The 288358-nt window shown below is 39.0% G+C and overlaps 6 protein-coding genes across 13 annotated transcripts in view; 4 read left to right on the top strand and 2 right to left on the bottom strand.

Moving 5' to 3' along the window:
* Positions 1-52412: 52412 nt before the first annotated feature.
* Positions 52413-58386, top strand: YAE1 (YAE1 maturation factor of ABCE1). The gene is made up of 3 exons (XM_065752485.1): positions 52413-52563; positions 53774-53895; positions 56745-58386. Exons 1-3 carry the CDS (start codon positions 52447-52449, stop codon positions 57172-57174), a joined length of 669 nt encoding a protein of 222 aa, XP_065608557.1. The 5' UTR covers positions 52413-52446; the 3' UTR covers positions 57175-58386.
* Positions 58387-60560: 2174 nt separating this feature from the next.
* On the bottom strand, positions 60561-93397 carry LOC136058898 (mediator of RNA polymerase II transcription subunit 1-like). The gene is made up of 17 exons (XM_065752681.1): positions 93304-93397; positions 85139-85702; positions 72529-72632; positions 71343-71427; positions 70923-70977; positions 70310-70442; positions 69335-69363; positions 67218-67289; positions 67050-67124; positions 65933-66003; positions 65041-65106; positions 64389-64497; positions 63582-63706; positions 63172-63284; positions 61494-61689; positions 61088-61180; positions 60561-60607 (listed from the first exon to the last, which is right to left on the bottom strand). Exons 1-17 carry the CDS (start codon positions 93395-93397, stop codon positions 60561-60563), a joined length of 2031 nt encoding a protein of 676 aa, XP_065608753.1.
* On the top strand, positions 85697-112006 carry RALA (RAS like proto-oncogene A). The gene is made up of 5 exons (XM_065753466.1): positions 85697-85730; positions 103059-103211; positions 103535-103743; positions 107113-107287; positions 110052-112006. Exons 2-5 carry the CDS (start codon positions 103098-103100, stop codon positions 110172-110174), a joined length of 621 nt encoding a protein of 206 aa, XP_065609538.1. The 5' UTR covers positions 85697-85730; positions 103059-103097; the 3' UTR covers positions 110175-112006.
* A 10765-nt stretch (positions 112007-122771) lies between these two features.
* Positions 122772-170000, top strand: CDK13 (cyclin dependent kinase 13). Of its 8 annotated transcripts, none has more exons than XM_065752702.1 (14): positions 122772-124472; positions 135176-135781; positions 139901-140068; positions 140329-140468; positions 143731-143901; positions 152853-153042; positions 155301-155357; positions 158322-158423; positions 158536-158613; positions 160338-160454; positions 161430-161561; positions 163799-164004; positions 166876-167433; positions 168534-170000. In XM_065752702.1, exons 1-14 carry the CDS (start codon positions 123265-123267, stop codon positions 169388-169390), a joined length of 4590 nt encoding a protein of 1529 aa, XP_065608774.1. In that variant the 5' UTR covers positions 122772-123264; the 3' UTR covers positions 169391-170000. The 8 variants fall into 8 exon arrangements, with proteins under 8 accessions (XP_065608774.1, XP_065608778.1, XP_065608775.1 ...); XM_065752706.1 differs by having other exon boundaries at positions 122773-124472; positions 167056-167433; XM_065752703.1 differs by having other exon boundaries at positions 122773-124472; positions 139898-140068; positions 163799-163950.
* An 18645-nt stretch (positions 170001-188645) lies between these two features.
* MPLKIP (M-phase specific PLK1 interacting protein) lies at positions 188646-193577 on the bottom strand. Its single transcript, XM_065752753.1, has 2 exons — positions 193214-193577; positions 188646-188903 (listed from the first exon to the last, which is right to left on the bottom strand). The coding sequence occupies exons 1-2, from the start codon at positions 193565-193567 to the stop codon at positions 188700-188702; spliced, it is 558 nt and encodes a 185-aa protein (XP_065608825.1). The 5' UTR covers positions 193568-193577; the 3' UTR covers positions 188646-188699.
* A 1731-nt stretch (positions 193578-195308) lies between these two features.
* SUGCT (succinyl-CoA:glutarate-CoA transferase) overlaps positions 195309-288358 on the top strand; it is a 324796-nt gene continuing 231746 nt past the window's right edge. Inside the window, exons 1-9 of the mRNA XM_065752744.1 lie at positions 195309-195426; positions 197837-197888; positions 197975-198048; positions 202567-202652; positions 203592-203642; positions 210259-210379; positions 234694-234785; positions 239835-239978; positions 254566-254661. Of these exons, the coding sequence (XP_065608816.1) occupies positions 195309-195426; positions 197837-197888; positions 197975-198048; positions 202567-202652; positions 203592-203642; positions 210259-210379; positions 234694-234785; positions 239835-239978; positions 254566-254661 (834 nt within the window). The remainder of the gene's footprint in view (positions 195427-197836; positions 197889-197974; positions 198049-202566; positions 202653-203591; positions 203643-210258; positions 210380-234693; positions 234786-239834; positions 239979-254565; positions 254662-288358) is intronic.

Genomic DNA, 288358 nt, shown 5'->3' with positions numbered 1-288358 from the left:
CAACTTGGCAATGAGCGATCTGGGGGTGCTGGTGCCAGCAGGTACAGCAGGAGCCAATATTGTGCCTGGTAGCCAAGAGGTAAACTGAATTTTGGTGTGCATTAAACACAGCACAGACAGCTGGTTCTACTATATTTACTGTCTGTGAAGCCTCACTTTGAATACTGCATGCAGCTCTGTGCTCTACAACATAAAAAGGATGTTAACGCCCTTGAAAGCATCCAGAGGAGGCACCAAAGCTGGAAGGCATGCCCTGTCCTCACAGAGGCTGAGGTCACTCAGGCTGGTCAACCTTAAGAAAAGAAGGACACAGGGTGACATCATTGCTCTCTGCAACTCCTTGAGGAAGGGAAGCAGTAGGATGTGGCGGGTTCTCCTCCTGGGCATCAATGGTAAGGTGGGAACAGCACAAAGCTGCACCAGGGGAAGCTCAGACTGGGCATTGGGAAAAAATCTTGTGCCACGAGGGTGGTCAGGCATTGAAACAACTTCCTAGTGAGGTGGTTGGTGCCTTGTGCCTGTTAGTGTTCAGGAGGCATTTGGATGATGCCTTCATTAATGTGCTTTAGCTTTTGGTTAGCACTGAAGTGATCAGACAACTGGGCCCAATGACTTTTGAAGGTTCCCTCAAACTGAACTATTCCTGTATTCTAACTATAAAATTTCCCTAAGAAGCTGCACCATATTTTGGCATACTCTAACCTCCTGACCATGCTGGGATGAAGCTAGTACATTTATCCCGCATGTGCTACCAACTAAGTGCTAGTTCTCACTCAGAAAAGACTATGACAATCAAGGACTAGGTCCCCCTGCTTATAGGGCTCAGAACAAAGGCTGTGAGATGGCTTGTGACATCGGGAGGCTAATGTGAATGCCCCATGGTAATCAAAACATAGTAGTGTTGTAAGTTGGGGCCTACGCTCTGAGAGTTGCTCCAGTTTTGGAGGAAGAAGGGTGGGGGAGCTGAAGGCCTCCTTCCTATGGTTGACTCCACCATGTTATTTTGCTTGCTAAAGAGAACAGCTTCCCCTTGGGCACAGGGACCTACAGGTGCTCCAGCCAATGTGTGGGGACCTTTCAATGAGAGGGTGGCAAGCGTGTCCCAGGAGGGCTGGGGGGTCTCCCCTGTCCCTGCCTAGCTGCCTGCAAGTGGAACCACCTGGAGTAGAGCCATTACTGTCATTGCAGCAGAATCAGCCACAAGCCATGTGAAGGATTGTGTAGCAATTAATCCGTTTGACTGGATATGGCAGCTCTACAGATTTTGTTAACTGAAGCCACATGGATTAATCCTTAGTAAAATGTCAGAACAAAGGAGCTCAAAAATTCTTCAACTGAGTTCATGTAAAAATTACACTCCAAGATGAGAAGCCATATACAACCTACCTTGTGTATCTATTTTGGCTTTTGAGCTGCATAGGATACAGAGGATACAGATGTACCCAAATACATCTTTGTAGGTACCTCTGCACACGTTATCCATCTGTTTGAGAACATTATTTCTGGTAGCAGAAAAAGTTGGCTACAAGGACTCTGTTTTTTATTACTAAGGATGAATCCATGTGTCTTCAGTTAACAGAATCTGTAAAGTTGCTTGGAACTGGTGCCCAGAGTGGTTGGAGGGCTCCATCACCCCCATGGAATCCAAACTTGTCTGAACTTGGCTGAAAGGAACACCTCTCCTGTAGTGACAGGACAAGGGGGGAACAGTTTAAACCTAAAGAAAGTTCAGATCATGAGTGTCCAACTTTTTGGTTTGCCTGGGATGCACTGAGTGAAGAGAAATTTTCTTGAGCTGCATATATGTAGGTTGGTCTGAAGCCTCCTAGTTATTTCCATGGAAACTGAAATAGATGCAATAAGAACGACAACACTATCTTATAGAGCAAATTCTCAGCTACAAAATACTATTTTTTCAAAATAGTCAGCAGTATTAGCTCTGCATTTTCATGGACAATGAGCAAAAACCTGCATGCAATGCTCATAAACATCTGCACCAGTGGAGGTGATCCACTGCCACCGTTGCCACTGCTGAAATGCACCACTCTGCCTCACTGTGTTCACATCCACTGTTTGGTCTCCATAAACAGTCAGCAAATGATGAATGTCAATGGGTGCCATTTTTTCCACATTGGAGGAATTCAAGGATACTTTTTTGCTTCATATACACTCCCATGTCAAACTCCAATTGATCAGACTGCCCATCTGTTGCCATCTGTCACACATCAACAGAATGTAGTGGAATATTGGTGGGAAGCTTCAACCTCTATTGTCATACCATCAACATCTGCCTCTGACGTCACACGCTGACATAACAACATATGAAGCATTACTTTCAGAGCCATTCTCATTTATAATATAATTAATGTATATAAGTTACAAAACATTTTGATTTTAATATGTTTTATTAAAAAAAATAAAAAGAGACAACAATGCCATAAAAACAGTGGGATATCTGACCTTGTTGTTATGAAACTAACCACCTCAGTCTGATTTGATGGTAGTGGCTGCCATTCTCAGTGAGCTCCCAAGCTGTTTGTCAAAGATTTTAGATGAATTTTTACTTTTACCATACTTCATTCTTGAAAAGATTTGTTTGCAAATGTACCTGCTGCCAAAAGCAGTGAATAAGGCATGATGGTGACTGAGGGCTATCTTTCTTTGGTAAGATTGGGCTTAGAGGAGTCTGGTAAAGAGACCCAATCAGATTTTTGAGTTAGAGGTCTGATTGCAACTCTACATATTCTGTTTGAAAATTTGAAGGTCGTGTATTTATGTTAACTGTAAATAGAATCACAAATATATCAAAATATTTTGGGGTTTTTTTGTTTGTTTTGTTTTTGTTTCAATCAAAGATCTATTCTTACATTCTTTTATCAGAATGGAAAGTACAGCTGCATATTTTTGCTATTCGCAGGACTGTCTTCTGCACATGTCTGTAAATGCATGAAATTGTTTGTTATAATTTAGGCTAGCACTGCGTTGTCCTGGTTTCAGCCCAGATAAGGCTAACAGTGCAACGGTGTTGCATTGCTGAGTGACAGTTGCATGCCTGGGGCAGGGCTGGGCTGCTCAGTGGGGAAAAGCCACCACCAGCCACCACAGGCTGGGTGGTGGTACTGTGAGTTGTGCTGGGACACATGCAGCCAGAGGGCCATGGGTTGCACAAGTCTGACTTAAACGTAAGGTAGAACAGACTGCCCAGAGAAGCTGTGGGTGGTCCATCCATGGAAGTATTCAAGGTCAGGTTGAGTGGGGCTTTGGACCAACTGCATTCAGAGAAAGGGCCCCTACTTGTGGTGGGGAGAGATTAGATATTTTTTGAAACTTGCTTCCAATACAGACCATTCTGTGTGCAATTAATACAACTCAAAAGCTGAGAGGGAACATGGAAGTCCAGGGGACAGTTTAATAGTTGGTATTACATCCTGTATCTATATGAGGTGTGAAAGCAAACCACTGGAAGCATCTAGGAAAAGAAGGATGTGTTGAGATCTCCTGGTGCCATGGAATCATGAACACATCAAGCTGTCACCAAAAGCCCCAATACAATTGATTATGCTTTCCTTAGTTCCACAACAGTTCACTTGATTTCTTGGCACACTGTTTTCAGTTTAGTCACTGCACAGGAAACAGAATCACCTTCCTTTCCTCTTTACTTGATGTTAGGTGTTAAACTCTTTTATGGTGCTTGAAGTACATAGAGGTCAAGTGATATAGGGTGATCATCACACTGAATGCAGTTGAATTTCACCAACTGACAAACAACGTAGCAGTCATTCAGCTGAAAAGAAAATCATTTTCGGCTGGGGGATTATACTGAGATGTGGTAAAAATATTTCTGTGGAATACAGAAGTATGCCTGGTGTAGGGAACCTGCTTTGGCAGGGGTGTTGGATTTGATGATCTCTTGAGGTCCCTTCCAACCCCTATGATTCTATGATTCTATGATGATTCTATGGGATCCTTAAGGGTCCTTTTCAAGTCAAGTTATTCTATTCTATGTTGTCCTCCTGAATTTCAGTGAACCGTTTGACACTGTTTCCCACAGCCTTCTCTGGGAGAAACTGGATGCTCCTGGCTTGAACAGATGTAAAGTTTGCTGGGTGAAGAACTGGCTGGGTGACTGAGCTGAATGTGACAGTGAATGGAGTTCAGTCCAGTTGGTGGTCAGTCATCTGTGGCTCTCCCAAGGCTAAGGTCAGGTTTGTTTAACATTTTTCTCAGTGAATTAAAGGACTGAGTTCACCCTCATAAAGTTTGTAGAAACCACCACATGGGGAAGAATTATTGGTCTGACTGAGTGTAGGAGGGCTCTGCAGAGGGGCATTGATAGGCTACATTGATGGGCTGAATCCAGTCACAATAATAAGACTAAATTGCACTCACTGACATTCATTGATATCTGTTGAACATTGTTATGTAGGCCAAACTTTGAATGTCAGCACAGTGATGCAGTTGGTGTTGTGTTTCAGCAGTTGTGACAGTAAAATGAAAGACAACCACGTTCCTGACAGCCATGCAGAGCTGTCACACCATGAAATGATGAGCATCTCTGTCAGCTCATTGTCATGAGTCTGCTTGTGGTGGTGGCTATGTTGAAGAACAGCATTTTGTAGCTGGCAATGTGCTCTATCAAATAGTGATGCTGTGCTCTTTGTATCTATCGTTTCCATGGAAATAAACTGGGAGCATTATTTTCAGAGCAACAGACCTATATTGGTTCACCAGAAATATGGTTCTTGTTCTGCAGGCAGGAATCCTCAAAAGAAGGGGATGAGGATGGAGTGGGTAAATGAAAGAACAGAATGTGAAGTAGAAAGAGAAAGCAGAGAAACAAAAATAGGAGTGGGGAGAATGGGTATTGCAGAGGTGGAAAGGAAGAATAAACAGGCTTTAGATCTTAGGGACACATTTACTGCTATTTGGCATCGTAATTTGAAACTTCTTTTTTGGTTGACAATATGCACACTTACTCAAAAATGCTATAGTACCACAGGACAGTTCAGATTGCCTTTTAGTTGCAAGCAGGGAGATCTAAACTAAGCTGATGAAACAGATCCTTCTCTAAACACCTTACCTTTGGAGCAATACAAAGCAAGAGGAATATTTGAAATGATATGTACAAAAAGTGCACACTATCTTTTTGATCTTTTATTTTCCCTAGCTGCATAGTATACGGGATAGGCTCAGTGATGTGTCTTACACCTTGTGCATCCTTATGTAGGAGTGATTGATAATGAATTAATAATATATTTTCTCAGAGAGGATCTGAAGTGAAGCTCTGAAGTCAAAATGCAGGCCTCTAGCTTCTACGTGAAAGTGGAAAACACTGATCCTTTGCTAGCCACTTCAAAAAGAGCAGATGGGGACTCAACATGCTTTTAAAATGAGTTGAAAGAAGGGATACTAAAGGTGATCTAATTTTAACACCATCTTGCTCCCACTATCATAAATATTGGTGCTAGCTGAATGTTCTGGGTGAAGCATGGAACATCTCACAATAACGTGAATGCTTAAACTCCTATACAGTTTGACTACTGGCTTCTGGTGCCAAAATTTAGTCCAGAGAGTCTACATTCTGCATGGATACATTTCTACTTTTGAAATCTGAAAAATAAATAATAAATTTTCATGTTATACTTTCTCCTGCCCACACTGCAAAGAGCAGCAGCAGGAGGCTAAAGAATTTACTCAGCTACTGACTCTGTTGAAAGAGCAATGTATTTTTCCTGTTAAGCTTGACTTTAAAGGGTAAAAGAAAGGTTTGTTATTACTTTGTTATTACTTTTTGAAGCTACTGAAAATACCAAGGACAAGGAATTAGTATCAGTGCTCCCCTGAGAATCAGAGACTGATTCTGGTACTGGGCTCTTCCTGTAATTGCAGCATCCTTTCCCCTCTCTTTCAGGAACATTCTGCCAGGTATGGAACTCGCAGAGACTGATGAAGACATGAAAGAGAATGTGTCCTCATGGAAGTATAAAAGCTTTCAACAGCCTCACTGTGTAAGTTGTACTGGGGGCTCACATCGATGATACTCTGTGGGGACCTCAAGCACTATTGCCATCCTTAACAGGAGGTGAAAGACTATAGTGTGAGTACTGCTATCACATGGTTGGGTCCTGGCATAAGCCTTTAGAAAATAATACAAATAAACGTGGACAAGAGTCTTCTGAAAATAAAAGTTCACCCTTCTAGGGACACAGTAAAAATCAGAAGGTCAAGTCCTTAAATATTTTTAAACTTACTAGTATTTTTAGGGTTGGAATGTGATTGATTTATGCTTTTCTTTGTCCCTTCTCCATTAGTATTTTAATCAAAATGAAATCTAATCACAGTTACTGCAGCTCTGCTGACAGATGGTAGCTTGATAAGCCATGCTTGTGTGACAGTGTTCATCATTTGCCTGCAGTCTATGCCAGAGCTGGCAGTCCTCATCTGGTCTCAAATGCTTTATTAATATAACTTAATTTGACTCAGAAATCACTCTAGTAACTTTCCAATGGATTCTGTGAGACATTATCTTATTCCAGGTAAAGTTAGCTACTAAACTACAAGTTTAAAGACCAACTAAACACAAGGTGCTTCTTAAGCCATTTAAATTTTGCTTTGAAAGATCAAAACTTAATAAGTTTGGAAGTAGTTTTGTTACACTAACACTAAGTAAATTGCTATACTTTTCTGCGTGTATAAAGTTTAAGTACACTTGAAGAAATATCAAGTTACAGTGGTTCAAAACCACATTGTCCTACAATCAAGCCCCAGTGACAGGCTGACCACGTGCTCTTGTAAAGTAAAACACAACAGCTTAAATGTCCCCTTGCTACCTAACCTAGAGATTAACCTGTTTCATTAAAATGTAAGCCAGTGTGTGTTACCTTGAAGTCAGACTGACCTCAGGCAGCGTGTGTAGTCAGTTAGCACATCTCTGCTTATGGGTATAATCAGTTCAACTGCTCGCTGTTTCAAAGTGGCTTCACATGCTAAGTGCATTAACCATTTCCATATTTTAACCACTTGAAGGTTGAAAGGCATTTCAATTTAAAAATTTCTCATAGCTCTAATAAGCTTGATTCTGTCTCAGCCTGCCTAAAAGCAGTGGAATTCACCTTTTGGAACAGATGCACAAATTGATGTGTCTTTGATGTGTTTAGAGCTACAAAAGTTTGATGTTTTCAATTAAAACAAGTGCTATTTACTTCTATACTTACGGGTAATAGAGCACTTTTGACTTTTACAAAGTGCGTGTTATTAAAGCACTTTGCTAATGTACAAAGGCACTTTCATAAAACAAGGAAGAAAAGAAGTAGTTCTCTTTCAAACTGTCTCTGGAAAATGAGATGAAAGTAGGAAAAAAGCTTACAATAAAAGAGTTCTTTAACAATAAGAGAGCTGTCTTCAACTGTTCCTGTGTATGATTTCAGTCATCATCTTTATGCCTAGAAGCACTTTTATAAACATTTGTAACAATTTAAACACATTCTATCACTCAAAACTTTTCACACAAGGGCTCTTCACCCTAACCTTTTTGATGAGGCCAGAAAACACTTATCTTGCTGTTTCCAAGGTATCCCTAAAATAGTACAATGGAAAATAATAAAGCACTGTTAGTGTTCTGGAGTAACTAGTGCTGGTTTATTTCTGAATATTATCACTGAAGCTCTATGTGGACCTCTTACTCCTGCACAACTCTGCTAATTTATTTTCAGCAACTATTTTCTGTACTATTCTCTGGAATTGCAGTTTTCAGGAATCTAGCTCCTGATTCAGGAGGCACAGGATGAGTTTCAGTCTTTTCTGAATCAGTTTTCCTCCTCTATATTTCTAATCCTTTCTTGAACTAAGCACAGGGTTCCACCACTCTGAAATCTGCAGTATCTGGTACAATATGCCCAAAAACAACAGTTTTGCTAGGCCTGGGGTGGTTGAGCTGGCAGATGGACTGGTATGATTTTTTCCAAACTTCTTCCTCTTAGGCCAAGAATGGCTTTTGTATTTCTTCTATTCCCTGTAAAGCTGGAAGACTGCTTTATAGAAAACGGGGGAGGGGGAAATGGTTTCCAACAATATAACTCTCAAATTGTGAGTGTCTCTAAAATGGCAGAGAAGGAAAAAAAAAAGTATTATTCTTCAGGTCATATAGCAATGTTTTCAGTAATGTGGCGTTTCTAATGGAGAAATCATCAGCAGAGATGTAGTTATTTTTCTGCAAAGACCTTTGTGCAAAATGCTTAAAACCTCTTCCATTTCAGTTTCAGAATAAGGCAAAAGCATGGGCACCTGGCCCACTCTCTCTTAAATATATGTATTGCTTCTCATATATAAGAAAGGAGCTTTAACCTGGGAATGGTGATTACACTGCATTACTTTGCTTCTGCAGTAGTATCATCAAAAACAAAAATGCCCTATCCTAGTTTTCTATTAAAAAATAGATTCTGATGGCATCTTCTTCACATCTCGTCCCATCAATCTTCCTGTCTATAAGTGATTTCTAGCTTTTCATTCTGTTGTGTTTTATTGTTTCATAATGGCAGATTTTTCATCTTTTCTCATTGGTGTAAGTAGTCAAATAAATAGAACAATCAGAAAAACAGATGTTTAATACAGAGTGTGTGGAGAAGCAGATACAAAGGAGTTTGTCTTGTAAGAGAATCCAAAATCAAGGAATAGCTCTTGTAGCTAGACTTCTGAGCACAGAACTAAACAACACTGTTTTGGGAAAGGATGCATTTTTATGATTCTTTGTGTGTAAGCGTTTATTTCTTTATTTACTGTAGGATAAAATGTCATCTCATAAAAGCATCAGCTGCAACTACAGCTGCTATTACAGGTTTTGTATTATTAGCACACAAGAGTGCTGGGGGTGAGGAAAAGGTGCAGGAGCAGCAGGGGACTGTTGCCATAAACAGGATTTCACAGAGTCATGGCTCCTTTCAGAGACATCTCCAGCTTAAATTACTTCTAAAGTTAGCATTATTTCTCCATTCCAAATAGCAAGAAATAAAACATCAGACTGTAAACACTCCCCCAGTGACTAAGTGTGTTGTTTGAGTTTTTTCTCCCCGTGCTTCCTTGCCCCCCACTACTTCATAGAAAGAAAAGACACTAAAAGTTCCTTCTGTGAGTTGCCAAGGTGCTCCCAGCCCATTGTGCAGAATCATTGTCAGGTTAAATTAGGGAGTACAGACTCCATGAGTGTAAAAAAATCAATACTTGATGGAAGATTGCTCCCCGGAAAATCTGTTTTGATTCCAGGATTAATTCGCGACCAAAGGCTTCTGCAAAATGACATGCCATTAGTCAGAAAATGAACACATTCTACCCTTGAAATTGGATGGAAATATGTCAGGTGATTGACCTATTCATTCTCTTCGCTCTCTGGGCAGAGAGAGTAGGTGTGGTAGCTGTGAATTAGGCCTGCGAACCAGGTCCATTTTCCAAGCAGAAAGAAAAAAAAGAAGAAAAAAAAAGTCCAATGTGAATTGCAAGTATTCTCTAGGCCATTGTTGTAAAGCTATTGCAAATGCATTCCATCAAGGTGAATGCATTTGTCTGGAAGGCCTGACTCTCTTGTGTTTTCTAAATCTCAGAATAAACCGTACTAAAAATCTTAAAATAAAGCAGGGATTTTTTTCTTACACAAAAAAAAAGGCTTGCAATATTAATGACAATGTAATTTGTTTGCCATATATGAAGAAACATTCCATCCCCCTCCCTTTGCTCACCAGTTTCTCCTGAAAAAACTTTTAGCAGGCAAACCCAGTGCTTTGGCTTTGATGGCTGTTCTGCGTTCTGGCCTCTTGGGCTGGTCCCACTGATAATGACAGTGTCAAGACATGAGCTGCACAAGCAAGTGCATCCCTCCATTGCAAGGTGTCAAGCCCTAGGACAAAAGGGCATTTTAATCTTTGTGTTTATATATTCTTGGTCTGAACTATGACTGCTTACACTGTTGAAACCTGCTGAATATGTGGAACTGGAAGGTCGTGATATTAGATATTTCTATTTATTTATCTGGTATGGAATTGTCAAGGTGAAGCTCACCTCTTGTTAGACAGACTTTTCCAGCAGAGAGAGAAATTCCAGCAACTGACTCTTGGGCAACAGCATTGGACTTGATAGCAGAGTGGGGAGGCTCCTTGTCACTTGCAGCGACCTGATGAGAGTGCAGGGAGATAGGACAGTTTTATCCCAAAGGTGTTAATGAATGAAGAATTATGACATAGGCTTGTCTCTTTCAGAAAGAAGGAAATCACCAGCACAGTTTTCCTGTGCCATTTGGTGTTCACACCAGGATTAAGGCACTATGGAGTTTAGCTTTAATAATACCCAGAGAAGATATAATGAGCACGCATAGAAAGAGAAGCAATTAACAAAGCCATCAAAATATAAACTGGCTCTGACTAAACACTCAATAGCAAACTAAGGTACCAAACTACTAAACTCAGACATATCAGGAGACTAGTTCTCTAAAAATTAGACACTCCTATAGCTATAAACCTCATCCAAATAAATATCTTTAAAGTAATTTCTGAGAATTTAAAAGCTCATATGTGAAATCACATAGTTTTATCATCCATTCCAATTGTGCTATAGTGTTAATTTTCTCATAAAGATTCCACAATAAAGATTGAACTTGTACTTTTAATTTTTATCTCCAGTTATGGTGGAGATAAAATTAATTCAAATTTTTGTGACCACCTATCATGTAAAGAGCAAATCACTAAAAGCAATGATCCAACTGCATTAACCCAGTTTGCTGTGTTGGTGGCTTTAGTTCTCAGCTTCTACAGCAGGTCAACCTAGGCTTTTCAACATGGTCATTAATAACTATGGAGGAAAAGAGCTACTTCTTAGTAGTACCATTAGATACTACCAAAAGTTGCTTGTGATTCCAGTATCATACTGGGATGCCCAACAAATCTTTCTTTTTCTGATGATTTAATAGGCTAAGTATCTTCCAAGAAAACTATTTAGAATTACAACATTGTAAATTGGTGTAAATCAGCAGGAGTCTTTTCTCTCCCTCTATAACAGTGATTCTCACTGACAACACATTGCAGCATTTTGATTGTAAATGTTCACCAGACAAATGTTGTAACCTTCTGGTCAAACACAGAGGATCTATCAGGCATGTTACACAGAATTAACACTTATTTCTGCTTGATTGGAACCCTGGAGAAATAAAACTATCAAAAAAGCAAGAGAGAGTAATTTCATACATTAATATTATAGTCTGTGATTAACTGCTCACTTCAAAAACTGTACTGCAATGACATTAGTCTGGTAATTAAAATAACTCATCTTTAATCCAAAAGTCAGTGCAGTCACAGTTTCATTTAAAGAAATAATCACTGTGAGCAGAATTTGTCTCTGCTGCTGTTTTCCCATCTAATATCAGGATGTTATGTTTCCTTGTTTTGGAGAAAAAGTAACCTTGCAAAGAGGAAGTCGATCCACACTAGGATAGCAAGGCCAAACTGTCATCCAAAGGTTCTCTCCACTTGCTTTCAAATTCCACCTCTCACTTCATTCATCTGTATTTTCTGAGTTTCTCTCCTCTTTGTCACTTTGGACCGTTGAATGTCTGATCTTTAAGCAACACTGCTTACAGGCTGATAATCAGACTAGTTTTATGATCCTAATCTTCTTTATGTGAGACTAGCAAATAGAAGATTGCAAGAAGGGACAGATTTTCTCAAACATTTTCAATTTTTATTGAAGTATTTCTCAATGAAAAGAAAAATAATTTGGGACTGTGAAGCCAAGATTTTTTTTATAAGAAGGCCACCTTGAATAAGTTACAGAGGAAAAATAAATTGCATACACAGTTCTGGGTGTACTTGTGTGCAATTCTTGAGGCAATATGTTATTAGAGCTGTTTTTCTTCTTTTCAATCACTGTTAGCCAAGATACACTCTTAATGAATACAGAATTTGAACTAAGATGGCAAATTATTCTAGGAGCATTGGTGGAGTTTGTCCTTCAAAGAAAGTAAGTTCCTGAGAGCATGGAAAAATACATTCAAATAATGATTTTAAAATGTCTTTAATTGATTATTTAGTTGCTACAGCAAATTCTGGAAATGCAGGGTATAGATGTCCCACATGCTCTGAAGTTCTACCCTACCTCATTTTTCTGTATACTCTAAATATTCCTCATGACTTCTGGCCCATCTTTCTGTGATTCTTGCATTTGGCCTCAGCTTTATACTTGCAAGCGTGGTCATCAACTCAAGATGTGTGATTCAAAGACACACTTCCGTGCTTCCATTGTAAATGCATTCTTCCTATTCTCATCTGGATCTCTCACCTCTTCCAAAGCACAGGAGTAAGCTTCCCCTAGGATACTTTCTGTCCATATCGCAGATATGATAGCTCATATGTTCATATGTTCATAGGTACATTAGGTTGGAAAGGACCTACAAGATCATCTAGTCCAACCATCCTCCCATCACCATCCCTACCCACTGAACTACTAAATCAAATCCCTTAGCACCTCATCTAAACGCTTCTTGAACAGCACTAGGGATGGTGCCTCAACCACCTCCCTAGGCAGGCCATTCCAGTGCCTGACCACTCTTTCAGAGAAAAAATGTTTCCTCAGGTCTAATCTAAATCTTCCCCGGCGCAACTTGTGGCCATTCCCTCTCGTCCTGTCATAGTTTATCAGGGATAAGAGGCCCACCCCCTCCTCACCACAACCCCCCTTCAGGAAGTGGTAGAGTGCAATAAGGTCTCCTCTGAGCCTCCTCTTCTCCAGACTAAACAATCCTAGCTCCCTCAGCCGCTCCTCATAAGACTTGTAAGCTGCTTACATACAATCAGAAAAACAAACTCATCTTGACCAGGATCTATCAGCAACTCTTCCTTCTTCTTCCACCCATGGCTGTAGGCTATGTGTCTGCCTCATGTCCAATTATGCGCTCTTGAGCTCTCTGTAAACCAACATTCGAGTATGAGACATTTACAATAATCCGAATACCTGAAATTTAGGAAAACATAATTAAATCTTACTAATGAATATGCTTTAAAAAAATGAAGTATAATTGTACTGAACCTGATTTTTTTTTTAATTAAATGCTATTAAAGATGAATATATTTCTTTCAAGTGAATGAAAATAGACCTTGAAGCCAATGAGAGCAGGAGAGCAAAAATCCTGCAAAGCCAGAAAATCGACTGTATGGTACAATCAAGTTTCTTTGTGACATTCTAAATGCTTTCTTGGAAAAATCCCTATAAATCAAGAAAATCTAAAGGAAGGTGAACTCCTAGCATAGGTTCCAATCACAGTTTGCACATATAGTTCATAACAGTTAATGACATTTTCTTCTCTTCAATTTCACGTAAAAAAAGATAAAAAGGAAGACTGTGAGAATTTGTCTATAGCATGATGACTGTGGTCAATATCTTGCTATTTGCTCTGTCAATGACATCAAAATATTGTTTAATAATTTAGAAGCAACCATGTAATTTTCTTTCCCAGTAGTAGCAAATTAGGCACTTACTAAATAATTGACAAAAATACTTAATTCTAGGGATGTCTTGAGAACATACTATTATCTGACAGTTTTTAAAACTTTTCCTTACGTTAGAGATAATATTTTTGAATTATTTTCAATCCACTTTTTTCCAGTATAGGAAACTGCACAGCTTGAGACTTCAACCTTCTCATTTTCAGTAATTAACCATCTTTTCTTACAAAAACAGGGAGGGAGTCATGCAGAGGATTCATTAAAAAGTAGATCCACAGGATGAAGAATTCACATAGGCAGGAGTACACACTTTCAGGCATCATATAATAATGCATTAGGTTTGCATGTCCACTTCCATGAAGACATTGCAAAAATTAGAATTTCAAGGGTAAAAACTTGAATGTATTGAATGACTTGTATGTTTTAAAACATTCTCTTAAGAAACAACACAGGAAATGTCAACAGTTTTAAAAATATATGAATACAGTTTTGTAGTCAACTCGAAGAAGACAGTTTTAAATAATGCAGCAAAGCATACCTTTAAAAATCTATACTAGGAAAGTGTGCTCATAGTTTCATGCAGTTGTTTTCTTCAGACAAGCTGAAATATTGGTATCAAAATGCATTAAAATCACCTGTAACATTCAAGTTCTACATGCTCACAAAACCAAAGGAGGAATTAACTTCTGAAGCAATGTCTGATTATTCTTTCAAGATGAAATAACATAACATTTAGCTGGGACATGGTTGTGTCCCATTCACATTTTGAGGGATAACCACCTTGTTTCTCTAGGGACTATTTCGGGTACCTGTGCATTTTAGCAAACAGAGCCATGGGAATGGTATGACATTGTCTTCTTGAACCAAAGGTGTTTCTTGGCATGTCCATGAAAAGACTTGGGTAGGTGAGCTAAGTAGAGCTGCTCAGTTCTAGAAGCTCAGTTGCTATCTTGGAAGAATACTTGATACTTTGTCCTCACCTATTTTTGCCAAAAACCTTTAGGAACAAGAACTAAGGATGTCCTGTGAGCACTTTAATCAAGATTACTATAGTTTAACTGATGAGTTCCAGTAACTACACATTTTGTTTTTCGGGGGAACACAGGTTGTTGAAGTATTTATTATATGGACTCCTTTAATAAATCATCACAAATACAATTGAACTATTCACGTGGAAATTATTCATTTTCATTCTCATCATTCCATATTTTCTGTTTCACTTCATTTTTCACATGCTGAAACACTTTTTTCCTGGTAAAAAAAATCTCTTGAACCACTAGCTAGTCAGTAGATGAGTACTATAGCCTGAAGTCGTTTTCTTTTCAAATTCCAACACTTCAAGATTTTTTAGGCAATCTGCTTCCTTAAATTTGGCACCCAAGTGCCTTTGAGGATCTTGATTATGAACACCACATTGTCCTAGTGATTACTTCTAAGCCACCTCTGAAAACAGCTGCAGAGAATCAAAATGATCTCTGAGAATCAGTGCTTTCTCAGAGGGTGAGTTGGAGGGAATGGAGCAAAAACCCACCTCGTTCCTGCTCTCAGCATAAGCTTTTTCCAGCACAGTTCCACAGTAATTGAATTCCATTTCTACTCATGTCACAGAGCTCAGAGCCCTACATACATGAAACCCATGTAACCTACACAGCTCTGTTGTTGAAAACTCAGATATTTCTGTTTCTTCAGATTATGACTTCAGCTGCTCTACAACTGTAAAAAAAAAGCAGTACAACTGTCAAATAAGCAGTGATTTTTCTTAACTGTTACTTGGTGTGATTATTTCTTTTTTTATTAAAAAAAAATTCCTATGCTTAAAAATGTTAATATCTAAGTGGTACAAATTACAAGCCTTGACATTTATACCTTACTGCAGTAATGAAATGGAACAGGGGTAAGTTGCCATCTGCTTCTGTTCAGCTGAAGACAGTTTTCTGCAAGACTAAGTTAACTGGCCAGCAGCACATCTGTTTTTCCTGTGATCTGTGATGCCTGTAATTGCTCGCTGAAAAAATATAAAAGCATTATTTTAAGATGAAAATTGAGAATTTGCAGTAGATTGTTGAAGGCAACCAAAGTCAGCAGGGCGTCCCCAAGTCTGCAGTTCCCAGAGCTTACTACTTTTCTCACCACCAGCTTGTATCTTGCAGGAACTCCGTGTCCCTCTTTCAACAAGACATCGTGGTTTCTGTCATATAGGCTGGAGAAAGAAAACTTTCATCTATTCCACAGGTTCACAGAGATAGGACAGAGACAATATTGCTTTTTTTTTTTTTTAATTAAGCTAATTTAAGTGCTGACGTCACAGCAGAGTTCAGCTTCAGTAGATTGCTGATAATGATTCATTCTCATTACACACTTTCAAAAGGTAGTCAGAAGTATTACCAGGATTCAAAAAACTAAGCAGAGTAAGTTTCTACTCTGCTTTTATTTAATTATGTTTTCAATAACTTAGAAAAATTATACCCTATTAGTAAGGTGTGGGCCCATTTAACAGCTCTAATTCCATCCTTGTAGATCTGTCAAAAATCCTGAATTTAAAATAGAAAATCTAATTTGATTTGAGTTTGTAGAGGGGAATGCATTATTCGTTTGTTTTGTTAATAAGGCTACTGAGAAAAAAAAATAACTGAAATGAGGAAAGGCTGAGAGATCTGGGTCTATTCAGCCTTGAAAAAAGAAGATTCAGAGGGGATCTGATCCGTGTTTATAAGTATCTAAGGGGCGGGAGGCAAAAGGACAAGGCTTCACTCTTCTCAGCAGAGTGTGGCAACAGGACAAGGGGAAATGGCCACAAACTGAAGCATAGCAAGTTCAGCACAAATGCACATGAGAACTTCTTCACAGTGAGGGTGGCAGAGCACTAACACAGGCTGCACAGAGAGGTGGTGGAGTCTCCTTCTCTGGAGATGTTCAAGACCCACCTGAATGCCTACCTGTGCAACCTGGGCTAGGGAGCTGCTTTGGCAGGGGGGTTGGACTTAATGATATCTAGAGGTCCCTTCCAGCCCCTACAATTCTGTGATTCTGTGATGAGAGTTTTAAAGCAGAATTTTCGCAGGTTTTTGGGAGATCTTTGTGGAGGGTAGCTATTACTTTTACACTTAAGTAGTTTTTGCTCCAAGGATATTAGCCCTCCATTCAACAACAAAACCCATTTCTAAGAATCTCAGTCAGTGGCCTGATACGAGCAGCTTAAATTGAATCCACAAGAAAGTTCATACACATTAACAACACAATTTTGCCCTTGACATATATATATATATATGTTATGCATCTATCATTAGTAACAACAGCAACAAATACTGGGCAAAAACTAGCAATAAATGATTCCTACATGACAGCGCTCTTAAAGAAAACATCATATGTAAAAAAAAAATCCTTGGTCTTAGTTATTGAAAAAAGTATATTCTATATGATACAGATGTCTGTGACTAATATACCAGACAAAGATATAGGCAATATTTGTCTTACTGTAACAACTGAGAACAAAATAAGTTTAAAAACAGAAATAACAATAACTATTTTCTTAGATGCATTTCCTGTAGGAAAGAAACATAGACAGCATAAAGATTTGGCTTTTATTTGTATGCGTGAAACATGAAACTTTCTAAGGAAAAGTTATACTGAAGAGATTAAACCGCAGTCATTTTTATGTCAGCTTTAAAAGTAATTTTCACAGGACAGCTCCAACTGAGGTGTAAATTTCATCTCTCAGAACTGGTGGAAATCACATGTGACAGACCATTTTCAGGATGGGAAGCACTGGATCTGAAGGCCCTGTTCTGAATTTTGGGTGAAATAAGATGGTAAAGTACAAAGAATCGTAGAATCACAGAATGGCTTGGGTTTCAAGAGACCTTAAAACCCATGTAACTCCAACACCCTGCCATGGGCAAGGTTGCTTAACCACCAGATCAGGTTTCCCAGAGCCCTATACAAATTGGCCTTGATGCCTCCAGGGAAGGGGCATCCACAACTTCTCTGTGCAACCTGTTCCATTGTCTCACCACCCCCACAGTTAAGAATTTTTTCCTAACATCTAACCAAAACCTACCCTCTGTGATGGTGTGCTCCCCCTGTTCATCCACCTCCATGCCCCTGGCTTTTTCCCTCATCTCATTTCTTTGACCTGACCTTGCTCACAAGTCCCTGCACAGGAAGAAAATGTACAAGAACACTGATAACATTCTTGCTAGAACAGATTAACAACCATAAATCTGTCTCAAACTGGGGTCTGAAAGAACTGATAGCAGCCCAAGAGCTCTCCTGCACAGCAGCTGGCTGCATGACAGGATCTCCCCTCCAGCAGAAACACCTCTCAAGGTTACGCCTGCAGAGATCCCTTATACCTTAACATCAATATGCCTTGTCGATACAGATCCTTAGTGTGTAACTAATTGTTTTAGGCTTGATTAGCCTCACTAAGATCCTATATCTTAGATTGGTTTTAGGCTTTGTTAGCCTCACTAAGATTACATCTTAGATTGACTATGCACATACAATCCCTTAAATATAAAGTCTTCCTCAAAAATAGGAATTTTTTTTTTTTTTTAAACCAAATGCATAATTTTGGTTTAAAGGAGGCAGCATGGTTGAGACAATCAGCATATACTCAAAGCAGGGCCCCTGGAGATACTGAGGAGAGTTCTGGGAAAGGAAGACATTCCCTTGAGAGATTCTCTTGAGAAGGATCTGGTCAGAGTATGTCTGGGTAAACTTGACTCACACAAATCCATGGACACTGATAGGACACCACCACAAATGCTGAGAGAGCTGGTGGAAGTGATTGCCAAGCTGCTCTCTATCATCTTTGAAAGATCACAGAGTTCAGGAGAGGTGCCTGAGAACTGGAGGAGAGCCAGTGGTAATTGTTTTAAAAAAGGGCAAGAAGAAGGAGCCAGCAAACTACAGGCCAGACAGCCTCACTTCTGTCCATGGGAAGGTGATGAAACAGCTTATTCTGGATGTCATCTCCAAGAATAATGTTATCAGGAGGAGTCAGCACGGATTCATAGGTTCATAGGTTCATAAGGTTGGAAGGGACCTACAAGATCATCTAGTCCAACCATCCTCCTATCACTATCCCTACCCAACTACTAAATCAAATCCCTTAGCACCTCATCTAAACGCTTCTTGAACAGCACTAGGGATGGTGCCTCAACCACCTCCCTAGGCAGGCCATTCCAGTGCCTGACCACTCTTTCGGAAAAAAAAATGTTTCCTCAGGTCTAATCTAAATCTTCCCCGGTGCAACTTCTGGCCATTCCCTCTCGTCCTGTCATTATTTATCAGGGAGAAGAGGCCCACCCCCTCCTCACCACAACCCCAATTCAGGAAGTGGTAGAGTGCAATAAGGTCTCCTCTGAGCCTCCTTTTCTCCAGACTAAACAATCCCAGCTCCCTCAGCTGCTCCTCATAAGACTTGTGCTCCAGACCCCTCACCAGTTTTGTTGCCCTTCTCTGAACACGCTCCAGGGCCTCAATGTCCTTCTTGTAGTGAGGGGCCCAAAACTGAACACAGTACTCGAGGTGCGGCCGTACCAGAGCTGAGTACAGGGGGATGATCACCTCCCTGCTCCTGCTGGCTACACTATTTCTAATACAGGCCAGGATGCTGTTGGCCTTCTTGGCCACCTGGGCACACTGCCGGCTCATGTTGAGCCGAGCATCAACCAACACTCCCAGGTCCTTTTCCTCTCTACATTCTTCAAGCCATTCTGCCCCAAGCCTATAGCATTGCATGGGGTTATTGTGGCCAAAGTGCAGGACCCGGCACTTGGTCTTATTGAACCTCATCCCATTGAGCTCAGCCCAGCTGTTCAGACTATCCAAATCCCTCTGAAGGGCCTCCCTACCCTCAGGCAGTTTGACACATCCTCCCAACTTGGTGTCATCTGCAAACTTACTGAGGGTACACTCAATTCCCTCATCTAGGTCATCAATAAAGATATTAAACAAGATGGGCCCCAAAACTGACCCTTGGGGGACACCACTCGTAACAGGACGCCAGCTGGACTTAACTCCATTAACTACTACCCTCTGGGCACAGCCCTCCAGCCAGTTCTCCACCCAGAGAAGAGTGAACCTGTCCACACCACGGGCTGCCAGTTTCCTCAGGAGAATACTGTGGGAGACCGTGTCGAAGGCCTTGCTGAAGTCCAGGTAGACTACGTCAACAGCCTTTCCCTCATCTACCTGTCTGGTCACCCAGTCATAGAAGGAGATGAGGTTGGACAAGCACTACCTGCCCCTGGTGAACCCATGCTGGCTGGGTCTGATCCCTTTATTGCCATGCACGTGTCGTGTGATTTCCCTCAAGATCATCTGCTCCATAACTTTCCCTGATACCGAGGTCAGGCTGACAGGCCTGTAGTTCCCCGGGTCTTCCTTACGGCCTTTCTTGTAGATGGGAGTCACATCGGCAAGCCTCCAATCTTGTGGGACCTCTCCAGATAACCAGGAATTCTGATAGATGGCAGAAAGTGGCTCAGCAATCACCTCTGCCAGCTCCTTCAGCACCCTTGGGTGGATCCCATCTGGCCCCATGGACTTGTGGCAGTTCAGATGGAGGAGAAGATCTCTGACCATCTCTGCTTGGATCACAGGGGGTGCATTATGCGCCCCGTCCCGGACTTCCAGGTCAGGGCAAGTACCCTGTGGACAACTGTTCTGTCTATTAAAGACAGATGTGAAGAAGGCATTGAGAACCTCAGCCTTTTCCTTATTATCTGTGGTTACATTCCCTGCCTCGTTGAGTAAAGGAGAGAAATTTTCCTTAGTTTTTCTCTTGCTGTTAATATATTTGTAAAAGGGTTTCCTGTTCTCCTTTACAGCAGTAGCCAGTCTAAGTTCAAGCTGGGCTTTAGCATTTCTAAATTCACCAGGGGGAAATCATGCTTGACAATCAAGTCAGTCTTCTATGATGTTCTGACTGGCTAGGTAGATGAGGGGAGAGCAGAGGATGTTGTCTGCCCTGACTTCAGCAAGGCTTTTGACAATGCCTTCATAACATTCTCATAGGTAAGTTTAGTTTGGCATACATGAGTGAACAGTGAAGTGGACTGAGTACTGTCCGACTGGCAGAGCTCAGAGTTTTGTAATCAGCAACACAAAATCTAACTGGGGGCTTGTAGCTAGCCATGATCCCCAGAGGCTGGTCATCGGTCAAATCTTGTTCAACATCTTCACAAATCATAGAATCATAGAATCATAGAATCATTAAATCATAGAATCATAGAATGGACTGAGTTCAAAAAGACCTCAAGGATCATCTAGTTTCAACCCCCCTGCCATGGGCAGGGTCGCCAACCACTAGACCAGGCTGCCCAGAGGCACATCCAGCCTTGCCTTGAATACCTTCAAGTATGGGGCACCCACAACCTCTCTGGACATTCTGTTCCAGTGCACCTCCACCCTCTGAACAGAAAGAGATCATGCCCCATAGATTGCAAGTACTGGGATCTGTCTACCTCCATTCAAATGGCCTCCTCAATGCAGGCACTAATCCTCCTATCCTGAAAGTTCATCATTTCCAGCGAAAGTCCCAATTCACATAGAGCCTTCATTTCCTGGTAATTCTTCTTTTGGGAGCCAAGGCTCCTTTGAGTCCATTCATCCCATTCTCCTTCATTCCTCCCCAAGACCTCTCATCTCTTCTCCACTGAGACCTGAGGAAGAGGGGAGGGTAGGAGAAGTCATCCTTTGAGCTGCTGTGCTAGGCATTGGAAAGAGCCCAGAGTAGGGACCTGAACTCTCAGAGGCCTTGAACATTGCAGTATCTAGTAAATTTATCATAGTTAGGAGAGCCACAACTCAGGGCTATCCCACGGGCTCACATGGAGCTTTCATTTCCTGGAAACTCTTCTTTTGTCAGCCAGGTGATCATGAGATGGTGGAGTTCAAGATCCTGAGTGGAAGAAACAAACCAAAAAGTAGGATTGCTACCCTGAGCTTCAGGAGAGCCAAATTCAACCTCTTCCAGGCCATTCTTGGAGCTAGCCTGTGGGCTAGAGTATTAGAAACTAAGGGGGCCTGTGAGAGCTGGTCAGCATTTAAACAGTGTTTTTTCCAAGCTCAGGATTGGTGCACCCCTGTGAGTAAGAAATCGGGCAAGGGTAGCAGGAGACCTGTGTGGATGAGCAAGGAGCTCATGCATAAACTCAAAGTGATGAGAAAGATCCATGAAACGTGGAAGAAGGATATAACCACTTGGGAAGAATATAGGAATGCTGTCAGGGACTACAGGGATACGACAAGGAAGGCTAAAAACAACCTGGAATTGGATCTGGCAAAGGAGATTATGGATAATAAGAAAGGATTTTTTAAGTATGTCAACAGTAGAAGAAAGACTAGGGAAAATGTGGGTCCCCTACTAAATGAAGGGGGTGATCTGGTAACAGGGGATGAAGAGGAGGTGGAGACACTGAATGCCATCTTTGCTTCTGCCTTCACTGTGGGAACTCCCTCTTAGGACTCCTAGACCATGGGGGTAAGTGAGAGGGTCTGGGGAACAGAAGGCTACCCTTTGGTGAGAGAGGAGATGGTCTGAGAGCGTCTATTCAGCATCAGTGTATGTAAATCCATGGGCTCTGATGGGATGCATCCCTGTGTGCTGAGGGAGTTGGCAGAGGTGATTGCTGAACTGCTCTCTATCATCTTCGACAGGTATTGGAGAATGGGAAAGATGCTTGAAGACAGAGGATAGCCAGTGTCAGTCCAGTCTTCAAAAAGGGCAAGAAGGAAGATCCAGGGAATTTCAGGCTAGTCAGCATGAAAATGTGCGTGGGAACTTCTTCACAGTGCAGTGATGGAGCACTGGCACAGGCTGCCCAGAGAGGTGGTGGAGTCTCCTTCTCTGGAGATATTCAAGACTCACCTCGATGCCTACCTGTGCAACCTGGGCTAGGGAGCTGCTTTGGCAGGGGGGCTGGATTCAACGATCTCTGGAAGTCCCTTCCAACCCCTACAATCCTGTGATTCTGTGATTCCATGAGCCCATCCTTCCTGTCCCCATCCCTCATCCCTTCACACTGTGAGAGAAGGGGTCAGAAAAGTGACAGAGGCAGCTGCTCCTGTGGAGAAGCAAACTTCACTTCAGATGGGAAGTGCAGCAAGATCCAGCCCAGATGCTCTGCTTAAACTTTTTTTTTTTTTTTTTAAGATTAGACAATCAACAATTTAAAATAACAGTACAAAATAATTAAAAAGTCAAAACCAGAAAACAAGACTTCTTTTATTAAAAATAAATAAATAAATAAAGGAATAATTCTCTCTCTCTTTTTGGAACTTTGACTTTGCACATAGGTTCCTGCCTTCTCTCCTTGTCTTCCACACACAGGAACGTACCCTGAAATGTATCCTGCTCTCATTTCCAACCTGAGGAACAACCACAGAACTGCACAGGGCACAGGTGTTCCCTTGCCCTATGCCATCATGGCAGCAGCTCTGCACTGCCAAACATCCTGGCCTAGCCCCAGGCAAGCACCCGTTGGTCACCGCAACCACAGTGTTATGTGACCAGCATTGCCCAGGCTTACATTCAGACACAGGGAGGACCCAGGGCAGAGATGACTCAGTTTTGGCAAAAAATGCTATGGAGTTTGGTACACTGGCTAAACTAAGACCTGGAAACAGTAAAAAATATGCAGCCATACTTTCCATTCTGATAATGAAATTTGAGAATAGGTTTATAGATTGTTAGAAAAAAAAAAGAATTTTTATTTGCTACAGTTGTGACTGTTTTCAGTAAACACAAAAACATAACCAGCAAATTTTCAAGTGGAATATGTAGAGTTGCATCAGATATTCAACTCAAAACCATGTCTCTCTTCTGGACTTTTATAAGTCCTATCCCTTATTCATCTAATTGCTTTTGGCAGTACGTCCATTTGTGAACAACTGTTTTCAAGGATGAAGCACAGGCAAAATAAAATTTCATCAAAAATCTCTGATGACCACTTTGAGAGCTCATTTAGAGCTGTATCCACTACATCAAACCAGACTGCGGCATTAGTTTCACAATGATGTCAGAAATCCTACTGGTTTTATGGTTTTGTTGCTCTTCTTTTTTGTGTTTTAATAAATACAGAAAAATAAATTTTAAAAATTCTTATATACATGAACTATACTATATATGTTATGAAGACTGCTCTGAAAATAATGTCTCGTATTTTATTTTGTTGTGCCATCACATCAGACGTGGACATTGGTGGTATGGCTCTAGGGGATGATGCTTCCCACTAATATTCCATTACATTTGGTTGCCATATGACAGATGCCAGCAGTGGGGCAGTTTGATCAAATGGTGTGCGACATGGGAGTACATATGAAGCAAATGTGTACCACTGAATTCCTCCATGCAGAAAAAATAGCACCCACTGACATTCATAAAAGCTTGCTGAACATTTATGGAGACCAAACAGTAGATGTGAGCACAGTGAGGCAGCAAGTAATGTGTTTCAGCAGTGGCTACAGCAACAGTGGGTCACCTCCACTGGTGCAGATTTTTATGAGCTTGTCATGCAGGCTTCATGGCTGGCAAAAACGCATAGCAAATGGTGGTGACTATGTTGAAAAGTAGTGTTTAGTAGCTGAGAATCTGCTCTATCGAACAGTGTTGTGCTTTTTCAAACTGTTGTAGTTTACATGGAAAAAATAAGGGGCATTTTTTTGGAGAGACTTACATATTTTACATTCAGCCCAAGATAGTAACTCAGCCCAAGATAGTAACTCAGCCCCAGTAAGCCAAAAGGTTGGGCACCCATGGGGTTGGGGATGATCTGCTGGAGAGAAGCTCTGCAGAAAAGAACCTGACTGTTTTATTGGACAACAGATTGATCATGAGCTAGCAGTGTTGTCTTGTGGACAAGAAGACAGTATCCTGCATTAAAAACATCACTGGCATCAGGTCAGATGGAGGTGATCCTCCTCCTCTACTCTGCCTTGGTGGAGCCATATCTGGAGTGCTGCAATCAGTCCTGAGCTCTTCAGTTCAAGAAAGAAAGGAAACTTCTAGAGAGAATCAGGCAGTGGGCAATGAAGATGATTAGGGACCTGGATCAGCTCCACTATGAGGAAAGGCTGAGAAACCTGGGCCTTGGGTCTGGAGAAGACTGAAAAGTACCTTATCAACACTTATAAATATGTAACAGGAAGGAGTGAAGTGAATGTGGCCAGACTCTTTTCAGCATTGTCCAGGGGCAAGACAAAGGGCAATGAACATAAACTGAAACACTGGAGGTTCTGTATTAACATGAGGAAAAACTTTGAGGGTTACAGAGCACTGGAAAAGGCTACCCAGAGTGGTTGTGGATTCTCCTCTGTAGAACCTGCCTTAGCAGGAGAGTTGAATTAGATGATCTGCAGATGTCCATTCCAACCCCTGTGATACTGTGATTCTGTAATATTTTGGACATTTTAAAATAACTATTATACAGTGCAGTTCTTTTCCTATCATTTTTCATCAAACAGTAACAGTCTTACAGAAATCTAGGAGCGTTCTCATTAAGATAACTGAGAAATGACACTTCTTAAATTCTAGTATATTTTGTTCATAGTCTGTGTATGTTTGTGGGTTTTTTTCAGTTGTTTTTCCCTGGCTTTCTGTCTCCAAAGGTTTCCCAGATGTATGAGCTAGTTGCTGATTCTGCTGTTAGAATTCAATTGCTACGGTTCCAATTACGTTGTTTATATTGTCACTCCTTTTTTCCCCTCTCCAAATTCTCTATCATTCCAATTTTTCCCCTCCATTCTTCCCCCAAAAAATGGTCTGAAAAATTGTTTCTAATGTTTTTGGAATATAAGTACACAGTCTGTTAATTGTAGTGATCTTAGAACAAAAAGCTGGACGCTCTCAGAATAGATTCAGGTGAAGATGAGAGCAGTGTCAAAGGTATCAGAGATTCTTAAGCAGTTAAGAGAGCAACGTAGCAGTCAGTTAGGGAGACCTTAGAGGCCTGGTGGAAATAGCTAGAGTTAAATCAAGAAAGACCAAAAAGGACACTGTTTACAAGGGGTGGGAGACCAGCCATGTCAAAAATAGTCAAAAGATTAAAGAGGAAAAAATAGACAAGTTCTGGGATTTGCCCAGGAGGAATACTCAGGTCTCCAACAGGAGCAAGATGCTATTGAGTGCCTGGGTTGCAATCAAAAAGACAAGGATCAGATGGAAAGTGGAAAAAGAATCAAGGAGTTAAGTGACTGGCTAAATGAGAAGAGTTGTCTGAACAAGGCTTGCACTGTGTATACCTACAGTGGCAAAATCATACATTTGGGAGATAGTTGCTAGCCAAGAGTTGCTACATGCTTTATCTTCTGGCTCTAGCATCTGGCTCTATTAAAAAGGAGCCAGTAGGGCAGGAATTGAATAAGAACCTCTAGTTAAGGCTGATGCTAAATGACAAGATAACTGAAAATTTGTGAGGATCACTTAGAATTTGTATGTAGGGTATATACTGCATCATATATTTTTCAAATGAGCTTGCATGAATACCACAGCTGAACTTGTGTTTGATAGTGTAAAGGAGAAATAGCATGTATAATTTCTGAGCAGACACTGTAGTCGTCAAAACCATACAGAGTATATCATCTTGTTACAATATAAATCTTCGCTCCCCACCCACTGATGCTTCTTGTTCCAGTAATCATTTGTAGTGAAATTCTGGGAAGAACAACTAATAGAGTCACAGCAGTACACCTGCATTATAACAGGAGGGAACAGTCATTACCAGAGGAGAATTTAAAGTCAGGATTAAGTGATGCCCTAGCTGCTGTAGTCCACACAAAGACCTCAGTGGACTTAGGTATTTCTGGTTTCAAAATCACCTACTGTCCCTGGAATTTTTGTAGTTATCTGTGTAGAATAATGCACTATTGACGCACGAAAAAGAAAAAGGAAAATGATTGGTATCCCCTCAATTAGAGGGACTTACCGTCAGTTTTGCCACCCACTGATATCCAGTATGACAAGAATATCATCATGACCTCAATTGAACTATACCTGGGCAGAATAAGCAGTAATAACCCTACATAGAACCTAGCAAGGGTTTTTTCTGTCTGTGCTTTGGAGTACAGGAAGGTGTTACCTGTTCAACCTATACCTCTTCTTTACCAAATCTATTGATGGGGAAATCTGTATGAATCATTTCTTTAAAAAGGTGTAACATGAAGGGGTCCATGCTCATTATTCTCAGTGCCCCAGTATCTACCATTTTAGCTTGGACTGCTACCACTGCTTATAAGTGGATGTCTACACCTCATCCCATGAATGCAAACATATCTCATATATCACTTCATTAAGAGACACACAACAAATCTCCACTTCTCATAAATATATATATATATACATATATAAAAATAAAAAAGAGGGAGAGAGAGGGAGAAAAAGGGAGAGAAGGGGAGAGAGAGGAAAAATTAAATAGTCTTCATTGGAGTATAAGAACTCACAGGAGATGAACCTAGCCTTTAATAAAGAACACTCAGTAAATCTCTCATGAGATGCGGTGAAAAATATTTGTAAAAAACAGAAAAATAAAACGACTTTGCAGATGTCCTTTTGAACTACAAAGGAACTTTTGAACTATCACTGCTTACGTAAGCTAAAATTGTCATATTTATACTTCTGGCTGATTCTTCAGTTTAGTACCGGAGTGCTTGAATTTAAGTGTAAACTCATGAAAAGATCATGACCTAATGCTGATCAATATATTTAAAAATTGATTTATGTCTAATGTAACTTTAGTGCAGTTAATGGGGTACTTCCGTTTGTTGTGAAACTACAATGACATCAGTACAGATGTTTACAGAATAAATCTTGCCTTGTTTCAATAGATAGTCTGCGCACAATGCAGAAGAGTGTTAGTCATTAAAAAAACTTACAACTTATCAATGCTTCCTCTCACATAAGTTAGCACTATTACATTTTCATCGGTTGTTATTGCACTCACATGGCTGCTCCATGCTGAAAGTCAAAATCTCATCTTGCAGGATCTAATTCTGAGCTTCTGACTACATTTTTCCAACCAAATTAGAGCTCTGAATGCAAATTAGAGGCAACTCTCCCTCATTTCAAGAAATCTTTGTACCTCTGTATTTATCTGTCAGAGCTATTTTAGTGATACTTTCAGCTTTATTGTGATCTTCATGTGTATCTCTTCCAGGTATGTGACTTCTATCATAAAGGATTTAAGTTTCCTTCAGTTTAGTTCTAGTTCTCTCCTTAGGTGCTCTGTGCCTCCAGCCATGTTCAGCCAGTGTTTTTTCCCAGATCAAAACGTCATTCCATTAAACCTTCATGCCTTCCATCCCATCAAAATACAGATGAATTTCCCAATAAAACACCCTGGTAGCAGAATACATGCCAATTCCCCTTGCTGTTTTTGCCAGACTGAAACTTTGAGCTCTGCATGACTTTCTGCCTCAGGTGGCTCATAGTGGTTTGGATTTTCTGATGTCTTCAAGCTCAGAGCACTAACCATCCTCCATAGCATTACTGTGGAATGGTTGTTCTTGTCTGGCATGTTCAACATGTTTCATCAGGAGTTAATTTGGATTTTTTTTCCTCTAGTAGCCCCCATAACTTTGATTCAGCTCAGATTCATCTCCTACTGGAAATATACCTAGCCTTTAAAAATTTTTCTTCAGCCTTAATTCTCAGTTTAATGTCCTCAGTTTGTATTTTTCACTATTTATGGCTGCATTGTGCCATACTCTGCAAATTTCCCTATAAATGTTGCAGCATTTCTTTTGTCTGAGTTATGTGGAAATTATTAAGCACAAAAAGCACTTTAAAGAGAACAGTTCTGGAAATAGGGCAACCTTCTAGCTGATTTTCTTTTCTTTTTTTTTTTTTTTTTTTTTTTTGCTGGCATTCTAACATAGATGCTTACAAACACAGAGAAATGTGCTATTTAAAACTTCCTATGAGTATTCCAGACCCCCAGAGAGTTTTGGCTCCGATGGAGCTTTCAGCAGCTCCATTCTTTCACTCCAGTTCTTTTCTTGTTGCATTTTACAAAGACTGGGAAGTGATCAGTAATCATTCAGAGTTTACCACTCCCAGTGGAGTTCTGCTTTATCTGATTGCTTGATGGCTGCTTTATGCACAATCAGAGTGAACAAAGCAGTGAGAACTTTTGCCATATACCAGCAAGGAACACACAACCAGTGTCATGAAGGAAGACATGACAAAATCAATAGGAGCTCTGAAATGAAACAAACGGTGAATGGCAACTTCTAGTAGGTAATGGAAAGTGTAGGTGAAAGGCACATGTCTCTCAAATCAGTGAAGAACACAGTCCTTGGTGTCTGTGGTTTCATGTATATTATCTCCTTTCTTAGCTGAAGAACACATAATTCACAGTTGATGTTCTTGTCGAGCATGAAAGAACCAAGGATTCTGCTGCTCCCATCAGGGCCCTGTGAGCACTAAAAGCCCTAAGCAGTCCTACAAAGAGCCTTCCTCCATACCCTCTGCCCACTGGTCCAGGAGTTCCATTTAAGCTCAGTACAGTATCTCTAGCCCTGCCTTGTATTGTCTAAGTTACAGGAGAGTCATTTTATTGGCTAGATCTAGGGAATGTGTTGTATGTAACCCCTCTCCCACACTGACTCCTGCATGGATCTGGGGCCTACAGCACAACCTTATATCTAGCCACACCTGTGCTGCTTCTAGACCTGGTTTATGTCCTCGCCACATCAGAGAATGGATCCTATTAGGGATCTCCACCCTGGGTTCTAGAGGTTTTGACCCATCAGTGACAGGCTGGTGTCACCTGTGACTCCTGCTCAGCTGTTGAAATGCAGGCATGCTCACACTGCCAATGATAACCATAGGCTCTCATCTCTTTGTGGAGAGGGGTAAGTGGCACAACGGTTCTGGCACATGTTGTGTAGTTAAGTCAATGTTGTCTGATGTTTACTTGTTCTGGGTTTACAGAGGGGCTATAATACAAACTCTTGTCTATGCTTCTTAACAAAGATTTCTGCTTGCCAAATGGAATGACCTAGAGTCAGATTAGCTGTTTCTACTTTCTCACCTTTATATCAGAGGGGGATGCAGCACAAGCATGTTCAGCTCAAGTACTTCCAAGCTGACACGTGTTGAGCTGAGAAATACCAAGATCAAATCTAGCAGAAGGTAGCTGAGGGAATCAGGAAGGCAGGAGAAGTTTGATTACAACTTTCTTGAATGCAAAATTTCATTCTGAAGTCCCTAGGGAACACTGTCAAATGTTGCTCCACAAGCACAGAAAGGAAGGAAGCAAAGACGTAGTCCTTAATATAAAAGCATCTGGAGAGGCCATACAAATAACTGAGAAGAGCTGGTGTGAGAGGAAAAGCAGGTAATATGCAGCAGGTTTTTCTAAATGATGTTGCAGTATACAGTCTTTACACATAATAGAGTCCAAAATGAGGCCCCTGCTGGGGTGGCTGGTTGTCCAGCAGGGAGAAGTCATAGGCAGTTAAACAACCATCCAAGAAAGGAAGAAAATCACACTTCTCATTTCAAATAATATGTCTGAGCATTAAGTTACAGAGCTACCAGAAATAATAGTGTACATCGAAGCAGAGATATCCTGCATTTAAACATAATTTTCTGCTAATAGGTGTCTACAAGGAAGTATCTTCACACATAATTAAAGGCAGTCAGCCAGATAGACTGCTATTTCAGTTCAGAAATTTTGCAAGAGGTTTATTCTGAAGCCATGTGAAACTTTTCAATGAATGCCAAAAGAATGCATAAAGATTTTCTAGTTTGTCTCTAATGTACTCCAGTGGTCACCTGTAACATTGCTGCATGTAAACAGTAAGGAGGAATTTCCAGCTGATGATAAAACCCATTAATTTTTCCCTACAATATTTGTCGATTCAGTATCATAAGCCATAAAACTTGTGAGGAAATAGTGATTTTTTTGGTGGGATCTCCCAATGGTAAAATAGAAAAAAAAAAAAATAAAATTGAAAAAAAATCTGACTTTATTTTTTCTCTCAGTTAATTTGAGCCTAGAAGAAATTTTCAATTCTTAGTTTTTAAAGCAGCTATCTAAATTAGTGAATTATTTTGTTTCAGACAAATTATTATAAACGGTTCTCTCACTGAATAAAACAAATGAAAATGTCACTATTTTTACCAGTGCCAATGAAATCCAGCAAAAATGTTGTTCTTCCTGAAGCCTACACGTATTTAAAAATAGCTGTCATCTATTATTATTGGATCCATGTTTTATAGTTCTCACCCTACAGGAAAATAAAATGGAAGATAAAGCATTATAAGTGTTGTACTAACTGAATGCATGAATATTTTAGAGTTACTAAGCTTAAAGTCAAGTTAGCATGCTTTTTCTTTTCATTCTACATGAAGCTCTCTTAGCTTAGGATTCATTGGATACTGACAACTCAAAAAAAAAAATGCCTTTTTTCCCTCTTATAGTTTATATGAAATACTATTAGTAGTTTACTCACACCCTCTCCTTTTTTTTTTTTTTTTAATACTCTTGCCTGAATGTTTTTAATGCAGATACAATTTTAGAATACAAAGCTATTTTCTGTGCATGGCTTTAATTTCAGGTTTTTCTACTTGGTAGTCTAGAATCTGCACAAGAAGTGAAAGCCTCTTAAAAATAGCATATTCCACCCCATATAAAAACTGAGGACCAGTTTCGTACCAGTTTACAGTGGAGATTAATGAGGAGCTTGAAATAGGCTCCTCTGGGGTATTAAAACTTTTTTTTTTTTTTTTTTAACATGGAGTCACAAACCACCAAACTTTGTTTTGTGAAACTGAATGAAGTGTAAAACAACACTGGGGATCAGGTGCTTGAAGAGACAGCAAATAAGCACTGTGCTAATAGTGAAGGAACTCTGACAATTTTTTGATGATGGATTTGTTATTCTTCTATCTACCATGTTGTTTATAAACAGAAAAGGATAAGTAAGAAGAAAGAAACAATAATAATAATAACTCCTATTTCTCTCTCCACTGGAATACAACGCAAGAGTCTTTTGACTCACATCATTTTGAAAGATTCTGTCTCTCTATCTCCTACATAGAGCTCAGTGATTTTGCAGACAAAAAATCCCAATAGTGAGACTCCTACCAGCCCTGAACATCTCCTCTCCGAGGTTTTAACAGAAACTCAAATTCAGGGGAACAAAGGGCCTTCTATGAATTGGGTTGAATATCACTCTGTCTTCACAATACTATAGGGTATTAAATATCCACATAAACTACTGGTATAAAAGGGCCTAAACACTCATTATTATTATTATTATTTATCTTTATTATCTCTAATTAGACTTAACTTAGATGAAAGTAAAAGCTCAGTATCTTTTTCCTGTAACAACTGACTGAAAAGAGCTGGAGTGAGGATTGTTCTTGATCCCAGGTCTTTTAGCACCATCTGCTGTTGGCTAGTGTGGCTTTCTTTCGTTTTTAAATATATTTGTTTAGGTCCTGGTTAAAAATCCATAAGGGAAATACATTGTATTTGAGCGAGGGGAAAAAAAAGATCCATATCCGAAGACCTGTATGAGCAGCAGTCTGTACTGAGTGATTGGAGCAACAAATTATCACTGTGATAACCCACAAGTTTCTTTCTTAGGCCAACCTTCCAGACGTGGTTTTGATGATGATGAAGCAATTTATAAAACAGAAATTCTCCCTCTCAGTGGAAGGAACTGTAGCAATGCTGCAGGTCTCTGCCTCTCACTTTGCATTACTGTGAGGCAAGTTCACTCTGGGATTCTTCTGTCCTGGAAAAAGCCTTCAGTGGGGACAGCACTAGCTAAACAGAAATCTGGAGGTAGGTTCTACATGCTGCGGATGATTTTACCCAGAATCTAGTTTTTCTTAATTTCCTCCTTTGTTTAATGTAAACTAGGCAGGGCCCATCGGATGTGATACTGTGTGTGAGGACTCAGGACTCAACAGCTGGTTAATTTGGGTCACTGGTTCTTCGGCTTCCCCACCTGTAAGACATGACCAACAATTCCTATTCAGACAAGAGAAATGCAGTCATGTGTCATATTCTTCAGAAGATATAAGAATACATATATTAAAAAATGCTATTAAAAAATGATAGCCAAGTCCTGGAGAAATCTACCTGTATTTAGCAGAAGAGTCTATACCGTTGGACATATTTCAGTTTTGTCATTGCCTGAAGTCCCGAGTATACCCAGGATATGTAAAAGACTTCAGATACTGTTATGTTCAGTGGCAAAGACAACAACCCCACAAGATGGGTGAGAATGATCTGACCATATAAGTACAGTTGTATGTCTACATTCTGCACAAAATATTAAATTAAATGGTTTATATCATGAAATTATGTACTTAGATAATTTTCTGTTTTTAAAAGGACATGCAGGAGAGATTTAGACAAATGAGAAAAATTCTGCATACAAATGCTTGCTTTGCACCATGTTATATGAATACTTCTCTTTCATTTGTTTCCATCTGTTCATGGCATATCATCAAAGAAATCTCCCCACTGGCATACTCTCTTCAGTTTTTATATGAAGAAAATAAGTCTCTGTTTTTCTGCTGTCATGCCACTAACTAGTGGCTAAACTAAAAAATGTAATATTCCTTCTGAATTCTGCAAGCTATTATCAAAACCCCTTATGTTTGTAACTGCTATCTGATGTCAGCACCGTGTAGCCAATGACCTTGAACGCCAAGTATTTCTGAATCAATGATGTAATCGATTCCATTATGATATCAGCAGTCTCACTATTAACTGCTACTGGAAAGATCCTTTAAGAAACTGAACTCACAAACAATACGTTGTGAACATGCGTGCTTTGACTGTGATGGAGGTCAGCTAAATGATGACAGAATAATATCCCGCTTCAGTGGTTTGAGGAGGTGGGACCAAGATACAGTTGACCTAGAAACCAGATGTCAGGGCTCAATGAGCTGCTGTTAGAAAGAAGACTAACTGATGATGGAATCAAGCATACTGGTTACCTCGGCAATCTTGTATGCTTCTGTAGCAGTGTTCTGTTTCCCTAAACATCAATGAACTAGAACAAGACTGTTTATTTATTCGTGGCTTCTTTAGTCGAAGGGTATTCCCATGAAATCTTCCTCACTTTGCCTTTTCTCAGGCCCACTTTACCAAATTCTATCTGTTTATTTTACTGTCTGATTCCTTAAATTCTCACCTTAATACTGCTTCAATCATGACTACCCAAATACAGTTATGCAAATCCACTCTTTGATTTCTTTATCTTGTACAGTACACTTGCATAGTCAGATAGCTTAGTGAGTCTGTATCTCTTGATTTTCCCTAGGGTATTTGCATTACATGGTTACACACAGCGCTGTCATTACTTAGTTTGAAGAGATGCAGAAAATAAGGAAAATATGACTTTTTTAAATTATCTTATGGCCACCACACGGGGCTTAGCTCAGACACTGCATACAGTGAATGATGAGGCTGCTCTCCTGCAGGGATGGACTATCCCCTCAAGCAATGTATATTTAGGCTACTCTTTCTGCATGGCCCTGGGCAATGGAAAGCTGCAGAGCCTAAGGCCCCTCTAGGCTATACAGATGAGCCTTATTTAGATCCCCCTGGGGGAACAGGAGGGTGGAACTCCCACCTTTTAGTGACCTGCAACAGAGGGCAGGCATGGCCTTTTAATATTAATCCAAGTCCATTTTGGTGATATTTAACCAGAACTATCAGTGATGTTTAACCAGAATCATAGAAGCACACTTCCGTCCTTGCAGCACTGCAATTTGATTGGCATGTGTTTGTGTCTACAATTATTTTGTAAATTAAGATCTTTGTTTCCTAAACAACAGCACAAGACTTGTGATCTCCATCCTGCACCTAAGAGAACACAGAAGAGGCATGATTACCCTCCACTGAAAATCACTGCTGACAGAGAATTGCTCTTCAATCATTTCCTCACAATGCAGCACTTGTCTTTACCCAGTCCAGCACCTGATCCCCAGAACTATAGGTTGCAATTTCGCATTGCATGCAGTGTTCTTCCACTCCCAAGTACATGTGCCAAACATGTACTGCTCACTGATGTTTTTACACTGGTTATCTTTTCCTTTAGTATTAATGGATCTAACCAGCCCCTCAAATCCAGAAAGCTCAACAAATCTAATTGTTTCTCTTCCTGAATTTCACTTAATGCGTTGTTGTTGTGGAGTTGAATAAATCAGTAGGAAAACCAGAGCCCCACACCACTATACTGAAACAAGCATGGTTTTCTGCACCTAACAGGACAGAATTTTATTAAGAAACAGTCCAATGTACAGAGACAGATTGAGGAGATTACAGCCACATGTGTCAGCAGAAGAGAGGCAGTAATAAAGAAGACAGATGATCTGCAAGACTCCTGATGGTTGCTGCCATAAGGGAGAGGTGCAAGTACTTCTATCAAGTCTGAAAAAGCTGATAACCCTTGTCTAGGAGGTATTTCCCTGTTGTGGAGTTGCACTGCTCTGGACAATGTGCTGTGGGGCAAAGGTGGTGACATACGTGGCCCATAGTGTGTTTCTAACAGTGTTCCTCATCCTTCACAGTGTAGAAAGGGATCTTTAGTCTGTTACAACCCTACATGTAAAAAAAAATTATCACAGTAAACATTATGCAGTCACTGCAAAGATCCAGCAAGGTCTTTGCAGCAAGTGATCCAGTTAAAACTTTTCTGCTATACCAAGAGTTCTGAGAGAGACACTGTAATAATAAAAAAAAATATATTGCAGGAAACTTCTCCTTTAAAACTGATCCTCTTTCCTATTCTTTCTGCTCTTCTAGCATAAGAGAAGTGTCACTTTTCCTTAATAAGAAGGATTGGAAGGGCTGAACCAAACCAGTCTCCTGCACCATAGCTTTCTGCTGTTGTTTCAGTGGATGCTTTGTCTCATTGAGAGTTGCTGTCACTGTCATCAATAATTTAAAGCCACAGACACTGTGAAGTTGTAAATAATTTAAAAAATATAATTCATGTCCATCCTTATTGCCGCAGCTCAGTCAGGCTCCAAAATTTTTATACTGATATTTGTGCTAAGGAACGCATATTGTACCCAACCTGCAGCAGTTCCTACATAACAGCTCTTATTATTTTTAATTTTATTTCGTTTCCATTTTCACATTATTTTCTTGAGTGCAGAGTCCCTAGCATACCATAGCACGTTTCTGTCTTCGTAAACTGCATCATATTGGAGCAGCAGGTTCTAAAGTTAAAGTTTCTGTTTCTGTTAAAATGCTCCCTAGAATAATGGGAACATTGTTAAGTCTCAGGAAAATGCTTAAATAAATAATAATTTCACATACACAAGCACACAAGAAAAGAGTTCTATTTGCCAGAATGTTATACAAAAAAATGTACTGATGTATTGCATCTAACAACTCTTCCTCAAAAAAGCATTTTTATGCTTCTTTTGTTAGAAAAAAAAAAAAAAGAGCCAACAATTCATTCTGAAATTACTTAGGACTTTTAGAAGCTCTTTAGGATTTTTTCCATATTTCTAAAATGAGAAATAAAGCTGTCTGCAAAGATACTTTGTAAATTTTTTGTTAAGGGCAACTGAGATTTTCCAATAACTTGACATTTTTTCCCTGATATGAAGTATTCATAAATCACACTCTAATTAGCTTTCTGAGTTGAAAATCCACAGGGCTAGGTAAGTCTCCCAAGTGATATGTGCCTTTGAACCACAAACATTCCAGTATTATTGAGATATATAGAGGGAATGCTTTTTGTTTTGTAAAATGAAACATTGAGAGTCAGTGCTCATGAGAACAGTGCTTCTGGCACTCAAGTAATTTTAATAATAATGTGTAAAGCCTTTAATAATTTTTGCCTATTTGGATATGGTTGCTGAAGTGAGTTAGGGTTGTTGAACTCAGCTCCTGATAATGCTGTTTGTTTTCTGATGAAGAACATGAAAGTTTTCTGCTATGGGCCTCATCCAGCACTTGAGAAATGGGGTATTTTCTTCAATAATTTTTTGTTTGTAGTTTTGCTTTTATGCAATGAAGAAATTGTGTTTTGTTTTTATTCCAAATATCGGTGGTATTCCTTTAACAGACTATCCTGTAGAGAGGAGAAAAGTTGTCTCTGGCAGGAAGCCTTTGTTGCATCTCCTCTCTTTTGAAAAGTAAGTTTCAGTGCCTACAAAAGAAAAAAAGGGAAAAAAAATAAAGAAGAAGAAGAAACTAGAATATTTGCAAAGATACAAGAAATCCCTAGACATAGAAAGGAAGAAAAAAATCCAGGGTTTCTAAAGAAGATTCTGTCTTTCTTTTCTATAAACTTTTTCCAAACTCTTGTTATTCTACTTTATTTCCCAGCACCCTATGTAGAACTCTTCCTTCTCACCAGTAACATAGAATCATATTATCATTAATATTGAAAAAGACCTTCAAGATCATCTAGTCCAAACATCCATATTCCTCCAATATTGCCTAGAAAACCACATTTCTAAGTACCAGACATCCACCCTTTCTTTAAACAGTTCCAGGGATGGTGACTTCATCACTTCTCTAGGCAAAAAATTCCAATGCCTAACCATTCTTTCTGAGAAGAAATTCTTCTTAATATCCAATCTGAACCTTCTCTGGCACAGTTTGAGGCCATTGCCTCTTGTCCTTTCACTAGTTACCCAGGAAAAGGGTCTGACTTTCAAGTTGCTACAACTTCCCTTCAGGTAGCTGTAGGGAGCAATAAGACCTCCCCTGAGCCCCAAACAATCCCAGTTCCCTCAAGTTGTTCCTCATAAGATTTGTGCTCCAGACCTCCCACCAGCTTTGTTGCCCTTCTCTGGACCTGCTCCAAGGCCTCAATGTCCTTCTTTTATTGGGGTCCCAAAACTGAGCACAGTACTCAAGAAGCAGCCTCACCAGAGCTGAGTACAAGGGGGCAATCTCCTCCCTGGTCCTGCTGACTGATGCAAGCCAGGATGATGTTGGCCTTCTTGGCTAACTGGCATAATGCTGGCTCACGTTCAGCCAAGTACCAACCAACACCTTCAGATCCTTTTCACCCGAATAGTTATCCTGACCCAAGCCTGTAGTGTTGCATGGGTTTGTTACCAAACCAACATGCAGGACACAACACTTGGTCTTGTTGACCTTCATCCCTTTGGCCTCAGTCCATCGATTCATCCTGTAACACATCAGTCCTTCTAGGACTAGGTTGCCCTGGACTTACCTTGTGGGATTAGATTAGATTATATGGAATGTTCTTAGTCATCTTAACATATTTCATTTTTCTAAACAATCCATGTTCTTGGTCGCTCTTATTGAGATATAATACACTGTGTGGTATACTGTAGCAAGGCTGTTGTAATTCATGAAGGATTCAGCTATGCTTTTAGGAATAGAAACATCCAGTAGATTCATATCATCCAGTCTTCCAGCTTATTTTATGGTGCATTCAGATTTCCCTGAAGTAACTGGAAATTGTCATAGTTAGGTGCAGATCATTACTGCAGACATAGTCCTCCACCTTCGGGCACCTAGGCTCTCAGAATCTACTATTAGTATAGAAGATAGAGGCAAAAAGGCATTAAGCATCTCTGCTTTGCCAGTGCCCCTGTTTGTAAGATGACCGTTCTAATCAAGTAATGAATCAACATTCTATCTGATTTTCTTTCTGTTTATAACACATTAAAATAAATAAATAGATAAAAATTTTACTGTCCCTCACACTGACCTAACTAATTTGATTTCCCTTGGAAATGCTGGATGGTGTACTTTGTATTGCCCTTTTCAAAGTAAATAACTGATTCTGGGCTTTTTCTACACCTTCTATTTTCAACAGCAATTCAAGTGTGGTGTCAGCTAAAAGATACTTAATGAGATTTAGGCACCACTTTCTTACCATGCTACTTGCCAACAGATTGAAATGACAAACCACAGGGCTTTTTTCTAGTAGCAAATGGCATCATGCTGATATACAATAGTATCTGAAAGGAGGGGATAGATTTAAAGCATGAGCAAAAGTGTCATCACCTGCTGGCATGTGATGCTCTGTGTGTTGAAGCTAAGGGTTAACGGTCTGAGGCAAACACATGGCAAAGTGTTTAATGGTGTAGCATGGTCAGCAAGAAGGTTATTATCGAGCTTGCACTTCAAGGCTCCATTCAGACTACTTTAAGAAGTTTTGTAAATATTTGGATCAGAACAGAAATAGTTAGGTCATGAAACCGGATTTTAAAATTTGCTGGAAACATCCATTAGTGCTTTCTAAAGTAGCACTTAGCTGCTTTAGCTAGGGAAATCCTAAATTATTTATTCCAGGTAGTCAGAGAAAAATAACAACATTAAGCTAAAAAAGCCAAGAGTATGATCTCTAGACTTATTTCAGAATTTCTGCAGAAGATTGTATCATTATCTGGAAATACATGAGCAAGTGGTATATAGGTCCACATGTCAAACAGATGTCTAGATCTGGGTTCCTCTATACATTTTGTCTTTCCTATCCAAAATCACTAAAGTCTGATTTCATGCTGCAATAATTAGCACTGCCTTATAATTTAAGGTATTTATAAATGAATATTTATTACAACAAGCATGGAAATCTTGCAGAGGATCATGGTTCAAATCAAGGACTCTTTTTTTTTCTACTTTGGGTCCTACATCCCAACACAAATGTTTTTCAAATAATATCAAAAAAGGGCTTATCTTTTCCCCTCACCTTTGAAGGGTAAAGAAAAGACAAGAAGATACCAATTCTAAATAATCAAACTGCTAAATTTTCCTTAAATTATAATCATTCTTTGCAAGGTACATTTAATCACAGGATATAAATCTTTCTTTCTCTAGTCCCATTTTTCAGGTAGTTATTAGAGGGAAAGCTTTAAACTGTTTTTAAACTCAAAACCATTCCTAAGCATTCACTCTTTTATATATTTTACAGATGTTCAGGGTTCCAAAATCTCTCTCCCTGATGAATTGGAATTCCCACTGAAACTTTCATAGAGGAAAATTATGCTTCATATCTCTTTCTACAAACTATAGTAGCCGAGCACTAGCCAAGCAGTATTCTGTTTACAGAGTTGTTTGCAGAGCTATGGTAAATTAAATAATGTTTATATAAGCAACCTATTAATGTGTTATCCTACTAGATCATTAGAGGGAACAGGCCCTAAATTCACCCTATGTGAATTTGTGTGTTTACCTTATCATGCCAGCAGTTGATCATTAGCTTTCACTGTAGCTGGAAAGAACCTGAAATCTCAAATAGACCAGTGCTCTCCAGGAGATACTTGAACACTGCACTGAAAAGTGTGTGACAAGATTTTTAATGTAGGTGTAGTTAGCCTGGATAAATCTAAGCCTCTGTGTTCCTAACTACTTAGAAAGCAAAGCAGAGAATTGATGCTTGATGCTACCTCAAACATTTTCCTAGTATTTACTGAAGCTTCATTCTGTGGTCATGCTACATGTATGGCCCATCACTCAACTCTGTCCTTTCATTTTAAGCAAACTCACTTAGTTTTTGTCTGAGATAGAGAAGTATTAAGAAGCAAAAGTAAGAAGAAGGATGAAGAAGGGGATCAAGACAGGCAAGATCAGGTCTAAAGGTATCATAACCTTTGGTAGTGGAAATATGCAACAAAATCTATTTTATTCTTCTCTAAACACTAGGGCAATTTCTGCACTTCCAAATCTTCAATAAATGATAGTAAATACATATCAAAAGCATTGCTTTTCAGAATTAGTTATTTCACAAAAGTATATTACTATTTATCTGTTTCATCCATATTCTGACTATGACACCTACAGGCCAGAGGAGAGCTGTGCAAAAGTGAAGAAAATTTTAGACAAAAAATAAAAAAATAAAAAAGAGAAATCTTTTCTCATGCACAACACATCACAAGAAAGGATATTTATGATGAGACATACCACTCATATTACTGAGCTAACAGTACTGAATTTGCATGGTTCGTTTGTTTTTATTCAGAACAGAGCAAGCAGTTAGTTTCCTAAAGCTCTCCAAAGACAGCTTTAAAGGCACAGCTATATATTAGTGACAAAGAACTTCATAAAATGGTTGCCCAATTCCCAAAAAATCTACTCACTTTGTACATCTACATTGTTCCACACAAAAATACAAAGATATTAAAACGGAGTGCTTTTTCATCAATGGTTATTGAAAAATTAGTCTGAAAACAATCATGGCAGTTTTCAATCTTCCTCAAATTGAAAGAGGTCAGGAAAAAAATCATCGTTTGCAACAGCACAAGCAGTACTGCTCTTAAATCACAGTACAGGGTGTACCACAGTATTAGTTATCAGAGCTGTTTTGAATGCCAAGATTTTGTTCTTTTTGTTGTGCATGGCAAAATGTCTGGTGTTTCTTTGAGGGGTTTCCCAATCTCCCAGCCTTTGCTTACTTTGTCCTCTCCTCATCCTCTGAAAAAAAGTGGTTTGTGATTGTTCTTCCTAGGTACTCCTCAGTACTTCCCGATGGGAAAAATCATATCCTGGATGAGAAAATATGCATTTTATTTCAACCTACACTCACAAAAGCTCTGTTTATAATAGTGGAAGACTTCTAACATGATTGTCTTTAACATTGCAGAGTTAAAGAGAGAGATTTAACTGTTTCTGGATAGCTTTCAACTCCATCAACCATCTCCTCTAGTCATTCTGGATTTATATCAGTTTAAAAGAAAATAATTTTCTTCTCAAAGTCTGTATCATGCAATTGATGCCACTGTCTCCTATTCTCCATTGTTAAATGTTAAAAAAGTGCTGTGATGCAACCAATTCTTGTTTGTACTGTCTCTTTTTGAGAGCTATGGCCACAAACTCACTGCAGCTCTCCTTCAATGTCATGTCTCAAGACTTACTAGTTCACAGTTGAAGGCAGATAATTAGTTTCATGATAGAAACAGAAGGACTTCCTGATTTATTATTTTTGTCTGATAGGTTTATCTAAGACTGTTCTTCATTTTTTTCACCCTATTTATATTTATGGAGCTGAAATAGTTTTTTTTTTCATTTTATTTTGCATGAACAGCATCTCTGAGTTTAGCAATATTTTGCTTAAAAAAGCTGAATTTTGCAATATTGACAAAACCAAGAGTTTGTCATGCCAATTTCTACATCTGTACATTGAAGGATTATCAGAGTTGCCCAGAACAAGAAATCTTGCTAGAAATTTACCAAAATTTTTTTCTGGTATCTACTTTGGGAAAACTCTTCCTCAAGGATGTATAGCCTACCTCCTGTTCATAAAGCTTTGTTACAGATTGAAAAGACTCTTCTGTTACCTGAAATGCTGATTTCTCATGAGTTCCATAATCTTTGTCTGACTTTCTCATTCCAGTAATTGGTTCATAGGTTCATAGGTTCAAGAAGGGGAGGGGGAAAAAAAAAAGGATGGGGAGAAACAAGATCAGTAGTTCCCAAACAAAGATCAATAGCTTCCAAACATGCAGTACCATAGGATTTGATTTTCATGCAAGAAGACAACTTGCAACACTCAACAGTGAAGACTAAACTTGGGCCCACCTGACACGAACCAAGTTATTGTTCTGAGGAGGGACTTAGCTTCTTAACTAGTTCCTTCTATGCTATGCCTACAGTACACTGGACTTCCATTCGTAAGAGTCTCAGGCAATGAGATTCTAACAGTTTAGAATGTTTGAAGAATTTTCTCAGAAAACTCATTTTAATCTTTTTTCTGACATTATATCCCCATACAGAAGGAAGTCTAGGAATACAGTACCATGTATATTTTGTTTGAAAACCCTATCCTTAGAACCAAAATCCACATTATTTCAGACTTCTCTCTTGAACTATTATTTGTAGTCATAATCTGCTTTTTTTACTCTTAGCAATCACTTGTCTTTTGTGACGTATAATATTTACTTAATCCATTGCTTCTTTTCTTTGTACAGCATTTTCATCATGCATACATTCAAATTCTAGAACAAAAAAAAGTATTTCCTAAGAAATACTATGACAAATAAAGACTGCCTGGTAGACATAAACATAAATGAGATGCTAACCAAAAATCTCAATAAACACTGAATCACTATCAATCCAATATGCATGCAAAGTCCCCAAACAGAGTTATTTTGCAGTGAGTAATGTCTTGCCAGTGGGGTATTGTGTACGGTATGATTAATTTTCACAGTCTAATGAGTTCCCCCCACCAGAAAGACACTTCAAATTTATTTTGCAGTATCAGTCTTAAATTTCTTTCATTTGTTTAATCTAAAGTACGCTTGTTGTGATTTTTATCTATGGCAGTGTATCAGAAAACATGTTTCATACATCTACACAAATTCTCATTACTTTTGCTTCAAAATCTGTGAAGTTTCTCACTTTGAGGGGGAAATGTATACAACAGGAAGACAGTGATACAGTTAAGGTCAAGCCACTGGTTCAGATCCAGCAAAAAAGAATAGCACATAAATTACTCACAAAGATCTTTTTGTCACAGATATAAAATGCTGCTGAACACCACCCCTCCAGCCCTCAACCCCTTGTAAGCACTGAGCTGTGGCACACGGGTTGAAATTCTGCCTTCAGAGTCAAGGAGTTGCTGTACCAATGTCAGCAAAGTCAGTTTCACCGATGGCCCACAACTCACTCTCACATCTTGCTGCCCTAAAACAGGGCAGGAGAAGAAAGGAATGGACTCTGAAAATCTGCCAACAGCTAGCTGAAGGAACAGACATAATATCCTCTTATCTCTGTGTACTCTTCTTTCAACAGTAACATTTAGGAGCCAGTAGCTAATCTGACAAAGAAAGGCTTTGCTCTCACCTCAAGGAATCTTTTCTGTTCTCGATACTCATCCCAAATAATGGTTTGCCTACTATTCTTCTGTTTTTTTAATGCTAATGACTACAAAGATGTATTTCAAAATCAAGAGTTTAAACTAAAGTAAGTCCACAAAACTCTCCTGAAGGGGGCATGACAATTTCAGAAGCAATTCAAATTACAGATCATTTTAAATTATTTAGTTATATTTAACGAATGATCCACATTGTTACATTATTTACTAGCTTATTGTAAAGCACATCCACAGTTTCTCAGCAGAGAGCTCTTTTGATCCTGTTGCTATTTTTACGGTTAACCCTATTTTTGTGGATTGTTTTGGGGGGGATTTTTTAAGGACTAAATGCTTAGGAAATGTCCACTGAATATAGACAGTGCTTCTACCATCTACTTCTTTTCTTTTTTAGGTTCAGTTACTTTGAATCTGTTGGCTGCTTATCAGGTATGCAGGCAGAATCTACTTTCACAGTACACCATCCTTTGACTTAGACATATTTAACATTCATTGTTAGTATCTTTTCTCATTTCTCATCTACAGTAGCCAAAGCAAATTTGCTTCATGTCATGAAAGGCTCTGCTTTCACCAGAATCTAGTGCCAATGGTGATGTCTCGTACAGCGTTGATGTGGCACCTGCCATGAAATCTCATTAATTAGTGGACACTTCTATTTTTTACTGTTTTTTGTGTGTTTTAGAAATGTGGTGAGTGCAGAATAAACTCACAGGTTTTCTGTAGTTGTCCTAGAGTCTGTAATCATCTTCACCCAAATAACACCTCCACCACAGCTGGGCCCCAATCATATGTGATCCCCACAGACAATCACTATGATCACACAATTGTCAGAGATAGCTCTGGAAGAGGATTTGTCCCACAAACACAAGAGCACTATGAGAAAGCCAGGTTTTGGAGGATCTTTTTACCACACAGTTTGTGTTAGGCTGAAAAGAACATCAGCATGTTTATGTGTTCAGCATTAAAAAACATCTTCTGTACCACAATACCTCTTAATATGTTACTACATCCTTCTCTTCAAACCTCTTTCCCAAGACACTGTATTAACATGAGGGTTACGCTCCATGTTCTGTGTCCATGCAACACCACCACTCTATATCATTCTTAATATTTACCAAATCTGTCTTCTTGCTCTCTTCATCTTACACCATGCCAGGTCTTCTGCCCTAATTTCAAACACTTTTTGGGCTCCAGTCCTTTCAGGACAAGTGGGTACTAGTGGCCCTCAAGCATTTTTCATCATCATTGCCTACGTACTCTCATTGCATGCCTCTAGTCCACATGCTTTCCAGTTTCTGATTAAAGCTGGTTAAGTCAGTTTTACAAATTGTATATTTCAGGAATTCTCACCTTCTAGTATTAAAATAAATTATTCACGTTCCTTGCAAAACTAGGGTTTTTATTGCTGCTGATTAAATAATATACCTAAAATATATTGGTTTCAATATTTTCTGCCCATCAACCATTTCATGAATTATTCAGAAATGTTTGTTATTATCTCTGGCAGGTTATTTAGAGACAGAAAGACAGATAAAAATATCCTTTTAGCATAGCTTCCCTCAACAGACACTTGGACTGAGAGTTGGCTGTTTGCCAACTGTTTTTGTTGTAGAAAATACCTAAATGTTAAAAAGTAAAAAGTAATAATGATTAAAAAAAAAAAAAGATGAATTGGATTGGCTGGGAGAAAAACAAATAATTAGCTACTTATGATTCTAACTACAGTGTGAATTCCTTTTTCCTTCCTTTCAGAGGGGGAGGTGTTCCAGTTCAGTAATGAATTTGCTGTATACTGAATCCAGACTGAATTCCAGGAGAGGGAGACAATGAATAGGACAGTAGGAAGGATTGAATGTTGATGTCAATTAAACTGAAACCATGAAATAAATGAGGGGTTTTAGCCATTGCTGTTCATAGCCACTTCAGTCTGGTATGCCAGGGACTGCTTCCATTTTATTGCAGTAGTAAATTTCAGAGCGCAGTGGAAGAGAGAATATTGGCATTTCAATCAGGGCAGCTTCGCACACACATGCACAGCCCACTCAACTCTGTGTTGAAAGCTTTATGAAAGAAAGCCTGTAGGATATCCAAGAGATTACTTACAAGATTCTAAGGGATGGAGTTTTACGAAATCCTTATAACACAGCCTGGTGCCCTTGTTGAAGTGAATTTGAAATATGCCCCTGAGCACCTCAGAGTCTGCAGACAGTGCTCACAGGTATCAGAGTTTACATGCATACCTACATTTATTACAACACACAGACATACACTTGTTTCAAATACAAAGATAAGGTGTCAATCTTTGAGACTTTAAAAAATCAATGGTGTTTGTAGGGGCTACTATTAATTTTCATTACTCCATCAGTCACTCAGCAACAAAGTTTTTCTGTGTTGCTCAAGCCTCTGGAAAGAGAAAGCAGCCACTGCGCAGGAAGGAAAGTGTGACAGACAATATAAGGTTTTATGTTTTCATATTCAGAATATGATAAGAGGATATTTTCTCTCTCAGAAATTAGTAAAATTATTCAACAAAAGACCCTAAAATGTGAAAATGTGATGTTCTGGGAACAGAACCGATGGTTAAATTTAATTTATAGCATGTTTAGAAGTAACAGACATAGACCCTGATGCTAAGAGTTTACAGATGGGTGATATTCTCAAAGCTTACACCACACATTCTATTTTCTACACATGTAGAACTACAACAGATGTGTTCTTCACCACAGAAAATGCATTTTAAGATGCATTTTTTACCATAGATGAACTATACAAATCAAGCTATTGCCATGAAACATACTTCCCAGAGTCATTTGGTATCTACGTGAGGGTTAGAGAAAGGACTGGAAGCTGTTTTAAGAAGATGTAAAGTATCTCTTCTCTATAGAGCTTTTTGCTGTCTTCATGAACAAATCATCTCAAACCTGCTTTCCTTTCACTTCAGTTTCTATAACTTAGACCACTGTTAGATTGGCATGGATTTGATACTGGCCTTTGGGTGGTGCTGAATTAATTTCTATTCTGATAAACAATTGTTGCATTACCTGTAGAATTGCTTAGTCAAAATTAGTCAGTTGATGCACCAAGACATTGACAAACTGCCACGTATCATTTGCTGAAGGTGAAGGCATGAACCTCATTTATTTCACAAAACAGAAGCCTGTCCTTTTTTTTTCTAACTCTTTGAAGATCTCTGAAGCTCTTAACTGCTATTTGAAAGATGAGCCAAGCCTGCTTGCTCACCATCAGCCACAGAGCACTCTACTCATTGGAACTTTTGGATGAGCAAAGGTGGCAGTTTTGGATTTTGCATGCATCACATCATTACTCTAAAGTCTGTTCCTGATCTGGTAACGTGACCACTGGTGTTTCAGTTTTCTTAAAGAGCTAGAAAGCCTTCTGCTGTGAAAATGTGATATGAAAGTTCTTCTCTGTGATCCTGCACACTAAGAGCTGCTTCAGCTCTGACCACAAACCCACAGAAATCTTGAAGTGTCAGATAGCAATGCATTTCTCTGAGTAGCTTAGGTGACAAGCACTGGACTGTAATAATTCAATGGAAAAAAAATGTCAAATGCTACTCATATAGATGGTGGGTTTTTGCAGGGGTAGATGAACTGCATTGGTTTTCTGCCTAGAAGAATACAGTGGCAAATAAAGTCAGGTATCTGCATGCAAGTATATATAGTTACATTTTGTAAAATAAATTTGGAGTAATGATGCTTGGTCTTTTCCTAATTAGTGAGTAACACTTAAGACGTGGCATGTGCAATGGTCGATCTTATTTAAATATCAAATTCCCCAGTCTTTTAGCTGCTCAGCCTCTGCAGTTGCTATTGAAGATGATACCTTCCATTGACATAAACCAAAATTACAAGGGATGACTGTATCTGTACTAACAGAGAAAGCAATTGGGAAAAGTGGTAAGATCACATTCAAGGGAGTGCAGGAGAATAAATTCCTGAGCACCATCACCTTCAGGTGGCTGAACAGGGCCAGAGGTGTAAGCAAAGTGGTACTTGCTCCTCCAGCCTGGAAGGACAGGACTAAGAATGGGAGGAGAATAGGAGCAAAGAGAAGGGAAAAGTCACTGCCAACTGCCCTGCCACGGGCAGAGCAGAAATATCTAATAACTCACCTGGCTGCAGCAGTCATGATTTAAAAATGGGCATGGCAGTACACTGTGTTGGGCAACTGCATTGCCTTACTTGGGATGACCCTCCTCGGAACTTCGAGACAACTGCAGGTGACAATGGCTCTGCAGGGGCTCTGTCTACAGCTGAGTTGCAAAGGCCTAGCAACGCCAGCTCACTTTGTCTTACAGCAGAGGATATAAGTTGCCCAGCAGCCTCTATTCTAGCACAGCCAAACAACCAATTATAAGCTGCAGATATGGCATACATGCTGTACTGGTATTGTTCACAGTCTGTATGCAATTCAAAAGCCACCATTTAAACTCCCTTGTCAAAACCTCAACCTTTCAGAAACTGTGCACTGTCACTGATACAATTGTTTTCTTGTGGTTTCAGGTGGCAAAGAAATCAGCACACTCCATAAGTTTTATGCCTTCAAGCAGTTCCATTCACTTCAGACAATTGGATCAGCATTGTACTGCTGCTATTCCTGCAGTATTTCATCATTTGCCTGAGTTTATACAAGGGATAAAACAGAGGGCAATTCGTCTCTTAGCCAAAGGAAAAGAGCTAGCATTTTTCTCCTATTGAAGCAACGCAAGTATGATATAAGGTCTCTGGGACTTCAACAGAGATGCAGTTCACTGGAGAAATTCATAAATGGAATTCTGCAGTTTCCTTGGACCAATTGCATTTACTGTAATTACTGGCATATTATGATAAATTATTATGCAAACACAAAATGCAGATCTGTATAAAATAAATAATGTAATCAGCAATATAGTCCTGATATATTGACAATAAAAAAGGCCAGATATTTCATTAGACACATGATACAGCCACACAGCTAAAATGTGTTTCATGTAAAATCTTATATTTTCCTGTCTTAATAGATGTAAAATTTTGCTTTTCATGTGGAATTTCACAGTGAAAAAAGTCCCACTATCAATAGTATGAAGATCATACGTTGTTGACAATTGGGAATATTCCTTCCTTCTGTTGTATAGTCTAATAAGCATCCTATATTATACTCTTAGATATATATAGCTTGCTTTAATCTCAGCCACACCATCTTTTTTGCAGTGTTGGAGTTGTTATTGAAGTTTTGGATGAAAATATGGACTATATCTGGGGACAACAAACCTCACTCATACAAGGAGAAAACCAAAGAAAATGATAGATGGAGGGGAATTCTGTCAGTCTTAATAAACTGTACCTGCTGCTCTGTTTAGTACACAATAGTTCAGAGTAGTTTTTCAGTCTGCAAGCCTGGCTTCCCTGGGGATGCTCAAAGCAAGCCTGGAGAAAGCAGGAGGGGAAAAAAAAAAAAAAAAAAAACAACCACTCCCTTTGCTTAACCACTTCCACTTAGAATTCAGTAAAAGCTGGCAGACAAGGAATTTTCAGCAAGTTTCTCCTCTTGTCAGGTTCTGAAATAGTTATGATTAGCCAAGTAGGAAAACCACCCTGTTGTAATATTTAACTACCAAATTTTGGTGCTTTGTTAGTTCAGGGAAAGGAATAGGTTGAAAACTATCCTCTCCCTTAAAAACACTTGGGCGAGAAACAAAGGCAAAATAGTCATTCAGTTTCCTGTGGTGCTCTGAAGCGAATGTTTGACATTTACGTTTGATACATTCATTAATTTCTAGCTCTCTTCCATATTCTTCCATTTTCTTCTGGCAGTAACTGAGACATTCTGACCTAAACTGTTGGGTATAATATTAGTGTACGTTGCTAAAGAAGAGGCAATCAATTTCACAAAAATAGGGCAGTGATTCCTGTGTATTACTTGCCTTCATCACAAGAGGGTGATAGGGTTTTACCAGTAAATCTCCTTAATATCCAGAATAAAAGATGCTATAGGAAAACACAGAAATCTATGTTTATTACCGTGCCCTGGCAATAGACGTAGATCCCAGAGGTTTATGTTAACTCTCTTGTTTAATTTAAGGTCATTGTTGTCTTCTGTGCTTAAGCTGCAATGTTTAAAACCTCATTAAGCTTATGACCTTGCAATTAACTCACTAGCTCACTGTTTTGTCACATTCCTTCTCTGTGGTGGGTCTGGAAGGAAAAGACTTAAGGAGGGCTCTGTGTTATTACTGCACTAGCAGAAAACCCATCACCCTTAGCATGAAGGAAAAATGCACAGAAGAGGCAAGATTAGGACAGAGACATTGGCTGCACATGAGCATGAGCAGGTTACCCATGTTTATGTAGGCAGGCTTATCCATGCTCTGTTCTTCAAAATACTCAATGGAAACAGCCTAGAAGCTGACCAATCACTAGAGCCAGGCGTCCGGAAAAGGCAACATATCTGGCCACAGACAGAATACACATTTTGGGAGGGATTTACAGTTTAAAATTTCTCAGAAATATCATGCAATACTTGATGACAATGCATATACTTTTTATTAAATATTGACAGTCATTATTCTACTGACATTTCAATATTCTATTCCTCACCCATTATATTTTAATCTTGTTTACTGCAGAGAACAAGTGAACAGTGATTTAACAATGTTCCTGAAATCCATCCAAATACCATCCAAGAGATGTAATTTCTTAAAAGGATTAAACTATTTCCAAAATTATGAGCCAATGAGACATAGCTCTGTTGGTTCAATACAATAAACAATGTGATGCCAGAGTAAAGAAGTAATAGCAGTGAGGGATAACTGACAGTATAATCTCATCGCAAATACTTTTCTACTCTGGGCCCTTCAAAAGCGTTAATTCAATTCTGCCAGAGAGAAAAGTACACTATAGAAGAAATCATTCTACTGAAGATTTGATCATCCTGTCCTGCAGAATAGCCCATACACAACACAAGTCCTGGCCACAGTAATCAACCACCCTTCAAATAGTCTGAATTTCCAAGAGGTCTTTGTGAACTATGAGGAACTCCACTGGCTCCTCCTTTGATTTGGGTTGGAGGCACTGATAAACGAAAGATGAGGGTGTGTGATACTGATCTGAATGGCAGCAATCCTTCCTCCTGAAGCATTATGCACACCTGTAACTGTAAAGGAGCAGCCTCTGTTTTTATATTCATATATTTTATTTTTGTATATCACTGCTGGTTGATTGCTTAATGGCAGAACTTAAAAACTGATGGAAATCTTTCCTATGATCTCCAAGAATGCCTTGAGAATCCTAAACTCTGCATAGTTCCATAAAGTCCCCTGAAACCTCCACACATACACCCTCCAAGTGTGCAGAGAGTAACTGCTGAGCCACACATGTTAGGGTTCTAAGGTACCTTTGTATGCCAGACACCTGACTAAAATAAACCAGATTTTAATCTAAGATGTGGCAATGAGTCACAAATCAATTCCTTGTTTATTTTTCACACCACGTGGGGATAATGCTTTTTATATACTTATTCTGCAGAAATGCCAGAACAGTTTTGTAGCATATGAAATACTGTCCATGTGTTTTAATCCTCTGGAATGTGACATTACAAAATATCACCATAATACACAGACGTTATCTTATGTACAACACACACAGCTAACGAAAACACCCCCAACCTGAGGCACTACAGTTCACCCTCAAGCTCTTCTAGCAGCCCTGTCAAGGCCATCAGAATATAATTAACTTGTCTTCAGCAAGTGCACTTCATAACCCAATAGAGCTGCTCTATGCTCACAACATGAGTCACCAAATTATCTACTTCTAAAAGAAAGGGGTGGGGGGAAATATACTCATATTTCCTTCCGTCTTCATCATTGTTTCTCATACTCAGGAGGATTTATCTTAAACAGATGTGTGTAGAATGATCAACCATGATAAATATAAGACAATTAGACTGAGATCATCTGAATATGGGAAATTCTCAGTGACTCACAGGTATGACCTATCTTTTCTAGAATAGTAAACAGTTGAGGGTAAAGAATTTAAGATGATAAGCAAGAAATAGGGCTGGTCCAGCGGCCCAGTGAGGGAGCACCCACATTTAGTCATGACATTAAAACCAGTCATGAGGGTTCATGAGTTTCTGTTGCTATGAGGCTGTTTTATGACTCCACACCTGCGTATTCAGACTGTATTCATCATAGTTGCCTCAATGAAAAATGGCAAACCATACAGAAGATGGAAGTGACAGAAGTGGGCTAGGAAATCAGCAATCACGGCCATAAATAATAACTGCTATGGCACACTCCTGGCCATTCAGAGATACCAGTGGCGCTTCATTCCCTGACACAAGTTTCTAGACATATTTGGGTTCCTCGGCCAGCACGCAGCTATCAGTGATTGAGATAAGTCGCGAGCAGGACAGCCTGCCTACGAAACAAAAAGAGAGGGGACTCAGACTGGCTTTGAAGTCACGGGGCAGCTGATTAAGATGGCGGTTCTCTATGGGCGGTGTCCGCCGAGCTTGCCCTCTCCCGTATTGCTTCCGTCGGCACTGAAGCTAGCGTGCCCTGAGCCAAGATGGCGGCCCCCGCGAGCGGAGGAGCGCAGTGACTCGGCGGCTGTGGTGAGGGCTGAGGGTGGCGAGGGGGGATTCAGGATTTACAGGAGTACGTTAAGCATCTGGCAAGGTTAGGGAACTGTAAATCAAAACTGCAAATCAAATCAAAGAAAGTCATTATCAGTTATCAGGATCAGAATATTGCAGGCAATTAGATATGCATATAATTTAATGCACTTCTTAGAAGCTGTATGGGATTGTTAGCTGCTATCAGAATGTTATAGCTCTGCATACAATTCTTTCTCCTGTTCTTGTAACTAGCAACATTTAGAAATGCTAATTTGGTGTGCATCTGTTTGTTATTGAAATAAGAAATTACTGTTCTAAGTCGTCCTTGTAAATGACACAAGGTGCTTTACCAGTGATAATTTCTATCTCCTTTGACAGATGAGCTCCAGTGGTAAATGGCATCCAGTTTACACGTGGTAACAAATGTACAGGCTGAATAATCTCTTCCTGAAGCGGCTTCTCTTCAGAACTCACATTTTTTATGTTTATTTCTAATCTGATGCTTAGCTGAGGTACTTCTGAGAGTTTACCCCATAAACAAAAGTTAAGAGTCATCACTGCTGCTATGTCCTGGGTACAAGTTGTAGCCAGTCGATCCGGTGAGGACATATTTGACGAAGAGGCAGATGAGATGTATCCAGTACAGAAAGAATGGAATAACACCATGAAAAAAAGATTGAAGGTACTTTTATAAGCGTGATTTTAATAGTCTTTTAAAGTATTTAGATTTACTAATAACATATCTTGCTATACATGTGGCTGATTTAAATGACAAAACTAAGAAGGGCTTCACAAAAGTTATTGTGGCTTGGCTTCATCTGAATGTTAAGAAAATTTAGCAGTTACTATCTTAATAGCCTGTCAGGACAAACTAATGTTTTACCAAAAAAGACACTAACTCCCTCTACAGAGCCATTTGCATTTCTAAAAGGCAGTGCTAAATTCTCATGTAACCTATTTGTTGCATACATGTAGATTAATCAGTGCTAACAAAGAATACAGGATTTTGTTGTTGTAGTAGTTTTTGGGGTTTTTTTTAATATTTGGTGTGAACTACTTGGGGTTTGAGTAGTTCTTGAGCTTATTTATTCTCTTAACGAAAAATACATTTTATGAATGCAGAGAACAAAACAAATACATAAATGTAGGTTTCTCTGACAGATATGTTTTCATTCAGACTGGGGCCAGTAGGGCTTATCTTCTGGGTGAGTGAAAGTTGGCTGAAGAGCATAAAAGGAAGCTTTTTGAGGTGAGGATGTGTATTACAGCTTTTGTATCATTCTCCAAGGAAAAGTTTCCTCTGTCTCAGTTGCTTATAAAGACTGTGTTTTGTAAGGGTCTGCTTAGTATTCTTAAATGAATTCCTCTGGTATTTTGTGAGGATACTGCAAAAATCATAAAATCTCTTGAGGTCAGAGATTGGGCAGAATAAAGATATGTTCCTGGCTATTTCTGTAGCAAAGCCACCAGTTCTATTCTTTCACGATCAAACAGAAGCTTGCATTCTTATAACTTGAAAAGAGTTGAGGATTACTCTACTTTGTATGGTAATGTGATTAGAGGATGAATAAATAAATTTGAGTTCTCCAAGGAAATTTTTTTTAAGGGAGGTGATCATCACAAAAGCAAGAGGAAAATATTTTCTGACCTGGCTGGAGATCTGTTTAGAAAAGAACTGCATCTTAACAGATAAGCAGCATTAACAGTAACTCATAGTGCAAAAAATGTATCTTGGTTTGACAGTGGTGTAGCTGAGTGGGATGTTCAAATAAAAAAAAAAAAGCTGTGATTTAAGAGACTGAGCACTTGTTTAAGGTTTCTTATTGTTGTGAAACATTCGTAGGTCCAATTCTGCACATTGTGAAAAACTTGTTTCACCACTTCTTTTCTAGGAGGGCTATAGAGATGGTGTTGAGGCTGGGAAAGAACTTGCGCTCCAGGAGGGCTTCAATCAAGGTTACAGACAAGGTGCTGAGCTGATGGTTACATGTGGTCAATTCAGAGGGACCCTGAAGTAAGTTACAAACCTCCTAAGAGTCTGTCCATGTGGAAGGTTTATGTGGAGAGGATATGTGGAGGTGTATGTATGTGGTTGTGCTTGGGTTTTTTGTTCATTTTTTTAATTTTAAAAAGTGCTTTGTAAATCTGTCCAGAGTGAATAATGTGAGATGTCTTAGCTTGGGTCTTCACTACAGGGAATACAAGTACAAGAGCCCCCAGTGAACCATACAGTCAGACTGGTAGTAATATATAAGGAGAAAGTTGAGGTACTCAACAACTTTTCCTCAGTCTTCACTTTCAGCTGTTCTTCACACACCCTTTGAGTGGACGGAGTAGAAGGTAGGGACTGGAGGTCCCACTGTTAGCAAAGATCAGGTTTGCAACCACTTGAGGAACCTAAAAACCAAAAGTGCATAAGTCCTGTTGAGATGCATCGCAGAGTCCTGAGGGAATTGGCTGATGTAATTGCCAAGCCACTCTCAATGATATTTGAAAAGTTGTGTCAGTCAGGTGAAGTCCCTGGTGACTGGAAAACAGGCAGTGTCACACCTATTGTGTGTGAGAACTACTACTACTGCTAATATTGTGTGGGAACTACTGGCCCATCACCCTCAGCTCTGTACCAGAGAAGATCATGAACCAGATCCTTCTGGAAGCAATGCTAAGGCACATGGAAGACAGAGAGGTGATACAAGACATGGCTCCACCAAGGGCAAATCCTGCCTGACCAACCTAGTGGCCTTCTCTGATGGCATAACTGCTTCAATGAACAGGGAAAGAGCCATTGATGTAATCTATCTGAACTTTAATAAGGCCTTTGACATAACACCCCATAACATCCATCCTTCTATATTAGAAGAATATGGATTTGACAGGTGGTCAGTTTGATGGGATAAACTGGTTGTGAGATCATACTCAATCTCTGGATGGAGATCAATGATGAATGGTGTCCTTTGGGGTCAGAGGGTCTGATGCTCTCCAGTATTTAACTGTATCAGTGACATCAAGAGCGAGAGATCAAGAGAACTCTCAAGTTTGCAAATGATATCAAGCTGTGTGGTATGGTCAACGTGACTGAGGGATGGGATGCCATCCAGAGAGTCCTAGACAGTCTTGAGCAGTGGGCCCAGGTGAACCTCACAAAGTTCAACAAAGCCAAGTGTGAGGTCTTGTATCTGGGTCATGACAACCTCCACCATCAGTACTGCTGGGGGAAGAAAGGGTTTCAACTGCTGAGGGTACTGGAGGATGTCAAGTTGGACATGAGCTAGCAACATGTCCTCAAAGCCCAGAAAGCAAACTGTATCCTGGGCTGCCTCAAAATAAGAACGGCCAGCAGGTTGACAGAGGTGATCCTGCCCTTCTACTCTGGTGAGACCTCTCCTGGAGTATTGTGTCCAGATATGGAGTCTTGAGTACAGGAGAGACATGGGCCTGTTGGAGCACAGCCAGAAAAGGGCTACAGAACAGATCAAGGGATGAAATGCCACTCTTTTGAGGACAGGATGAGAGTTTGGATTGTTGGAGAAGTGGAGGCTCCAGGGAGACCTGATAGCAACCTTTCAGTATCTGAAGGGAGGCTGTAAGAAAGAATGGATTCTTTAGGGGGTCTGTTGCAATAGGACAAGGGGAAATGGTTTTGAACTAAAAGAGTGGAGATTTAGACAGGATATAAGGAAAAAGTTTTGTAGAATGTGTAGTGAAGCACTGACACACTGACACAAATTGCCCGGAGATGTGGTAGATGTCCCATCCTTGGAAACATTCAAGTTCAAGGTGGATGAGGCTCTGAGCCACCTTATCCCCAGCAGGGGAGTTGGACTAGGTAACCTTTAAAAGTCCTTTCCAACTCAAATGATTTTATGAATTACATGCTCAAATATAAGTGTCTTTAAAAATGCTCTTTCAGTTGCATTTTAAGAACTGAGTCTACATCTGAAAGCTTAATATTCATAGAATCATTAAGGTTGAAAAATGTCTCTTAAGATTGAGCCCAGCTGTCCACCTACTGCCAGCAGTGCCTTCTAAGCCATGCCCCAAGTACCACATCTACACATGTCATAAACTCCTCCAGGGACAGTGGCACTTCCACCTCCCTGGGCAGCTTGTTCCAGTGCTTAACCACTATTCAAAAAGATCAGTTTTCCCAACCTGAACCTCCAGTGGCACAACATGAGCTCGTTCTCTCTTATCACTAGTTACATGGGAGAAAAGGCCAGCTCCTGACTCAGCAACAAACTCATTATGAGTAGCTGTCAAGGGCTGTCAATCCCAGTTCCTTAAGCTGCTTTTCACAGGGCCTGTACTCGAGACTTCACCAGCTTCATTGCCTTCTCTGGACACATTCCAGGGCCTCAATGTCTTTCTTGTAGTGAGGAGCCCAAGACTGAGCACAGTACTTGAGGTGCAGCCTCACTGAGCTATTTCTGAAACAAGCAAGGATGCTATTGGCCTTCTTGGCCCATGGCATATTTGTTCAGCTGAGCATCAGACAATACCCCCAGATCCTTTTCCTCTGCACAGCCTTCCAGTCACTCTGCCCCAAGCATGTAATATTGCATGGGGTTGTTGTGACCAAAGTGCAGGATCTGGCACTGTATCTTGTTGAATGTCTTACACTTGGCCTCAGCCCATTGACTGAGCCTCTCCAGATCCTTCCATAGAACCTTCTTACCCTCAGGCAGATGAATGCTTCCCCCCAAGGAAGTTCATTTCATCTATACAATTTTCCCAAGAAATGGAAATAAGATGTTCATAATTTTTCATATAGTACAGATTTCTTGTCACACTGCTCTCTCCCTTCAACAGCTGGACATCTGTGTGACTACATGCATTGACTTTATTTTCTTCTTCACTTTTCAGTGCTCTCTTATCCTGGTGTCATCTTAATGGACATAATTCTGCTTTAAGAAAGATAAATAACCTTCTCGACATCATCAGAAAACATGAAGAAGATCTACTTAAGTGTCTGAATTCTATTCAACTACAGCCAAATGTTGGAGACATTTTAGATTCTGTTCAGGACATGGACCTTAGTCATACAGATGCAGCTGGGACAGAGGGCAGTGAAGTTTACGCTGAAAAATACAAGCACATTGGCTGCTCTGGTGAAAACTGTTGTAGAAATAATGGTGAGGATGGTTCCTTGCAGTCTGACAGCAACAAGGAGAAACTCTTTACAGATCCTGACAAGTCAACCCTTGCTTGGGTTAAAATGCAAACTGTTCTGTTAGTAGAACAACTGGGCTTATCACTGGACATACTCCATCACATCCAGCAGCTGGAACATTAGTTCTTCTGTCTCATGCTATTTCAAGTTATCTCAACTGGATTAGATTCTCACTTTGTGGGTCCAGGCTGATGGATCGCTTCACTTTAGGGAAGCCTGATCTGATCCTTCCTAGCAGAGGTGCTATAAATAAGTCATACCATGCTTTAGTCCCTGGCCAAAAATAAACCTAGTTTCAGTCAGAAACATATCTTTCACAGAAAAGGTGAGAGATGTTAAAAGCTCTACCATGATTTACTAACACATCTCTTATCTACATCAAATTTTGTCCTTTCACCTCACTTTATCTATTGGTATCTTTTTGGAGACAGAGCATGTTCCTTAAGCAACATCTTTTAATATACAAACAACAACAACAAAAGCCTTCCAAGTGCTATGGACAAACTAATCTCACAGAATAGTCTGCTGTTGATTACATGCAAATCATGCAAAACAGAACAGGATCTGCTGATTTCTGGAGTGCCAGGAGTTCTCCTAGTTACTATATTAAAAGAAAAAATTCCTCTTTTGTCAGATTTCTCCTCTTACCTTTTTCATCACTGTGCAGTGCCCTTTCAGTTTTTTTCCCCCCCCCTCTTCATACAGTTCTATTTATTTCACTTGTCTCAAATGCCAGACTTGCATTGCTTTGCTGTTCTAACAGAAAACTGGTTTCTCTTATCCTTTTAGATCACATCACGCAATTCTAGTCTAATGAATTTTCTGGTGTTATTTTTGTATTTATTTGTTGGTCCCTTAGTCTTAAACTCTCTTATTTACAGTGTATTTCTCAAACTCTGGAAGGACACCAGGTTTATTCACCATCTCTTGAAAACATGGTTAGCCAAACAGACATCTGACAGCTTTATATTTCTGTGCCAACACTCTGTACTTTATTTCTTTTCCTTGCTGTAAGGAGAGAAGGCAGCAGATATAGTTGCTTTAAATCAGTTTTGGATCACCCAAGAAACGCAGAAGTCCCAATCAAGTAATAAAAAAGGAATCCCTTACCCCTTTCTGAAGATCAGGGCTCACCAAACATCCCAAAGAGTGATCTCCAGGTGCTGATGCTTCACAGAATCACTGAACGGTAGGAGTTGGAAGGGACCTCTAGAGATCATCTAGTCCAACTTCTCTGCCAAAACAGGCTCCCCACACCAGGTTGCACTCTTGTGGCAGGGATCCACCTGTGCTCCCTGGACTGGATACACCCCCTCACCATGAGGTAAAAGTTCCCATATATACTTGCCTTACTTATTACTAAACTTTAGCTTCAAATATATCTGGTTAGATGTTGACAAAGAAGAGATTTCCTATCTATGTTTTATAGTAATTAATCACTTAGTCAAGAATTCATATACTTTATTTTGCTTTCTTCCATGTCTCAGGCAAAGTAGGTCTAGACAGAGAAAGTACTGAACAACTGACTTAACAAAAAAAGAAAAGTCACAGAGCAGTTTGATACTCTGAAGCCAAAACCAAGAAGCAAGAATTACAAACTGATTCTCTGGGAAAAAATTCAGATTTTAAATAAAGACTATTATCCTACCATGGCATTGTTAGACTTCAAGTTTGGTTGCTATTCAGTACCACTTTGTGCATTCGAAGAAAATTTAAAAAAAAAAATGAAACTGCATTTAAAAATCTGAGTGAATTGTTACTGAAATAATGGGATTTTTCAAATAGCTTTTTCTGTTTACTAAACATAATACTGACATTTGTATTTTTTTTTTTTGTTTCTAGTGCATGTGTTGTTATAACTTGCATCACATAAATCAAACTTTTTTTGTTTCATCATATTCTATTATATGATAGAAAAACGTTGAGTACCAGAGAAAAAGCGCAAGTTGAAGAGCATGCGCTACTGACTGAAATAACAAACAGGAAACTCCATTCAGAAATTAAGTAGACAGAGCTTGCCAAGTTTTCTCTAACTAGTGCAAAAGCAAGCTATGCTTGGGAATGTATTCTTTTCTTGCTTGATTATTAAACAATAGATTACATAATGTGTTTCACTTATCTTTCACTACAGCTTCTGTGCTAGCTGCAGAATTACTTTCTTCCACTCTGGACAAAGTTTCTGTGTTGACTGTAGTGTTACTTTTTCCGTCTCATCACCGAAGTTTCAGTTGATCCCGTAAAGAGTCTTTGTTCCGGGCTGTCTGGACCACTTTGCTTATCTGTCTTCTTAACCAGATCCTGCTGTCCAGCTACAGAAAGACTTCCTTCAAAACCATCAACAATTCGCTCACAGGGCAATTCAGGTTTTTGTTTTGCATCTACTTGCACACTTTGTGTTTCACTACCAGCTTCCACCTTGAGTGCATTCCTGAAAATAGCTCTCATGACAACTGGGACTGACATGCAGCTAAAGGAGGAAATGAAACAATCACTGCTACAGACTTCATATGGTTTAGGTATTAGACAGTTCAAAAGAAGTTTCAAAAGAAGTACTAATTTGAAGAATGGATGCTTTGTGAAAAAAGCTGCTTTTTGCATTGTGCAACCTAATAGACCTACGTATGCTATACTGAAAACTTACACCAACACAACAAATTCAAGAGATTAATGATCCATGTTTACTAGTGCAAAGAGGTTTAGATTTAAAAATAAAAAGTGGGAGGTTGAGGTTAAAAAACAAGTGTTTTAATGAAAACCTGAAGTAGTAACATTCATTTTCAGTTTTGTTTGTTTTGTTTTTTAATTGTAACTTTCATGTTTCGTATGAAATGGGTAAAAGAGCCCTTTTTCTCTAAACCCACTAGTACCTCTACTAGCGGGCCTTCATGTTTTTTCCCCTATTCTATCAGGAGAGCTACATAGTTTCAAGAATAGGATCTAGTATCTTATGACAAGGCAGACTAACAAAACAGATTAAAAAATCCAGGCTGCGTTGATCTTGCTATTGTTAAATGTTTAACAGCTGGTGCTAACCTACACAAAATGAGTTAGTGCTCATTAAGTCCTTAATGTTGCATGCATTCATACATCATATCAACTGTCCTTTCTTGGAATTTTAGCTTCAGGAAGCAAGCCAGTGTTGTAGAGTTATCTTTTGATAAAAGAAGCACTGTTCAATATTAGGTAGACGTAGAATAGCATGGAAAGGACTTTTTCCATCTGTTACACCACACACACATTTTCTACTGGAAAGAAATGCTATTCACTGTTATTGATTTTTTTTTTTTTAATTTGTGAAATAAATACTTGAAAAACTAAAGTAATTCACTCTCTTAAAGTGAATTTTTCTGGTCAGCTGAATCTGTGGTATTGTTAATGCACACATTAATGTTAATTTGCATGGACTTGGTTATATATGCATTAAATTGACATACAACATTCACTTTAACTGTTAGGAAATAAAACTACTTACCACTTCACAGATCTCGATATAAAGCCATCACTAGAATTTAGAGTTGGATCTTGAGGATGTAAATGGAGGCTACATTGGACTTCTCTGGAGGTTACAACATCAATCATCACTAAGCAAGAACAGAATATAAGTATTTCAAAGTAAGGGGTTTTTTTTTGTTTGTTTGTTTTATTATTAAAAATGATCTTATTCTGATTTGGATATATCAAGAGAGTTAGTACTGAAACCAAAGGATAGGGGTCTTGCAGCAATGCTCTTGCTAAAGACTTGTTTTTTTCCTAATATACTAATGATCAGTAATAAGCGATGAAAAATTCTAACTGCAGGTCAAAATGGAGTAAGACAGAATAAGGACTCAAACATCTGAATTTACTTTGCTTTATCCTGAATACAGAACACTTAAGAGAAGTGCAAACAAATACTACATGTATAGTTCATGGGTTTGCACACCATGGAGGGCAGCCCATAGAATTTGTAACTGAGAAGCACAGTGCAGGACCTTTGATAAAACCGAGCTCATTGTCAGCCAAATAAAAAGGATAATACAAGTTGTTCCACACATACCACAAGCTAAATTCTCTCTCATAGGGTGAATGAAGAAGACAGAAAAGCTGGTGTTCTTGTGTGGTGCCACTTCAAAATAAAGCAGTTCTGAATCTAAAAATAAAATTATTATTCAGTGGTATTTCCCCATTAAGTCTGGGCTTTTGGCAGAAATACATGTCAAAATTTTACAAATACTGTTGCAATAGAATCAAATTACTCATTACATTAGCAACATTTTATCCTTCTAGGCGATTCTAAAAATAGATATTTATTTTTAATATTCAGAGTACATTGCTAGAACTAAGGATTTTCAGTCATGTAAAATACTCTGCAAGTAACGACAGGGAGCAGTAAATCTGTTGACAACCAGTTTAGAAGCTGGTTTCTCTCATATTCTGTCATTACTTCCAACCACACAACTTACCTTCATCTACATGTTTGTCAGAGACACAGCTGCTAATAAGACTATTATATGCCATTTGATGCCGAAGAATCTCTATTACAGCAGGCACGCACTTCGGATGAGTAAATGGGATTTTACTCACCAAGGCTCCAGCTAAATTTGATTTTTCTGAGCCCGTGTTTATGAAATAACAGTGTTTTGGGCAATCTGGAAGAGACTGAACAACAAATACTGTGACATTTGAAACATGAAAACAAGGAATTAAAGAAAAATGAAATTAAGGCCCAACATTATCAGGGAACTGCATGATCAGACAGCAAAGGTACTTCTGTAGAGCACAATTCCAACAAGTTCATCATATATCTTTGCATTTCAATAGAAATTGAATCTATCAATGTAAGCTAAATGAGAACCTTTTGCAAAAGCATATTAGAGTAATATCTATAGCTATAAGTCAAGTGCTCAGGAGTTCAAGACCAATTCTTCTTAACAACCCTGTAGGCTATAGAAATGTTAAACCATCAATATCTTTGCTCCCAGAAGCAAAGTAGTGCTGGCAGTGATTTTAGGACAAAATTAGAAGTGAAATATTATGTTGCCTATTTCAGGATACCAAATGGGGAGCTATCACCTTAAGAATAGGGCTGTGCTGTTAGTTAGTAGGGTCTATATTAAGAGCTGGATAAGAAAATAGAAGAGCTCTTCTGTGTATGTCTGTGGAATAGAAGGATTTCTATTACATCTTTTTCAGAGTTAGAACATTATTTAGTAATTCATTTCTAGAAAAGTCTTCAAACTCAGAAGCAAAACAATCTAGTACTAGTATTTTGGAGAATTACTGAATAGTTAGAACCTTTCATGTGTCCCTAATGGAAATGAGAACTTCCTATCTTGTGGGTTTTATAGATGAGAACAACTTCACTACTTTATTTTAGCACAGTTTAAGTTCTATACTACGATCTTCTGTAGCACTACCTCAAAGTCCAAGAACACAGGCAGTGAGCTTGGTGATGCTGATAATAGAAGGGAATGAAGTATTCTCTTGTTGCCATAAATTGCAAAGAATGAAATTTACAAGCAAGGAGATCTTTGAAGCCTGTCTTGTAGTTAGTACATACACAAATTTGGAGACAAAGCATCATAGCCACCTTTCTCTATTCCAAATGAAGTATTTTTTGAAGAAGATACTTAAAAAGGAAGCCATCTGCCATACCCATGGCTCTAAATAGTAACTAACATCACAGTTGTAATGCTTTACACTTTTCTTCCTGCAGGTCCCTCTAATAAATATTTTCAGAGTTAATCAAGAAGCCTGTTTTTGTTACAGCAACGATAAACATGCAACAAAACTCTAAAGCAACAATCTTAGACATGCTCCTCATACCAAACAGTAAGTTTACTTCCTTCTAAGGCATTAATGATAAAGCTTTGGACAATATTCAGAAGAGTAAATATTTGGATTGCACAAAGACAAATTAGTATGACTTCAGCAGCCATGAATACAGTATCTCCTTAACACAGATGAGAAGTTCACATACTTCAAAGAATCTATTATTTCTTAAGTAATTTGAACTATTTCCTCAAGTGTATTTAAATATGGTTGGGTTTCTGGGAAGTCTGTGTGCTTGCTAATGGAGAAATATATTTCAGTATGTTCTGTGCACAAGGGCAATGTCTGTCAAATATGCAGCATACTCACCACAAAGAAATGAGATTTGCATGTAGACAGATCTTCACTACATTTTTCTTTAAGGGTAGACTGAATAATCAGCTCATACAGAGGAGCTAGTTTCAAGGCAGTAATCTGAATTCCTGAAACCAGATGACATTTTTTATTAGCTTTTAGATTATGATTGTACATGAAAGCTAGTTTTTACAAACTAAAGAAAATGCCCAGACAAAAACTTTAGCCTTCCTTCTTTCCTCTTTATGCTTTAAATAGTGTTTAACAACTTTGCTTTGACTATGAGAAGTGACATACTAGTGGATAGTATAGAAGACATTCTAACCCCAAATTCGGTTTTTACTTGCATTACCATATGGAAATAAAAAGCAAGTAATCAATGAGCAGTCACAGATTACTTAGTCTTAAAAACAATTGTAACATGCCTGTGAGCACCTGTATCTCCTCAATTTTGGATAAGGACAGAGGAATAGGCTGATGAAACTTCAACAAAAAATAAGCTGACAAATCCATGCTGAGTTCATTAGTCAATGGCAAAAAAGTAGGGTTGCTGGAGAGAAGACAAAAATTATATATAAACAAAGACACATTTATGTCTCTAGTGGTTTTCTATGACCCATACTCCTCTTCAAGAAGAAAGTTTTGCATTCTAAGTGCAACTACAACCCATATGTATTAAAACAAGTTTGAAGTGAACACTGGCAGAAAGGAAAAGTGTGCCCTGTTCCTCAGTTTCCCCCATAGCTCAAGATTTGTGCTCACTACAAGCTGACTTATTTTGGAGAAGGACTTCAGATTTTCCCTCCTGGCTCATACTGAAGTAGCAAAAGATGTGATGTCAGAGTCCACAGTGGGATGACAAACTACTTGTATGGTTTAGGTAATATACACCTTAATGCATGCTTCATTTATTCTAGAACTGTATTGCTTGTTGAGTAGTAGGATGCTAAGTAATATCCCAGCGGCTTCCTCTGGCTTCAAATCCATGAATAAACTCTGTGCAGTTGACAGTTAAATATGAACATAATAATTTTAAAGTTCATTTGGGAAAGCAGTAAAAGCCACAGGTTGTGCAAGTTATAGCTTATAGGGGATAAGGACACGATAGCACAGAGCTTCCTCTGCAAGCTGTGTATCCATTCTACTAGCAGAGCCTAAATGCAAGTTACACTGGGATCCATGCCAGCAATTTGTAAATCCATTGCCATATTCAGAAGCACTCAGAACCTCACCCATCTTCTCCCACTTGAGAGTCTACAAGCAGTGGAGAAAGAGGAAGCTTGTGGAGTATATCTGTGCCTTCAACAGTTACAACTGCTTTTGTTCCACACACCAGAGAACCTGGGGGAGAAAGGAAACATTTTCCCCATTTCAGTGTAGATTAATCCTATGCATACAAAACATTGATTAGTAGCATCTTGGAAAGCTCAGACTCAACTGACTGGACCTGGGCAGAAAGGAGAAGTGCAGACCATGCACAGTAAATTGCCAAAGCCACCCAGTGGTGGTTTCAGCAGCGGCTGGGCTATGCCATGGAATAGATCAACCCAGCCAGCATGAAACAACAACTGCTGGTATGTAGATGTTCTGTTTGATACTGCTCTCACTTCAATTTGCATCAATAGGCAAGAAATGAGAAAGCAGTTTGCTGATGAACATCATTACTGTGCCAAACAGCATCACATAAATCTTTCTGTTTCACATAAAAGGAAATGACAGCAAAACAAACGACATCCTAGATATCCCACTAGGAAATTTTCAACACAAAATGGGGACACAGTAACATTTCTTATTTCTCAGTTTTGTTAATGACTTCTACTTAATGAAAAAGGTAATGATGAAAGTTTTCACATTATATAATTATTTCTGGTTTTCTAGCTTTACCAGGATTGAGTTCTGCTTCCAAAATCTGATACGGAGAGATGTAAAATTCAGTGTTCATAGGAGTTCCTGAAAAATTAAGAACAACCAGAAAACCCATCACTATACACGCCAATATAGAAAATTTGTTAGGTATCTTGATGCAAAGGGAAAAAAACTGTACAGGATAGGCAGAAAGGATAATATTCTCATAAGAGTGTATCGCTAATTACAGCATTTTCTTAGTCAGTATTTAACAGCTAAAACCTCAATGTATGAAGTCAGAAAGCTTTCAAAAGATTAATTTTACCTTGCACAATAACCTTCTGTCATGCCTTAAAAGAAATTAGCTGACTGCTAGCTTTTAGCAACTAGTTTGAAATACAAGGACTCATAATACCTGCATAAGTAAACCTCACATCAAGCTGTGAGACAGCAAAGTGCTAGCACTTATTAGAAGTACTTTTATGAACTGTAACACACCAACAATTGAAGCTCACTATTGATGGTACAGATGATGCATAAAACCAATGTATTTGCCTTTTATGCAACATTGGTATTATCTGGGCTGCTGCCATTGCCATCTCACAGTTAGTTTCAAGATGTGGCTTCCCCACATAACCTCAAAGTTCTGCTGGCTCTGCTTTCAGGCAGCTGCAAAGTCAATGCTACAGTAGCTGGTAAGCCATCTGTCCTCCTTAACTTTCCTTCTTGTGTATGTCTCTACAATATCAGAGAATAGAGATACAGTAAATCCATAAAACACATACATTTAAAACAGAATCTTTTCTATTTAAAAAATAAAAAAATAAAACAAGACCAGTGCAGTGTTTTTTTTTTTTTTATCTATTATTATTGTTTTGTTTTTTATAACAGTATTTTTTAAACTAGTGAAGGAAACAATCATCATCATCACCTCCGGTTCTTGGCACCAGGTGTCCTACTTTTCCATGAAGTACTTCAGTAACTCTGTTTACATCCTGTGTCCTAGTTCAAAACATCTTGATTAGTGTTTCCTAAGTTGCAGCACTGGTGAGGTTAACGTGAAGGATAATTTGCACCCTTAATCAAAGGGAGACAGTGTTTTCTTGGAAGCAAATCATGTCTCCATTTGTTATGGCAGCTTCCAAAATACTGTCATTCCACTCACACATTACTTGGGCTTCCAGCTTTAACCCCATATCTCAGCTTTTTTGGGTTGAAATTTGTTGCGTTGTTTACCAGAATTGAAGGGGGACAAAAATATGGGCACAACAGGTTCAAACACTGAAAAAATAACCTGGATAAACTAAATGAAATTTATCCAGTCTCAAAGCTCAAATACAATTGAGCATCTGAATACACAAACATACAATTATATAAGTGTGTATTAAAGCTCCACAGAATTGATTCCATAAAAGGGACAAAGTCTATTCAACTGAAGCAACATTTACTGAGAAATCTATGATCAGCAAGGATGTAGTATCAAGAAGAAAAGCATTGCCCTTAACTCTGCTTTTCTGAAAGGAAAGGAAAAAAAAATAATTGTTCAGTTACCAGAAGGTTTAGGGAAATCTGTTCACATCCATCCAAAAGCATACTCCTCAAAAGGAGAAATGAGAAAAGGAAGGATGGAGGGAAAGATATTGCACCCACTCTCCTCGTTAAAACTTGAAGAGAAAAAGAATGAGGTACCCAAAAAAGCAGGACTACCAAAGATATATTCTACTGCTTCCAAAATAGATGAGATTAAAAAAAATGACTAGAAATAATGACTGATGACTGCACAATGTGCTGTCTGCTCCCAGCAGTTGCTTACACATGCACACACACCCCCAGACTGGGTGGCCAACCAGTTTCACCACAAGCCTCTGAGATAAAGCTCAGGAGTTCAGCAGATCATCTTGTTTGGTGTGCCTGAGGCTGGCAAACCACAAGTGGGAGAAAAAGCATTAGCTTTCCACATCCTGCTCTATAATTGGATCAGTTGCCTTGTTTCTTAGTGAAATGCTGGGGCAGGAGCAGAAGTAAAGGGAAAGGAAGGAAGTAGTTACCTGTCTAGAAGAGACATTGCATAAAGATCTTTTTCAAGGGACTGCAGTGCAAGGTAACCCTTAGCTTTCATTTCACTGTGAGAGAAAGAAGATTCATTATTGTTTTTTATCAGTACACAGAAGCTAGACTATAGAATTTAAGTCTAGCATGTAAAAACTAGTTACAACCTGTTTCCTGGGATTTGATACAGATTTGACAGGTCTTCTAGAACCTTCCCAAATGCATCATAATTCTTCATCCTAACAATAGAAAAACCAATTACTATCCATCTCATTAAGTGAGTTTTTTGTACCTAACTTGTTAAAAAGGTATCATCGGAAACAGTGACATAGGCTCCCTTCTTATCGGATCCGGCACATAACTGTACTGCTTTTGAGTTTTCTTAAAAGATACCAGGAAACGCAAATCCTTGGGTCTGTTGCAAAAAACAATGTAATTAATAGCTGACACTGTTTAAATATACATTACTGAAAGGAATAAATGTGCATGATACACAAATCTGACAGCTCAAGATGTAGCTCATCAGCTGCAAGCACTCTCCCTGACATGATAATAAAGCTAGTCAGCCAGTAACACCTCCCTAACACCGTGCACTCATACAATGTTCTTTTCATCAAAATATTAAGGATTGTATTAACACTGTATTTCACAGCACCCAGAGAGAGAGGCAAATCCTACAACTGATGGATACATTAATTCACAAAAATCAGAAAAAAAAAAAATCACTGCTGTGACAGTGACTCATCTGCTTAAATGGATTCACATACCCTGCTAAGCTCTCCCATGCTTCAGTCTCACAGATGGCTGTACTCAAGGCTTACCTCTACTCTGTGTGCAGGTAGGGTTGGAAAGCACGAGTGTAAACAGACCAAATAAAATCTGCCTGGACTTTCGTATTGGAACAGATTGTTCCCATGCAGAAACTTAAGCTTTTTCTACTTCATTTATGACTTCCCAACTGGACTGATTGGGAAGCAGGGAAGTAGGCATACAGGTACAAGCACACACATAGTGCCATCCTGTGCCTTAGGACTAACTCAAATATTACACTAGGCACTATACTTGCACTGCATACCATATCCTCACAAAAATAAGAGTGCTGCCAAGTAGTTACCATTGTCACTATGGGTAATATTTACCATCACTCAGAGCAAAACTGCTGGTAGTTAACACCTCTAAGAGTCAAAAACCTACACAAATGCAAGTTTAAGCTCCAAGACAGCTGTTTACACCTTTAAAAACAAAATGTAACTTCATTTATGAGGAAGAAGACTAGGAAAAAAAAGATGCATTACAGGCCCTCATAAAAGAGATGAAATATGCAAAAAAAATCATTACTCTTCATTTTCAAATGTTCTGCCAAGATATTTAAAGAGGAATTCCGTTTCTTAAATATGTTCATTATTAGTAAATATGGAATCTTGATATGATTACGTGGGGAAATTCTGACTGGACCTGTAAGGTGTAGGCCTGATTTGGAACTGCAAATTTGTTTTTCCTGAAGCCAACAAAAATACCAGTATTCAACAGCTGCATTCAGCAACTGTGTTCAGCTGGCAGCTAAAGCCAGTGTACCATTGTACAATGTTGCCCTCTACCACTCACAGAAGCAGATGCAATTTAGCAGTTTTCAATGAAATGACTTGAGAAAATAAGTAAAGTCTAGAACATCTTTTCAAAATGATATTTTTTTCTTTGAAGGTACAAATTGGAATCTGGCAATAACAGTACCGACACTGCCAACCTTCAAACATGGAGTGCTGAAACCAGCTGCCCATATCAAATCCAAAAAAAAGGCATCAGCCTTTTTTTCAGAACACCTGTTACTGTTTCCTGATTCTTACATTATTTTTACAACAAAACGTTTGTGTTCATAATGGTATAACGGCACTAGGTCCTGTGCAAGCAAGTAGATATTACAAAGGAAGGGAAAAAGAGCACTCACTCATCTCCAAGGATTGAGACTCGCAAAAGAAGACTCCACAGAGAAAGCAACTTCAACAAGAGATTCTTCCGCTGTGGCAGTCAGCCCTTAAATGGGGTCTAAGAGGGGTTGAGTCAGGCTCCACCCCTTCTGGTTGCACAGGTGAATTGCCTTCACCTGTGCTCCCAGGGCTGACCAGGTCTTTCTTTCAGGTGCTCAATCAGAGGGTCAGGCTGTGACTCAGCAGTTGCCACACAGTGTTACTACACTAAAACCATTCTAGCCTTGATTTCTTTACAGGAAAACAAGACTCAGGAATTCATTTCTGTGCAACAAGAGACTCTCCACATAGTTCTTTACCTTAGATGCTGCACCATGTCATCACAAACCTGGAAGAACAGGAGAGAACAGTTTCATGTTTCTTATCATATATGAAAGATTTCTGACAAACACAATGATAATGATAAGATTATTCTTTATTAATTTTAAATTATTAGTTATTTAAAATATTAAACTAACATCATGATAGTAAAACAATATGACTACAATAAGTAATAATAATAAGTAATAAGTAATGCCAGTTTTTTTCCTTTAATAGGCAGTTACTGTGCTTAAATTCTCTGGCCATGCCTTTCACTAGTAATATTATCCAGCATCAAATGATTTCTATAAGTAAGCATTTGACCTGTTACATTAACTTGGAATTACTTTAATCCCTTTTTTCCTGGACTGTCAGGTTATTCTATTTAACTAGCACAAACTATTGATCATAGTTTATGCTTCCACCCACACACAATTAGCCGGCACCAGCTAGCTGTTTTAACCTTGGTCCAAATGCTCACTCGTAACACCAAACAAATGCAGAATATGCTGTGTGAATTGCAGAGTGGTATTTTGCCAATACTGTAAAAATTTTGTAGGAAAAAAACCAATCCTTATTAGCAGGAATGCATATACTTAAAGAGAAGGAAAAAGAAAAAACAACCTCTGATAACAGCTCCAAGATATTCAAAGATATTTGCACTGAGGACATATATTGCACTACATCTTGGTAGGAAACTATTTTATAACCCTATATTTACATAGGGTACCAGAAACTTCTGGAAAGTGGGCTCACCAGCTGAGTTTCACGTTAATACTAAGAGTTACAGTAATTAACATCTGTGCTGAGTTGTAAGTTTAGGTGAGAGATTCAGATGCCTAATGGGTCATCTAGTGTCATACAGAGGCTGCCAGGTGTGACAAAACCAAAAGGAAGTCAAAGACTTTCTGACACAGTAGCTGAAAGCCAAGTGGGATACTACAGGAAAGTGACAGTGAGAAAATTAACTTTACCACAGGAGTCTCTCCAAGGTGAGCCAGCTTTGCATCCATCACCCTTCCATCCTTCTCAAGCTGCACTTCTATATAAAACATGTTTGAGGTTATGTAGCAGGCAGTCCCACTGGGGCTAACATGAGAGTTAAGCCTAAGGAGAGAGGGGAAACAATTTTTTGTGTATCTGAATGTCACTTGAAAAAAGGAAATGAGTATAGTTCACTCACTCGTGGGAAAAGACACCAAGGATGCTTCAAAAATAATCTTTCTTTGGCTCAACTTCTAAAAACTACTCAACCAGGTAATATAACCTTTCTCTTTCCTTTACATTCTCATGTCAGTTTGCTGGAAACTTTACCTCAGTTTGCAGCTTTGGGACCTAGATATAAATGTCCTCTCTTCACTCAACCTCCTCTATAACTGCCACTTTCAATTAGCCTGTTAAATCCGCTCCAAGTAGACATCCAGAAAAACATCATGCTAAATATGTAGTTGATAAGCCATTCAGCTGATTTTCCTCACTGGACATGGGGCCATGCTTGCTCATTTGCATTTATTTAATTATATTAATAAATAAATTGATAATTAATAATAATTAATAACAATAAATAAATAAAAATAACAAACTTACCCTTTTTGTTTGGATAAAGTTTCCAATCTGTTCATCACAGAAAACAAAGATTTATCTGTACAAAGGAAAATGTTATTCAATTAGGTTGCAGTGATAGAAAAGGAGAAACATTATAATCCTGCTCTAAGGGGTGTGATTTAGGTAATAAAAAATAATATCTCTTGCACGACTTCTTGTTACTAATGACAACTATGATTAATGAGTGCTGTGACAAGTAGAGCTTCTTCTCAGACTTCAAGAGTAGCTGTAGCCTGAAGGCTTAACCCAAAGATGAGTCACAAGTCTTGTTACACATTCACCTCTGTGTTTGCACGTTTGGCTCCATCATGCAGAACATTCCCAGCAGAGAGAATCATCAAACTGCCTGAGTTGGGAAAGAATGCTAAAAAATAGACTTTGAGATATCTGACAGCTTGTTACCATTTAGCGTCCTCTGCAACTTCTCCATGCATGAGAGCAGCGGACCATCTGGAGCATTACTGACAGGAGATCGACGTGGCTTATCCTAGCACGTTTGTGAAAACAAGAGACAGAGAAAGACCCTTTAAATTAACTGCCACAGAAGAATATCACTGCCTGTAAGTTACAAAACTCTAAAGCATAGTCCAACAAAACAGTACATACATCTTTTCTTATCATGCACAGAGGTGAGCTATGATTGTAGCCGTCTCTAAAGGGGCAGTCTGGATTCATGAAGGCTCTACTGTGCAGTAATTACATACTGGAGACCTTTGGTGCTGAAAACCACTTTCCATTTCCTTTGTTTCTAGGCTGAATAAATGCTACGCCTCCTAACATAAGCTGTTTTCACCACAGTAATAGCAATAAACCAAAAAAAAATGCATAGGTTTGTTTTAGAAGAAAAGAGTGAAAGAGAGAGACCAGTATGCATTACAGGTGCACGTGGTTAGAGTCAAGGTATAAGTTCTAGCTGAAAATAGTAACTGCAGTGGCAAGTAAACTCTCCATGTTCTTCTCTGAAAACTCCTCATACTTCATGCTCTAAATAACAAAAAACAGTCAATGCTGAAACACTTTCAACATTATCAAAGTGAGGGCATCGATTTCAGAAGAACATGTAAGCATTAATAAAGTACTTTAAGCATTAAAAAATAAGCATGGAAACAAGTTTTTATATTAAGCTCATAGCACTTGAGATGAGCTGCCTTTCACAGAGATTATTCTTATATATATATCAGCCACTGGAAAGGCAAGAAGCGTGAACTGATTCAAAGTATATCACATCTGCTATCCAAATAGCAGCTTAGGCACATCAGGATATTTCTCAAAAATAGTATTTTCTCCCAGTTCTATAAATAAGAAGTTGACTTTACACACTATGAACATGCTAGTGATAATGAATGGAAATTCATTACCAGAGTATCAGACTATCAGTACTAATCTCAGAAGAGTTAAAATAACACAAGAAACAACTACTAGAGTATCAAATTAGTGCTTTTAATCACTGTTAAGTCAGAAGCCAGGCTCTAATAGGTGCTTAAAATTTCCATTGTTGCTGTTTTGCTAAGGCAAGCAGTTACTGAGTTGTCTTGGCATCCTGCTCTAATAAGAGATACCCTTCTCTCACCTTATCTGAGATTCTTACCATGCAAAAATGGACAAGTTTCAGAGTTTCAGTCCACTGTCTTTGTTGATATTTTAGATACAACTGCTCCATTAAAGCATTTGTAGAGATAACTGCCATAGCACCTGAAAAATATGTCAGAATTTTCTAAATATAACGCTATGTATTTACACAGGCAACTAGAAAAGTTGGAGGAAGAAAAATATAAAACTTGCTAAGATCGTAGCTGTTATGTTTCAAAACGAGGAGGAAAGAAAACAATGTTTTAGTTTTCAATACATTTTGCATACAGGTATCTAATTCCGTAAGACTTCCGACAGAAAAAAAAAGAAGAAGTTGAGGTATACTGCATAGGCAAGTAATCTCCATACTAAATACAGATATGCTGCCAGACCTTAAGATTGTTAAACAGTTGGACTTTACCTATGCGTGAGCTCATCTGTGCATTGTTAGTAAATACCACAGCCTTGAACTTGCCATGGAAGCAGGCACTGAGATTTCTATACTCACCTAGAGCTCACTAGAATAAAATTTGCTGGGGGATAATCGCAAAGCAACTTTTGTGTTTTACACAACAAGAGTGTTGCAACTTTTATTTTTTTCCTCCCTCATTAGAATGAGAAGGAAGGAAAATGAGGCCAGGAGAAACAATATTTTCAGTCCATCAACACTCTCTTTATAAAGATCCTTTTTGGCCTTATCTAGAATTTAAGGAATCAAATAAAGGTGGGTTTTTTTGTTGTTGTTGAGATTTGGTGCATCTATGACCACTAATTCTGTCAGGAATTAACTTGAAATGAATTTCCTAATAAATCAGCTTGGGATAGATTGTGAGACTTCAGGCTGATCAGCCAGTAGTAACCAATGATGCCAAGAAATCCGACATAGTAACTTGACACACCAATGAAATATGTCGAGCAGGTATTCCCTTTATTACAGCGCTGGGTGCATAGGGGACCTCTCCACCAAACATGCACACCAAAGAGAGAAACAACTACACATTTAAAGGCATAATACATTAATATTCATTACATTCCAAAGATATGGACAGAAATTCCAAAGTGAGTGACAACTCCAGTGGTCATAGGATTAAAGCTAAAAGTAAATTTCCAGATATTAAGGGGATTACTTTATGTTGCCAACAGATATGCTTCTTATCTTCACAGACTTCCTTCACTGAGTTGCAGACAGCAATTCCACTTATCTTCTCTGGACCATCCATTGTGCTGTAAACAGCCACACTAACATCCTTGTGTTGTCCTTATCTTCATGGGGCCACCCTTGTATTGAGTTGCAAATAGCAGCTCTACCTGTTTGCACAAGCTATGTAGCCATTTGGGTTGTGAAATGAGTTGTCTTTACTATAGAGAAGCTGTTCTCATGATTCACCAAGGACCTGAAGCTTGTCCACTCCACTGTACTCCTTAGCACCAGAAGTATAGGTGCTTCTCTGACACAGAAGGCGCAACTGCTACATAGAACCACCCCCTCTGAAGTAGGCCAGGATAGAGACTGCTAAACCTACTGCACACAGCTAGCAGGGGTGGTGAGTGAGGCCTGGCAGTATCTTCCTCCTGACAGGAGATCAGCAGAAATCCCAACCCATAAAAAGAAAGCAATCTCAATCAGCTGGAGGAAAGAACACCACCATACCCCAAATAGCTCTTACAAACATCCCTACCAAGGGAACATTCCCACTCACCCATGCCTTGAGACCTGCTAGAGGGCTGTAGCAGTAGCAGATGATACCCACCCTGCTCCTCAATCTCAATCTCCACCCCAGCAGCAGCAGTAGCAGCAGCAGCAGCAGGAAACCAAGACTCCTACTTAAAGCAGCTGCACCAGAGCACCCACAGGTGCTGTGCAAGGCAGGTAGCTTGATCCCTCAGAAGATGGATCTCAGGAGCTGGGAAGCACTTTGTAGAGGCACTACATTGAAATCTGGTCACTGTTAAATGCTAGGTCTACAGCAAGAAAAGTATGTCTCCTACATAAACCTTGTATGGCAGTGTTTCAAATTGTCTTACATCATGCTTTCTGTTTTCCAGCTGCGTCATCGGTGCTTTCAACTTGCACTGCAGTGCCTGAGATAGCCTCATAATGAATAAAGGAGATAGTCAGGGGCTTGCCAGTATGTACCTGAGTAGAAAGTAAATAGTCTGCAGTGGATCCCACAATAGAGTGGTGGTCCATCACTTGCATGTGCCCAGTGAGAGCTGTTGGTGCAAGTGAGGCAGTATGGGGCTGTCTGTCAGCATGGCCATGGGATGAGGTAAGGAGGACCCAAGGAGCCTGCTGCTGTGGTGTCTGTGGGTTCCAGGGAAGCTCCTGCTGAGGTGGGCCAGTAGTATATCTGGGTCTCACATAAGGTGGAGGAGCAGAAGTAGCAGCCAAGGCCTGGCTGCTGCTCGGTGGCAGCAGGGAGGTGGCCCACCAAATTGTCTTAAATTTCAACTTTCAACCAGTCACAGAATTTCTGTGGAAAGCTGAGGGCTGAGGAGATGCTGGATGTCTTGGTTTCAGCTGGGATAGATTTTTCTTCAGAGTGTGTGGTATGATGCTGTATTTTTGGTTCTAGGAGAAAAATAATGTTGATAACACATGGATATTTACAGTTGCTGTTAAGCAGTGTTGTGCAGAGCCAAGGCCATTCTCAGCAAAGGGCCCAAATAAATGTGAGGGAACAGAATTAGGACAGTTGACTTCAACTTGCCAAAGGGATGTCCCATACCATATATCATCACATGGAAGGAGTTTTGAAGTTCATCTGGCTCTTCTACTGCTTAAGGGGCTAGATGGGCATTGCTTTGGAGAAATTGCTTGTGCATCACTTGTTATATACATGTATATTTATACAGTCATAACTATTATACTTTTCCTTCTCTGTACCTAAATAAATAGTTTTCTCTCAACCCACTTTGCTGTTTCTTTTTAATTCTTTCCCCCATCCCTATGGGAAGAGGGGCATGAACAAACAACTGTATGGTGCAGAAACACCTGCCAGGTTAAACCTCAACACTGGCTTTGCTCTCCTCAGAAAAAAGAAATGAGGTAAATGTTAGATTTCCTTCTCATCAGAAAAAGTTTGAGAGTCCTTTTCTTTCAGTATCCATAGTGCCACAGCATCCCAGGCTGTTCCCCGATCCTGTCCTGGAGGATCAGGAGAAGGAGAGCCTGAGGACTCAACCATCTTCTCTGGCTCCGAAATAGAAGATGCTTCTGATTCATGTGACTCAATTTTAATTTCTGTGTGGCACCCAAGACCCGGGTGGCTGGAGCAGCCAGAGAAGGTGTCACTGACCAGCACTTGTTGCTGCTACTGCACAGAGCCACAGGTGTTTGAACTTAAGAAGTAAATAAAACTGTATTTAAGGGGATCAGTCCTCACCTAGACCTTGCTTTCCCTTCCCTGTGTGGTCCCCTTCTGTCCTTTCTGGTTTCCCAAGCAATGTTAACACAAAAAAGCATCAATCTCTTCCCAGCTTGTTGCCATTTCTTGCAAATGGTCTATGATTTCAATAGCACAACTTCTGCAAGGCAGTAGCTGTGTACCCAGGTGGTGCTCTGCAGTGTCAGCAGTCCCCCAGAGGTTGCTCTGTAGGTCCAACTAGAAAAAGACACTGTTTTGCTGACGGCATAAACAGGAGATGTGCAATTTCTATTTGGTTCTTACAGCTTTATTTTGTATTTTAGGAATTTAGACAGCAAGCTAATGAAAGCAGTGATGTTCTTTAAGCCTTGTAAATCACACCTCTCTCTGCAGGATCAAGTGCTTCATCTGTCAAGGAAAGGCTTGGTCTGGAAATGGTGTCTGAATGCAGGGTGCAATTGTAATTGTATGATAAATTTGAGTACTACAATATAAAAAGGACACGAAACTATGAGAGAGTCTCATGGAGGCCTACAGCTCCTCACAAGCAGAGCGGAGGGGCAGCACTGAGCTCTGCTCTCTGGGGGCCATGAGAGGTCTCGAGGGAACAGCACGGAGCTGGGTCAGGCAGGGGGTAAGGGAAACGTTCTTCACTGATATAGTGGTAGAACATGGAATTGGCTCACCAGGGCAGCGATCACAGCCCCAAGCTGCTGGAGTTCAAGGAGCTTTTGGGCAATGATCTCAGATACAGGGCTTGAATTTTGGGTGGTCTGCATGAAGACAAGAGTTGGATTTGATGATCCCTGTGGGACCCTTCAAAGTCAGGAGATTCTGTGATTCTGTGATATAATTTAGGGAAAGTCAATGCAGCTGAAATAGTTGAACATGTTTGGAATTTCAGCCTTTACAAAGGAGGTGAAAGGTGATGAAGTAAATTGATGATGTAATTGCACACTTGTGATGAATCTCATATCCCTAAATTTAGCTTGGCTTATGCTTTTGCATATTCATCTGTTTTTAAGACTGGCATTGAAGTCACTACAGGTGTAATCATGAGCTTTAACTGAGACTTGGTGCATCCATTTAGAAATGTTTTTAGCAACTCTAGGGATGCATTTTTGCTTATTTTTGCTTTAAAAAAAATGTATTGAAACCTTTTCTGCTAGGCAAGATCATATATTATGGCCCGTATAAAATAACTAGGTCGCCTCAGTCCAGATCATTGGATCATGTGCACGTGACGTACCACAGTTTGGTGTATTTGGTATTTTTGGGGTTATTTTCATAATTGTCAGCCCAAGTCCAGAGCTTACTGGAATCTCTGTGAATGTGACAATGATTCCAGTGGTCTGATCGTGTTCTGAATAAGGAGGAAAAGTGATCCCAAAGTAATGGAGGGAGCAAAGTCACTCTTGCTTTGTCTGCACAGTAGCTGTCCTCCAAACAAACAAGGACCTGAAGTGTAAGTAGTCACAGTCGGGCATGGTTGATAAGCCTAAATAATCACTTTTAAATATTTTTCACTGTGCTCAGATGTATGTATTTAGGTAAACAAACTGAAACAGTTCTGCCATGATATGGATATTGCCATTTTTCATTACAAGGCAAATATTCCAAGACAAGTAGCAGCCTTCACACTGACACAAAATTGTAACATTACTTAAGATCATACAAAAGAAACAACCAAAGTACAGTCAGAAAGCTTCTCACATCAACGTGTTGTTACAGTATTCAGAGCTATTGTATCAAATTTCAATGCTCCACAGAAGAGTTAAGTGTTAAATAATTAAGACCGTTCTAAGTATAGCATCTCGGGGCTATTAGATTCAATAATCTTTAACTGGGTCAGTTAATGGATTAAAAAAAAAGCAAAGCATTGTTATCAGAATAGCAGATAAGAACTAGCGCATGAATCCTGCATGCCTACCTGCTCTAGATTGCTATCAGTTTGTGTGTTCAGCAAAAACTGCTTCTAAAGGAAACTTTCATGTGCACAGTTACAAAATAAGTTTTCCCCAGATAAAATCTTCTCTTACCCTCAAATAATTTGAGGTTATCTTATCCTTTTCTGTACAGGCTAAAATTTATATATTTTCCTAGAAACCTCCTAAGAAAACCATTATTATTACTACTTTGTTTACTTTTTGTCATTCGCTTTCTGCACCTTGCTATACTCCTGACATGGTAATAAGCTTGACAGCACACGCCATGGGAACACTGTGATTTGTGTGAAAACATTTTCAGTAATACCACATTTCATCCATTTCTGATGATTTTTCCATTTCAATGAATGGTACTGAGAAAGGATCAATAGATTTTCAAGTCATATTCTTGCATTCAGGTTAATTATTTGTTTCCATGAAGGTACTCTAAGTTTTCAACAAAAAATGGGGGGAAAGCGTAGAAGACTGTTAATACTTTTTAAAGTTAACAGTTTGGAAGATATTCTGGGAATACTATATTCAGAAGATGCATTTTGTCTTTTTGTTTGTTTGTTTGTTTGTATTCATTGCTTGTTTTTTTGTTTTTTTGTTTTTTGTTTTCAGGAGACAGGCACTTTCTCTACCAACCTTACATCCAGTGTTGACTTCTTCTTTCAGCTAAAGAATTAAAAAAAAATAAATAAATCACAGCAATACCTTCACTGTTCCACTTCCAGCAGTTCCTTGGAATCGCATCTTTCCAGAAGCCCTCAGCTGAACTGTCAATCAGAATCAGAGAAAAGAGCAGCCCACATTAAGTTGAAATACAGAACTGGGACGCAAGGCTGTAAGTGAAAACCAATGGTTCCAGGTAGAAGTGCAGGGTGTGTAAGGTATCACCATGATTATCTGAATTGACGCTTGGTCAGGAGGTCAGAGGTAACTGTTTTTTCATGAAGTCCCATGGGATTTCACAGCAATGAGCAGTGACACAATTACAAAATGAGCATGCAACAGGAACATGAATCAGTGTTTATCAAAAATAATGACACGTTCTATCAATCCCTTTATCTATCTCCCATCTAAGGTTAGCTAAACCCAGTGCTGCTTAGCTTTTATGAAGCAACAAGTTCATAGCCTAGTCTGATATTGTCTATAGTTTATAGCTACCACAATCCATAAATACTACAGAATGTTTTTTCACCTTTCCTTAACTCTCTACATCATCTCCTCAGTTATGGAGTGTAAGTATTTTGTCCCTGAGAGCAATACCAGAATAATTTAGTCTGTATTTTATTTCACTACAGCAATATAGATTGAGCCAGTTCATATCACAGCTTACTGGATACACTTATGGCACTGCAGACTGAGGCATGTAATGCTGAGAAGCTTTGACTGTTTCCTCCTGTCACTGAAAATGATTTAGATCTTCTTGTGCCAGATGTATAGACAGACATCAAAAAATAGGTTCATAGCAAATGATCATGGATGTTGAAGTGCATTGACTCTGACAGTGCGTATCTTTTCCTCAGAGCAGAGTCGAGAGCAGGCTCACATTTGATTTCTGATTGATGCCAGCACTATACTTTCCAAGTGTTCATTGTCTGAGTCTTTTCCCAAAGGTACAAGGGACACACGACTGTGACTTAAACTAACCTCATGAACTGAACACTGGAAGGCTGGCTTCACACACAAGCATTTTCCATTTACAGGGTTATAAAAGACAGCATAAGTGATATTCATAACTGGGTGTTCTTTGTTCATCCCACATCTCTCATCTTTCTATGACTTCTCATCATTTTTATAGCCAGAAGCAGAAATTGCACCATTATTCAAGTTCTTTGGTGACTGTAGCTGAAATCAGCAGAACCATATATTTATGAGATGCTTCAGCACTCCTTCAAAATAAAGACAAAGTGCAGGTAAAGGGCAAACAGTCCATAGATTATGGCAAAATCAGTAATACATTGGTATGTTGGAGGTCCACATTGAAAATGCTACTGCTGTAAGAGGGGAAGAGAGAAAATGGAAGCTAAGAGTTAGTTGAGGAGCTTAAAATCATGATAAGCATTGAGAAGGTAATTGAGGTAGAGAAGAAGTAAAATACAGAAAGACAGAGCAACTGTGCACAGGAGAGTTTTCCATTAGTAGGTCTCAAAGGTCAGGAGACCAACTTAATTTTCTTGCTTTTCCAGGCTGGGAAAAAAGGAGATGGAGAGAGAAAGTGACAGCTGAAGTTTGATGTAGCAGCAGAACCAGCAACTAAACTGCAGCTTAGTTAGCTTACCAGGCTCCACTGTAACAAACCTCCAGCAGAAGTAAGGAGGAAGCCTTCAAAGGAAGAAAGAAAAGCATGAAGAGGCTGCAGAAACATGAGAGGAGGGACTCTAAAAAGACCCACACAAATTGTGAAGAAGTGAACTATGATGAACAGGAGCAAGAGAAGAGGAAGGGTATGGAAAGCAGAAAAGACATAAAAGGAAAAAGATGAAAGAAATATTATATAGATATTTAGATCAGAAAAATCACACAATATTTTTATGTTATTTTTCATACACAAGTGTGAAATGACTTCTACCTTGAGCTATTTTAAACCAGTATTGATCAGGAGGTGATTGTTAGGTCTAGGTGTTCTGAATGAATATATATCAGGAACGGGGTTATATAATAGCAGACTGAAAAAGAAACTGCAGTGGAAAATACTGATTTCAGTAAAACAGTTTATGTAGGAGGAACATATTTTTCAGGAAATATAATACCATATCAGAGCTCAGTCCCAACTACATATTTTAGATCATTCTGTTTGGATTAAGCATTTTGATAATGCTTTTCCTCTCCTATTTTGTAAAAATCAAGCTAATTAAACTATGAAAACATGTAACAAACACTAAAATATATTTTAGTGCTTGGATGTAATTAGTAATTTGGTAATTCCTTAACTATGTTCCCAATAATGTTTGCATTTGTTCTCCAGTAGTGTTGCAACAATTGAATCTCAGATTTCCAGATTCCTAGTCACCATCCAAAGTTAAGTAATTTCTCATTGCTCTTCTGAACGATGCCATGAATGACTAGAAACTCATTACTCTCAGATTTGCTCTTATTCAAGGCACTTCAAGGAATTTCTTCTGTAGACACAATGGTAAGAAAGCTGTGAGTGCTAAGAGCCATGACTAGCCTAGATGGAGTACTAAGAATAACTTTTGCTTTCAGAAAGCGAAGAGAGTTAAACAAATGCAAGTATCTCATTATTCAGCAGTTTGTTACAGTGGATTGGAGGTGGTCATTGATGATGGAAAGCTCCTCAGTCGGGTGACATTGAGATGTCTTTGCATTGAGTAAGAGTAGTAGGAGCAACTGCCCACACAAACTTCCCATGTGTGTGTGTGTTGATGTGTTGGTGTTCAGAATCTGAATTGGATTGCTTCATTTTGTTAGTAGCTTATATTTATCTCTGCACATCATAAATATATTCCCTGTACATGCTTTACAAGCTTCAAAAACAAAGATGAATATCATCTCTACTTTATAGAGTTTAACTTCTACATATAGAAGGCAGATGACAGTCAAGATGGAAGATGGGCAGACAGTGGACTGGTCAAGACCACAGCCACTTAGGAAGTGAAATTAAAATGAAAATTACTTGAATTCCAATTCAGTAGGTTGTCCACTGAAATCTGCAGTTGTGCAACCTAGCATTAGACACCAAAATAAATTTGATCACATCAGGTTTTCCTGCTAGGTAAATTTTGGAAAGAAACAGGCACACTCAGAGGGAAGCTCAACCTCCTAATACATATATTATCCCCTCAAGGCAACCATTGTGAAAAGAGGGAGCTGTGTACCAAGCCTGCATTTGGGCATGCCATGTATATACTGCAAGTGTAGGAGTCTACAAAAGCCTGTCAACTCCTATACAAACACAAAAATATACTGAATTATATAGTTCATATGTATGTCTATAGCCAATAATGTACAATTTCTCATAACTGGTATGAGATGTTGCAGAGTGAAAGTTTTCTAGCTCTTCCCTTTCATTGATGGATTATTTTCCCCAGAATAAATACATGGTGGATTTGAGCCCGGTGGTTTCTTCTCTCCAGTCCTGCTACTTTGAAATTCCATTAAATCACAAATACATTTCACATATCCTTTTGCATTGGTAATAAAATATTTTCTAATAAATTCTAATACAGCTATGCAGCCAGCATAAAAGAGATGAAATTACCTGTAATACCAAGAAATCCTACCAACTCAGTACTGATTTCAGCTCAGGAACTCAACACAAAGGCCTACACACCCACAGACACTGCAGATGCCAGCTTAATTGATCCTGCGCTGAAATTGAAGGGTATCCACAAAAACCAGTAAGTGGTTTTGTTTCCTTCTATTTTGTCCTCAGCAAATTGAAGTCTCTCTCAGTCTGGAAGATTTATCGAGATTCTGAAGGAAGAATGTTTTATGTGTGGCAAGGTGGTGAAGACTGCATTTTCCAAAGACCAGGGTTCATTCATTCATTCAACAGAAATCTAAGATAAAATGATGGTGTTAAATTAGGCATGCTGTAGATACATTGTGTGCAATAAAATGTATGCTATTGTAATGGGAACAAATATGTTCTGTACTTAATTTTGTAACCTGTGTAAGCTGTACATCACTGTTTTTTTTCCCCAAAGATTTGGAAATGTTGTGTATTTCGCCTATCTTTAGATTTTTTAAATAATTGAAATTCTTCTATCAGTTGATTTCTTAGTTTATTACGGTACATGATGAAAATACTAGTGGCGCATGACGTTTCTGCTTAATTATACTTTGTAATTTTTCTCTGCAAGTATCTCATGTGCAGGACAGTTCTGGCACATGCAGTAATACATTAAAAAAAAAAAAAAAAAGGAAAAAAGGGGCAATTACTACACATATCCTTAGGGCTACCCACAAATGTCTGCTATACCATCTACACGGTTTTGGGTGCCCACTGTGTAGCATTTAAAGACCAAAGAGCATTGATGAGTTCATGTGCAGCCCAACCCCAAGTTCTGATGCAGTCAATGGAGAGGAAGAGTTACAACACTCACTCTGACACAATTGCTTGACTCCAATTGCTTTCTGACACTGAAAAGCCAGAATAATGTTCTAAAGTGTCACAGGTTCTGTAGAGATGCTTTCACTACAGTCACTTGTTAGCAACTGAACAGGAAATATTCATGTAACACTTTTCCAAGGAGATATTTATGCTAGTTTGAGGTTGAAGAGCTGATTGTTTTCCACTTGGTTTAAGCAAAATGCCAGGGCACACTTCACGAACAAAGGTTGAAGGATTTACTATAAACTGTTTTTTATTGCATTTTAATATGCAATTTGGGCCATGGGAAAAAATTCAGAATAGAATATCATTTGCTATCTCAAACAAGATATCTATAAAGGGAGATCAAAAGGAGAAAGGCTACGCTTTTGTTACCAAGCAGAGTGGTGCGGCACAGCTATAGTATGAAACAGTTGGATTAAGGATCTGGTAACAACAGTCATACCATATGTATTTCAGAGGGAAGGTTATCCTGGTACAGCTCAACCAGCTCTGGTTTGATCCCATGGACAGAACGCTCAGTAGCAGAGTAAGTGCATCAGGTCACTCCCGTAGTGTACTTTATCATCTCTTCCTAAACAAACCCTTTTTGTATGGTCTCAGACCACTCTACAATGCAGATCAAAGCAGAATAAACCAGGACAATCAAGAGCTTAGTTTCAGAGGTTCACCCCTGATCTAGCCATAATGCTAGTGAACAAACAAATTCTTTTTTTTTTTTTTTGTTATGATGCAAATGTTATGATGCTATTAAATCAATACAAAGACTGTGTCAACGTCAGTAATGGAGCTTCCTTCTCTCAACACAATGTGAAGGGGTATGATTACTGATCAGTAAAGGGTGAGGGGAACAGGAAAAGGAAAACAGGAGTGACTGCATGTACATTCTGTTAGCCACAAGTGATGTCTTCCCCACTATGAGTGATCCCTAAAACTGTTTGATTTCAGGTGAACGTGGATGCTCAAGACAGAATAATCACTAGAGGCAAAATTACCATCCTAATTTTGACTTCTTGGCATGCAAGGAAGTATTGAACAGCTGCAGATCACGGTATTCATGCCTCCTGAACTTTGACTCAGAAACTCTTCCAACGAGTGTGTAAATACTCAGAGATGCCAAATTTGGACCAGAATTTCTTGAAGGCTCCTGAGCCAGGATGTATATATTCATGCTATCACTCTTCAATATTTTTATGGTCTCATTAAAAGACTAAGCCTAGTTTGTATGCAAATGTTCCCCTGTGGTGAAATATCCAAAACATGTCTCCTTTTGCCTGTTCTGTTGACTTGGTATTATCAGCATTCCCTCTTCTCCAGTTAACAGGATGTAAAATTTCTTTGTGTGAATGAGTTTATTTCAGTAATAAACCAGGAAGAACTGCATCTGGATTGCTCTTTTATTGCTAACAGTTTCTCAGTCTCCGAGGAGAGTGCAGAAATTAGCTCACACTGACATGTGAGGCCAAAGAAACTTAAGCCTAGAGGGAGATGGCCTAAAGACTGGTTAAATGCCTAAGATGTCAGAACCTACAGAAAGCTGAGCACAGAGAACCGCACAGAAGGTCTTAAAGAGCACCTGCTCTGCAAACTGCACACAAAGGCTCCATTATGCTAGGACAAAGGTGGAAGACCTCCAGCAGAGGTGATAAAAACTCCAACTTCCAAACTCAGAAACCACACACAGCCATTATGGGGAGGAGGAAAGCTCTCATGGCAGCCTGTGTAGCTGCTGCTCACGTTCCCATCTATTCTCACCAGTGTTCTGAAAAAAGCAGCTGGCTTAAGCTTCCATTGCCAACAGCGTCTTCAGTGAGGCAAACGCTAGAATGGCTGCAGCCTCGTAAGATACAAATATGTACTTAGCAGTCAATTTCTACATTATTATCAGGGTATTCTGCGTTGCCTAGACTGAGTTTAAACCACGCCAAAGTTTACACAAATCTTCTATTTAAGCTGCTGACTTTGTATTGAAAGACACAGCCACAAGGGAGCCGTGATTTGAATTATTGCTATGAATGTGGGAAGTCCCTTGTTTTATCCCCGTTTCGTTTGGAGCTATAAAGCATGGATATTAAAAAATAATAATATCCAGTAATCTCAGCGCTTTGTGTCCTTTCTGCCAGTAATAATTTTTCTTAAGCTCAGCGTACTGAATACTTAATCGTAGAATCGTGTGATTGTGCAGCCTGCACTTGTCCCTTGGGGAAGGATTCCCTTTCCAAGCCAAAAATAAGGGCGAAATCCACCCCAGACCCGCTGCCGCCACAACGCCACCGCGCACCAAGCCACGCCCCCTCGCAGCCGCGGCCACGCCCCCTGCGCGCTCTCCCTCCCGGAAGCCGCTCTCCCCAACGTCCCCACTGACCCGCCCCTTCCCGGAAGCAGGTCCCGCCCGCTGTTCCCCGCCGGCCTCTTCGCCGCATCCCGTCCGGCCCCGCCCCTCGCTTCGCCGCCGGCCGAGCGCGGGGGCGGTGCCTGGGCTCCCCTCGGCGCCCCGCCCGGCCCCGCCCGCGCCACTCGCTCGTCCGGCGAGCTGCTCAGCCGCAGGTGAGCTGGGGGCGGCGAACGGGAACGGGCGAGCCGCGGCTCGGTAGGGGCCGGCGGCCGGCAGCCGGCCCTTAGCAACGGAGTGCGGCGGTCTGGCCTCGCCGCTCTGTCCTCCTGGGCTCGGATGTGGGGAGAGGCCCGGGGGCCCGGCTCCTGTTGCTGCGTGCCGGCGGGTGCCGCCGCCCTGCGGCTCGGGGCGTCGGGGGTTGGCGTGCGAGGGCCGGGCCGAGCGGGTACGGGCAGCGAGGCGTTGCTGAGGGCTGTGGCTTTCTGCGAGACAAAAGGAAAGGGGTGCGGAGTAAGTTCCCGGAATAAAAGCGGCTTTCGGTGCCGCGGAGTTGCTTAGGTAAACGAGGCGGTGTTTGCTTTGGGGGTTTTAGCGGCGATGAAGATGTTAAAGTGGGCCATGTGCGTCCCAGGAGTCACCCGTAGAGGGATGTCTGCATCCGAGCTGTGCGTCTGCTCCGTGGCATCGCTGAGCTGCCCTGACGGAAAGCAGACGTCGCTTCTCAGGCTCGAAATGACCCTAACGCTTTAACCTCTAATTGAAAGGAAGCTTCGCGTTCTGCGTTGCGAGGCATTTCGCAGCCCCAAGTGGGAGCGGTGCATGCCTCTGATGGTGCTCCCGTGTCTGGAGATAATAGGTTATGGAAAGGTCTGCGCAAAAAAAAAAAAAAAGAAAAACAAACCTAGTAGTCATTCCCTTTCGTTTCCACTGGAAGTTACACCAAAAGGAGAGGAGCTCCTGGGAAAGGAGCTGCATGGGCTGGGAGAAGATGCTGGTATTCTCTTAGTTATAATGTACAATTAATAGCAGATATAACCTGACTCTTAATTGAAAATCCAGTTTCTTCTTTTTAGCCTACTTACTCATCTAATAGAGTGTTCCTCTGTATTTAGTTCCTGGGAACTTGGGAGCATTCATAATAAATGGTGAAGATATATGTGAGCTATAGTCTTGCTGTGGGTTTAAACCCTTTCATGCATGCTTGTGATAGTGTTTTTGTTGTTCGTTTTTTTTCGTTCCCCAGTAACCTTCAAGTGATAAAGGTTCCAGGGATTAGCAGCTCTAGTGATGTCTGCCTGGTTTTTCGTTTTTTGTATAGTCCATAAAAGTGAAAGTGTCATGCTCTTGCACAGGATAGTCCCAAAAACCTTCAAAATCCTGCATGAGAAGTCAGCTCTGGGGTTAAATGTGCTGTTATTAAATGGCAGGCTGTGGTCAGGTTTATTTCTCTTAAAACGGTTGTGTTCTTAACCACCACTGAGACATCCCTGCAGATACTTCTTTAAGGGAATGTTCTGTCCATGATGAGCCTTTACTGCTGTTAAATTTGAAGTGCATCTGACTTGGAGGATAAAATTGCTGAAGCAGAGGATGTTCCCACTTAGAACCTGACGTATTCATGTCACTGGTATCAAAGAGTAATGTATGGTGTCTCGTTACGTAAAAAGTTGTTGAGGCAAACATTTCGGCCAATGACCAACAGCATTGTTTTCCCTGCAGCTTCACAACTGAAGGAAAAATAATTATATGAGAAAAAATAATGTAGCTCTTCGATTAGGTTTGTTTGTTTTGCCAACCAGGGAAGTGCTATCGGATACGGTGACCCTGGGAATAAGCTTCTGGTCACATGCATGGTGTGCTCTGACAGGGAGCTGCCCACCCCCTCAGGAGTGCTCACAGCCAAATTCCAGTAAACTTGTAATACCTCCCAGCTACTGAAATTACTTTGCATCTAAATTGCAATGTGTTTTAAGTCAACAAGGCAGTTTGGTATGCTAGTGACAGTATTCTAATTAATATATTGCAACCTGCCCACATCATGCGTTCAATTACAGGATGGCTGTTTTAAGGCTCTTTCCTTTGTAATGAAGCATGGATGTGATGAAGCAAGACGACAGAACAATTGGTATAATTAGTGCAAATCCACTGGACATAATGCGAAATGTTGTATGAATTTCTAAGAAGGGAAGAAATTGTTACATGTTATTAGTCTGCCTGTTGCAGAAAACCAGCTCCAGGTAGTTGCAGAATGTTACTGGTGAAGTCTGCAGAATCTGAAATGTTTAGTCCTTGTGAATGTGCAGAGCTTAGAGTCCGTTAAACTAGGGCAAATCTGGTTTGCAGACAGACTAGGGAATTGTTATATCCTGTTTTGCTTCTTATCACGTTTCCTTAACAAGTGGGAGTTGGAGCGAGCACCTACCAACCAAGGTTTGTTAATGGTCACTGCTGTGTGTCCAGTCTTTTTGGTAGACATGGGTCCCCACATCCAAAAGGTTGGGCATGTAAGTTTGAGTCTTAGGAGCTTTCCATACTGAAATTCCTACCCAAAAAAAGTATGGGATTTAGGGGTGGAAGCACATGGGAAAGAAATGCAGTATAAGCTAAGTAGTTCTGCTGTAGAACCTCTTGATGAGAAAGAAATGATTGCATGCAGGGTGACTTAGTCATTATTGCTGATGTTTTGCTTTGGATTAGTTTGGCGTCATCAACATTCCCAGCACCTCTAGGACAATAGGTGGCTATGCTGTGCTCAAAGGGGAAAGATGGAAAAACAGGTGTGTAGGAGATGTTAGACAATGGAAAGAGGAATTATAATGAAAAACAGTTACTGTAGAGAATTCAAAATAAGCTGTGCTGTAATCAGTTTATAATGGTAATACAAAGGACCCAAGAATGCAAAAAAAGGTAGCACAAACAAGATAGAGTAGATTATATAGTAACTGCAATCGTTGCTTAGTGGAATTGATAGTGCTTATTTTGTGATATTGGCTCCTTAGTTCAAGCAATTACAATATAGATTAAATTCCTACCTGTGCAGCTCATTTAATATATTGTATTTTTTCTCTCTGACAGAAAGTTTATTACCACATCATCGGATGTATTGGTGTGGGAATGCCTGGTGCAGAGTGGCACACACAATTTAATTACAAACTGGCATGTAAACACATTATATGACCGAACAAGTAGTTCTGCAAATTAAAGAAGATGGAGTTTTGCAGAGGAACTTTGTACCTGTTTGTAGTGGGTGGGTAGCAAGGATCTGACATGCCCCGCTATCTGTTTTGCTCTACTCCGCAGTGCTCTTGTCCTCTTCTGTGCCACTGTTAGACTCAGTCTTCAACCATGATTCTTGTCTCCTGCAGTCTGAGAATACTTATGAGTAATGCCCACGTGTAGGCAGGCAGAAACGTTTCCATCAACATTAAGCAGAGTGCGGTAAACATGGAAGTCTTCCAAATGTAGAGCTCTTATTCAGAACAATAAAGGCTATCTACGCACTGTATTGTCCTCTTGCCAGTTCTCCTGTTGAATGAAGCACATCCAGCAGTGCAGAGGGAAGCAAGCTTGTCATTTCAAGCTTGTATCAGTGTAGTCTGGCGTCCAGTGTAGCACAGCATAGCTGTGCTCTTCTGAAAGGGCATTTGGTGTGGAAGATGTTAATTCAAGCCAGACTTTCCCCATGGAATTTATTTCAGGCTTCAAAATGAAACAACCTCTACAGACAGGAAAACATTAGTGAGCAGTGCACTCTGTTGCATTGGAAACACCACTGGCTCATGAAGTGGTGCCATGGAAGATGTTTAAGATGATGGACATGAAGGCTCTACTTAAAGCGTGGGTGGGAGAAACTTATTCTTAACTATGTCAGTATTATTATGGAGGTCAAAGTATGCAAATTTGGGATCTGAATAAATTGGTTACAATGTGGCAGAGCTTTTTTGGTAGGATAGTACTACATTAGAAGTTTTTACACAGCTGACCATTTAACTTAATTCCACTTTTGCTGTATAACATGCAAATGGTGCTTCATTCCAAACCCCAGGTCTCTTGGATTTTAAGAAATAAAGCTTTAAATCACATATTCTAACAGCTAGTTTCTATAAGGTCATAATTTGTACTTAGCAATAGCTTTCTGGAGAGTTCATTGCAGAGCTTCAGTGACTGGTCCTGTGTGGTCACCACCCATGGCTCAGTAGACCTTATTGTATCTTGAAATCTTTTACATTTTTGAAATGATCACTTGTTTTTAAGTGTATAATACATATTCTGATTTTTTTCTTAACTAGCATAATCCACGATGTATTATCAGCGATATGGCACTGATCTTTATGAATTTGACCTGCTAAAGCCTTCTTCTTTCTTCCTGCTCCTGTTGTTTATTTTTTTTTTGCTGATGATCAGGTATGGTGGCTGTGAGCTTCCAACTCATTCATATCCACTGGAATTATGGTATATAATAACACAAAATTAGCTTCGGAGGAAAACACTGCAGTCTGGACTCACTCTTTATATGGTCCTGCATGGTCATTCAGAACTTGAAGAGCAGGTGCTTTTGGGCTAGCTATCAGAAATGGCTTTATTTTAAGCAAGTTCACTCTCTGAAATTATTATAAAAATTATTTGTATTGCAGTGAAAAAAGAAGGCTGCATATGACTGCAGTTGTGAAGTTGTGTGGTCTGCAGTGTTTTGGAGTACCAGAGAAGGAAGATGTGTACAGTGACTCGTTGAGATGCATAAAATGGATTTACTGGATTGTTTTTCCCTGTTAATTGAAGACTGCAGTGAGAACAATAATGGGTTTAAGAAAGCTGCTAGTCTGAATTACTGCTTTGGTCTGTGTCATTACTAATTTAGTTTTAACTATAGTGCGATATAAGGAACCATTTTTAGAACAGTTCATTTATAACTATGGTTGCATTTATTTCAGAAATACTTTAAAATTGCAAAGTTACCTAAATGATTTTTTTTCCAGCTGCAGTGTTCTGTCTGAGAAGGCCTTGTCTTGCAGTTGTGGTTGTGTGGTGGTGGAGCTTGAGCAGGAGCTATTGCTGCCCTTAGGACTTGGCAGAGTTACATTCGAAATCTTAATCCAAGTTATATCTGTCTTCTTGTTTAAATCTTGTTTTGATAGTAACTTGGATCTTAAGTCATGATCTCTGCTATTTACCCTTCTACTACCGCTGTGAAGAAGGAAGAAGCTTGCTTTTAACCTGTCCATCTTTAACATCTCTGTCTTTTTTGAAAGACAGCCTTTGCAGACATTGGTAACCTGTATTTCCTGCATTCAGAGCTGGATGGGTTATGAACTGTAGGTGGGTGATGTTCTGAGACCCATAAGTGATGATGCATTAAGTATTTTACAAGAACCTATGTGTGTAGTACCATGCAACTGGCCTCCTGTCAGCCAGTAACTCTGCATGGGCATATATAGATATAAGCTTCACCAGTGGGTTTATAGCCACAGTTATGCTTTAGAAAATAATTTTGTAGGGCAGTTACTGATCACCAAGATGCTGGTATTTTTTGTTCAGCTACCAGAGATACGGATGTTTTGAAATGAGACAAAAAACCTTGGGAAGCTCCAATTGTTTTGCTTTTAGTGGTGGCTTTCTTTGTTTTGTTTTTGAGAAACTTCTTTACGATGCTGTCTCTCTAAGGGTATTGCTTTGCTAGCCTGTTGACATACTTGGTCTTGCCAGATAATTGTTCATATGGGTGTATGTGGAACTTTTACAGGGGGAAAGCATCTGTGACTGCTTTGTTTTTTTTAATTGAAGATTAACCAGTGTCTGTTTTATCTTTTGTGAACGTTGTGCTTAACAGCTCTTGGAGTCAAAAGGGGTAGAAGAATGAAATTACGCAGTAAAGACATTCTTTATAAGGCATACCAGTTAGAAATGAGGTCATGTGCAGAATCACAGGGTTGTAGGGGTTGGAAGGGACCTCTAGAGATCATGTAGTCCAACCCCCTGCCAAAGCAGCTCCCTAGCCCAGGTTGCACAGGTAGGTGTCCAGGCGGGTCTGGAATGTCTCCAGAGAAGGAGACTCCACCACCTCTCTGTGCAGTTTTGCCTCAGTTTGTGACCATTTCCCCTTGTCCTATTGCCACACGTGCATGTTCTATGCAGCGTGCATAGTTTGAGTTTTACCAGTCTGGAGTATTTTGAAGAACACTGTAAAACTATATTAGTATAAGTGATTCTGTCTGTAGTTTTGGCAAACTTGAAGAAAATCATCTTCTGTTTGATAAATGAAATTAAGGATCGTAATCTTTATTTTGTTCGTTTTTTAACAAAGTTAGGAAAAACTAGTTATTGGAAGTGAAACTGAAGCAGAAACAATTCTGTAACCAAATGCTGGGATTTTTTTTAATAGGAATGTGAGCAGTGAAGTACAACATAGTGCAGTACTGAGATGGCCACAGCTAACTCAATCAGGCTGCTGTAGTTACTCTTGGATTTGTCAGCAATTTGAAGGAAAGATTTTCAGGGAAGCGTTTTTCTCAACAGATTAATGTTCTTCCTGCTTGCTGTTATCTGGCAGCAACAGAAGTGAGTTGTAACAAAGGTAGCTTTTCCAGAATTTATGCAGGATTCAGCCTGTACGTGTATTAAGGAAAAAGGCTGCAGAATTAGATTCTGACTCTGTGTAGACCTGACACTATTAGAAATTACTGCAGCTGAATTGAAAGCATGCAAGTGATCAGCTAGAAGCAAGATGTTCTTTATAAGTCAGCAGTAGTGAAGGTTTTTCAGGCCAGGGGAAATCCTATATTATACTGTGCAATATTGGAAGGATATTAGATCACGTACTTCTCACTGGAATTTAAAAGTTCAAGGAAATACAACTCACACTTTGGCAGTGTTTACTGCAATGTGTGTAGAATTAAATCAATTAAATGTAGGTACCACATTTCACCATAGGTAAACTTTTCTAGTACTTCTCTGGAGAGACTGACCTTGAAAATAAGCTGGATGTGGCCTGTGACCAGTACTAAAATGTCACTGTAGCTTTTATGTTGTGTGGCTGACCAGAGGAAGAGAGAAATGCATGAGACCCACCTAGCGATGTATACCATCTTTACTGCTGTCCTTTCTAAGATTTCTTGAGTTTGGAGCGTGACTGCAAAACTAATTCTACACTAGCACTTCATGTGAAAAGTGGTAGATTGACCTGAATATTTACAGTTTCATAATAAGTTCATGAACCAAAAGCTGTATTTCTAGTGACTGCATGTTTTGTGATGAGTTAAATAGCCATTAAACTGCCATGTGTCATACAACTGGCAAGCATATATTGAACTAAAAAGCAGTTAGTTGCCAGTTGGGTTATTTAAATCTACTGGATGGATTCTTGCTGAGTTGTCAAATAGCAGACCTAATAGTTAAAGAATAAACCATATCTATAATTGGAAGGGATCAGACTCAGTGGTGTTTCAACTTTATGAATGCTGTATTAACATGCAACATCAGGTCTATAACTGCTTGTGTATTTGAATCACCTGCTTGAGAGGTTAATTGCAAGTCCTCGTGTATTTGCAAACCGGTCTCGGTGAGTCACGCGTGTGAAATCCTTCTGCCATGAATAAAACAGAGAAATGATTAGGGTTTTAGGAAGAGTAATCTGCACTGTGTGGAATGTTAACAGGAAGGGGAGAAGTTACTGAACAAAATACGGCTGCAAAATTAACACTTCCACAATACTATCAGAAATGAATATTTACAGGTTTGTAAATGAATGATACAAAATGTGGCCAAGCCATGAAATGATTGAAGTTGCCTATTTTGCCAAGTCAGATTTCACTAATGAAATTTATTCAGTACAGCTGGCTGATTCCTCAGAGGAGTAAAAGGAATCTCTTGAAATGCAAAATCCAATGTGCTCCTTTTTAGTTAGGTTCCATTTGGCTGGTGTGTTTATGCGGTGTGCCTGTGCAGAGGGAGAGCACTTGCCTGTCCTTCTGAAGAGAAATTGGGAACTTTAATGGTACCTGCTTCTGTATGCCTGTTAGTAATGGTCTGTGTTTGGTCCTGTGTGCTTGGCGCTGTTTGTGTTGCAGCCTTTGTTGTGTGTTTGTACCTGCTGGAGCACTTACTCCTGCATCCTCTGTTTCTACACGCCAGTTAGTAAAAAGTGAAGGATTACTTGGTAGAGTATCTTGGTACAAGAGCATGTTATCCAGCTAGGACACAGCCACAAAGAAGAAAGAGGTGTCTGCATCAAACATAGTATTTGAAAGCTTACATTATCCTTTTTGGCCTTAAAAAAAGGCTGTATTGATATCTGTTTTTTCTAGAAAAAGCAGATATCTGAACTTCTGAATAAAGGAGTACTGGATTGTTAACAATGCATGCAATACATATGTTAGGGAACGTGTTGATTTATGGACTTGTTCTAGCAAACCTCTGTTTTTCAAATATGTGTTTTGGAAGCTTTTTTCAGGCTTTATTTAAACGCTTTTCACTTGACAAAGTAAATGCTTGCATTTAAATCCATTGAACACATTTAAAAAAGATATTGAAAGGTAAGTGTACAAGGGCAAAAAGTGCACACTTTGAAATATAACTGGGGGGAAAAAAGCTTTTTTTTAAATAATACTGAACATGCTGTGAGCAACTTCCTGAAGCAGAACTCTTTAACTGCTTTTAAAAGTGAAATGCTGAGGCTCATGCTGCAAATTCTGGCATAGTGCCTTCCATTTTTGCTTCCAGAATAGCTGAAAAGCAGCCTCTCTTTGCAAGTGTGTATGATGCCTGACTTGTCTCAGTCAAAAATCTTTGCTTTTTAACATACTCTTGCACCTGAAACACAGGGTGAAAATATCTCTGGTTAGTATGTCTTGAGCGGCACTAGGTGCACTATGCCCACAAAATATATATCCTTTAGTTGGCCTTCAGTTGTTGATTCTGTTACTAAAATTCATCTGTATAGGCTATGCCTTATCATATTAATCTGAAGGGGGGAAAGGTGTCTTTGTTCTCTATAGAAATGCTGAGTAGAATTTATTATTAGCAGCTGTTCTACATAGCATTTCCCATGACTGAGAATGGACTTCTGTCAAGATACTTAATTATAGGTATTTGGTATGGAAAGCTGTTTCTGTATATGTCCCCCTCTTCAATTTTACCCTTTCCTTCTTCCTTAGTTTTGCTTGTGCTGGAAAATCTAATGCATCATCTTTCCTGGATTAACTTCTGCAAGTTCTCCAACTCTAGCATGGATAGGTGTGACAAACTAGTTAATGAACTAGTTAGTTGGCTGTTCAGTCTTGTACCTTGACTGCTGTTACAATTAATGTTCTTCTTGTGGTAAATGAAATTGTATCAGAACAAATACCTTCTGTTAATACTCTAGATTAAATGTCTACATAGGTGGGTTTGTATTGCCCAGGTAGCCAAGAAGGCTCATGGCCTCCTGGCTTGTATCAGAAGTGATCATCCCCCCTGTACTCAGCACTGGTGAGGCTGCACCTTGAGTGCTGTGTAACTAGTGATAGGGCTGGAGGGAATAGCCTCAAGTTGTGCCAGGGAAGGTTCAAGAAAAAAACAGGAAAAAATTATTCTCTGAAAGAGTGGTAAGGTGCTGGAAAGGGCTCTTTAGGGAGGGTTGAGTCACTGTCCCTGGAGGTGTTCAAGAAACATTTAGATGCAGCCTTAGTGGGGAAATATTGGTTGCAGGTGTATGACTGGACTAGTAGATGATCTTGGAGGTCTTTTCCAGCGCTGATGATTCTATGATTCTGTTCTAAGGGAAGGCAAGGCATTTATATTTCATGTTAAAGCAGTTCTTCAGTGCTGAAAGTTTCAGAAGGCTTAAGTTTCCTCAGTGGCTAGAATAGGGTAACAGCCAGGTAATGAATTAGACTCTGTTGTAAATACGTATTTTACTACAATTACTTCACAATGTAACTTCAGTTGAAGTGTGAAAACAAGTCTGCTCTTGGTTTCTAGGTGCTGTGCTAGAGTCTGCTTTTTTTTCCCTCTGATCTGTGGATCTGTCCAGGTAAACTATCCCAAATGTTCTATGTTAGCCATTACATAATTTATGAAAGGTGAGGAATCTTCAGCAGGTGGTGAATAGCTGAGGAACCTCATAACACTCGCATTTCTGTGATATTGTGTGATGCTTTTCTGTGATATTTGTAGGCTGGAGCTGCTGCAGTCCTTCTTTCTTTGTGTGTGTTTTCTAATGTCACTGGTGCCAGCAAGCTCGTTTAGATCTGTCCGAAAGCCTGTAGAGATTGGGTTTTTGTCCAGACAGACTTCTGTTTGTTTCTCACCTAGCTGTTGCAAATGCCTGTGCTGTCAGAAATGTGAGGTTGGAAATATTAGTGAGATGACAGGCTCAGCTTATAGCAGCGTTGCAGACATGTAGTTGGGTTCACGTGTGTTTTGTCAGCTCTTTATGTGGATGATGATATAGCTTGTTCATTGTCAGTACTCTGGAAGGTTTAAAATTGTAAGACCTCGTGTTCCAGAAAGTTCTGCTGTTCAATTCATCAAGGCTTTTCTGTGCTGTTCCATATAGGTTTCGAGAACTGTTTGTGGAGATGCCTCCTCAGAAATCTACTTGCAGGGTGCCAAGAGGGTTTTTGGAAACCAAGAGCTAAAATTAAGGAATGTAGTATATGAATCTAGTCTCATTGTAGAAGCTGCTGCTTAATTCCCAGCTGTCCCCAGAAGCTGGCACCAGGGTCCGGTGTGAGCCTTGGCTGCAGCAAGGCTGTGAGCTTGGTCACTGCTAGCTTGTAGTTGAGTGGCTTCTTGGAGGGGTCTGGATGCTAGTTAGTGATACCTTAAGAGCATGGTACTGCTGGTATGTGAGAGGCCTCTGTTCTCTGTAGCAGCCCGATACAATTTTTAAAATGGATGAGGCCTCTGTTACTTGATGAGGAGCTGTTGTTGATGAGGTTGACTATTCTGTTTTCAGTGTCTTGAGTATAGTTACAGTTCTAAGTACCCATCTCGGGAAGCTGGGAAATACAGATCTCTTGCCTGAGGACATTTTCTGCTGCTGAGAGATTGATCTGAAGTGAGTTTTCTGTTCTCTACTTTCCTTAGTAGATGTATAGGGACCTTAGTAAGTTTGTTTTGTGGGTGTGGGGGAGATAGGTGCCTTTTATGGTGTGTGTTAGGCAGCTTTGGAAAGAAGGGGAAGATTTAGATTAGACCTGAGGAAACATTTTTTCTCTGAAAGAGTGGTCAGGCACTGGAATGGCCTGCCTAGGGAGGTGGTTGAGGCACCATCCCTAGCACTGTTCAAGAAGCGTTTAGATGAGGTGCTAAGGGATTTGATTTAGTAGTTCAGTGGGTAGGGATGGTGATGGGAGGATGGTTGGACTAGATGATCTTGTAGGTCCTTTCCAACCTAATGAACCTATAAAGGTTCTTACTGAAACTTGAATGTGGTTTGACTGCTTGTTGAAGTCATGGGAAAACAAATCTCAATTCCCAGTTTGTGTCAAAGGATTATTTTCAGGAGAAAGGACTTAACTGTGACAGTATTTCTATGTTGTTCTGATTTGCAGGTTCAGAATACCTGTTCTTTTGTCTAATGAAGCTAGTAATTTCCAAGGTTTGATGGAAAAATGTGATTACCTCTTTCTTTAAGCTGCTACTAGGAGTTTAAAGTGATGATTTTTGAAACATTTGTTCTACTTTAATACAATACTGCTGTTACTTTGTGCTGAGCTTGACAGATGTTGTATGTTTAAACAGCAATAAAAAACAAATCAAACTTGAGACATGGGGTGTTGCTTATTAGAGTAATGCTGATCTAACCTAAAAAGACTCCTCACTCTCCAGTTCTTTAAACAGCTGGCATTGTGCTGCATCCTCATGCATCTTGTCTGTTCCTAGGTCATGGGATATTTCTGCTGATCTGGTTTGAATATTGTAATTGCAACCAGCTGTTGGGAGGGATGACTGACTAGGCTCCGTTTGCCTGGATTTGCCTCTTTCCTTTTCCAGGAACATTTCTGTTGCAGGAATATCTCAGTCATTCCTGAGTTGTCTTCCAGATAATCTGCGTCTGTTATGCTAGTTTGCGCTGATCATTTTTGACCCATGCATTCTGTAGCATTGTTTTCCTATTGTTAACCAAACTGAAGCTGCTGGACTCAAAAAGAAATGAAGTAACTGGATGAAACCGTGATATTTTAGTAATAAATAAGACTATATATATATTAATATATCTCTTCGTGGTCACTGGGGAAATGAAATGGATTCACTGTCTGTTATTATTTTTTTTTTAATCCTTGTTTTCAGGAGTCTGAGGAAAAATCAGAAACTTTTATCACCTGTAAGACATATGAAACCATGTGAGTCACTTTGCAGAATTTGAGAAACTGTACCATATTAAAATTTACTTTTGGACTGTGGAGTTCCTGTTTTCATGTTAGAATGAAATAGAGAAGTTATTGCTAATGTTTTTGGATTTGATAGTTTATACTAAGGTTAAGGTACATAATAGTATAGATCTCAGTTTAAAAAAGAAATGTTAGTTGTTCAGAAGATTGTGTGTTTCCATTATTATTGTTCAGTAAGCAATTGGTAGAATATTTTGCCTTTCTGGCGGTATTCCAATCAAAGCATACTTATTATAGTTCTTAATGTCATGCCCATAGCTCATGTATTTCAGTGAAAAATCACTCGTATTCCTCTAAATTTATCAAATTCTGAGTGAGTTATAAAACAATAAAATCATGTGCTGTGATGTGTAAGCTACCAGTTGTAATTGCTGCTTTCTGAGTCCTGAGGGAAGAAAGTTGCTCATCATAGAAGTGAGTGGGTAATGAGGTTAATGTTACCATCTTACAAATCTTTACATAACTTTCCTTTAAGAAAGAGAACAGAAGCAAAGGAATTGGAGTTCAGTTTTGATGTCATAGCATTATGAAGGCTATAAAAACACTAATAAGAAGAAACTGTTTTGTAATTGAAGAAAGGCACCACTATCTCTTCTTATGAAGTAGAATCCACTACGCTAACTGTACCGATTATCTTTCAACACAAAGCTGTGTTTAACTAGTCTCCTTCACGCAAATGCCTGCAGCAGATGAAAGTTCTCCTGTTAAGAACAACTGCATTTTCACAAAGCCTGCATTCAGCCTTATGTATAGCACTGCAGAAAATGCCAGTTGAATTCGTGCCTGTGATGACGTGACTTAGTGTAATGTTTCTCCTTCCCTGATCTGCTCTCATTGAGATTGCATTTATGAGACTCTAGAGGGATGAAAATGGACAGAGTAACTTCTTGACCCCTTTTAGTCAGTTTTCCTTAAAAATAAGGCTGTCTTACCATATGATCTGTTCTTCCTTAATTTTCTAGGTTGTTGGCCAATGTCAGGCACATTCTGACTGGAGTAGGTGCCTTGGATCTGATTGTTCTCTAAGTTGGCTGAGTATTTGCTGCTAGCTAAAGAGACATCTCTATCAGTGCTCCTTCTGAAGGAAAAGATGCAGTGTGAGCTGGACATCCATTGCTATGTTTGAGCTGGTATACAGTTGGCCATGTTTGCACATCTGTAAGAATGCTTTGATAAATTGTTTTGGAGCATGTTATTCTCTAAGAAGTAATATCCAAAGAGAATCTGAGAAATTGGATGAGAAAGACACTTGCAGTAGAAAGATCAGAAATTACCACTTCATTAGTTTTCCCTGTCACAAATTTGCAGAGATATCTGACCATAAGACATCGTCCCTGGAGATGAAAACCTGATCATCCTACTTGCTCTTGTGATCTGGATAGCTACTCCATGCTTCGAGGCTTTATACAGGAGTTAACATGATACAAACATGCCTAGCCTCCTTGTCCAAGCCCCTCTACAGGAACACTCTCCTTTTGTTCCTCAGGTGGGTGGAGCTGAATGCCATGTTTAAATCTAGTGGGTGCACGGTGTTTCTTGAACAGAGGGCCCACTGTTCAAGGCGTCCAGCTCTGGGAGAGATGGTATTACTACAGGTAGATGATAGTCACTTGAGAGAGCTAGTAATTTTACACATCCAACTACAAGTTCATCTCACTCCTTAAAAGTTATCTTAAGTTGCTTTCCTCCCTACTCTTCATCCTCTTGAGTAGATCTGTACAGCTGGACCCTAGCTGTGGCTGATGCTGACAGGAATTCTAGTTGGTTCTCCCACAGTTCCTCTGATGTAATCTAAGTACACCCTAATCTGGCTCTACATAAATGATCTTGGCACCAGCTGGAAGCCTGCCATTAGATGGAGCACAGAACTGGAGGGAGAGCTTATCAGCATGCAGGTAATGAGCAGCTGTAGGGGTTTGCAGAACTGCTTACTTTGGCTGAACAGCCACTGGGATGCATTTGTGCGTTGCTTTGCTCAAACGTGTTGTAAAGGGCAGTTTCCTAGGAGCTTATCAGCAGCGTAGGTGAGGAGAGATCCATAGCATGGTGGTTAGACAGCTCTTGCCCTTTGACTGAATGTATGGGAGTACGTTGTTGAGCCAGTTAAGCTTTCACTTCTCTTATGACTTGTTAGACTGCACAAAGAACTGTTAAAAATAAATGCTGGTATATCTCATCAGCTTTATTGCTGGGGTGGGGATTACCAGTGGGTGTGGTGAAAAGCTGACCTTTATCAATGTATAACAGCTTCTGACAACACCCTACTTGTGAGCTCCTCTGTGGAGTTCTACTGCGGGGTGAGCCTGTTTGTCTTTGGAGCTCAAAATAGTTTTGTATTGTTGAGATGGAGAAAACAAATCTCAGTACAACAAAATATGAAAGTGTACTTTTTTGAGCTATGCACAACAGGGTTCTTGCCACACACTCTGCCAATTTTGTCATAAAGTAGGACAATTAAGAAAACAGATACGAACAAAACTTTTTTTTTAATGAATGCAAAATAAGGCTATTTGAATTAAGGATAGGGAAATTTGCTTCGTATGAAACACCCTGCATACTGTATAGTTAGCATTGTAACCTGTGTTCTGCTTTGCTTTAAAAAGCATTTATTTATTTGCTTTTTAATTTAATTTTTAAATTTAATGCTTTACATTGCTTTATTTGCTGTGAGGCAATCTCTCTGGATTGGACATCACTTGCACAGAATCTTGCTCAGTTTTTAGTCTATTTCTTGGTCTTTTCTTCTTTTCCATTCAGCAAGCCTGAATTTGGCAGGCCTTCTATGTTTGTTGGGTTGTGAAGAACTTGAAAGCAAACTGAGCTCACTGAGCCTCTTCCCACTACAAAGTGGGGCAGAGTATTGGTGACAAGCTTATCTTTCAGATTTTAGATGTAGTAGCACGAAGTTTTGCTGTCTTCAGTATCTTACTGGAATGCTGTTCACTGATGCTTATTGATGTCTTGATGACTCAGGATCCTGCTTTGACTGGTCGGGTTGGATTTTTTTAATCCTGAGCTTTTCTTTGACTCTTACGCTTTTCTTGAAAAGATGTTATCAGGGCTTCTGAAAGTGATTGCCTCACAAAAGATCTTAACATTTAGTGGAAAGGAGCATCTTCACTAACTTGGCTGTTTATAAGGATCTTTATGTTTCGGAATGAGCTTGTCAGCTGGACAAAGAACAAGAATTGGCAGCTTATTGTATGCTGGAATCCTACTAGCTGAATTGGAACTTCTGGTAGAATAGCTGTATTTCCATTGATCAGTCTACCTAAAGATTATAGGTTAATTTACAACAAGTGTTGGAGTGAAACATGACTCTTACGTATTTGAGCAAATTGCAGTATTGATTTTGCTGAAACATCTGACAGCGGTCCTGCTGAATTCATTTGAATTTCCTGCAGTATCAATGCTCTTGTAGAAGAATACTCTGCTTTGTTGCTCAGAAAAAATAGTGTGGCTGTGCCTATGTATCCTGGTGCTTCAGTATTTGTGCATCCAGGAGTATTTATTGTAGTGTAAACTTGTCAGAATTAGCTGTTGTTGCTTGACGATTGGAATCCAGAGGAATGCTTCTGTGTATGAAATACATACTCCAAAAATGTAAGCATGACTTTCAGTGTACATTCTTTTCTCTTTGGAGAAAAATGCAAGAGCAAAACCATATGGAGTAGTTCAAAATGTGGCACAGTAGGTTGCAAACATACGCAGCTTGGAGTTATTTTCATGTTCTCATACTCCCTCTTGAGTTAAAAGAAAGCAGCAGTTCTTCTGGGTTCTTCAAAACCCAGATTTGTTTTGTTCTCGTGCTCCTGTTTTGTTTCCTTCGTTGAAAATGTAACATAGCATTAGTTATGTTTCTCTGCTACGTGTCTGTAATTAGTGCAGCAGCTTACTCGTGCTCGTTTCACTTAGGTAACCTTTTGGGAAGAAACCGTCTTAGCCACTTAATGTTCAGTTGCATTTTCAGAGTTCTTTGACAGCATAATAGGTAGTGTTATCATTGTGATCCACAGTTCTTCATGTAGATTTTTTCCTTTTATATTTATTTTTTTAACACCTGGAAGGATTGATTCAATCTTCAGTGAAGTTTCAGTCAGCATGCTTTTATACATAAGTGCCTCGCTGCTAACAAAAGCATGTTCTCAGCTAGGGATTTTGGCATACGTTTTAAGAAAATTGTTGTTCTTGATGTTCCAATGGTTTAAATTGGACACAACGATGATTCACAATGCAGGAGAATATAATTTTAGTGTGAGATTGTCAGAAGATCATGATGAGCAAAGGTATCCTGCTACTGTGCTGTATTATTATCTCATAGTTCTGTATGTAACCAAACTGTGTTGTCATGTGAATTTTCTGAGCTTTCTCATAAACCCAAGTTATATTTCGTTCTTAGGGCTGTTGTAGTTGTCTTCTCACATCCTCTGTAATGTAGAAGCCATTTTGCATTTTGGACATTAGAGGTTTTGACCTTAATCCAGAATCCAGGGGATTCTGGAGAGAATTTAAGCATTCTTGTAAATCTGTGCTGTGACTTTCCTGTGTGTTTAGGACAAGATGTTCTGTCTTCCTTTAAACACAAATACAGTAAAAATACTACTGGGATAGGTAAGGAATGAAAGGAAGGAAGGTGTAGGATGAGAGCAGCTGGGGTTCTGCAAAAAAAAAAAAAAAAAGGGATTAAAAAAAATAATGGGATTGTTTTTTTGTTTTTGTACACATGCACATCAGAGTGTGTGTGAATGAAGTGTCGCAGAGCCCTTTGATATTGTTGATGTGCAGAGATCTGTGTTTGACCAAGCAGCTGTGGGACTAGCACAACTGTTCTAGTACACTGGGTAACTGTGTCTGTAGTCTACAAAGACAAGCTGAATCTTTTCACTCTACCTAAACTAGATTATTCTTCCAGTTCCTGATTGACCTGCTGAAACCAGTTATTTTTAGGATTTAAATGACACGCTTTCCTGGTTTTCTCTGAAAAAGTACACTAACCAATCCTTGTTGATGCTACTGTTGTATTAGTGCCTGCTATTTAAGCTGGAAAATCCTTCAAATGCCTGTTGTTTTTTTTCCCTGCAGCTGTCATATGTCATGCTTTCTTGTGTTGACTCACTGTGGTTTCCTTTTTTCAATTCTTGCTAGTTAAATGAACAAGAATTCCTGACAAATGCTATGGCTCTAAAAGAAAGCATTACGTACCAAAATGTAAATCTTTTCCCCTAATTGTTGTTGGTTACTGTGAACCTGCTTTCTTAGCTCATAGCATGAAAAAACAACAACAAAAATAGAAAGATGAGCTTGTTACAGTCTGTGGAATGATTTTCAGAAAAAAATGTTTTTCAGTGAAAGTAACAGAACTGAAATCTAAGTCCTCAGATACACAGGGGTTTGAAATGAATGTGTTTTAAACAGTGCATGTAGGAGGGAGAAAAGAAAACTTACAAAGCCGTATATTTTCTTCTAGGTTTTCATTTTATACTTGTGAATTTTCTACAATCCAAAGATGGCAGCAAATAAGCCCAAAGGGCAGAATTCACTGGCTTTACACAAAGTCATCATGGTGGGCAGTGGTGGTGTGGGAAAATCTGCTTTAACACTACAGTTTATGTATGATGAGGTAAGATTGTACACTATAAATTATCTCATGTGATGTCCGCTATGTAGTGTTTCTTAAGCATTAATTGGTACAGTTATTTTCTGAAAAGATCTAAATGAGTGTGGTGTACAAATGTCAACCTAGTTTACTGGGAGGTGTCCCTGCCCTCAGCATGGGCATTGGAACTGGATGGGGTTTAATGATTTATATAATGTAGCCTAAATACATAGGCTTATTTCTTTATTCTTGTAACGATATGAAATGATTGTTATATCCTTAGATTAAAATAGATGCATTTGCTCTGTACAGACCTGGCTTTCAAACAGTAGAATTTTTGTTTCTAGTTTGTAGAAGATTATGAGCCCACCAAAGCAGACAGCTACAGGAAAAAGGTGGTTTTGGATGGGGAAGAAGTCCAAATTGATATATTGGACACAGCAGGGCAGGAAGACTATGCTGCAATTAGAGACAACTACTTCCGAAGTGGAGAAGGTTTTCTTTGCGTTTTCTCTATTACAGAGTTGGAATCATTTGCAGCTACTGCAGATTTCAGGTAGGTTACAAGGCAAGTCGTTAATTTAATTATAGTGAGGTTCTTACTTATTTACTTATTTTGTAATATATCATCGATAGTCCAGAATAGATGACTGTAGTCACGTTGCTTTGAATAGGTGCCTAACCATGTTATCTTTGTACCACTTCAGATATGTTTGCTGCTCTGTTTCTGAATTCCAAAGAGGTTATTGCAGCAGAACAGACGCATAGTAACATTCAGAAGGCTGCTGCCATTTGTAGATCAGTGTTGCTTCACATTTACACTACAGTGCAAAGAATCATATTCGTGAATATGCGGCCTTTCCAGTGCTGAGTAGACTGACAGCCACCTCCCTAATCCTGCTGACTACACTATTTGTTACAAGTCAGGTTGACACTGCTTCTTGGCCACCTGGGCACACTACACTGCTGGTTCATGTTCAGCCAGCCCATGCAGCTTGCCAGCTGCTCTGCCTCAAGCCTGTAGCAATGCACAGGATTACTGTAACTGAAATGCGGGGCTTGGCACTTGGTCTTTTGGATCTCATACAATTGGCCTGAGCTCATCCAGACACCTCTGTAAAGCCTTCCTGCTCTCAGGAAGATTGGCACTTCCTCCCCATTTGATATCATCTGCAAACTTACTGAGGGTACGTTCTATCCCCTTGTCCACATTGTCAATAAAGATATTAAACAAGGCTGGCCCCAGTACTGGCTGCTTTGGAACAACTCTTGTGAGCAGTTTCCAGTTGGATCGAGCTCCATTCATAGAATCAAAGGGTTGGAAGGGACCTCAAGAGATCATTGAGTCCAACCCCCATCATCACCATTTTCTGGGCCCAGCCCTCCAGCCCAGCCACCAAAGAGTGTACTTAAGTCATGGGCTGCCAGCTTCTGCAGGAGGGTACTGTGGGAGGCAGAGTCAAAGGCTTTACTAAAACCTGGATAGATCACATCCACAGCCTCTCCCTCAGCAACAAGGTGTGGATGGGGATTTAACAGGCTAGTTTTTGGGTTTTTTTTTTATTTTTTTAAGATGTTTTTCAAGCATACAAGGTATTAAAACCCTTGTAATGGTAGGAGATTTAGACAGCATTGTATTACAGGTGTTTAATTTTGCTTGAGAGCCTATTTAAAATACTCACCTCCACATGCATCTATAAAGAAAAATATCTTATTGCTATATAATATATTCAGCAAAAAAAAAAAAAAGACACCGCTCCCCAAAAATTCTAGCAGGTCAGCGTTAAGCAAAATAGGAGGGAGATGATATAAAAGGAAATGATCTGCATCCCATTGAAATAAACATTATCTTAGAGATGCTATCATAGCTCAGGTTAATTAGTACTAAGTATAGAATACATTTAAAATCTTCTCTAAGGGCAGAGGAGGAGTTATGGAGAGGGGAGAAAGCAAGCTTGTCCCCTTCTGGTGTGTTCTTTTATTTAGTTTTCAGTATATAAGTATATGTATTTGTATTTTTAAAGAGAGGGGGAGAGAGAGGAGCCCGGGGGCTTATACTCGTTATGGCAGTCCTGGAGGGCTGGTTAATATGACTGAGTTCTGTAGTGCAAAATGGCCTCTTCATAGGTCTTCTTCCATCTTCTGTGGACTTAGAAAAAGTCCCACTTTTTAACCAAGGGTGAGTGTTGACAATATATATGCTGAAACAGGAAAAAATGGAAGAGAGAGATCTCTTTGATAAAGGGATTAAAACTGCCCAGTACAACTCTTAAAGTGCCTTTCAAGTTGCATTTGAAACTTCTGAAGCTGAAGTGCTAAAATGGGCCTCCTAAAAATGGTATTCTTTCTGCTCCGTGAGAAAAATACTCTGTATCTCCTGAAAGATACAGTTAAAATACCTTTGGCATTGTTAAGCGGCCTGAGATAATACCTCTGAAGAGACAGATGCAAAGGAAAATGACAAGAAGAATTTGGACATTGTAGTGGTTCTGCTGGAATGGCAGGAGAGCTGTTTGCTACTTCTTAGTATCTTCAGCAGGTTTCCCAGCAGGCTCTGCAATACCATCATTCTTTAAGAATTTTTTTTTTCCAATAGGAAGCAGATCTGCAAAGACTAAATTTTTAAATATCTGAAAGGCAATTTGGTAAAGTGAGCTCTTGCTTTGGGTAGAATTGATGTAGCTCTAGAGAACTTTACACTTCAAGCTGGTATGTCTAGTTTTTTAGCTACAAGTCATAGTTTAACAGATACTGTTGTTGCTGCACTGAATTCTCATATTTCCACTCATCCTAATCTGCTGGCTATTCAAACTATGAGATATCTTCAGGCACAGTTGCAACACGTGCTCTATTTAGCAGGGAGGGGAGGAATGTTGTTTAAATTACATCAGAGTGATGAATGTGATGTTACATGCTGCCTCCAATACGGATTTATTGATTTTATATTAAAAAAAAAACAACCTAACTCAACAAGACTAGATGCTACAAAGAGCAAAATATCTCAACAGCAGCAGGGGGATTCAGATGTATACCAAATCAAAGGATAGGTACAGAATCAGTTAACTCTTTACAATTTCTTTATGTTCTGCGTAAAATCTTCCAATAGGCCTCACCTCAGCCAGAAAAGGGAATGAGGTTCTTTGTGCTTTTTATTGATCTTTCAGAAACTGGTCCACGATGAAGGGCTAAATTTCACTGCTAACTTTTACTCCTTTCTGAGACAAAAGAGAGAATGCTTGCCTTCCAGGAGCAGTGTTGTTCAGATTGATGTACCAAAGCATTTGTAGTACTTAGTTTTGTTTATAAATTTAAACTTTTCCTCATAGTGGTTCAAACTGTCCTTAAAAATCTGATCTGCAACTCGTTATCCTTACACTGGCTTGTAACTGAATTAAGATCTCTGTGAGGACTGAATGTAAGTGACTTCAGAAAGATTCCTGAAAGGACGAGATTTTTCTCCTTTAAGCTGTATAAGATTACTACCTAAGTAGGCAACTTAATCAGCTTTAAAAGTAGTGGCACATGCATTTTGTTAGGAAAAAAAGTCAAATGTAAGGATGTAGTCTGGGTAGGTTAAAAAATGTGGTTGCAAGAAGCAACATAAAGACAGAGAAATACTCTCTAGAAATACTCTCCTCTTACTCTTTAGTAAGAGGAAAACTTTGTTAAATTCTCACCTGTTCTACTCTGTTTAATTTGTTACTGATTCATCTTCTTCCTTCCTGGAAGACTAATTGTCTTGGTTTCATTCTGTATAATGTCATAATAAGGTGTAAGATTTTGCTGTTATGTAAGCTTCATAAAAGGAATAAGTGAGCATAAAAGGAATAGGATGGAAGAGTGTTTAGTTCGCAGTCTTATTTTTTTTGTGTTCTAAGAATAGTACTCCATAAAATACGTCATGTATTTTTTTCTTTTTCTCTAGGGAGCAGATCTTAAGAGTAAAAGAAGATGAGAACGTTCCTTTTTTGCTAGTAGGTAACAAGTCAGATTTGGAAGATAAAAGGCAAGTTTCTATAGAAGAAGCAAAAAACAGGGCTGATCAGTGGAATGTTAACTATGTGGAAACTTCTGCAAAAACACGAGCCAATGTTGACAAGGTAATAACTCACCTCATAACTCACCTAATAATACAAAGAATCTCTTGTCAGTTTTTACTTTATACTTGTCTTCCCTGGTTCATTGTTTATATGTTAAAGTTAATTTATCCTTTTTTTTTTTTGGGGGGGGGGTGGATCTCAAAACAAATGCTTTTCTCCTGTAGCTTGTGATGAATGCATTACTAAGTTGCTTAATGTAAAACAGTGAAAATCCGTTGGATGTAGCAAGTTTATCACATCCTAAACTGTGATGAGTTAAGTCACTAGACAAGACCTTTTATTGTTAAAAAGTTCCTGAGGCAGTTATGTTGGTGTAGCCTTGTGTTTTCTATAACTAGAATATAAACTGCTTCTAGACAGTTAGAATGCTGTCTGAGGAGTAAAGTGTGATAGGAAACTAAGGGAGATATTAGAATCCTGTCTACCCTCATCTAACCACATGCCTGTGTGTTGTTTAGATGAAGAGTGGATTTGCCCTTTTAAGTTTGAAATGGCCCAGAAGTGCCTCATGAGTTTTCTAAGATAAAGCCTGGTTCAGAAGGTCATAATGAATCACAAAGAATATCTGTCTCTAAGACAATAAATTACTGATTAGTTGTATTTCCCTTACATATTGAGAAGGCAGGACTTCTTGAAACACAGAATTTGGAATAAGTCACAGCCTTGAAGACTGAAAAGGCAGTAAGTGTCTGGCAGAAAAAGTCAGAAGCTTGTTTTAAAGTGCTTATTTTTTCTTTCAGACCTCTTAATAGACTTGATCACACAGAATTTTTCTAATGTAAATGCTTACATATGAGTAGATGAAGCAAAACAGTAATAGGAGTAGTGTTTCGCAATAACTTTATTGTCATCTGTCAATTGTCATTGCGAAGAAGTGGATTGTTCAGCGCTTCAGTAAAAATGTCATGCTGTTTTGCAGGGAACATTAAGACAGTTAAATGCAGCACAACTCAGTTGCTTTTAGTTTTGGTGCATAGTTGCAGTTAACATCCACCTATTTCAAACATGCAGAAATCTGAGGTGGTCTAAATCTGCTTCATCATCCTGCAGCAACAGAGGAAAATAGTAAATATTTTTAATATATATAATCAGTAGCTTTTGTGTGCATGTGGTAGGCTACTACAGAGCTCAAAGCTTCTTCTTGGAACAGATGGCATTATGTATCAAGATTAATATGTATTATACAGAATTCAGATTTGACAATCCATTAATTAGAGTCAAAGTTCTTTGAGGAACCTCAAAGAGCGTGTAGTTCCAACCCCCTTCCTGTAGAAAGGTTTCTCAGCCACTATATCAGGCTCTGGATCAGGCTGCCTACACAGCCTGGCCTTGAACACCTTCAGGGATTGGACATTTGCAACTTTTCTGGGCATCCTGTTCCAGCACCTCATCACACTCTAGGTAAAATATTTCCTGCTGATACCTAATCTAAATCTCCCCTGTCTTGGTTTAAAACAGTTCTTCCTGATTCTATGATTCCTTGTCCTATTGCTCTCTACCCATGTAGAAAGTTGATTGCCTTTCTATTTATTATATCCTTTTAAGTATCAAAAGGCCATAGTGAGGTCTCCCTTGATCCTTCTCTAGGCTGAATAAGCCTAGCTTCTTTAACCTTTCTTCCTCAAATTGATGCTCCAGCCCTTTGATCATCTTCATGGCCTTCCTCTGGACCCGTTTCAAAATGTCCACGTCTTTCTTGAGCTGGGGGTCCTGGACCTGGATGTGGTACTCAAGACAGGGTTTCACAAGGGCAGAGTAGGAAAGCACCCTTACCCTGCTGGTCATCCCTCTTTGATACAGCCCAGGGTGCTGTTGGCCATCTGTTCCACGAGCACACACTGGCTTATGTTCTTTATCTACCAGAACCCTTAAGTCTTTATCAGCAGGGCTGCTCTCAGGTAGGTTTTTTTTTTTTGGCCCTAGTGAATGCCAGGTATTAGTTACATGTTTTCTTAAAGCATCTGAAGTTATGGGATGTATTATGTGAACTTAAGTTAGTAAAAAAAAAAAAAAATTGCTTTTCTAAATTCCAAAAGGGCGGGTTTGGGTTTCCGCTCACTTTGGTAATAATGGTAAGCAAATGACCACTTTGTCATGGTAGGTTGCATATCCCAGATACCGTGGCACAATGCCAAGGCTTAAGCAAGCTGACAATTGCAGCATACCATTAATACAGATTTAAGTAAGAGGAAGCGACTTAGCCATCTAGAATCCTGAAGGCAGTTGTATTTCTTGATGTAAGCACATAGTTGCATTGGTTTTACTCATATCCTGTGTAATGAAAGTTTATGCTTTTGCTGCAGTCATCATGAGATCAGTGTAATTGCAGATAAAAATACCTACTGTGTTCTTAGGAGAGTTTTTCAGTCCTGGCACTGTCTGTGTTGCATAGAAATGGATCAGCGTCCCCGGACAGATCAGGAGGGAAGTCTTCTTGGCAGAGAAGTTTTAGAACTGTCCAAATGATCTGCTACAATAAAATCCCAGATAGTGGTACGAGTCTTGCTTTAATTCTGATAGGATTCATAAGCAAACACTGAAGCCAGTTGAACTTACAGGTACCTTGAAAGAAGCAGGTTTGCATCACATGGGATTGGCCTCGAACATCAGTGACAGATTTGTTGGATTAGTATTTCTTTGCTCAAACTGATTTTGTGTAATTGATTTTATTGTAGCCTCCGGAAGTAGATGTCATCGGTGATAACTTGAATTAACTCAAAGGTGTGAGAGTGTTTTGGCATTCACGTTCTTCCATCTTTTCCAGGTGTTTTTTGATTTGATGAGAGAAATTAGAGCAAGAAAAATGGAAGACAGCAAAGAGAAGAATGGGAAGAAGAAAAGAAAAAGCCTAGCTAAGAGGATCAGAGAAAGATGTTGCATTTTATAATCAAAGCCCTGAGTTTCTTTCCTACCTTGACCATACTAATAAAAAACCATAATTTATAAGCATGCCATTGAAGGCTCAAGTGACTGAAATTACTCTTAACGTGTTGGAAATTGTAATGTACCACTAAAAGCATGAATTGGAGCTGCACTGAAAGTCAAATTCACTGAAAAAGATTGATGTGGCTTCAAGAGAAGCAAACCATTTCATAATCGCCTACCTTCTCACATTTCTTCTGAATGTAGTGTTTCATGGGAAGTCTTTTCTTTATTAGTAAATGGGGGGGGGAATATTACTTTGGTGGTTTCTTGTAAAGCATACTTTTTTATCATTGATAATTGTCACTTCGTCTTGTCTTTTGTTGCCTTGAAAATTGCAGTTGTGAACGTGATACCTAACAAAGCGGAATACAGTTGTTTTGCCATGGAGTTAATGCAAATTAGGAAAGAGCAATGTCTACGCGAACACTTATGCTGAGGGAAATTATATGTGGTTCCGCATTACCTGATTAACCTAGAGGAGTGATGTAATCTTTTACATTGAAACATTTGAATATGCCTTAATTTTAAAACCTAAACATAGCAGGTTGCTTAGTCAAGGGTGTATTTTCAACTTGTTGCATGGAAGCTTTCCCTGTGCATCAGTGCGAGTCTGCCCTCTCTGTAGAGTGCAGTTACACGAATGATCTCGCTAACTAGCTGTCTGCTAGCAGTGTCTGTTCTTTAAATGTGTGCCATACCATGGTTTTGTGAATAATACAGAGCATATTCAGTCATCTGTAGCTTGGTGAACTATATGGTATCTTATAGCTAAAAGGTCAGAATACGTGTAAGATGGAAGTCAGAAGGCTACGGCACATCCGAGCCCAGAATGGTTGCTTAAAACTTAACGTACTGATACCTTGAAGCTTCCTTTTGCAAGTAGTTCTTTGTCTAGATGTTCCTTGGGTTTTAACTCCCTGGAGTAGGGTGGAGTGGAGCTGATTCAGTAGTGCTACTGTATTTTGAGTTAAGATGTCTGGGAAATTCCAGTGTCATTGGTTAATTTCTTTTGTGTTCCTTAATACTCAGCTGCAGGAACGCGGTGTGTTATGCTGAAGCTCATTGCAGGTTTTGTACTGTTTAGTCTACTTTATGTTGATTTTCAAATGGGGAACATTGTAGCTACTTTTTCTAGTTAATGTTGATATTAAACAATCAAAGATGCTTTTGCAATACAGAAACATTTACTGTGGACATCCAAAATCCCCAAACAAAATGTACTGCCTCAGTTGCTTCAGAATAGCAGGAATACTTGCACATGGTGAGCGTGCTGCATCTTAACTAAAAATGTACCAGAACGTTTGAGGGTTTTGGACTCCTCTGGGGTAAGATGGGCTAGATCAATTCCACGAACTGTTACACTTTTTATACATGTGTAAGCCTATAACTGACAAATTAAAATGTGCTCAAGCAAACTAGGTAACAGATATTTAACTTTCATGCTAACAGACGTTTTAGGGACTCAAGTCTTAGAAGTTATATTTGTCATGTTAAATATTTATCAGTAGGAATTTTGTATGTGCGTTAGTAGACTGCCAAGTGCAGAATTAAAGTTACTCATGTAACTATGGCAAATGAGCCAGACATCATCATCCTGTGTACTCATTTTGGTCTATGTAGCCGGGGAGTCTAACCACTAACATTGTGACTTTGCTTTAGAATCTGTATGCTGGGAGCTGAGGTGTTATGAAGCCACAAGACATACGAAACATGTCTTGGCTGATGCCTTACCCTGTCCTTTTATTTGCTATTTGAGCCATTGAAAGATGAATAAACTTCCACTTTTTTTAAATACTTGTGCATTGTTAATTGGTGACTGTAGTATGTGTTATGTTACTTTGCTATAGTTGAGACCAGTTGTCAAGCAGCTAAACTGAAGTATTCCAGAGGTCTTTTAAGTGTATGTGAACAAAACAAAACTATAGATTAAATTTAACTATTCTGATAAAAAAATATACTTTGTGGTAGCTGAGACTGTGCATGTGCTACCTTTTATCCAGTGCTAATTGATCCCTGTGTGCTATACTAAGGAATATCAGAAAGCAGACAGACAAGATTGAGGTAAGTGTGTTCCAGAAGCACTTTTCCATAAGAATGGAAAGTGAGTTCATTTGTTTTGCTGGGTTTATTTTATTTTATTTTAATTTTTTTAAATTTAATTTAATTTGTTATTTGCTTTCTTCTTTAAAGGAAAGCCTGTATAAGTCTAAGACAAAAAAAAAAAAAAAAAAAAAAAAGTGCTTCTGAGGCTGTGTCTCCTTGTAGGATGTTCTGGGAGAATGTAAATTTACTTTTCCAGGTTGCAGGGAGATTAATTTGAACTTTGTGTATAGGATTTTGATACATCCTGGGAGAGTCATCCAATATGAGATCCATTTGCATCATTAATTCATGCTTTAGCCTACTTCTGTGCCTGAAACTGCTAGGTTTACCTGCTTAAAGTGCTGCTTTGTCTGTAAGCGTTTGTCCTCCCAATTCTCCTCCAAGAAGTTGGAGATGCTTTCTTGCACTGGCGGGGTTAAAGCCTTCTTTGGGATTTCACTCCCAAATTAGCTTAAGGTGCTGCCATTGCCACCTTATGTGAAATACACTGTATTGTAAAACTGCAGGCCAAACAGATTCCTCAGTTTGTTACAAGCTATAAAGTTGGCTTCCATTGTGTACAAAGTTAATACTCAATTCTTAAGGTAACTCATTTTTTTCTCTATAGCTTTATGAACCCAAGAGACTTTCAGAACTACTGACAAGGGCTCAGTGGTCAGTTTGGTAGCTTCTGTAGCTGAACAATGGCAACATCCAACAATTTTCTTTGATTCTGAAAAAGCATCCTGGTGTGCAGGAAGTGCTCTCCCTTTCAGAGGGACATTAACATCAGTGTAGTGTGGAGAATAAACCTTCTGCAAGTTCCAATGGCCATCAATCGTAATGCACTGAAAAACGAGCAGTATCTGATCCTTTAATCTGCAGGAATGAAGTATTCTGACTGTGTGTGAAACAGACTTACTGCAAATCTTAGGTTCCTCTTGGGGACACTGAGCTTTGCCATGTTTATCTTCCACGGGCTAAGGAAGCATATAGTCTGTGCATGATTATAGCCTAATGCAAAAAGCAAAGCAGCAGAGGCAGCTAAAATTACATGACTGTATGCAATACGTTTAGCAGGATCTGAAGATAGGTCTGAACCCATAACAATAGAGGATTGAAGAGGGAAAGCTAATGGCCCACCTTAATTTCTCCTCTTACTGTCAGACACTTGGCTTTTCTATCCACGTGGACATGTAGACAGGTGCAAAAACTGTATTTCTTACCATACTCACTCTTAACTATTTTTGGTGATTTCTAACTTAAATGTGTACATTCTTAAGAGATGAATCATGAAAGAAAACTCTCCTTGCATAAATTTTTGGGAGCTCCAGCCTTTTACTAAAACTGAGTGGTAGGAAAGACACCGATGTTGTTAGTGTTGGAGTTCAAGCTAATCTTTGTTCTAAATACACTGACCAAACTGGAATATTTCCATCTGAAGTTTCTTTGTAAAAAATAATTAAAAAAAAGTGTTGAAATTCAAACTACCTGAGTTCTGCTCAGGGTAAGGCAGATGGTGAGGCTTCTGGTTTTCACGGGGATCTTACCAACTGCTGATACAATCCATTTAGGGAAAAACATTCAGAAGATTCAATTTTGATACTTCTTGCTGCGGTCTTTTTTTACCTTTTCTTTCTTCCATGTATAATGGAATAATACCAAAGCTTATGTAGTTGGAAAAAAATCATTTGCTTCCATCATTTGTAATCAGTGTTATTCTCAGTAATACTTACTGCCTATTAAGCACTCTGGTAGTTTAGTATATCTAGTATGCTTCTGATACTTATTTGTGCTTTTCTCTTGTCCATTGAAGACTTACAAGAGATTTTTTTTTTTGCATTGAAAAACTTGTAGACTTGTTGGGTAAAATGCTGCCAGACTAATATATTAGTCATTCCTTAAAAACAAACAAACAAACAAAAAAACAACAGGAAACACTCCACCTTGAAACAGTAATCCTCCTTTATCCGATAACTACCAAAATGCCTACTGAAATAGCCTGTAAAAAGAGCAGTAAAAAAACAATGCACCGTTTTTACTGTGGGCTGCTGTAGGTGTTGTGAGTGTCTGCAGGGCCTCGCGGTACGGCTGCCTGCCCTTAGATGCTAGTGACAGACGCGCACTGTACGTGGTGGGAGGGAAGCTTGGAGAACTAGGCTGCCCCTTGTGCTGTTAGGTGAGGACAAAGTGGATAAAAATGAAACTGTGCCACTGCTTCTGTTTTGCAGTGTTATTTCAATCTGCAAGGCAACAAGGATATTTTTCATCAACTTCCCAAAAGCCTCATAAATGTTAAGCATTCTTATGCCTGGCTGAGGTATCCGGATTGAGGGTGCTAGTGAGCACTCACAAACCCCTCCACGTGGTCCTACCCTGAGGATGGGTCCGCAGGGACAGCTGCACAGCTATCCTAATACTAGGATGCTACTAATAGTGTATACTTTCAGTATCTAAAGGGAATCTCTAAGAAAGAAGGGGGACAGACTCTATAGTAGAGTCTGTTGTGACAGGACAAGGGGAAACTGTTTCAAACTTAAATAAAAAGGGGAGGTTTAGGTTGGATGTTAGGAAGAAGTTGTTTATTATAAAGGTGGTGGATGCCACATCCTTGGAGGCATTCAAGATCAGGCTGGAGGGATCCCTGAATGACTGCTCTAGCAATAGGTGTCCTTGTTGATTGCAGGGGAGTTGGACTTGGATGGCCTTCAAATGATTATATGATTCCAGTTCCTGTCATTGCATTGGACAGAGGCCCATGTCATAGGCAGCTGCTGCAGTCACCTGAGCAATACCCAGACAGGACAATGCTGTTGGCTCCTGAAAGATTTCAGTTTGCTGATGTATCAGCAGGTAGAAGAAGCCATGTTTAGAACAAACTGTCTGCTATAAGTATTTCCTGAAAATAATTTATAATCCTCTAGTCACATGAGCATGCTTATGATGATGGAGTGCAGAAGAAAATGTAAGAATGTTTTTCAATACCTTGCATTACATTTTGATGTTAAGATCTTGATCCTTTTGTATGAAAAGTGAGATTAGAAACAAAAGTATTTAATCCTTTCGTAATGCAACCAGATTATCCCTCTTGCACTCAAAAATGCTTATCGTTGTTGGCTATGGTTATTTTTTTTTAAGCAAAATCAGAAAAGAATCAGCAAGAAGAAACCACGAGGCTAGGTGTTTACCACAAGGCTAGGTGCTTCCGCTGATTACCTTTGTTCTTCCTTCCCTTAGATGTTGCAGGTAGCAACTCCTGCAGCTAACACATGGCTCACACAAGTGTGCTACACCAGCCAGCCAGCGCTAGCCGTACTCTGGTGGAGGTTTCAAGTCAGGTGCTTTTATTTGAAGGTAGGAATTAATGATGTTCCTTCAGCTGACCAGTCTTTTCCCCCGCTATGTGTGTGGAAGTACAGTGCCAAGATCTCAAGTGGGAATGGCAGAGACCAGACCTGACCCTCCTGAAGCTGCGGCTGTTGGCTGATGGTCTTTCCAGGCAGCAACCCGAGTGCTGTGCTTGATTGCATTGGGTCATTGGGTAACACCACAAATTCTGCTGAAAGTTTTACATTTGCAGCCAGGTCACTCACATCAGAGCTGTGTGACCGTACAGAGGTGTTGTGGTAGCGCCAGGCAGCAGATCTCTCTGTCAGGGCTAAAATGAGGCAGCCTGAAGAAATGGGATGGAAAGTCAGATAACAGCAAAATACTATTCAGGAACATTAGGGAACTTGGAATAATGGATATGCTTGGAAATATTACAGCTTAATTTCCACAAAGTGACAGAAGACCTAAGAAGGACTGCATAACTTCTGTGACCTTGGTGTCCAGCTGATGGTTGGATCAGTCAAGTTCCCGCTGCTCACAGTGGGTACTGGCATCTCCCACCCTCACTGGGAGTAGTGTGCTTGCTTGATCTCACAACACTGGAGATAGAGACATGCATTTAATGGCTCTATTTAATGCCTTATTTATGCCTCTATTTAATACATGGCTCTTTGTTCATGATTAATGCAGTAAAAAAAAATGAAAGTTTTTGGGTTGCAGTTTGAGGTTCCTGATCATCTCTGAAATGAAACATTGTGAAATGAAACTCTGAAATGAACAGTGTCTGCAAAAGCACCCCAGGTTTCTAATTTCCGAAGTACTCTGTTGACCTCACCTTTAAAGGGTCCTGTGAGCTCGGATATCTTAAAAATAAAAAATTGGTTTTGGTCCTGAGAAAGAGCAGGCTGAAACTCTCATTGACTAGTGGAGAAAAAGCAGTGAGATAACCTACTGCACATAATACAGGATGTCTGCTGTAAAGCTAGAAACGTCTTCTTCCCCACCTTCATTTAGAAAGCCAAATGTTTAGCGCCTCTGAAAGTCATCTCCTACAACTTCTAATGCAGAAGTCTGTAGTCTGGTGTAGGATTATCACCTTTCCAGTAAGTTTCAAGTTGTTAAAAATGTTACTTTTCGTCCCTGAGATTGAGAGGGAGAACAATGTGAATGGTGTCTGTCTCCAGAGCTGAGGGCAATGAATCAGGCAATTCCTCCAAGAGTTCTTGAAGGATGAACAAAGGCCTTCTGCAGCACAAGTACTGCTATTAACTCAGACTCCAGACTTTGTCTTCTTTGCTACGTTGACCTCTAGGGAAACTCTTCCGCAAAAGCATTTGCATAGGAAATAGGATGGCTTCAGACTAGTCACTTCCCTTTTTGTTATGGGGCTTCACGTCTGATGTCAAATCTGAAGCTAGCCATCTCACGAAGTTGCAGGCTGCTCGCTGCTCCCTCTGCTGGTCCCAACTTGTTTGAGTGAATCGAGGTCTTGGTACTCTCGGGCAGGGCTCAGTCAGCAGAGAAAGCACATCCTGTGTTAAGAAATGACACGATGTTTCTGAATATTTGAACAGGATTCTGCATTCTGAGTCTAGGTGGAAAGGAGGGCAGCACACACTTTTCAGCCATACCATAACTGCTTCAGTGACAGATAAAGTTGGTATCAACCAGTTAAGTTCTAGCCTGATGGCTTTGTGAAGAATAGCTTGCTTTCCCAAAGTAGTTTGGTCCGAAGTGACTGTGCACGTGCCCCCCATTAGCATTTAATAAGTCTATTTCAGAAGAGACTTTTCATTTGCTGAAAAGCCAGAAAGCTCTGCTCAGTTTGTTGCTTGTTAGCAGTGGTGCCTGAAGAAAGGAAACAGAAGACTGAAAGCTTTGAAGGGATTCTGCTTGTTTTGAAATAACTGCTTTAAAGCAAAGAGAATAGATTTAGGGAGATCAACGTGCATATTTCTATCAGAAAATGATTCTATTAATCCATGAAAAGCCTTGGGATATCTTGCTTTTTGTTCTCCTCACGATCAGACTGGGAAAATGTGCTGACAGTTGTGGATCAGAAGCATTTTCCTTCTTGGTGCAAGAGGGTGAAAGTGAGACAGTGGTTCATGATCATTGTTCAAGAGCAGAGAAATGTTTCTTAACTTGCTTCAGGCTCCACTTCAGTTAATTCAGTCAGAAGAACTTCATCCCAGTGTGAAGTGCTAGGTATAGGACACTTACAAAAGCCAAAACCCCAACAGAAATTAACTAGCTCTGAAGACATACAGTGGAAGTACTTCTTGTTTTCCACCAAGTTCATGCTCATTACAGGCAGCCACAGACAAAACAAACAGACACTGAAATGCTGAATCTTGCTAGCTTTTCCACCGTGCATAGGGAGCTTTGAGTCACTGCACTTCAGTCACTAGACAATCTTAGGACAAAATGCAAGTAAAACTGCAGCCAGGAAATAGCAGAGCTATTAACAACTACAAAAAGATAGCACAGTTGGACCTCAGGTTACCTATTTAAAATGGGGAGAAGAAATGCATTTATTTCTTCAGGTAGTAAAAATAATATGTCTCCTAAGATTCCACACTAAACAAACAAAAACAAGCAACTCACCTGAGATGATAAACTGAATTCATGGCAGGTATTAGAGACACCACAAAAAAATAAATTTCACACTTGGCACTGTGCTGTCAGTGTCTTCAATCCTTCTGAAGAGTTTCATTTTCTGAATTCCTTTCAGAAATGCTTTATGTCGGGAATATATAGATTTCTATACATTTTCTTTGTTAAGCCCTGAGCCTCCACTGCCTGCTGGCTGAGAGCTGCTGACACTGACATGACCACTGTTGGTAAATCATTCTGTAATCTAGCATAGCTAATTTCAAGGCAGAGTAAACTTGCTGTCATCAGGAACTTAGCTTCTTGTTAAGAAGCTTCTGTGAAAAGTCATGAGGCACGTTCCATATGCAAAAACACCAGCTCACTACTGCTAACCACACAACTCTTCCAAAGAATACATTCACGCTCCAGAAATGCTGTCAAACGCTTGGGAGTAAATTGGAAATTGAAGCCTACATTGAATTCTCCAGAGCTGTCCTACGTAGTTATTCACACTCTCCCCTCCTGGCTCTGTGATGTATGGTTGCTGGTCCTCTGCGCTTTGTTTTTGTTTCCTTTAATGTGCCACCAGCCCGATGGGGTATTTGGTTATGTGCTCGGGGTTGAGCCACAACATGCACTGGATAACCTCTTCATAGTGGTTAGATATTCATGTATGCTGTCAGCAAGAATAAATACAGGCAGAGCTACCAGCGACCTCCAGGTTATTACTTTCAAACTAAATCTGGAAGTAATCCAATTACAACGGTGGGGAAGAGACAAAGTATGCTGCTGCTGACCCCTAAATTGCACAGAGTTTTGATAATGCAAAGTGTCTTCATAAATAAACAGTTTAACTAAATAGAAATGCAGTGTTGTCCAGGTAACAAAAGTCTTTCTTAGGCAGTAATGTTCTCTCCTGAAATGGTATGTGTCAGCTATTTCCATCACCATCCTATGGGACATTGTTACAGAAAAGAAAAATAAATGAGGTATTCTCCACAAGAGAGAGTAATATTAATATCAGTAATATTAAACATTACAAACATTTAGCATGCATTATTATAGGAGATGCAATTATTCTGACTGAATCTTTTAATGCCTTCTGTGGCCATTATCTGCAGTCATGGCTGAAGCTGGTCTAAAAGCCACCGAAAAACAGGCAACGTGCAATGTGTCCTGACCCTGGGGTATGGGTTCACCTTTGTAGTGTCTCTGCTGGTCTACACACTCTTTTAGGAGGGAATCTACCTGCTACCCATGAGAAACATTCACTTGCAGTGTGATGGCTGGATGGATCTGTGTGTATTTTGGATGTTTTGTATGTTTTCTAAATTGAAGCAAGCATAAACAGCAGCCCTATCCATTAGTAGCTCTAACTACAATTCAAGGTGCTGGCTGAGCCTTAAGAAGTCCAGATAAATAAACCAGTGCAAAAACAGTCTCTGATCAACACAGCTGTTCTGAAAGCACTGAGAATGAGAAAGGAAAATGAAAGACTGTGAAAAATTTAAGAACTGCTTCTCTCTGAATGTGATTACATTTCTTTATCAGCAAGATAGAAAAGTTGGATTTCTAAAACCAGGACCTAAGGGGTTCATCGTATGAGAAGGATGAATGCTCCTCTCATGACAAAGCTACAGCCTCTAGGAAGGAGCAGATATGTGGAATCCATGAACACTGACCTCCCAGAGTGATGCAGAGCCCATTGGAGGTGGATCCTCCTCCACATGTCCAACAAGCAATGGTAGTGGATCTATCTCCATCAGGGCTGAGTGGTCACCACACCATTGGTGTCAGGTACAGAGACTTCTCCCCAGCCATTAAAGGGGCACTGGGGTCTGTCCGCCTCTCCCAGACAGCTCATGTCAGCCAGTGAACATCCTATGATCTTACCACGTGCGCAACAGACCAACTGCAGGGCCAACCCATGGGTTCACACATAGCACTCATTTCCTGCAATTCTTCTATTGATGGTCAAGGCTTGTACAGGCCCTGCTTTCCCATTTCCCGCTCTCGTCCCTCCCAAAGAGTTGGTATCAACTCTACTCTGAGGAAGAGGGGAACACAGGGATGAGCCTGACTGATGGGACCCTACGCATGGAATGGAAAGGAAGCTGGAGACTCAACAGGTGCCTGTTCTATTTGGCAAGATAAAAGACATTGGAAAGCCATTCCTAGGAAAGACCTCAGCCTTCCTGGATCTTCCAAGTAGTATCAAAGGAGTTATAGAGGCACCTTTTCCTTTGGATAAGGGGAAGGACAGGAAGAAATAAGCAGAGTGAAGAAGTGTGTGAAAAGAAGGCACTATCATTCTGCCACTTCAAATAGCAGCTATCACCCACACTCAGCAGAAAACGATGTCCTCTGCACCCCTGTGTCCTCTCCAGTCACAGGAACCAATACAGTTACCCAGTCAGAACTTCCTGGAGAACATGCGGCCATCCAGGCCTCAGGCTTCAGGGTGTGCCCAAGCTTTCTGTGTCTGCTCCACTTGCACGCATTTAAGTCTTTGAAGCCCAATGGGATAAATTTCAGGTTAATCAAAGTGCTGGCTGATGTCATTGTGAGAAGTCTCGATTATTTTTCAACATTCTTGGGAATCTGAAGGAGTCCTAGTTTACTGGAAGCCAGCAAATATTATCCAGTTTTTTTCAGAAGGGTAAAAAAGTAGACCCTGCTAATCACAGGCCTGTCAGTTTCCACTTGGTGACAGGCAAGACTATGGGTAAGATTATCTGGGAATTATTTAAAAACACCTGAAAGACAATATAGTCAGTGGTCACAGCTAACACAGTTGCATGAGACGAAAGTCCGGTTTAACCACATTAACGTTCTGGTCTGGACAACCACCAACTGCATGAAAATTAAAAACACCATTTTCTAGATTTTGCCTCTAGAACAAGGCAACCAACCCATAGAGAATGGGGTAAAAAGAGGCAGGAGAGCAGCTCAGGGATCTGGGGGTTCTGGATGGCAGCAAGTTGAACCTGAGACAGCAGCATGCCCTGGCAGCCCAAAGGGCCAACCGTACCTGGGGTAGTGCATCAGGCCCACACTGCCAGCCCAGCCAGGGAAGGGGCTGTCCCGCTGTGCCCTGTGCTGTGCAGCTTCACCTTGAGAACTGTGAGCAGAAAAGGGCACGGCAGTAAAAGGACATAAAACATCCAAATGAGGGATACAAAGAAACACATTGCAAATTAGTTTCACATAATTTGCAACTGTTCAATTCTTGCGTAATCTCTTAATACTGGTAATAAGTTATTCAAGTTGCTCTGTGGAGCAAAGCGGTGACAGGGTAATTGCTTGCATGAGATTCTCTGCAGTACACAGACTTTTGATGTAAACCAAAGGATATAGAGATGATAATCCTAAATCTGCTCTATGCTTCTTGTTCTTAAGCGATCAGGCTGAGGAAACACCTGGCCTAAATTGCTTTTGTAATACCATGCAGAAGGAGTTTCATTTGCTTAGGCATAAGGCAGGTAGCTGGACTGTCCTCAAAGGGCAGGCACTGCATGGCTACTTGCTTGCCTTGTGGCTGAGTAGAAGAAAATAGATTTGCTTCCAAATGGAACTAATATGTGTAATAATCATCTATGAAAATTTTCAGTTGGGACAATTGATTCAGCTAGGTAGTAGAGAGCTCAGAGCTGCTCCTTAGTAGTTGTGGCCCAAGTCTTTGTATACATTCAGAACTGAAAAAAAATCATTTTCTAATACAATTCTCTAATCAACAATTTCAATAACTCTCCTCTGCTGAGCTCCAGCTCCTCCTAAGTGAACTCTTAGTCTTTCAGAATAGACACATGCACAGAACCAACTCATTTATAACTTATCTTCTAAAAACATTTTAAACCACAGCTGTTTTCATGTCTAAGAAATAAATCCACCACAAAGCTGCTGTCCACCACAGCATCTTGCTTTAAAGTTTTCCAGAACGCTAGTTCTTGGAGCTTTACAGTGATCTTTTTAGGTTTTCATGCTTTTAATTCAACTTCCGAGGATTGTAGCACCGCCAACTGAGGGAAGGACAGGAATATGTGTTCCTCAGATACTGTATGTGCCACTGAATCATACCATGGCTTCATACACGCAGACTTAGTGTGCTCCCCTGCTCATACACACGAACTGAATGGAGCAGGTGCGGGCCACAGGAAACCACGAGGCTGACACCAGCAGTAAGATTTTTAAGTTTTCCAGTTGTATCTATTTTCCCTTTGAGCAACGACCCCGCCTTGAGAAACAGCACTGCGCTGAAACTGATACGACCCGCACCTCTCACACCCGCTGCCCCCTCAGCTCTCGCGAGAAGAACTCGGCGAGAGCGCGGCAGTAGGAGGGACGAGAGCTCGCGAGAGCTGGCCGGGGTGGAGAGGGAGAGGGGAAGGAAGGTCTCGCGAGAGCGGGGCGGTGCGCCCGGCTCTGGGCATGCGGGCGCGGAGGGCATCCTGACGCGCGATTGGCGGGGCGCGGCTTCCCCTCGTCGCCGGCCTCGCGCATGCGCCGCGCTCCGCCGGGCCGTGTCCCCGGTGCGTGTGTATGCGTGTGTCAGCCGCGGGCAGCGCTCCCGGCCGGCGGCCGCACGGCACCAGGCGCCTGGGACCCTCCGCGCAGGGTAAGCGGGCTCGGGGCCGGCGCAGGGCCGCGTGCCACTCCGGACGCCCCGTCGGAAGGCGGCCCGGCTCGGCCTGACCCCGCCGCCCGGCCGGGGAGCGGGTGCGGGAGGAGGAGGAGGAGGAGGAGGAGGAGGAAGAGGCGGCGGCCCGCGGGTGGCCTAACCCCGCGCAGCGCGGCCCGGGATGGAGTGAGGCGGACGAGGCCTCCCAGGAGACACTTCCGCGTTGCGGGAGGCCCCCGCCGCTCTGCCGGCCTGCTCCCGGCTCGGCCCCGGGCTCCCATGTGAGACGGGCGGGCGGCAGCAGCGCGCTAGCGAGGCTCAGCGGGCAGCCCGGGGCGGGCGCGGCGCCGCGTCTCCATGGCGCCCTGAAGGCGGCGGCGGCGGAGTCCCTAGGCCGCGTCCTCGTCCTCGGCCGTGAGTGATCTCGATGCCGAGCACCTCGGAGGCGGCGGCCGGCGGGAGCGGGGGAAGCCGGGGCTGGGGGAGCGGCGGCGCGGCGGCGGAGGCGGCGGCCGACAAGAAGCGGCTGCATCACCGGAGACGGAAGCGCTTCGCGGCCCAGCCGCAGCCTCCCCCCCCGCCGCCGGCCCCGCACCCTCTGCTCTTCCCCCTCCTGCAGCCGCCCCTCCTGCAGCCGCCGCTCCTGCAGCCGCCGCTGCCGCCGCAGTCCCTGCTCTTCCTGGCGGCCACCGGCGCCTCCTCCTGCTGTGGGGACGGGGGGGAGCGGAAGCGGCCGCGGGGCAAGCGGCGCTCGGGCTCCCGGCACAAACGACGGCGGGGCCGCGGGGGCGGCGGTGGTGGCGGCGGGACCCAGGAGGCGGAGAAACGGCGCGGTAGCGGGGGGCTGAGCACGCTGGTGGAGGAGTACGACGACGTGAGTTCCCAGTCTGAGGGGCTGGTGGGCGGCGGCGCGGCCGGCGGCGGCGCGGGCAGCGGCGCGGGGAGCCCGGCCTCATCCCCGGGCGGCGGCGGCGGGAGTCAGCGGCAGCGGGGCGAGGCAGAGAGGAGCGGGCGATCTCGTCGGGAGCACCGCAGCGGCAGCGGTCGCTCCAAGGAGCGGCACCGGGAGCACCGGCGGCGGGGGGAGGAGAAGGCGCAGCAGGAGGGGGCGGCGGCGGGCCGCGGGGGGAGCGAGGCCGCCTCGTCCTCCTCTAAGTCCCGCAGCCGACACAACCACGCCGGAGGCCAGGACCGGGAGGGACTCAAGAGCGGCGGCGGCAGCGGCAGCGACGGCCGCAGGAAAGGCTCCCTCTCCTCGCCTGGCAGCGGCAGGAAAGAGCGGGAGAGCAAAGCACACCGCAGCCGGACTAAAGCGGCCAAAGAGCCGCCGTCGGCTTACAAGGACCCGCCAAAGGCCTACCGCGACGACAAGCCCGAGCCCAAGGCTTACCGGCGTCAACGTTCATCTCCCAGCCCCGGCAGGGACGACAGCCCCCCGCTGCATCGCTCCTCACAGAGCCTGCGGAGCCGCAAGTCGCTGAGCCCCGTGGGCGGCCGCTCGCCCCTCAGCCCCTATAGCCGCCGTCGCTCCCCCAGCTACAGCCGACACAGCTCCTACGAGCGCGGCGGAGATGTGTCACCCAGCCCCTACAGCAGTTGGCGGCGGTCGCGGAGCCCCTACAGCCCCGTTATCCGGTGAGTGTGGGCCGCGGGAGTCGGGTGGAGGGAGGGAGGGCTATGGGTGGAGGAGAGGGGCCTGGACTGGGCTTGTCAGCAGGTGTCTGGTGAGAACAGCCCTGCCGCTGTCCCTCCTGCTGTTCCCAGGCTGTGGGAAAAGGGGAAGTGGAGATCCTTCTGCCCGGACCTGGGGAAAAAGGAGACACAGGCAGTGCTTCCCTACTGCATCTATTTTATGTTTTGTAGAGGCCACGTATTTGGCGAGAGTGCTTTCTATATACCAAGGGCTCTGCCCTTTTTCTATTGAGAATGACAGTAGAAGTGCTTGTCAGAGAACAAGTTTTCTGAAGGTCTGGTTTGGGGTTTTAAATCTTAAGAAATATGGGTTTCCTACGATACATCCTTGTGTGTTTCTCTTCCACGACACAGGTTATATCAAGTTGACACCAGCATATTCTTACTAATCTAAAAAGAAACCAAGCTGGTGGGCAATTCCTATTACTAGTGTTTCTTGATAGTTACTTTTTTTTGGGGGGGGGGTTATACACAGATTTAGATTTTGGTTCATTTTCCTAGTGAACCAATGTCAAAGCTTGCTGAATCGTAGATAAACTCATTTCGCATTGTGTTATTCAGTGTGGGCTTGGGAATCAACCTCTTTGTGCAAACTGAGATTGTAAAGGTCAGTGTTGCTGTGACTCCCTGCATTTTATGTAGGAAAGAAATGTGTCCTGTACCTTCACAATCATATGCAAACAGCATCACAACATTAAAGCATTTCAGAATAACTTTACTTCAAATTCCCAGTAGTATTATTTTTTTAGTTAGCACGTACTTATCACTGAAGACTTGTCTTTCTCATATTAGAATCATACTATTGCCATGTTGTCTATAAGTTTATTTAAATTTACATCTTGACTTAGTTTTCAAATGTCTCAAGTGATATGCTGGCAAGAATTTTGTTTACCGTGTTACCTGGAAGGTTGTCTGAGAACAGCTCTCTCATGTTTCTAACAAGCACCTTGTGTCAGCTACTATTGAGGTATCCAGTAAAGATGCTGAAGCCTTTCCCATGTTTGATGGCTTTTGGTAGGGCATCATGTCTGGGCTGTGTGTCAAATGATGTTTAAAGAGTGAAGTAACTGCACTGTACCCTGCTGTGTTCAGATGGGCAGAACAAAAGTGCCTTTGGAAATTAAAAAAGCTAAAAAACAATCATTTTAAGGTACATGGAAAAGTTTTGTAAACAATAGAGTGTTTCAGGCAGAAAGCACTAAGAAAAAGAGCACTTTGTTGTTCTGTGAGAGCCTGTTCCAAGTTGTTAAGGATTCTTTTTCAGGATAATTATTTGTGTAATACAATAGCAGAAACATTTCTGGGATATCTTTATTTAAACATTCTAGGAAACACTGTAGTCTATACTGATATCTTGGAATAAGAAGCTAATGATGACAAAGCTGTGCACAGTTGGTTTGTGCTTGTTGAGCACCCATATTAGGCAGATTAATAGTCGGGTTTGTTTGGGACCTTGCCTTGTGTGCTGGCTGATAGTAGAAGGTACAGGAGGTCTTGTAGGATACACTTACAGAGCAGACATATATAGGAGTGTTTTGTTTACTTGGTTTTGTTGGTGGTGGGCCTATGGTTTGAAGGGTGAGAGTTTGTTTTCTGACTTTCGTGTTGTCTTTCTTCTAAGTGTGTAAATCTTCCTTGAGTTGCAGATCTGTTTCCAGGAGTTAGCTTTGTGACTTCACTCCTTCCTTCCTCCAGTTAAACTTTTAATTTGTATTTGAAGGGTGAGAGTTTGTTTTCTGACTTTCGTGTTGTCTTTCTTCTAAGTGTGTAAATCTTCCTTGAGTTGCAGATCTGTTTCCAGGAGTTAGCTTTGTGACTTCACTCCTTCCTTCCTCCAGTTAAACTTTTAATTTGTCTTTATCTGCACACAGATAAGTTGTTTTGTTAACTACTGCACATTTCAACTTTACTTGGGGTTGGCTGGAATGGCTGAGTGGAAGAAGAGGTTTTTCTGTGTAGAAGATGAAGTGGTATTCATTAAAAAAAAGGCATTTTCACAGAAAAAGAAGGAAACCAGTAGTATGAAGATAATCTTTGTTGTCTGTAATATTTGCCTGTAGTGAAGATATGTGAGTTGGTGTTCCTTTGCTTTTTATTGTGCACTCTGGTTGTCAGGGAAGATGTAAGACAGCTGTATCGCTGTGTTAGCCATTCAGAGCTGTCATTATTGTTTTTGTTCCTTGACTATGGTGTTGCACTCCAAGTGCTGAAAACTGTTGCTTTGTTGTTTAGATAATGATATAGCACCCTAAGACTGGATAGAACGTAATGATTTTGTAATGGCAGCAGCTACTTAGAGCACGTCTTCTTCATCCAGGTGATTTAAAAACATAATTCTGAGTTTGCATCTCTCAATAAGGGTGTCAGGACAGTAACAACTTTGTATGTTCCTAGGCATTCCAGACTGTGAGTCTTTTTGCTCTGTTCAGTCTGTATTTCATATATGAATCTTTAGCAGTGTTCTGTTTCTTACATAGTTATTTTAGGATGTAGAAGATAAGAATGAAGTGATTCTAGCAAGCTTGGACAACTTGTGTCTGGCGTCCTGATTGGTTTTTTTTCATCTTCATCTGAGCTGCTTAGGGGAGAAAGTTCTGGTAAACACTAGAAAAGAAACAAGCGAAGTCAGCTTCACTTGTGAATTCCTGGTTTCCTCAAGCAGCAGTAACAGCATAATTATGAGAGTTCTGAATTGCAGAAGTCACTGTCTAGTATCTTTCAGTGTTGCTGCCTGGAGATTGCTTCTGTTCAGAAACAAAGACAGAAATATGTTTCGTGCTCAGAAAATTGTTTCAATGGTAGACTAATTGCTTTTGCCATTATAATTGCAGTAAACATTTGTTTTGTGCAAACTGATTGCTTGAGCTATTTTCACTTGCTGGGTAAAACTTTTTCACTTGCTGTTTGTGGATTTGTGTTATGTTCTCTTTTGTACCGTAACATGCACTTTTTCTTAAGTAGCTCATGCACACTTGATAGTGGGAATTCTTCCACGTTACTAAAAGCATGTGGAAGTTATTTCTCTATTGATAAATGGAACCTAACATTATATATCTCAGAAAAAAAGTAATAAATGAAAAGCAGCAGCCAAAATCAAACAGCAAAAAAAAAAGCCACCGCAACTGACAAAATAAGGAGACTCTTTTTGGAATGAAGTTGTAAGGAGTTTTTCATAATTTTAGTCAGATCATATGCTATGCGATCACACGTTTAATTTGGTTAGCTGTATATATGAGTAATTACATTTTTCCAACTTTGGATACACCTACCCATCTGTCTGGATGCAAGTAAGTAGGTGGGGCACTACTAGCATAGTAATATGGCATGGTGTGTGAATATTGCTTATAGGAAAGGAAAAATACACAGTTTGTTTTCCTGCTTGTACTCTGGAGCCATCCTTTTTTTTTTTGCTGTAGGTGGTATAGCACTGAGGCTCTGTGAAATATGGATCACTTCTGTGCAAAACTGCATCAAGCAGAGGGAAAATGGTAAAATGTTCATTGAGTGAGTAAATGCCTGCTTCATGCGGGATCTGTGGTTTCATACACCATGTAAAAAAAGCTTTGCTACTGGTGATCTTGATGATTTTGGACTTAAAGCAGTCGGAGGGATTTTCAGATGTTTTTCCCTCTTGTTTGGGGAAAGATTTTCTATGTAAAACTCTTTTATCTGGTTTAGTAAAACTGTAGTTTGCAAAAATTTTGAAATGAAGCTGTGTATTTTCAGTGTTGGAATAGCTGTTTCTTCCAGTGTTTCTTGAGACTCTCACTGTAGTCTAATTCTTGTTACTTGGCCTTGGATTTGATCTTTTGCTGATGTGCAAAAGATTATTTGCTGATTTCCTTTTACACCTTGATGACGTGCCTTTCACTTTCCTTCTTTGTTGATCTCTATTTTTTTTCTTTATTGTGGGAATGGTCTTCATTTGAAAAATGAATCTTGTAATGTGTTTATAGCATAGAATTTGAGTTGGTGTTGTTTTCTGCTGATTGATTTCTTTGTATGCAGAGTTTTCATCTGAGACCACAGGGCTATGGAGCAGATTTAAGAACAAAACGTGTTCAGAATTTTTCGGTGTTTTTATGCTGTATGTGTTGGAGAGCCTTTTAAAGATTTCTGGTTTGAAATGGTCAAGCAAGTTACACAGTCTTCATGTGCCAAGCTGAATAGGTTGTTGGTTGCAGAGCCACTTGGAATATAAGCCTGAACTAAGAGCTTGAGAAAACAAAAAGAGTTCGGAAGATATTAAGGGAGAACACCAATACTGTTTGGATTTATAGAAATGAATTGTATGTTTGCCTGCTGGTGAAACATGAAATAGCTATCCTACAAGCTGTAATATTTTGTCAAGATGGTTTATGTTACTGAATGATTATAAATGTCTTGAAAGATGTGTGGTGAAGCCGATTAAATTTAGGTCTCCCCTCTCAAATACACTGCGACCTTACCATGAACTGGAAGATGGCAGTGCCTGCTCATTAATGCAGCTCACTGGTTGTTAGTGATAGATGTGGTCTATGTTGGGTGTTTAAACCCCCTTTGGTTCTATTTACTTTCTCAGTATTCCGCTCTTTATCTTGGTGAATCCCTTTGTGTCCTATCTTGTCTAAAAGTAAGCAAACATAGGACAAGAATGTCATTGTTTCACTATATAGAACCTGTCATGTTTTGAGTATAATGTTTGTGCTTCGGTAACACGTAGCTGGCTGCTGGCATGTTGCATGTTGTTCACAAAGCAGTTAAGAAAAGAGGTTTTCAAATTTACAAACAGGAGAAGATAACAAATCAGAACAGTCATGTGTTAATAAATTATTATTATTTTTAATAGATATGTGAAAGTGGAAAAGGGAACAGAGAAGCACATAAAGTAGCAGTATGATCTGAAAAAAAACATTCAAGCTAAGTGAGAGCGAGTTCCTGGAAATCTGACTTGTGTAAACATCATTATTTTTCCTCCAGCTTTACTTTCAAATATCAGGATAGTATGATGTAGCTCTTGAAGTTTCCAGTTACTAGTTGGAATTGTATCATTGTGTGTCACTTGCATTGCATCAGTAGACATTTTGGTTAAAATTAATCAGGGAATCTCCTTAACCAAAGAAATATAACAGTATGTTTTATTGCTAGGAAAAAGAATGTTGTGACAGTTTCAAAATTTGTAACAAAGAACACTTAGCTATCTTGAGTGTTTTTATACAGGGAACAAGTGCATTGTGTTAAGCAACGGCTGTTTTTTCTTAGTGGAAGAAAGCTCTGCTTTCTTTTTGTCCTCTGAAATATGGAGGAAAGCAGTGCTGGGTTTTGTTTTGGGGATGAATTCCTTACTAGCACTTTCTTCCTTTGTTTCTTTACACACACCTCTTTATATGATTTTTAGATAACATCTTGAATGTTTTTTTTCTGTTTTCGTATTTTAGCTAGACATAATATTATGCAATTACTTCAATTTCCCTCTGCAGCTAATCAGGTTGTGCTCCTCGTCTCCTTTGTTGCTGTCTGTGGGGAAGAAAAAAGCAGCTCTGTGTAAAGAAATTCTTTCTGATGCAGACTAGTCCTACTGTCGCTTGCAGTTTTCAGGCAAATCAGTTTTCTTTTCCTTTTCTGTATATAAAAAACACTGAAACATATTGATGGTTCAGAAGTGGTTTTATGGGAGTGAGTTTGGCAGTTTCACTCTCTAGGGACGTGGAAGTGTATGGAGTGCATTCACAGTGCTTGTAGAAGGCTATTGATGGATAAGCACAACACAAGTACCTGTAAATGGGACAGAACTTAAGGGTGCACTGCCAGCAGATACTGGTGCTTTCACTGGGTGGGTTACTTTCAGTGTGACTCCTGGCATCTGCGGACTTGTGTGAGAAAGTCTGGATTGTTTCTCCCTAGTAGCTGCTATCCTTTTGTTTTTGGTTACTTACTTACTTTGTTACTAATGAACTGTCTTAACTAACAGCAAAATAATTGGTGGCAAATGCCAGATGAGAGGCATTTTATGTATGCAAGTATGCGTGTTTAACAGAATTCTGATGGAATATATAGAGATCATTTTGTATTTCAGGTGTGTCTCCTGCTGTTTTCTCAAGGTCCCAGTCAAATGTTAGTGTCTTGTTAAAATGGCAGGCAGTGGCTACTGTGTAAGCCTGTTGCTGTGATTTCATCATTTCTTTGAAATGAATGTTGGCTCTGAGTAGTGGTAGTTGACTGGACCTGGCTATAGCAGTTTTTTACCATTCTCAAGGGTTCTGTGTGTGCTTCTGAGAGAAAGCTGTGAACATCCTTACCTTTGTTCTTGTGGCACTTTATGGGTGGGAACTTGCATGTAAGTTTTTGTCTCTTGTTTTGGGGAAGTTTTCTTGGGACTTAGGAACTAATGCTGATGAAAGGAAATAGTGATCTTTTCAAATATTTAACTACCAAACTTAGGAAAACAGCAGTTTAGTTATTTTATGTAGATCGCACTGAAAGCAATACCTCCTATTTATTTACATGGAAAGCCACAACAGATACAGAGAGCACAAAAACACCACTTGATAGAACAAATTCTTAGCTACTAAATGCTATTTTTCAACATAGTCAATGTAATCATTAGCCAGTTTGCACAGATGAGCTGATTGATGTGCCCTTCATCTCATGGCATGACAGCTGTGCATGGCTGTCCAGAATGGGATTTGTCTTTCACTTTGCCATTATCACTGCTGAAGCATACCACACACCACCTCACTGTGCTCAGAATCCACTCTTTGGTCCCCATAAATGTCCTGCAAGAGTGGATGAATGTCAGTGAATGCTGCTTTTTTTTTTCCACATGGAAGAATTTGTTAAACATGTCTTTGCTTCATACACACTTTCATGTCAGACACCATTTGGTCAGACTGCCCCTCTGCTGTGTTGGACTACAACAAATTACAATGGAATACTGGTGGGAAGGTTCAGTCTCTACTGTCAGACCACCAACATCCACCTCTGTCGTGGGCCAACTTAATAAAATAGGAGGCATTACTTTCAGAGCAGCTCTTGTAGCTTGAATTACTAGTGCTCTGACAGAGCTGTCTTTTATCCGTGATTCATTCTGTTCAACTGAAGATGTTTGTGTTTCTTGTAGTTGTTGCCTAGTGGACAGAGTGCAGCAAGACATTATGACAAAGGTCTTTGGGATGCCAGTGGATGAGTTGGTTTATTATCAGTGTGGACGTTCATTATGCGAATATCTTTTGCTGATATAAATAATCAAAAACTCAGAAAAATTAAGCTGGTGTACTCAGCTTATTGCATAACCATCATTTTGATCTGATAATAAGGGCTGCATTATATAGTTTAACTGGATCCTAAATGTCTGAGTGCCTGTGTTTTTGCTCCTTTCCTTATGGATGTAGTTCTGATGTGATGAAGTTATGCCATTTGAGGTGTCAGACCTCAGGTGGAGAACTTAGTTGGTGTTTTTTGTTGTTGGTGGTTTTTCTTTCCTGAGCTTGCGTAAATCCATGTTGACATTCCTAGCTCTCTGCTGATGTTGATAAAATACACACCTCGAGCCACTGTCAAGGCTTAGCTTGCTTATGTGTTTAATTTTGAAGGTAATATATAGGTTTACTGTGTTTTCCCCACCAAAGTGTTGGTAGCTGATCAGATTAATTGTTACTGTAGTTCAAATAGATTTTCTAATTTCATCCTTAGTAATGATTTAAATAAGCTTATTTTATTTTGAGCTAATGAGCAGAAACAGCCTTGTGATCAGACATGGTATCTCGGGAACTATGGTGTTGTAAGCTTCTGCTTTTGTTTTCAAGTGAATGTGGAATTACACCTGTTTATTTTGTTGACAGAGATTTCTTTCTTGGTGTTGGGCACCTTTCTAAATAAAACAACAAAAAGCACAGAAACTGTACTTAACAAAAAATATCCCAGACTTGATTTAAATACCTCTAGGACATGTTTTATGGTTAAAAATGGAGTACAGCTGAGGTGGATTGCAGTGGGCTCCTTGAAGGTGGAGATGGTGTTCTACGTGTGATGGAGTGAGTTTGTTTGAAATAACTAATCCAGGAACAAGGTGTGCAAGTAGATCTTTTCTAAGACAGGTCAGTGTCAATCTTGCAAGTGATGCATCAGCTAGAGGGGTAAATTTAGGACTCATAACACTTATTAGCTTGTAGTGGATGCTGGAGATGTGTAATTATACTGATTCTATTTCCAGTGCAGATCTACAAGCAGGATCCCTCCTTGAGATTTCTCCTCTCAGAAAGGGAGATGAATGTGACAAGAGCCCTCGCAGTTTGAAGTGTGTTTTATTACCTGCATAACTCTGCCCCATGTAGTTTCATACTGTCCTGTCATAACTTCATAATGTAGAACTTCACTTATATTTCTTTTAAAATTCACTTTTTTTTCCAGTTTAGCCACAATTCAGAAAATTTTATAAGTCCACAATACAGGTTTTAATTACTAAGACCTTCAAAGTAACAGTGAGAAGATTAACTTCAGTGGCATTTCATAATGGAGCAGAAATGCCATTTCAAGGGATTTTTTCTGAATAATACTGTTTTCATAGATGTTAATATCTCTTCAAAGCATGATGTAACTGACAATACTTAAGTAATGATTGAGTGTTTAGTTTTAGGAGGCAGAAGGGAAGTGAAGTAGCCAGTTATTCCAAATCCAAGTGATACTTAGCATTTTTCCACTAAAACCATTTTTCTTCCTTTTTTTTTCCTTTTTTTTTTCAACTCCCAAATTGAAATTTTAGCTGAAAATTTGCAAAATGGAATTCTCAATGTTTTGCTTTTATTTTCTTTCATTTTACTTTCATCTTATTACTCTGTAGTTATGCACTGCCAGAAAATTCTGTGAACGGCCTTCTTGGCACAGAATTGAGTGTGAATTTCCAAGTGTTGTGTTCTCATAGGATTTGAATTTTTTAACCATCTCTTCTAACTGTTTGGATCAATAACAATTTTATCTATTGAATTTGAAGCTTGTGATAGAGTATTCAATGTGTTCACCTACACACTGTTTTTGAGTCTGCTCCTGCGTAATCTTGATTGGTCTTAATGTCTTTATGTTGTTCTAGAAAGAAAAATCTTTTAATAATTTGGGAAAAAAAAGTGTTTACATCTGGAAAGTAACAAATACTGCCCAGAAAATAATGTTTTTATACCATATTTAAAACTTCATCATTTGAAGGTTTGAAATGTGAATTTACACTGATAATTAAAACTGTATTAATTATTATTGAAATTAAATTTAACATAATGCTGATTAGTGTGGACCGTGTTGATTGTTATTGGCTTTATTTTGATTTGCCCTAAACTTTGGGACACATCTACACATTGATGCAAACTTTTGAACTGTGAAGTTTCTAGATCTCCAGACATTTGCCATTTTACATTGTACATTTTAACATTGTTCGACAAATGGTATTTTTCTTATCCTGAATTAATTTTATTTCTCCCCTGTAAGTGATGTACCCAGGAAAAATAGATTTACACCAATCCTGAATTGAGATGATACTTGTAAACATTGTGAATCTGTTATTTTTAGTATTGCTTGGAATAAATAATGGAGTAAATTTTAGATGCTTGTGTTGTAGTGATGGACCTCACTAGTTGCTATCGTGCCCTTAATCACAATTAGTTTGTTTCATTTTGGTTTTTAATGAAGAACTGAATCAAAATTACTAGGAAATGAATGAGCAGTAATTTCTATTAGATGGTATTTCTGCGCAATTGAAGTTTGCTTTTGTAATTGTTAAGATTCTTTTCCCCCTTCCCTGCCCTCATTCTGCGTTGTTTTTCTTGCTATGATATTGTAAGCAGCTTAGACTTTTTTTTTCTTCTTTCTGTTAGGTGTTTTTATCTGACTTACCTGATGAAGATGTATCATAGAACTATTTGTGGATTATCATTATCTCAGGGGCATGATCTAGCGGTGGGTTGTTAGAGGTAGGGTAGTATGGTTAGGTTGCACTTAGACTTGATGATCTTGAAGGTCTTTTCCAACCTGAGCAGTTCAGTGATTCTGTGGTTTACCTTCATTAGATAAAGAAATATTGAGTACTTTCTTTCTGGAGAGACAAGAGGAATGTACACTTAAATTTTGGGAAAGGAATGCTAAGGTTTATCATTGTCTTTTAGCTGGTAACATTGCAACCATAAGTGTTCAGGATGTTTTCTAACGTTTTTATGATAGTTGCAAAAGTGAAACAATTTTTTTACAGTTCAGTGTTGTTTAGATGCTTCATGTGACACTACAACGTAAGTTTCATTTTGTTGAATTTTGGTTGTGTAAGCAACTCAGTTTTTCTGAAATATTGCAAATACTGAACGTGTTGACGCCTGCAGCACAGCGTCAGGTTTTCTTTAAAGGTGAATTCATTCCTGGTATGTAGTGAGGAAAAAACATCTGTCCTGTAGCGTACAGTTGTACTTTGCAGCATCTCTCTCATGAGAGAAACTGTATTTAAGAAAGCTTTAACATTTTCTATCAACCTGTTTAGATGTAGAACCTTGAATGTTGTTTATTCCAGTTAGTTTTGGCAAGACACTTTGCTATTTTGTTGCTTTTTTATTCCATAAACGTGGTGAGAGCGGTTGGTTTAAAAGAGAGAGAAACTGGACAAATATTTACTTGAGTAAATATTTTTTTTAAAACAGGCGATCAGCAAAATCTCGAAGCAGAAGTCCATATTCATCAAGGCACTCAAGATCTCGTAGCAGACACAGGTTGTCTAGATCGAGAAGTCGTCACTCAAGTATTTCTCCTAGTACATTAACTCTCAAGAGTAGCCTGGCTGCTGAGCTGAACAAAAACAAAAAAGCAAGAGCAGCTGAAGCAGCTAAAGCCAGTGCAAAAGCTTCCAACACTTCAACACCGACAAAGGGAAACACTGATGCTGCTGCAAGTGCACCTCAATTGAACAATGTGAAGGACCTGAAGAAAGTAAAAATTGAGCATACACCTTCTCCTACAAGTGGCGCAACTTTGAAGAATGACAAGGCAAAAGCAAAGGTCTCGCTTCCAGAAACTAAAGGAGAAAATAATTTGATTGCAGACAAAAATACAAAACAGAAAGCTGCAGTGGTAAAAGAGGAGAAAGTAACTGTTGTAAAACAGCAGCCGGTCACCATAAAAGAGAAAACCAAACCGAGTACACCGAGTGTTGTAACAAAGGAGAAGGAGCGAATTGTTGCACTACCGGCCTCCACACTGCCACCCTTGCCTTTGCCTCCCACGTTGCCTGAAGATAATGAAACTGACAGGTAAGTTGTGATGAAAATTTGCTTTTTGGAAATTCTCTGTTTTACTTATTTATTTTTTTGCTTTGGCATACAAATGGTAAGTAAGGCATGTCCAACCTGTGGACTGCATGCTACCTGACACAGCTCACAATGTAGCTTGCCCACTGCTACTGTACCCAGCCTGCCCAAGCCAACTCTCACTCAGCACCAACCGAACTTTGGAGCACTGTTAACCCTATCTGGCCTGAAACCAGCACACAACGAGTGCAGTACAGGGCTAACTCAGGTTATAGCAAATAACCGTATGTAGTGTGTAGCCATTGTTCTGTGAACAGGAAAATACATGCAGCTGTCCTTTCTGTTACAATAAGGGAATTTGAGAATAGGCTTCAGGATTGCTGAATATTATCATTTCTTTGGTGTACTTGCAACTTCATTTTCAATCAGCATAAATACGTGACCTGCAGATTTTCAAATGAAATGTGTGGAGCTTCAATCAGGCGTTAAACTGAAAAATTTCATCATGTCTCTCTGCTGAACTTTTGTAAGCCCTATCTTAGTAAGAGAGAAATACCTTTCACTTCACAGTCACACCTTATTCATCTAATTGCTTTTGCCAGTGCTTTCATTTGTGAACTGTTTTCAAGGGTGAAGCACAGGAATAATAAAATTTCATCAAAAATCTTTGACAAGCACCTTGAGAACTTGCTGAGAACTGCAGCCACTGCCATCAAACCAGGCTGGGGCATTAGTTTCACAAAAACAAGGTCAAGTGTCTCACTAGTTTTATGGGTTTGTTTCTGTCCTTTTTTGTTTTAACTAAATATTTTTATTTTTAATATTTTTTATCGCTTATATACACTAACTATATTATATAATTTTCGAAGGCTGCTCCACAAGTAGTGCTTCCTATGTTATTATGTTGGCCTACAATGTCAGAAATACATGTTGTTGGGTTGGCAGTAGGTGTTGAACCTTTCTGCCAGTATTGCATTATGTTTTGTTGCCATGTGATGGATGGCGGCAGAGGGGCAGTCTGACCAAATCGCATCTGACATGAAGTTCATCTGAAGCAAAGGTGCATCACTGAATTCCACTGTGTGGGGAAAAAAAGGCACCTGCTTACTTTCATCAGCTCTTGCTGAATGTTTATGGAAACCAAACAGTGAATGTGAGTGCAGTGTGGTGATGGTGGTGAGTGGTATGTTTCAGCAGTGGCGACAGCAACAGTGGGTCATATCTGCTGGTGCAGATATTTATGAGCTTGGCACACAGGTGATTGTTCATCATTGGTGAATATGCATTGCTGATGTGGCTAATATGTTGAAAAATTGTATTTTGTAGCAGAGAATTTCTTCTATCAAATGCTATATCTGTCCATACTGTATTGATTGTAGTTTCCATGCAGGTAAATGTGAGGCATTACTTTCAGAGCAGCCTGCATATATGTGGCCCAAAGCCATTCCTCTTCACTCAGTGCAGCCCAGGCAAGCCAAAAGGTTGAACACCCATGGTGTTACCCTGTTTGCTAGGTCAGGCTGGTGTAGTTTGTTCTTGCTCTTTGGTTGCTTAAGGTGGTGATTATGAGTAAACTGAAGGGGAATGTAATGTTAAAAATAGTTTATCTAACTGAAATGTATTCTAGAAGGAATTTTTTAATAAAAAGTATGTTAAAGAGATCACTTAAAATCGCAGGCAGGCAAGAACTTCAGGAATAATGCACGTATGTAGTTTCCAGGATCTCAAGTTCAGTGCAAATGTGGGCTTAGTTCTGGGGAGAAGAGTAGTTCAGTAGCAATATCTGAAAATCTTTCAGTAAGCTGAGGTAAAGGTTCTTTTATTTTATAGATGTGCGTTATTTTCATTTGATTCATGTTGGAGGTCACTATTATTTTGAGTACATGTAATGCTTTTTCCTGTGCTTTGAGAACTGTAGCATTTAATTATTGAAAGTTGTTAGAACTAGTGGTGTAAATGTTTCTATTAGCAATTTAATGCTGTGTTAAATGTAAGAAAATGCACAGGGCTTTGTGAGTCAGTATTACTTAACAAGACAATAGGTTGTTTTTTAGTAGTAAAAGAGAACCTTCAGCACCAGCAAATGTCATGCCAATTATTAAGCATCACATCTGTATGGAGAATGTACAGTTGCATTTGGCTTGGATAGAGCCATCCTCTGTAGGTAAACAGGATTACTGATGCTTGAGAGATTCACTGTTTTAACAGGCTTTGTATGCAGGGTTAAATGTGATAATATGAAATCAGATTCTATCCTGAAGATGTCTTATTGCTTCTCATTATTAGTATCTTTTAGTGTAATGTCTATTTTAAGTACCTGAATGGTTCTAAAGCACTGGGCTCATTTTCTTTATTAAAAAAAAAAAAAAAAAGTTTAATGCTTGCAAACAAACTACATCAGAAGTATTAGTGACAGGAAACAGAATGTCTTGATCCTGTGCACAACTTGTTAGTTCCTAATGTAGTGTCAGTTTACATTCAGCAGAAATCTGGTGAAACCATGAACAAGCTACCTAAAGAAACGGTGGTGCTGGGAAGCTGAAGACAAGGTTAGCTGACAGAGAAGACTGTTTGGGTGGCCAGCAGTGTGTGATTGAACAAAGCTGAAAAAATGCTGCTCACTCCCACTTATTCTGAAAGTTTGAGGGCAGAATTATGAGAGAATCAGAAATGTTTGAGCTTTAAAATTAAGGGCTTTACTGTAACAATTACTTGCTCCATTTGTGCTAATATGAACAGAACAATGAGGACAGTGTGTGCTTCCTTGAGGTGCCTCTTTGAATTGAGGCAGTGACAGCTTGAGAAGTGGTCTAAAATGCTCAAGGATTCTGATTTTATAGTAAAGCACAGACATAAATAAAGCATTCCAGTACTTTACCCGAGTATATAAAATTTGCTGATTAATTGCAATTAATTTTTGAAAGAATATGTGGCTTCTCCATAATGGAAGATAGAAGTTCCTACTTTATCTATGAAACCAGGTAGATAAGAAATTGCAAGAAAACCTCTCTTCCAGAAGAGGTTTTTTTTGAGAGAGATGTTGACAACAGAACAGTAGTGATCTTTGCGAATGTTGCTACCCTGGGAAATGTACCCTCAGAGCATGGCTTGAAGTTTTCTTTATGCAGTGATGGAGTTTGAAACTTGAAGGAAGAGTACTGAGAGCCCTCAGGGAGAAAGCCATGTCATTATGTAAAGATAGTCACGCCTTTAGTTATTTGATACAACTGTAGAAATGCAGCCATGGGAAGAAATCTGGACAAAACAGAAGCATGAATTTAAGAAAATTATCCTGCAGGAAGCATTGTATGTTCAGAATTTCCCTAATAGAGTGGAAGAGCATCTTTAGATTAGGAAGAATACTTTGCTGTGTTCTAGGGATTCTTCCCAAGACACAGATTGTCACTGTCTGTTGCCTAATAAAGGTTAATGATTTAAAGTAATAAAAATGCCTGTTACCTGTGACAGAAAAAGTAAATTTTTCACACGATTCTGATAACTAGAAACAAATTGAAATTGGAGTGTCTGCGGATATATGAGATTGGAATCTGCAAGTGGCATGATACAGACTGCCTTCTAATGCTTTGCAGTAGCTTTAACTGTGAAGCTAGTTATCTCTGAAGATCAATATTGAAGTGGATTAGATTAGGTTAGTCTTTTCTTTCATATGTGGTGTCAGTTACACTACAGATTTAACTGCTATACTTGTGATGCTTGACAGAACCTGAGCTAATCTGGGCCCTAAGTGACTTGGTTGGGGGTTCAGGGGGAGGGAGGGAAGTTTGGATGGCAGAAGCCTAGCCTATCTGGAACCCAGATGGGATTGTTCTGGCTGGTAGGGCTTGTTATGTCATCCAACATCAGTTTTCATCAGAAATATGAGGTCTTACCATCTGATCTCATTTTTTGTAGAATTTTGGTAGCTAGCTGTTCAGTCAGAGCTGCTTGCAAGTCATTTGTAAAGCTTAAATTGAACTTGTGTCAATTCCAAGAGCAATGTTAATGTATCAACAACTTAGAATGTATTTACAAAAAAAAAAAAAAAGAATCCTAGTAGGTTTTTTTGCTTTAATACCTACTACTATGTTCATTGTACTAGCAAAATTGTTTCTTTTTTAGTAGTTTGAAAGAGAATATTACAGTGAAGTCAGTTAAAGAAACAGAGAAGAAACTTCGCCATCTGCTTGCAGACTTGCCACTTCCACCTGAGTTGCCTGGAGGAGCTGAGTTAGCCAAAAGTCCTGAAGAAAAGAAACCAGCAGTTCTGCTACACAGCAAGAGGAGACCAAAGTATGTTTAAAATTTTTTTAATTTTATTTTAAATTCTGTCATGAAAGCAGAAGTGATAATAGTTTCTTTAAAATGTATTCTTTTCAAAATACTTCCGCTTTATATCCACTTCCTTAATACTACTTAGTCTTAAATCAAACTGCGTGGTTTATGGTAGTAACTGCTGGTTGATGCTAGTAAGGCTGTTAACTCATAATGTCTTTGAGGTTAAGATGATCCTTGGATGTGTTAGCTGCATCCTTAAAAATGTTGTTTTCTAGAATATGTGGACCACGACATGGTGAAACAAAAGAAAAAGAAATAGACTGGGGAAAGCGCTGTGTGGATAAATTTGATATCATCGGTATTATCGGTGAGGGCACTTATGGACAAGTTTACAAAGCCAGGGATAAAGACACAGGTAGGTTGAATAAAGTGAACGTACTACTGCAATTCTGAAGTCAATGGGTTTGAATTTTGTTTGTTTTCATAATTGTACACAATCTATGTATTATTTCCCTCAATGTTTTGAAATTTTTAGTTGTGTGCTTTGTTTTTAATCTAGCCTTTGTCTGTCTTTTGCTGCCTTAAACAATCATTTATTTGTGAAGCTGTGACTGAAGGTAGATGCTGAGTAGTCAATCTCTAAGTCTTATTCCTTGAACTTTGCTCAGTACACAAGTTTGAGGTAGTAAAGAAAAGAGGGTAAATACTCCAGGGAAACAAAATGATACAATCGATAGGATGATAAAGAATAATGAAGTTTGTAGAAGGCTGCAAAAATAAATGAAGCTATGTATGAGGTTTAGCCATTTTCCTTCTTCGTACTCTGCCATTAACTGGTAGTAGGAAGAGAATATATCTCTGTGCAGTGCAGCCCTGAAATGCTGCATATCGGGTATTTTTCTTACATTATAGCTGACAGCACAGCGGAGACATAGCTTCTAAATTTCACCTTAAAGCTATTGCTGAAATGAGCAAACAATCACTGCTATGATATGCAGGAATGTCACTGCTTCTAAATAGATAACAGTGCAACTTGTTTCCACAGATGTGCTCTACCTTGTTTGTTGGTTTTAAGTTAAATTAGTAGTTCTTGTTACTCCTTGCTCTTCTGTCTTATTTGTGCATGCGTTCAGTACTGTATAATTTCCTACTTCGGCAGTAACTGAAGCACATAGGATGACATACCAGCCTTTTTCTGATCTTCAGGTGAATGAGCAGTGTAATTGCTCTTCCTTTTCTGTTCTTGTCTGAATTTGCAAACCTTAGTATTTTGAGTTGAACTGTTAGAAATCTTTTCTTATGTCCTATGTTTGGAACCATTGCAAGTCATTGCTAGCAGCTTCTTCCACCCCTCCTGGGATTGTGGTCTTTGCACAGTTAGCTTTCTAATCCAATTATGACCATGTTGGCCTCTTTGGCAAGCTTCAGGTTTGTGTGTGGCAGTCATTTCCTAACCTCTCATAGAAGTTTTTACTCTCTATACTAAATGGGCCTGTATGGTTAGAGCAAACTTTCTACCTTTCCATCCATCCTTGAATTGAAGTCCTGTGTAAGGAGTGGCATTACAGCCTTCGAGCTACCTTGGAATAGGCTCTGCAATGGGCTTTTCAAAGCGAGGTTGAAGAGAGTGCATGGCTGCTCTTTCAGGCACCAGTTCAAGCTGATTCCACAGCTTTAAATCAGGGCTTTTGAGTACAGAAGTTGTTTGAATTCATGGTTTGTCCTTAGTGAATATTTCTGATGCTAACAGGAAAATTTATTTTTTTGTATAGTGGCTCCTGTCCTGCCTCTTATGCTGCAGCAGCTACCAATGAATTCTGTCAAGGCTTAGTGTTTTGCAGTAGTTTTTTGAACAACTAGTTAGCTCAAAATGAAGGACAGCTAATCAGTTCTCTATTATTTTTGTAGTTTCTGATGTTTCAGTGATCTCCAGTACCTGCACCATTGTATTTTCTGGAGCTGATCTTATGGAGCCTAGAAAACTGCAGTTATTCTTATATAGATTTAAAAGAACATTTCATGTCCTGTGTTTCCTTCCAAAGGATTTTATTATAACACGGTAATAGCCTTTATTGGTGAAGCTGTGATTGGAAGCATGGGTTATAGGGTTTTTTTCTTTGCCAGTGTGGATGCTTATACCTTCCTGACTGCTACAGAGTTTGAAAAAATAAAAATAAAAATAGAAATCATGATTGTGGTTCTGCAGGTTACTCAGGGAGAGTCAGTATACAGCATAAGATTTTCCCTCTGAGGGAAAATGTATCTTCAAATGTGTGGTATCAAGGTGCTGAGTTTAGAGGAAGGCTCTCTGGAGAGTATTTTTCATGACTTGGAGAAGGAAACATTTCCTACTTTGGAGTCCAAGTGCTTCTATTGCTACTGGTATTTTAGTTATTCTCTTGATAAAAGGAACTTCTGAGGAAGATACTCTGCTCTCTTGGTGGCCAGCATTCCTCAGCACTGTGCCTCCTGCCGCTTTAATTGAATCTTCCAAAAATGCACCTCAGAGGCCTCTCCCTGCACATCCATTCAGTCAGTGTGTGCCTTCTGTGCCTTTTCTGACCAGATTAAGTTGTACTGCAAATCACAGTATGTCCACAGTAATCTTTCTGACACTACTTTTTTGGCTTTCTGAGTGTTGGTATCATCTGTGCCTTTCTTCTCAGCCTTGTGCTATGTACAGGTCAGCTGTTTTACTTGAATTTCTGCTCCTTTCACATGAAGGACAGAGAGACCTTTGTCCGCTCTTCTGGTAGCCATCTCCTTACTGAACTTGTTAATGAATGAGTAATGTTTCATATTCTGCCATCTTAAAGCAGAATAGCTGATCAACAATTCTTCAATAGAATCTAAAGCAGTTCATATCATCTGGATGAGTAAATGATTTGTAAATGATTTGAACTGATGGTTGCTTCTTCCCTCCGTTATTTTTGATGAAGTTTTTTAGAGGTGGTGTTACAGCAGACCCCCTTCTGAATCAGTAAATCGTTTTGCACTTTTGTCCTGGCAACTTTTTAATGAAACTTTGTTCTTGTACTTGCAGTACTTCGTATTTGTTCTTCAACATGTGAGGCAAGCTCTTGTCAACAGACTGAAAGTATTCAGGAAGGCTTTTTACCTTATTTATTGGATTGATTAAGCAGGAGATTGTTTTGGAGTCCAACTTCTACTTAATCTAGTTACAAGCCAGCAAAGGAGATTGTGACTTTGCATGCTATTGGTGTCCTCCTTGTAGAACGTCTCTGTTCCCAAGATACACGTCAGTCTTTGTTATACTTTCTGATCGAGCCCTTGGGAAAGCAGTCCCCTTTTTTGTGTGTTCTTATCTGTGGTGGTATGAAAATGATAAAACCATAGCAGACATAGGTCTCTGTGTCTAAAGCTGCTGTTGGTAGGGACTTACTGGTAGATCAGGACACAAGTGAGGTGTGCAGGTAGAAGACAGTTATTATAGTGGTTAGCTGAAAATTCTCATTTATAATTGTGTATCTTTGTTTCCCAAAAATAATTTTGTTTCTGTTTGGCACTATGCATGAACCAAAATGTTAACTGTTTAGTTTTATAATCTCCATTCAGAAATATTAACAAATGGGAAGGATTTGTAGTGCAAAACAAACCAAAGTCACATAGTTTGGTTGCTAACCTTTTTTTTTTTTTTAATTCATATTTTCTCTTAGGAGAATTGGTGGCACTGAAGAAAGTACGATTGGATAATGAAAAGGAAGGGTTTCCAATTACAGCGATTCGAGAGATTAAAATTCTTCGACAGCTTAATCACCAAAGCATTATCAACATGAAGGAAATAGTGACAGATAAGGAAGATGCTTTGGATTTCAAGAAGGACAAAGGTTTGTGTGCAAACGCTAGGGTGGCTCTTTCTGGTCATGTTCTTAATGTAACAGCCTACTACTCTGCAGCTTAAGTTTCCTTTTTAAAAGTTTGAAATTGAGATGCTTGGTAAGGGATTATAGCTGTTACACATTTACTAACATAAGTCCTTAGTTCAGCTCTGCCTCTTGTATGTAGAAACATTTTTGTGAATATTTAGTGTGGTTTAAAAAAAAAAAAAAGATACACTTGGTTTCAGTTTGACTGGGACAGTTTCAAAAAGTGTTTGACTGTGTCCCTTATGGGTTAGGGGAGCCAGTAACACAGGGCATTTGTTACATGTGGGATGAGTTGTTTGGTTTCGGCTTTTTTTTGCCTTTTACTTTTCTCATAGTATTTTCTCATCATTTGGAATATTCAGGCTCAACACTGAAGAGGTTTTTTTGGTGGGTTCTTTTTTTCTTTTTACTCTCAGCATCAGTCTTGTTTGGATTGTGTTTGATTCTTTGGTTTTTTTGTTTGTTCATAATTGGCCGTGTGTGTTGAAGGCTAGAAGGATAAATGTTGTTTTTGCTCAAGTACTAGGCTAGCAGGCTTCTACTGTTTTAGTTCTTTCAGTGTTAAGTCTGGCTAGTCTGAATTATTGCAGCCTCTTTATCTTGGAAAATCAAGCAAACAAAAGGAAAAGTAGTTCTGCTGCTTGGGACTTTTGATACCAAATGATTGCTTGAAAATGTAGTTATTTTGTCTTTAGAGGCCATGTCCACAGCTATAGGTCTTACAGACCTATCAGTTTGGAGTATTTTAGTGCCGTAAGGCAATTAAGGTAGATACATGATCTGGTAGAGGAGGAATGTTGAAGTCTGGAACCTGTACTTGCTTCCCTATTCTCTTGAGTTTCTATACAGCATGTCTAACACCAGTGTGGAAAGGAAACAGTAAATGACCTTCATAGCCAGCTGAAGCAAGAGGTGATGTTGTGGTGACTCAGAAGATGAGTGTCAGAATTAGGCACAAAATCATTTATTTTTCCAAATTCTTTAGAAAGTATAGTACCTTGAGGAGTACGTATAACAATGACGACATTTGTTGTTTAAAAGTAGGAATTGTCTAGCAAAGCAGTTCCTCTTGATATATGTATGCATTTTCAGTGGTGAGCAACCATGTTAAACTCTGATCTGCAACACCCAGCTAAGACTTTTCACGTGAGTCTTGTACGAAGTCTCAATTAGGTCTAATGTTGGCTAAATGAGAGCACACTGAGCCATGTCTTAATGCTTATATTCACTGATTAATTTTCTCCATTTCTATTTGGTTCCATGTCTAAGGTTCAGTTGTAAATTTTTTTGCTTACTTCTCTGCATTTCCAGAAAACTCCAAGGGAAGAGATTTACCTGGAGATACTAGAATAAAATTAAGTTTTTGATATAGTCTTTGATATAGGAAAGCATTAGCATGGTGATAAGTCTGCTCTTGTGGTGTGTCTCTGAAAAGATGAAATTTTATTTTTTTTCAGGCTACTGCAGTCTATATTTCTCTTGTCTCCAAGAGAGATGGAGATTTGTAGCTGAGAAGTATTGGGCAAGTTGTAGTCCATGCAGAGAGCAAAAGCAAATTTGAAGTTCAGTTATTTTCATGGTAAACTATGGCAAGTATTGAAGAGGTAGTGATATACATTATTGAAACAAAAATTACAGTAGAATCAAATTGTTTGCATTCTCATGAATACGGTTATGCTTAGCATATGTTATGGTTGTCTTAACTTTGGAATATAGCTGTTAAAAACTCCCTACTGTTGAAATCTCATTTGTGAAATGTAGGGAATGAGAACATTTCTGCCAACATATGTTCATCTAGTTGTATGTGTAAAATTAATTTTGGTCTGCGACTGCCTGTTATCTCCTGACCTGTTACTAATCTACTCATTCACTTAAGATGTGGTGGGTTTTTTTTTTTTTTTTGTTCTTTGTTCTTTGTTTTTTTGTTTTTTTTTTTAATTGGGATTTCAGAAGTTTAAAATGTGTCAGATGGAGTATTCTGGCAATTCAATGAATGTTCATCACAATTTGTACTGTACTTACTTTAAGGATCTTTTTTTTTTTTTTTAAGATTGTAACATTGGCCTGCAAGCCATCAGTGGCTTTACTTGTGCCACCTTGTCTTGATACTTTTGAGCTGTCTTACGTGTTTTTAAATGACCTAATCTTATTGATGTAGACTACAATGTTGTTGAGAATATTAAACTAAAGATAGTGCAGGAAAAACTTATCCTGCAGTGTTTTACCTCAGCCAGCTTGGGATGCTGTCTCAACAATAGCTTTAATAGAAAGGTTTTTTTTTGTTCTACCTAGGCCAAACATTTGAAAAAGAAATGCAACACACTGGAGTAGTGACTTGCAAATGTTAAGAGTATTTCCATCAGTGAGAAAGCAGAAGTTGTTTGCATGAATTGGAAACATATAGTGAAGTGAGTTATATGTGGATCTTGTACACTGAAGGTGTTGAATTTTTTTGCCTTTGTAATCTTTAGCATGTTTGAAGTTACATTAGTAATCAGTAACACCATTTTCCAACACTTTGATTCTGACTGAGTACTGTTAGGTATAGCATATATGTTGGATTTGCAGAGGAGTGTCTGTTTTGTAAGTTGCTCTAGTAGCTCATCTCAGTGTAAGCTTTTTCTCCTCCTTCCTATTATTCAGAGCTTATATGTAAGGTTGGGAATGAAGCATCTGACTCAGTTTGTATTCTGTATTCCATGTTTATCTGCATAACAGTTGATTTAATAGATAAAAATCGCAACTGCTGAACATACTGTTAAAACTTCCTTTGCTTCTCTGAAGACATAAAGCTTTATTTGATTTGATCATACCAGTGAGCTATAGATGCCACTCAGTATTTTCATTAAGTATCAGAACTATGGTTATTTTTAAGATGTTTTCTCTCAGTTAGCTAGTGCAGGGGCAGTTGTGGGTATCAGTTTTTTGTGTTAGCAGAAGCATTCTTACACAGTTGTACAGTTGTGACCAAGTCACTGAGTCTGCTGCTAACTGTGCTTTCCTTCACTTTTTTTTTTTCTGGGGAAGTTTGTAACTTTGTCGATGCAATTGTAAAGGAAGAAGAGCAAGGTTGGATTAAAATAAAGAGTTACTGTTAGATATAGTAAAAATCCATGCTTCCATGCCAAATTAGTTGAGCCATTTCATTTAAGTTAGCAAGCAAATAGTTGGGAAGCTCTTATTCTGGGCTTTTATCATCTCTTGTTTGTTCTCTTTACTTTTCCTAGGACTCTCCCTTGTGCACCTGAGATGATCTTCTAGTTCTCCATCACCTGTTTATCAGCTCTAAGCTGTTTGTAAATGATCAGCAGTCTAATTATGGAACTGCCATGATTGCTTTTTATTAAATGCACAGAAGTACCTGGTTTACCTTTTATTGCAGTAAGTGTAAAGCTACATGAGTGTAGATGGTTCCTCTTCCTCCTTTCAACTGGAAGAGGTGGTTTTCATTTGATAACCCAAGGGAGAATGTAGAGCTTTGCTTGGGAGACCCTGATTAAAAGAGATATAGTTAAAATAGGAACTTGTTTGGTTTTGGTGTGTGTGAATTTTCTGTTTGGAGTATATGTGCTTGTTTCTGTAACTCATTCTAAAATCTAAGGTTACTTTAGGAAGGTTCAATTTTGAATTCATTTGCTGTATAAAAAACTAACAGACCATTTTAGGCAGGAAGCCTGTTATCTACCCCAGCAGTACAGTAATAGACTTGCGAAGAGGACTGAGACTGTGGAATGTTCTATGACTTAGCTAGCTACTTTCCTGTATCTATTATGAAGTATTTTGTCTGAAGGCTTTTTTTTTTTTTTTGTCAAAGAAGATCCTTGCCAGCAGTCATGCAGTCATCAGAGATTACTTTGCTACAGGATTCTTTGTCTGTTCCTTTTGTCGCTACTTTTATCTGGAATTCTTGGGAAGTCTAGTTAGAAATGAAAAATTCAGTGAATACATGCTACTTGGAGCCACTGAGAAGGAAAAAAAAAAAGCCAGTAGCATTTTGATTTTGTTTTGCTTTTATGAATTACTGAAGAGATGCTACCTAAGTAAGGATCTAAGTAGATAATCAAATATTTTTCCTCTTGTTTTCTTGCTGGTAAGTGAAATTAGGTGAATATTGACCCACATATAGGGATCTCTCTGTTTAGAAATATAAGGAGAAATGTTTCTAGATGAAGGTATTGTTTCTTCCTGTAGCCCTTTGATCAGGATATCACTTCTTCATTAGCTAATGAGTTGTGCTCAGTTGCAAGGCAGACAGGATCCATAATGGAATCAGGAATTCACATCTTCTCTGTCAAGTTTAAGGATTTGTCACTGTATTCCTGCATGTTTGCAGGTATAGAAGGGTCTTTGGATGTTATGCTTATTCATGTATTCCCATGTTGCTTTCCTTTCCTGCTCAAGCAATCTGAACTTCAGTTATTCCTGCTGCCTCCTCTCTGATCATCTTGCCTGCAAAGCAGCTTGTTTAACCAAAGTTTCTGAATTTCCAAAGCTGCCAGCTTGTCTTGCTGCCCCTGAAGTAGCTGCTAGAAGGAAACTTCTTACTCAAAACAGGCTGCCCAGGGAGGCTGTGGAGTTTCTTTCTCTGGAGAGAGAAAGCTCCTTCTCTGGAGCCTGACTGGCCATGAAGAGACAAGGCAAAGACCGGCTCTCCCTTTTCATTAATTGGAGGGATTGCACTCTCTTTTGTCCGTCTCTTCTGCTTAATATATTTAAATAGTCCCTTGCGGAGTTCCATTCCATCTGCACCTTGGCTTTCTTGACTCCATCTCTGCACATTCAGTCAGCATCCCTATATTCTTCCCAGGCCACCATCCCTGCTTCCACTGCTTCTATTTTTCCTTTTTTTTTTTTTCCCTTAGCCTGACCAGAATATCCTTGTTCAGCCATGCTGGTTTCCTGCCTCATCTCTTTTTCTGGGGGATGGAGAGCTCCTGTGCTCTCAGAAAGGCTTCCTTAAAGTGCTGCCAGCTCTTTTCTGTTCCTTTATTCCTAAGGACTGTTTTCCATGGGATCTCATCCAGCAATTCCTTCAAATTCCTTTAAGTCTGAAGTTCAAGGTCCTGACTCCAGGTTTGCTAGGCCCACATTCTTTAAGATCACAAATTCAACTAGGGAGTGATCGCTGCTCTGATCTTCTTTAATGATCTCTTTTGTGTTGGTGAGCACTAAGTCCAGCAACTCTTTACATTTTGTGTGTCTGTCCAATGCCTGAACCAGGAAGTTGCCATCCATGGACTCCAGTAGTCTCTTGGACTGCTTGCAGTTTGTGGCGTTTTCCTAGCAGACATCCAAGTGGTTGAAATCTCCCACCAGGATGAGAGCTTGTGAACATGATGCCTCTTGCTGGTAAAGCGAGGTCTCATCGACAGGCTTCCTTTGATAAGATGCCCTGTAGGTAGACCTCAACCACCAGATGTCCTTTATTGGCCTGGTTGCTAATTTTAGCCCACAAGCTATCAGTCTGTTCATGACTGTTTCTCAGGGGCAGCACTTTGCAATTCATCTACTTAACACAGAGGGCAACTCCCTCACCTCTCCTACCTTGCCTATGCCTTCTAAAAAGCTCATACTTCAATCTGTGAGTTATTATCACACCATGCTTCTGTGATGGCAATAATATTGTAGTTTTCCACTTCATCCTGTTTTTTTCCATTGCTCTGTGCATTGGTACAGAGGTACTTTGGCTGTGCTTTTGGCTGCATTACCTTCCTAGAGAAGTCTTCCCAAAAACCTCTGGGAAAAAACTGAGGGTTTCCCCTGCTGCTCCCTGAAGCAACGGTGTTCCCTGACTCTTCTCTGTTTCTCAGCAGTACATCCCCTTGCCCCATCGAATCTCGTTTAAAACCCTGATGATAAGCTCTGCCAGCTTACTGCCTAGTATATTCCTCATAAGATGCAGCAGGTTATGAGCATCCACTGACACCTTGTTCCTTGATCTTAGCTATGCTGTCCCACAGATTTGTTATGGGTAGGCTTGCTATAGTACTCTTCCCCCTTCAAACCTAGTGTAAAGCCCTTCTGTGAACCCAGGCAGCTCTTTGGCCTGAATTCTTTCCCCCCACGACCTAGGTTGACCCCATCAACAGCTATCAGGCCAGGTGCCAAGCAAACTGCCCCATGGCAGTAAAATAAATAAATAAATTCCTGCAGTAGCACCAGCTTCTCAGTCATGTATTTTTCAGATGGGTTTTCCTGCTCCTGTAGTATCCCTTCCACTGAAGGGATGGAGGAAAACAGCACAACGCACTGCTCCATCCCCAAACTGCACCAGTCCCCTAAAGTCTCTTTTGATAGCCTTAGGCTTTTCTCAGTGGCAGCATGGCTGCCGGCCTGAACTATCAGTAAGGGATAATCAGAAGGGCAAACTAGATCAGGGAGTCTCCTCGTAATGCCCCTGAGCCGGTCCCAGGGATGCAGCACAGTGTGGGTAGGAACACAAATGGAATACCCTACAGGTAGGGTCTGGCTGATTTGTGTATGGAGCCCTCTTTTCATCTTAGATGGGAGCTGCACTTTCCCTTATGGTGGAGGCAATCTTGAGCCCTGGAGTTGATCTCCTTGCTCAGGACAACCTCTTGGGTGGACCTTCCTCCATATTCTCACTTACCTGTTCCTCGAGTTGCAGAACCTCAAACTTATTGCATAACAGCATCTAGGAAGGTGAGGTAGGTAGGGGGAGTGTTTTCCTGTGACACTAAGCAGGGACCTGCTTCCTTTCTTCCCCATCTCTGAGGCCCTCTGCCTTGGCGGTAACATGGCAGGAAGTCTGCATCTATATGGGGTTTGCACCACTGCATTTCATTCTGGGTAGCCACATTCTTTTTGGCAAGAGCTTTCTGCTGAGTGGAGACCACGGCTGGGTATGTCCTCTGGGAGGCAGCTGATAGGTCAGCTGGTCTCCCAGCTGGGGAGGGATTCTCTGCCCTCCCTGCCTGACCTGCTGTGCCACACTCGTAACTGCCTGCTCTGTGCTGTGCTCCACTGGGGCTGCCTTTGTGCTTGTGGGGTGTGATGCCATGCTCATGGCCCTGCCCCCGTTCTGTGGGAGGTGATGGTGACTGGAGCTTCAGGATGACATTGGTCAGTATGTGGATAGTAACATGCAAGTATAATGGATCAATGCTTTTGCCCTTGTGCTGCTATGGAAGGAGTGCCTTTAGCATTTGTACTTCATACCATTCTACTGTGTATGTTTCTCAATGGGAGTTGCAGGGAATAAAGATAATTGGATGCCATCTTCCAGGTGCTGCTCTGCTGTGAGTTTGTTTTTATTGTGAATTGTCTCTATTGTAAGCTTCTTCCAGGAGGGTACCAATTGTGATTGCTGGTTGTAAATAACATTGAAAAACTCATGCAGCTAGTAAGCAGAGCAGGAAATTGCATAAGGCATAGAGCCTGTTTTGCATATAAAAAGAAGCTGGATTCAGCTGTTTAACTGAACAGGTCTGAAATGCCATTGACTATTCCCAGTCTTTCCCCTTGTCACACGCACAGGGTGTAGCCTGCTGTCATGGCAGAGTTGACTTCCGTTTGTATTCCAGAACAAGAAGATGCTGAGGTTGTTGGTATTCAGTTTTGTTGAACTGACATCTTCTGAAGGGGGCATCTAGATTATTCTGGCGCTGCTGCATTAGTATCACATGGTTTGTTTTGAGAGATTTTCACATCCCTCGTGCTTTGTCCTTCAGCAGTTGTCAGTCAGGCAAACCTAACATCAGGTTGCTAGCTGTCCAGTTTTCAAAGGCCAAGATTAGGAACTTTACTGTGTAGAACTGGTGAGCTGCACTGGTGAATAGTTTAGGTAAATATTAACTCAGCAGACTTCTGTTCTTGTATAGGTCTTAATGCTTTGCTTTCCTTCATTTTCTTGAAGTGGTGGGACTGTGTTACATCTGATTAATTTATTTACCTGCTTCCCCTCCTCTGTGCACCCAGTGTTTTATAAGCGGTATTTTAATTCATGTGTCAAAAAGTGAGCTAAAAATGTTTTAAAAACCATGAACCTCAGTCTCTTGGGCAGTGGCTTAGCCACTTTTCACTGATCTTTGTCTCAAGTTTCACACTTAATGTGTAATTTTTACCTATTCATTTAAATACTAATACTAGATGTAATTTAAACTTGTTTGCGCTTTTCCCTTAAATTTTTAGCCACTGTGCAAGAAGGCATATCAATTTGCCAAAATCTGGCTGTGAATGTATGTTTTAGCAAGCTGAGTTCCCCTTGCTGCTACAAGGCTTTCACTAGCTTCTGAATTGAAGCTTCTCATTTGGAAGCTACAACCTGTTGTGAGTTCTTGTTGGGCAGAAGCTTCTTGCACTTTGAAGTGGGGTTTTGAAATCTCTTGGGGAGACTTTTGAAAATGGAAGGGAGACAGATCTCGCTGAATGTAGTTTCTGCATTGCAGCCAGTGCTCTAAAGGGTCTGTGCTGTCTCTGCCCTAGAGTTAAGAAGGGGGAAAATTAAGTGCTAAACACTGCATTGTGCTGGAGATCGGCTATTGCTGCCTCAGGCATATGTAATATGTTTCCTTTTTAAGAGTACTTGTGTATAGGGTCCTGGGCAGCCTGATCTAATGGCTGGCGACCCTGCCTATGGCATGTTTTTGATGAAGAGCCACAGGGAGGGTAAATGTTTGTGTAGGATGAAGACCTGCCTTGTGGAATTATTTGTTATTGCCAATGTTTAATGGTTAGAATAATTATTTCCATGGAAAAGCAGTGTTGTGGAAACATTTCATTAGATTATGTTATTGCTGTTATAGGAAATGAGGGGCAACTATAAATATTGCAACAACATGCAAATAGTTGTGTGGAAAACAATTCCCACTTTGAAAAGTAGGGAGCAACAGTGTTTTTGGACTGCTGATAAATCAGTCTCTCGCTTTCTGTTTCCTGTATCTCCTTTCTAGGTGCATTTTATCTGGTATTTGAATATATGGACCATGACTTGATGGGACTGCTGGAATCTGGTTTGGTTCATTTTAATGAAAATCATATAAAATCATTTATGAGACAGCTGATGGAGGGTTTGGCCTACTGCCATAAGAAGAACTTTTTGCACAGAGATATAAAATGTTCAAATATTCTACTAAATAATAGGTATGAAAAATGTTTTTAGTATGTAAATGCTGTCGATCATATTTAAATCTTCTTTATAATGTTTACAGTTCACCTGCTTTCTTCCATGAGCCAAAGTTTGTTATAGATTGCCTAGCTTCTTTAGAAATTGATTGTAAAATAATAATCTGCTAATTTTTCTGCTTGACACTGGTTCTGGTAGTTTTCTGTTAAACTTGTATGTCGAAATAGCAGGGTTAAAACTTGAATCTGTTAAGTGACAGTATGAGGAAAAGTTATCTGAGTTCAATACATTAAAGCAGGTTTAGGAAATGTGTTTGTGTATTCTTTGTACCATCATTTCAAAATGAAGTTTGGATTGGCTGCTTCTTTGTGACAGAATTCAGAAATCTTCATCCTCGTTAATCAGGGTAATGCTTTAAAACAGTATTCGATTAGATATTTTCAAGCATATTTTGGCTGCAATTACAGCCACGATCAAAGGGGAAGGGAAGAAGAATTAGTAATCACAAGCAGTTAAAAAGAAAACAAAAACATACTAGTAAACAGCTTTTGTTGAACGTGCAACAGCAGCAGAAGTTAAATCACAATTGTAGTTCATTATTAGGAAAGATTCTGAGAGTGAGACAGCACTTTGTTACTGTGTAAAACTTCTATCTCTGTCTTGAGTTCTTATGCCTGTATCTCAAAGGAGGCAAAGCAGAGTACACAGAGAAGGACAGCTGAAGTTGGTTAGAGAGTAGGAGGAAAAAAAACTGAGACTGTATTTTGAAGCAGGTGTATGACTGTGGTGTGAAAAATGATGAAGCTACAGCAGGTAGTGGGCTTCTGGGATGTGCTGATTCAGGAGGCTTTCAGGGTATAGTGTCATAGATTCAGAAAAGGAAAAGACAAGTTCATAGGCATCATTAAGGTCTGCTGAAAGAATTAGACAGGGATCCCTAATTCAGTGATCCTGGGTGGTGGTTGAGTACAAGGAAAGTGAGCTCAAAGCTGGGAAGGTTCACACATTTTCCTTAGAAATCTGCTTGTGCCATTGTTGGAGATAAAATACTGGGAAAAATGGATCAAAAATCTCGTTTAGTAGGGACCTAGTTAGTTTTGTCCCAGGTTTGTCCAAATTGAATTTTCCCTTTTTTGTCCCAGTAAATAAATAAATTCGTATGAGATGGTGGCATCCAGAGCTGAAAACAAAACTTGCAAGATTCTAATGTAGACCCTTAAACAGATGTACGTGTGCCTCCACTTTGCTCACCTTGCCCATACTCAAAAATCGTTAGATGTTCAACAAATACAGTTTCTGAAGAATAAAAGTACACATTTTAGGGAAACATTTATTTACTTCTGGAGGATCTCCATGAAGTGTTACAGTAATTTTGAGCATATGTATGAGGGGAAAATTGTAATACAGACTGTAATCTGTATATTTTATTATCACTAAATCGTCATTCTCTCACATAGCTGTGAGCTTTGTAGTAATTTGATAAAAAACATCCAAAGCTTATGTTTATTTGAAAGTTGCATGAATTAAAGCTTATAATTACGGGGAAACCAAACCAAACCAGAGAACCCATGTAATATTGCCAGATGTGTTACGTGAATTAAAAAGTTTGCAAATTGCTTTTTTTTTAAATCACCTCAGCCTTATAGGTGGTAGAGACTTCTCTTTGAGTAGTGAAAGTATTCATGACAAAAGCAAATGAAGAAGGCCAGACAGAGCTCTTTATCATCCACATTTTCTCTCATGTGTGGGAAAACTCAAGGACTTAGGGTTTGTGTCATTCAGCAAGTTGTCTGCTGGCAAAAACAGAAGCCCTTATCTGTTTGGTTATCCCGATTTGAAGGTCATATTTAAGCTTCAGAATAGCAGGGCAGTGCTTAGACTGCTTCCTAGAAGGAAGTAGGATCACTTCTGTGTTGTTGTTGTTTTTTTCTGTCTGTATAGATCCTTATGGTAGCAGTACTTTAACTATCAACCATAAAAAAATCAAGAAGTTTCCTCCATCAGTCTTTCTTCTGCAGCTGTTGCTTTGAACGTTTTAACAGCGTACACCCCAAATACCCAGAGTAGCATCCACTGATGTAAATGCTATTTGGTCACTCTATGTAATTTTGCTTAACGTTCTTTGATACTGAGTAGGTTAGCATATTTATTAATTGAAGAGATACATGGTTTGTAAGGCATTTCCTGAAGCTCAGCTGCAGCTGTCTGAAAGTCTGTAACTTCACCTAGTTTTACCAGGGTTAACTCCTAAATAATTCTTTCCTTTTTCCACCAGAGGGCAGATAAAGCTTGCAGATTTTGGGCTTGCTCGGCTGTACAATTCAGAAGAAAGGTAAGATACGATTGTACTGTGAAAAAGCATTGAGAAATATGTCTTCTTTCGTAACTCTTGAGCATTACAAGGGCTGAAAAAACTGTTTAGTTGCCTAGAGATGTCACTGTACTATAATGTAAGTGCTTAGGAAATGGAAAGAGGTGCATGCTATTTTATGCAGCGTACAAACACAAAGCTCCCTTTATACAAGTGTATTGCAGATAAATGACTGTAGAGAGGAGCTGTATATTGCTTGGAGATAAAGAAAAACAGTTTTAAGTAGGTCGCATCGATATGTAGGCTGACATTATTTAATGTTAGCTTATGGACTTGTAAACTTACATTATTTCTAATGGCATACCTAGGAAAGGTTTATTTAGGAACAGTGATGTTTTTATGCAGACGTAAATCCATATCCAGTTACTGTTTTGCTTTTTTAAGTATTACTTTTATGTAAGATTTAACCTTAAATGTGAAGAGGTTTATTGTATTCTTTAGGCAGTCAGTCCTGTTACATCTGTTGGAAACAGATACACAAGTTTAAATAAAAGTTATTCTGAAACTTCTTGTGACTTGCGCTTCTGTTGTTCATGGCTTTGTCATAACTGTACTCCAGGACACAGGTGCACAGCTTTTACAATTGAGAGCTTTAATATACATGTTATAATGTTATGTATTTGTTATTTGGACTGAGATTTTCAAAATTAAGGTTGAGTGTTAATTTGCATTGGTATTTACGTCGCATGGCTGAATATAGAGAATGTTAGGTACTTAAGCTTACTTCTGCATGCCTGATTTGGGAAATGATATCTGTGTTATCAGCTTTATGAGTTTATTTTCTCACAGGTTCTTGAATGCAACAGTGTTTTTTCACTGTATTCTGAGCTGTTACTTCAAGAACATATGCCCCAATAACAATTAGGGAAACTGGAGTACAGAAGTGGGGTAAAATAATCTTAAGCAGCTGGTAGGCAGTTAGCAATAGAACTAGAGGGAATGACCTCAAGTTATGCTAAGGGAAGTTCAGGTTGGATGTTAGGAAATTTTTTTTCCTCTGAAATAGTGATTAGAAGCTGGAAAGGGCTGCCCGGGGAGGTGGTTGAGTCACCATCCCTGGAGGTGTTCAGGAGATGTTGAGATGTTGTCTAAAGGAAGCGATTATTGATGGTAGACAGACCTTTGGACTGGATGTTCTTGGAGGTCTTTTCCAGTCCTGTTGATTCTGTGATTCTAACTCACTTTCATTTTGGATGTACTTTTAATTAGAGATTATGCCATCCTACCTAGCTATTTTAATCTCACCAAGCTGACCTCTTCTTGTTGGTTTACTGTGATTATTTTTAATATCTTTTTTAATTTAAATGTTTATTGTAGAACTAAATGTTAAGCATTGAAAGAGTGAAAGTTCAGCATCCTTGTAATGCAAATAAGGTTTTACTAAATGTGAAAACAACATTATTACCTTGTTACAGATAAATTAAACAAGACTTAAGATATGCTTACGCTAGTTAATAAAATTGCTAATTGAGCCTGGGATGTTTATTAGTATCTCATTAGTATATTTTTGGCAGTTCTTTAGTTGTTCATTTTCCTTCTGAATAGCTTCTGACCTACAGTAACATAAGTACTTGATGTACACCAACAAGCATGTAAGTGATGATTAAGTTCATGTATTTTACATTTGTTTTACTGTTGTTAGAATGACTCACTTTTCAGAAGGTTATGGAGCTCAGTAGGAGCGTAATGGAGAGGAAATAAAATTGTAACTGAATTCCTATCATTTATTGTAGTTCTTTCTTTAAATGTTATTTTGGAGGCTTTAATATGTTTAGAGCAGAGATATGACAGGTTGTGTGAGAAGACAGCTGTTCCAACCAAAAGGACAGTGTACTAATATATATATATATATAAAAATGCAAGCGGCTTATCTATAGAAGTCCATACCATGTAAACGTTTTGAAGATGGGTGTTTGCTTCAGAGATAAATATAATAAATTCCTAAAAGTATGATGTGTTATTTTAATAAAACAAAAATGGGGGACTTTATGTAAAAGGTTGGGACAATTTTGCAGAAATGATACCTGTAGTACTAAGCATGTTGCAAGAGCTCATAAAAACACTGTGCTTAATACTACTCTGCTTTCTATTTGGAGTTGCCTAGTATCGGTAAACTTGATTTCTTAAAACTAGAAAGATTTGTTTTTATCACTTGTAAGAACCATCCCACTGCCCCTTCCCCTTCAAAAACAGAGCAAAAACTAAGAAGAAAACAGTCCAACCCTGACATCTGCTGTCACTCCTATTCTGAACTGTTGATGCTGTATCTTGGCCAGTCCACAGAAAATTCGTGTCTAAGGTAGCAGAATAGTTGCATTTAGTATGTGGATGGGAAGGATTATTCACAATGATCATAACTTCTGGTCAGAGCTGTGAAGAATTAAAAATGTTGAAATGAAAGAATATATTAGAAGTGGTCTGGGCTTAGAATTTGAAGTTGTTGAAGGATGTAATAGTTTGAGAGAGGGGCTTCATCATCTTCCTTTTCTCCAGACAGGAGAGGGACCATTCTTCCACTTTTCAAAATGTTTGTAGAGATCCTGTGTTTAATATTCTAATAATCAACCACTGTCAAGAAATCACTTTTGTACCAAAACTTAGATCTTTTTTCTTGGAATGGCTATCAGTGTAATCAGTAAACAGTATTGCTGGTTAAATATTTGAGATACAGGATGTGCATAGCACCAAGATAGCTAGGTGTCATTACTTATATTTCTCTGAGGTCTTGTTTCAGACTGTTCTTCAATAGCCTTGGTCTGATGGCTGTGTTGCTTTTGTGCAGTTGCAGCTTTGTAGAACTGCAAAAAGGGAAGACAACACTGTCCTTAAATAACACCACAGAATTAAAGCCCTCAAAATAGCACTTTTTTTTCAGAAATGATATTGTAGTAAAATGATAGTCCTCTTTTTTGCTCCCCCCAACAGCCGACCATATACCAACAAAGTTATTACATTATGGTATCGGCCTCCTGAACTTCTGCTTGGAGAAGAAAGATACACGCCAGCTATCGATGTCTGGAGCTGTGGGTAAGAGTCTGGTATAGAAGTGTAGCAAGCATAACGACAAGCCAGCAGTAAATTATTCTGTCAATCTGTACTGGAAGTCATGATCATGAATTTGTGTAAAACTGTTTTACAGCTGCATCCTGGGTGAACTTTTTACAAAAAAGCCAATATTTCAAGCAAATCAAGAACTTGCTCAACTGGAACTTATAAGGTAACTAGCAGGTGCTATGACGTGGTAGGTGCCTCATAAGCCACTAATCTTTATCATGTTAAAAATGAAGGTAACACACTAATAATGTTTACAAGTACTGGATTATCACCCTGAGTGAGATATTGGTGGTTTTCAGGGCAATGGGGATTAAATGGAGGAGTAGGTACCTTGTATGCTACTTGCCTTAAGATCTTGCATAGAGTTTTCCCATGTGTGCACCTAGGCTTTAGTATTTTCATATATTTATCTTCCCTTACAAACTGCCAGGCATTTTATGGAGGTGAATATTTTGTTTCCTTTGTTATCTCAGTAAATTTTAGGATGGTATGCATATAACTCCATGGAACCAGTGCATCTTATTTTCCCCTTTATTTAGCAAGCAGAAATTGCTCTCGATTTTGATATCATAGTTGACCTCATAAGTGAGAAGTTGCTCTTTTCTTAAAAACAAGGGGGAAGAGGGTGAGTCATGTAGGACTTACAGAACCAGAAGAATAAATACTCGAAAATCAAAGTATAAAAAAATGTTATATATTGAAGTGTTTTTCGATATAGGTTAAATGGCAGTATGCTTCTGTATAGCATTTTACTAGCTGATGTGACAAAGTTTTTAAAAATAAAGTTTTTAGGAGGTGCAAAACATACCAGTGATCCTTCTTGGTAGAACTGTAACTTCTTGATTTGGGAATCTTTCCTTTTGTCCACTAGGTGGCAGAGAGCGTGCACTCATCAGAAATTTTACCTCATATTTCTAGTACGGCAAATCCAGATTTTGAGATTTCTTTCTGCTGGAAGAATGCTGGCAGCTAGCTGCTTGTAGCTAGTTTTTCCTCTTCACTGTATTCAGTACTATGCATTTGGAGGCTGTATAATGTATCAGTTTTATTTTATAATTTTATACACAGTCTCTGTAACCATCAAGTATGTGGAAATGGGTGAACTAGCGAAATATTTCCTTAGTGAGTTGTTCTTTTATGTCTGCCTTCATCAAAGGTCTTAGACATTGCATGGTAAATTGCTATTCCCATGCTGAGAAGCATGGTGTTAGGCTGTGCTACCATCCTTGATGGGACAAAACAGGCATGGGCAGAGTGAGAGGAGTGAGGCTAAGGACAGTTCTATTTATAAAGATAGATTAGGCCCGACGCAGAAGACTAATAACTGAAGTGAAAAGGTAAAATTAAAAATACACAAGATCGAGCTACTAAAAGCTTGTATCTACCCTTAGGACTTAACTGGTTGTTTTTTGTCTTTTTTCTCCAACTGCATCTTCTGTGTCAGCTAAATTCTCGTTAGTCTTAAAGTTGATACTTCTTCAGGCATTTGGTATGTCTGTCTAAACTGAAATTAGGAGCTAACAGCCCAGAACCCTAGATCTGGGATATCCAGTTCTCCAGATGAAATACGTGGAATGGTGTCCAGACATAGTTGGTTGACTTTCAGAATGTAATCCTTTGTGCAGAAGATGCTTTAGAGTGTTTGGGACACAGAAATAGTGGATTTTTTGGAGTTTAGTCTGTGAAGGGTGGTTACCTTTCCTATATAATTAACCGTCCCTTAGTGGTGTTAGGCCTTATAGTAAAGAGAAATCGTAGCTAAATGAACCTGAGTGTTAAGACTAGAAAATTAGTTTTGTATCTCCTGTCCTTCTAAGAATAAAATTGTAGCTGTGCACACTTACACTTTTGAATCTCATCCCTTTCTTTTCCCTTCTTTTTCTACAGTCGAATTTGTGGGAGTCCTTGTCCAGCAGTGTGGCCTGATGTTATAAAATTAGCTTATTTCAACACGATGAAACCAAAGAAGCAGTATCGTCGAAAACTGAGAGAAGAATTTGCATTGTAAGGAACAGGATTTGGTTTACTTAGTTGTAAGAGTGTTAAGTGTTGCTGGAATCTTTATGAACTTGACTGTTTTCTGGAGACTGGCTGAACGTGCATTAAGTGTAAAGAAAAATGGCTTTAGGTTCTTAGAGGGTGCCTGCAGAGCTTGTATTAACCCTTATTTAATAAAGCGTCAAGAGGGGAGAAAGGAGGCCCTAATGTTTCAACCACCTGTCAGGTTTCACCTAAAAAGACATTTGTTTTCCATGATTGGTACACCTGCTGGCTTTCCCTGTCCAGAAAACAGCTTGGAGTACTTAATTGTTTTTTATTAGGACAACTGGTTACAGCTAAATATGGAGTCTGGTTAATGTTGCAGTCTTTTGGGTCATAAATTCATTCATCACAAGGGTTACCTGAACCATGTATTCTGTGTACCATTGGATCATTTTTCTGCAAATATCACACATGAAAGTTACAGAGAACAGCTGTAGATTCAATTTAAAGGGATTGTTTCCTTCCTTCATCTACTTTAGGGTTTAGGATAAATGTGTCATCCTGTTTGTACTAACAAGACTTTCCTAAAGCAGTAGAGTTATTTTGTATGGACCAATCAAAACTGCACCTCTCTGTGCACTAAATTCCACAGTGTTGAGTAATGCTACAGTCTTGGCTTCAAGTGTGTTGGTTGTTGTTGGTTTTTTTTAATTTTTGTAAGGACAGTAAGTCAGCCACATAAAGAAACACAGTTGCCCACAGTCATCCTGCCTCTGCCAAAACAAAAAAAAAAAAACCAACCCCAAACCCCACACTTGAGTTTTTATGTTTATAGAGGTCTGTAAAGATGAACTTTGCTATCTGCCTCTTAAAATCAAGCCAAGACTTACTTTTAAATGTTCAGTTATTCTAGAGGGGTATTCTTATTAAAACTTTGCACTGAAGTATGTGATTCAAAATACAGTTGATGCTTTTTTCCATTGTGTTCTTTTGCAGCATCCCACCAGCTGCATTAGATTTGTTTGATTACATGCTTGCTCTGGATCCCAGCAAGCGGTGCACAGCTGAACAAGCTCTTCAGTGTGAGTTTCTACGAGATGTGGAGCCATCTAAAATGCCTCCCCCAGAGTAAGTTATTTTCATTAGTAATATTCGTTATACCTCCAAAGTAGGGATGTGTATTGACTTAATTAATTTCATTGTGTTTCAGTTAAAGTAGCTTGTGGCAGAAGAAAGTTTTCATTATGTACAGTTGGTGATTCTGCACTGAAATGCAGTTTAGTGGCTCTTCTGTAATGATATCAGTGGCTTTGAGAAACTGAAATGAATTTGAATTGATACCCCTGGAATTAGTGATTATTAGTGTCATTTTACAAAAAGAAATGTCTCTGTTTAATGGTGTCCCACGTTTTCCAAGGGTATTGGGGGTCCCTCATGAACTCAAATTGTGTCCTTTGATGGTTGTTTCATGTGAAGAGGTATGAAATTCCTTCTGACCAGTCTTAGGATGACCCATGAAAGGTATCATTCAAAAGACAGTAATAGGAAAAAAATAGCTTACCCCATTCTGAAGGCAAGGGCTTGCTGTAAACTCCCAGAAGGAAGTGATATCTGAAGAGAGATGTTTCCCTCTCAGCTGCCAGCCCTTAAATGAGGCTGGGGAGGGGTGGACCCAGGGTTTTGCTTCCACCTGTGCTCCCAGGGCTAGTGCTTCTACAACAGGTGCTCAATCACTGGTGCAGGCTGTGATGTAACAGTTCCCATACAATGGTAGAATGACATTGGGCACAAAATTCTGTAAGGGTATCTTAGAGTTAAAGTAAAATACCATACGTGATTTACTGTGCCAAGTGAGATTCCTGGTTTTCCAGAAGTAAAATACTTTGTGTGAGTTTTTCTGTTTTTTTTTTTTTCCTCTCCTCTGGATGTAAATGTATTGCAGTGTTCAGTAGTTTTTGTTTTTTTTCTGTGACTTGATTGTCACTTTAGTCAGTACAAATAGTATTGGAATGAGCCCTGAGGAAAACAATGAAAAACACTTGTACAGAGTCTGTAAGTTTAACTCTTCCCTTGAGATAGCTGCCTAATAACAGAACATTTAATAGTTTAAATAAATTGTACCTTCAAGGCAGCTTGTGCTGACTTCTTTTTGATTAGTTACCAACTGGAAAAAAATACTTGTTTTATCTAGGAATTTCATTAAAAATCTTTCAAGACTTACCTGTTACATACAGAAGGTAGTAATGATCTTGATACATAAGACTGGGTCTTATTTTCTGTCATCTGAATATGTGTTGCTAAAGCATTTTGAAGTAAATGAATAGGAAGAAAATGTTTTCTTTTCAGGACCTTGGTAGTACATCTATTCTAGAAGCTGATAGAGGAAAGATAAAAATAAAAAAAAATCCCAAACTGTTCCTTGGTGTCCTTTTAAAAATTGACACCAACATTTGACATAGTCAAATGAAAATCTTGATTCTTCTCAAGAAAAAATAAGGTTCTGCACTGGGAAGAAATAGCTGCTCGTTGCTGATGGGCAAGTACTGCAGGATAATTCTCATAGTTTCTTGATTGGTCCAAGCTGTTGTTGACTAAATACCTGACAGGTCTTTTGACCTGCTGCACTGTGAAGGGAGAGAATGTAGAAAGCAACTGTCAGAACTTCCTTTCCAGTGATTCTTATTGTCTGTCACCTCATATTTTTCATGTTCCTGGGTGAGATAACTGCTCAGACAGTTAGTAATATGTAAAGGGAAAACAGAAGTTTTAATGCCATGTCTTAGTATTTCTGTAATCTATGGGATGAGATTCTGTGTTCCTCAGGAGATTTGAATTGGGGTATCTGTAGGGAGGAATAATCATGGTAAGACTGAGTTAATGTCAGTTGAGTTCTGTTGAAGGTATTTTTCCTCTGCTTTTATCTATCTTAAAGGACTTGTTCTGCCTAGCAACCTAAATTTGTCAGCATGGAGTACTGTTTATTCCTGCAACATTTTTTTAAGTTTCTTTCATGATTGTCTGGGCTACTAATACTGGATAGCTGTGTCTGTTACTGTGAACAAATATAGCTGCACAGATGTGGTACTTGTATGAGCAAGAAAGTGACGTTGATTGTTCTGTTCCCGTTCTTTGCCAGAGGGACCTGCATTTGTGAAATAGACAATTGAAAAAGAGATTTTACTTGGGAAAGCATACGTGGCTTTGGATGTTTTCTGATGTATTTCTGATGTATTTCTAAATTCCAACAGGTTCATCTTTACAAATTCTATGTTATGCTTAATTTGAATATTTATTTTACCACTGTGGTTAAAATTTTTTTTTAAAGATCTGGGATAAAACTGATGATCTCAAATCATTCTTTGCAGCCTTCCTTTGTGGCAGGATTGCCATGAGCTGTGGAGTAAAAAACGCAGAAGACAGAAGCAAATGGGCGTGACTGATGACACAACAGCAACTAAAGTCCCTAGGAAGGATCTGTCTCTAGGCATGGATGAGAGCAGAACCAACACCCCACAAGGCATGCAAACTTCTTCCCAACTCAAAACTCAGGGCAACTCTAGTGTAGCACTTGGTCAGTAATATTTTCGGTTCTTAAAATTACTTTCTACTTGGATTGCACCTCTAGAAATCTTAGATATTATTTTCAGAGTACTGATGTCTCCTGGATTTTTGAAGGAGGGAACGGTATTGTAAGTTAAATCTCTGTTACAAAAGATTTGCCTTTGTTTTTGGGGACTAGGCATTTCTTTTTTTTTTTTTTTTTTTTTTATCTACCCAGAGCGACTATCTTGCTCTGTATTTTGAAATTTTATACCTTGTTCACCTCTGAATCTTCTGTAACCCCACTAGTCAGTTGCCGCTATGAGTTCATCATAGCCTTCATAGAGTCAAGGAGCTCTGTTGGTACTGATAAACTGATCAGAAGGCAAACTTGAGAGCAACCATCACTTCAAATAGAACAGATTACCTCAGCATGTCAGTTTTGTCTTCATCTTTCTAAGCTGTTTGGGCTAAGCCAACTTTAAAAAAGACACAAAAAGCAAACAAACAAAAATCCCAACAGACACCCAAATAACTTATAAAAATAACTACCTCTGCAACTTATGCAGCCATTAGTTCAGAAACCTGACTGAAGTGTCTTGCTTGGACGCTAATTTAGTGAAGAATAATATAAATAGTAAAGTAATGGTCTCCTTATATGGAAACCAGTTGAGATGATCAGCAGTAGGTAACCTGGTAAGTTTAATTTAGACCTTTTTTAATTATGTAAAGTGACCTTAATTCCTTTGATACTTACAACGGCATTCATCTGAAGAAAAACAGTAAATGAATTCACTGAGCATGATAGTTCTTGAATAGCAACTGTTGTGAATCAACTCTTCATTTAACAGTGGAGCAGAACTCCAAATACATTACTCAAAGATAAACATATATTTATATATATATTGTTATTCTCATCATATTTTTACTGCAGTTTATTGCTTCTTGCTCCTATTCATCCTCATTCTTACTATGAGCTGACAAGCTGCCTGTGAGCTTCTTCCACTCGCTCTATTTAAGCTAATGTGTAGGTGGAATTTTCAAATGTTTTTCTGTAGCCCTTGTTGCAACTTTTTTCCCACAAATGAAAGCTGAGGCTCGAAGTCCAGAGAATAGTTGTTTTCCTTGTGCCTCTATAGCAGTTAGCATGTTTACGGCCTACTGTTTATCAGTCCTTAGAAATCTTTCAGAGCTGAAATAATGTTTGTACGTAATCACGTAGAAAAAAGATATCTCTTGGTTTAAAAAGGCATTTTAATTTTCATTGGAGCTTAGACAGTTCAGCATAGAGGATCTTTCTGTATTGAGGGAAGCTCTTCCTGAAATACTAATAAACCTTAGGTAAAATCATCCATAAGGCATGCTAAAGGATGAAGTGTACAAATGGAAAACGCATGCTTTAAAAAAAAAACTGCTGCTTGTGTTTGCGTGTGCCAAAAAGAGGTTAAAAACAGATAAATTGCTGATGTTCTGCTTCTCATGAATGAGAGCCCTAGTTACTGCATCTTATAACTTAATATAGGAACTGTGTACAGCTCATTCATTTTGCTCTGGTAGAAGCTGATAGGTTTCCCAGAATATAGTTTGTTCTTGGAATGAACTTGAAACTAGCCAAAGAGTACATAACAGGAAGGTTAGTTACCCTTTGGGGGCACTTTCTGCTGAATTTGTACGCTGACAAGCTGAGAGAAGTTTGGATGTAATTTCTGTTATCTTGAGCATACTATCCTCAGATGTCACAAAATACTGCTAAGTGTGACAGCTGGATGAGATCGGCAGTACAAGGCATTAAAAATAATGTTTTTTTTAATCTATTGCTAAATAAAAGATGGTTTTATTTTTATACTTAAGTATATAAAATCTTAAGTCCTTGGAACCTGCCAGAGTAGGATCCAAAAGTGCTTGCATCCTGGTATGCATCCACAAGTAGGGTAATTGGCTGTGAGTTCTGCAGCATGTTCCAGCTGTGCTCCTCTTAGTCTTGCAGGGCAACTACTTAACTTTTTTGTGAGACTGTTTTTCTCAGGCATGGCTGAGAATCTACCAGGAATGAATATATAAATGTATCGTTAGGAAGGCAGAATATGTTCACATTGACTTGGGTTCCAGAAATTCAGAGAAAAACACATCCATTTTAATTTTCACTTTCTTTCTTCTCTAAATCATCTAGCTGTGGGGTATGCTGCTTCACTTCTCCTTTCAAAATAAACTAACACACTGTCTGAAGTTCAGAAGATACTTCTTTATTCTGACTTCCTTACTTTTCTTCCCCTTCATCATCTTAACCTCCTCTTACTTGTGTCAGATAAACACCATATTGTTTGAAAAAAATAAGCACAGCTCACAGACATGAATTTTCCTGCTACTCAGTGATTGACTTGTTCAAGCTCAGCCTTTGTTTTCTTGCACTGATACTGCTGGCTTCTGAGTCACCTACAGCCTGGTCACTTGAGCAGGTGTTAGAATCCAGATGCTGAATTAGAACGGGCCAGAATGTGACTGGAAATGCGTTTTGCAGATGGCCACTTTTTAACAGAGGGATGTGATATGTCAAAGATAGGAAATTTTGTGGGGATTGGAAATCTTACAGCTGCCTAAAGCAGGTGGCCTTAAGCCCCAGCTTAGTTGTATTGTGGAAAATTGAGCTCTAGCCTGATGCATCTCATCTGTCCAAGTGCATGCGTGTGCCCCTTGGAAGTTGCTTTCTTTATATTGGATCTTACTATTCCGTTTCCTATAGATACTCCCCCAAAGGCAGTTAATCTATAAAAGCATTCAATTTCTATGTTGTCCAAAGCCACGCTTTGCCAGTTGTGACAGCCGTGCAAGATTAGTCTTAATTTTGAGTTTCTGAATTATGAAAATTCTATATAATTCTTAAAAACACCTTTTTTGTCTTTAGCAAAAACAAGCACTGGACAGCAGTTAAACCAGAATGAAGTGGCAATCCTGCTAAACCTGCTACAGTCTAAAACAAGTGTTAGTTTGGCACAGTTTGCCCAAGTGTTGAATATTAAGGTAAACCCAGAGACTCAGCAGCAACTAAATAAAATAAATCTTCCTGCTGGAATTTTGTCAGCAGGTGAAAAACAGTCAGAACAGCAGCAGCCGCCGCCGCCTCCACCACCTCCGCCGGAACAGGAGTCCCTAAAACAGCCGACCGTCACGCAGCCTCCTGTACCACCTGCTCAGCTGAGTCAGCCCAAAGTGGAGACTGACGCTGCCCAGGCAGCTGTACAGAGTGCATTTGCTGTTCTGTTGTCTCAGTTAATAAAGGCTCAGCAAACAAAACAAAAAGATTTGGTGTTGGAGGAGAAGGAAAACGGATCAGGAAATGAAATGTCATTACAACTCAGGCAGCCTCCAGAGCCCACCACTCCTGCTTCTCTCAGCCGGGACGACATGGAATCTCCAGCACCCGGTTACCCACATCTGATCAAGTCATTATATACGCCTGCAGGTACTGAAGGTTTTTATTGCTAAGCAACAGGTATCTTGAGCTGTGAAGACGGCTAGTATGGGGGGAAAGAGTTAACCTCTTAACATTACCAGTCTGTGTGAGTACAGGAGAGACTGATTTTGTTGCTTCCTTTGTGTGCATTGTTGCTGTTCGAGTACTAGCTGCTGGGTTTGTGTTGTCTGTTGTTTGGTTGGTTTGGGGATTTTGGTGAGAATGTAAATGCCTTGGCTGGACTTTGTGTCTTACTGTTATAGGTACCAGATTACTGTCAGATTAAAAAACGATCTTTCTAACAGGCATCCAGCACCTGTACTTTCCCTGATGGAAGGGTTGCATTGATTTTTATTTTAATGTCAGTTTGGATTTTTCTTAGTGGTGCTGGTCTTGGAGAGGACTGGCTCATCTGTTGAATTCCTAGCTCAAATTTGTCAGTTTTGACAGTGTGTTTACGCAAAGCCTATTCAGAGGTGAATGTTGTGGGTTGGTTGGTTTTTAATGCTGAGGTAGAGCAGTTTTGTAGCAGCACATTCTGTAGCTGGTTGCCCATAACTGTCAGTAACATGCACGACCAAATGCTTCCATTGGGTTATAGCAATGACTTCCTTAGTCTTCTTGGTGTTCAGAGCTCTGCTTTTGGTCTTCTTGAACTTCTGTTTCAGCTGGGTTTTTTTATTAATATGTGCTGTGTGCAGCTGTTGAAAGAAATAATCTGAAGTGGCTTGGGAGTGGGTTTTCTGTGGAGAGGTGTTTAGGTTGTTTTTATTTTGCTTTTAATGTTGAATCTTTTGTACCTGAAGACCTTTCCTGATATGAACCACTTGCAAATATTTCTGTTCACTCGTGGAACCTTCTAGTGTTTCTGTTGCTTCAAGAATTTTTGAAAGGAATGTGCACTGCTTTAACTTTGATTGCGTGGTAATCTTACTACGAGCAGAATTGCGCTGTTGCCTACTCCAAAATAACTACTAGTAAAACATAACTGATAAGTTAACAAGTACTGAAGTAATGAACCTCTCTAATGTTCTAGGAAAGGGTCCTTTCCTTTCTGATGTTGTTGTTGCATATTTTTATTCCAAAGCTTTTATTTCTCATCTGTGTAGGTCAAGAGGACTTGGCTAGGCAGTCCGAGATGAGGCTCCTGAACCGAACGCCGGAGCAGGAGCGCCCTCGGATCCTGCCTCCAGATCAACGTCCCCCTGAGCCCCCAGAGCCCCCGCCTCTCACTGATGAAGACCTAGATTATCGGACAGAGAACCAGCATTTGCCTATAACTAACTCTTCAGGAACAGATCCTCACGCAGGAGTGAAAGCGGCGCTTCTGCAGCTGCTCGCTCAGCATCAAGCTCAGGCAACAACAGAGGAGCCCATGCAAACGAGTGTGGATTACCAGGCTAGAGACTCCTACGTAGCAGGCCCAGACTACAAGGACAACTTTGGATCGTCTGCCTTCTCCTCCGCCCACTATGGCGGTAGTGATGGCATAGGAAGTGGGTCATCGGGAGCACTAGAACGAAGGAGCTTCCTTGGAAACTCTGATCTTCAGCCTTTGGATAACTACAGTACTGCTTCATCTCACTCGGCTGGCGCCCCTCCTCCGTCTGCCTTTTCAGAGTCCTTTCCTAGTTCAGTAACTGGTTACGGAGACATTTACCTCAACACTGGCCCCATGCTGTTTAGCGGAGATAAGGACCATAGGTTTGAATACAGCCACGGCCCGATCTCAGTCCTGGGGAACAGCAGGGACGCTTCTGTGGGGCCGGAGAGTACTCATTCCTTGCCCACTAAGATGCACAACTATAGCTATGGAAGTAACTTACAGGAAAACCCTGGTGGCATCAGCCACATGCATGGACAGACCTGGACGTCTTCTGCCCAAGGACCTGGCTACTCCCAAGGATACAGGGGGCACATTAGTACATCTGCAGTGAGAGGGCGAGGCAGAGGATTACCATTTTGAGTATCTGTTTTTCCTCAGGCACATTGTTTTTACCTGGAAAAACTTTGCTTTTTTTTTTCTAGCTGCAGTTTAAAGCAGCGATTCAACAGACTTGAATAATATTAATTCAACAGCTTTATTTTTATGTGGAAAAGGGTCTTGCATACAGTAGGAAAAATGAAAAAATGCTTAAAACTCATGCTGTCTGAAAAATAGATGAATTGATTGTACGTGTTCACAAACTAGTTCTGATTTTTTTTTTGTATTTCGGCAGTTTTAAGTGGATGCTAAATTTAGGGACATCAGCTTTTTATGGCACTCTTTCAGATCTTCTGAACTATGCACATTTGTGCTTTTTTGTAAGTTTGGACCAACTTTTATGTAAAAAAAAAAAAAGATTTTACAACAATCAAAGCAGGGCACTGATTTATTTGGTATTTTTCTTTTTACAGAACTACCTTTAGTCAAAGGTCACTGTCAGTCATTGCACTGCTTTCAGTGTTATTGTGGAAGGCGTACTTTGTGCTCATTTCAGATAATAAAACACAACCTTTCTCTTGATGCAAAATTTTATAAATATTTGGTCAATGTTAATTTTTTCTTTCCAAAAAAAAAAAAAGGAAAAAAAGAATGGATGTTGTGGTAAAATGCTCTCTCCATCTCCTGGGCTTGTTTATATATAAACTGTTTTACTTGAATGGTAAGTGCCTTAACACGTAAGCTTAAGGTCTGCAAAAGTTGGAAGTACTCTATAAATCAATGCTAAATACTGAAACCTAGATAGCTAACAAGAAAATTCAGATAATAATAATAATAGGAAACTCAAATAGGTCATAACTTTGTGTTGTTATACCTCATGTGGACCAGTTATTTAGAGACCTAATCTTATCTTGATTGATCAAGTCATAAATTTCCAAATTGAACTTGGTAAGAAGCTACAGAGGTGAGAAGAGTGAGGAGCGTAGTTTTTCCTCGGCTCCTCTTTGGAGCTGTAGCAATTGAATTACTTCCTCTGCCAAATAAAATACGCTTTTCGTGTCCTTTCCACGTGCTGAAACAGTTTTTCCTCTTAAATGTCATCAGCGGTAATTACTGTACATGAAAAGCTGACACCATCTCCTTTTTAGCGCAACTACCGCATTATGGGAAGTAAACAAAGGACAGATGACCAGTATTGAAAGCAAACATTTTACACTCGTCCTAATTCTGTAAACTCTTGATTGTGCCAACTAATTGCCCTCGTATCTGCTACTCCACCGAGTATTCTAGCCTCATATTCGAGTCTCTCTCAACAACCGATAAAATAACTAGTTCAAACTCTTCATTAACCAACAGCCACTCCTCAGTAACCATAACACCATGTTTTGTTTTTTTTTTTCCTGTGATGACAAGCGGTCCCTCTCCTGCAGAGAGGAGGTATGGTTATATTTTGCATGTACGTAAAAGAATGTTTTTAAAGCCCATATTGGAAACAATTTTCCAACTGATTATCCAGTTGATGAATCGGTACCTTATGTAACTGAGTGTTTAATTATTACTTTTTAAAAAGTAAAATTTCTACTTACACTGTTTCAAATGTAGTCTTGTCAGTGACTTTTTGGACTTTCAGAATAGAAGCCAAAGTTGTTGGTGTTTTGTTTTAATTTAAAATCCTGGTTCTTGTTTATGGCCAAGTGCCACGTTGCAGGGCATGGAGAAAGTCACTGTGCTGACTACGTAGAGTGCGGATCTGGCAGATGAGACATCCCTGTAAGCCCGGCATCTGCCTTCGCTAGGCACAGAAGGGAATCCTGCCCTCTGAGAACAGAAGCCACTCCGACAGTCAGGAACAAACGCTTGTGGCCATGTGCTTTAGGTGAACCACAGCCTGACAGTGGCAGCACACTAGGTAGGTTTCCTTGAGTCAGGACAGCCTGGTAACATTTTTCTGCTAGTTGAATGTTAAAGTTGGAAATCATTGTTGTCATTTAGGTACGGACAGTGGCAGCTGAGGCTTTTCTGTTTACTAATTGATAGAAAAAAAATTCTGTAGCGGGTTGGACAGGTGGGGTTTTTTTTTCAGAGTCAAGCAAGACTTTTAAAGCTCTGAGGCCGTTGTTTTCACCAACAACATGCAGCCCTGTGTTACTCTGCTGCTCTTCCAATGTAAATTGGAGAGGAAAAAAAAAAGCAAGCAGGTAAGTTCAAATGGAAGGTAGATCTCAAGGAGGACTGAACAGTTTGATTTTCACTACAAAAGTGTAAGGCAGTGATCATGTCTCCTGCATCCTTCCTGGAGGTAAACATGGCGTTATGTTAGTTCATTTACCGTGGAGCTGGTAGTCTCTTAAGTGAAGGACAGGCAGCGCTGCCTGTCCTTGCTCTGCTGCTGCATTGTTCTGCTGAGATGGATTTTAGTCTTCAGATGTAAAGGCAAAGCCAACAAGAGTAACCATGGCTGTGATGGATATAAAGGAGATGGAGTAGACAGTTGACTTCCAGATGGATCTAAACTGAGACTTGTATGCTGTTACAGATGCGTATTTCCCCCAAACTCAGTTTAAGGACCGAAGACTGTTTGCCTGCAGCACTAGTATAGTGCAGAGGGGGGCAGTCAGCATGGGATGATGGCTGAGGAAAAGGAGGCTGCTGCCTCCCCTGCAGCCCGGGGAGCTGCCCGGCTACCCCCAGACTAGGAGCTGGCCAGGCCTCGAGGGCTGCCCACCTTTGCTTGTGCCGGCCTGTGTGTGATTTATCAATGTTTCTGTACCATCTGGCAAAGTGTTCAGAATTTGACCCTTTTGAACAAGCTTCACTTAGCATTGTGAGTCAGTGCTAGTGCAACATTTGGCTTTGCGTGGCTGTCACGTCTCTGCTGCAGTAGCAGGCACTCTGAAAGCCATGTCATTTTCTGTGGAGCCATCCATGGCTTTTGTTAACTTCCCCACCTTCCTTTGGGTTTACATTTTCTGTGCTGCAATTCCAAAGTGTGCTACAGAGACCTGGACACCACATCAAAAAGTAAGTGTTGTGTGTTTGTGTTTCTAAAACATAGCAAAGTACTGTAACCGTGGACTGTGGAGTAGCAAGTGTTCATTACTTCTACTGAGCGGCCGTTAGCCAAACCAAGAGGAGAAATGTGAGCACGACTGGACTGCTGTGAATATGACTTTATGACGCTTAGAGTATTAGAACACTTAAAATCAGCCAAAGGAACTGACTTGGATCGCGGATTGCTAGTTGTGACCTGAAACAGAAGGAACGATGTTTGGGAAGGGGTGTAAAAATACATCTTTAAGTGTTAATATATTCCTCTGGGGAGGCGGGTGGAAATCAAAATGGCAGATTTTGTATTTTCTTATGTTTCCATAAAACACAGCCCATGTTGAGTTGCCTTCTTGCCACAACAGTGTGTGGAAGCAGAGGCGCCGAGTGCCGTAGCACCGAGCTGTCCAGGGTTTGGAGCGGTGCCCTTCCGCTGCTCCCTGCTGCGGGCGGGCTCTGCTGCCATGCAGTTGCAGTGGGATCTGTTTGGTCACTGACTGAACGTGGGGATACCTCTTGTCTGTGGGCAGATTGGATCTCAGATCATGAATTCTGTTTCCAAGAGAGGAAATGTCATGTATTTCTTGCGTTCTCTCAGTGAAACACGCAAGCATTTTACAGGCAGCATTTCTCCTGTCTGTTGTTACAGGATTTGTATAGGAGGACATTTGGCTGTTTCCCTTCTTGATGGTTGTGGGATGTTTCTTCATACGTTGGTGTGTTAAGAAGATAAAGAATCACAGAAAAGTGATATGAATTCTGTATTTAAAAAAAATGAAATGACCTTGGGTTAAAGTCGAACTAACTTTTGCTTATCAGGGTGAAAAATACTTTATTGCAGGAGTTACTTCAAGACAACATAATTTAAAATAATCAAACTGTTATGCTTCAGCTTGCTTACCCTTTGTTATTTTAAGCCATTTGTATATAAATGTATCGTGTGGCTTGTAAATAAAATATGTGAAAACTTGAAGTCTGTTTTTCCTCTTTGGCTATCACAGGGAATGTTAAGAGGGCTTTGGATTGATTGCATTTTCCAAGATCTGAGGGATTATGGTTTTTCAGTGTGTTGAAATGTTGCTGGTTATGCAGATATTTACTTCTGTGCTGCTTTTTGAAGGAGAACTGCAATTGCTCACTGCTGGAGCGGGCTCCCGGGCAGCATGTGGTTTGGCAGTGGTGCTGCAGGCGTGGCTGCGTGCTGGGTTGTGGGTGTGAGTTGGAGCGCAAGTAGGAGGATGCTGCAGCTCCAGCCACGCCCTACCTGAGCTTCTTTAGGGCAGGGTACAGATAACAGGGCATTTTTTGCTAGTGCTGGCCAAGCAGGAGCACGGTTGCTGTTCCCCACCCTTCAGCTCCGTAAGGAGGCTGGTGTGCACGTTAAGGAGCAGTGGGAATTGGAAACAAGGGGACGGTATTTCAGGATCTGGTGATGCACAGTTGCTGCTGGGCCAGCAAAGCAAATCGAGCATGGCTCCAGCGATTGTGCTATGAGTGCCTTAGGCCTTACTGCTTTGTTTTCCTGCTCTATTGGCTAATGTAGGGAAAAAAGATGCCTTTACCCACAAATGCTGTTTCCATCCAAAGCCAAGCTGTTTGCTGTGCCTTTCTCTCTGTTAGCCGCAGGCTGGGCGTGATGCTGCTGCCTTTACACCAGCAACTTGTTGATAAAAGCTACCCCACAGAGAGTGAAGGGGAAGTCCTAGGTCAGCGCTGGTCGTGCTCATGTTAGAGTGCCTAGCAGTGGCCAAAAGGATCTTCTTCTCTGGGAGAAAATATACTGGCAGCAGCACTAAGGAAAGCCTGGGCTTTCCTTTAGGTACGTCACCCAGGTGGTGATCTGCATGCAGCAGATCAGATGGGTGTGTGATGTGGGCTGTGCAAGGGACAGCAGGAATCACCCCAGCTGGATCTGGGTGGGTTGATGTAAAAACTGCAGCAAATGAGAGGATAGGCAAACAGGACATACTGCTGCTGTGGCAAATCCTCATCATAGGATGAATGTGTCTCACATGGTGTCTTTCAAAGAGGATGTGCAAAAACATTAGGAAATGTGGTGTGATGGAGACATAAAAGGGCTGTTGTTGCTGTTGTTTGTTTCCCTCTAGCCTTGTTATCCTTTGTAACGGTTTGGGGTGTCATCACCCCCATGAGACTTCCCTTGCTGACCCTGCTGTACCTGCTGGCCTTCCCAGCTCCCTGCACTCCCAGCCCCAACCTCCTTCTGCCAGCATGGGCACAATGCAATGGATGGGACCTCTCCCTCATCCTATTCCTCGAAGCTGAATGTAATGGCTTGTGCTAGAGCTCCTAACGGCTGCTGGCTTTCTTCTCTCTGAAGAGCGGTGGCAGGAAGATGCCCTTTACATGGGTATGCTTTGTTTCTGGAGATTTCATGCACTTCTCTCCGTTCTAGATTAAGAATAATGCCTAAGCTGAAAAACAAACGAACAAACCCTTTGCTTTTAACAAATCACCAGAAATCGAGCCATCAGAACGGCCTGGCCCCATGGCAAGGTTTCCTTCTGCACTGCATCTGTTCTCCAAAGCCCTTTCTTTTCTGTTCTCCCTGGTAATTCAGTAGCTGTGTTGGTGATCAAGAAATAACAACAGGCTTTTTTTTCCCCTTGCTCTTGTTTCTAATTGTTTGATGTAGCAGATGAGAGAGAAGAAAGTGCAGGGGTCTTAGAGCTGCATGGCAAATCTTTGCTTTGGAACTGCATCCCTGCTGGGAGCCCCATGGAGCCAGGAGGGAGGAGGGAGCTGGCCAGGCTCTGTGCTATGCAGGGCAATCTCTGCCAGAGCTCTGTCTGAGGAATGCGTGGTGTGCTTAATGCTGGAACCTCAGAGCATCTTCCAGGTGAAGTACAAGGGAAGTGTCTCCATCCAAATGTGTAAGGCCAAAAATTGCTCTGATAAAACCTAGACACATCATTTTTTACAGTGACCTGCTTTAGCCTCTACAAGATGAAGCACGTCTGGCACTTCACCCAACAAGAATCTCTCTTATATGTATTTGTTTTTTAATCCCCTTCTTGCCAGTCTGAGCCCTGTGGAAGCAGATCTGGTATTTCTATGTGAGAGAAAATCACTAAATGAGAAACTGAGACAAACTGAACATGGCGGTTCCCCTAGCCGTAAGGGCTCCTGTCACAGGGGATGCCTGCCTCTCAGCAGCACAGCATGGCCCTTCCCACATGGTGATAGCAACTACAGGAGTGCTGTGATTACTTGTTAGGGAATCTGAGGTATGGGGCTTGTCTGAGGTCACACAGTGTCCACAGCTGATGAGGAGCTGAATTGGGATGTTCCATGGTCCGACCTAGGTTACAGCACTAAGCACAAGGATGAGCAAATGGATGTTCCAGTTTGTGTAGCGCAGCACCAATGTCTCTCCACACTTAAGCTCCAAGGTGAGATAACCCAGAGGTCCTTTTCCTTGGGCAGCCAGAGGAAGCTCTGAATTTTCTGGAGGAGCTGTTTGTCCAGTGATACTACTATTCCCATGCAATGATGTTTAGATAATAACATAACAAATGTGGAACAACATTAAAGCCAGCATTACTGATGCTACCATATTCATCTTCTCTTTTTCCTTCTAGAAAGAAAAAAGTTTGTTGTCTTCCCCAGCATTTTTAGTACAGCTGTGCCGGATAGTGAAAGAAGACGTGCACGTAGTGGTAAGAATTTTTATTTGCACACCATCCTTGCAATTCCAACGCTGCCTTTTGGGCACAATGACACAAAAATCCCATCGAATTTTGTGGACAGGGTCAATCATAAACACAACCCTATCTCAGCTTATACCGTAAGATAAACCAGAGGTGGCTTTCTCTTTCAGCTGACCTCATGGCAGACATACTTCTTCCCTTCTAAACACGCTTTAACTACGGGGATGTCAGTTGCCCACTGACCACCAGGGAAACCTTCATGCTTTATTTTTAGGTGTGACCAACTATTGTTGCCACAGAATTTCAAAGAAAAACACCACATGAAAGAGAGGGATTGGTTATGCTGAAGCTAAAATACTTTCAGACATCCGCACAGCAACAGAAGAGGCTGCAGGTGGTGGTGAAGGTCAGTTTCTTATACAGAACAGAACACTGAGTTGAGATCCTTCACTGACACTAACCCAACCAAAGGAGCCTGCAGCTAGGTACATTTTAAGTGAATTCAATATTCAGAACAGTTTCTGCTCTTTGAGAAGGGGATAAATGAGCAACCTTCTGTGTATTTACCAATAATGTTACAAGACAAACCCAGCATGAAGGACACAGAAGTATGTGCTTCGCTGCTCGCTGATGATTTAACAGGAGAATTCTGCTAGAGTTCCAGTGGAGCCACTGCTTGGCTGCGTGACACTGACTGCTGGAGGATTTCAGAGGGCAGGAGAGAAACCATCAACAGCAGCTGCTCCCCTGGACATCAACAGCACCCCATTGACAAGCAGTTAAACCCAGGAAACTGAACTTTTGTAATAAGCATGCTTCAAAGCACTTCTAAAACCATTTATAAATGAAAAAGAAAAAGTTGCTCAAGTTGATTAAACTGCTCTGAAATCAGACGGGAAAAGAAAGCAAGAAATAAGGATTGCAACAGTTGTGTAATGCACCCAGCACTTTGCAAAAGAACTACATCATATGATATATGTTGCTGGAATATTACATTCCACGCTTCAGGACTTCAGGCACTACTAATGATGCATTACTGGTTTTAGGTTCGATAAATATATATATATATATATATTTATGGTAGCCTTTAGAAAGCAAAATACATGAAAAAGTTTGTAATGATGACACTGATAGTTTTATGCTCTGGAAGGAGATCATGGCATGAAGTTTCCCATTGGAACGAAGATCTCACCAACCAACAAAACACCGACAAGCTTGAAGACTTGAAACTTCAACCTATGGACTGTTTTTCTCTTTTGTCATACAAAGCACAGAAAGCTTACTACACTGTGTTTTGGAATGCTGTCACATTTTGCTGTCTGAGTCATTAATCAGAAAAGCAGAAGCACATTTGTCACCAGGATACAAGCAAGCAGATGCTTGGCTGGATTATGCGCCTATCAGCTGCACCTAAGGTACTCATCATAAATATAGAAGACTCATTGCATTAATGGCTAATAGGGCTAAAAATGGTTTACCCCATGATAACTGCTTGAGAATCTCCTTCTGGAAAGAGCTACGCTACAGATCATGGCATAAATCCTTTTTGAAGTGAAATTCATTAAATATCCCACTAGAGTTCTTTGGAGACTGACCTCCACTTCTGTAGCGCCGTGCACAAAAATGTAGACTGTACTGGTGTAAAATTGTTCCTGCTGTCACTGCAGATCTTACATTAGAAGACAAAATCCAAGCTTCTGTTCAGAAGGTATTTGCATTTTCTATTTCTATATAGAGGACTATAAGGGGTTCTTTCTAGAACTGTTCCCCATTCCTCTGCCTGCACACATCATTCACAGCGGCCTGTCTGGAACAACATGGAGGCAAAATAATTAAGAGTGGATACCGACCTCTAAATCAGATAAAAAGGGACTGTTTGCACTTTCACACAGAAAAACAAGTGATGGAGAGGTGCAGACTTCCACCTAAATATATGTTGTCTTGAAATCCTTTTTTTTCATGCAATGTTTCTAGTTTAATGATCTCTGTACATTATATTTATTATGTTTCATGATTTCCCTTCCATACTTACGCAAAGATTGGGCAATTTTGTTCATTTTTTTTATAAGAGAAGCATATTGGGTTTGGTACTATATTCTGAAAGTGAGAGCTGTATCATTAGGTTCACAGCATTACACAGTCATGATCACCAGGGCCATGATGTAGTTATTGAAGCCAGTTTCTCTAATCCAATTTGTGGATGCTTGGGAGCAAGAAAGGACAGCAGAATGTGGCCCAGAACATGGGCTCTACGTCACCACCTCTGCAGCTGTAGGGAGGTCTTCCATTGCTGTGGGTTTAAAAGCAGGGAGAACACAGTGGCAGTCAGCAGATGGCTGTGCCTGTCTGCCCTGCAGCTAGCTCCAGGACACTCCCATCCTGAGATCTCTCTTGCTCTTGGCTGAAGAGGAAAATGTTATAATAAAGCTGGAGATTGTTTTAACTCTTTATGCCTGGTGGATGAGTGCCAACACTGCTTTTCAAGGCCTAGATGTATCAAAGACATCAAGGACAGAGTAGCTAGTGTGAAAAATTTAGAAGGGTTTTTATGAGGAGTCTTATGATGTCTGTGTTTGGGATATTCACACAGGTGCTATTCTAACCACTGCATGAAGAAATGACAGAACAAAGAGGGACACTAAGCACCTACCTTCGTATTTTAACACGGTGAAATGTAAGGTCACACACAAACCATCAGTGACATCAGTCACACATACAAAACAAGAGGCAGGAAGTTGGTACGAAGAGATAGCGAGAAGGAGCGACTGCTGCCTTCCAGAGCAAGGCTGAACTAAGGTTAACATGACACACAAGCTGAGGACTATTAGTCACTGATTGCAGTATCCGATTGTAATGAGATTGCTACTTTAAAACATAAAAGCTTCCAAAAACAGAAACAATTTCAGACCTAGAAACATGCCCTAAAGTGATTTTAATGGCTGTACGGCTGCAGACAGTATTCAAGTGTTATTTGATCACCTATCTTTAACAGAAATTTAATGCATGACTCATTACTGCTTTATAAAAACATAAATTATAATCCATTGATGGAAGCTAGTGCTAGACAAAGCCAGCCCAGGTGGAAAGCAGATGTCTAAGTGACAGGTTAGACTCGGGATCAACTTCAGTTGACAGGCATCAACATGTCTGCCATCTGAAATCATTAAATACCAGAGACCTTTCTAATGACAGTGTTGTATGGTCTGGGTTACGTTGTTGGTTTGGTGTGGGTGATGGCACCGACTGATGGATGGACAGTGCAGTGTGACTTGGGACTTGATGAAATCTATGTATAGCTGACTAGGAAAATAAGAGAAGTATTTAGTTTTAGTTGGTGTAATCCCAGTTTTAATGAAAAGATCTGTAATCCATAACTCAATCCATAAAGCATCATTGAAGCTATTAATTTCACCACCCTTTGATACTCAGTAGGCATGGATTTTGCTCAGTACCGGAAAAGCTTTAGCTTTTTATCTCTTAGAAATGTGCTTAGAATTTTGAATTAGTTAAAAAGAGAAAATAGGGAGAGGGAGGGAAAAAAAAAAACAAAAAAAAACAAACAGCCAAAGACTGTCCACATGGCTTCAGGACAAAAGTAGTGAAGCAAGAGCCTAAAAAGAATGTGCAGGAACAAAAAAAGGAGGAGGATGCAGACAGATTACAGATGGAGGTGCCTTTGCTGATTGAAGTTGCAATTTAATATTACTACTAGTGAAACGACTGACAGCTTCTGTTGTGAGATTTGTTTTTGGAAAAGCTAACTTGAGTTAGCTTTCTTGTTTCAGACATCAGTAAATTCAGTCCAAAAAACAATTCAAGCTGCAATTTGATTTGAAAGCAGTTGGAGGAGCTGCTTTTGTTTGTACAATAATGGAACAGTGGTAATCAGTCCAGCATAGAGGAGTCTGTGTGGTATGAATAGCTGTGAGAAGGGTAACTTAAAAATCGCTTAAGTCACAAAAGAGTTTAAGTGTCATAAGATCAGAGTAAAAGAGAGAAGAATCTGCTTCAAATGGAGTGTCAACTGAAGAAGGAGTACAGAGAAATGGCTGGTGGAAAGAGAACATGGAGAAAAGCAAAGCATATTGTGAAGAAACAGAAGAGAAGTGAATGCAGGTCTTAACGTCTTCCTTGAGCTTTCTACTCCTTGGTGTCGCTTAAAAGGAGAGATGCAACACTGTGGACTTCTGCTTTCTGATGCTGAAACAACTGAGTGAGGCTGATGCTGAACCTCGAGGGAAACAAAGAATGTGCTTTTAAGGAGCCAATCTTACACTAGAGGGTCTCCTTGCCAAGAGGTGCTGGAGAGTGAAGTCTGCTGTGCTGAAGATCTTCCCCAGGCCCGTAAGTAACCCCAGAAATTGAACTATTTGTTTTTGGATTCTTACATAGCAACAGCCTAACCACTAGTACAGGTATATGCTTTCACTAGATGTGTTTCTGCTGTTTTTCTCTGTGATACATCAATGCAGCTAGAATGAAACCAGAAACCTGCTTTTTCTGTCTGCGCACCGGAAAGTTTACAAGACAGAGGAAAGTTGCTCTGAAGCAGATCTTCTGGAAATATAAAAGCTTCTGAAATAAAATTTAGTACTAAAGCAACTGTAGCTGGACTGAAGCTGAACGGTTTTTTTTTTTTTTGTTTTTTGTTTTTGTTTTTAATTTACAGCAAAGGATTAAATATACTGAATGTTCCCTATGCACACAGACTTTCTGTTTTTTTTTTTTTTTGCTTAAAACTCACTTCTCTCTGAAACACTCATCTGCTTTCTTGTCATTCATGGACTGAAAAATATCAGTGTGCTCTGGGAGACAGTACCTCATTTCACACTTACTTTCATGAGGCAGTTTTCCTCCCTTCTTCCCTCCAACTTTGTCTTCCATTGGGGATTTACTGAGTACCTGAGTATACACATATATGCTGAGTTTTCGGTATATTTGGGTACGTATGTGTGTATGCATATATGCTGAGTATATGAAGAGTATTTAAGCAGTAGGCGTATTGGGAGGAGGAAGAAATGGGATCTAGGTAAGTTCTTCCACATCCATTTCTTACATGTTATTTTTAGAATTTTGGGATGTTCACTGATGAAAAACTCAGTGAAACAGCAGTGTGCTTGCAGCCCCTAAAGCAAACTTGCATCATGGGCTGCATCAAAAGCAGTGTGTCTAGCAGGGTGGGGGAGGTGACTGCTCACTTCTACTCAGCTCTTGTGAGACTCCACTTGCAGTACTGCATTCAGCTCTGAGACCTCTAGCATAAAGGACATGGACCCGCTGGAGCAAGGATGATAGAGGGCTGGAGCACATCTTCTATAGAGACGGGATGAGAGAGCTGAGTTGTTTAGTCCAGAAAAGAGAAAGCTCTGGGGACACCTAACTGCAGTCTTTCAGTATGTAAAAGGAGCTTATACATGGAATCAGTCTGATTAGTAATAGGACAAGGGGGAACAGTTGTAAAATAATGGTGACTTACAATGGATATTAAGAGGAAGTTCTTTACTTAGAGGGTGGTGAGGTGACATTCCTGGAGGCATTCAAGGCCAGGTTGTATGGGATCCTGGGCAGCCTGATCTAGTGGGTGGCAACCAGTCCACAGCAGGGAGGTAGGAACTGGATGAACTTTAAGATCCTTTCCAACCCAAATCATTCAGTGACTCCATGATTCTACTTGTTGAAGTATTTCTATCATCTCCAGCACTATAAACCTACAGGATCTTTAGTGAACTGTGATGCTGTGTGGCTGAGCGGTACCGATTACCACCAAATGTTCCAGCAGATGACTATTAGAAGTACAACCCTGAAGGACAGATGGACTTTGTTCCAACCGAAGAGGCAGCGAAAGCAGGCTTATTCCCATGGAAAATCTACATGGAAAAGCCTTAAGATACGGTTGATGCACAAACCATTTTGTGGAAAAAAAAAAAAAGGGAGAGGGGAAGAGACAGTACAAGATTGAGAAAAGTTATGGTAGCTCTGTCTGATTAAGGTATTTTCTCTGAATGAAGTTAAGGGGTGCTTGTATGTGTGTTAAAAAAAATTGTGATAAATCATAGAGACTTGATTAATGGAAAGAGAATTCTGTCACCTGCTTACAGGGGCAATCTCGTAGCTGAGTGAAATTAAACCAGAGTTTCAACTGTGTACTTTAAAAAACACTATTTCTTCCTCACCTCACAGCAGTGAGGGTGATAGGCTACAGCAGATCCAATGCATAGACCGTCAGTGATTATTCTGAAAGGAAACCAAACGTTGTCAGAAAATATAACCAGATGTAACAGAGATTTAAAGGTTCTTTGTGCATGCTTTCTATATGCTTGGAACTTTATTTAAGAAGTTATACTAAGTACAAGAACACTGCTCATAGCGTAGGCTGCCTTCAGTTTCAACAGAGATGTGATTGGGCAGTTCACTGATTTGAAAACAGCCATGGCAGCTTCTCAGCCTTTGTCTACATACTGGTTTCTTAGCATCTGGAAATCAACAACCGAATCATTTTGTTTGGTGTGATTCAATTGCCATAGCAACCAGAAGACTACTGCAAATTTACAAAGAGAATTACTTTAGGAATGTGGAATAGCAAGCAATCAACAGATGTGACCCTCTGTGCCTTCCTGTGGTTAGCAACCCAAGGTATATGCTTGGCTCATGTGTAACAGTTTACTCTCCTACTGACCTTTTAGTTTTTGGAGATCCCTAAGATCTTCAGCTGCAAAGTTTAACGAAGCTTAAGAAAACAGATACAAGATTATGCAGAGATGCCAGACATCGCAACAGAGAAGTGAAGACACTTTTCTGCCAACTCCACTGTAGGAATAACAACATGCTAATTCCTGACATATGTTAAGGGAATACAACTCAAAAGCGTTATTTCAGAGTAACCTAAAAATTTTCATTAAGCCACAGAAGGCAGTGGTTTGATTTTAAGTGTTGTGCAACTACTACTTCTAATTCAATTACTGCTGATACTACTCCCCAGTTGGCAATCAGTGTTTTTTGAAGTTCGTTATTTGCTCTGTTATTTGTGGTTTGTGCTGTGTAATCATCCACAGGAGTTGTCAATTATCTTAATTCCTTTTTCCTTGTTTCAGCATTAGCTCTTCTTGAAAAGGGAATGATTTGCATCAGTGTTAAAAAGAGGCTGCTCCTCCATTTATAAGCATTTACGCTGATGTATCAAGAGCACGTTCAGCAGTCTGAACTCATGCAATACCCTCACGCAGGCTACAAGTATTCAAACCCAAAGCAAGCACTTGTTGACTCCACAGTAATAGCTTTTAGCTATCCTGACTACTCAGCAATTAGATGGTGGCAAAACACATATGGATACGAGGTTTAAATGCATTTTAATACAGCATTAAGCAGCGTGATCATTGCTGCCCATAAAAGTAGAGTAGTACAACATTTTGATAAATGCACCCCATTCTGAAATAATCATGTTAAAAATCTCAGCCCGACCTGATGACAAATTCTTTTCCTCCTAATTAGCTGTCGCTACTTAAATCCTTTTATCCTTCACCCCAGTAATGTTCTAATTTACTCCAGGCTTAGAAAATGACAAGTCTCTTGAAGAATGTACACAGGAGGACAGGAGCAAGACTTAACTTGTTTTGCCTGTGTTAAAAATTCCCTTCTATCTGCGGTCAGGAAACGTGGTAGTACAGGTTAAACTGAATTGCAGTGACATCTCTACTAATGCAATCCATCCTGCCCTGTACAGATCATGGCAGTCTCAAATGCTTCCAGTGTGAAAGCACTAACCCAGCACGCCTGTGTGAAGTGCCTGTTCTAGAAAACAGAAGCTCTTCCGAGTAAGAATAAGAGGCTCAGATCTTTGATGTGCAGCATGCAATTGCCACCTCTACTTGAGTTCAGACTGACATCTGAATAAAACAAACCTTTCTTCTGTAAGGAAAGACCGTAAATTTAATAAATCCTCCATGCTCCTGTTGCTGTTACCTGAAAAAAACTGAATACCGAGAATTAAATTACTTTGGGAATTAATTTTGATATCTGAAAATTATTTCCCTGCTGAAGGTTGAATATATATATATATTATTACCAAAAATACTGGCATGTGAACTCCTAATTCAGGAATACTTTCTATTCTAACTGAAAGGAATACACACTCATCAATTGTCAAAAACCTTCTACACACACTGAACAAAACAGCCTACAGGCTGTGTGAAATTGGTAACGTCTTACTGCTAACGTCTGTTACTCTGCTGTATATAAATGTTTGCATGTGTGGTTGAGATAAGGAATGTATCACAGTCACAAGTGATGGAGGGTAATGGAATTCACCTGTGATTTTACTGCAGAAGAACAGGCAAGAGTTCTAGGGGTTCAACTCCAAATTTCAATTTATGGTGCTGTTAGAATGTAAAATCCATGACAAGCAGTAGGAAAATCTCTCGACAGTTTTAAATGCTACAACACAGAGTTGGTGAAACAGAATGTATGACTATTTGGCTGAAAACATGGAACAATGGAAATGGCAAGTCACCAACCCTGGAGGTATTTAAGGAATGTTTAAATGTCTTGGGGGACACAGTTTAGAGAGAACTATTGGTCACAGGTGGACAGTTGGACCGGACGATCTCATAGGTCTTTTCCAACCTTGGTGATTCTATGATTCTCCAGCAATCAGTGGATGCAACCTCCATTTAACTTCCTAATATAAGCAAGTTGGAAAGAAGGAAAATGTGAGGAAAGAACAAAACATCTACTCTTAAGAATTAAGGAAAATGAACTTCAAAAAAATACTGAATTCCTTGCAAGACAGGCTTGGCTCGTGTTAGAAGCATGACAGGGAATTCAGAGCAACTGCAAGACACAGTAGCTCACTGCAAAGTTCACAAAGAGCAATGAAAGACCAAGGAGTGATAATTTTCAAACTTTAATGTTTGTTAGATGTTTATGAATCTTGAGTGCATGAGTAAATCCTATGATGTCTATGAGATTACTCGTAAGCATAACTCAAAAGCTAAACAGTCTATAAAAATCTGAGGGAGCTGGAGAATAGGTACTTGTAGACTTTACAAAATGTATGCTTATTCTGCCAGATGTCCAATGAACACACATAAACTGAAGAGCCTATAAAGATATCCTCAATATGAAAACAGCCCAACTGCAGAAGCAGTTACCTATTCTGCTGATCAGAAACATTTCCTCTGCAATGTGTTCCCAGCTCTTACATTAGAAAAATGGTAAACCTCTGTATCTTAATGCTAGTTTTGTTGTTTTTTTAAAGTAGTTTGACATTAACTTTTGAAACTCTATTTTAATCGAAATTTAACAATTTAAATTGATTGTTTTTACAATTTCAGTGTAAAATAGCGTATCTTCAGTGCCAGAGAAAAGTTACTATTCTGTACCATAAAGCTGCACGAAAACACCAACTTGAACCACCTCTGAAGTACTGCTGTACACAATTTGGGATTGCTCCTCACCCAATGTGTTACCATGTCACACAGCATATGCATCTTACCATTAAACACAGCAGCTAGCAAATAGAATTACAGATATATATATATATATTTTTTTTTTCTTTTTCTTTTTTGCTAGAAAAGAGTTAGGGAGTTATGCAGTTCCTTTTACTTTTCAACAACTGAATGGAAAAGAAGTCTCAATGGACAATGAATGCAAACAAAACTGAATTGACAGAATGTCTATTAATCCAAACTTCTGAACAGTTAAAAGGACTTACCTTAAATTTTGCTGAGGAAAACGTAATACCCATATTCTTAAGTGTGCTCATTACAGAATAACTTCATCAGCAAGACATAGAAACTATTCTGTTTCATGGGCTCATGAAGGAAGGATGCATTTCAGATGCTATTTTTTTTTTTATCATCAAATACTATTTCCAGAGTCATACTGTTGCTATGAAGAGGCTTCATAAACAAACGAGGAAGTGATATGTCCTATCTTCATTAGAAACATGTGGGAGAAAGAATTTTACCATATGGGAAAAGGGACAAAAATCAGTGAGGAAGTTAAGTGCTCAAGCTTCCTGGATATCATAGCAAAAACAAAACAAAACAAAAGGCAAAGTTTAAACTGTCTTTAAGTAAATTATATTTATAGCTCTAAACACATGTCCATGCAGTTTACAGCTATCCAACAACACCACTTTGATATTCTACTGTAATTTCAGAATTTCTCCTAGAAGCCAGAAGGTTTAATCACTTTAAAGTTTTTGGTAGGGTGTGATGAGTTTAATTTCTTATTACATCTAAATTCCTTGCAGATTCTTGACCAAATTATAGGAGTCTTTAGCAGCGTGATGTACTTTTAATTGTTGGGTCATATCCTGAAGCGCATAGGAGCAGCAGCTTAAAAGATGATTAAGCAGTGCTTCAAGATTATTTCCAGAATTCTCTTTCTGGAACATTTACCATCACTGATGTCTGTCACCCAGTTCCAGGAGCAAACAGTTATTACCAGAGGTGACTGGCTTTGATCTCTTGGTCAAGTGTAAAGCCAAAGTGGAAAAACACATCTTTGCAGCGTGCAAGGGTAGCTGATTGGTTACTGTAAATAAAGAGTTCCATCTCTAACAGTCTCTCTTCTGTCATGAATCCTTTTCCTTTCCTTTCTCCTTTTCAAATCCAGTTTCTTCTCATGTCTAACTGGGAACACATCATAACTTAAAAAATGTCAGGTGCTATCAGATCTACTTCCACAAGATCACCAAACACATTACAAAAAGTAAAGTGCACTGAATTACAAAGGAAAGAAGTAACAGAAAAGATGACTCAGTTAATCCTATAACTTTGTGTGCTTTATGGAAACTATCAAGGCAAAAAGAAAAAAAAAAGAAAAGAAAACTTTATACTCCACCTTTCAAAATGACATAACTGATTTTTAAATTCTGAGGAGTATCCGTAATTAATCAAGTAATTTCAGCTGTGCTGGTATGAGTTATAGATACCAATGCTGATAGCTGCCATAGAAGAAACAGTTTTGATTCTGGGACAATGATTTAAGAACTGTGATATCAAGCAGGCATTACGGTCTCAGTTCTCCGAGCAGACCTTTAGAATATAGTACTAGAAAAACAAAAAGGCCAATTGAAGGAAAACAAGTGACAAACTTTAGGTTGTGCTCATAAAAGTTTAAGACTCAGCTAGCATGTATTAACAAGTTACTCCCCCCACACACACACTAGCCCTTTCAGTTGTAAGTTGTTCCTGAAGGTGGTATTAAGCCAAGATAGTTTATGATGAAACAGACCAAGTGATCTACAGGACTATTGCACCTCAGCAAAACACAAGATACTCAGAACAATGTAATGCAATTCCCTGTGCTATTCACCATAACCACGCTTTAGGATTAAAGAAATATTTTCTAGTTTTTTTGGTAAGTATACAAGCTTAGAAGAAATATGCTCTGAAAACTGAACTAGTGTTTCTTATTTAACTAAGTTTTCACCTTCTATGTATTTACTAAAAGTAAAGATCAACAAATAACAGTAGGGCCAAACAACACTTTAGATATCCACTGCAGGCTTAACATGGCACGTAAAGAGCATGCCTACAGCTGGAACTATTTATTTGTTCTAAGTTACAATATTCACTAGTGAATTTAAGAATGATCTGCCATATTTAGACAAGACCTAAGAACAAGAAAGAAACCTTGTTGTTTTCCTGTTCAGGATAAAAATGTAACATGCACACAGTGAAAACAAGGATTTTCCAGAAAAGGATGCCAATTGTAGGTAAAAATTAAAAAAACCCAGAAAAGATGAAAAATACGATGCTATTAATGTACTAACGTCAACCATACAACAAAGTTCATTTCATTCTATGGTAATCTAAAGGTAAATCCAGAAAGTACATTTGCATTTAATTAATTCTGATACTTTGTGTTGCTTAGTCTAAAATTGCCATAGACTTGGTTATAATCCAGAACATGTAATCTTGTTTCAAATGCTTTTCTCTCTCTCTCTCTCTAAATACAGAAGTATTACAGAATAACGTTTAGGATTCAAGATCTTGTTCAACAAATTAAACATTTGTAAGATGTCACATCTGTTTCCTGAGATGGCTAAAGTCATGTTTCAGTTTCACATTACACTGTTACAGTGAACAGAAAATACTATGTACAAAATCAGAGCATACAAACACATTTACAATGTCACCTAATATAGCTACTACTATTTCTGTTAATCAGTACGCCTTAACAAAAGTCCTAAAATAATCTTTATACATTACAAAACAAGGATTTACAAAATTTTATTTTATTTCCAAGTTACTTCATTCTAAAAATGTTGAAACATAAAAAAAAAATAAAAATCACCATTTAAAGGAGTTCACAATAAAAGGCTAACAATCTGGCATTGAAGAAGAAAGCATATGGAAACCTGTTGTTAACAGTCACAAATTGGTCGCTGGTGATTAAAGAACACTTTGTTCTTCATAGCTCGTAGGCACTTCCATGTTGCCAGATAGGTAACTTATCCTACCACTTCCTTTCCCTCCCCATACATAAAAATTTCAAATGCAATTAAAAAAAAAAAAAAAGGATAAAAGGGTGAATGTGATAAAATAAAAGCATTACTGTTCATCTTGTATAAAGATTTTGTCCCAAAGTTTTCCTGGCAGGATGGCGTTATTTGGCTTTTGAAAGTGTTAACTGAAACACCTCCCTTTTTTAGCAGTATATGTTGTTTGCTCACTGCCGTACTGTTGTTTTATGTCTGTAACAGAAACTGGCTCTAGGCCAGCCCATGGGTCCTCAAGCATTGAAGGTCTGTAATAGTTTTCCACATCATTAGACACTCTTTTCTCTCTGCCATGCGCTGTACCAAATGGAGTGGATGTCCTGGGTGATCCCTTTGGGAGAAAACCATCAAGTAAAGAAACATTTAATATGCTGATTCAAACTAAGTTTCCTTCTACAGCAGTAGAGCTTTGAAGCTTATCATGAATCATCTTCAAACAATAATTATTACTTCTCACCTGCTGCTCTTCCTCAAAAGAAATCGGCTTTTATTATACTTGAATTATCAGTTGTGATTTACCAGGATAAAATCCAATCTTCTCCAAAACACATTTTCATCATACTGGTACATAACTGCAGAAAAACTCTTATTCATAAGCTACTTAAGTTAACAACATGTCTATCTTAAAAGCTGCACAACAAAACAAAGTGTAGGGCTGAGGAAGAGTTGATAACGTTCAGAAGCAGAAGACAGATACTTGGTATTTAAGGACTGAGCACAGCAGTGTACAAATCAAATTGCTACCAACGACCCAAGGAACTCCAAAAAACACGTCCTTTTAATCAAATTTGTGTTTGTGAAATTTGACAGAAGACGACTTTCTTTTAATACACAGATTTTTATGGAACTCAGTGATTAAGCAGGCATTACAGGAAAGGCAATTATTTTGTCTGGAAGCTTATGATATTTTATTTTTTCCAAAGATCGAGGCCCACCACAATTGCTTCTACAAATCTGCTAAGGTGTGCAACCTACACAGGGCTAAGATGAAGCAAATTGCTGTACCCTTTTTCTCCCAACATCATCTACTGTTCTTTTCCTCAAATTCACTTCCCTAAAAGCGAGGTTTTGCCCCTAACCATGTTCATTTAAACTGGCTTGTTTTAACCAAAGAGAAACACACAAAATTACAGAAACACTACTGTTAGTCTAAAAATGAGCCTGTTGCATTCGGAATGATAAAGAACAGGATTCCTTGAGGTGGATGCCAGCTTCTGACTTGGTAAAGGATTGTGAAAACAGGGATTAGAGGTGGTTGGTTTTGTTTTTTGGACTAGCAGTGATGATAATTGAATTTGACCAATAACCTCCACAGAATATATCTAAATGGATCAATGGATCTAAATGAAGCAATTGCTGGGTGAAACTGAGCAACAGTGCCATAAAGTGAAGCCCCTACATTTAGCCCTGAGACACTGGAACAGTTTAGTCTGGAACCTGTTTCTAAAAAAGTACTCTGGGAGGAGCCTGCTTGTGGGGTCCCAATATTTGTTTCTTTAGAATTCCTGAAGATTGATTACAGTGGAGACACAACTAAATATGGGAACATCCACTTGTAATTTGCAGGATGTTTGTTTCTAATGTTTCACCACAGCCAATCGCATTTTGCAGGTAAGATGATGATGTCACTAGAGAAAAGTACTAAAAGAAAATTATTTTATGAAGTATAATACCAAAGCATGAGCATAAGGTATTTTTAAGGAATAAGGAGTCAATATGCACTAAAAAAAATGGTGTTAATGTTAGTTAAGCAATCACGCTAATGGTAAAGCATACACAACACGCTTTACACAATGCATTATACCTTCCAAATAAAAAAAACTTTTAAGTACCATGTCTAATAAAAGCCCTACACCACCTAAATGTGGAGTGTTATTAATGTTATGTGTAACCCACAGCACTCAGAAGAAAGCTGGACTAATCAACATAATGATCTGTAGTACATACAGTGACAATGAACTAATTCAATAGTAAGGCTCTTTTGGACAGATTTACAACTCTAAATTCCACTACAATATAACACAGGCCACATGCAGCACTGCAAGTTTTTACATGCTGGACATCTAGCATGGTTGTCATGTATCACTGTGTCACACAAAAATCAACAGCTTCCAATAAGTAGTAAATTTAAATACATAAACACGCATTTTTTAGATTTATAATACTATTCATTTTATGATTTTTTCTTTCTTTAGGGTAAAAAACATCAAGAGTGATTCTTCACATTATAGGAAAATGAAAACATACAGCCCTACCTGTACAAGTGAAACTGATGCCAATGATATCTTAGAAATATAACTGTATTTTACCGTCATTAGTGCCAATAACTTTCCCTCACTGAACTTGTCTTAAGGAAATGGTCAACCTATTCTCAGTGCCTTTTTCCAGTTCACAAATTTATCTCCACATAGGAAAAAAAACATCTTGTGGTGCCATTCACTGCCGAAGAAGGCAATACTATCTTGACGAGAGTGACAGTCTTCTCTCATCAGCCTTCTTCACCTGAAGTAATGTGAGCTTCTGGCAGATGCACAAAGCACATATATCATGCTTGTACCATTTGACAAGATTATCTTGGAACTTCCTGTAAAAGTTTTCACCAGTACTAGCTGCGGCTTTGCTAACTCCTGTTCAGTATAGAAGGTGAAATGCTACCTCTAAGTGAATTCTAAGAGGTGATATTTGTGAGATTCAACAAACTTCATAATATTTAGAAGCAGGTGTGTCCCTGTGGAAAAACAGAAAGCTCAATAAAGCATTGGCTGTGTGAAAATTTTAAGTTTTCTGTTCCTTCTGTCCAAAGCACAAATGTGAGCATAAAACACTAACACGGTATCACCCAGAACACTAAAGTATAAACTGTCTTTTGGATTTCATTGTGAGATTTTAAGGGGTCACTTATGATTTTCACCTCAAAGGTGACAATAACATCATGAATTTTAAGAGCACAATAGTTCTCTTAACAATAGCATCTACAGAAGACAAAGGAGCAACCCCTCCGAAGAAATCTGATGTTCAGAACATGGAATAAAATCCCACCACTGAAATCTACTCATGGCCTCACGGATGGAGTTTCTTGCCCATCTAAAAAAAATGAGATGTCACAGTTTTGAGATTTCCTCCCTCCTTGATGGCCACTATTGCCTCCCAGGTGAAACAGCCTGTGGGCACACATGTAGAAGTGCATGCACACACTACCTTAGTGCTAGTCTGTAGGCTACCTACAGAAATACAAATGTCTAAGTCTTAAAAAGCACTGCATTCAGGTCAATGAACTTAAATTACTCACAAGGTCTGCAGAAGGAAAGAGAAGAAGCAAAAACATTGGATTCAAACTTCTTTATGTAAGGCTTTCTTCTTAATACTAAGGATTGAGCTCATGAGACTGTTTCTGCCCACAGGTCCTGATATGCTGACTAGAGCTAGAAGCAAAAGGATTTCTGCATATTTTTGGCTCAGGTAATGTAAGGCGGGCTTTTAAAAAGTGAATATTCAGATGGTGATTTTCTGTAGGGAAATCGTACATTAGTGACTAAGTTCTCTCTTCCCAGTGCCAGTGCCATTTCTATGCTATAATGAGATCCTACTGAAAGGCAGAACCCTCACATCTTTTTTCTTTTTCTTAAGAAAAAGTACAGAGGCTTAAGCAACCTGCAGGCCCTCACAGTAACAGCCTTATATGAGAAAAAAATGTTTCATGTTCACAATAATTCTCTTTCACTAGTTATGAAATTGTTCTAAGACAGTTATCTGCACTATAAAAAAGAAATCAGACTTCATGACTGGAAATGTCACTAGAAAATGCAGGCACATTAAGATTTCAGTGGTCTGTATTAACATTTGACTTCATTTTACTCTTCAAAGCATCAGCAGGAGCACCTGAAAGTTTTACCATAGTCTTTATCGCATGTGATATTTTCTACACTTTTTAGGATTCTTTAACACAGACGTTATCTGACTTCGTGCAGTAGAGTATGGTATCATCTCAAGATCTGCCCTCTTCGTTTGTATTACTAGTCACACACCAAGTAAGCCATCCTGATAACAGTGTAACTCACTGAACCTGTTACTGTTAACTCTTGGGAAAACTACCTTATATAAATTGAAGCTTTCAATGCAAGGGAAGGACTTGTAAAAGGCATGCTGTGACCCTAACAGATGCTCTGCTTTCTGTTCAGGGGAACCTCAGCTTCTTTCTCTTTAGCAAATTATTCCTCACTTCTCTCTAAGCCTATCCCAGAGAGCTCTTGTACGTGCATAGGGCAGCTCCTGCGACATCAGGCAACACTAGATGGAAAAGCACAGTGCTTCCCCGTTGTTTTAAGGAGCACAGATCAAAGGGAAGTAAATTCGAAGGGCAGAGACGCTTACTGCTGTTTTGGGTGGTATTCAGTTCCCTCTCCACCTTCCCACCCCGGAACGTTAGGAGGAAAGAAGCCCTCGTGCTCTAGGCCTCGGGCAGCCTAACGGCCCCCTCTCTATCCCGCACCGCGGTCTCTCCATCCTCCCAAAGGCGGAGGGCAGACGTCGCAGGAGGAGGAGAAGGGAGCTGCCGCCTTCTCCCATGCCCGGCCGCCCGCTGCTCGCTCCCTCCTTCCCTCCCTCGGCGCGGCCCTGGCCCCTCGTCGCCCTGCCCCATACCTGGTAGTGCCTCTGGTAGCCCCCGGTCGAGCGCTTGTGCTGCTGCGGGTGCGGGGCAGCTCCGGCCGGGGACCTGCCGCCGCGAGGAGCCGGGTAGCGGGGGCTGGCGTTCTGCGGCCTGCGCGGGGTCTGCCCCGCCGGCGACGGGCTCCCGAACCGCCCGCCTCCTCCGAAACCGGGGCTTCGGGGCGGCAGCCCGCCGCCGTAAGGCCCGGGCCAGGGGCCGTAGGGCGGCGTGTGGAGCGGGCTCCCGTAGCCCCGGGGCGAGGGGGGCACGGGGCCGATGGAAGGAGGGCTCCGGAATCCGCTGCCCGCGTACGAAGGCGTCGGGGGTCGGAAGCTCTGCCGGTACATGGCCTGGTCAACGCGGTGCGGCGGAGACAAAGAGGAATAAAACATGCGCAACGCGTCCCGGACGCGGCCTCGGCAGCACCGGCTGCTACAGCTGCTGGATCACAGTCCGCCGCTCTGCGCCAACGTTCCGGGCACACAAGGTTCCGCGCTCACGATCTTCCGTTTGGAACGCGCGCGCGGGCACGTTGTTGCTTTGTCTCTAGGAGGCTTCTAAACGTCGGTTGCAAGCGCCGGCCGCGCTTCGGTAGCTCGGGCAGCGAAACTCCGAGAACGCAGGACGAAGCGCTCTCTTGGAGGAGAGCCCTGTTTTTGGCGAGATTACGTTATTTGCGGCATTCTTGTTCACTTCCCCGTGAAAACATGGGGTATTATCCTCGTGAATCCGAAGAGGAAACGCAGAGATTAGACTCACTGATCTTCGCTAATCCTCTGCTGTTTTATCTTCTCTAAAAGACCAATTTCCTACCTTTTGTGGTACACGCAAGGAATGCCATATCTACACAAGGCTAATTTACCGACAAATCAGTTTATCCCTCTGTCCAGTCTTGTTCCAGAAATAGATTGTTTCTTTCAATTATTATCAAACCAAACCGATTAAAAATAGTCATTGTTACACAGATGTTGAGTCAAACCAGGATAGCTTTACTAATGAATTTCTTCTTGTTGACAAATCTTAACTACTTCTAGGACTGCAAGCATCCACATCCCATGTTTCAGTACACACAGCCAGTCCAGCTGACAAACCTGTTGCACAGCTGATCTTCCCTGTGCCTTTCCTCAGCATGTAGGATCTTCGTGAACACTTCTAAGAGTGATATTTGCAGTGCTCACTTTCAAGCAGTCAGAAGGGTAATCTACCAATGAGGTACAGATGTTATCCTCACAGTGCTTTTTCCATTAATAAATGCTGAACCTCTGTGCAAGATTTTTACTTTTTTCTTAACGCTTTTAAAAAGCAAAAAGACACCATGATTTTTGTGGCCTTTCCTTTTTGTCCCAAGCTAAAAATATCGTGGAAGTTGCCAGCTCAGGGCAAAATCATTTACAGGTTCAGCAAAGTTAACCCTTCCAGTTAACCCATCCAGACGTAGACAGCCAAAGGCTCAGCTTATGATGCAACTGACATTGCACCTTCAGCATAGCAGAACTCAGCTAAAGGATCCTCCTCCTGCTAGCAAGAGGATTTAATGGCATACAAGATCGCTGCCTAACTCACACACGTGGTAAATGCTTGTGGGGATATTTTAGTTTTATTTGATCTTGGCAGCATCACACACTCCTATTTGTACACTCAACCAGATACACAAGTGCATAGGGGGTATATGTGATGGCTGAAAAAAAAAAAAAAGTCATTCCATATAAATTCTGGGCTTTATGTTCCAATTAAACCACATACACTACAGAAGATAAAATTATAGCTCATTACCACTTTCAACAAGGCCGGGACCTCCAGCAGGAAGCGTTCCTAACCCGCAACCTGCCTGATGCTTAAGCAACCCTACTCCCTCTGGAAGGTCCCCAAGAGAGCAGAACCACCCATCCCTACTTCCCACCCCACGCCTGCGCACCGCCCCAAGTCGGGACCAATTTAACGCCTCCCTCCCCGAGGGCGGAAAACAGTTGAGCGTCGCGCACGCGCAGTGCAGCGGAGCGCGCACCTTTTCGCGGCGTTCTCCGGGGCGCTCGGTCTTTGCCGTCCGCGTACCGCTGGGAGCCGCGCTGCCTCTCGCTGCGCGCAGGGATGCTGGGCGCCGGGATGGCGCGGAGCGGCTGCGGCCGCGGGCTGTGGAGGAGCTCGCGTTGCGCTACCTTGTTCTCAGCGTGCGGAGGGGCGCGAGGTGGCGGTGCTCCGCCGGCAGGTAGCCGTGCCAGTGTCTCGTCGTGTTACGGTCGGAAGGAGCGTGGAGTTGTGCTCCCATAGCAAGCAGTGTGGCAGCGGGCTGTGGTTGGGTGGTTTGGTTGTAGTGTTCTGACTGTAGGAGTTTAAAATGAGCTGTGCAGCCAAAGCAGGGACTTGGCGTCTGAGGAGTTCCTCAGTTCCTCTGCAGTTGGAAGTAATTGGATTACAGTTGATTTCGGACAAATTAGCGTTTTTATTCAGTGTACTAAGATAGCCTTTTTTCAGTTATGCATATAAAGGAAAATTTGAGAGCACGATATGAAGATGGTTTGGTCTGCTCTGCCACAGAATGGTCCTTCTGGCTGCATACTCATACCCTTACAATAGGCTCACCTGTGGCTACCCCTGATTTTACATTAGGTGGTGGGTTGCACTAGGGAGTCTGAGCTGTATTGAGAGTGAAATAACCTGTTAAAACTCCATAAATGACACCTTACACTGAAGCATGGCTGACCTGCTTGGGGTCAATTCAGATGTGGTGGGAATAGTTCATGTACAAATAGAATGAAGGAAGAGTTGGGAGAATGGGTTTGGTTTCAGTCATGGTTACTGGAAAAGGAAACAATAGAAGAGAAAGCGTCTCTCAGTTTGAGAGAACTTTTTGGTCTGTGCTCAACCGGAATGCTAACAAAAAGCACTTGGGGGAAGAGGTTTGGCTTTCTATACGTGCCTGATGTGAGTCCAGACAGAAAAATGAAGGCAGGAATTGCTTCTGGTCACTGCCAATTGGTTCTGATCTTTCCTGTTTGCGATGGTGTGGCTTTTCCCCTCGCTTTTCTTCTTACAGTGCAGGGTGGGTAGTGTTCCAGGGATCAGCGCTGCTGCTCTGAAGGCCACAAGACTTTGTCTTGTCATTCTTTCCACAAACCTGTGTCCTGCTGGGATAAGAGTTTGGGTTTTCTTTCTTCGGAGGCTGGTGGATCTGTTGTCTTCCTTGGTCTCTCACAAGCAAGCTTTCCGTCTCTGCTTGCACTTCTCTACTGTTTTGGATGTCGCCTTTATCCCTTGGCTTTTATTAGTATTTCACAGTGGCCCATGTCTCTGTAACAACAGCAGTACTCATGTGTTATGTTCCAACTGAAAGAGTTCTGGTCCCTGAGTGGAGCATTAACTGTAACATAATGTGAGTGGTAATTAGCAAAGATTCATCTGTCCCAGTTATGCATAAATACATACATACATATACATCAAGTTCCACAGGCTGTCTGAGGAAAGGTCTTTGTGGATTCCTAAAACTGTTAGCCGCAGGTAGAAAGCCTGTTAGAAAGACTGTTGGCTGTGCAGAGTTGTTGCTGTATTGCTCCAGTGAAAGGGAAGTAGCACTGAGTGCTGGCTCAGGAGGTGAGCCATTGAATAAGATCATTTTTAGATGAAACGGAAACTATAGAGGAATCTGGTCCCTCTTTGTTAACTGTTTCCGCTAAACTGACATTACGGTCATAGTGAAGCAAATGTGCTCTGTTCCTTAATAGATAAGCATATGTTGACGTGCTTGCATAAGTATAGCCAACTGGATAAATATGAAATTTGCATGGAGGATCTGTGATGCTTACCTGGCACAGGTATTTTTCAGCACCGGGAGCTCTTACTAATGTCTGCAGTGTTGAAGAGGGGAGGCAATCTGAATTTTTCTGTAGGGTTTGAAATGCATGGCTACTTGTAGATCAGCCTATTTTCAACATCCTGCCTGGTCTGCATATTGCATCAGAAAACCAAAGACCATGAAGCTCAAATCCCTTTGGAATGATGGCTGTTTCTTAGGGCTGGTCAGGCTGGAAGGTGTGGGGAGGGGAAGGAGGAAAGGGTGGTGATTTGCTAGCAGTAATCTTGCATGTGTACTTGCCATAAAAAATTGAAAGGCAGATCAAGTGTGACTTTGATTCACACAATACATACAGATTCACACAATAACCTGTTTTTGAAATTGAGAGATTTGTTTGTATGGTGCAAGTGCATGGGTCTACTACACAGATCAGACCACTGTGCTGCTGTGGATTTTGTACTTCAAGTTGGTCTGTTATCCATTAATTTCAGTTTGTGGTGTTCTGATGTTTACTGCGCTTTTTTTTTTGTTGGTTCTTTCTTTGTGTTAAGTGTTTGAAGGCTGTGTGAGTGTTAGCAGTAGGAGTGTATAAAGTACCTTGCAGTATTTTCACTGTAGAATTCTGAGCTGTTTGAGATAGGTTCTGCAATGTTAACCACAAGATTTTTGTATTTTGAAGGGTTTTATTGATGTAATATAATCCTAATAACACACCTCTGCAGAAAGCTTTATCTTCCCTCCCTGAATGTAAGATGAGAGTTAAATCAATCAGAAACACCTTGCTAAAGGAATCAAGAGTAACCTACTGTTTTCTGGTTCTTGTCAGGTGCTGGTAATGTAAAACCACTGGATGGTGTGAAAATTCTTGATTTAACAAGGTTTGTGTTTTGTTTATAATTTGGGACACTGTCTAGATGTAAATGCTGTTGGGTAAAAGCTAAGAAAATCTTATTAAATTTTACAGAGTGCTTGCAGGGCCCTTTGCCACAATGAATTTAGGAGATCTAGGGGCTGAAGTTATCAAAGTGGAGAAACCAGGTAAGATTGTCTTTGTTTTATATGTGGTAAGAATGCGGGCTAATTTAGCAAATGATTGTGTATGTATTGTTTCTGTATTTGGAATTGTCATCTTTTATGGTTTTCCTCACGTTCTTAATGGCAGTTTGCTTTGTGATAATGTTGTGCGATGTTTGCTATGGATTGGGAATATATGATTGTTTAAATATTTCAAAGGTGACCAATAATAAGTTTATTTGTTGATTGTATGTTTGTGATGGTCATGTGTATGGTATTGGGGCTAAAAGACACTTCATTTTATAGCAGCTTGTATATCTTTGTGAAGCAATAGCTATCATATTTGTGGAATGTGTTGATGTAGTTGCTCTATTTCTGGTGTGTCAGATTGTCAATCTATTACTAGATTTGCTTGCACGTCTATGGCCTGTTTGCTTGAAGTTTAACACTGTACTCCATTATGTGTATTTTGTTCAGGTAAATATATATATGTAGTCAGGATTGAAGCTGTAAGGTGAGGTCATTTGTTTTTCCAGATGCTATGTACAAAACAGTGTTGGATCCTCTTTCCTAAAATGCCTTATCCCATCTCTAAAATTAAGTTGATTTCTTTTGAATGGTTTAGTTTTAAATTGTCATGGGGGTGTTTAGATGTTTGGAGTTTTTTGTCTAGTGGTGAAAGGGTAAAAGCAGAATTGTAAGTGTAGTATGGTCTCCAAAATTTGACAAACGTATTATAGTTATATTATACAGAATTATAAGTTTCCAGGGTTTTTTACTTAAGGTACCATTTATTATTATTTTTTGAATGCTGGTGATTTCCTTATATTAGGAGCATTCAATTAAAATTTTTCATTGTCCTTCCTAACAAGATAAATGGGAACAGGCCGCCCAGAGAGGTTGTGCAGTCTCCTCTGGAGATAGTCAAAACCCACCTGGATGCTTTCCAGTGCAACCTGCTGCAGGGACCCTGCTTTAACAGGGATGTTGGTCTCTTCCAATTTTTGTGATTCTGTGGTTCTTGTAAATATTGCGTCCTAACATCACTGACCACTGTGTATCTCTGACAGGCAGATATAGTGCGAGCCAAACTGTGATGGAAGGAGCCATACACTTTACAACCTACCTCAGAGTATGCATTTAAGTATTTAAGTGTATGATAGAAAAAAGCGCCTGAAATTCCGCACAGAGGGCAATATGTGCCTTTGTCATAGGGAGAAATGGTATAGGTATGTTTTCAAATAATTTCCTTTTAATTTATTAAAAGGACTGGAAATAAAATTACCGGAAGAATTAGTCTGGGGCAGTATGCTATGCTGTGATGTTCTCTTTATGGTTCTCTTTTAAGGCTTGGGGCTGAAAGTTCATGTTTTTTAAACCTTGTGGTTTAAAACTTGATTAATAAGAGGAAGTATTTTGAATGTTTATTTTTTTTTTCCCACTGTAGTGCTAGGGTTCTGTGACTCAGTTCTCTCTGATCCCAAATTTCTCAGGTAACATTAAACATAAATACCTCTTTCTACACAGGATTTGAGTAGTGGTAAAAGGGCATGTATCACTTTAGTTTTGGAAACAGAAGCACTGCTTTTAGTTTTCATTTCCATATTACAAGGAGAAAACATAACATGAACTTTGAAATATGTAATTTGTTTATATTGCTTTTGTATCATTTGATACACAGGGAGTGTGGTGGGGAGTGGCAAATGTTTTGACTAATAGTGTGCCAATTCACCTTATACTCTATATCAGTGTTTTCCTCTTTAATGTTAATCTTCTTGGTTGTTAGATTTCTGACAAGATAATTTTTAATTTTCTCTGGAAGCATGAGAAGTGGAAGAAGTTGTTTTCTTCATGAAATAGCTATATCTTTGAAGTCCAGGATGTGATACTCCTGTATAGATGGAAATGGGAATTTACTGGAAAAAAAAAGAAATGTCTGAATTTGGATGAAAATCTTCCTTCTAGTTCTGAATATCTCTGGTATTAACAAGCTTCCAGAGTGTGTTTTCAGATGCAGAAACAGATTTCTGTTATTCCCTCAAAATTTGGTTGGACTCTGGTAGATAGTTTCATAAATAGAATTTATTTTAGAAATTATTTTTGTGTGCCTTAGCTTAACAAAATAATTTTCTTTTTCCACTCATGTACACTTCATATAGAAAGTTGTTTTTGAGATCTGTTGAGGGTTGAGCACTGCTTATAAAAACAACGAAAAGCCAACAAACAAAAATAACCACCAACCAAGAACAACAAAACGTTAACAAGAACAAAACCTGGTCATTTTATTGGAAAGAAGAATTATAAATGACATGGAATTCAGTTCTTTTAGAATTTCTTTCTGCTTTTGGCTTTCAGCTTGTCGTTATGCATTTGGGGTATGTAACTGTGCCACAGCAACTGTGAATCTTACATTTTTCTTCCATATTTAAGTGTCCATGTTTATATTTCTTTATTTTGTTTTTGGTATAGCCTTCACCAGTTCTTTTCAAAACTAATTGATCACATATTTGAGGTTCTAAGATGTATTAAATTTCCAGCATTTTATTTTTGATGGGAATTGCTAAGTTTTTGAACATCTAGCAAAATATTGAGCATTCATTAAAAGCCTTGTCATAGCAACCACTGGGTCATCACTGCTCATTCACTGTTCTGAGTGCTTTCACATCTGTGACAGGTAAGAAGCTGCATCAGTTTTATACTATCAGATGAGATGGGCAGAGGAGTGATTTCAGGTGTCTAGGTGGTGGGAATGGGAATGGAGTGGTGGAGCAATGTTGGTGATTAAGTATGAACTAATGATTTTAGAGGTTTACATTCTAGCTCTTGGAGTTTTGTTTTGTGGTTGCAGGGGGATGGAAACTTGAGAACTTCAAATGTTTGTAGAATGTGGTTTATCTCCTTTGAAAAGGAGGTGCAGGAGATGATGTCTGTTATCGTAGAAGTATTTATCTATACAGGACAGCAATCACACTAGCATTCCATGTGGGAAGTATTTTTGAATTTTTTTGCTTAAATGATGTGAAATGAGAGATTATAGAAGAAATACTATTTTTTCTTCCCCAGACTTCCTGCTTGAACTGAAATAGTTCTTTGAGGTACTAAACAATGTAAATAAATACAGATTATTGTAATTTACATTTGTTCAGCTTCTGCCACAGTTGATCTTAAACTGCTATAGCCTTTAAGTGTTATCCTAGTATGAAGCATGATGGAGTAGTTATACTGTATTGGACCAAAGGTCTTTAAGCTTAGTTCGGCATCTGTGCTAGTGTTAGCCTTCTGTGCTGCCTCTTTAAGGAAAGTTTATGCTGCTTTGAAGTTAGCAGAAACGTTGTGTATACTTTCTAGTGGTCAGGATGGTGATTATATCTGAATTTAAATTTAGCTTTGGCTCTACTTAGATTGCCAGTTTTATTTGTATTTTCTTATTAATTGGATTGCCAGTCTTCTTGATGTTTGAGAAAGGTTTTAAATTGAAAATTAAGTATAAAACATTCAATGACATTAGTATCTGTAGCATGTTTAACACTGTCTTGCTTTTCTGTAAGGCAAGAAAATTTCTGAACCGAAGACAGTAGCAAATGCTTCTTTTTGATGATGTCCTGCAGCACACAGCTTAATGAGCTGTGCTGATCAGTGGTATCATGACCTTGTTTCCAGAGTGTTTCAGGAATGGCTTATTGACTGTGTGCTGTCTGAGCAAGAGCATCTGCTAAATTCTTCAAGATTGCCTAAATAAAAGAATGCTGCTATGCCTCAAAGCAGTGCTTTACTTTAGAAAGGAATTAAATAGTGTATGGCAGCTGCTGAGTCACAGCCTGAATCACTGATGGAGCACCTGGAGAAAAGACCTGGTCAGCCCTAGGAGCACAGGTGAAGGCAGTTCACTTGTGTGACTGGAAGGGGTGGAGCCAGGCTCCACTCCTCTTAGACCTCATTTAAGGGCTGACTGCCCCTGAGGAAGGGTCTCTTGTTGGAGATCCCTCCTTTAAGGTTCTGTTCAGTACACCTAGAACCTGGTGGCTGGTAAGCATTCGACATTCTTCTTTTTTGTAACACCTTTTCATTGCACTGGTCCTGTTGCCATTATGAGGACATTGAGATGTGACTGTGTATTTATGTGAAGTGATTTTCTGTGAATTCCCTAAAAAGCATGCGTTAAAGTGATTGCTTTTCCCCTGTCTGCTAGTTTATGGGTGATTCATGGGTGATTCATAGGCTCATTAGGTTGGAAAGGACCTACAAGATCACCTGGTCCAACCATCCCTACCCACTAAGCTACTAAATCAAATCCCTTAGCACCTCATCTAAATGCTTCTTGAACAGTGCTAGGGACGGTGCCTCAACCACCTCCCTAGGCAGGCCATTCCAGTGCCTGACCACTCTTTCAGAGAAAAAATGTTTCCTCAAATCTAATCTATATCTTCCTCGGGTTGTTGAAGTTTAGAAGGCTTAAATATTACGTAGGATAATTTTAAAAACTTTTTTTTTCTGTTGTCAGTCTAATGTTGAATAACTACAAAAATGTGGTATTTCTTTCAGGAACTGGTGATGATACAAGAGCATGGGGCCCACCTTTTGTTGGAACAGAAAGTGTTTATTTTCTCAGTGTCAATAGAAATAAAAAGGTAAGTATGGTGCTTTAGTGAAGATTAGCCTGTCAGTTATAAAAGCAGTTAGACACAGCACTTCTCTTTCAAATTATTTGATTTTGATTTTTGTAGAAAGAGCTTCGTACAGTACGTGATTGCTGACAAAAAGCAGGTGAAAGTGAGCAGCGAAGCCTTAACTGAATATGATTAGTGGTCAGAGAGAACTTCCCATTTTTTTATATGTACTTTTATGAGAATTTATTTAAACTCATTTGACTCTTAGCATACCTAATGGAGCAGTAGTTACATTGGCTTTAATTGTGTTGTCAAGGTGAGTAAATTTCATGAGAAAAATGAGATGTTTTGAACAAAAAAGGCTGAGACTCTAGGATGGTCCTGAGATCAGCTGAAGCAAGTTCAAAATGTCAAGAGTGTTCAAAATGCAAGGAAGTTCAGAATGCCAGAGTGCTTTTGCTAGTTTCTGGTATGAAATTAACCCAGTTGAATTTCAGGGTGATAGTTACTGTTACTATTTTAAGGATCACTTTATTTTGGGTGGGTCAGCTGAGCTGACCTGCCTTTCCTGGCCTCTGGAGTTGTAGGAAAGTAGGCATCATGCTGTAGTTAGGTTGACAGAGAGAGCCTGTGACTCTTTGGGATTCAGATGAAGTTACGCAATGTGCCTGAGCTGTTCAGTGGCTTATTGCCTTGGAAACATTTGTTTCGTGTGTCCCCATGTGTACTTGCAGTAGTAAGTGCTGTACAAACATACATTGAGCAGACCACAGTGCAGCTTCCAGTTGCACATCTATTAGGCTTGGTCTGTTGCTTATCTGGCTCTTTGAGACTGTTAAGCTTGTTTTTACCAAACAAGAATTATTTTTAACTATGAGAATTGGTTACTGATCATGTTTAGAACAGGACAATAATCACTAGGAAGGCTTTCTCTTAAATGACTTTTCTTTTTGTCCCCAGAGTATAGCTATCAATATGAAGAATTCAAGAGGAGCAAAGTTAATAAGGGAGGTAGGTTTTAATGGAATGCAAATTGTGTTTATTTTGTATTGTTGTGGTCCTGTGTAAGAAAGAATAAACCCTGTATTTCAAGTGTTAAAGATGTGATAATTAAAAGTAGGTAGGTATGCCATTCACTGTTTAAATTATGGCTGGGACATGACTTATCTGTACTGTTTTGTACTGAAAGAAGTTCATTGTTCAGAGTAATTTATAACAGTTTTAGATATAATAAGATTTGTTTGCAAGCATCAAAAGCTTCATATGAAATATTGTGTGGGAAAGGTCTAATATCCAGTGTTTAGCTGTTGGTGTATTAGATCTTTCTGTTCAACTTCATCATCAATCCAGCTAGAAATGCCTTCTATTGAAGTCAGCAAGGAATTTACAGTGGGGGAACTGGGCTCCAATATTTGTGTATTTTTGATTATTACAGTATATTCGTGGCTTTTGTTGCTGTACTGGAAGTACTGTCCTGTAGGACAAATGCTGTGTTTGTTTAGGATGAGGGTTTTTTTCAGTATTTCAGTTCAGAATGAAATGGTGATTTAAGGTAATGTTTTTTCTAATAATGAATTTTGATGATTCTAGTAATCTTCTTTTAAGCTAATAAATGCGCTGTATTTCATGTTCTTTAAAACTTGCACTTTCTCATCACTTTTTTTTACTTGAGAAATGTAAGACCTGCTAACTAGTACTGCAGAGTTTAAAAACATAGCAGTAGCAATGTATCTAAAAATGTGAGTTGGCTTCTGTTCCTCTTTGCTTTAGTGTCAGTTCCAGTCACTCTTTGTTTCAGAGTAAGTCTGTATATGTCCTGCAATAAGTGGAATTTGTCTGGTAGGATTTATTGCTAGGAATATTATATGAAATGAAGAGTGATTAAGTTGTCTTACACTTTCTGAAACTTTTTTTACTGTCAGCTCTATACAGTCTTTGCAGTTCATAAGCCGAAATCTACTGATTCTCTAGTACCCTTTTCCTGTGCTCTTTGTAAAACACAGCTGTCCATTTGTGTTATGAAGCTTGTACGCTTATCTCCTGAAGGCTTTGAAAACAAATACAGCCATTTGGAAAAATACAGATGGTTTTTTTGATAGTCAAACTTGAAATAAGTTTTTAAAAAAATCTTTCCAGATAACCAGGGGAAAAAGCAACCTAGTCACCTTATTTTTCCCTTGGGGGAAGAAATTGGGAAGGAAAGTAAAACTACTTGAAGCAAAAAGTCCACTTACCTATGAATGTGAGCTGGACCTGTTGGACAGAGCTGAGGATAGCTGGGACTTTGTGTCAGAATGAGCTGGAGAAGAAATGTCTGTCGTGTTTCCGTCTTATGTGTAACTGCTACTATTTGAGGTTAGGAAGTTTTATTCTTCTTATCTTGATATTGGTGTGAGAATGTGGCTGCTTGATTTAGTTTTCAGGTGTACAATTAGCCTTTTCATGATCTATGCCTTTAAATGGCCATGTACTTAAAAACATGCAATGTTACAACCTTTGTGCTTGAGGCTGGGGTACTTGAATTCAAGAATTTTTGTGACAAAGTAGCAACTCACCTGACATTGTTTTACTTGATTTAGTGGTAGCTTCTGGAAGTGTTTGGTACAGAAGTCTTTGCATTTTATTATTGCATCTTACATTTAGTCTTTATTAAAAATTCTATAATAAATGATTTGTTGTCATTTGTCTTTTTGGTACCGTCACAACATGCATACATAGAATTCTGCATGTTTGTGCTATGATGCATTTGCTGTAATGGAAAGTACTGTTTGTGTCTGCAAGAGGAATTTTGAGGTTTGGGACATCAGATATAAATGTTTTAATCATTTTTCTTTATTAAGGAAAAAGTAGCATGGTTAGAATAATTGAATTAGTAGTATCAAGTGCGCAGAAAAAACCTGTTAATCAGCAATCCTGGATTTGGCACAGTGCTAACAAGACACTTGTTCAAAGGTCTACTCTTTCATAATTTTGTAAATATTTTACAGTGTTGTTACCATAAAATTGTTCTTTAGTCTGTATTCTTTCTGTATTCTGCATCATTTGTAGTCTTGTTTTCCTTCTGTCACTGGCTTGCGAGGCTGGTTCGGCCCAGTTCTGTGATGATTGGTGTGGGGGACCCATGGACCCCACACCCCAGGGAAGGGGGGGGGTGGGAAGGGAAAAGGGAGATGGGCCTAAAAACAAAGCAGTGGCATATATATATACACATACATGGAATTACTGAGGGTGTTCTCCCAACATCAAATTCTGTTGTGGTATACACAGATCATCTCCATTCTTCTGCATCACCCTCCAGGTAGACCCAGGTCCCTGAGCAAAAACAGTTCCACGGAGAGGTTTGTTCTCTCCAGAACCTGGAAGGACCCAAACTGCTTTTCCCAGCATGTTCTTTATGTATACTACAGGGACCTTAGCTCCCTCCATAGTAGGTAGAGAGCTGGATTGGACAGGACCATTGCGATTGATTGATCCTCAAGTGTTGACCAACTAGGTGGCTTCTGACAAATTCTTCTCCCAGTGCTTAAATGTTCTGCCACTTATTGCTTTCAGCATTGTTTTTAACAACCCATTGTACCTTTCAATTTTACCAGAAGCTGGTGCGTGATAGGGGATGTGATAAATCCACTCGATGCCATGATCTTTGGCCCAAGTACTTACATGAGAATTTTTGAAATGAGTTCCATTATCTGACTCAATTTGTTCTGGAGTGCCATGTCGCCACAGGACTTGTTTCTTGAGTCCTAAGATGGTGTTCTGGGTGGTAGCATGGGGTACTGCATGTGGTTCAAGCCACCCAGTGGTTGCCTCCACCATGATGAGCACATAATGCTTACTGTCATGAGATCATGGTAAGGTGATATAATCAACCTGCCACACCTCCCCATATTTATACTTTTGCCATCACCCTTCCTTCTGAAGAGGTTTTATCCTCTTGGCTTGCTTAATTGTGGCACATGTATCACAGTCATGGATAACCTGTGCAATAGTGTCCGTAGTTAGGTCCATCCCTCTGTCTCTAGCCCGCTTACATGTTGTGTCTCTTCCTTGAGGGCCTGAGGTCTCATGGGCCCACTGAGCTAGAAATAATTCACTGTTATGTTGCCAGTCCAAGACTACTTGAGCCACCTTACCTTTGTCAGCTTGATCTACCTGATGGTTATTTTGTTGTTCTTCAGTTGCCCGGCTCTTAGGAACATGAACATCTGCATGGCACACCTTTACAACCACATTCTTTATTCTGGCAGCACCCAAACAAGTTTACAAATATCCCAGAAGAATTAGCAGTATATGTTTTTGAGTACAGCTCCTGCAGCACTGATAAGCTTTCTAGTGAAGGTCTCTGAAAGCAGAGAGTTTTGCTCTAAAAGTAAGGCAGCTAACAGCCCCTCTTGTGCTCCATGTTGGGTGCCAAAAATGTCACGTGTTTGCCAGGCTGGTTTGGCCTGGTTCTGTGATGATTGGTGTGGGGGGCCTATGGACCCACACCCCAGGAAGGGGGAAAGAGAAAAGGGAGATGGGCCTAAAAACAAAACAGCGGCAATGGTCTGAGGAGGAAAGCTAATTTACTAAATAAGATATCAGAAAGCAAAATAACACAATGTAATATGATATAATTGGATTTGAAGCTAATAAATAAAATGAACAAGAGAAGATATCTGATAAACTGAAGGCCTTATGCTAAACGCTGAAGGTGAGACAGCAGCAAGCACCCACTGCTGAGTCGATCCCAAAGGAAAGAGAGTGTCCTGTGACTGCAGACTGTTTTATCTTTCCCTCTGAGCAGAAACGTAAAAATGCAAAGCAACGCATAGTCCTCTGAGGAATGTAGTTCTTCTTTTCTGGGACAGGCGTATTCATAACTATTGATGATCAATGCAGCTAGAGCATTAACTCTTTAACTCCCAGTACGCTACATGATGTTATGATGTGTGTTATGGTTTTATGATTTTTGTTGTATTACTGATGTTCCACATCATAACATCGTGTGGTGTATTGGGAGTTAAAAAGACTAGTCAAATGTAAATGTAGTAGTGGGAAGGGGGGAAAGAGAGAACGAGAATATCAATATTATAACAAAAATCATAAAACCATGACTCCTTCTTATTGCCGTTAACTGCTTTTCAAATATTTGAATGTCTCACTGGATGGAAAATATTTTTGGTGATGGTATGTGCGTTAATACTGTGCTCTGACTTACATGGCTTGCATTGTAGAGTATTGCTCAGCAATACTCAGCAACTTGATTTAAGAAACTTAGGGATAAATTTCTCCTGAGTATTTAACCTTATCTGTTTAAATTCTGTGTTTATTCATGAAGGACTTGGGAAAATTCCACTAGATGGGGAGCTGGTGGCACTCTTCCCTCCTGATCAGTGAAATTGAGAGAGTTTGCATATCTTGTGCATACTGTTACTTAACTGTGTGTGTACACTCCTCTGTATGGAATACTTGTTTAAAAAAAATCCTTCTTGAAGGATTCATCTTGAAGGGTTGAATAGTTCTCTTTGTCAGGTTAGTATCATCATTAAGTGTTGCTTATATTTAAATTAATGATTACTTTGGTGTTCGTGATTCCTTTTTCTGATGTCCTGACATGCAAGTTGAGCACATCAGTGTTTATCTGGAACATGTAGTGTTGTGCTCTACTACTTTGATAGTGTAGGCAAAAGTACAATTAATATACTCTGAGGGCTTGCAGGAGATGTAGTATAGCATGAAGTTTCAGTTGGCAGAGGTTTTAAAACACACTGAATTTTAAGACCTAAAGCCCATGAGTGCTTTAAGGACATGCAGTTGGTTTGTATGGAGTCTGAGTTCAGTTTGTGGTAATGGCAGAACCCTGGATACCTGTGCTTAGTGCAGTGAGCACCAGAAGAGATACTGTGCACTGCTGGCTTGTATGTTAAAGCCTGTCCCCAGGTGTCATGAGAGCACCAGCAGCTGAGCTCACACAATATTTGTAAGATGTCTGGAATGTTATGCTTGTCTCCTCTGAGAATATATACACTACTAACCTGTACCTAAATAGTTGTACCTTTACTTAGCATTGTAGTCATCGACGTGCGTTACCGCATATAGAGTTATGATACTTACAAAACTCAAAAGTACGAAGTTATAATATTACTAAACGTAAAAGTAATTGTGTGTAGACTATAAAGGATTTAGAGAGCAAATAAAGTCTCTTCAATCTATTTTTCATAAAGACATACTGTTAAAGGTCAAGTCTGCTCCCAAAAACAACAAAAAACCTGGTGATGTTTATTTAGAACTTGGAGATTTTCTCATATTATTGTAATTGTTAAAAACTGGCACTCCCAGAATTTCTTGACACACACTCTTAAAAAATAACTTACCACGTGCATTTAAAAATCCACTTTCACTGTATGCTGAAGTTCATTTTTGTAAATGTTACTAGTATCTCATCCGTGCATCCAGTTAAACCAGTCATAATTTACGTGGCTTCTTGTCTGAATAGGAGTCAGTTTCTTTCTTTCCTGTAGAATATTTGCTGGCTTGGCTGTTTCTTTGGCCTGAAATTAAACTGAACAGGCTACGTGCTAGAACAAAAATGCTTATGATTGCAGATATGATGACACTAATTTATGGAAGCTGGCCCAGTGTGCTGTGTATATTGATCACACAACTGCATGGTAGTTCCAGAGAATGTGACTCTGGTCATTTCTTGATGTTATTTCAAGATGAAAAGTTGTAGGTCATGCTTATAGATGTACTTACAAATGTGTTCTTGTCACTACTTAAATTCCTGGAAAAAACAACTGAACTGAAGAAGAACCTCAACCTCTGCAACTCCACTAAGTAGTACATATTTATTTTCGAATGTAGTTCTCTTGTTTCAGAAGTTTTTAATTAATATTAATTCTACTGAAATATGTACGAATATTCATATGCTTAACTTCTGTTAGAATAAAAAAGATGTAATTTAAAACCAGGGTCATAGGTCAATCTTTAATCTCAGTAGTTTTTGGGCTAGATCATTTACACAGAGGCAATGCAGAAACTCCTGCTGCAGAGCTTGATAATGCTGTTCTAATTGAGGTGCCTGTAAGAATTTTGTTTAATGTAAAAAAAATTTCTGGCCTCCCTTATACAGAAAGAAGTGTGTATGTGTGTATATAGCCTCTGTTAGAGTTAAGTGTAATCAATTGCTTTTCAACTTAAGAGAATCAACCTGAAAGCAACAACAAAACCAAAAACTACCACCACCATCCTTTTCCTCCCCCCAGACATATTACAGAATTCTAAGGTGGAGAAAACCTGAAGGATCCATCCTTTCTCCCCACTTGCTTCAAGCTACGTGTGATTATAATGTTGGTGACTTACGTAAATTTTGGTCAAGTATTTGGCAATCAGTGTGACTAATAAAATTACGTTGCAGTTTTGTTCAATAGCTTTAAATTTTTTATAGCTTCTATATACACAGCACATTTAATGTAGTTTGAGGACGTACACAGTCTAACAGACCCCTGAAAAATCTCTTTAGGTTTGAGTTTTGTTCTGTCAGATAGGAACCATCTTGATTAGTAGTACTTCAAGCTACATGAGTAATCTATTGAACTTCTGGAAGCTTGTTAACAAGTCTCACTCATCCTTTTCTGTTCTGAAGCTTGCAGCTGTATCTGATGTTTTCGTGGAAAACTACGTCCCTGGGAAACTGGCTGAAATTGGTCTAGGATATGAAGACATTGAAAAGATTGCTCCTCATATAATATACTGTTCAATAACAGGTATTGTGGTTTCAGTGATATGTGTTATTTCCTTTACTCGACTTACGTTGTCATGAAAGTCATATGATTATGTAACTATATATAATGTCAGTCAATATTAACAGAAAGAGTGAAGTTTGATTTTAGTTGGAAGAACATTTTGGGAAAAACTAGGAGGTAGCAACAATGTCAGCTCTTTGTAAGTTGTTCAGTAGTGACGTTCTGAACACAGCGGTGTAGTAAAGGCTTGAAAGAAGTCAACACTGACTGAATTCCTTGTTTGGATTTGAACAGATTGTTAACTTTCTTTCTGAACATTTTTACTGTACCAATTTGTGTTACAAGTTTCCAGTGTGGTAGCATATAATTAGTTTAGTTTGTGGCGAGTTACCACAGTGTTCTCCATACATGCATATGCATGTTATCTCACAGCTGGAATTTACTGAGCTCTTCCTTTTTTATCTGTCTGCTTTATCTATAATTAAAGAAAGAATAAATTGATACCCACACTGCAATTTAGTTGCTAGGTTGGCCTTTGATTTGGTTAATATTTTTTTTTCCCCACTCATTGCGCATAATAACTTTTGTTCTGCTGGATAGGTTGAAGGTCACTCCAAGCATAATACATTCTATTTATTTCAATGGAAAATACACCAGGTACAAAGCGAGCAATAATCCTGTTTGATAGAGCAAATTCTCAGCTCCTATTTAGAGTAGGAGGCATTACTTTTAGTGCACCTCTCACCAATTAAAGACTTTGACTCAAGTAAAGCGGTAAGGAAAAATACTTAGTACAGAAATGCAGAGTTGCCTAGATGGAAAGGACCTCTTGAGATATGTAGTCCAATTTTCCTGCTCAAACAAGGTCAGCTGAACTGGGTTCCCCAGAACTATGTCCGCCTGTTTTTTGAGTATTTCCACAGATGGAAGCTTCTTACCTGTTCCAGTGCTTGATGTTCTCACAGAGAAGTGTATTTCGTTGTGTTAAAGTGGGGGGTGTGAATTTTTGTCCAATTGCCTTTTGTTTTGTCAGTGGGTGCTACTGAGGAGGGTCTTAATCTCACTTATTCCCTCTCATTGAGTATTTCTTTGTTGGTAAGATTGATTTCCCTCAGAGTTTTCTCTTTGTCCAGCTCTCACCCTTTCCTGTGGGTGATATGTTCAGATATTCCAGTCTATGATCATCTTCACAGAATGGCTGAGGCTGGCAGGGCCCTCTGGATCATCTGCTCTAACTTGTGCCCCAGAGCAGTGCCACTCATAGCAGCATGTGTCCAGATGGCTTTTGGAGATCTCCAAGAAGGAAACTCCATAGTCTCTTTAGCTATGTGGCACTGCTTCACCAGCTGCTCAGCACAGAAGTGCTTCCTGGTACTCAGAGAAAGCCTCCTGTTTGCATCCATTATTTCTTGTCCTGGCACTGGCCTCCACTGAAAAAAAAATCTGACTCCCATCTTTACACTTTCCCTTCAGGTATTTACATGCATTTATTAGATTCCTTTCAGCCTCCTTCTGGCTGAGCAGTCCCAGATCTCTCAGCTTCTACTTATAAGACAGATACTCCAGATCCTTGATAGTCTTGATGGCCTCTTCATCTTTGTGGCCCTGTGCTGAACTTTCTCCAGGAAGTCCATCTGTCTTGTACTGGAGAGCCTGTAACTGGATGCAGTACTGCATGTGTGGCCTCACCAATATGAAGGAGATGAGAAGTGTCACTCCTGTCATATTGTTGATGCTCTTCATAATGCAGTGCAAGATACTGTTGGTCTCCTTTGATACCAGGGTACCTTCTTACTGAAGCTGATTAATTGTACCCTAAATGACTTCTCTCCTGAAGGCTTTACTTCTGGTCTTAAGGGTCCAGGACTCTGAGTGCTAGCTTTATAGGTAAAGACAGAGGCAAAGAGAATTAAATACCTTTGTTTTCTTCACATTACTGGTAATCATTTTCCCTTCCCCATTCTAAAATAAACCCATGTTTTAACTAGCTTTCCTTTTGCAGCTCTGTACTGGCAGCATTCTTTCTTCCTGCCCTTCACATCCTTTGCTGGATTCTCCAGTTCAGCCTTGGCTTTCCTAACCCTATACCTTCACAACTGCAATTTGAGAAGGAAAAATTTTTCTTTCTAAGCTGATTGTGATTTCTTTCAAGATTTCTGTGGTGTGGTTTTCTATACTGTATTCAGTTATTCACTACCTTTTTATTTTGGAGCACTGGGAAGAAAACCAGAAGTTGATTAATATAGCTCTTTTTTTTTAATTTAGTGAACAAGATCAAGTGCAAAATTTCTGACAAAAATTGGATAGTGTAGCAGCTTAGATTTTAATATGAATGCTTAAGGGAAAAGATCAAATGGGTTTTTTTTCCCATTGTAAACAAATTACAAAGGAGATGAGTAAAAGCACTAAAATGTTCTCATGGGAGTTAATCTACAGACATTGCTACTTCTTATTGGCAGCATCAGGGGAGTTTTCTACTTGAGCCATTTTTGTTAAGCTTTTTTAATTTGGTAAGCTTTGTTAATCTGAATTTTCAGCATATCAAGCTTTAGAACAACTTGATAAGTGAATATGTATAAGTCACTTGTATTAATGTATCTGAGCAAGGTGAAATTTTGGTCAAAACCTGTGTTATTAATATGCATAATCACTTTGCCAATGAAAACACACACTAAAGAGTAACTGACCACATCAAGATGTTAATGTAAACTTAGAAATTAACACACTTTTTTTTCTGGAGAAGACAGGGGACATAATCAGTAATTGTTTGAACCTCTCAGTCATGTTGCTTGCTGTTTGCAGTATTCAAATCTTTTGTTTTCTTCTAGTTTCTTAAAAGGAGAAGCTTATAATGATAATGGGACTTTTGACACAGAGCTCTGTCTTTAAGCAGTGTTTTGATTTGTCCAAAAAGCCACAACAGGTTCACATGAGTTAATTGATGCATCTGAGTTGGATGCCTAGATTTGTGAGAGATCTGCCTGGGAAACATTTTTAACATTGCATTCTGAAAAGACCCTGGAGAAACACTCACCTTGCTGACTGTAGGTAGGAGCTGTGTTTCTGACAGCATTTGAGGGAAAGGGCTGGAATTAAAATGAAGTAGAATGACCCTTTGACAGACTGATTCCTTGCAGGTTGCTGAAAACTTAGAAGCAATATTTCAGTTGGAAAGAGACTGAGAACACAGTCCAAGATTATTTAGTAATACCATAAAAAGCTATGTGTATATAGAATGCCTCACTAGAGGTATGGGAAATGTGAGTTAAGAAAGATCTAAAGAAAAGCAATACTTGTCAGGTGTAAGAGATGTGCTGACCTAGAATATTGGATTAAATGGACAAGTTGTCTTCCCAAATGTTGAAAATCAAGACAAACTATCTTGGTTATGGAAATCCCTGTTACATCTAAACAGTGATATTTTCTCCATTTTGTACCTTGCTTACAGGCTGTTTGAGAGATAATGGAAATGTTAGTTCTCAAGCCCTTTCTGGTTTATAGATCCTGTGAAGGATAATGGATACGCAGTGTAACATGATTTATGTTAGAAGGTCTTTGAAGAGAGGATTGGAGTGGTTTATTTGTTAACTTAGGAAGTTTGAAATATGCTTTATAGAGATATCTTATGTGTAAAAACTAATCTTAACTGACAAAATTGTCGGTTATTGTTAATGACTATCATGAACTCTCATATTTTGAGATATGAGAATAGAGACATTATGGTATAACAGATGACAATAAGTAACTAAGAAATAAACTTGTCTGGTGTGTCAGATTTAGATTGTTTTCCCAACTTTAATTTTCAATTTTCCTGTTTTTTCTTGCTGAGTAGTCTACATGCTGAAGACATTATAGCAGATTAATTTAACAAATTACGAATAATTACTGTATTTTACTTCCCTTAGCCATTTAGTTAACTCATTAATAAGACTGAAAATCATCTGGACTGTTCTTGTTTCTTATTTTTGGAACTGTATTACCTTTCATGTTTAGACATCATAGGTATGGAATGCAATCAATAAACAAATAATTTGAAGGAATCAGCTTTACCCTACAGCATGACTTCTGTAGCAGCTGTGAACAAGAGTCATGAAGATTCTTTTGAGTCTCATTTGATTGCTGCATGCAAGTATAAATAAGTCTAATTCAATATTAAAACTTTTATCCCTTTCTGTTTTGGATGGTCCCTAATATTAAAGTAATTCTGACTCTGGACTGCACTGTAGTCTTTGGTACTATTCCAGAGAGAGTGTGCTCAAGTGGCTATTCATTATTTTAGTTTTCTTTTAAAAAATAATCTACAGTTGTTATACTTCAGAAGGGTGGTATTTTCACTTTTCAAAGACTTATTTGTGACAAATCAGTGTGGAAAATATGAAAAAAAATATATGAAACTACATCAGATAGGGGCATAAGTAGCATTATGTGATAGCAAATTCGCAAATTCTTGACTACAAAACACTAATGGTGGTGACTATGCTGAAAAATAGCTATGTGTTTTTGCCAGCAGAGAACATCCTGCATTCTTGTAAAAATCTGTACCAGCACAGGTGACCCAATACTGAAATGCAGCAGCCACCACCTTACTACGTCCACATCTACTGTTTGGTTTTCATGTGTTCAGCAAGCATCAGTGAATGTTAATGGGTGCTGTTTTTAATGCATGGAGGAATTCATTGACACACTTTTACTTCAGTTGCACTTCCTTGTCAGACACTGTTTTGTCAGGCTGCCCCTCTGCTGCCATCTGTTGCATGGCGAAAATATGTAACAGGATATTGGTGGGAGCATTGCTATACCACTAACATCTGCCTCTGGCATCATGGGCCAGGATAATAAAACAGGAGGCATTAATTTTGGAGCAGCCCTCATATATTCCTCTGTATTCCATCCATCCAGAAGTAGATTGCACCAGCCTGCTCTTTGTTTCCTTTGGCATTCCTGTTCTTATCTGTGGTATCACTGAAGAATCTGATCTAATCAGTCCTAACTACAGTTCTGCATAGTTCCTCCTAGCTTTTTCTCTCCACTTTTAGTGACCTGAGGACTAGTGTTTCTATTCTGCCCTGCATTCCATCTACAGCAGAGAGGAGGTCTTTGCTATCCTTGTGTGTAATAGGCATGAGCAGTAAGTAAAAATCAAAACTGAGTTTGAGCATGCTTAGTTAGTGTACCTGTGCTTGTCAGCTGTTGGAACATGTGGTGCAGTGTAACATGTGCGGCATGGACTTAATACGTGGAGACTTCAGCCTTGAAGTGCTCATGTGTTTCCTGTGTTTCCTTGGGATGTGTGTGTTTCCCACCACCCACCATATCTTGAACCTGGATTTTGGTAATCTGGTGGAAATGAAAACCCAGTAGTATTAATGGAAAATAATAACCATGTCAAAAAGGTCTCCCAATTTTTTTCAAGTCTTCACTGTAAAGAATTATCGGTATTTTAAGCAGATAGCTGTAAGTTCTTTTTTCCTTTTTCTTTTTTTTTCCTTGATACAGCTAAACAAACCAGCTTCCTCTCTGGTTTTGTGCTTAGGAACAAAATAATTCTGTGAGGAAAATGTTCAAAATTCTCGTTCTTATATAGCTTGAAGAGCAGGATTGGACTCTACTTCAATACCTCAATAAAATACAAAAAGTATTTTAATACTTTTTGCCCATGTGACTGGTTTACCTGAATAGGCAGATGGTGTAGCAGAACATAGGGTGGCTGCTCTGAAAGTAATACCTCCTCTTTTATTATCTTGACTCATGATGTCAGAGGTGGATTTTGGTGATATGGCAGTAGGGGTTGAACCTTCCCACCAGTATCCTGTTACATTTTGTTGCTGTGTGACAGATGGCAGGCTGGACAAATGGCATCTGACATGGATGTGCATGTGAAACAGAGGCGTGTGATTGAATTCCTCCATGTGGAAAAAATTGCATCCATTGGTATTTGTTCACTCTTGCTGAACATCTATGGAGACCAAACATTGGATGTGAGCACACTGAGGCAGTGGGTGGTGCATTTCATTAGTGGTGGCAGAAAGTATGAAAGACAAGCAATGTTCTGGACAGCCATGTACAGTCTCACACCATGAATTGAAGAGTGTCTCGGTCAGCTCATCTGTGCATATCAGCTAATAGTGGTGACTACATTGAAAAATGCTGTTTCGTAGCTGAAAATTTGCTCAATTGAATAGGTACTACTGTGCTCTCTGTATCTGTTGTAGTTTCCATGGAAATAAATATGAAGCATTACTTTCAGAGCAATCCACAAAGAATTTGGAAGATGCTCCTTAGGGGTCAGATGATGTGCTACTTTATATTCAGACTGCAGCACTTTTTTTAAAATGCAGGAACTCTGTTGGTATGGAACTGCCTCTCTCTAAATGTTTAACTGTTGCAAATTGTTAGTGATAGTAAAATGAAAGGTAGTGTAATTTTTCAGCAGTTACAGGGTCATTTTGGAGTAAAGAATTTAGACGTGGGTAAGCTATGTGTTATCTCCTTTTTGGTGTTCTGGAAGTCCTGATTAGCACTCCAAGTTTCTTATCCAGGCAGTTCTGATTGAACACATCCAGATCTGCTACAGCTTTATTTCCCAATGTTTCCCTTGCTTTGTGAGTGCTTTCAAAGCTACAGATTCTGTTCTCACTCACAAGTTGGCTTTACTAGTGAGCATAATCTTAGAACTAGTTTAAATGTAACACATTTTGGCAGTTCTGTTGTTCATTTTTGAATAAGTTTTTGTAAGTCGTCTGGTTCAAATAAATCATGTACAGGTCATGGGGAAGCGACCATTTGTTGTTCTCAGTATGATCTCTGCAGTCAACTAAGAAACTCACAATTTATTTCTGGACAGGAGGGGGCACTGTTTAAAAGGACATTATTTCAAACCAAATCAGTTTTTTCTTAATGTCTCTGAGGGGCGGTATGTTTAGAAAGACATTGAATTTTGTAGGCTTCCTTGAATGATGAAAGCTGCTTCTTTTAGGTTCTTGACGTCTGTTCTCCTGCTTTGTTTATTATTTTTTCATGGAATCTTGTGTGTTTTTCTTTTGTAAAGGTATATATATTTTTTGAAGTTAGTGTTCCTTAGTTTGTCTCCTCTTCATACCTTCCTTTCTAGAAAGCTAAGTAATGCTTTGTATCGTAAGCAGTTTGCTTTGTATGTTGCTTGTGACATTACCCAATCTCTTTGTTCAGTATTTTTTTTCTCTCATTCAATTTTTTAAAGTATGAATATGACACTTAATTTTCTGCCTTTTAAAAAGAATTTTTACTTATGTAGTCAGGAGAAGAGCATTTTGCTGCATTTGTGTGTGAGACTGAAGACATGGTGATCTGTTATGCAGAAATACTTATGCTTCAACCAGAAGGAAGCAAAAAAATGTTGTTACTTTTAATGAAATTTTATTTGTTATAATTGATTATACTACTTTGGAATGTGCAACCTGTACCCCAAAGAACTTAGTCTTCACATTTACATATGGAAAATCAGAGTTAAGTTTATGAATTCAGATTGGCACTTTGTAAAGTACTAAACTTTGCTAAACTGTTAAGTGTGTTTGTTAGTAAGAAGTTAATTTTTAACACATTTAACACAAGTGAAAATAATGGGGAAAAAGAGTTGTTTGCCATCTGAGTTTCAGCTGGGTCTAAATCTGGAATTGTTATATATGTGCCTTTTAAGTGAATATGTGTGTATATATATAGGGCTTAAGTCCAATTAATGAACTCATTTCTTCAAAGTTTAGTACATCTTATGCATCTTGAGTGATTCTAATTAGTGCAAGAGGCAAAATGGTTCTTCACTCCACCCACCTACTTAAAAAATAGTAATAACTCAAAATAAGCAGCATTTGGTACTTTTCAGTACATCTGTTTTGTACTAATGATTTGTAGCTGCTTCTTTTGAGAAGATATAACATTATAATTTTGATGCACATCCTACTTGATCTCCAGTAACAGAAAACAAAACCAAACAAAAAACAATCAGTGTGCTTTGCTAGGCAAAGGCTGCTCAAAGTGGGAATAATTTGATAGAGTTAGATGCTCAAATAATTTGAGGAGTGCAAAAAAAAAAAATTGGTGTCATCGAATTAGTCAATAAGAGGGTGTTCAAAAAGTTTTCAACAGATCTATTGTTTTCTAATAATAGAAGATGCTACACTCAATGATATGTCGAAGGAGGCATTGTCAGAACAAACTGTGTGTCTCGCTTCCAGCAGTTCTTGATGTGGTTTGAGAATGAAAAGGCAAGTCTGGAAAACTGTCAACATTATACCTCTGTTAAATAAAAAAAAAAATCTGCCATCTGAAGTATGAACTCATTGGCAATGGTGACAATGGTTGAGTAAAGCATTTGGAAGGGGAAAAAAAGTATGCAACATCTACTTGAGCTTGACTCGATAAACATAGATTGTTCCAGTACTGAAAAGGAAATCAGGGCTCTTGAATGTTAGTGTTTTATTTTTTTGCATTACGCATTTATAAGATGGACTGATAAAATTACAGACCAAGTCTTTATTTTCTTTTGGTAGTTTGAAGTTGTCTGAGTGAGCTGTTAAATTTAGTAAATAGGGTCCAGGGATAAAATAGTCCATGGGAACACTTTTCTGAGGAGTTGAGTTGCACACTAGATTTACAGGGACCAGTAATTATTGGGATTATGTAATTACAATTGGACAGTAAACGTTATAGCATTTATTTAAGCTGTACTGAAATTCTTGATACTTGCATAATGCTTTCATAGACAAGCTAGGGCAATACAATTTAGAACAAATAATAAAATTGGTATAGGAGTTGTCAGAAACAATATTAGATTTTATGGTATATAAACAGTAACTATTTGTATTTCATGATTGACATGGGCAGCAATACTTCAAAACTGACATTGCTGGGTATTTTGTTTTGATCAGAGTGAGTGATGGAATATCATGAAGATATTGATATTGGGTTATGGCTTGCTTACTATGAGCTTTAGGGTTTTAGGGGAAGGAGGAGTCTGGAGCTGATTTACAAGTAGAAGACATCATTTAAATCTCCTTTAAAATAGTTTCTGGGAGTGTGGCTATCTTGCAGAGAGTCATGCAGAGCTGGCCTCACAAGCACTTCAGTTTTTACTTGTACAACCAGAGATTTAAAGCATTGCCAGCAGTCCCTCTGTCAGTAGATTCCCATGGACAGTTGTGTGATGCAGCCCTGTTATAAGATCTGCAGTTTAATTGCCTATGAGCTTCATGCAGCTCAGGACTACAAATTAGAAAGGGAGCGCAGCTGATACAGCAGGATTAGAATTAGAAATCAAGCCCTTTTAAGATACCATGGGGAACAGAAGGTGAGAGAAGAGTTCTGAGAAGACTTAGATGTAATGGTGAAGAATAATTAAATACGGACATGATTCCATGATGTTGTACTGATATATAGAAGACTGGCATACTGAATTATATAAGAATGAACATAGTCCAAAAGACTCTGCTCTACTCCACATTCATAAGTTCATAAGTTCATAAGGTTGGAAAGGACCTATAAGATCATCTAGTCCAACCATCCTCCTATCACTATCTCTACCCAACTACTAAATTAAGTCCTTTAGCACCTCATCTAAACGCTTCTTGAACAGCGCTAGGGACGGTGCCTCAACCACCTCCCTAGGCAGGCCATTCCAGTGCCTGACCACTCTTTCAGAAAAGAAATGCTTCCTCAGGTCTAATCTAAATCTTCCCCAGCGCAACTTGTGGCCATTCCCTCTCGTCCTGTCATTACTTATCAGGGAGAAGAGACCTACCCCCTCCTCACCACAACCCCCCTTCAGGAAGTGGTAGAGTGCAATAAGGTCTCCTCTGAGCCTCCTCTTCTCCAGACTGAACAATCCCAGCTCCCTCAGCCGCTCCTCATAAGACTTGTGCTCCAGGCCCCTCACCAGTTTTGTTGCCCTTCTCTGAACACGCTCCAGGGCCTCAATGTCCTTCTTGTAGTGAGGGGCCCAAAACTGAACACAGTACTCGAGGTGCGGCCGTACCAGAGCTGAGTACAGGGGGATGATCACCTCCCTGCTCCTGCTGGCTACACTATTTCTAATACAGGCCAGGATGCTGTTGGCCTTCTTGGCCACCTGGGCATTGGTGTACTCTTAGCTGGAACGCTGTCTGCTTCTCATTGCCGTATTTCAGAAATTATATGAAGCAGTGAAGAGAATTGAGAGAACTTTGGGTAAGGAACATTGTTTAGGAAAGGTAGTTAAGAACCCCTTGTTTTTAATGCTGTGGCCATTTAATTCTCTCTTCCTAAATCATTCTGTACATGTACAAGGTTTGGTATTAGAGTATTGACTTATAAGGCACAAGATTTAAATATTGTAGAGCCATAATCTCAGGAAAAAGCATAAAGAAATTAAACAAGAAGTCATGCTTTTAAGTATGTTTTTAATTAAGACCCTGTGATGCTAGGGAGTATGGCAGTTTTTTGAAGCTATAATTCCTTATTTCTTTTATTCACTGAGTGAATAAAATATTTAAAGAGTCAGACGGGACAGTTTTAATCATATTGGTATTATACTGTGTTTGGAAGCAGAATTTCTTAATGTTTGGAAGTATTTTAAAACAAAACCAACTCTTCTACATTACTGTGTCTAAGATAACTGATTTTTTTTTTCTGGACATCTAAACTGATTTGGGCCTTCCTCTGAAAAATCTTTGGTCATGTAAGATGTCAGTGGTAATATTATGTGGTATGTAGTTCCTTATAAGAACAACTTTGGTCTGTTTGTATAACTTCAATCTTTTATAAAATGAGAACTTTTGAATCCAGTCATAATACATTCAAATAACCCAATAGTGTTATGTAGAAAAAAGCTGAGCTATGTTAAAAGCAATGTGGTGAATTGGCCTTGGGGTGCTGTGGTGCTTTTGTGGCCTGCCCACCTCATTCATTTGTAGTGGGGTAGCAGTATGTGCCATCAAGGGACTCTTACATACTTCTTCAGGGCTAAAAGATTCGTGGAAAAGTCAACCTCAAGAAAAGATTCTATAATGAGATGAGAGTTAAAGGAATGTGGTACTATGACTGAGGTGTCTGAAAATTTAGTGACTATCATGTGCTAAGGACTTGAATAATTTTGATGGTAAGTGTTAAGACAGTGGTGTGCCTCTGGTTTGCTGTCTCTTGGAGTAAGTCACCTTGTGATGTCCCCAAGCCTTCTTTTGCTTGGTGCATGCTCCATTCTGGAAGTCTGCTACTTCAGGGCAGACTTGGCACTCTGTGGCAAGCATTACTTCCCAGAGTACTTCATATATTCAGTATAAGCAACAATCCTGACCACGTGAAACTTAGTTTTCTTGTAAATTTATTTATTTACAGAATAAACGTTTTCTTCTAGGAGTGAAAGTGGAAGAGCAAGTGGCTGACTGCTTTATTTGAAGGCCAGTGGGAGCTGTTCATTTATTTTCCCAACACTTAGCTGTGCTTTAGTAGGATAGTAATTAACACTATATGTGCAGGTTCTCTAGGAAATTTAATCTTGATTTCTGCATCTTATGAAGACCTCCTGCATCCCATCAATAAGAAATGTCCATTTTATATCAAGGCAGTCCGTTTACAAATAAGTTTTGACATCTTTTCTGCACTCAAACAAAAGGCATTGTGTGACTGTGTTAGGTACAGTATTTTTTTTCCATACTGGATATATTATTTTCACTTAATATGGAGTTATTTTTAATTTTTATTTTAATTAGAAGCAAAAATCATTCTGAGAAAGTCTGTGAAACAGTGACCTGACTGTGTTAACCATAGACTTATAAATGGATGACAGACAATAGCATTATTTTGAATTGTTTCACTGTTAAATGTCTTCTAGTACTTTTTAAAGGTCATTTATTTCAAAGTCCAGTTAATAGGATTTGTGAAGTTGTTCAAAGTCCTCAGGTTTTTTGTTGTTGTTTTTTTTGTCCCCATTCATATTGTAATTAAGTTGAAAATGTCTAATCTTTTAAAGGTTTTCTATTTGCATTACCCCTAAGCAGTTGGTTTGGAGAGGTCTATATGTTTCACCTTTCAATTGTATTGTGTTCTGAAGATGAACTGTGTAAATTTAAAACTTTATCTTCCTATTCAGGAAGTCTGTCAGCTGCAATCTGTTGGAAGCTGGGAGAGTACTCAAGAAAAATATTAGATAGGCTTATCCTGTTCATATTGGCATCTGTTTTAGTCCATTTCTGGAAACAGAATGTGTAGCTAGCTGGGCCTTGAGTCTGATCTAGTGCATTTGTTCTCATGTTCTTATGTTATTTTGTGCTTTTTGGACACCAGCTAAATTTTTACACTCATCAGCACAGCTCAGATGGCACGAGGACAGATTTGCTGTGTTCCTGTACCTCTGGAGCATTACTGATAGAGCTGTTGCCTAACAACCAGTGGCAGGGCTAAATAATGCCTTTAAAAACACCTCTAAAACCAAGTTTTCAAAAAGTTGTCAAGTAACATGAGCCTTGTAACTCTTAATTGGAGGAAATGCAAAAGGGCCTTGGCTTTTCATAGAGCTGTAGAGCAGCCTGAGTTGGTAGGGTCTTTCAAGGATCGTTGAGTCCAACTCCTGGCTCCACAGAGGCTACCCAAACTATTCCATTTTTGGAGTTGTAAGTTTTTCTAGTGGTGAGGGCAGTAATGCTTTTCAGCCTGTTATACACAAAACTTGTGCACTTAATTCAAGAATGATTGAAATGTATCACAATGGTACTTGGGGTTGTTTCAGAATAACAGCAAACTTGAATGATGTCACCTTGTGCAGGACTGATGTAACTACATAAGTTGGAAGGATGGAGGACCAAAAGATAATTTTCCTATTTAAATTCTTGTCACTGGATTTATGTTTTTCTCTGGGATCCCAGAGTGCTAGTTTTGCAAGCAGCAAACAAACAGACATATTCAAATTGGGGAGGCTTCTGTAAAATTCAGCTGGTTGTCAAGCTTCTTGGAACTGAGCATGGGACTGTTTTCTATACAACATACTTCTGTCAGCATAGCTATGCTGCTCAGGAATGGGAAGAGGTGTGAACACTGACCTGTGTAGCTGTGTTGACAAAAACCATTAGCAAATATGCTATTATACTGGAAAAGCTTTTTCCTTTCACTGACCTGCTCAGAAATGCATTTCCATAAGTAGTTTTGCATTCTAGTATGTAGTGTAATTTGGCCTAGAAAACTGTGTACGTACAAGTGTTGCTTTGCCAGTGTATGATGTACTTTTACTGGAGTAATAAAGGGCTCTGGCAAAGACACAGACTGAACTTCCAAAATCTATCAGTAATCCAAAATAATATGAAAAAGATGGAAACTGAAAGGAAGTATGTTGAAATGAAATAAAGCCTGAGAAACCAGTGGGAACTGACAGGCTCCCTTCTCTGCTGGTGAGATTGACATCCTTGTGTGATTCAGCTGTGATGTGCACCACCACAAAGGTGGTCTTCATAGCTAAGCGACTCTATCCCTTTGAACTTGTGGTGCTTTTGTCAATAGTAGGCCAGCAGCAGATAAGGTGCATGGTTTTTTGTTGCTAGCCTTTTGCACTTGTGTGAAACAACGTAGCAGAGCTGTTTTTTCCACTGCTTTTTCTCTGGACACGCAGCCTGAATATCCAAAGTATTGTGATTTTAGAAATAATGAACAGTTTCAACTGAGTGCAATTCTGAAATATTCTTGTGCTCCTGTTCCTTGCTCAGAGTGAGAAGCAAATTCAAAGTTTAATGAACGAGTCGTAATTCTTCCTAACTTTAAGTACTGACTTCCAACTGAGCACAGGAATAACAGCTTTCTTATGACTTCACACTTATTGCTTGTTCTTTCCTCTAAATGTAGCCACCCTAAAATTAGCATTATTTTGTATAAAATCTGGAACTTCAGGTTTTGGATTCTGTCCTAATGAAGAGTACTGTAGAAGACTGCCTGTGAGTTGTAAGATTTGACACTGGGTTAGTTTACAGTGAATGAAACCAGATTAGGCACTGAAATCCTGGATATGAACAACATAGCAACACAGTACAATTGTGGAGACACTTACTGATGGCTTAATGTTTATTTTTCAGTAGCTATTATACTTGGACTGGTGCCTAGCTAAGTTAACAGAAATAAAGCTGGGAAGGTTTTAGACATCTTCAGAAGTCATGCAGATAAGCTTTTGTAAAGCAGTGCTTGTTGTGCTTGTGCTTTAATATTCTAAAGAGAAGACCTGAGAAAACATCACCAAACATTTCATTTGTTGTTATTGAACTTTTCTCCTCTGGTTTTCTAAGGAATTTGTTCCAGGAGACTGTCTTGTCTTGTAAGCCTCTTTTCTGCTCTGTTACTGTATTAATCTTCTTTCCTGTGCATGAGAGACTTTTAATATGGGGATTGCAGCTTTTTTGTTTATTTAACTGTTTAAAATGTTGAGGCTTTGAGATTTCACTGAAGAAACAGATTTTGTCTTTGTTGTGCCACTTCTCTTTATTTTCTTTGGGTGTTATTAGATTGATAGGAAGACTGTAAGTAGCTGATTTTGACCTGAAATGTTTCCTAGAATGCATATGGTCTTCATTACTTCTGTTTTTAAAATACTGCGATAAAATAAATGCCTTTGCCAGTAGCTAAAAAAGAAAACAGTTTTGGGTGTAGAAGACACAAGCAGTTGAAAAATAGCCTGTATTTTGTCATCTGCAGAAACCAAAATGGTGGCAATATCTGGCACTTTTCCACGTACTTGAACATTAAAAGCATTCTGTATCCCAGTGTTTATGCCAGAGTTGGCTGAAACCCACTGATCTGCAAGTTGTCTTGTGGAGAAAACTTTGTCATTTTAAGTTGTAGACTTTATTGCAAAGTATGGCTCTAAAGAGAGGAGGACTGTGCAAAACAGTCCTCTCAGAAGTAAAAGTTCTTGTAAAGAAAACAGAATAATCAGTTTGTGACAAATAGAACAAGAATTAATAGTTCAAATGTAACCTAAAAAAGACTCCATTTAAACACTGAGAAAAGCTTTCTTGTAGATAGGATGGCCATCCTGCATTGTCCTTATCGATACTGCAAAGTCAGAATTCAGCTACATGGTATTTATGTCTTTCAGTGAGTTCTGACCATTGTTTCAAGAGGAGAAGGTGGAAAGCAAAATTTATAACCACTTTTAAAAGCTTACATCTTTCAAGAAAATTGCATTGCATCTACCAGATACTTTCTCATATAAAGCTGTATTCTTTGTATGATAAGGTGGGCTTTCAGGTATCTTAGAAAGGACTGGAACGGATGTTACCCTCACCACCCTCATAGTGAACAGTTTACTCCCAATTTAGCTAACCTAAATCTACCCTTTTTCAGTTTAAAACTGTTCCCTCTTGTTCTGTCACTACTCTCCCTGGAAGACTTCTTCCTCATCTGTCCTGTAGACCTACTGAAGGGAGGGGGGAACTGTTTTTGCTTAGAATATGTGGTGTATGACTGTCGGGTTTTTATTTCTATCTGAAGTCTCAAATTAACTTTTTTGCAGTTCTGAAAAAAAATCAGAAGGTGTTGTCCCAAAATTGTTAGAATATCTTGCTCAATCCTTTCTCTGGTATCTTGTTATAGGTTTCATCTTCTTTATTTTGAAGGCATTTCTCATCTATGAGATAGAGTCAGGGAATTTGATGTTAACTATCTTAATCTTTTTAGATGTGGGGGAAAAAAGTAATGTGGAATATCAGTTGTCCACTGAAGATGCTTATTCTATAAAGGGAAATATTCTTTTCTCATATGACCATTCCTAAGGAACTAATTAGAATAATCTGTTGGTAGAAAAATATTCAAGTTAGGCAAGTGAGCCTTTGAATTAACGAGTTTTTAAGTTTAGCTGTTTTAAGTAACCAGATGTATTTACTGTTTTACCACCCTAATGATAAATTCCTGATCAGTGACTATTCATTTAAACAATGCATAGTTTAATCAGGAAATCTGCTAATATTAAAAATATTCAAGATCACTTTCATATGTATTTCTGAGAGAAGTCTATTGCAAATTGTCTTTTAGTTCACATAAGGTCTAATATACCAGTAAGATACTGCATCCTTCTGCTTCCATCTGATCTGCCAAAGCAGTTAAATTGAACTTTAAGCTGGGATTTGCACCCTCACCCTGTCAGATAAGAAATTAATGTTGTATCAGGACTGTAAATTAAACACATTTTACTGTTCATGATGTCAGAAGTCGGAGTTCTTTGAGCTAAGAATTGAGCTTGTGTTTATATGCGTAATATGTGTATAAACCAGACAGCTATAATCAAACTCTAAAAATAAAGATTTAAAGTTATTGGGTTGGAAGGAGAGCCTGGAATTTAAAAACTATTCTGTATAACTTAATCTTCAGGAATTAAATCTTTAGGAGAGATTTGTTTTGGAAAGATTTGATCAAACGTTTTGGGAAAAAAAAATCTATCCACATTTTGAGCTTTTGACATTCTTTCCCAGCTTTAAGTTGTAGTAATTAAGACACTTTATGGGGCTCTATATTTGATCTCGGAGGTAGAGTTCATGGTTATACTACACATACACATGTGCCCAGTGATGGAGGCAATGAAGCATTCAGTCGAGTTTGATTTCTTCCAACTGACTTTGCTACAGAGGTTTGTCAACAATACTGTAATGCAGTCACAACAAGTGATTGTTGAGTTTTTAACCACTTTAGAAAGGATGTTGGTAGTTTAAGGTGAGAAATAGATGTGTACTTAAGAAGTTACTTTGAAATTCTGTCAGTCACAGGGTAATAATTCTGCAGGTGAGGCAGCACAGAAGTCTATCTGGGCATCTCAGTATTTAGCTAGTTGCTGGGGAAGTGTTACAGCCTAGATGGGTTTGAGGGAATGCCTGTGCTACACTGCTCAGGGCAGTTGGCTTCACTGTTTTAAAATTATTTTTTACAATATAAGATCCACTGTACTAATCAGGGTGTAAAGAATGTTGCCTTACATTTACAAGCATTTATCTAGGAATATTTGTATTAACTGAAAAAAGCAATGAGGAATTTTAGTTCTGCCTGAGGTTCCTTGCTGGGAGTGAGAGGGAGTTTGAGTACTTAATCCAAGTGTATTCTGAGTGCTTAAGCTTTGAATTGGACTTACGATAAGTTTTAGCTGATGTTTAAAAATAAAATAAAAATGATAGGAGCACCCTTTTGATGCTTACAGTTTGGGTTATAGAGACAACAGCTGATTTCTCTTGTCTTGTTCGACATTTTGAAGAGCAAGAAAACATCTCCCAGGAATTTGCAGACCTGGTTACAAGCCTGCTGAAAACCAGACTTGCATTGTTTGAGATGGTCTGTGGCTGTGTCTCAGAAATGTGGTTGGTATTTCTAGAGGAGTTGAGTGAGGCTTGGTACTCAGATCTCATGAAGATTGAATGGAGTTGGACAACTGGCAGAGGTTATTGTTTGTCCCCATCTAGTCTTTCAGTAGCTAAATACTAGTGGAAAGTTATGATTGGATTTACTAATTGTATTTTATTTTTGCCTTCCAATTCATAATACATGACATTTAATACTGGTCTAGAATGCTGAAATCAGCATGTGTAAAAGCAATAAAGTGATTGATATCCTGTATGCATCACAGTCATCAATGGAAAAATGAAATGCATTTGTCAGATTGTTGGTGAGATTTCTTGTGCTGACTTAAGTTTATTGTTTTGCTCCTTTTGTCTCTCTTGAAGTCTGCTCTGACTTCACCTTCTTCATATCAGTCCTGATCTCCTGTAAGCTTGCCTACCCAGGAAGCTCTACTTCCTTTCCTTCTGACCAACACATGGCAGGCATTTTCCAAGTTGTTACTCGTTTTGCAAACTTCTTTGGCAGCTCTGACATTGCGAAGTTTCATATAATACGTCTGTTAGATTTTGGCTTTTCTCATTATAGAGAATTGCTTGTGTTCTTCTGCTTGTTTCATTAATCTTTATTAAGTAAAGCTGTAAGCTGTCTTTAATTGAATGTTTTCTTTTGGCAGTAGAACAAGTCAAAAGGTGTTTCTCATTAATTTGTTATTCACTAGGGATAGCCATCTATCTGGATTGAATTTGTGACAATGTTTAGTCCCTATTTGTAGAAATGTCTATGTTGAACATATTTTTCTATGTTTTGCTCAGAATTCTATACACGCTGACTTTATAATGTCATTTGTCATGTGGGAATTGAGCTACAGGGAATTTGTGTTGACAGCATGTCTCCGTGTTGTTTTTTTCTCTCCTTTTAGTACAATATGTTTTATATTTTGTCCTATAAAATTTTATCATGCTATCAAATCAGGAAGAAGTGCAGAAATGATGCTTTTGGTTTTCTCTAGCATATGATCCAAATATTTTGCACACAGATCATCATGAGAAATGCTGACTTTTATTTTTATGACACAGGATAATAGTATATTCACACTTTCCTGTGGAAGCTAATTACCAGGCCATCAGTCGCTTGAAAGCAAATAGTATTAAAGAAATGAGAGGGATAGTTCCAGGTATTGAACTAGTGCTATACTTTAATTCCTTTCAGGTTCTATCCTGTAAGTTGTGCTTGTAGATCCCAGGGAAATTGTTAAATTTCATCAAATACAAATCACGTGTATAACAGCCTGAGGAATAAAGGAGTATTTTTAACCCTTCTGAAAAACCCATATGAATCAAACGTTACCTGCCTAAAAATATTGTTTCTAAGGTGAACATTGTTTAAGTGAAGCTCTTGCAACATGTAAGTATCTGGGACAAACAGATACTGACATGTGGCTCCTAGTCTAAATGAACTGTTTTGATACACGTTAGGAATTTCTGTCATCGTATCATCAGTAGCCCCTGAGTAAGCAAACAGAGTGTCCAAATGCATGTTCAGTACGCTACTTGGAATAGCATGTGATCTACAAACACATGGAAGTTCGTCTGGGACAAAGTTGTTTATTTGGTTTGCCTGCTTTCTTAAAATTTATGAAGAATGTCTGCCATAAATGTAGCTAAGAATCCCACTGTCATCTGGCAAAAATGAAATAAAGCTACACTGTAGATTACATGGTATTATGAGGCACAACCTGGAAAGACACATTTTAGTCTGTTTTTCTAACAGAGCTTTTTTTGGAAACAGTTTTTGCTAGTATTTTTAAATTTAATGTGACATTTTTGAAAATCTGGCATTTGACTGCTTTACTAATAACACTTTTGTGCAGCCTTACAGCTTTTACTGTTATTGCATTTTTCCTAATCTTCAGCCTGACCTTTCTCACTTCATAATATTTATTTCTGTCCCAGGACAGAATTATTTAGTGCAGATTCCAAAGCAAAGTGTGTCTTGTGTGATAAATATATTCTAACAATTTTGATTGTGTTTAAGTGGATAAACTAGCAGTCATTTGTTATGACATATAAAAATTTGGGGAAAAAAATAACCCTGTATGATGCCTGTAAATATTATCATTTTTCCTGTGGTGTGTTTCAAAGCTTGAGTGCCCTCACATGGCACTTGCACACTAATCACATAAATGATTATTTTCATGATGTCAGAGGTGCTTCTGTTTCATACTAATTGGCTCTGTTTCATCAGAGTGGGGAATGTGTCTCCAACTTTTAATAAGCAGCAGAGTTTTATTTCCCAATAACGTGTCATTATTTTGCTAGGTCTCTCTGATCTTTTTCGTTAGAAATACTCAGTCCTTCCATTTGTCAGCAATTGTTGTCATGTACTAACCCAGCTGTAATTTGATCATATAGTAGCAACAGTCTCACCTCTAACTGAACTGGATATATATTGTCAGTATTTATGGGAGGCTTACTTACTGAGAACTCACTTTACCAAATAAATCTTCAACAAATTGTAATTACTGTCTTACGTAGTTACTTCTCTAAGCCCCCAACTTGTGATGAGGGTTTTAGTTTGAGTAATACAGAGTTTACTTTGATACGTTTTCATTGTCTTCCAGTTTTACTAAATCAGTATTCTTAGGCATCTCGAGCTTTTTCTTGTTGCTCGATATTGACAATTTCAAGCAACTATAGGCATTTTAAAACAGATATGACCTGCGTTATTATTCTGTATTTGCTGGTTTTTCACCTCATGTGTTATTTTGTACAACTTCAATTGTTTGCTCCTGTATATGTGGGAGGAGATGGAAAAAGAGGAACAGATGCATCCTTTGTCACGTTACAGATGTCTTGTTCTGAATATTCATATGATGCATGTTGTACTGCACACTAGCAAAAGGAGATTCAGGCAGTCTCAGTTAGGAATATGCTCTCTAATGTTTCAACTACAAATTTCTTTTAGCCACATGGAAAGATTGGAATAAGTGGGGATGCTAAGTGTGGCCTTTAAGGTAATTTGTCGTTTCTGATATGTTGTGAGGAATACTGAATTGCTTGCGGTAGCTTTCACTTTGAACATGCCTACCACAAGGGCCCTTGTTCTCACTAAGGTACATGAGGTAACCAGCTAAGTTTGTTCTTTAGTACTTGTCCTATGTTCTGTTCGTTTTAAGGAAGCCTTCCTCGTGCAGAAGATAGACTTGGCTAGATCCAGGAAAGATGTAGGTGTAAGTGAATTTCCTGAATAAACAGTCCTTTAGTGAATATTTAGATTCTTTTGTTTCTGGTGATTTTATACATACCTGCTCAATCTGCTAGTTGTATGTTTTTGTTGCCCCCATAATAAAACATATAATTGTGATGTGTTGAGAACTGGCTGACTGGCAGAGTGCGGAGGGTTGTGATTGGTGGCACAGACTCCAGTTGGAGGCCTGTATATAGGAACATTCCTCAGGGATTGGTGGTGGTCCAATCTTCAACAACTTCATCAGTGAGGGAGATGTGATGAGGGGACTGTGTCCACTCTCAGCAAGTTTGCCAATAATACAAAGCTGGGAAGGATGGATGACATACCAGAAAGCTGTGCTGCCATTTATTGAGACCTGGACAGGCTAAAGATTTGGGCGGAGATGAGTAGGATGAGGTTTAACAAGAGCAAGTATGGAGTCTTGCACCTAGGGAGAAATAAGTGCATGCACTGTGCCACCATCTACAGTAACAATAGAGTTTTGTCTTCAGACTGGCTTTGTCAATTCAGACTTTATATCAAAACTGGAGTTATGTATATTTCCTTTCTAATTTGATGTGACCTTTGAAAATCAACTAGGCACCCCTTTAGGAGCTGTGAAATTAACCAGAGAGGCATCAAATAATCTTTTCTGTCTTGAAATCAGATTATTGTCATGTATGGAAAATGACTTAAAATGAATTTCTAAAATGCTGCTAGAAAAATGTGTGAAATTTTGCCTGTCACCTTTCCTCGGTTTAGTGTTTAAAGGATGGATGTTTGTCATTACCAGAAGAGCATTGCAAAAAAACATATTTTTTGTCTATGTACCAAGTGTTTAATTTTCAGATGTTTTCTCTTTGTGAAAACATTTGTGTGAGCAGATGTGTTGAGATGACTTTTCTTTGTTAATATCGCAGTCCAGAGCATAATTTCTCACTGACTTCAATATGCTTTTCACTATTCAATTAAAGTTATTTTGAATGTTTTTTTTATTATTATTGGGTAAGATTTTATTTTCGAAGTGGACCCACACATTTTAAAATGATTTTAATGCTTCATTTCATCTCAGTGAGATAACAATATATGCTTGGAGCCACTCAGAGCATTTTTGGGTGGATCCAACATTTTATTTGCAACTCCAGTTATGCTCAAATGTCAGCACACTTATTTTTTGTGTGAACTTAGCTGTGTTAATATGAGAGGAAAAGTCACTAATTGCTCTTCAAGGTCTTCTAGTCAGCCACTGTCAGAGAAACAATTTTTAGTAACATTGGATAAACCAGTAGTTTTGTCTTCTCTACTGTGATTATTAAAGTCAATATGCTATAGATTTGACTGTAAGTGAAGTGGGAATCTTTTCTTCTGAAAAATTTGTTCTGTGGCTTTGTTAATAAAGTTCTGCTGGCTTTAGTATCCTCATGTTCCTTTTAACTGTGAGTATAGAAGCTGAGTTCCTCCTTAGCCTTGAATAACTTGGTTCTGATGTCTCCCAGAAAAATGTCCTAGCAGGTAATTAGGGTATTTACAGCACAATGATGGAAATTAATATATTTGCTTGGTGTGAATTAATGAGTAATAATTGGAGTAACAGCATACTTAAACTGCAGTTCAGAAGTGATGAACATCTTGCAGTATATATTAGGAGTTACTTATGAATTTTGTACTAAGTAACACTGATCCAAACTGAGGAATTGAAGATGGTTACCCTCACATGTAATAATTTTTAATTTTGTGCTGTGAGCAATAAACCCAGTCTTGACTGTCACATCTATCAAACAGGCTAACAGAGTGTTGTTCTGGGAGAACAAATAAAAGGAATGTGGGAGACTGAGATTTTTTTCTTGTAATATGTGATGATCTATTTATCTGTCTGTCCTAACAGATAAGAGTGTTACAGAAATTTTGCATTTTAAGTGCCAGCCATACTAAGAGTCTTGTCTGTAGCAGCTTGTAACTGTTTTTTCCTTTAATTAGGATATTTCTGCTAGAGATTTCTGAAGAGAGGAAAGAAAGCATGAGAATAACTTTTGAATTTGCTACCTCTTTAAGGAGCAGAAACTTTAATCTTTGACAGTTTCTATTAGTTTAAATAATAGTAATCAAATATTTTGCTTCATAGAATCACCATGGTTGGAGAAGACCTCCAAGATCATGTAGTCCAACTGTCCACATACTACCAGTATTTTCCCATTAAACCAGGGACCTTAATACAGCATCAAAATGTTTCTTGAACACCTCCAGGAATGGTAACTCAACCATTTCCCTGGGCAGCCTGTTCCAGCACCTAACCACTCTCTGAAAGAGGAAATTTTTCCTAATGTCCAACTGGAACCTCCCCTGGCACAACTTGGGGCCATTCCCTTTAGTCCTATTGCTGATTACATGGGAGAAGACTGACAACTCCCTTGCCAAAATCTCCTTTTGGGTAGTTGTAGAGAGCAGTAAGGTCTCCCTTGAGCCTTCTCTTCTCCTGACTAAACAATCCCGGTTCAGACATTTCTCCTATGGTTTGAGTTCCAGATTCCTCACTAACCATGTTGCTTTTCTCTGGACACGCTCCAGGACCTTTCTGTCTTTCTTGTAGCAAGGAGTACAAAACTGAACACAGTACTTGAAGTGCAGCCTCACCAGAGCTGAGTACAAGAGAACAATTACCTCCCTTCTCCTACTGGCAACACTATTTCTGATGCAAGCCAGGATGCCATTGGCCTGCTTGTCTATCTGGGCACACTGCTGGCTTATGTTTAAGATGAGCATCAACCAATACCACCAGATCCGTTTCTTCCATGCAGTCTTCCAGCTACTTTGCCACCAGCCTGTAGGGTTGCCTGGGGATGTTGTGGCTGAAGTGCAGGATGTGGCACTTAGTCTTGTTGAACTTCATCCCGTTGGCCTCAGCCCAGCCATTCGGCCTATCCAGATCTCTCTGTAAGGCCTTCCTACCCCCAGGCAGTTTGATGCTTCCTCACAGCTTGGTGTCATTTGTAAACTTACTGAAGGTACACTCAACCCCTATGTCTAGATAATCAATAAGATATTAAACAGGATAGGCCCCAGTACTGACACCTGGGGAAAACACCATCTGTGACTAGTTGCTGTTGACTCTGTTTGCCACCTATCACTGGCCTGGTCATCCAGCCAGTTTTTTACCCAGCAGAGTGTACCTGACCAAACCACAGGCTGCCAGCTTCTCCAGGAGAGGCTTCCTTGTTGATTTCCACTTTGTGTGGTGGTGTTCACTAGTTCCATGAAAAAAAGAGCAAAAGGAAACCAGCCTTAGCTCTTTGCACTATACAGGCGTGATAGTGCATTAATGGTCTTTCATTTCAGCCTTAAATTGTTTGATTGCATTATGATTGACAGGTGATAATACCTGTCAGTGACCTGTCAGTCAAACTGCACTCTGTATTTGGTAACAGTTGATCCAGGAACATCTCGATGAAAATTTTGTAGTGTTTTCTTTTTCATTTTTTTTTTTTTTTTGGAAGATCACAATGAAGTCAGAGTGCAGATACTGCAGTATGCAGTAGGTGATCTCTAGAGTTCACTTCCAGCCCCTACAAATCTGTGATTCTGTGATTAAACGCATGACCAGCCTGCGTATGGTAGAAACAGCTGCTTAATCTTAACATTGTGACTGGAATAAGTATGATAAAATAGCATTCATTGGTTTAACGGACTGGACAACTTGTGAACAGAAGCTGATGAGAAATATTGGTTCCTTTTTATTCTAAAATAGTAGGAAGTGTTTGTTGCACTGTTTCTTGATTGAATTACTGTTTGCTTTCTTTCTATTTTAGGTTATGGACAGACTGGTCCCATGGTTCAGAGAGGTGGATATGACTCCATTGCAGCTGCCATTTCTGGTCTCACACATATCACAGGGCACGAGGTATGGTGCTCAAATATTAAAATCAGTAGAATATGTGACATACTCCATGTACTAATCACGTTGTGGTGTGTTAGCTAGCCTTTGTTAACAACTCTGCTATATATACCCTCCACAGTCCAGCAAGAGGCCTTATCTCTGTGGATCCAATAACATGGTAGTACTGTTGCCCGTGAGGTATCTCACTCTGGCCTTAAAAACTGTCAGTGCCTGAGAAACAGAAAATTGAAGAAAAATGGTATTCTAAATTTCTAGTGAATAAGTTATCAATACTTAAGCTAATCTGTGTGACTTTCAATTACTTCATTAACTTTAATAACTTAATTAACTGCTGGATAATGGAAACACACTTGTGTGGAAAACCTCACCAGTGCGTTGATAATATCAAATCCATCAGACTTTTAAAAGATGGAATTGTGAAACCATCCAGATAACTTTTAACTTTTCAGTCATCCTGACAGAAAATTTGCAGAGGCATTAGCCGCTCTGGAAAAGCTTTATTTGCTGCTATTCCCACTGATATACAAGATCATACAGCAATACAGGAAACATTACAGAGATAGCTTAGTATCTGGATTACAGGGATACATGGAATATGTATCATTACCTCAGAGAAAAATGCTGGTGAAATAGGTCTTTTCTTAAGCTGTCTTTGAATCACCTGCAGGTAATGAGGTCTCCAAATGTCATTCTCTGAGAGAGAGACAGTGCTACAAATCTGTTCTCTGTGTCACAACCACTAGATAGTTGTCTGTGCTCCTAGTAGTCTGGAAACAGTAGTGGAGTTCTTTAATGTATGACTCTTGCATGCCCTGAATAAGCAAGCAGTGCATCAAGTTTTGTTAGCTGCAGTAGACAAACTACAAGATTGGGGAGCAGAAAAATGGCATCTACTTACCTCAGTGAGTTGCTTAATTTTAAGGTACGTCAATATATAAGTAGATTGGACTGAAAGGAATACCTCTTATTTATTTCCATGGAAACTAAACTGGATACAAAGAGCAAAATAGCAGTGTTTGACAGAGCAAATTCTCAGTTATGAAACATTATTTTTCAACATAGTCACCACCATTAGCTAATGAATTCATGAACTCATTCTATGAACAAGAACCTGCTTGCTATGCTTGTCAAAATCTACACCAGTGAAGATGACCCACTGTCACCACTGGTGAAACACACCGCCCACCACTTCACTGTGCTCAAATCCACTGTTTGGTCTCCATAAATGTTCAGAAAGCATTGATTAAGGTCAGTGTGTGCAATTTTCTCTGCATGGATGAATTCAGTGACTTTTGTGTGCACTCCCATATCAGACATCATTCTGTTTGGACTGTCTCTCTGCTGCCATCTATGTCATGACAACAAAATGTAACAGAATATTTGCAGGAAGGTTTGAAATCTGCTGCCATGACACCAACATCCACCTCTGACATCAAGGGCCATCATAATAGAATAAAAGGCATTGCTTTCATAGCAGCTCTTGTATTTACAGCTTCTTATAAAGCATATTAAGAATAAGGTAGTAAAATGATTTTCTGTACCTGATATTTCTAAAATTGATAGAATTCATAGCAGTAACAGCTGCATTTTTGATAAATTGTACTCTATTTCAACCATCTGGCTACTATTTTTATATCTAAGAAAGTTTTCTGTTGCTGATGACTTAACTTCATTGAATACTGAGCAGCCATGCCTCCAGTCAGTGACACTCAATACTACACTATGAAATCTCTGTATAACCAGCACAGGAATTTGAGTAAAGCTTAAACCTTCATTAATTTGATCACATATATAACATTCTTTTCCTGCAATACTTTATATGACACTCACTTCAAGGCAGAAGAGTGGTCACAGTGGAAATGTGGGTTTTTTTTTGTCTTTTTTTACCCCGAGTTAAGGCCAGTGGTATCCTGGGATGCGTTAAGAAGAGCATGGCCAGCAGGTCAAGGGAGGTGATCCTCCCCCTCTACTCTGCCCTGGTGAGGCCTCACTTTGAGTACTGAGTCCAGTTCTGGGCTCCCCAGTACAAAAAAGACAGGGATCTCCTGGAAAGAGTCCAGCGGAGGGCTAGAAGATGATAAAGGGCATGGAAAACCTCTGTTATGAGGAAGAGCTGGAAGACCTGGGCCTGTTCAGCCTTGAAAAAAGAAGACTTGGAGGGGATCTGATCTATGTCTATAAATATGTAAGGAGTGTGAAGCAAAGGGATGAGGCTGGACTCTTCTCTGCAGTGTGTAGTGGTAGGGTGAGGGGAAATGGCCACAAACTGAAGCATAGGAAGTTCTGCACAAATGTGCATGGGAACTTCTTCACACTGCAGTTGATGGAGCACTGGCACAGGCTGCACAGAGGGGTGGTGCAGTCTCCTTCTCTGGAGATGTTCAAGGCCCACCTGGACACCTACCTGTGCAACATGGACTAGGGAGCTGCTTTGGCAGGGGGTTGGACTCAGTGATCTCTAGAAGTCCCTTCAAACCCCAAATTCTGTGATTTTGGTAGTGAAATAATTAAAAATGTCATATGAAAGTGGAAAGTGCCAAAATTATAAAATATCACATTTAACACATGGAATAGAACTCTGATTGTTTGAGATATGGGAGAAGATTCCTATGTGAAGAAATTTTTAGTATCTTACCTTTTTTCATTTTTTTCTAAGAAGTAATTGTTACTGTAATGACTTAATGCTGGCTGGTTTGAAAGACTTCAGAGCAAAGTTGTCTTGTGAATTTTGAAATCAAACTATAATTTCTGCAATATTGAAGAGTTAAAGGCACAAACAGCTGTAGTGGTGCTTTTGTTGACTAAACCAAACCTATTTACTGTTCAATGCTATCTTTAAATCATGTTTTTATGTGCAGGTAGGAAAATCTGCATGGAATTCCAACTCTTACATATGTACTTGATTACCTCTGTATTAAAATGACACCTGTGAAATTTGAAATTTTAGTGTGTATGAAAACTTAAAATGTGTTTTATATAAATCTGTACCGGAAATTCATTTTGAAATGAAAGTTGATGCTTCAGGCCAGATTCAAATATTTATTTATCTTTAACTGTAAATTAAAATATGCAAAAAGGACTGATGACAATTTTATTGTCCTGGAAAACATAATTTATGGGTACTTTATGAGTTAAATACCACATTCAAGTTTCTTATTTGATGAACAGAAAGCTTTTACTTTAACATATTCTGTGTCAGATGAGTTTTCCTTTTAAAATTTCATGAAACTCATTAGGGCAATAATTTGAACTTAATTAAATAAAAATAATAAAAACAATTTGGATACAAGTTCCTATCTCCAAGTGGGTCATTACGTACAGTGCTAGATAGCTTTATGTTGTTGCAGCATATTCAGTAAGCATTTTTCTTCCTTGCTGAAAAAGACATTTTTTATTTTACTGGACACAAGACAGAAAACATGATTAGAATCTACAGTAGCAGAGGGACCATTCTTCAGTTTAAAAGCAAATGACAACAAACAAGTACACATGGTATATAGCTCTGAGCTGTTTGTAAAAGTATAGCTGTTGCTGGTTAATATTAGCTGCAGCAAGCTATTTCCTATCTATAAAGACTACTGGACTTTTATTAATACTTTTACTGTGCATGACATTTCAAAACAATTTCCATTTCTAGTGGATCTCTCCTTGTACCACTGACGTAAAACTGGGAAGAGAAGTTATGAAAAAGAAATTAAAAAAATCAGGAATCTTTCAAAATATGTTGGGTTTATCGTGAATGGAAGTGTAACTAGTGAGCAATAGCAAAGTATAGGGTCTGATCCACTGGAGTGAACTTCTGTATGTTCAAATGTGCAAAAGATAATTCCTGGGGCTGCCCCTAACTGGGCTTCAGCCCAACTCTTTCTCTCTTACCAGAGGTTGTTTTGTCCTTTTACCAGAGAACTAAAATCACTTCAGAGTGGGTGAGGATAGACTTTTTTTTAAAACAATTTATTTGAAGAAAAGCCATTGTATAGATCCTTGCTTTGCACAGGAAGCTAGTGTAATGTTAGCTACAGAAGTACTGTGGTGCAATAAGTAGTTTTACCAAGGAAGAAAGGTATATCTGGATGTGCAGAGCTTTATTGTTCACATAAAGCAGCTTCGTATCTCTTGTTCCACAAGCCAGAGGTGAGAATTTAAATGAATCTGTTTCACAGTAGTTAGATAATGCATTCTGTCACAAAAAGGCACAGGTGAACATTAAATTTTTATTTATGGGGGAGAAGGATGATAGCTGCTGAATTATCTTTTTGAGCATATTAAGGAAGTGGAAATTGTGCAGATGCTTCAGTAAGCCAGTGTTAAAAGTAGCATAAGCAATGTAGTGCTAGTAGTTTGATTTCTCAAGTATGGGAGTGTTCTGTGAGAGGAAATTGTGAAAATGTGTTCTATAAATAAAGGTTAACCTTTTACTGAAGTCAAAGAAGTGATAGCCTTGAAAGATTAGGCAAGTTTGGACTTGATGAAGAAGGTACTGGAATCAAGGATTGAGAAGAAAAAATACGTAGCAGTCTTAAAATAACAGTGGTTTTTATATCTCAAAGAGTAGTTTTCTCTGTTGAGAATGAAATTAATTATACTTCAAACATTTTGGAAAGTACTTCATACTAAGGAGGCTGAGAGGCAGTGAATCAATGTGATTCTGCTATTCATATAGACATTGCCTGGCATAATATGCTGTGGAAATCCTTTAGACCTTTGGCTTCTGTTTTGTTGTCTCTAACAGTATCTCTTTCCTTGAAATATTTGTGTGTTGAAGTACTGATCATATTAGAGTGAAAGTAGCATAACAGTCATTTACAGTTTGTAGGCTTTGCATGGATGCATGGAATATCTGTTTTTCAAGGGTAGCTTTTATGTTTTGGTTCATTCAAAGATGCTTTTTTCTATTGTTGCTTGCAATGAAGAAACATAAACTTGTTACAATGAGAACTATGGAGAATGTACTGTAATGCAGTAATGCATCACTTATTTTCTCTTCTTCCTTTTCCTTTCCTTTCTGTTTTCTGTTTATTTCATTTATGGTGTTGTCTTCCTTTTCTTTAGGGTGCTGAACCAGTTAGAGTAGGAGTAGCCATGACAGATCTTGCTACTGGTTTGTATACGTGTGGAGCAATTATGGCTGGCTTGCTTCAGAAATATAAGACGGGGAAAGGAATGCACATTGACTGTAATCTCTTGTCATCTCAGGTAGGTAACAATTTAATCAAGGCTTTGATCTCCCAGAGATAGAAGGCAGTTGTAATAGCTGATCGAAGAATAACAAGAAGGAATTGTGAAACCACCATTTCCCAAGAAGGGATGGTCTTGGTATTGGGCAATGTAACTACCAGAGTAATTGAATGACTTAAACAAAATTGACCAAAGTTGTCAAGTCATCAAAGATCAAGTAATCTAATCTGGAAAGCCTGACTCTGGAAGCAAAGGAATAAAATGGGTCTGAATATGCAGCATTTTCTCTAGACACGTTGGAGAGAAATCTCAACAAAATTGTTTCAACAAAATTAAGACAAATCAAAGATGTTTTGATGATAGCAGCTGTATCGTATACTACTTATAATCAGAACTTAAAATTGTATTTGAATAGCTGTTACGTCAAGATTCTTTATTCTGATTTTTGGCTTTTTTAATAGACTCTTGTAGATTAAAATTTGGCATTTTACCAAATGCTGAAAGTAGAAAGAGTTAAACTATGTATTGGTGCATCCCCTAATTCATCCTACTTTGTCAGCACAGTTGCCCTTAGAATCTTTTTCCTTGTTTAAGGCAGCTTTGGCTGTTAAAAAAAAAAAACACAAAAAGCGCTCTTATCTTTGTGAAATTTCCATCTCAGTTCACATCATTATCCTTTAGGGCCACTTATTGTCAAATACAAGAAAGAGAATGAACACTCAGCTAGATATTGGTGAATTAAGTGTGTGTGGTATGTGATTTTTGGCTTTTATGTGCTTAGCTGAAGAAGTACAAAATGGTGAAGGGATGGTGTTTATATATATGCTTTCCATATATTATTTTATTCTATACTTGTTATTAAATTGTATTTATGTAAAAAGTACTAAAGGGTAATTCCATACATGGCATAATTGCAAAATAAATTTTTTTTTTCCTTAAAGTCGGGTAAACTAAACTGAAGTATGTTGATATTTTGTAATGGAGTACATGTATAAATTGTTAATCAGAAAAGATGTATTTTGTTTTAGGTAACCTTACAACCTCAGTCCAAAATTAACTCTAGGATGTTTGCCTAAGACTTTAATAAGCGTGTTTATTTAATTGGAGTAAAATATTTTTGGATGAGACTGTGGGGTTGAAAACAAACCAGTGTGATCAATCCCATTAAAAACATTAAAATAAACGAAGAAAAATGTAGCTGACAGATGAGTCTCTCTGAGAACACCTAGTTATTCTGGTTTGTTTTCTTTCTTTTTTTTTTCTTTTCTTTTCAAAACTGTTGTTTACTTGTGAATCTTAAAAGGTCAATGTCATCACAGATGAGAAAAGTAGAAGAAAAACCAGTAGAAGAAAATCTAAGTAATTAGTGTAAGAAAAATTCCTTTTGGTGCTTCTGCTGGTTGTGTTTTAGAAGGAAAGTTTGTCAATTACTGTGGTACAATCAAGTTATTCGGAGGGATTATGGTTTTACATACCAAGGTGAGATATCTAGGACAAGGTCTTCCTCATTAGTTGAGTCTTTAAAATGAGTGAGCCTTTGGAATCTCTTGTGGATACTGTCAGAACAAGGAACTGAAACTTTAGATTTTTAGTTTGTTCTTGTTGCTGTTGATTGTGGGATCTAGTTGCCAAAGAGTTGCTTCCTCTCCTTCAGTGTGAGTTTCACTGGAGTGTAGTTATTTTTAATGAGAAAAAGAAAGAATCCTTTTTTCTGTGTGTTAAGCAAAAGTGCTGCTGTAATGTCCTCCTATTAAGTTATGAGAGCAGGGACATGTATGAAACTTTTTGCTTCTGTCAGTGTTTCATAGCTCAAGGCTGAGCTAATATGCATATACTTTCTGTCTATCCTATCATGCTGAACTGGAACTCTGATGCAAGATTATATATATGTATATAAGAATATATGAGCTTATGAAGTATCCTATAAGTAATACCCACCTATTAATAATATCTATCTAGTAAGTGTATATTATATTCCTTGAGCATTATTAAGGCCTTTTAAAAGTCACTATAGCTGCCTTCTACTACTTAAAGGCAGCCTAAAGGAAAACAGGAGACTATTAGGGGGGGTAGTGACAGGACAAGAAGTAACGGCTTTTAAATAAAAGAGGATATATTTAGATTAGATATGAGGAAGAAATCATTCACTGTGAGAGTGGTGAGGCACTGGAACAATCTGCCCAGAGAAGTTGTGGATGCCCCATCTCTGGAATCATTGAATGCCAGGCTGGATGGTGCTCTGGACAGCCTGATCTAGTGGGGGATGTGAAAAAAAAAAAAAAAGAAAAAGAAAAAAGGAAAAAGGAAAGCAACCCCCACAAATTAAAGCTCTTAAATATATGAAAATCCCTGAACAACAATTGGATTATTCTATAGGAAAACCCTGGTATGCTCGTGACCATCTGTATCTGTGCTATCGCTTTTCTATATGCTTTATAGAAGAAGCGAGAGGATTTTTTTTTTTTTTGCAGGGTGATGCTTTTGATGTTAAGTTCCTGCACAGATATGCTAATGACAAAGAATGCTGAAGTGAATTCAGCTATCGGTTACGCTTTTTAAAGAACTTTCTCTCTGACTGGCGTGTTTGTTCATTGAATTGTTTTGTACAGAAAAAATATGTGATAAATGAAATCCTGTTCTCTTACAAATGTTATTTTTAGAACATCTTAAAAAGTCATTTATTTCAAAAGTTATATATCAGACTGTTTTGTCTAATTGCTTTATATCAGTTTGTGACTATGAAAGCAAATTTCTTTCTGTACAACAAAACAGAATTCTAGAATTTTATTGAGGAGATTCAGTGACCGCTAGGATGTGGTTTTGCAGTGAGCACTAACTTTCAGTATCTATCATCTATAAACTTTTAACCCATGTCATACAATTCCTTTGAAATTTTTGACTTTCAGATGATTTACAGTTGTCAGCTCCAGACCTTTCAGCGTCAGCATCTAAATAGTGTCCTTTAGATGATGCTAGTAAATAAGAAGGAAGTGGGTTTTGGATTTGGTTCCAATTATGCAATTGTGCCTTTTCTTCTGTTGTGGCTTAAAAAAAAAATCTCTTGGAAGTTTTAATATCCTTCCTGTATTTAATTGCAACCAGGCTCCGATGAATACTGTACGAAGTTGGTTTCTCTTGGGCTGAAAATCTGCAAGAAGTATTTTACATTTAACGTTTCTGCAGTCTTGGAGTGCATTGTTTTTGCAGATTCCATAAACAGGATAATGCAATTAATATTGTTTGTATTATATAATTGTTCATTAGACATTTCTGTGCTTCTTCTTATTATGTTTTAATTTGAATTTGTTATAGGAAGCTTCATCTTCAGATTTCAAAGTGACCCTAGAAAAACTTAGCAGATTGGCATAAGTTATTTTCTATATCCTGTCTCTATGCTTTAGCTTGACAGTCAGTTTACTCAGAAAACATTGAGGTTTAGAATCTATTGTTTTTTGTTTTTCTGGATCATTTTTTCCCAAAATGCATCTGTTTAAGGCATATCTATTTCAAGTGCTTTGAGGGTCTCCATTAAAAGTTTTCATGATGTCTTTTGCAAATTGTTAGTTATATTTGAAACTGATACTGATTGCGTGCTGCCTGGAGGTCATATATGGCATCATAGGATCCTTCAGCAGTTAACTATATGAGAAATAGCAATTGTGGAGCTCAAATGCTGTTCAGGTATCTTGACAGTAACGTGTTGCTTTCCTGCCCAGTAAGTTACAAGTTTTCTGAATATATAAAATAAATCTGCTGTTCTAGAGATCATAGTTTCTGGTAATTTTAAGAGCCATCAGCAGGACTCTTACATAGTTGTCTTGCTTCGGCTATGGTTTAAATAAAGAATTATTTTTTACAAGATTATGAACTGGCATCTTGCAAAACAGTGTTCTGAAAGAAAAGTGGGTGTGGTCTGTATGGAGACATTCTATCTTTTTCACTGCAAGCTCTGATTTGGAAATCTAAATTTATGTATTTCTTTAGATTATGTATTATGTATCAGACACTTTTCTTGGAGAAAATATCCTAAAAATTTCAGTTGAGGATCTCGTTTAACACAGAGCAGAAGTTATCCTTCAGTGTTTAATAATGCACAGAAAAAATAAAAACAACTATCTGGAGTGGGAAAGACAGAGAATCTGAAGACAAAGAAAGTTATTTCTTATAATGAGTTTTTTATTTAGATGACCTTTGAATAAAGGTATAATTTTGGAAATGATATTAAGATGTTTATTGTAGTTTAATACCAACAGATCATATTTCAGGATCATGCTAAGTATTTGGAGAAAAAGGATATCCTGGCTATTTCAAAGTATATGGCGAAGATATAAGCAAACAATAGCAGAATAAGCACAGATCCTGCCTGTGGTACTGGATATAGCTCTGGGATCCCTAGCACAAGAAGGGCATGGACCTATTGAACCAGGTTTGGAGGAGGCCAAAATGACTATCAGAAGACTGTGAGAGAGTTACAGCTGGTCAATCTAGAGAAGACAGGGATCTAAGGAGACCAGTAACTAAAGGAACATCCTGCTTTCAGCTAGGATAGAGTTGTTTTTCTTCATAGTGTCTGGTATGATGCTATGTTTTGGTTTTAGGAGAAAAACAATGTTAGTGTCATGCTGATGTTTCTAATTGGTGCTGAGCAGTGCTGTACAGAGCCAAGGCCATTCTTCCAGTTTTCTCAGCTTTTCCTACTGTCCTTCCAGTGAGGGCCTGGGGGCACAAGGAACTGGGAGGGGATAAAATCAGGACAGGTGGTCTAAACTGGCCAAAGGGATATTCTGTATCATACCACGTCATGTGGGAGGAAAGTTTGAAAAAGATGGGAGTTTACAAGGCTTCCTTCCACTGCTCAGGGATTAGCTTGGCATTGGTTGGCAGATGGTGAGCAATTGTGTGTGAATCACTTGTTATATGTATTCATAAATATATTTTTTTCTCTATCTTATTAACTTGTTTTCAAATCTCAACTTTCTTTTCTGATTTTTTCCCCTGTCCTGCTGGGAAGGGGAGGAGTAATCAAAAAACTCTGTGATGCTGAGCTGCCTGCCTAGTTAAACCACAACAAGGGGCCTACAGATGAGATGAGGAGGGACTTTTTACAAGGACATGTTGTGAAAGGATGGGGGTAATGGCTTTAAACTGTAGCAAGGTAGGTTTAGATAAGATGTTAGAAGGAAATTCTTCATCGTGAGGGTGCTTTGATACTGGCACAGGCTCTAGGGCCTTTTTCTGCTGCCTAGAAGAGCCATGGAAGTGCAACCTTGGAAGTCTTCAAGGTCAGGTTGGATGGAGCCCTGGGCAGCCTGATTTAGTGGGAAATGTTTCTCCTGTAGTGTTAGAGCTTGAGGGTCTTATTTTCTGGAAAGTAAGTTAAAGAACTGTAATTTGATGGAACAGGTTTCAATTTTATGTCATGGAAAATTGTAAATAAGTAAAATTAGTGATTTCTATGTGCTGTTGAGCCTCTGGAGGTCTAATAAGCCTTGACAAGCCTTTCATTTTTGGGAACAATCAATGGAATGGTAACTGAGGTTAAAGTAGTGCTTTATATGTGACCATCTCAGATAGCTCTGATTGGCTTTTTTTAATTTATTTTATTAATAAGTTGAAATAAAGGATAATGCTGGAACAAATATGAACTAATGACTAATTTTCGGTCTGATGACATTTTGGCTGCCATGTCTGTATTCTTCCATGTTTCTGTCATTCTGTAGTGTACTGTTTCCAGCTCATGAGTTAAATTGCAAACTATCCTGGTTTCAGCCAAAGCATTGTTAATAGTATGCAGATATTTTGGTTGTTGCTGAATGGTGGAGCATGCCTAGGGCTGAACTGGGCCAGGTGTCAGGGAAGAGCTGCCACCATGATGGAGCAGGGCAAGGGTTGTGGTGGGGCCAGGACAAGTTTCTGAATTAGGCTGAGGGTTACTCCATACTGTGTGACAGGCATCTCTGCCTAAAAGGCAGATTTCAGCTACGTGTAAAAAATGCCTTCTTTGGAATGAATATTTGTAGTACTAGATTGCTATGATGAAAATTATATGAAAATATTTTGTAACTTCATTCAGGCATACTTAATTTCTTTTTTTGTACTAATAAAGTTATTTTCTAAACCTAATAAGGACAGATTTCCTTTTTCAGTGAACCCTGTACAAAATTGTCACTATTCAAAATATATTAGCATGTAGAAGTGCCATATTTTGACTCTGGATGCACTGGTAATGCTAACTCATTCATTTCTTTGGACAGTGTTTTTTTTAAACTTGTATGTGGCTTAATAACTGAATAATTTAACCCCCCATAGTTCAAACCCATAGTTTTGTGTTGCAGACAACATTGCAGAGCTTAAAAACAATGTGAAAAATTAATTTTGTGCCTTTGCAACATTTGTGCATTAAAATATGTGCTATTTCAATCATTTCATTCAATTGCACAAGTTTGCTTCTTGTATCATCCCTGTTGTCCATTTGCACATAAGTAATTAATGGGCAGTGTTGAAAGACCTTGTTGTGTTACAGCTAATACTAGTATTGCTCTGTGAAGTAACACTACTGTACATGACTTCTACTACCCATCTCCCTCTATTTCTGTATGTGCATCAGGAGATTTTTTTATTGCAGCCTATGCAATACCAGTTGAAAGTAAAGGTTCCTCTTAAAATCTCTTTTGTTGGATTTTACTGAAAAAGAGATTCTGGTAAAATGAGGTAATGCTTTGCTTGTTGATGGCCATGTCTGCTAGTCATACAAGATGATTAACTTCATAGAATTGTAGAATCCTTAGAGTTGGAAGAAACCTTTAAAAATCATCCAGTCCAACTCCTCTGCAGTGAACAGGGGCATGCACAGCTAAATCAGGTTGCTCAGAGCTTGATCCAGCCTCACCTTGAAAGCCTCTAGGGATAGTTGCCACATCTCCGGGCAACCTGTTTCCACTGCCTCACCACCCTCACTGGAAAAAGTCTTTTTCCTTATATCCAACCTAAATTCTAAGACTTCATTTGGAGCAAACAGTCTACTCAATCTAGCTGCTTTCTGTGTGTAGAAATTGTGACTGTATGTTTTCTCTTTGATCTATGTAATCTCTTTTCCTACAACAAAATGGCCTTTTTGTATTAAAGGAATGAAAGTTATGGATGGACTTCTGAATCATTCTGCAAGGGGAAGTTGCATGACAGAATGTCTTGAACATCTTGAAATATGTTTCTTGAACAAATCAGGATGATTAGTTATTTAGATCTCCACTGTCTTCATGTTCCATTATTAACAATTTGATATTTCCTAGCATTTTCTAGTTGCTACAGTATTTAACTGATGTATAATTTGAAAGAATGTTCATTTTTAGAAGATACCAGTGTTTCAGCAAGTGTCTGAGCTACTGTTGTGCTCTGGGCTGGTTTGAGGAAGACTCTCAGTAAAATTCAGATGCCCTGAAAACCTTGTTTTAGTCACTGTTCCATATGTGCCTAGCCTTCTGGTTTTATGTCTTTGTTGCCTACATTTTTTAATTCTTTTAAGTTTTAATAAAAAATATTTATATAAAAAGAAAGCTTTTGTTGCTTACTTACATTAACTATACTTTGACATACATATTATTTTTACATACAATAACTATGTATTTTGTATGTGGCATAAGGCATTTTTTCTTGACGGCCCAGGCGTGCCACAAGGTTGGACACCAATGCAGGCTGTTACAGACAGTAGAGGTTTGACTGTGATAACAGTAGTGGAGTATTTGCACATTTCTCACCCAGCCAAGAAGTCATGGCTTGTTTCTACATACCAAATGAGAAATTTAAAAATATATCTTAAGCTATTGAAGTTACCATTATGTTTGTGGAGGGATGATGACCCACAGAGTGGATAATAATGGCTTTGTCAGAAGTTGTGCTTTTAATTTTTTTTTTTTGTATAAACATTAATGCTGATGAAGTGAAGATCTGTGCTATAGATGTACTACTATCATATAGATGTACTAGTATAGCACTATAGATGCTAGTTAGATGTATGCGTACTTGTTTGTGGCACTGTTTCTAATCATAAGATCAAAAATGAGAAGTGCTTTAATACAACTCCTTTTGGGTGTTGGCAGCTTTGCATGGAAAACCATCTTTCTTACTGATTCAATAAAACAGTAGAATCCTTCACAGAGTGTGTGTGAAGTCCAAATTGGAGCCTCTAGGTACTACCCTGTTGCAAATAATAAGAAACATTGCTATAGTTGTTTTGATGCCTGTTCTCACAGGTAATTAATTTGTATATGAGTAACGTCTGTTTGTCTGGATTTTTTTATTTTTATTTTTATTTTTTGCGTGTTTTGCTCTTATTTTTTTCTCAACTATTGTATTTAGCTACAGCTTTTAAGCTCAGATTATTCTGTATTTTTCAAGTATGCTTGCAGTTTTTTGCATCTGTAGAAGCCATACTAAGAATTCGGTCTGTGCTGTTTTGTGCTGTTTTGGTTTGTGCTGTTTTGTCAATGAAATACAGCCAGGCACTAACAGAATTAAACCTTAAATGTTTTATGTTATAATATTAATTGTGTAGGTTCTCTGTGGGAAATGCTGCAATTAAGAAATAATATAACAAAATGTATTACAATATTTTAAACTGTATAAAATGTAGCAGAAGAAACTTTTTGTATGTTACGTTTTTCATGGTCTTAGTAAAGCAGTATAAAAACATAGAAGGCAGTGCATTTATTCTTTCTTCACAGAAGATGGAGAGATGGGAAAATGATTTTAGAAGTGTCAGTTGTTGTTAAAGTTGTCTGATATGTCTGTTATCGGAGTCTGGTTTCAGTTGCTAACAATTTTGCCAAAGTTTTAACTGTTTTGGCTGATTTTTTTATGTCCTGGAATGGCCAAAAATTGATTTGTTTTTTAAAGTTACTGTTAAAGTGATTCATCTGTTTCCAGTAACAAGTTATGGGAAAATACATGGATGGTCATTTTTTCTTTTTTTTCCCCTGAGAAACTCAGCGTCTTTATTCTTTGGAGTGGAAACTTGAAATTCAGTGGATGAATCATGCTTGTTTTAAGGAATTGTCTTTTGAAAGGAACCCAAGATGGCAGAAGGTGCAATGTGCACAACATGTGGTGATGATAAAGGCCAACAGGGACTCTCTAGGAGATCCAGTGGTGTGTTTGGGCTGCATATTCCCTAAAAAGTTACCAGTAAATTTTAAATAAGTACCTACTATTTAAATGAATCTGAAGTTTAGTAGAGGAAGTAGTATATGACCAAGTGATTGAAGTTCTTCAATAATCTCTTTTTTTTTGTTGTTGTTGAGTTACAGATTTCTTAGAACTGTTACTGGGTGATTATGAAGCTGAAACAGGAAGTTATCATAAAGTTATAGAGTCTTAAGAGTTGGAAGGGAAGTCCAAGTCCATCTAGTCCAAATCCCCTGCAATGAACAGGGATACCACAGCTAGATCACACTGCCCAGGGCCTTATCCAGCCTCACCATGAAAGTCGGCATTGATGGGGCATAACATAACCATAACACTATGTAACCTGTTCCAGTGCCTTATAAGTGATTGAAATGGTAATTTTTATACTTTTCCAGGAAAATTTAATTAGTATGTGGTTCCCATTAAGAAAATAGGATTGATTTTCCTTTTATAAAATATTCATTTCTTCAACTTTACAAAACAAATTTTCCCTCTTTTGTGTCAGAGCTATTAGATTGTATCATCAAGATTTTTATTTCTGATGCTTCACCTAAAATTCTTTTAAGTGATATGTTTATACACATATTTGTAGTGGGGACTAAGGAGATAGGAGTCCCTTTGCTACTTACTTTTGCTTATAACTGTGCTGAATTATACTTGTTTTTGAAATTTCAAGTCCCACATCTATTAGCTGCATTGAATCTTTGCTGTTGTTAATACTAATTGAATTGTAATCAGCAGATCTCTGCTGCATGCTAAAGCTGTGAGAAGCACAGGAATATTCATTTTGGTCTTCTCTAGTTCTAAACAGCTAATTAAAAAATCATTTGTAGATTGATTCTTGTTGATATGTTTTACTGAACTCAGTTCTCTGCTATGCTAAAATGTCTTGCTTCTGTGAAGATGCTTCCATATCTCTGTATTTACATAGTTGAAAGGTTTTTTTTTTTTAATAAAGCAAATCTAGTTTATAGGCATCATTTTAGTACTAAAGTGCTTTCATAGCAGCATATTGAAACTTAAGCTTGTTTTGCTCTTTTATTTTCTTCACTGCTTATAGTTCATGTCTAACTTAAGGTTTTCAAATATTTTGCCTTTGTTTTTTTCTTATTGGTAGTATTTCTATTGTTAATAGTTCATTAAGCATCCCCAATGCATAATTTCTGTGACAGTGTTTTACTGCATGCCATCATCTGAATAAGGACAGTTCTATCAAATGGTACCTTTAATCAATGAGTCTCACAAGCTGCATGTGGTTACTGGCACAGATTTGGGTACTTTCTTAAATGTCTGAGTGGAATGCTCTAAAACAGAATCTAGTGGGAGATCTATTTTAAAATTGTAGCTATTGATCCATAAAGATTTTATTTCCTCTTTATATAGTTGTATTGGTGGTTGGGATTATTCCATGTGCTGGTAATTCACCAGAAGTTTCATTTTGTGAAGGAGGAACTCACTATCATCTAATGGATATTTGCATTAAAAGAATCAGCATAAGTAGGAAGAAAACTGTTTTCACCCAGAGCACAATGTTCATAATGTGATCGCAAACATTTTTTTGGAGGGGTAGAGACTCTAACAGCAAACCTTAGGATACACAATCATGGTCTTGCATTTTCAGGTTTCTTCAGACCTCTTCAAAATCAATCATGGAATTTGCTGCTCTGCAAAACACAGATTGAAAGCAACTGCAGCACTACAGCCTATGGAAAAAAAAGGAAAATAATACAGGACAGTTAGGAATTCAGAATTCAGAGTAAGGGCAGACCTTTGCACAGATGTAGGGATATTATTGATGAATTCATAAGACCTTTGTCTTTGCTGGCAGTGACTTTGCATGCTTACAGGCAGGACTGTCTGCCTGACATATGGATGTGTGGCACATTCACGTTATTTTTAAGTTCCTGCTGAACTCTAAACTCCAGGCTAGGAGGGAGTCCCTTGTCTGCCTAGGTATAAGGCTTGTGAGAGCTTGTGGCAATGTTGAGGTCTCTTCTATGGAAGATTATTGGCCTTTCAGCAGTATTAACACGCTGAAAGTTTTCAGGACGATTTTCCTTACAGAGCTATAAATTAATATTTGAGTTACTAGTTTGGTAGTATATTGTACAATAATGATCTCTACTGCTGTAAAGTACCCGTCTGTCTAAGTTCCTGGAAGTCTGTATGTCCTCTCTAAGAAAAAGCAAATAAATAACGAGGAGAAAAAAATAAAAATCTACTTGGATAAGAATCACAGTCTTATTAAGATACATAGCAGTAAAATAGGCACAGCATTGGAGAATGAAGGAAGTAACAAATCTAATTAAAATGTTTTTTCTCCTCTTTCTGGTCTTCTTTGGTTGTTCGTGTACACTTGTTGAGCGTGAACATAAATAAATGATGAATTGATTCAGTGAACTCATTGTAATAAATTGTTTGATGTACTATCTTGGAAAAAATCTTTTGAAATTCTGTCTCTTTTCTTTGTCTGTTCACCTTGTGGCTCTTAATATCTTGTTTCCCATCTGTCTGATTCTGTCATAAGCTGAGCATAACTTTTCAGACTTTAATGCAGGTCTCTTTTTGTTCTGGTTTAGGTAAGTATATAACAAATGTGTGATTTGGCCATCAATGGTAACATCAGAAAAGAATCTTAAGGTGTGTTCCCTTCTGTAGAGATGTGATTATCCATATTTATGTATGTAATCCATCTCTGCAAGCAAGTGAAGACAGAGATGTCTGTATTATTCTATAAGATATGCTTTAATATTACCATTCCAAAGATTACTTTTATGGTTCTCTTATTACAGAAAAGAAAGATGTTTCAAGAAAGCAGTTTGAAATATAGGTTAAAAAAAATATGTGACTGGACAAGTATTACGGATAAATCTTCAGTTTGAGAAGTTGGTTGTAGCTGTTTTGTGCAGAAATTGTCTTTAAGCTATCAGTTCTTTCCTGAGTCTTGAAATACAGGGGAATTTGGAGAAATATTTATTTTGTTAACAGCATTTTTAAAGAGGATATAATATATGTAGAAATGTTTTTGAGGTGTCATTTTTTATGTTTTTAGTTGAGAAGTTTGCCTAACCATATGAAATAGATGGATAAGTTCTGGGTTCCTTGTAATCATAAAATAAAAGCAATGAAATAAACAATAAATGCTGGAAGATCTTGTGGATAGTGCTATGTCAGTGAGTGTAAAGCTTAGGTGAGATCAAGGAGTGTGATCTGAGCCAGGAAAAGAAACAGGGGAAAAAAGCAAAATGGTCCTGGGACTGCTGTAACAGTTTAATGAGACAGTAGGAGTACCAGCAAGTGTTCTGCTAAATTCATTAGAGTTATTACTAGTGGGGCAAAATGCCACAAAGTTTACTCAACTAAGTATGTTTGTGCATAAAACACAAAGTACTGAAATACTTACTTTGATGTGGTCAATAGAAGTTTATTAGTATAATAATGATGATAATAAAAATAATACTTCCTTTTGGCTGGATGATTTGACCATAAACAAGGTATGCAACTCAGAAGAAATTCAGAAGAAACTGGAAGCCTTTTTTCCTCCAGGATTTACTGAAGAAAAATTATAAACAATTTCACCAAGATACATAGACACATGTATTAAAACAAAAGATGAATGCATTGGCTGAAAGGGAGCTGGTTTTCAGACAGGCCTTAACATACTTTAGGTAACTTCTAGTTCCATATATGCTCAGTCTTTGCCCAACTTCCTACTTCCCTGGTGTTTCTGGCTATTGCTGCTGAAACAAACCTTTGAGCAGAAGCTTTAGTTGTGTAATTCCAGTGCCTAGTGAGTGCAGCTTATATATTCTATTGTGTTGGGTACAAGTGCTTTGGGGAAATGTGTACCTGTTTCTTTTCCACTATTGAAAGAATTGTATGCATCTCAAACTATTTGCAAAACTGTTAAAAATAGTACATATTTTAAGGTTAGAAGCTTTCTTGTGGATCATCTGTTTCAACAGCATGATAAGTGACATGACATCTCAACTTGTTTGAATTCAATATCGATGTGGTAGGATTTCTGTTTTGCTCAATTTTAATTCTTTGTGTCCTTCTCACAATTAAGATTAATCTAGCATTTCCATCCAGAATTGGGAAAAGCTAAATAGGATGTTCTTGTGTCTTTAGCCTATTGTAGTGGATGCTTCTCACCTGCCAGTGGAATTTGTAAATGAGAGGAATTAATGAGGTTAGGATATATGTTATTAAGACACTTTTGTATTAATACACTTTTGTAACTCAACTAACTGCAATAGCACGTTCTGTGTTACTGAGGAAAGTTTCAAACCAGAAGGAAATGTCCATTCTACATAATTCCCCAGATCCATTCTCTTAATTGCTGAGATTTTCCAGCGGATCTCCTACTGAGGGCCAGAGTAGACATTGTTTAACATTTTAGCTGGATGAAGTGACACTGTGATATAATAAGCTGCAGCTGAAACCCAGCTACAAAGTGTTTTCCAACAGTTCTCATGAGCAGGGCATTGTATTTGTAGTTGGTAGTGTTTTGGCAGCACTTAAATTCTCATTTGCTTTACATTTTCCTAGGTTTTCTGCTAGACTAAATCAATGTAAACTTTATTTACTGTTATATATTTGCTTTAAATGTTAAACTGATGCACTTGTTGCCTTTTCAGAGCACATGAAGAAAGGAAGAGAAAATGAGTTCTTAAGTTTTTTAAGAAATTCTGATATAATGCACATATTATGGGTGGCTTTGAATTAGTTACTATGTATTTTGATGTAGATTAGTAGTTACAGAACAATGTAACTACTTTGGTCATTGTATCAAACTTCTATTTTGAGGAGATATCTGAAGAAAATAATCTTGGAAAAAAAAAAAGTCACGTGGCCTACTATGAAGCCAGAAATTTTACTTTCACAAGTATTCAGGTGTGAAACAAAATGCATTATCTGATGAACTGATGAAAACCTCACATGCTAATTTTAATGCTTTAATGTTTTCTTGTGACTAAGAAAAAATCTTTAAAGACTTTTAAGACTTGATTTAGGCATGGGACTGAGATTCAGGAAATGCAACTTCTAGCTCAAAATTTCATTGTGCTTCTTTTCCTTTCAGTATTTGGACACGACACTTTTGCGTCTGTTGGCCATTCTGTAAAATGTTTAGGGTAGTACTGCCTTTTTTCTAAAGGCTGTTTAATGCTAGATTTTCCTGGTGTTACTAGTGTTATGGAACCCTAATTTTTGTACTGTATGAGTTGTACTTATTCAATCACAATCACTTACTGAATAACTTTTTCAAGCTATACATAATACACAATATATAAAAGATGCTTTTGGGACATACAGTATTTTATCTTATGTACATATGAGGCATTGCAGATACACCGAAATCTCAAAGAAGTTGCCAGTGAAATTTGAGGTTTTTTTTAATATTTTACTTTTTTTCCATTTCCAGGTTGCATGTCTTACTCATGTAGCAGCTAATTACCTTAATTGCAAAATTGAAGCAAAACGCTGGGGTACAGCTCATGGGAGTATTGTTCCATATCAGGTAAGCAGAAAGCATTAGGGTTTATTCTGTTTTTGGAATTCATAATTTTAAGTATTATGAGGTCGAGAACTAACAGACTTTTCCCATGACCTACTGTATTCTGTAATGTATCTGAGTGTAGGTAGGACAAGGTTCTGTTGTTCATTGTAGTTTCAGCATTTTGCATATTTCTTCGTCAGCAGTAGATTAGTAACAGAACACTGAAATAGATCAAAAGGGCTTAATGAAATTGGATGACTTTAAAGCTTGCATGGTGCCTAGATTTTTTTCATCTGACAGAGACAGCAGGTTTTCTTCTTTTTTTCTAATTCTTCTTTCATTTTAAGGATGATCTGACTTCAATGCTAGTCACAAATGTTTTTTTTTGTTTGTTTTTGTTTTTTGTCTCCGTAACTTATTTACCTTGTGAGTTTCCAAGAATAATCTTAAGGGACTATGAAACTATGGAGTTCTTGCATATTAGACTTTTTCCACTGAGTTTCCTGCAAGTCACTAGAGCTCAGTGAGACAACAGGTTGGAAAAGGAATTACCCAGACCTCCAATCTCTGCCATGGAATTCATAGCCTGCTACATCTAATGAAGGGTTGAAATTCCTTAAAATAACATGACCTTCATCATATAAACAAGCAGAGGAAAAAAATGTGCTGCAAGCTTTATCTTCTCACTAGTATGGGAAACTCTTTGAGTAAACAAAGAAAATTTTGTTCTTTTATAGCTAATCATTTTGTTATCTTGATGGGGGTCATTCTAGCTTAGGGAGATTTGAGCGTATATGCTTAATTAGTCTATTCTTTTTTCCATAGTTTTTGGCACTTGTTATCAAAATTCACGTTTACAGCTAGGCAAAGTTTGGATTTTTTCATTTCTGGCCAGTGTCCTTTAAATCTTGATGATGATAGTTCCCAGCATTTCTCTGGGACAGCTGGCACCTGAACACCACTCAATGTCTTTTTGTTAGAAAAAGAGAGGAACTCCATGGCAAACATCACAGACAGGCCTTCTCAGGTATAAAACCCAAATCAGTTGTTTTTGTAAAGATGTTGCTGACTTGAACCAGGTGACATTTTTTTTTCTTTTTAGTACATGCCACTGCATAGTCAACTATCAATTTTTGGACCTGCTAGAGTAGATTTGAGATTACCTCTGAGAGTGATGTGGAGATATTGCGTCTGTTTTTGCAAGGCTGATTTTGATCCTACAGCATTGTTGTCTCAGGTGTACTGCTGCTGCTCTGGTCAGCACAGCAGGATGTCAGTATTCTGTAGGACTAGCTCTTCATGGAGCTGTGTAGTGCAAAGTGACCCAGCCTTACCAGGCATCCACTACCCAAGTTGGAATGTGTTTCTGTAATGTGACCTTTTGGTGTAACCCTTTTTGAACTTTGGTATGTTGAAAGTACAAAACAGATCTGAAGTGTCTGAAGTTTGAATAAGCAAAACCAAAAACTTGATTAAACAAAACATTTTGTCTTCACCCTACTGCATTTTGTTGAATAAATTAAGCTTGGATTCTTTCAGCACCTTTTGCCACTTTTTTGTGGCTTGTCTAGCTTTCTATCAGTAGCTTTCTATCAGCTAGCATGGTTATAATTTTGATGGTGACCTTAAATTTATTGTGCTTTCTAAAGTTTCTAACTTATCAAAATTCATTAGAAACTTGAATTAACCTTCACTGCTGTAATTGTATTGCCTTCATAGTTGCTTGCATAGCTCATTTGTAGTATAGTTTTACAACAGAACTCTGAAACTTGACATTCATTTCCCATTAATAGTAGTTGAATGAATTGTCTTTTGCTTGCTGAATTACCATGTGACTCTCGCAGTGCTAGTTTTTATGAATAAATGTTTCTTTCAAGATATTTTGGCCAAATGAATGGTAACTTATTGAATAATAAAATGACATTTCAGGAAATTGGTCTTGCTTATAACTCAGGACAAGCATGTGGTAGCAAAACGTTGTTCCTTTCTTCCTATGGCTTCAGCCTTATTTTACTGTCATTTGCTGTAGTTTATACTTGTACACTGGTAGTGAATTATAAGTTTGAAATGATGCAGAGCATGAAATCCTGCTGAAAAAATGTCAGTCTATTATAAATTTTGGAAGCATGGATTATCATGGAAGATGCTTTTGTAGACATTAAAAAGGCAAAATCTAGATATCTGTGACATCTTTTTGTGACAGAAATCTGATCAGTCAGACTAGAGTACCGACCAAAACCTAATAAAAATACATGTGGAAAACATCTTAAAATTACAAATTTAGTACTTAATTTTTCTCTTAATTGTTGTGGTAAGTGTTCTAGTAATCTGTTTAAAACAGTGAACAGCGTATGCTGAATGCTATTGCAATTTTTTTCATTGAGTTTCAATTTCATACTTTTGACAAGAGTGTCTTTGCAAATGGCTTCACTTTCTTTCCTGTTTACAGGGCCAAATTTAGCTTTGTGTATATATTCAGATTTTTAATTTCACTAATTCCCTCATTACTTCTTGACTGTAACACTAGCAGCATAATTTATCCCTGAAATGTGTTAACTCTCATCTGAACTTGCTTGCTTTCTTGTATTTAAAACTAGGTTTTCTGCTAGGTGTTTTCTTTGCCAAAATTACCAGTAGCTCCTTCGAAAATCTAGTCCAAGTAATGGGCCCTTAACCAGAGAGATGCAGACTTTGCTTCAAAAGAACTTTTTTATACTCAGGATTTTTCTCATTTTCTGACAGTGTCCTCTTTTAACCATGTGAAATATTGAAGTTTTTAGTTCTGCTTGCTCATCACCAGAACTCAAAAGAAAGAATTTTTGAACTTCTTTTCTGTGCACAATGTCTTTCATGGTTTATGTAAATCTGTCTGTATGGAAGCTTGCCAATCAGTTTGCCAGGGTTTTCACTGAAAGCAACCTTTGCAATGTGGCACAAAGGTGAAGAAATACAGATTCTAATTTATAAAAGAAACCAAATGGTATAGTTCTGAACTCTTCATAAGAAGCCATCTGCTTTGGCCATATCTTGCTTGAATAGACCACCACTTTGATCTCGCTAAGAGGAACAATATCTTGAATGTAACTAGATTCCAGTTTGCTTAGCTTCAAACGTTAAAACACAAACGTTGAGTTCTGGTCTGTATCTTAAATGTAATTAGAACATTTTTTAAACAAGTTTCTATAATGAGACAGGTTGTTTAGCTACAGCTGCACCATGATTATCCAGAGGAAATCAGGAGCTTAAAAGCATCCGGTTTACATAAATGTGCTGAGAAGTAAAGTTGTGTTACTGTCTTTCATTTGGGGTGATAAGGTCTTTCCTCATTCTCATGGTTTCACCAACAAACTGTCTTACCTGTAACATGCCTGAAATCTATATGCTCACTTGTTCATACTCCAGTTGGAATACTGGGAACAGATACATTCTCCTCAGAAAATCTTTCGTAACTGGCATATTTACAGGCAGCTTATCACCCTTCCATCAGCCACCTGGACAACTGGACAGCACTTTCACATGCAGACTTTTAGGTAACAGCACAGGATTGTTTGCTCTTGGGCCATAACAGTAAAAGTTGCTTTGAAAGCCAAGAGACCTAGCTTCTACAAGTCTCTCTTCTCCATCTACCCTAAAATTCTCTCCTAAGTTAGTTCTTAGTATTCTCAAGGCTTTCTCAAATATCCTTTACATTTTCAGAATGTACAGAAGGCACATCCTTCTGCATAGAAAGTGGAATCACAAGGCAGGGAATGAATGTTTTTATCAATTATCTTTTCTGTGCCTGCATATTGTCATAACTAATCACACTCAGCATTAATGGTTTTTATATTAGAACATCACTGAGATTCTCCCTAAGGATGAGCCCTTTGTTGTGCTTGCCATAAGTTTTCCTCTATATGAGGAAACTATTTCTTTGTCAAAGGCCCTTCAGTTTAAATGTATATTGAAAACCAAAATATAAGCTTACAATGAAGTAAAAGGCATGAAGTAGTGGGAAGAGGAGTATAGTCATATTGTATCAGTATCTTGGCATCATTTTTATCATCCTGCAACTCATATTCATTCATTGGAATTTCATGGTGTTCAAGAATCTTAAAATGGAAATCCCTTGTGTCTCAGCAAAATAAAAAGGAAGTGCAATAGATTATTTTATGCCCAACAGATCTGGTGGAGTTGCTTTTTGTTGCTGCACATGTACACTAGTTTAACTAACTTTGTTGTGGAGAAACTCAGACTTTTCATGATCATCCACTTTATGAAGTGGCTAGTATAGCAAAATAATTTCAATAATTAAGAAATGCCACACTGCTTATTCCATAAAAGATTCTAGATTAGTAGCTGTTTCCCTTTCTGCCTTGATTTGTTTGTATTTGGATGCTTCTGCAGTTAACATGCCTTGGAATTAAATTCAACTAAGAATAGAACCTGAATTATTTTTAAAATTTTATGTGTGAAATTCTCCTCTTAAAATCAGTTTAGAACTTACTTAATAGAAGAAAATCTTTCTGGCTTGCAGTGGCTCGATAAAGTGGAATTTTTCCAGAGGAAAGAAAGGAAATACAGATTTCTGGGGGGAGTTCTAGATTCAGGAAATGCAAGATGACCCTTCTTAGTGTCTAAATCTCATCTACATAAAATTTGTCTGGATTTTTTTAACTTGCCCTGGGGGCTTATTGTCATATATCGTTGTGTTGAGTAATGAAATGTCATTGCTAAAAGTATTGCCCATTTGTCATGAAAATTAAATATATTCACAGACTGACTGAATAGAAACTTTGTGCTCTCGATCAGGAAAGTGTACTTTTTCCACTGTATGGTTTCAGTTTCTGAAGAACAGTTTGGCTATCCTCAAGGTATATGTCTTGACTTCTACATGTACATTTATTGTTGGAATGGCTTCTTCCCTTCTATTTTTATGTTATGAGGAGAGAAAAGTAGAGAATTCTGTGTCATCCTAGATTTCATAAAATAAGAAAGCAAAGGTGAATACGTAAATGTTTTAGTTTCATCGTGATGATAAGGGGCCTTTTCCTGTTAGGAAGCACTGAAGTTTCTATTTCCTTGCCATTTTATTCAATGAAAAGTTATAGTAACCATCTGTGAGATGCCATGTAGGAAAGTTCCCATTTATGAAGAATGAATTTCAGTTACTCAGAACTGATAACGTTATATAGCTATCTTTTTGGTGATCATCTTTCAATGAGCTGTCAAGCCTCTCTCCTGGGCAGAGCTGCTGTCTGTAAAGGAAAACAGTGGATTTGCCTTGGGCAGTTTCAGACGTGCTCAGTGTATGATGTATGAACAAAATTATAAGTATACCTCACATGTCCCATCCTGTCAAGAAATAGCACTTCAAAAACACTGATGTTGTATCTGTCTAGCACGGCTTCTTACCTTTACACAGGTAATTTTCATATGGAAACTAAATGTATTTTTCATTTAAAATGTGAAACATATATTTTCTTGAAGGAAATAATTCTGTGCCTTTCTGCTTTAATCAATGCCTGCAAGGTATTTGTTTTTTTTTAAATGAGTAACTTATAAATTAACTTTGCTGAATAGATTTATGTAATCATGGTTATAGTTATGAAATGATAGCTAGTAGTTAATGTTGTATCATTTTTTGTCTCCTCTGGGTAAATACCACAGGTGATCTTTCTCTTACCTGTACTGTTCATTGTTTCCTCCATGTTCTTCCATCGATAGGGTGAGGAATCTAGTCTGTATTACAGCAGCATGGTTAGCCTCCAAAATTATTACAGGGCTACTGAACATTACAGATAAGGATTACACCTTGACGTGGGTATTCTTAGGAAGGGAAGCCCAACAGAGCCCCAGTCTGTAGATTGGTCTTCACATTGTTGCTGGTCTGGAGAGATATGAGTAAGATCTGTGGGTTCATAAAGAAGATATTGAATCTGCTTGTTAGATTCAGAGTAGAAGAGTGACCTTCACTTTTGCTGTCCTGAAAGTACATTTCACAGTCATCGCAAAACACAGTGCAGCCACTCACAGAGGAAATATGTTTAAACAGTCTGAAAGAAAGAGAACTGTAACTCATATGTAACATCGTCACTCAGTGATTCCTGACATAACCATCCTGACTATATGAATAGCTTTTTGTGTTGCCATTGTAGCTAGAAATACTGTGGTCTGGCATACAAGGTTATGTACAAGCACAACAGATCAGCTTTTCCTGGCCATTATTGGAAGAGAAGAGTTACTTTAGATAACTGAAATGAGTAAGAACTTTGCCAAAATACCTGCCATCCTAGTAACATTTGACTGTATTTCCTTAAGAATTTGTGGAGCCAGTGATTTGTGGAATAATACTGAGTCTTAAGACACAGGAGAGATTAAAACACGTCTAAAAGATGACACTAACTTTATGAAGACAAAAAAAAAAAGAATAAGTAATAGTATAATGCCCTCAAGCATTGATCCTCAGAAGACTGCTTATGTAAAGCTTGTAGCAGTTTTGGAAGCAGGTTGGAAAATGTTGATTGTTATGAAAAGATATGTCCACTAGATGTCATTCATGTAATCTAGTTTTTGTTGCAACATTTATTTCTAAGGATCTATTTAGGATGGTAGGTACAAATTATCAGCATTATTAGCTACACTTGTATACATAAAATCAGTAGCACCACGTATAAGTCCAGCGCATTACAAATAATGCTTTTATTACTCTGTTTTGTCTTGTGATGAGTTTGACACACTTATTAGTCTAGGGCTTGTCTTCACATGCATCTCTCAAATAAGAGTACCCAAGTGAGTTGTATATAGTTTGTAACTGTTCTGCAAGGAGACATAAGGTAGTAGAGGTAAGGATGGTATATCTCTAAGGAAAGCAGAATTTCCCTGTAACTAATAAAATCCACTTAACATTTGTTCTTTTCTAATCTCTTTACACCTCAAAGTGCAGTTTGCTTGAAGAGTGAGTATCTTATTAGGAAAAGCAGTGGGAATTTCATGAACTCACACAAACGTATTTATATACTCACAGATCTTAGCTATAAAACTAAACTGTAAAACCATATCTAAGATATTTCAAATAGAACCACTTCAAGCAAGCTTACATGAAATTCTGTGTGAGTGAATAAATCCAAGGTGCATCTAGTCAGTCAGGCAGGCTGATGGGATCTGTATAGGTGTAAGTCCATAAGCAAGGCATACTTGAGCTCCCTCTTCTCTGTCTTTCTAGTCTGGCACGTGTCACTAATTGCTAGACAGCTTCTGGGAAGCCACATCTGTATTCTCACTGAACATCAACTGCTGGAGGATTGGCCTGTGCTCCTTAGCACTTTCAAATTGGAGTAGCTACAGCAGCACTGGAAGCCAGAGATCACAGCTTCTTCCAGCCTCCCTCTCCTCTTCCATATGGAATAAAGAATTTCTCTGCCCTGCATAGTCAGCCAGAGGGCAGGATGGGGAAGTGATAATCCTCTTGGAATGAGCACTTGTATGAAAAATGATAAATGCTACATTGCATGGGGATTAACACTTGCTTATGAACTTGCTAGTAATGGAGTAATGCTTCTCTTTCAGCAGCGTGAAGGTTTGCTGTACTTCTAGGCCTGATTAAGAACCATCAGTACTGCTCAGCCAAGAGAACCATCTGCCATCAGAAACATAACTGCATTAGAAGTTGTCTCACTCCTGCATATTGTCCTCAAGAATGCAAAACGCTCTCATATTGCATCAACTTCCTTAGAAAAATTCTTGTTCTTGTTGCATTCTTCTTTCTCTCATTGTGAGACTTGTGTTTCTGTTCACATTTAATGCATGTGTGTGATATCTGTGCTTTGTCACTGTGAATCTCTGAAATGTGACTATCCGGAACTGATTTAACTGGTGGAGTTGCTGTGTAAATCATATTTATTCTTTTTTTTTTTCTCCTGATGGGAGAACTTACATGAGATTCACAGAGTGGGTCAGTCTGTTAGTTAACTGGTGTTTATGAAGCTTGCTTGGCATCTCTCTATATTTAGTACTGAGCACTACAGAGTGAAGATTTAGGGCAGAACCTGATTACTGCTTTATAGGATGGCCAATTCTGCAGCAAGCTGACAGATCATGCAATATTTGATTATTATCAGTCCTAAGGAATTAACTTATACTCTAATAAATTTAGAGTGTCTTTGGTTTTTTCCTCTAAAATAATTGCAATACCGCTATGATATTTTTTAGCTTCCACTACAGTAGTGGATATGGTCTTCCAGTGTGTAGGCAGCTTCTGGGAATTTAATTGGAAGGGAGGCACTTTTTTTAAAGAGTTTCTGTTCTGTTTTCAAATGCGATGTATACACTTGAGAACTGTAAGTCCTGTTGCCTTCCAAAAAAAAAAAAAACCACTGAAATTTTTAGTGCTAAATCTATGTATGAAAAAGAGTTTTAAATTACAGTCCTTTTTACTATGGCTTCTTGTGCCCTTTGCTATATTCAGAAATAATGTTGCATGATAGTATTGCAGGTGTTTTGTTTTTTTTAAGTGAACTCTCCCTAATAAGCCTGGATGGTTAAAAGCAGGAATTTGTAATCTGAGGTTTTGTCTATTATTAAGCTCCTATTGATACCTATTGATATTGATATCCTATTGATATTTTTTTTAAGATAAACAGGACTTTTGCTACATTACTTTAATTCACTTATATTGAGGGTAATAAGAGCAAAGGTGAGAGAGACTTAAAATAGCTCTGTTTTTTGACAGAACCATAGTTCCTGACAATCACTTAAAACACAGTATTTGCTGACTGGAATTTTCTCTGTTCACATGAATTAATCTCAAGTAATCAATCCTATACCAATAGCCCCAGGGATATCTGAGCCCATTATCTACCCTACACCTTCACCTTCATTCAGTTATATCTGTGTAATGCTATATTGCAATAGAAAACAGCAGTAGTAGTGGGGTGGCAAAGTCCTAGGCTGCAGCAAGTAAAGATAAGCCCAAATGCAGCAGCTGTGAACACAGAAACAAGGAAAAAAATATGCTTACCTTTTAAAGATCTCAGGTAGTCAGGGCTTTCTAGCAAGATTCCCTTGTCTCCACTGCCAACTCTTAAATGCGATTTGGGAAGAGTGGATCCTGGCTCCACCCCTTCTGGCCACTCAGGTATACTGCGTGCACCTGAGCTCCCCTGGGTTGGTCCTGCCTTCCCACTAGATTCTGTCACTGTTTCAAGCTGTGAGTTACCATTTCTGCTGCAATTTGGGTTAGTTTTGATGGATATATGTCCTAGTTTCTCTTCATTGGAAATTTTAAAATAGGTTCTGAGTTATTGCTAAGTAGTTGGTTCTCCACACTTGCTAAGAAGAAGGAAAGAAATGGAATACATTCTAGATTCAGGAATCGCTTTTTTATTTTGTTAGTGATGTATTGCTGCAGTTCATCGCCATATTGTCTAGAGCAAACGTAGGCTGTGCTCCTATACAGTGTGCTCTTTCATGGTTTGTGTGAGGAAAGATCTTCATGGGTCTAGTTCGCTTTCCAAACTTTTACCTATTAGTTTTGCATCAGTGGTTGTCTTTCTTTTCCTAGGGATCTCTAGGTTGTGAAGGCTCTCATTCCAAATAAGTTGTCCAGCAAGGATGTGGAAGACCCAACTCATATGATTTTGTATTTCAGGAAGCTGTCAAGATCAAAAGTAAAAATAAAATTATCTTAGTTGAAAGGCTATTCTTCACTAGATAAAAATATAAAAACAGACACAAGGTTAACCTTTATTTGCTCTCCTGTTGGTATGCTGGAAGTTAGTATTATTTGTGGCTCTCATCAGAACAATCCACAGTCACATGGAATGGCCAAAATATATACACATAGCAGGTTGATGTGATTTCAAGTAGAGAAGCCTTTGCTGAGTCTATGTAATTAAAAGTCTATGTATTTAAAAGACAAAGAATATAAAATATGAATACTGAACTATCTTCATACTACTAATGTATGGTAACTTCTAAACAGAAACAATTTTTTGACCTTGTCAAATTTATCTTTGGAATATGGGGTTGAGACAGTGGCTAGAGACTTCTGACCATGAATAATAGTTGAAAATGAAACAAAACCTCCTGTAGTACACACAAGTAATTAGCTTAGTGAAGCAGAGTTTGCACTTTAATTCAGTGTGAGGCTTAGAACGATGGTCTCCAGGTTTTATTTTAGTACTTCCACAGAACTGCAAATAATAATTTCGTCCTCTTTGCATACACGCTTACAGATTTTGAGGGTTTAAAATATAGGACTGAATGTGTTGAACTAATTCTACGATATTACTTGATTTGACTCGATTTATCTATTTTCAAATTGTTGGTTTACATTCACCAGTTTGACAAAGTTGGAGGCTAAACAAGAATTATAAATTAAGATCACATGACTGTCAGGGTAATGAAAGAGTCTGAGATTTGTTTAATACATACAGTGTTTACTGAAGTGTAATATAATCCACAGAAGAGGAGGATGTCCCTGAGCGGGAAGGGTTCCATGTATTAAGATTCTGATCAGGTAGTTCATTTCAGAGATCGTTATTAGTAATAGCTCTGAGCATTTTTGCATAGTTGCTTTATCTTTTCAAAGTTCTTGGAAATTCTTAAGTAATTTTTTTCCCTGTCATTTAACAGTTTTAAGTAATAATGAGGTGAGCTAAACAGTTACATTATTTCTTTTCTCAAGTACCAGGTGCTGAAAGCATCTGTGAATATCACTGTTTTTTGAAGTGGTTTCCTGTATGTCTTGTGTGAGCTTCTTCAAATGTTCATTATTGTTTAAGTTTTTCCTGAGATTTCCACAGATGATTTTGTGGTCAAGAGAATGAACTCAGATTCAGAAATGCACCTTGACATTCGCTTGCATTGTGTTTTGAGTATTTGAAACAACTTCATATAGTGGGATGCTGCAGTTTGGATCACTATTCTGATCCATTTTTAATACAAGGTCTATTGAAATCACCAATTCCAGGCTGCAGCAAGGCACTTTGTGATGGTTACCTACTGAGTCTCTGTTGCTGTTCCCAGCACATTTTTGTCTGTGCTTTGAGATTTAACTCCTGCTGTTGTGATTTGAATAGATCACGTTTGTGTGCTTCTCTTCCCACCTGTAGAAAAGTTGACCTCTTCCTTCTCCTTTTCTCCTGTTTGGTCTATAATTAAATAGTAAGCTCCTCAGAAGAGATTTTTGCTGTCTTTCAGGGTCTGACTGCACATCACTGAACAGTGTCATGTAAAACTATGTGAGCTAGCTTCAATGCTTTGAGTAGGAAACAGTCACAGAAAAACAGCCATGGATGGGGCTACCCTTTCTCCATGTAAGATCATCTTGAACAATATTATTATCCACAGATATTGGACATTAGAACACCACAGGCAATTAATTTTAGTGTTTTGCTGTTCATTATGTCCATGGCACACAAAGCAAGAAAATCACAGCAAGGAAGAGGAAGATCAGACATAAAGAAATGGTTTTTTACCAGAGAAGCCAGATTCCTTCCTCTTCGCAGTAGTCTTTTATGTCATTGTCTGGATTTTCTTTAGGCCAAACATTCCCAGTTTGGTAATTCTTTCTCTTGAGATCATGCTTTCCAGAACTCCTTGCTTTTCTCTGTGCTTTCCATTCAGAACACATCATTTCTGTGTCAACTAGAACCAAATGCTGTGCATTATTCCAGCTCCAGCTTTATCATGAAGTAGGAACAGAGGTTATTTCATTAACCTTGTGAGTTCTGTTTGTGTTCTGAAATACCAGCTTAATGTCATTCTCTTGCTTCAAACGAGACTATTAATTCATGTTCAGTTTCTGAAATGTTAGTTCTTGATCTGATTCTTTTCTTCTGTATTGGTCAAATGAATTATTAATGCCTAATTTCTAGAACTTTCCAATTATTTTTTCTTGTTGAATTTTGCCATCTTGTTTTCAGGACTTTATCTTCCAATTGGCTGCAGGCATTTTCAGTTCTTTTCTGTCCAGTACTTGCAATTCCTTCTAGTTTTCTGTCATCTTTGAATGTGAAGAAATGATTTTCTCTGTATCTGGATATTGAGATGATTTATAAACACTTGACAGTAGTCTTGCATTCATAGCTCCTTGGGATTAAATTCCAGCAGTTGATCACCTTGTTTCTCATATGGCCATATTTAAATTGATATTGCCTTGCACTGTAGTTTGGTGAACAAGGACAGACATCTAAGTCAATGTCTCCATACTGCCCATCCTCTGTGTGTTTTGAGGGATATGCATGTGTTTCTTTGTTACATAAGCACTGGCATATAATTTGCCTAATATAGAATTCTTATGATTCTGTATATCTACATACATACATATTGTTTAAATCCACTTGATATTTGCACATTTCTTAGCTCTGGTTTCTCACTTCTTTCTCCAAGGTCTTCAGGTTCACTAAGGATACTGCTACTTTGCAGTTTCCTCACATTTCTCTGCAAGATTTCTAAAAGAAATCTCAGCAAGTTGTGACCTTTGAAACAATTGGGCTAAAAGGTAGATACATGCACAAAAGTAGTTTTTTCATAATCTAGCACAGATCTTGCCTGCATGCTGCCATGCTTCTGCTTTACTATCCTTCATTAATGAATCCTAATGAGTATAATGAATCCATTGAGTATATGTTTCTGTAGCGAATAATAGAATCAGTAGGTATTATTTTAATGCAGGTATTGCATTATCAGTAATACAGTGCTTAATATAAACACTAGACAGGGCCTGTTAGCAAAGACAATCTCTGCTTGCAGATGGTAAATGTTCACAGGATTCAAGAGGGTCACGCTTGCAGATGGTATTGACTACTGAACTGAGCATCTTCACAAGGCCTAATTCATCATAATTCAAGTCAAGTTTATGATCTTAGAATAGCCTGGGTTGAAAAGGACCTCAAAGATCATCTATTTTCAACCCCCGTCCAGTGGACAGGGTTGCCAACCACTAGACCAGGCTGCCCAGAGCCACATCCAGCCTTGCCTTTAATGCATTCAGAGATGAGGCATTCACAACCTCCCTGGGTAACCTGTTGCAGTGTCACCACCCCCTGAGTGAAAATCTTCCTCCTAACATCTAGCCTAAATCTCCTGTCTTAGTTTAAAACCATCTACACTGGCAAAGCTGACCCACTGTCACCACTACTGCACCACACACTGCCTCACTGTGCCTCACGTCCACTGTTTGGTCTCCATAAACATTCAGCAAACATTGGTGAATGTCAGTGGGTGCAGTTTTTTTCCATGTGGTGGAGTTCAGTGACGCATCTTTGTTTCAGAGGCACTTCCATGTCAGACACCATTTGATCAGACTGCCTCTCTGCTGCCATCTGTCATACAGAAGCAAAACTTAATAGAATATTGATTGGAAGTCTCAAGCACTGCTAGCATCTGCCTCTGATGTTATGGGCCAACATAATAAAAATTTTCAGAGCAGCCCTCACATAATATACAATATAGTTATATATTAGTAACAAAACGCTATTTAAAATACTTTTCTTAAGATGTTAGAAAAAAAAAAAAAGAACAAAAACAAAACTAGTCAGATATTTGACTTTTTTTGCAAAACTAACAGGGCAGTCTGCTTCGATGGCAGTGAATGTAATTCTTAGTGAGCTCTCAATCATAGAATCACCAAGGCTGGAAAAGACCTACAAAATCATCCAATCCAACCGTCCACCTATCATCAATAGTTCTCTCTAAACAAAGTCCCTCAACACAGTGTCTAAATGTTCTTTAAGTACTCCAGGTTTGGTGACTCCATCACCTCCATGGGCAGCCCATTTCAGCACCTGACCACTCTTTTGGAGAAAAAGTATCCATCAGTCTGACTTTCCCATGATGTAACTTAAAGCATTAGGACTTAAAGCATTAGAACTAAAGCTAGTCCTATCACTAATTGCAAGAGTGAAGAGGCCAACACCCAGATTACTACAACCTACCTTCAGGTAGCTATAGCTATAAGGTCTCCCCTCAGCCTCCTCTCCAGACTGAGAAGGAGTTCATCAGATTTTACTCTCCTGTGCTTCATCAACTATTGGAGATAGGTGGATGGTTGGTCTGGATGATCTTGTAGGTGTCATGGTTTTATGATTTTTTGGTATTGGTATTCCACATCATAACATCATGTAGTGCATTTAGAGTTATAGAGTTAATGCTCCAGCTCCATAGATCATTGACAGTTGTCATACCTTTCTCAGAAGAGTAGAACTACATTCCCCACAGGACTGTGCGGTGCTTTGCGTTCTTACGTGTTTACGCTCAGAGGGAAAGATAAAAACTGTCTGCGGTCACGGGACACTCTCTTTCCTTTGGGATGGACTCAGCAGTGGGTGCTCGCTGCCGTCCACCTTCAGCGTTAGTGTAAGGCCTTCGGTTTATCGGACACTCTCTCTTGCTCATTTTATTTGATTTATTAGCTTCAATTCCAATTATATTGTATTATATTGTGTTGTTTTGCTTTCTGATATCTTATTTAGTAAATTAGCTTTCCTCCTCAGATTGTTGCCACTGTTTTGTTTCTAGGCCCATCTTCCTTTTCCCTTTCCCCCTTCCCCTTTCCTGGGGCGTGGATCCATGGGTCCCCCGCCCCAATTGTCATGGAACTGGGCCAAACCTGCCCGTAAACAGTTGACAGTAGGTCTTTTCCAACCTTGGTGATTCTGTGATTTTATGATCCTTAACAATAATTATTCAAAATACGTGTACTACCAAAAAGTGATGACATAGGATATTTTTGTAGTATATTTTTCTCTTCTAAGGTTGAGATTATGGAAGTCCAGTAAAGAGACATGATCAGATTTTTGAGTTTAATATCTGATTGCAACTCTATACGTTCCATTTGAATATTCGCAGGTAATGTATTTACTTCAACTGAAAATGGTCTCACAAATGACTTTTCTTTTTTTTGTCAGTCTTGATATTGCAAGGTATAGGGTGCAGTGCAGTTGACATGCCCAAGGGATGGGATGCCATCCAGAGAGACCTAGTCAGGCTGAACAGTGGGCCCAGGATAACCTCATGGGGTTCAACAAAGCCAAGTGCAAGATCTTCCACCTGGGTTGAGGCAATTCCTACTACCAATGCGAACTAGGGGATGAAAGGGTTGAGAACAGCCCTGCTGAAAAGGACTTGGAGGTACTGGTGGATGACAAGCTGGACATGAGCCAGCAGTGTGCCCTTACAGCCCAGAAAGGCAACTGAGGGGCCTATGGGCACCTGACCTAGTTGTGAACGACCCTGTTCATTACAGGGGAGTTGGACTAGATGATCTTCCAACTCTAAGGGTTCTATAATTTTGTTTTCAAATTCTTTTATCAAAATGGAAGGCACAGCTGAGCAATGAACGTGCCTGGGGCTGCCCTGCAGGACAGAGCCACTGCCTTTGAATTGCAGGTCATGGGTGGGCCACATTGCAAACTGTGCTGGGCTGCATGCAGCCCATGGGCCATGGGTTTGACATGCTTGCTAACATTATAGAAGTAAGGTTTTGATGCCTGACCATTAACAGAGGTACAGGTCATTTTGTTGCTTGGCATTGAACTAGTGTACCGAGTCCTGAAAATCCTGAGAGAGGCAGAATAATAATCACAAGATTAATCAAAATTCATATACTTTGTGTTCATTTAGCTGTTTTTTTTTTCTTCATGAGTTCCAAAATTTACTTTGGTGTAAAAAGTAGGAAAACAGCTGACTCCTTCACAGTCACCCAAGTTAATTTGGCAGCAGGCTGAGGGTTGTGTTTTTCTGCCCACCATTTTAATAAAAACCTACTCAGTTAATTGGTTTTTGCATCTTTGATTTCAGCTCCTTAAGGGAATCAAGATGCTTTTCTTGATTTAGTGAAATGTAACTGTACGGATATAATTAGTATTTTGTATTTTTCAGTAATTTGTATCAGGCTCACCAAACTCATCGTAATGTATCATCTCATCAGGAAGTGAAGGCAGTGTCTCCCTGAAGCCCCAAGGCCCAGCAAGAGAAAAATACGAGTGATTTCTTTTGCAGAACATCTCATGGCTTTTAAGCCAACCTTATAATTTTTGGGACATCTCATTTTTAGTATGTGGCTTGGCATAATGTGAGCATTCACTTTACCATCTGCTGTAGTTTCACCAAGAGATCTTTTCCTTGACGTGCCTACCCCAAAAGTACTTCTGATAACTCTGCTTCCAAGCTCCAAACTCTACTTTCTAGTGTATAAGCAGGCATTTTAGCATGCCCAAAGGGCCCTTAGAGACAAACATCATATCTGTTTTATTTAAAATGGTACTTAAACCCATTGTAGTTGTAATTCTGATGCCATACTCCAAAAATGTCTTAAAGCATATATGTAAAATAGTTGTAATGACAATTAGAAATACCGCAGACTGAGTGTCTCCGGAACCATTATGAAAGTGGCTACAGTGGAACTGGCAGCAGTTGGTGATTGAGTAATGGTATGATGGCAATTCCCATTCAGGCAGAAAAGATGTCGTGATTCCCACATGTGAATTAATATAGTACTGCTTTTTGCTGTTGAGGATTAGCACTTTTTTTTTTTTTTTTTATAAAAGAATATCTGAAGGAGGAGAGAGTAGGGGAAGAAATGAACCCATATTGCATACAGCTGCTTTTCTATGTTGATGATTTAATAATCTGCTATAGATGGGAAGCATCAAATCTGAAATTATAACATGGCCATTGCATGTGACAGGACTTAAAATACCAGGTAAGAACTGTGCACTTCAAACAAGTAAACATAAAAAGAACAGTAGGCAAGCAAGTCTGCATGCCTTTTGGACCTAGTTTTCCTGCTCAACAGCAATTCATACTGCATTGATTCCTTTTTTTGTGCATCCTTTATGAATATGAGCCATATTCATATGAGCCATGGAAAATAAAATGGGGAAAATGCGTTGAAGAAAACAGGGATGCTGGAAGTGATAATTTCAATGCTAGAAGTTAAGAATTTGTTTTTCAGCATTCTACTTATGTGTTCTTCCTGATACATGCGCCAGTAACTAAGAGTATATGTAATCTCTGTTATTTCTTTAATCCTGTAACATCAATGAGGCCAGTATTTTATATTCACTTACAGAACATACCTTACTACAAATTCAGGTTACCATTAAAAAGTTGTGTGTTCATTGTTAAATCCTCTTTTCAAGTGTATATAAAACACTCTTTTAGAAATCAGTTTTATCATTGTTCATCTAACTGCACATAACTTATTTTTGCAATGATCATCAATCTCCATTGAGCTGTATCATGTTTGCATCTCATGTGAGTAGGAAAAGAAATCTTAGTGCTAAGCCAGTATTGCTCTTTCAGTTTACTTTGTTGATAAAATTACAAATACGAACATGCTTAAATTAGGAGGAATGTATGGACTTGCAGCATCATACTTCATGTTGTGGAAATGCAACATGGGGAGATGCAAAAATGAAAATCTTTCTGTCTAGGACATAGCTCACTTATACTGAGGCTACAGTGACCAGAAGAGGAAATTGTAGTATTGCATGGCTGTAATGTATTGCTTGACATCCAGTGCCTGCTCCTGTGTAATTTACTTGCCTCTTTCAGTCACCTGACTGAAGCCATTTAACGAGCCACAGGGTAAGCCAGGAAATTCAGCACTCTGCTTTCCAAGTCCAAAGCTCTGTTGTTTCCCCTCTCCCCTCTCTTGTTCTTCACAGCTGGTCAGCACATGCATACTGTTTGCTTAGGCCAGGTAGGGCAGCTATGGGAAGATCCATACGGAGCACATGCAAATCTGCACTAAATTTCTGGAATGTAGCAGCAGGGTGAAGTTAATGTAAAGCAAGATTGCTTTAATGTTTAAAGTTTCTAAAACTAATATAAAAAAGAGACAACAAATTCACTTTATAGCCTTTCCTTTTCTCTACTACTACTTACTGAGCGGGTTTGGGACTTTGCCAAAATATTACACATTACTCAAGAAGATTACAAAGAAATCCCAGACATGCACTAGAGAGCTATTAAATTTAACATTTCTAAAAGATATTTTCAACAACTAAATACTTGCTAGAGCATTGTTTTCCCCAACCTTCAAAAGTTGCTACAGCTCAGTCACAGATAAGAACTTCCAGCTTTTTAATTGATATATAAATTGAGTTTAAAACCAAATCTATAACATTTCCTGTGGTAAAGGAAACAGAGACTCTTCAGTTTGGTTTGCCCCTAATTTGAAAATCATGTTCTCAGGAAATCCTGCATAATTATTTTACGTAAACAGGAAAAGTAATTATTTTCTTGAGGCTATGTTTGTGTGTATGTGGGGATGAAGAAAAATAGTAGAGACTCTGGAACACAATGTGTTAATGAAAATATTTTTGAATAAGGAAAATATGTTTTAAATAAGGTGAATTTCTTGCTGGACAGACTAGCATGAGGGGTTTTAAAGTGCTTGACTTTTTCCTTTACTGTTTCACCAAAGTTAAGTAATGGGAACACAAAAAGATGGAAAGATGACAAATTTGTAGTGAGGGTGCCTTTGTGTTGCCCTTCACTTGCTCTTGTCTCATCTGTCAAGTTGCTCTTCGTCATCTGGAAATGAATGAATTGTGTAAAGCTATTGTAAAAATACTGCAGGATTTCAACCCTCATATCCTTCTCTTCTTGCACCCCTTAAGGCCCTTAATTTACTTTTGCCATTTGTAATAGTTCAGTTGAAGGATGAACTTCCCCTCCTGCTCCTCATGAGCTTTTCTGATTTCATTTACTTTGAACAAAGTATACTGGGCTTCTTTTTCTCTAGAGCTAGCATGAACTCTACACTTCAGATTGTTTTTGTTTTCAGTTGGAAAATAAAGTTACACATTTTATGTATAAATTGTATAGTAAGTGGGCTGGGATTTTTTTTTTTTTTTTTGCATGGGTGGAAACAATCTGTAGAGTTATTGCAGGAACTGAACACTGGTTAGTTATAAAACTTCTGAAATAAAAAGCCAGGGATTTTTTGAGAAACTATTTGTGGGTTCTTTCTTTTTTAAATCAGGATGTGATTCAGACCATTAGTTAACAAGAGAACTTGACAAACTTGCTGAATACAAAGAAGAATGAAGCATGGGAGCAGGTGGATACTTAACCTTATTTGGCTTGTTTGTGGCATTTTCTAAAATGTTTAAAGTTTGGTGCATTAATTTGAGAAACTGCGGTCACAAATAGTCATGGCTTCAGGGGAAAACTGAAAGCAATGATCATCTTTGAAGAAATTCTAACACTAAAGTTGTTCCAAGAACATTGTTTGAAGTGGAACGTCAGGTTAGTTTCCTCCTTTCCTTTCTCAGGGGAAAACTGTGTGTAAATATAGTAACAAGGAAATTATTGGTATTTCTTTTTAGATTCCAGTGAATTTGGAACAGGTTTATTCAGCAAACATTTAAAAAGGCATTTTAAGCATGTTGACCCCAAATGGTGATTATGAATTACCTGTGTTGCTGTGAGAGCAACCTTGTGCATCATATAGACACACATAGGAAGACATGCAGAAGGATATTCTCAGGAGCATGGAATACTGTTTGAAATTTATGCATGGTGAAGTCATACTTATGTTAGATTAATTTATCTCTGCAAGGTAATCTGGTAGGGGAAAATAGGTTAAGTTCTACTATTGAACAATTCCCTGTCACTTCTGTTTTTTTTTGCGTTGTATTGATTTTAGAAGTATGTAGGTCACTCCAAGAGAAACACCTCCTATTAATTTCCGTCAAAACTACACCAGATACAAACAGCTCAGTAATGCTACTTTATAGAGAGAATTCTTAACTACAAAACTCTGTTTTTCAATGTAATCGCCATCAGTATCTATATATTTTTGGCAACATTGTATCCATGTAGCTCTCATAAATATCTGCACCAGTGGAGGTGATGCACTATCACTGTCACCATGGCTGAAACGCATCACCCACCATTTCACTGTGCTCATATCCACTGTTCGGTCTCTATCAACGTTCACCAAGTGTCAGTGAATGTCAGTATGTGCAGTTTTTTCTGCATGGAAGAATTCAGTGACACACCTTTGCTTCAGACACACTTCCATGTCAGACACCATTTGATCCGGCTGTCCCTCTGCTGTCATCTGTGAAATGACAGCCAGATGTAATGGAATGTTGTCAGAAAGGTTCAACCGCTACTGTCTTACCACCAACATTCACCTCTGATGTCATGGGCGACCACAGTAAAGTAGGAGGAATTACTTCCATAGCAGCCTGACCCTCCTTGCCTGTGCCCCTTTCTCCTTTGTGATTGAGGAATTGTACTTGAATTCAGATAATTAATTTGAGACACTGATGTTAGGGAAGTTTTTGCAATTCCTTTTCTTAAGTTAATACACAAGTGTGAATTTTATTCAGAACCCTTTGATATAATTCCAAAAGTAGAATTAGTAACCTTCTGGGTACATTTTATATGGCTTTTAGCCATGCTGGCAGATTTGGGCTATACCTAGGTTGCCTTTGTGTAAGGAAATGTTAGGACTTTCAGGGTAAAAAGAGAAAAAGCACATGTCCAAGTAAAAGTCTTGAAAAGCTTTTACAATCATTTAAATCAAAAACTTTAGCTGAGAACTACAGGTTTGCATTGCTGGGCGTTTGTATTTTACAGGTATAGTTCTAATATGGATGTTATTCTCAGACATTATCCAGAAAATAGGAGACTGGAATCCTGCAAAGTCTTCTGAGTTTATGCTGTTTTATTCATCTTTGATGGCATTTTTAGTCCCAGATGCTAATTCCCAGAAGCACTGCAGAGCTTTCTGTCATAGAGAACACTTCTGAATTTAAAGCTTCTTTTTCTGTTCATTCCATTCATCATTATGCTCTTCCAATTTATGACTATCCAATAAATAAATTATCAGCTACTTGAAATAGCAGGTATCCCCTATCTTCCAAGTCTTTTGTGTCATATTTGAGCAAAGATTTTCTATAAACAAATGGAAGAGGGAAAATAAGCAAACACATTTATTTCACATTTAAAATATAATTTACTTGAATGTATCTACTTTGGTGAACTCCTTGACTCAAATTGTAGGTGGAAAAACAAACTTTAAAAAACAAGAACAAAAGTAGGTGAAATAAAATTCATTTCTACAATGATAAAAGCACTATGATATCATATTATCACTGGCAAAAAAAAAAAAAAATTTTTTTTTTCTTTTCCCTTAGAGCAAAATTGACAGAAGCAACTTCAGGCAATTACAGGCTTCAGTTCGTTAAGATACTTAAGCATATGTCTCACTTTAAATAAGTAGTCATTTGAGTTCGGGGGATTATTCATGTTCTTAAAATTAGACATGCTAAAGTAACTTGGTGCATCAAGGTAATAGTGGGTATTTTAATAGAATAACCTTCACTGTAGATTTTCTTTGATTGCTGGGTTTTTCTAAATAATAGCTTTCAGTTGGTATGCATTTTGTTCTATTCTGTCACTTAGTAAATTATCAAGGCTTAGTAAATGTATAGTCTTGCACACATCTTGTATGGATAATGTTTATTCTATATTCAGAGGAAGCAGTCTCTTGAAAAGGTGAATCAAACTTGTGATGTTTTACTGCTCTCCTGTAGGTTAAATGTATTTAATAAATCATTGCTTTATGTTACAGGACAGCCCACAGGCAGGAGTACTGTATGTTTCCTGCCAAATGTTGTTTGTTAAATTAGCTAATTTGATTTATAGGCATGGTACATACCATGACAAGTTTGCATCAAGGAACACACAGATTTTACATCTATCATCTAAAGAGTTTTCTTAGCTATGTACACGTGTAATAGATTTTGTGATTTCAGGATTCAGTGCATTAGATGATCCTCTCTCATTAGGCTCATCTTCAAACATTTTTCTTTAGGGTTTAACAGTCAGAGAGATACAATTTTGTTTTGGAGATACAATGTGATAGTATTTTGAAGACAGGGTGTTGACCAGAAAATAATACAGGGATGTGGAGCAGAAAGTAGCTAGGATTTGCCAGCTTGGATTACTTAGGAAATAATAGCAGAATGTAATTTTAGGCAAAGGTTTGCAGTGGGACCATTTATTTAGCTTGGAAACCCAGGCTTTTGTCCTGGTGTACAGAAGGAGTATGTAGTAGCTCAGTTAGATTCAAATTAGAGTCAAGTTAGGTTATCTCAAAGTAAAAGAACAAATGAAGAATAAAGTTTAACTTCTTTTATAGCCAAAGTCCTACAAAGAACTATGTACTTACTATGACTAGTAAAAAAAAAATAGAGACATTTGTACAGCTTCAAACAAATAAGCAATTTTTTAAATTCAATTTTGACTTATTCCTTTGTTTAAAAAAAAAAAACTTAAATCATCTGTCTTGCATTACTGACTGTATCACAAGTAATCAATTAAATGATACTTGTTAACTTAAAACTCAAGGAACTGGAGTACAGGCTAGTGCTTGGCGTCTTCTTTTTTGTTATGAGATTCCAGCATCTGGACTTTCATTTCTTTTTCCTTCTCCCTTTGTACTAAAATGCCTTCTCAGTCACTAGACTAAGTGTATAATATTATATCATTATGGATAAATTTTGAAGTTGGAAATTGTTATTGCTGTAGTTTTTCAGGTTTCTATGGTTTTCTGCAAAAAACACAAGAAAACAGATTACTTAGGATTCTTATGGTTACTTGTGAGAACTTTGAAGCTTGTAATGGTAGGACCAGTTAAAATGTATATAAAGCAGGTCTAGGAAACAGTGATGAAGATTGGCTACATGAAATTGATCTTTTGTTATGCTGAAATGCTGCTGTTGCAAGCGGAAAGCAAGAATGTCTGTAAGTAGAAGTGAATATATCCAGTTTGCCAACTGACTTCTTGTGAGGTCATCAAACTGAAGAACTTGGCACTTTCATTTCTGTTGATTGGATAATGGGAACGTGTAGTTAGGTCTCCTCCATTAATGATGGGAACGTGACCCAGGTGTACAGGAAGGAACAAATAAATAGAAAAGGGATGACGTCTACATATCTGATCACTGCATCAGTTCTTTCATTTATGAGATCTTAATGCCTCCTTCACTGCTGATGTATAACAGGATAATAAGCTGTGGGGCTGAACAGTGGATGTATAATTACGCAAGAGTGTTTTTTTTTGTAAAAATAAAATATGCAAAAGGCATAATCAAAATGTAGCATTATTAATTGCAACAATTATTGATATGTAACAGATGTAGTCTACTAGAATCTGCACATGTGCAGCTGGGAAATATATTTGAAATTTATGCGTATATGGATGAGACTCTTAAGCTGGAATATTTACTTATTTCCCTTGCTTTATCTTGACCGTTTCAGATAACAGTTGCCATTTCTCTCCTTGAAGTTCTCTTGAGAGAATGCTCTTATACCACTTACTTAAGATATTGAGGGGTAATCTGTAAGAACAACACTGTCTTGTTGATGGAATTAATGTGAAATGACGCTTGCAATTTGTCCATTAAAGGATACTGCTGAATCCATACTGTTGATCATTTATAGTGATGTAAACCAGAATTTGTCATAGAGGAAAAGCTGCCGGGAAGTTGCTTTCTGTTTTGTCTCAGTTGTGCAAAAGTTGACAGAAATGAGGATCTTCCTCATACTGAAATGTGGAGTTGAACCAGGTCAAGCCTAATAGGAAAGATATATTGAAATACAAACAAAATTATTACTACATAATTAATGAGCTGTAGAAAATTGTCAAGATAGAGCTGAGGTTCCAGGTTCTGAGCAATTCGTTAGATCTTCAGACCAAGATAACGAAATGATTTGAGAAGGAATGACTTTCCTTGATTGATTGCAAATAATCTGGCTGAGGAGTACATGGAACAAACAGATGCAAGTATTCAATGAATCTGAAGTAGAAAATTGAAGAGACTGCTGAGGTGGAGAAAATAAATATAGCTACAAAAAGATATAAACATTGCTGAAACAGTGTATTTTTACATAATAATACTAATAATACTATTTTTAATAATAATACTGATTTTTACATAATAATAGTAATGAATAATATTTGACATCTTTATAGATGAATAGCAAGTATGTATGTTCAACAGCTAATTTTGTAACCTGTGTAAGTTCTTAGACGTAATTTGTCATTGACTTGTATAGCCTGTTTTTATTTTACCGAGTGTGCTTGAGGGGTAAATTAACATAAAATATAACATTAAATATAGTTATAGCTATGTATTTTATAAACGGAGTAAGGGGGATTCAAATCTGTTTTTGAGTAGCAAAAGTATATTTCAAGGAAGAAAAACAAGGAAGATCTTTGACAAATTTATAATTTGAAAAGAGTGCAATTTAAACCAAACTAAACTGGAAGAATGCTTTTGGGCTAAATCTTCTAAATGTAGAGTAATGTCCTGAAGTGTGTTTTTCTATGTCTAAATTACACACTTCTGAAAAATGAAGTTTGAAGTAAAGTTATTGAAATCCATCAAGGCAGTGATAGAGCAGTTTTTTTTAATAAGACACAATATCTGCATACGTGTATCATTGATGAAAAAAATATTTGGTGTGGAATTGCATTTATGATTTTTTTTCCTTGTCTATTAACAGTGCTATATAAAAGTGCCTTGCTGCCCAATTGTTTAGATGCTGCTTGGTCTTTAAGTCAGTCTGACTTGATCCAACAATCTGTTATAACCTTTTCTAAAAGACATCTTTCAGTTTTCTGGGTGTATGGTGTTACCAGTTCTGGCATTTGCAAGTGTTGAATTAGGGTCTCATTACACAACTTTCTGCCATTCTGCCCTAATATAGATAGGATTAACATGTCTATAACACTATCTGTGAGCATGTTCGCGTGATTTACCATAAGTTGCATCTGTCTATGATAGACGTACTTTTACTTTTGTTGAATTAACTTGTGCACTTGCATGAACATTTTGAATGCTACCCTTGTTGAGAATATGTTTTCAAGAGCTACAGATTTTTTTTTTCTTGGATGCCTCTACTATCAGACATGTCCAACTTGCAGGCCACATGCAGCTCAGTAGAGGTCTGTCATGGTTTTGTGTTTTTTGTTGTGTTGTTGATATTCCACATCATGACATCATGTGGTGTGTAGAGGAGTTGATGGAGTTGAAGAGCTGATGCTCTTGGGCTAGTGGTTAGGAGCCAGCGATCCCACTGCCATGGCCTGGGTTCAGTTCCCGGACAGAAATACTCAGAATGCAGCTGGAGCATTAACTCTTCAACTCCCAACACACCATATGATGTCATGATGTGGAATATCAACAACACAACAAAAAACGCAAAACCATGACATTGTCACAATGTGGCCAGCACCCCCTGCTGCTTTGTCATCATGCCCCCGCCAAGCAGCCTGGCCTGGCCCCAGGACATGGAAAGGGTGCAGTGCAGTGTTGATAATATGGCACTATGCTTAATTTGCAAAGAAATTGTATCAATTTTCAAGAATTACAGTTTGAAAAGATATTAAATGCAGAAACATGCTGCCAAGTTTGCTGCATATCAAGGACTGCTTCGTAAAGACAAAATAGTGGAACTGAAAAAGTCTGTCACTTGAACAAAATATTGTTTAAAAAAGTTAAAACTCAAATGGGCTCTGTTATAAAAGGAAGTTACATGATAGAAAAACTGATTGCAAAAAAAAAAAAAAAAATTGGAACCATTTCCCGATGGTGAGTTTGTTAAGCCATGTATAGAAAGTGCAACATATATAATGTGCCCTGATTAAAAGTAAATAAACAAACAAACAAATAAATAAATAAAAGGGGGAAAAAAAAGGATATTATTAAATTAGTTTGTCTCACCAGGCTGTAGCAAGGTGAACTGAAGAAAGAGGGAAATCCATCAAAAAAATGGAAAGTAAAGCTGCTGCAGAATGATTTCTTTCATGCCAATAAAAGACACACCTAAATCTCTTGATTTGTATTAAGTAGTAAAAAAATAAAGCGATTTTCTTTAACCTTTGTCAGCTTATCTGATATAGCTACTGATGGTGTCCTGGTGATGGCTGTTAAAAAAAAAAAAGAGGAGGAACTTATAAAATAAGTAGAAGATAATGCAATTACTACCAGTAACTCACGTATGATGAAATATCACTGCATCAGAGATCAAGCTTTAAATGTGAATAATATCATGCAGATCATCTTCATAGCTCTGAATTTTGTCAAGTCCAAGAGACTGAAATAATCTCCAATTCTAGGAGTTTTTTGAAAGTATGGATGTGTGGACATCATTTACTTTTCTGAAGGAAGGTGGCTAAGTTGGAGTAAAACTCCAACAGACTTTACAAAATGAAATTAAGTCCCTTATGGAGTCGAAAGGAGAATTTATGCAAGAACACGAAGATTAAAAATGGCTCACAGGCTTAGCATTTTTGGTGGATTTGACTACTCCTTTGAATGAGTAAAACATGCATCTTCAGGGTAAAAATCTTGTTATCTGTGCTATGTTTCAGACAACAACAGTGTTTGAAATTTAATTATTGCAAGCTCATTTTATGGCAAATATTTTCTTGCATTTTATTGCATTGGCTAACCACAGTCCTATGAACAGTGAAAAATATGCAGCCTTGCTTTCCATTTTGCTAAAGGAATTGGAGAATAAGTTTCAAGATCTCAAAAAAAAAAAAAAAGTAAATCATATTTTTGTATATCTGTGACTCCATTTTCAGTTGAGTTAAACACATTTCTTGTGAATTTTCACATTCAACTCAGAGAAAAATATGATTGTATCTCCTTACCAGACTTTCATAAGCCCTCTGTTATCAGAGGAAAAAATCTCGTGCTTCACAGTCATGCCTTATTCATGTCATCACTTTTTGGCAGTACGTACATTTGTGAACAACTATTGTCAAGCACAGGAAGAATAATATTTCATCAAAAATCTTTGATGAACACCTTGAAGACTCACTAGGAATGACAACCATTGCCGTCAAATAGGCCTGATTAATTAGTTTCATGAAAAATACATTATGAAAGAAGTTCTGTTACTTATATACATTAATTTATTATATGCGGCTCATGGCAATTCAGTGCAGCCCATGCAAGCTATTAAGGCTGAGCACCCATGCTCTATTTCCTAGTTGTCCACTGTGATTCCAAAAATAATAGTTGAAAAAATGTTTATTAAGATGTATGGATAAAGATAATCATTCCTGACCATTTTCTTGAGCAACTTTGGATGTAACACGTGAGATTTGTGGTTGTGTATTCCATGCACTCAGAAAATGAAAACAGAAAATCTGATGGTGTCAAGATATGAAGGAAACTGTTTATGAAAAAAATTAGTGTTTGAAAATGGTAGCACCTTAACCCTGATGTAGAAAAATATTCTCAGTCAGAATAACTTAAAGATGTGCTTGATTTGACTCACATAAATTCTTACTGGAGACAATGAGACGAAGTATTACTTAGAACAGAAACAGTCATAAGAATATGTTTAAGTCTTTTCTAACCACAGAGGGAGATGTGGTTCATAGTGCTATCTTCTTAAGTATGTGGTAAAGCTCAAAGGAATTGTTTCTGAAGGGTTACTTAGAAGCAAAGCAGGCACAGTTTTTTCCAAATGGAATGTGTACACTTAAAATATAAACCTCTTCTACATTGTCCAACCAAATTGATAAAGAAACTACGAAATTCTAGAAGTTGTTCTTATGAATGCATCTGAAAATGTTCCAGTAATGATAAACAGAAATATAAAAGAGATGTTAGTCATCAAAGAAGAAGTAAGCATTATTTCTAGGGCCAAAGAGATTTTTCTTTCAACCTGTAGGATTTGAGCGTGCATTTTCTGGTTTTAAGACTAATTGTTGGTATTGCTGTGGTAGTAGGAGTGTTTACAGCTGAAAGCTAGCTCAGATTGTCTGTGTTTAATCTGAAATTTCTTCTTTAACTGCAGTATCTTTCTTCTTTTCCAGTTATAGTACAGTCTTTAGTTACCTTAAGAAAGACAAAATAAATTTAGACATAAATGAATGGAGATTCACTCTTCTGTTGTGGTAACCATAACATAACTGTTTGTTCCCAATAAACACTTGTGGAAAGCTGCTCTCATTTTACTTCTGTATTTGTCTTCTTAGCTAAATGTATATTCATCATTCATAGAAAGTTGTTCTGATCCTATGATATGTTGTTAAGATTCTAATTTCAAAGAAAACATAGTTTATGTTGGAGTTGTTGAAGTAGTTAGGCTTACAAAGTGCATAGAGACTTCTCTGGAAGAATGACTCAGCTTCATTCACATTCTGGTCAACATCTCCTTCCACGCTGTCGTTTGCTTAAATATATAATAAATATTCCCTCTTACTTAGATGGGATGCAAATCTGAGGATTTGCAGGGTGATGTTAACCCAAAATGACAATCTGTGGAGAAGGTTGGTGTGAATTTTACTTAAATTTTGTATTTTATAAGTTGATAAATTATTAGAAAAAAGAAAATTAGACTGCAATTCTAGGGTTTTTTTGTTTGTTTGTTTGTTTTATGCATATTGCGTTAATAACTGATCATTGTCTCTGAAGCTGAATACAAGTAACTTTTCACTAGTTTGTTCTGTACTGTAGAGATTTAAACAGTCACTGGTGTTCTATATCTGTCTTTGATACCTAATAGGTTAGACTGTGGTTGTGATCAGCAGCACAGTCCAGTTGGAGGACTGTATTTAGCAGTGCTCCTCAGAGGTCGGTGCTGGGTCTGGTCTTGTTCCACATCTTCATCAATAACCTTGATGAGAGGATAGAGTCCACCCTCAGCAAGTATGTTGATGATACAAAGCTTGAGGAATGGCTGACATGCTAGAAGGCTGTGCTACCATTCAGTGAGACCTGGACAGGCTGGAGAGTTTGGCAGAGATTAGTTGGATGAGGTTTAACAAGAGCAAGTATGGAGTCTTGCACCTAGAGAGGAATAATTGCATGCAGTGGTACAGGTTGGGGGATGACCTACTGGAGAGGAGCTCTGAGGAGAGGGACGTGGGGATCCTGGTGGACAAGTTGGCCATGAGCCAGGAGTGTGCCCTGGTGGCCAAGAAGGCCAATGGCATCCTGGGGTGCATTAAAAAGAGCATGGCCAGCAGGTCATGGGAGGTGATCCTCCCCCTCTACTCTGCCCTGGTGAGGCCTCACCTTGTGTCCAGTTCTGGGTTCCCCAGTGCAAAAAAGACAGGGACCTCCCGGAAAAAGTCCATTGGAGGACTACAAACATGATACAGGGTGTGGAACACCTCTCTTATGAGGACAGGCTGAGTGACCTGGGTCTGTTCAGCCTTGACTCAGAGGGCGTCTTATTAATGCCTATAAATATCTAAGGAGCAGGAGGCAAAGGGATGAGGCTAGACTCTTCATCAGAACAAGGAGAAATGGCCACAAACTGAAACATAGGAAGTTCTGCACAAATGTGCGTAAGAACTTCTTCATGGCGAGAGTGACAAGCACTGGCACAGGCTGTCCAGAGAGGTGGTGGAGTTTCTTTCTTTGTAGATGTTCAAGACCCACCTGGACACCTACCTGTGCAACCTGGGCTAGAGAGCTGCTTTGGCAGGGGTTTGGACTATTTGATTTCTAGAGGTCCCTTCCAGCCCTTAGAATTCTATGATTCTGTTTTATCTAATACACATCTAAATATTCTATTTTCTATTAAGGAGGGCAAAGTATCTTCATAGGTACATTAGGTTGGAAAGGACCTACAAGATCATCTAGTCCAACCATCCTCCTATCACCATCCTTACCCACTAAACTACTAAATCAAATCCCTTAGCACCTCATCTAAACGCTTCTTGAACAGCGCTAGGGATGGTGCCTCAACCACCTCCCTAGGCATTCAGTGTCTATAAATGAGGAAGAGAGCACAATACCTCTCAGGGCCCAGGCAGGATTATAGCAAGCAGTAACTGCAGAGTACATCCAGCCTTTTACCTCACATTCCATCCAGTTTACACCATCCCCATCCTACCTCAGCTATTGTGCCCCAGTATATGGGCAACTGAAGCAGAAAAACCTGTTTGTATGAATGCCAGCTGATGTGTCTGTCACACAGCAATACTTCAAGTACTCTGATGGGATATTTTGCCTACCAAGCTGCCCTTGGACAAACAATTATTACTCATTTTCATTAGCCTCTTTGGGTAACAAATGTGGAATCTTTCTAACAAACTCATTTTTGGAGAGTTCTCTGGAAGAAAGATTTGGCTTCATTCACATCCTGGTTAGCATCCTTTCCCCACAGTGACATCTGCCTGAGTGTATGAAATATATCCCATTTTATTTGGTTGCAAAATGCAAGTCCAAATTTAGCACTGATTTCACTTTCTATGCAAAACCCTTTTTGGCTTGTTTTTCTTCCTGAAAGGTTAAAGCCTGAACCAGGTGTACTGCTTCTACAATCTTTTACAGCAGCTTTCTTACTCCAGTGATCACATACAAACTCTGTTATATTTAAACTTGGGTCGTAGTTGTTAGGCAAGGGAATCATTTTCTGTGATGATTGCGCATCTTTTCTCACTATAATAAGAAGCTGACCTGCTGTCATCATATGATGTCAGGGAAGAACTGCCTTTTAAGATAGAGTTTTTCTAGCACTTCGTCTTGCATTGATTGGTTTTACAGTCCACAAAGGACAGATTGTAGCCAGTAAAGTCTAAAGTCTTAATGTATATGATTTTCCCTCTTGCTGTGATTTTGTGGAAAATCTGCCTAAAAGTGATGAACAGGCCAGAAATTTCTTAGGTTATTTCTTGGTATGGGCTATTGATTTGGACTGAGAACTTTCACAGTGGATTATGGGTAACAGCAGTTAAGTAGAATTTGCACTTTATTTTGTATAGTCCCTGTAGAATGTAGATGAGATATTTCATGTGACCCCTGAGCAACGTACAGGTGCTGTTCAGCCTTAAACTGTGTACACATAGCATGAAATAAATCATATACGTAATATTGTCCAACCAGTGTATGTGGAACATGTAAATTTGAGGAGCTCATCATTTATTTAAATGATGAATTTGTCTGATTGATGAAGGGATTGCTTTGAGTTATCATTTGACTTGTGATTTATATTTGTTTCCTTTAAAGAGAAAGAATTTTCTCGTAATTATTTTAATTGTTTACTGTAAGTAACTTCAGTAAATTTGGCCTTAAAGTAGATACTCTTCCCTTTCATACTGCGAGTCTTCAGCTGCTTTGTACTATAGAAAAGATCCAATTAAAATATATTTCTACAGTTTCAAAATACGTTATGAGTTCATAGGTCATTTGCAAGCAAAAATAAATATATATAATGAGAAAATTTCATTCTTTTAGGTTGCTTTTTTTTTTTTTTTTTTTGATCTCAGAAACACCTTAAGATCTATGACAACAGTATCTTTTAATCCTTTTTTTTTTTTTTTTGAAGCGCTATTCATTAAGAAATAGCTACAGCTCTGAACTGCTATCAAATAGGGACACAAAAAAGGGTGATACTGAAGAGCAGACTGGTAACCCTTTCTGCTTTTTTTTCTCATTTCTTTCTTCCTTGCATGACCTGTCATCTTCATGTGCATGGACAAATAAGTGATATTTAATCATATTAATAAAAATATCATTACCACATTGTTGAATTAATTCTTAGTACAGAGTGGCAAATCATCCTCTGCACTGGGATGCTGTGCAGCACATGAAGAAGATGCTGCAAAGAATGCTCAGTTTTACAGTTCACACAGTGATACTCTAAGTTACTTGAATTTTTTGGGCACAGAGTAGTAAATGTCAAGAGCCTTTGAAACATTTGAAGCAGATGTTCTGCTGCCAAACTGAAGCATTTGAACTCAAAATGAAACAGTTCCCTTAAACCTTGACATTAAGTCTTAACAGTTTCACTTCCCAATTGGACGTGGTATGAAGAAGATAAATAATAGTACTGTAGCGGGATAAAATATTTATTCTCCCATGAGGTGGGGAAGGAAAACATGTTTAGCATTTGCTTTGCAATTTTATTTGTTCTGGCTCATTTCCCTCTCATACTCGCATATATATATTTCCAGACACATGTTAAAAGCAGCAGCAAGGGCTTGGCCAGAGCCCGGTGTCCTTCCTCTCCCCTTTACTTCTTTCTGGATTTCTCTCCCAACTTCCCTTAAGCTGCCTCTTTGTCCTCACATTCCTTTCGGTGAAGCATTCATCAAAATGTTCTCACTTGTCCAAAATCCATTTACCTAATCAAACTGATCAATGCCTGTGAAAATTTGCATCAACCTTTTCTAATAGGAGTGCTGTATTCAAACAGCTCAATGAGAATGGTTTGCGTTGCCCAGGCTCTGAGTACTGCCATTCTTATCGACACTGGGAACAGCATGGATGTTAGAAGTTTATGAGAATGAAATTATTTTAATAAGAAGTTCAGTCAGAAGTTCAGTAAAATGTCAGCGTGCATTCCCTGTTGTGAACGTGTCCTTATAAAGGGCAGTTTGTCACTTCATCTACTCTTCAAGTATTTATTTAGTATATCCCATCCTGTGTACATTAGTGTCATGAGCTTTGCTAGCTGGATGTTATAAATCATGTTATAAATATGTTATCATAATGTTATAAATACTCAGAAACAAATTAAAAGATTTTAAGTCCTGTCACTCACCTCACTGTCATGAAACCCATGGCACTAAGTTTGGATGCTTCTCCATACTTTCTACCCTGTGCCTGCCATCAAGGCTGCTTTTCTCCGGTAACTTCCTCAGGTTGGGTCAATGGTATTTGCTACACCTCCCTGCTCAAGCAGTACTGAGGGAAGATCTTGAAGTGGGCTCATCTCTTTTCAGCAGTTCTCCCTCCTGTGGCCACTTGCCTTTATCTGTGAATCACCAGACTGGGAATCGTGCAGGTCTGGGAGAGTAGAGAAGATAGTGGGTATTGCTTTCTTCCTTCTTCTTCACTACTAAGAAATGTTGACACAGATCATTGTGAAATCACTACCACTGTAGTGATGAAGCAATAGCCTTTAAGAAATGACTGAATTTTGATCAACAAGCACATTATGCATGCAAAGAAATACATAAATACAAGTATATGAGTTAAATCTACTCTGGTGTAGAAATTCTCTCTGCTATCTAGAATTTTCCTGTCATTGCAGTTAGATACCAAAAATTTTTCCTTGCTTCTTCTGGGAGAAAGGTTGATGGAAGGTACATTTGTGGCATCTAGTTTGGTTTGTAAACTAATGGTTAACAGTGTGATCACTCAGTAAGCTGTAGGCAAATACAACGTGTTCTTGAGAACAGTGTACACTCTTTTAAGGAAAATTCAGCGTGAACATACATTATTAGTATGGTACAGCATGTCTTGTATTTTTTTTTATTATGGGTAGGGTATTTTTGTTCTATAATAAGGTCTATGTAGCAGAATTGGCAAGAAAACTGAACCATGTACTTGACTAAATCTTGGAGCCAGAATGCACAAGCTCACTTTCAGTGGTAACCTTATAAAGCAATGCTGTTTAAGTGATTGAGTGATACTTAATGTGGTCTTTATAATATCTGGTTCTGTGATTCTGCATTACTGATTGAATTAGGCTTTCATCTGCACCATTCCATCTTTTAATAATCTGGCACTTCATTTGGCTTCCTACTGCAACCTTGTTGTTAGCCTGGTAACAAATGTCTTCTGTAAAGGCAGCTAACATTTTATTCAGATCACTGTCTGTTCAACCCCTTATAGAATAAAAAAATCCCATAAACTTTATATGTTCACCTTTCTGAAGATTTAGTTTGGTATTTCACGGTAGTATTGAATGATCTTTCCTGAGATGGGTGTAAAAGTGCATACCT

The sequence above is a fragment of the Cyrtonyx montezumae genome, unplaced genomic scaffold, assembly GCF_038088225.1.
Source record: "Cyrtonyx montezumae isolate F1298 unplaced genomic scaffold, pur_monq_1.0 scaffold_8, whole genome shotgun sequence".
In the NCBI taxonomy this organism is placed as follows: domain Eukaryota; kingdom Metazoa; phylum Chordata; class Aves; order Galliformes; family Odontophoridae; genus Cyrtonyx; species Cyrtonyx montezumae.
Note: the sequence above shows the minus strand (reverse complement) of the source record. Positions and strands in the feature narration are given on the sequence as shown.

What these genes read in the sequence shown, in the direction of transcription:
- YAE1 (XM_065752485.1), top strand. Translation starts at nt 52,447, where the DNA reads ATGTCCTGGGTACAAGTTGTAGCCAGTCGATCCGGTGAGGACATATTT. An exon ending in CCATGAAAAAAAGATTGAAG is followed by an intron (nt 52,564 to 53,773) that starts GTACTTTTATAA and finishes CTTCTTTTCTAG; the next exon opens with GAGGGCTATAGAGATGGTGT. An exon ending in CAATTCAGAGGGACCCTGAA is followed by an intron (nt 53,896 to 56,744) that starts GTAAGTTACAAA and finishes TTCACTTTTCAG; the next exon opens with TGCTCTCTTATCCTGGTGTC.
- CDK13 (XM_065752701.1), top strand. Translation starts at nt 123,265, where the DNA reads ATGCCGAGCACCTCGGAGGCGGCGGCCGGCGGGAGCGGGGGAAGCCGG. An exon ending in CACAGCAAGAGGAGACCAAA is followed by an intron (nt 140,069 to 140,328) that starts GTATGTTTAAAA and finishes GTTGTTTTCTAG; the next exon opens with AATATGTGGACCACGACATG. An exon ending in GTCATTATATACGCCTGCAG is followed by an intron (nt 167,434 to 168,533) that starts GTACTGAAGGTT and finishes TCATCTGTGTAG; the next exon opens with GTCAAGAGGACTTGGCTAGG.
- RALA (XM_065753466.1), top strand. Translation starts at nt 103,098, where the DNA reads ATGGCAGCAAATAAGCCCAAAGGGCAGAATTCACTGGCTTTACACAAA. An exon ending in TACAGTTTATGTATGATGAG is followed by an intron (nt 103,212 to 103,534) that starts GTAAGATTGTAC and finishes TTTTGTTTCTAG; the next exon opens with TTTGTAGAAGATTATGAGCC. An exon ending in CACGAGCCAATGTTGACAAG is followed by an intron (nt 107,288 to 110,051) that starts GTAATAACTCAC and finishes CATCTTTTCCAG; the next exon opens with GTGTTTTTTGATTTGATGAG.
- LOC136058898 (XM_065752681.1), bottom strand. Translation starts at nt 93,397, where the DNA reads ATGCTCTTGTACCAAGATACTCTACCAAGTAATCCTTCACTTTTTACT. An exon ending in GACATGGTGCAGCATCTAAG is followed by an intron (nt 67,290 to 69,334) that starts GTAAAGAACTAT and finishes TTCTATTGTTAG; the next exon opens with GATGAAGAATTATGATGCAT. An exon ending in GGAAGCAGAACTCAATCCTG is followed by an intron (nt 64,498 to 65,040) that starts GTAAAGCTAGAA and finishes TTTCTCCCCCAG; the next exon opens with GTTCTCTGGTGTGTGGAACA.
- MPLKIP (XM_065752753.1), bottom strand. Translation starts at nt 193,567, where the DNA reads ATGTACCGGCAGAGCTTCCGACCCCCGACGCCTTCGTACGCGGGCAGC. An exon ending in GCTACCAGAGGCACTACCAG is followed by an intron (nt 188,904 to 193,213) that starts GTATGGGGCAGG and finishes TTTCTCCCAAAG; the next exon opens with GGATCACCCAGGACATCCAC.